This window comes from Atractosteus spatula, chromosome 15 (genome assembly GCF_055471065.1).
Source record: "Atractosteus spatula isolate fAtrSpa1 chromosome 15, fAtrSpa1.hap1, whole genome shotgun sequence".
NCBI lineage: Eukaryota > Metazoa > Chordata > Actinopteri > Semionotiformes > Lepisosteidae > Atractosteus > Atractosteus spatula.
This window is the reverse complement of record NC_142720.1, coordinates 20,333,611-20,592,556: the sequence shown is the minus strand read 5'-3', so window position 1 is coordinate 20,592,556 and position 258,946 is coordinate 20,333,611. Positions and strand designations below refer to the sequence as shown.

The following is a 258,946-nucleotide window of genomic DNA, read 5'->3' as shown; positions in this document are numbered from 1 at the left end:
TACAAATCCAAAAACTAAAAGCAAAAAACGCAACTTTCGTTCACACTGAAACAATTGGATGTGACTCACTGTTGATTATGCTGCTACTGATTGTTGTTGTTGTTGTTTACACTGGAAACACAACCGTCTCAAAATAATTAGCTCTACTGATGCATGCGGCTTTTCAAGGCCGGGTCAGAGCCCACGAAGTGCGGTACAGTAATTACGGCCGGGATTAGGAGAGGGAAAGTGGGGCGCAGTGACAGCCCATGATCACTCTCGAAGCGCTGCTGGCTTGTTTAAAGCTCGGGATCAGAAGGCCTTCGACACCGCCGCAAGCAGTCAGCTGAGAGAGGCGACTTCGTTTCTTGTTATAAGCCCCCATCCTCTCGGTCATTTTGGAATGAGATACAATGTTTGTTTGATCCAGCAGCTCTAAGCAGCTCTGTTTACCTAAGAGCTTCGAGTCCTCTGTACCTGGGCCGGTGCGTTTCCCCACCTCCGGAACAGCAGACCGCCCGCAAGGGCTTCTTAAACGAGTCCAGGTCAGCGGCGTGTCACATTGCAGCGCTCGCTAGATCTATAGCGCTGGGCCAGACTTGTTACACACAATTCGAAGAACGTTTATTTGTCGACATTCGTATGTCACCAAAGTTTTATGCACAGAAAAATCAATGCTGTTGTGCTTGAACTTGACAAAGCGTAATGCTGTTGCTCATACTGTATGTCCAAGGCGGACTCGAGCCGTTTCGTATTTCCGATTGACTGTGTAGTTCACACTGTAACTGTATATCCTGTACAGTATGTTATCGATTAACTATGGGTGGTTAAATGGTAGAAAGCATGGACTTGTGTGGAAAAGACGTTTTCTTGGGACTGACTTTAGATTTACTTTTACGTTTTAATGCCTTATTGTTCCGGAAACGTCTCATGGTGCCCCTCCTAAAAATCTCATCGTTATACGAAAACATGTATAAAATATTAATTTAAATAAGTGGTATATCATTATGAGTCAGAGTGCATTAACCTTAGTTGCCATCATGAGGACATTTGATGAAGCGCCAATAAATTATTTTCTTAAGCTGTACCCCATTAGTGCGATTATAATGTCGCCACGACTAAGGACAAAAAGCTACAGTATTACAACATATATAACAACACATTATTACTTTAATCAGGACGCTGCCTGTGCTTGGGTGTTGCTGTTAGTGCTGTCATTTGTTAGCAAATCATCCTCCTCCTACAGTGAGCTACAAAGCCGCTTCTGTCTAAATTGTTCTGCAGTGACTCATTATTACATTTAAGACTGGCAATGATTCATGTGAATCAAATCAGAATACAGCACAGTCTCACAATTCAAAAAGTTCAATTGTTTACAGGTAAAACCGAAGAAATTGGCCAACTGATTGCAGTATGTAAATTGTTCTGGGTAATTCTTGTATTTTCCATTAAACCCACTTGGTCCTATAATTACAAAACACACAATAAATGCCATGCATTCGTTTTTTGGAACAACTACCAGCTTCGTCAGCAGTATAAAACAGAGATGGAGAAGCTTATCTTCAGTGGTGTGGCAAAGCTTTTTTCCTCAAGAGGCAGTTGGAAAAAGCCTGATCACAGGTGGTATGTAAATGTAGAACATCTTAAATGATCTTCCAAACATTTATTGTTTGCATGTTTGAGTTTTTCTTACAAGTATGACCAAAATACTGGAGGCTCTTACAAAATACTTTTCTAGAAACGTAATGGTCTTACTTTCTGAAAGTAGTGAGTGGGATGTATCCACAACATACTCTTCATTGTGGAAACTGTTATGGGTCATTACCCTCACCTTGAGTGGCTGACAGAAGTAATCTTTCCTCACAATGGGTTGACTACAAAGCTCAAGTGGTGAAAGACATTTACAGAAGTCCCGTTTGAAACGTTATTGGAAAAAGGTGCATCATTACCACACTTCAAGGAACGTACTATAACTAAATGAGATTCATCAAGTACGTCGAAAGCAGGGTTCTCAAATTTTCTAGGCTGCATACAGGACCAGAAGTGGGAGGAAGATTTGACTAAAGCCCAGTTTGAGGGACTTTGCCTAAATGAGATGCTCAAACATTCCAGCATAAACTCTCTTCGCAATGGGACAGACTGGCATCAACTCCTGAAGAAGGCTCCACAGCCGAAACGTTGTTTTCTTTCTTCTTTTTTTTCCAGCATGGAATAAACCTATTGCTTGTTCCTTTGCAGACTGGTATCAACATGATCTCTTGTATTTAAACAGAGCAATCAGGCAGGCAACAAGGTAAATGAGAAAGAGATTGCAAAATTCAAATACTACACTCAAAAGTTTTTAGTTGTGAAATTTTGCTTTTGAAGTGATATCCAAATGACGGATCCTCCGTGTAAATCGTTGTCCCGAACGATATTTGTATCAATGTTTTAGTTGTCCAAGGATCATGGTGAGAAACGGTCTCGGAAGACCACTTCAGGGAAGACATTAAATCGGCTCACTGGACTGACGCTGCTACAGTAGATATCGAGCCATAACACATTTCTACTTCTTGGCCTTATTTCCACTGCTGGCATGGCTAGGCGACGCTGGGGCTTGCTGGCTTGACGCTGGCTGTGCCAATCCAATAAAAAAGCATTCCCGCACATTTCTTTTTCCAAGCACAGCCAAAGCCAGAAGTTCTTGTCCTGTGGCAACAGGATGCCGGGAAGTTATGGGACACCGCTGTGGTACTTTTGAAAGAAACCCAGGGTGAAAAAAATGCCCCTATGCTGGGTGTGGGATGGAAGACCACTGCTGTTTCCATTTAATACTTGTAGCCTAAAGATCACTGTGGTTCAGAATGAATACTTCCAGGCTTCAAAGAACATAACTGATATTCAACAAGTTCTGTACAGTACATCTAGCTCTTGAGAGAAAACGCCCGAGGAAAAGGGAGTGCATGCACGCACAGGGACAAATGAGACGTGTATTTACCCAGCCAGCAAGTTTGGGGTAGGCAGGAGGAGATCAGATTACTAGGAGAAGACCCACGTGGATCCTAGCTATCTTAACCACATCTTCTCCTATAACAGAACCAGTGGTTTCCAAATACACTTAAGACATGAGTCTCCAGGAACTGCAGTCCTGCAGAGACCTCAGCCTCAGCGCATCAGAAGGGCTGTATCCTGCTTCCCAGACAGCTTGGCTGGTACTGGGCTAACACCACATATCAGCACGCTAAGTTTAACCAGCTGTCAGCCAACACCACCAACCGAAGAATTCACCAGTTAATAAGTTCACCCAGTAGTAAGATGTTGTTCACCTACTGTCGAAAACACTTGTTCTCAAAGGTTGTTAAAATGTAGCTGTCCCCTGAAGAGCAACAACATAAAACTACGTCACAGATTTTTAATTTGGCGTTTTAATCCACGATGACAGATATTGCAGAACTGGTATAAAATGTACAAAAACAGCTTGGCGTTAGACATCATGAGATAACTGGTGGCCTAGTTCAGGTTCCTTTCAGTCTGTGGTTTCAGGTCTTCAGTCCTGGCTCTTGTCACTGGGCTTTGAGCTGGGCACTCAAGTTCTGAAGCTCTGTGATCAGGTTTTCCAGGGTCCTAACGTCATCAGCCAGGTCAGTATGGATCTCCCCAGTGGCAACATCAGTGTAAAGTTGCTGAGGGAGACAGGAAGAGAACCTGAAATTACCAACAACTCAGGTTTGCCCAAAATGAATATACAGTTCCGTGTATTTTCGCCACTGAATGTTATCAGAGCTTCAATGTCAAATAATGCCAAAGTCTGGCGTTTGTTTAGTTTTATTACATGAACAAAGCCATCCAACATCCAATGTCCCCGTGTGGAAATGTTTACGCCCTCTTAGTCTGGATGTTGGATAACTCTGTGAAATAAATTAAACAAACAACTCTGGTGTCAGACTCCCTTTCTATATCTCTAGGACCTACATGAAGCTTTGACAACAATCAGTGGCAAAAATATGCAATTCAGGAGCTCTGAGAGAAGGCCAATACTTTTTTCAGTCATACAGGTATCATCTGTGAAACTGAGGCTAGAATAACTACTCATGAACATGACACAGAATGTAACCTACACGTGTTATCAGGAGAGTGCAGGATGTCCTGGGTATTCGGTGTAAAATTCATTGCTTGTGCAACCAGGTGACATGGTTTTGGCACAGGAGGTATGAGTAGCATCCTCACACAGGTGGTAGTTCCTTGCCACCGGCTGCGGCATTGGTGTCCTGTGCCATTCTAAGAAAATGTCGGGAAACCCTCCCGCTGTATTTTTCTAATCTTTCAGAAAATGAACCTTGAAATGAGGGACCCCTTGTGTACTGATTCTCAGCGCACGCCTGTCACACCAGACCACCACCAGTGAAGCCACCAGGCCTGGGTGAGACCTTAGTGTCTCACAACACAGAGGCACTACAGGAAGTCCCCCAGCTGGATTATGGGTGGTGTAGTTCTCATAGGCAGCGCAGTGTCTTTGAGCGAAGTAGATCTATACGAGGCAGTTTTCTGTACCCATCTCTTAACGATGTGTGTTAACCTGCGTGCCCAGGCAGGCAGTGTACACTATTGGCTACTGGCTGCTATTGTGAATCATTGGGACAGGGTCACGCTTTCAACTGGGAAAACTGGCATTCTACAAAAAATGAGGGAATTGCATGAGTTCTTAACACTTTAAAGGAGACCACACAGACGCTTGTGTCAGTGGAGTGCAGAGGAGAGTGTCGGAGAGGCACTGACAGGAGTACCTTTGCTCTCGATGATAGACTGCGGAGGCTGAGGCGAGCTGAAGACAGCATCTGTAAGGCTTCCTGTGGGTTGGACTTGCTGTTACTGCAGGTAATTGTGACTGAAAGAGAGGGGTGAAGGACAAATCTTAATGATCTGGCTTTAACACATGGGAGACAGACCAATGACTGCTGGACACTCCTGGTACAGGGTCAGATCTGGTCTGCCTTTGTCTTTTTACCTGAAACACAAACTCAAGCTTTGATGCCGAATACAAGCAGGGCCCCAATGACTGACTGAATTACGAATGACCAACCCAGATTGTCTGACTTAAGAAAAAGCCTCATTCAGTTAGGGCGCCTAGTGAACTAGTAAAAGGACAAATTAAGCAGAAAATTGTCTTTACTTTGTAAACTGTTTTCATGTAAGCTACATCCACATCTTAAATGCTGCACATTTTGACAAAGTACACCATGAGGGGAAAAAAAACCTGAAAGAAAATAAAGGATATTATAAAAAGTCACCCCCTGCTCAATTTAAGTTCCGATACATTAGCTAGTCATGTCATAATAAATCATCAAGATCAGTGGCAATTTCAGTTTCTGAAGGACAAAAGCGTTCTCAGAAATGTCTCCAGTAGACTCCGTGCATAGCAGATTGAAGCAGAAGGATGTGTCTTGGCTGCAGATTAAGCCTTGTGACGACAGCAGCTGTAGAACTGCCCGCGGAGCACAGCAATTCCAATGGGTTTTATAATGCAGCTCATATGTTTAATTCAGCTCATTGGCCTTAATAAATAGAATCTAAGACATTTATTGAATTTTCTTCCTGGACATTTTCCCATAATATGGTACATTTGTATTCATACCGGACTGTGGATTTTATTTACAATGAACCAAATGACGAAAATAAGCTGCTGCGATTTTCTGTCAAGAAAAAAAAAGCTGTTTTCTTATTTTTAAATGGCTTTCTTTTATCACCTAGAAAGCATCCAGAGGTCCGTAAGTAGATACTTTAAGACTGTGACTGAACGCTACAATGCACTTTAAGGATAAGAAGCCTGTAAGCAGATGGTGCAGCATACGCACGATATATGATTATAATCAACCCAGTAAGAACTGAAGCTGTCATGCATAAACGTGAAATACACACCATTGGCCAGTTCCACAGCCCCTTTCACCACATCCCTGAAGGTCCCAATGTCTTTCTCCCATCCACTCCCCTGCGTCTCACAGCGATGTGCTTTGGCCAGGAACTGTAGTGCCTAGGAAACAGAGTGGACTGTGAGGCGGCTCCGCAGATAAATGCGTTCTCTCGCCGCACTGCATTCGATTACCAGATATCCCCTGCTCCTACCCTACAGTGCGGCAGACCGGCCAGTCAAGGACAAGGCTTCGGTTAATGCCGGCTGTGGAGCAGTGCGTTCTGAGATTAACTGACCTGGGAAGTACCACGTTGCAGGTCAGAGAAAAACTAGGAAAAAATGGGAAACGGGCATTTGTACTGCTTCTATTTTTTAACTGGAGTGGGGAAAAAGAAAGGTAAAGCTGGTTAAGGCAAGATGGGAGCCTCCTAATTGGCTCAAGCAGTAAAGGCAAGAGTGGAGGTTTAGCCCAGCAGCTTGGATGTTGCTGGTCAGAGCCAGGGTCATGCCATGAGCCTTCTGTGAAGGGATATCCCAAGTGGCTACCGCTGGTATTGGGTGTGATTAGTCAGTACTGGGACCTGCCTGGCATTTGCCGACTAGCAGTGAAACAAGCACTATTCTTCCCATCATTTCTTCTGTACTTTAACTGCAACCATATGAAGTGTAACAAAGGCTATTTGTTCATTATTCAACATGATTCATTGTTCATTATTCTTCATGTACTGCAGTTTAAAAATTATACATAATATGTGATTATAGAGGATGAAGGTTCATTTCTGAATCCAGAGTTTCAAATAACATTTGGTAATGTTCAAACTGGGTGGGTATAAAATAAAAAAAGCCATTCCAAAGTTTTTTTAAAGTACGTCTTCTAAAAGGACTCACTTTTTCATTGTCTTCGGAGCTGACGCTGTGCCCATCTCCGTACAGTTTGGCATACTGCCTCCAGATCTCGGCGTCGTTGGTCACTCGAGAGGTCACTCTGCCGAAGAGCTCCTGCAGCCGGACCCTCTGATTGGAAGCTTTCTCCCCCTGCATGTCAGTCAGCTCCTCCACGACGGCCTTGACCAGGATCCTCAACACCTGTAAGAGAGGAGCACCGGGTGAGAGAGGCTCAAATCAACACATTCCTCTCTTTCGCTCCAGGTCACCGTGGAAACTAGCACCGGCAGTATGCACGGCATTCCAGGAAGTAGCAGAAGTGCTTTTAACTAAATTAGTTTTACCTTAATTTAAGCCAAGAGCCGGGCCTATACTGTCTATAGTTTCCAAGATAATGCAAGCAGAAGAGGCCTCAGAAGGACTGTGACACAAAGAGGGTCCCAAGACGTTACCTAATGAGGAGACATTCTTCCACAATAATCCTCCATAAGAAATATGATTCACACGTAAACACTTCAAATGTTCATTTTTAACTGTAAATGATCTATTAATAGTCATTATAGCATGAACGTTCCACAAAATATTGAGACCAATACAATTATATTCAATTAAAAATAAAACATGAATGCTACTTTTTCTAAATCAACAAATTCACGTGCTAAAACCCGTTGAGATAACATTATGCAATACCTCATCTTCTCTGTCCAAACTACACAGGTTTCTCAATCCTTCCTGTAGCGAGTGGGAGCTCCAGGGAGCGGAGAGAGAAGAGCTGAGAACCCCCCCCCCCCCCCACTGAGGAACACCCCCACACTGCAGCCTGCAAAGAGCAGCTCTCTCCAGGGAGGGCTTCCCAGAAGTGGACTGGGTCCGCCCTATTGGAAGTTCAGGACTCAAGAGCAAAACAGTGCTAGTGAAGAGCTTGAAATACAGGTTTCTACTAGAGCTTTTCATTGCTTTCAGGACATCCATTGCAAAACGGAGTGCACTGGTACTTCTCTGCCAGCGTGTCCAACCAATAGGCACCAAAATTGGGAATGCACAGCCACTATATCAGCACAGGAAAGGACTAAAACTCTGTTAGATACACAGTAACAGTCGGGTTTCATTTTACCAGCAGTGCAGAAGAACTACTTTAAAACTCATTTGGATTCATTTTATTTTTGTTTTTCAATTTCCCTGGAGATCTTTACCTTTTTTTTAGCTACAGTACAATAATGTATTATGAATACAGTTACTTTATTACCTGTGTGCTTCTGGGGTCATGGCCTTTGATTATTTTAACAGATTCATAAAGTGAATGCACTTTGGTATCTTTTAGAATTCTCCTGCACTAAAACATATCGGGTTTGCAGCATTAGAGTCTACCCATCTGTAGCTATATTCTACCTGCTCCTCCACAGGTACACAGTACCTGGTGAAACACTAGCGGCAAAAGAAATCTTTCCAAATGTATTAACAACAGAAAATGTCGTAATTGCATTATACAGCACTACGCAGTTCAATCCAGAAGAGGTACTAAGTGTTTAGAAGAAGAGAGATTAGGTAGCTGGTATCTTTACACAAATGTTGTAACTGATTACTGTCTCTGAGGACAGCACCACACATCCTCAGAACAGAAGGGGGAAAGGCCTCGTGCACCAGGTAGTACGGTACAGCGGAGTGGTCTTTGTTCCAGCAGGTCAGAGACAAGGGGCCTATTCTGCCCCTGGGGTGGGTGAGTGATGAGTGCTGTTACGTGATCTCACACAGCTTGAATGAGCTGGATGTGCTGAAGGGGTTCCTGCAAAACAGCTGCTGAGAGAAGCAGAAGTGTGGCTTTGAGCCGTGTGAAAATGACCACAACATATTTGAAGAAAGCAGGGGGCAACTCAACACTTAAAGTCATCCTATCTAAAGAGATCTGGACATTCCTTCTGCGTCTGTATCCTCCATCTGTGATGAAAGTGCATGGCTCCTTTAAAAGCAGGTAGTTTTTCTTCCCCACTGTAAATATAACCCACCCAGGGGATCTTGAACTTTTTAGTAGCATAACAAATCTAATTTCCAGAGCAGCCCCTGTGCCTTGTCTGCTAACTGCCGGCTGATCAAAAAATAAAACCTTATTTACATTACCAACTGGACACTCTAAGAAAATAGTACTGCAGATCGAATTGTAAACATAAATCTCTAAGAACTGGCAGCAGGCTTATAGGTATCAGAACCCACTGAAGAACATAACAGAAAGTATAGCTCAATCTAAGGTACAGTCCTTATCACTGGGGAATCGTAGACGTAAGCACTTCCTGTTTCCACTTAGCTAACCCTAAACAAGTGTGACCAGTGCCAGAAAAACCTCCCTTTCATGCCTCTTTCAACGTATATATAGGCTTACATAAGCAGAATTACAAATCATTTTGAAACTTGACATGAAAAAATCAGTATGAAATACAAAATGCATGATGGAACTTCACCCCGTTAAAATCCAATACACCACAGGTATACCACATTATTAGCACTGTGTGTTAAGATTAAGATCACTTTATTAGCCATATACAATTTCTTGCATTAGGAATTCGTCTTTCGCATACCCCAGCTTGCTCTCCATGAGACACACAGAGGGGGAGAGAAGCTTGGGGTCAGAGCGCAGGGTCAGCCATTGTACAGCGCCCCTGGAGCAGTTGGGGTTAAGGGCCAACAGCGGAGTAGGATTCCTCTGCCGGCCGCGGGATTTGAACAGGCAACCCTCCAGCCACAGGTGCAAGCACTCAGAGAGTGCTACAACATTGTAAGCACAATGAAAGCACAGGAGTACTGACTACAACAGGTCCTGGGGAGGAAATACGGGATGTCGATAGCAAAATCTTAGCTAGTAAAAGCTACTCCACTCAAGAAACTGCGCCCAGACTCCATGTTTCAGCAGGATCATATACAAATGTACTAGGGTGAAGACTCTCTTCCTGAAGCAGAACACTCTTCCTGACCATTAAAGGGGAGTATGAACAACTCACTGCTCCCCTTGCAATGCGATATGCCCTTCCTTTAAATAGTGGACATTACTTTGAAGGGCAGAGTTCACTTACACAGGGCAGAAGGCGTCTCTAAACGCTAATATCTCCTAATTGGAAGACAACACTTGTGATGATGGCACTCCTGGGACCCAGCTTGGCTCAGCATTTGCCGACTAGAAGAAGAGAGAGGAGCTCCTCCTCATAACTCCGATTTGTTTTCTGGTTTTGCCACAAACCAGAGGAAGAAACACAACTGTTGACGAACCACGGAAACCGCATTCTATTCTAACTTCATGCAAAGGGAAAGATGACTCAAAGCCCCCCCACTTTTCCACACTCTAGGACTGACCTAGTTTTATTTTCTTATCAAATGTTTTTTTTCCTGATTGGTTCGGTTCTTCCGCTACGTGGATTTGGAATGATGTTTACTCTGTCTGGGCTTAGGACACTGACCCTGCAACGGCACACGGGGGAGGATGAGGAAGTGTAGGCGGAGTGGTGGTGCGATCCACCCCCTGTTGAGTCACTCTTCCTTTAACACGTCCCAGGCAAGGCAGCCTGGAGGTTCAGCACCGATCAGATCGGAGCTCCGCCCCTCGCCAACAGCGCAGCATGCCTGCACGTGCCTAGGTAGCCATAGAGGGGAGCTGTATCTCAGCCAGGAGCTGATAGAGTCGCGGCCAGCTAATCCCACACTACCCTCAGTGACGCTCAGCCACGTGTGCACCACTGCTTGGGGAACGACAGTGCCCCAGACTGAACATGTGATCACAGAACTCAACCGGCCCTGGTCAAGCGCTTGTACTGATTGAGCCACCTGGGAGCCCAGCTCTATTTCTTAATAAAATTACCTTCCGAAGGCGGGGACTGTACTGCTATTATTGTGCCTTTTCTCACCTCAAGACTATGACACTGTAAGTGAGATTGGTACTGCAGATCACAAACCCCAGCAGAAAACACTCTTATAGGGCAGTTATGTATCTGAGTGTATGTTCTCTGCCTGACAGGTGACAATCCAGCCAATATCTTAGTATAAAAACAATAAATATATAAAGCAGTCTCAGTCACAGTATAACATATATTCACAGAAAATTATAAAGTTGAAAAGCCATTAAAAGCCATGTAGGCCATTAAAAACAATCAATACTAAATAATTACAAAGAATAATGCATGTAGCCAAGGACTGGTTAAAAAAATGGTTTACACTGCCTACAGGAGCTGGTAAAGACAGGAATTCTAGTTAAAAGGAGTCTGGCTACAGGGAAGCAAGAGTAGAATATTATAGAAAAGTAAATGGGTGCACATCTGTGTAAACTATACTTTGGAATAAAAAATGATGTTTCATTCAACCATTTCAAAATTTGAGTGAACTTTGAATGTCCAGTAAAATGATAAGACCTGTTGCTGAAAGAATATGAAATCCTGAAGTTTATGAAGTAAATAAACTGCTAGATTAAGCAATTTATGTGCTTCAACAGTGAGAAATTATTTAAATATTACAGCTTCATGGATGCAGACTTAGCCAAAACCACAGCAGAAAAAAATGCCCTTTAAAACAAGCCCTTTAAACTTCAAATAACACATTTTTTTATAAACCACAAGTACTTTTTGACAACATTCTTTGGTCAAATGAATCCAGAGTAATTTCCCCCCAACAGAACACCACAAAAGATTTGTTGGAAAAAGTGTACAGCAATTTCTAAATTAATACTCATTGTTTTTTTGTCAAAAGCTTAGTTAAATTGTCAGAACTTTCTGCTCCTTGGTTAATGATCTAAAAGAAACAAAAAGACCAACTTTAGATTAATTATATTAAGCTAAATAATTTTATAATTTAAAAGCAATAAGCCTTGTAGTTGTTACGGATTAATGTCTTATTATTGACATTTAAAAAGATAAAGCTAAAAGACAGAGTGATCTTGGAAAGAAGCAAATTTCAGAATAGAGTTGTACCTCCACAAAATATTACACCTTGTTGTTGGGAATCAAGGAATAAATAAGGTTTCCTATTTTCAGTTTCTCACATTTTTTTCCCATCAACTTCATTAATCCCTTTCAGTGAACCTAACTAGGAGCCTGTATTCCTTCCACACCAGTTAATGTAGCTGTGTACCGATAGGAAAATTGATTTGATTCACAGTTTTGCTGTGCAGCAACTACATTTTCCTTATGTCTTCATAGGACAATTTCTACCGTTAAATCGTGTGTTAAAATGTATACAATTCTGATCGCTTGCATATTTCTAGAATGCAAATAGCATAGAACATTATTCATATTTTATGGAAAGTATATACTAGAATATGAAAATAGTCTAAAAATATTAAAAATGTTATTATCCTTACTTAAGGTATAGGTATTGCTTTGCGGTGGTGGTGAGAAGTTGGTTAGAGTGGTCTGAAGAAGTTGATTTTCTTTTTGGAAAAAAGGTTAAAACAGGTTTAGTGTCTTTTAGATGTTTCTCTTCTTCTCCGCCCTGTGATGTTTTTCTCAAGTCTTCCAGAAGGCTCCTTCCCCCTCCATCACCACTTTCTTGCTTGCGCTGGGAATTTTTTCAACTTTATGTTGATACAGAACCGTGGGTGTTTCGCTCAAGAATTATCTTTCAAGAGCGCAGTAAAAACGCTCGTCCTGCTGTGATTATGCGATCACATGTACTGAACAGAATGCACCGACACTCTTTCCTCCCTTCTCCCTCGCACCAGTGTTCAGCGAAGGATACAACAGCTGCCGACGGGGATTTGAAACCAAGACCCTCTGATCACGAATCCTAGCCCCTGCAGTCCACGCTGCTACCCTGAGTTATTATTTGGCTACTGTCAGATCCCGCTGCTGACGTAGGACGGACCCACGCTGGGCGGGAAACTGGGTGGCAGTGTGGGGTCTGGGAAAGCTAAGCTGTGGTGCGCGCATGCCGAGAGACAAGCTGCAGGCCGAAGCCGAGCACACAGGCAGTGTGGTGCTGCCGCCAGCCAGGGACTGAAAGATGCAGCAGAGCTGTGCACTCAGGCACAGATGGCAGAGCAGCAGGCAGGGATCACAGTTCAGGTCTGTCGAAGTCGGCGGTGAGACACAAGCACAGTCCAAAGCACAAAGGCCAAGTCCAGGGGGTGTGTGGTCGGGGCAAAGCAAGGGTCAGATCCAGGAAACTCAGTAGAGCACAGTTCACAGCAAAGGGCAAATCCAGAAGACTATGTTGTGCAATGTGAAATACTGGAGAAAAAGTTCCGCTCCCAAGTCGGCTAGTCACCACCAATCACAGTAACCCACGCACTGTCACAGCAAGTAAACAGAGAATAAACAAGCCAAGGGGGAATCAAGCAACAAAGCTGAAAACATAGCTACGGTCAGGAGTCCAAGCAAGGTGACAGTAGGGAAACAGAAATGAGGCAAAGCCAGAAAATAGGACTTGAAACTCTACAACAGAGCCCCGAGCAGCGTCAGAACAGTCCTTAAGTATTCTGCACCACCTGATGCAGATGTGGAGGTACATTGCTTGCAGGTGATGCAGCTCTCCTGTCGGCAGGCGTTTCCATGGGAACCAGTGCTGAGTGACAGGTGGGAGGTTGGGTGCCATGGCAAACGCCAGCTCGCTCTGTAGCTTTAAAGTGGGGCTGAGTCTGACCACTGAGCTTTATTTAAATAACCAATTATTTTGTGAAAACATGACTGTAAGCTCTTTGTACACTCAAGTGTCCCATTTCTTTGAGCATTCTATTGACTGAGATTTATACAGACAATTTAAAAATAAGCATATGCTTTTGTGGAGCTCCTTGCATTTGAACAATCAGCATCATTGTGTAGTACCACTAAATAGTCAACAAAAGCAGAAAAAAACAGACATGGCATCACCTGTACATCCTTGTACTTCTCTCTCAGGTCCAGCAGCCTGTGGTATGCTTTAATGGCTTCTGCAAACTCCCCCACATCAATACATGTGGTGATGTAGTTCTCCCAAATTTGCCAGTGCTCATAATTACACTTGAGAGCTTCCTGAAGTGTCCTGAACGCCTTGGTTCTGTGACAGCAATACAACAGAGAATCAACTGAATACATATTTCTCATTATTGTTTCTGGGAAAACAACAAAATAGAACTTAGATTTTAAAGGTGGATGGTAGATGTAAGGAGATATAAGGTCTCAGTCTTCAGGAGGAATTTCATAAGTAATTTTACTTACTCAGAAGGTATTCCAAATACTTAACAAACGAGGCATAGAAGATCTCTTGCATGCAAGCATGATCCAAGGTCCTAAGCCTTTACAGGAGTCAATTTATTTACTAGTTACATTGGCAGCAATGTAGAAATCACATGCAATTTAAATATAAAGGGTCCATGGAAAGAGCATAAAAGAAATAAAAACAAAAAAGGGGATTTTATCAGACTATGTTATGTTTCCTGGGTATGCAAGGAACATAGTCTTGTAAATGTAATGCTAAAGGTAAGGTCTGTGGGTTGAAAAATAAATCAATTCACTGAATGCCACTTCATACTAGTTATTTTCCTCTGGAATACAGAGATAGTGTGTGTCTGATGCTCATAATACAATTCCAATCCCCGAGATCCCCTTTCACACACTGGCTCCACCCTTTTGAAAACTACTCCGGTCTGAGGCTCCAAAACTAATACTGTCAGCTGTCGCACATTGCAAAGCAGCACAGCTGTTTCTGTGAGGAGCTGTGTGAGGCCGACAGCCGAGATGACTCAGGGCAATCACTGGTCTCCCTTCTCGGCAGGCTGGTGTGGCCTAATTCAAGCCACAGATGGTAAGGAGTAATTATAACTTGTGAGCAGCAATGAGAAAGAATAAACTATGACATTAAATTTAGGGGGGACGTTTCTCTTCTCTATACTCACTTCTGCTTCAGACGGATATACGCTGTGGACAGGTTATTCCAAGCTTCAGCGTTCTGGGTAAGAGCAAAGAAACATAAAAGGAAAAGTGAGAAAAAAAAATTGATAAATGTGCAAAGACCATTACGAGAATTAAACATATCTGCCATACGTGCAAGCTGTGAATCCAGATACAGGTAATTAGGAAGAGATCTGTTTGCCACTGAATGTTAGCAGGGTACTGGGGACTTCTGTTTCTGCACAGAAATGAAATTTATTATTGTCTTGGTTTGTGTTTTCAGCTGTGCCCCGATAAGAACAGATGGCAGCTTTTCTTCCCCCAGTGTTAATAATAGACATAAAACCATGGCTCATGGCAGGAATTATCAGCGCCCGTGGTGGAGGATAACATGTGGAAATGAATGAATGAATTATTTGTCTATAATAACCGGTTACCGGCAGAAAAAACAAGGAAAAATTAGCTTTCTTTGTTCGTGGCAAAACTGTTTCTTTTTATGTTAATGGCTGTTATTACCACGGATTACCGTCTAGAACATATCGAGAGCAAGGAGTGCCAGCTCCAGAACTGGACCCCGTATCAGAATCTGAAGGAAGGGAGGTTGCTCAGAGTCTGGAGCACAGCGAGCCAGACAGAACAGAACCAACAGACTGCTCCCTTGTCACCACTGTGTTCCCCGTTAACCCAGAGAGCTGGTTTCAGGTCGGTACGGCTGTGCCTCGTATTAAGATTACATTTTGCTAGATCGCCGCAATCAGGGCAAGGCTGCATTTATCACAGCGTCAAATGGGTCTGTTATTCACATGAGATAAGCATTCTCATGGGAAGGAAAAAACAAAAATGCATTACTTACATCTGGTTCCAGACCAACACATCTCTGGAATGCCTTTGCAGCCCCTTCATAGCCTTCTACAGCTATATAGGCACATCCCAGAGAGAACCACACACCGAGCTGCAGGCAAGAGGAAGAGAACATTGTTCAGCAGTGAGCTCATGTTTCCTTTCAAATGCCAAAACGAAGCACTATCGATAGGCTTTTCCTGTCATTTGTTTCCTTTTAAAATCACCTCTATAGTTTGACTTGGAGACATTTCTATGAAATGGTTTTCTGATGAAATGCTGGCTCCAGCTCAAACATCATAATGCAGTTTGTTTCAAACCCCACCAGCCTCACCGTCTGCGTGTGAACACTTCAGATTTGGCAGTAGCATTTCAAACACAAAACCCTAGTGTGGCTCTAAAAAGCAAGATACTTGCAGACGCAGACAGCAGCACAGAACCTCGACCTGCAGCTGCTCCAGATGTGTCCCCATTCTCCGTGACATGAACCTGTTGAATGTTTTACAATTCCTAATACTTCTGGTACAAAACGTACATACCCTGAGAACTGTATTGTGCAACTGTATTGTATCAGTGCTAATTATAATGCAGTGCATGAGTAGTGCATGAGTAATAAAGCCCATAACTAAAGAAACAAACCCGGGTAACCTACAACAGAAGGGATTTAGAAAAGAACCCCCACCTCCCAAATTAGAGATAAGGGCAAAAAAGGCAATAAATGGACCCCATTTTTCAAAGGACCAATGGAGTTACTCAATGATGAAGTGTCACATGATACAGAACCCCGTCAGCTGTTTACCACAAAAGACGCCAGCAGGTGCTTTTGTGTGAATTAGAAGAATTATTTAAAAAATACAGATCTGTCACCCTGCTTCAGTGTTACAACACTATGTGGTTGACAAGCAGTTGTCACACAGATAAAAAGAAACAGCTTTAGATCCCTTTGAACAAGCCAATGTGTACTGAAAGGTAGACCGTTCAATCGTTAAATTATATCCTCTGCCTCAACAGACCTTCAACAGTGTCTAAATAATCCAGGGTCTTTTTTTGGTCTTTGAATGTTTTGGTCTTTATCCAAAACATTCAGGAGCTAAGATCTCTTTTGCTTCCAATAAGCTTCCAATGCTTACTGCATGTAAAGATACACTTGAAGCTGCAGCAGTTTTTCTGTTTCTTTGCCTTTTGGTAAGAAAAATACCCCAGGAATCAACACTAAGAAGATTACGAGATAAGAAAAGACAAGAAGAGTTACAAATGAGAGGAGACCGTTAAGTACATCTAGCCAGTTTGGTAGCAGTGTATTGATCCAAGGAACAACAGAAATCATTCAAAGGGGAAAAAAAAATATGGGAACTCTGTCACCCTCCCCCCCCCCACACACACATCCTCCCTGTTCAGAGGTGTGTTTTTTAAACACTTGGTCACCATTTGTCACCCCCAGCAGCCCGTCTGCGAGAGCTGTGCTGCATTTGAGACGACTTCAGGAGAGCCGCCAGGGTGCAGATGAAATCTCTTTGGCCATATCAAATAGCTTTCACCACCAACCTGGGGGCATTTCAAAGGCACGATCTCCCTTTGGAGGTGCTCAGATTTCACTTTCCACCTCATGGCGTACGGAGAAAGAAAACACAAAGCTTCTCCCTGCTTGCTCGTAGAAACGGGAAGCTTACCTGTAAAATTTTTTTTTTTGCATTGGCCCGAAGGCTTGGGGAGGCCGTCTTTTCTAAAGGCGTTTTAAAACCACTTTCACCTCTGACACGCGGCAGTGAACCAGCCATTGTTCGGCGAAACGGGCTTCCGTCTAGCGATCTCCAGGTGCCGGGTTAAGCCAGAGGTCAGGGAGGTCTGTGAGGGTGAGCTTGCTTTTGTTCAGTAACATGGTTAGGCCTGACCTTCCCGAGAGTCAGATGGCTATTAGCCCACTGACAAAAGCAGGGGGCAGTGAAAAGGGCTAGACAGGTTTAGATGGAGCTGAAAGCAGAGAGCTGCCCTGGAATGTTTTCTTTCCGAGGCCTGCGAGATGGCTCGGCTCCTGCGCGCCGGGGTGGTGTACCTGCATGGCGTTGATGCCGAGCGAGTGGTGGAAGCAGGCGATGCACTGCTGGAACTCCTTGCTGCGCAGGTGCAGCAGGGCCTTGGAGCGCTGCGCGCGGGCGCTGCGGCCGCCCGACAGCTCCCAGGCTTTGTCGTAGTACTGATGCTCCCGCAGCACGTCCCCCAGCAGGCAGTAGAGCGAGGGGGTCTCCCGCTTCTCCAGCTCCCTGCGCAGAATCTCCTCCGCCTGCACCGGGAAACGGGACAGGTCAGGAAACAACGCCGGCGCTGGCCGGAAAAGCACAGGCATCGAGCGCACCGTGGCTTCTGCTCCAGATGAAATCAACTCTTACAGACGCCACCAGTCAATACAAGCACGCTGCACAGGCGGTAAGATAAAGAATGCAGAGCTCCAGTTACCGCCTGAGTGCATCAGGATTTTATTAATCCGTTTCTCTGGTTCATTTATTTCTCACAGTTCTGAAGCTGTCTGCCTATTTCCACAACACTCCAGCAGCTTGCATCATTCTTTTCAGTCTGCTTGGTCTAATCTCTGAAAAATGGACCGCACTGTCAAAGACCTCCACACAATGCAACGCGTTCGGGCTGAGCAAAACATAAGTAGCTGAAATGCAAGATTATGTGGATAATTATGGCTCTAACACCTGGTTGGACTACGGAAGAGTTTTTAGTTCAGTCCCGTCCAGGTTCTCTTAAGGGTCCTGCCCATTTGTGGTCATGGACAGGAGCCAAACATGCAGTGGTGACTTAATCTTTAAGCCTTTGTTGAAATAACAGGTTTGCCTTCATATAACCCGCAGAACAGCACCAGTAGCTACTGCAGAATGTCCCCACTGGATTAGGACTGGCTAGTGTAATTCTGACTGGTACACATGCCATTAAAATACAAATGTTACACAAGAGCAGTTCAGCAAGAAGGCAGTGGAAGACTTACTTGTTTCTGAGTGGCTTTCTATTAAAAGAACTAATGTTACACAAAGCAGTGAGGACATTACTAAACTGATTTTTCACTAATGCTTGACTTGGGCTGAGTTTCATACACGTAGTCCTTGGACTGTGTGCACACAGAACGTGTGCAGGACGTCCTTCAGTGGTACTGGACATGTATTCTTGCAACATTCCTGAGCAGAAAAAAAACTTATCTTAAGGATCTGTTGACAAGTGCATGTTGAAGAAACTCAGTTCAACCTCTATTAATTTGTGAATAGTTAATGGTGTTAAATACAGCCAGTTATCATATGTGAAAGGCTTTTGGGAATGTGGCAATGGTGCAAATGTGTGCATGTCTGTGTTTGTGTCTGTCTGTGCCCTGTGATAGACTGGCTCCCCTGTGACTCCGAATCGGAAGAAGCAGTTAAAAAAATGGATGGATGCATCCATATCCGGTTGTTGTATGTCTCCTGCAACACAAGACACATACACGCATGCTCAGGACTTTACAGGTAATGCAAAACAAACATTTGTGGAGGAATGCATGTGTGTTTTGGGTATGTTATTGAGCAGTGTATGTTCCTTCCTTTTTAATCCACACCTGCCATCAGCCAGCAGTTAATCACATGAAAACACGTGGGACTCAGTAATAAAGCAAGTATTTATGTTTGTGGTCAACTTGATTCCATCATCACAGTCAGTTTCGAAACTTCATGCAGCCAATCAAGTACAAAACTAGTAGCACTTTTGCTAATGATAGTGACTGACAGTCTGTGTAGGCTGCTCGATTAGAGATTTTTTTATAAAATTGAACAATGATTCTTTATACTGCAGATGAAGCTATCAAACATTTCCATTGGCATAGGTTGTGAACAAGACTATTTCTTATTGATTTTTTAAAAGTGAAGAGAACTATGCTAATAGTTATTGCTAGTTATTGTTATTGCTCCAACCGATACTAAAAGAGGCAAAACCCAATCAGGCTCTAGACTCAGCTCTTTAAAAACTATCAGGAGTGTTTCAATCCTCATCACAGTCTTTTCTTGGAGTGAAAAATGACTTTTTTTCATGTGGAAAAATGTCTTTCCCCCAGAACTTTTGGTGAATCTATCCACCTCCAGGGATCAACATCTCCGTGGCATTTTAAATCTCATAATTATCCTGTGATTAAAGCTAATTACTCTGGTAATTTGTCTTCGATGCTCATTTTTCACTGAAAAACTAGATTCTTTAAATATAACATTCACATTTTTGGGGGGATGAAACAGTTCCTTTATTAGAAGTTTTAAAATATTCTCCTTAATACACAATTCTCTTTTCCTGTTTATTTTTAAAATGAATATGGGGTAAATCACCATTCTCTGTGATCACAGATGAATTCTAACCTAGTCCTAGCAAGATGTGAAATGACTGCAGCTGACCCACCTGCGAAGCCACTGGACACAAACTCCTGGCATTCAGAGCAGCCCCAGGCCTGGGGCTGGACTGAGATCCTCCAACACAACTAACTAAAGCTGCTCTCAGTCCATCAGCCATCCCAGAATCCCTCAGCCATCATAGAGTTTTGTCTCACTAAAACTGTTAACTAACAGAACAGCTTCCAAGAATCCAAAATAATACCTCCAGTAAATACGGTGCAGCAGAACCTGTCAACAGCTGATATACTGTTGTGTGTCAAAAATCAATACCCAGCTACTAAAATAAGAAACTCTGCCTACACTTGCTAGGGGTTAAACTACATATCTTCAAGTAAATTAAATTGGCCACCGTGAGTTCTTCACTTTGTCTCTGAACAGCTGTGCCAAGGCCAGCCCCAGGCCCAGCAGACAGATGGGGTCCCGCAGACTGAAGAGATTGGTTTATAAACGACCACTGAGGATTGAGCTTTCTGGCACAGGACTGAGGGAAAGTCCACTGCCAACAACAACAGCAGGTTAAGAGGTAACATCCAGTCATTAATATAGCAACTCAGTGACATCAAGGCCAAGATATTATTAAATTAGTTGTCTCTCACACACACTAAAAGCTTCCCAATTATCCTTGACATGCTCTTGACACCAGTATATAATAAGGCCTTTACTACAATTAAGAAACAATTTGCTGCGATTCCCTAATATGTTCCGAAAGAGCCAAAAATCACTCAACCAGAATCTCTTGAGAAATTAGAGAGGCCTGATTAAATGTGCTCTGAAACACTGAACAGCCTTTTTAGAATGACAGTGGTTATTGTTCCATAACCTTGGGAAAAGGCTGCTGGTAGGTTCCACCTAAATAAGGAGCTGAGGTTTCACCATTCAACACCCAACAGAGAATCACTGCATCCCCTTCACATACGTGTTTGTTGATTTTGCTAAACCTGCCAATAATGTAGAGAATTACTTCATAATTCTGTTGCAAGAAACTCCTTTTAAAATAGGGACAAATTTACTCTTTGGTAAGCCACAGCACATGGGCAGATGTTAATCCACTTTTCATCAGCACTGTACTCTTACTCACCCTAAAAATGCAAGCTTCACGATTTGCTGCTGTAAATAAAGTAGCTATGAAAGCTAACTCATTCACAGCTTGAAGAAAAAAAACCTCACAAAAGATAGAACGAAGATCTCATACACAAAGGTACTCAACACAGACAGCCTAGTAACAGGGCCTGATGTCCTCCAGGGCATAAAAGAGCTAGAAACGTATGTACTTGCAGTGACAAATACCTTCAAAAACAGAACACGAGGCAGTGCACTGAGGGTAAAAGACTGCAAGAATATAAACATTCAGACAGCCATACTGCATGTCAGTTATCTCATGTAGCTCAGAGCCTTAGCTGGAAACATACCAAGGTTTTGTTCAAATAAATACAATGCACCACCCCAATCAGACTGGGAGCCAATGGGAGCTATAATTGAATGGAAAGCACAAAAGCTCATAGGATTCTAATTCAATCCTACACTGAGCAGCCAACTGGAGGATATCTTTATCCTCCCAGAGCTCGAGTGCTATCTATAGGACACAGCAACACGGCAGCAATATGATTAAGTGATTAACCTTTTCAGACTCGGGGTGGTCTCAAAGACCTGTTGAAAACAGTCTGATTTAGGATGCCTGCTGTCAGCCCCCCCCTTCTTGCTGGTAGTCATTGCTGTGCCTGCAGCCTCTTCAGAAAGCTCTTTGTGTTGCGGTAAAAAAAGCTTGTACAGCTATATTCAGGACACTGGCCTTCAAGAACAAGCTGATGGAAACACTTCAGATTACTTTTTGCAAAGACCATTTCCAAACATTTCAGTACTGGAATATATTAGTAAGCTGACATAAAAGTGCCATTAACCAACTTCTGAGGGGGATTAATTGCATCTTGGTAACAAAATCCCAATCATTGCCATAGGCTGAGTTATACGATGCAGTTATTTATTGGAAGAGTTTATAACATCATTAATAACATGAATAGATTGTTTATAGGCAGTTAACAGTGGAGACCTAAACTTAAAGTGTGACCAATAGTGCTTGATCACTGTAACTTTATATCACACCATTTGTCAAAGATTACGCATATAGGCTACATTCCAGATGTTATAAAACCTATCACACATCATCTGCATGTTTATAGAATGGAACCCCTTCCTAATTATACAAGTTTCTTAAATGGTCAGGAGAATTTATACTGTAAGTGTACCATGTAAGCAATTGTCTTCAAATCCAGATGTAGTAAAAACCTGCGTTCTGATATGTTGTTCCAGTTCCAGATTAAGCAGGATACTGGTGTAATGAAGGTTAATCCTTTTTATCGGTTCATTTGCTGAATTTGCTGATATCATTCCAAAATCAGACAGCAAAACTTTTAGAAAATACGTTGAAACTTTCTATAAACATGCACCCCCAGGACCTGACAGTTTCTCCACCAGGGAAATCTGTCGGCCCATGGGCTTCAATATTGTAGTGAGCGGGTCTTTTCCTGTTGGCAAATAAACAGAAGCACACTGCAATGCTATTTGATAACCATGCATGTTTTGCGTGTGGAGCATCATATACCATGCATGACCTTTTGCATGATTTTCTGTAAGTCATGCATTGTAGATGAGCCTCCACATACAAAACATGCACCGGTGTGTCCCTTACCAATTCCTTAACAATCCCGCCTTCTGCTGTTATCGATACTGTCATTGGCTCACGCTAAGCAGTGTTACCCACACTTCCTCGGCTGGACTCTTAAAAGACACATGTCAGCCATGGAAATAGTGACCCAGAACAAAGTGAGCCAGGGCTGGTGGCCGTAAGGAAACTGTGCAGGGCCACGCCACGATAAGAAGACATCTGGCTAAGTAAAGTCATGCTGGGCGGTTCATGCGCTGTGCTGTGTCTACAGGAGACAAAGCCAGAGTGAATTCAGGCCTGGGTTATTTTGCAACAACACAGCACTTTTTCCTGGGTTTTTGGTTCTCTTCTGTCAATAAATATTGGAAAACACACCACTTGCACCTGGGTAAACATGGGTATATTTCTAGAGAAGGAGCAAACACTCACAAAATGCAGCAAAAGTATCTCTGACTCTTTTATAAAGATGTATTTTCTTTCGGTGTCATATATCCTGTGGTAGAAGTAGAAATCTCTGTTTCTGGAACACCGCAGGCAGCTAATTAATTTTAAGAATCACTGCAGCTCCCAAAGAACTGATACAGTGCTGCCGAGTTCTACAGATGATACCCATTCCACAGTGATAGGACACGATTGAAAAAAATTAAAGTGGATACTAAAGGTAAAAAGCTTGATTCCTTTCAGATATGCCCCAAAGGTAAAGGAAACAGCAAGCACAGAAAGGGGTTAAAATGCCAGAGAAATGAGGACAATGCCTTCCATACAGATAAATTTTACATATACACAGGAGGAGCAAGTGTAGCAGAAAGAATAGAAAAAGACAGGAGGGTGGCTATGACTATATTCTGTGGTCATTATCTTTGACTGCTAGTGAGTAACGGAAAGAAGAAAGCAATGGAAGACACGGACAACAAACTGACAGGACGTTTACATACATCTCACACAAGCACAGAACTGTCAATGAATGGAAAGCAAACTCTGCCTGACAAACAAATACATACAGCACATGAATAAATCATGGCTGACTCACAGCAGAGTTTGGGAAAGTAAAATTTTCCTACAGCCCTTCGGTGTTGGAAGTTTATTCCGCAAAAGAACAAGAGTCAACAATCACAATCCTCCCACCCCGTGTCATCAGTCATCTGTACAGCCCTATCCCTGGCAGGCTTAGTGAAACCCCAGAGGCACACGAGCGAGATCATTTCAATGACCAGCAGTGTGCAACTGGCTTAGAGGCATGAGGCTGCCGCCTGGAAAAAGCTGATCCATCTAGATTGCGAATCAGAAATCATTACCCACACTCCATAGCCTGCACCTTTCATGACTCAGACCTGCTTTGCAAAGAATCCATTGGTACTGCTGGAAAAACGTCCACAGTATCACAACGACAGGGTCAGCAGCTCTTAAACAGCAGACGCACACACTGGTCTGGTGATCACAGCCATCACCAGGCTGTCCGTGTTTCCTAAAAATAATCTCTCACTGCTACAAAAAAGGATCTCCAACAGCCCAATTAATGTATAGTTTTGTAAGAATCCACAAGGCCAATCTGCTTAATTATTTTACTTAGCCCTTGCAGAAAAGCAGTAGAAAGACTGGAAGCTCTGTACTTTCCATCGTGGTGAAGATCGACTTCAGATTGAAATAATCATCTTGTTGGATAGGTAGTTAAAAATGCAACCAAGACAGGTTTTTGGCCACGTAGCAAAACCACATGGCTTGTGCAATAATCTCAACCCCCACTTTTCAAAACGGGTCCCTGATCGGCTGCCTTGCACCCTCTCACCTTGCTGTGCTGGCCCAGCCTTTCATAGCAGACCACTGCGTCCTCCCACATCTCCAGCGTCTCGTACAGCTGCAGGGCGGAGCTGGTGCAGCCCAGGTCGGTCAGCAGGCTGGCGAGCTGCCGCTGTGGACGACGTCACAGGAGAGCCGCTCAGCAGAGGTAAGAACGCAAACACAAGAGCGCGCGCCGCTTGAGAACGCCCCATTCACACCCGCCGAGTAATTCAACACTGGCCTTCAGTCACAGGTGACATCCGCACCTGCATTCTGCCCAACACAACGATGGCCTTTTGCTTTAGGGCCACTGTTTTGCGACAGCACGCACCATACAGCAAGAGAATCAGAGGAAAAACACAGAAAAGGGCTTATGGATGAAAAATTGAGAAAACAAAGGTTGTTTTTTCAGCATGAATTGACAGAAATTCATTCAGGACGGTTTTTAATTGCAACGCATTAAGACACCCGTTTACACTTCGTGAAAATGGAAACGATAAACAACATCCCTCCCACCCCCATCTACTTCAGCCATGATCCCAGTGCACTGAATTCAACTCCTTTCAAAGGCTGTGGCCTCAAGACCTTTAGGCACCGACACTACAACACTCTAGAATGACTTCGCCAACACCTTCACCCTGAATGGCAAGAGCCAAGTGAAGATTTCTCTTGATCCAGTGATATACCATATGCTTAGCTTCCCCACAACAGTACCTCCACCCGGCTGACAATCTGAAGACTTTTGACTTTTAGAAAGTCCGTAAAAAATGCAATTCCTGGAAATTTAAAAGCGGAAAAGAACCAGACTATGGGAACAGTTAAATGGATACATTTTGGTTCCATTAATCAAAAACAAATCTAAAAGACAAGACAAATCTTAAGTGTAAGCCAAGCTCTAATTGTAGCTTAACACGTAAAATGAAAACGAACATGAATACATCAATAGCACACAGTAATTATTACCTAGTTTAAGGGACTGGACCCACCTACCATACAGTACAAGAGCCCAGTGTGCCTGTTAAATTTCCCTGTAGACTTTATGAGTGTGATAAAATGGAAAATGTCTGCTTCTCTTTTTTTCTCGGTGATACTGTAAGTGTTTTGTATGGAGGCTCCAGGAAGTCTGCATACTTACCTTGTACTGTACTTCTGAAACATATAGGTCAGTGTACCGTATTTTTCTTTCATTTCGAAGGCAGTAATAAAATATCAGAAAATATAGTTGACAGGACTCACACCTCACACAAAGCACAGACTGCACAGGATGTTCATTCAGAATTTTCTTGCAACCAGCTTCATTAAACAATAAACACTCCAGGCGCATGAAAATCATCTCAGATCAATTAAACCAAAAGGGAAGATCTACGGAAATTAATTCTAAACAAAGAAACCTCCCAGCAGCCCTTGGCTATTAACAGCATCATTTGACTGCTTTTCAGTCACTTTTCATTGAATTATTCCTCCAGCCATCATCACACAGTATATTGGAAGAAAATTGCAGGTTTTGACCCTACTTTATCAGTGTTAGGCAGGTTCATAAAATTAATAAGGACTACTTAAATGAGCTTGGAGTTCCTGACTAAATGAGTGAAAAAAGCCCAGATGCAGTAATATATTTCAGCACACATGCTGCGCTTTCTCAATACTCCTGGAAAAAAAAAGATAAAGATGTCTGGGGTAAGAGATCACATACACAAATCCCCCAGAAAAAATGAGAGCTGCTGCTGTTTGTAAACATTAACCGGCTTTACATAAATCCTCAGGAAAATTATATCTTTGTTATCTTTGAAAAGGAAGACAAATACCCTGTTTCAATCAGGACAAAATATCGATATTAAAGAGGCAATCCAGAGCAGACTTTCTATTAAGTAAGTTGACTGAATGTGTTCTCCTAGTCCAGAAAAAAGCCAAATTGCCTTATTCCTCGCAATACTTGATAGCTGGGTATTTCCAGATTTCCTCTGAGCTCTGGTTTATTGTACAGATAAGGAATTTTAACTACTTACAGGCCCTATTCCAATCCCCAGGCAAATGCAATCCTTCAACCTCTAATATTTAAACCCATGAAAGGAAAGACCTTCAGATGGTGTCTGCATGTGGAGTACTGTCTGGACCAGTGATGATAAAGGCGGCGCAGTGAGAGGAGGTACCTGGAGGGCCCACCGTGGAGGCACCTGGCTGCAGTAGAACATCTTCAGACGTTCCACCACGGGAGTCTTCTTCTCTTCAAAGTGATCTACCAGAGTCTAAAAGGCAAGAGACACCACCAGGCTCTCAGCGTGGAAGCAAAGCAGTCGGCACAGTGAACACTGTCCTTAAATCCTAGCCATCAAGGCCAATCGTGTCTCCTTTAGTGTATGTGTGATAAACTGCACAGGACACAGGAAAAGCAACAGAAATATTCTCATTGATCAGAAACAAAGTGTTTCAGCAATCCTACCCATAACTTCTTCAGAAACAAACATCGGCTTTCGGGGCGTCACATACTGTATGGTTATTTTTTTTTATTTTATTCTAAAGGCCCCATGTTGAAGTCAACACATTTTCACCCAAGAGCTCAGACTTCAATTTTTATTTTTTTCTGATTCGTCTCACAGAGGCTCTTGTCATCGCACGATGCTTAACGCAGAATAAGAAAAACCAACATCAAGTCTCCTTTAACTTTGCAAGCAGCACCTTCGATGTCGTTGTTCCATGAGAAGCAGACATCAAGGTTCAACAGAGCACACGAGGAGAAAAAACGAGACAGGGCTGCAGCCTGAGAGTAATATGTCCAATCAGCTAAAAAATGTCAGCTACATTAAGAGGACTGCCTCAGTGAGGAAATCCAGCCAAAGTGTGCAACTAAATCCAGAAATGTGAGTCATTCCTCACCAGTAAAACGCTAAAAAAATGTTAAAGTATTAGAACAGGGCTTTGATCATTAGTCAGATTAACAGTTTCGCCTTTTTACCAAATGTTTTCTGAGCACGTCACAAAGGTTACAGCATTAGATGTCTGACATGAAAGATCATTGTGGCCCACCACTCAGGCCGTAAATACAGTGTGACTCACGGTGTTCGAACAGCTCCCTGTGTAGAGCAGGTGGGAGCAATAAAGACCGACTCCAGCTGCTCCGGTCAGGGAAGTGCACCTGCTGTTCACCTGCCTGGCAGCACGTCCCTCCCTGAGCTGGACATGTGCGATGCCCCCGTTTGGGCACGACAGACTCCACAGGCCCGAACCCGAGGCACAGTCCTGGCTGCCTTTCCAAACTGTTAACGGGACTGAAAATCTGAGAAATTTGAGAAATTCCAAGCAGGACGAGATCTTTTTTTTGTCTAGTCTTTCATCAGTCCCAAGGATTTTACTCGGCCCTTACCAGACACTTTTGTTTTTGGCAGAAATCAAAGAAACTGCAGCCAGTGAACTCCCGCGGTTAGCAGAAAGGAAGGACCAAACGCTTACAACATGTGCGGAATTGTCCTCTGTTAAAAAGGGCCAACTCAGACAGCAGGAGTTTATACTGTGGTTTCATTTTACTCATTCAAAGTTTCAGATCTTGTGCTTTTTTCTGAAAATCTATTAATAGTGATTAAAGTAGATATGGCCATATTTGTCACTTGCAAGGCTACATCTAAAGACATACATCATATTAGGACGTTATACATATACAATTTCATAAAAAAATATAATGTAAAAAAACAAAAGTTTAATAAGAAAAAATACATGGTATAATTCTTCACTGTTCAATTTTTTTAGTTTACAGTCCTACAAATCTGCAACTGCATTATCATTTTTAGCTTAAATATCCATAACAGTCCCAAAAGTTAAAATTAGGCCAGAGTAAGGTTTGGCATATTAGCTCTAGAGAAGAATTAACTTATTTCTCAGTAGCTAAGAATAGGGCAGGGGTATTATATCAGAAACCATGAATGTTCCACAACTATTACTGGGGAAGGAGAAATTTAAACAAATAGCAAGTAAATACCTTTACAATAGAGGCCTTAAACTAATTACTTGACTATGCCACACAGCCACGGGGAGACAAAAAAGACAGGACAGCCTTTCACCTCACAAAGACTCAATACATTTTGCAACACATTTACATTTTTAATTATAAAACATTCTTTGTATCCAGAGGGAAAGCAAAATACCATTTGTGGTACAACATTTACAGGAATTCCCTATTCCAGACTGGGAATAAACAAAGTTCTCATGAGCTCTCAAAACGTCTAGATTTGTAAGTAATATACTGTAGCTAGTCACAAACAAACCAAAGATTTTAACAACTCTGGCATGATGATCACTTGGATTGGCTAATTCCCTTACAAAGGGAATTAAATACATTTAAATGTATAATAAACCAATTAAATAAATAACTTTCTGTTATAGTTTCCTTGAATATGCCAGCTCATAGTCTCCTTTTTTGGCTAAAACTAATGTCTGTGAGGCATCAGATTTCTTAAACATCAGCCACTGTGCAAACTAGATTCCGGGTGGCTTTTGTGGTCTTTATTTTTACCAGTGTGCTGTTCACAGCTAGTGTATTCTGGAAACAAATTGACTAATTTTGCTACAGGAAGCAAAGACTACAGGGTTAATGAGATGTAAGCACTCAGACACAGGGCACGGTAAACCAGAAACAAATGAATGGACAGAAAAGGGAAGGGTTAAACCATGTCACCCTGCCTAGGTGACAAGAAATCTTGTCAGACAGGATGAGGAGTTTACAAAAATGGCCATTTCCATTTTTATTATGTCATTCTCTTGTGTCTCTAAGTCTAAGACAACATGATACCCTTGAAAAACTGTTAAAAATATGTTCAATAATCCTGGATCTTGACAACTGAAATCAGTGGAAGAAAAGCAATGCTGAGGTTCATGAATGTATCCATAATGCATAACAGTGTAAAGGCTAATGAGGATTTGTTAGTAAAATGTTAATCTTGCCAGAATCCCATAAGAGCTTAGAAGTAATTTGCTTTTTAGGTCAGTGGTGAGTCCTGTCTGACCTCAGAAGTAATTTATAATAATAACTTTATTTTTATGTAGCGGCTTCTCAAAAAAAATATACACAGTGAGAGGAGAGAGTAGATGGGGGTTCGGAATACAGAAGAAAGGCAAAGGGGCAACCAGGGGACCGGATAAATAAAAACCCTTCTAAAAATACGTTTTGAGCCTAGATTTGAAAAAGCTCAGGCAAGGGGAGTAGAACGATAGTAACTGCTTCCTAGTTGAGCTGCACCTCAGAAGATGCCACAGAAGCATAAGCAGCTCAACCAGACAGCCCAGCTCATATATGCCTGCATGTTCCCACATGGAAACTGTTTTCCAAGTGTACGTCTTAAGGGAAGGGGGGGGGGGGGGCGGGGTTACTGGTCTGCTAGAAGACGAGTGAGCAGTCAGCAATGTGATGCTCAAGGAGTCCTTTGTAGGTTTTATAAAAATCTTATGGGATTGAAATGTAAGTTACATGGGTGACCTTTACATTGGCCAACATTGACACAATGCACCATTCCCCTAATGTCCCTTCCTCCCCATCCCCAGTCCCACAACAAGCAACCTCGTTTGAGACACAGACCCTGTCACAGTCATTAGCACTCTCTTTGCACATAAAACAACGGAGAACGGAAACAGCTCAGAACGGAAACTGCAGTAGTTGCTTCTCCTAGATGGAGAGGAATAGGTGCCCTGTTCTGTGCACTTACTGTACGACAGCTTACACAGGCATAGTTCATTGTAGAAATGCTGGGACAAGCTCATAGAATGCAGACAATAATACAGTCTTAGTGTTATTAATAATACATTAATAACACTAAGAGGAACAACAGAATACACACAAAATACTCCAGGAAAACACGAGCATCTAAGAGGAAGTGTAGTAGTACCTAATCCATACCAATCAAATTTTATTGATTCATTGTCAGGTGTTCCTCTTCATTAGCCGTATTTGTTGCTTTCTACACACCTATAAATCTAAAAGTTACTTTTTTTATTCCTAAAACAAAATGGCTAAAGCATACCGTGTGTGATTATTCCTTTATAATATCGCTCCTCCCCCTTTCCTCGTATCAGTGGCGTTAATAGTTTCATTCTTGACATGTGTGATATGTTTCACCAGGGAAATTAATGAGAAGATTTTTGAAAGTTTGTATTAAAGACAAGTCATTCTGTTGATGAATTAGCTTTGACTGAGGTCAGAGTAGACGTGATGTACATCGCACGGTTGAATAAGCAAACCATAATTAAATTAGACAGTTAAAGCTGCTGAGCTCTTTATACAGTTAACAGGTGAATGTTTTAATCAACAGTCTCTCACAGGTCAACAGATTTGCTCCACTAGAAAGTGGAAGCTGTCAATCAATCTGTGTGCCTTCAGTTCAGGAACAGACACAGACCTGCAGTGCAGTTGCTGAGAGCCGTAGACCTCACAACCTTCTGTTTGTGTTTGCGTTTTGCAAGACATACGCGTTGCTTGTATGACTCCCCACGAGTACAAAGGCAGAAGTTCATAAAAGATTCACGGGTTCGTGATACTTTTGGATTTTGAAATGCTCGGCTTTAGAATAGATCTTGTTGAGCTTTTAGAAGCCTAAAATCTGTCGGGCCTGTCAGTTTGCACAGATTTGTGCATGGTTCCCTGGTGTGCAGTATTTCAGGTTTTCCTACACTTTCTCTGAAAGGGAAACATCCTTAGCCTCTGGTGTGGTAGAACTGTGTGTGAGAAATGCACAACTGTCTAAATTAGTGTTCACCGTGGAAACAGTCTGCCCTTTTCAGAGAACGAGTTCTTGCAGTAAAAAAAAGAACACTTCTGGTAACAAATAGTAAATGCTTTTTACATGTGTGTATACATTGTTGTGCACAAACTGTAGACATTTTGCATTGTGCAGGTTTACATTCATTGTTTTTCCTTCTTTAAGCAAACAATTATCTCTGAATGTTTTAATTAGAAGACAGTCAACGAAGGCCAAAGTAATTAGATTAAAAAGAGGAGAAAAGAAACAGTAAAAAGTGAAAGAAAAGAGGCTCATAGCCACAATAATGTTAGCGACCATTTTCGATATTGAGCATACTGGCCCGGACAATTCAACTCATCCATTAAAAGCATTATGAATCTTTCATCAGAGATTACAAGAGCCTTTTTTTCCTCTAACCAAAGTGTCACACATCAATAGTAGTCACTCTTTCGCCAACGTAGCAAGACTGAGGAACCTAAACTGAAGTAGCTTGGGCACACTGAGGGACGTGTACGTACTGCATATGCATCTCAGCCAGGACAAGCAGACTTCCACAGTGGGGCAAGATGGAGGAACCTTCTGCAACTCTGTCCAAATGATTATTTATCGTGTACAGACTGAGCAGACGAAGGAAAACATGTCAGATCTGGTAAGTTATTTCTTGAGAGAGAAAAATGAATCAAGAAATAAAAGTAAAAAAAAACACTCTAGTAGCACTCAAAGTATGCCCCTGAGTCATTGAGCTAGGCTATCCAAACATGGGAAGACCAACGGAGTTCAGCTGGAAAACTATTATAAGAAAGTGCAGATCAACTAGGAGATTGAGGGAATTGAAAGAGGGGGGTTATTTCATTTTAGAATTTATACAGTAGAATGTTTACACAAGAGAAATTCAAGCCTTCCACTTGAGTAATTACACAAAAATGAAAATTACAGGCATTTTTCCCCAACCGTAATTTAACTTTCAACTGTGACAAAGGATGTCAACTGTCAAGCAATGATAAAAAAAACACATAAAAGCATGCGTAATCTGTTCCGTCCTGCATTCCCTGAGGAAGAGCCCATTAGACTCCGTTAGATATTCAAACCATTGAGGAACCTGCTGAAGACAGCAATTCTAGCTAAAACATCACACTATACAAACATAAACCAGACGAGTCCCGCTGGACCTAACACAGTGAAGAGATCAGTGCTCCTAGAAACATGAAAGATTTTCTTTTTTGGTAAATGAATTGTTGCAGCTGAGGTAATCGAAGTTAAAACATGCCAAAGAAGACTAGCAAAGCAAACTTTTTGGGGGGGTTTTAACAGAAGGTGTAGGCATTTGCTTCCTTAGGAAGTTATTTTAAATTTAAACGTCTCAACTTCAATTTATTGTAAAATAGTAAGAGTTAATTACTCATCAGGAAAAATAAATTAAGACAGGCACAAGTATTCTATAATCAAAAATCATTGGATCACTAAAAAATACATATTGTACAATACAGCAAAAAACTAGGGGATTTCAAAAAAGCAAATGAGCAAAGGCTCTGTACAAGGCACATATACAATGTACCTTATTACAGTCTTTCTTAAGAGCAAAAAAATGTTGTTATGAATTATGGTTTTGGGAACACTATAAAGCAGGACTATGTAAAAGGACATTAATTCCTCTTTGCATAGGCGCAAGTCATTTTGTTAATAGTTTTAGCCTTTGTCATTTTTTTCATTCCACTATGAAAAACCTTTGTTTCTAAAGCAACCTTGAGACATGGAATGACAGAAAGCAGCAGGTAATTTAACAGCAGTACTACAGTAAAGGAACAAGTAATAGGTTTATTCCATGCTGAACAGAGAAGAAAGAAAACACAACGTTTCGGCCGTGGAACCTTCTTCAGGTGTCTCACCTTCTCAGGTGTGACACACCTGAAGAAGGCTCCACGGCCGAAACGTTGTTCTCTTTCTTCTCTTTTCAGCATGGAATAAACCTATTCCTTGTTCCTTTGCAGCCTACGCATGCTGACGCAGCTCCCCACCTGAAGTACTACAGTAAAGGCTCACTGCCCTTTGTGGTTCTTAATGTGTGAACGGTGATTTGAGATCATTTGCATCTCTGCTTTGGATAAAGAAGTTTGAAAGTGGATGAATGGATCATAGTAAAATTCGTAATTAACAGAAGATTCTTCTCTGTGTTAAGACTGGAGAGTTTAACAACATTTACATCATGTGACCTCTCAAACCAAAACCCTGAGCTCACACTGACTTAAGCACATCTTGTATAGGCAGACCCCACTCATTAACCGCATGTGCACATCCCACATTCCAGCCAATTATATAATTAATGATGCGTGAACTATTTACAACAGGTGTGAGCTGGAAACTCTTTATACAGCCTAACTGGCATTTTGGCAGCCCCTAGTGGCCACCCCTTGTCATTACACCCCTTTAGCCCCACTCACAGGGTGTGATCTGCCATTTGCAGAAATGATCAATTGTGCATGGATTTTGTTGTCAATATACCTTAAAACTAAACTGTAAATCTGGGTACGGGTTTCTAGAAAGAAAATAATATGGGCATATGTCTAAATACAAGATACAATTTGAAAGATGTGTGTCCAGGCAAACCTATAACACTTGACTAATCCTAGGTTGTTGCAATATGAAGTTAATGCAAAATAAATATTTATGAATATTACATTCAACAAGTATGAAATTAATATTGACGTGTAACAGCAACAAGTATTAAACTAATATCAATTCAACAAGCTTGGACTTCTACAATACAAAAAATATTGATATGAGAGTGTCTTAAGGTTAGGGTCACCGTAAAGACATACTGTATGCACCAGTTATGTCTTTAGAAAAAGGGTTAAGAATGTTATGTAACATTTATGAAAGGTTTATACTGGTTACATAAGACTGCATTCAAATACAGCTCACACAGCTTTTTTCCTGTGCTCTGAAGGAATAACATATTCGATCACACTACGGTCTGAACTTGAATTCGTTCAGAACTCCACAGTTACAAGATTCTATGCATGTTTTACCGTCTACATCTGCCATTCCCGAATCTGCCATGGCGCCCCCTGTGTCAGGATGCAGGTACTGCGCCGCCGGCGGAGGCTTGGAGCGCCGCAGAGACACCGGGCTTTGCTCGGAAAACCACCGGTCTAGACTGCCTCCCAGTCTGTGGCCGTGGCAGTACATGCTCTCAATTTCCCACGTTACCACGGGCTCAGGAGGGTCACCGCCCTAGCAGCAGGCAGGAAACTAAAAACAAGGGCAGCCTGAACAACCTGCAGCAGCGAACGGTGATGACAAACACCCTGCAGGGAACACTGTTTGAAAGCATCAGCTGCAGGTTGTTCAAGCGAGCTGAATGCCCAGACAGGCGTGGCATACTAATTTTCACCTAATTTGTACTTCATCAGTTATCGACGGTGGCATCCTTCGCCTACAACATACCACCGTTACTTATGTGGACGTTCACGCACTTCAAAAAAATCCGTTTCCTCATAAAGAACGTGAGAAAGCTCACATGTGACAGGAGGCCATTGGGTCCATCCAGCACGTTTGGTAGCCAGGTGTTCACTGGCTCAAGGATCTCATCCAGCCCCTTTCTGAAAGAAACAAAGGCCGAGGTATCGGCTTCCACAACCCGGCTGGGCAGCTTCTTCCACGCTCCCACTACCCTTCGGGTAAAGAAGTGCCTCCAGCTCTTGGCCGGCGAAGAGGTCCCCTGGGGTGGGTGGGCTATGTCGATGCCTGAGAGGAGCGCGAGGGCATACCTGTGTCTGCATCATGGCTCTCTCCACCCGGCGGGAACTCCCTCGCTCCAGCCTCGTCCTCAGGGTCAGGGCCGCCACCTCGATGGCCCAGAACTTGGGCTGGGACAGCAGGCGCTGAGACACAAGAGACACCGGTTACCCGGCTGCAGGAGCGACGCGTCTGACCTGTAACCCCTTCTCTTCGATTGCACCTGAAGGAAAGGCAGCACTCTCCCAGAGTGCTCCTAACCGTCCGGAAGGAAGGAAGGAATCTCTCTGCCTGCGGTCTGATTAGTTCACTACACTGCCTTTTCACAGCAGGCTGTAACTCAATGACTACATGGGTTTAATGATATATGTCTTTAAACAATTGTCAAATCTTTCCAGCTCTTTACAAAAACTGCCCTTCACAGGAACAACCCAATGAAACCTATATTACAAAACACAGATCCTAAGCTGAAGGGCTGCAGTGATTATTCTTCCATTTTTAACATTAATTTCCATTATGATATCAGCAGCAACAAAGCAAAAATAGTTATAATCTCAGTTTTTATTAATAATTATAAATAAATAATTTATAAGGTTACATGCATTCTTTAATGCAATGGGAAATTTAACTTAACCTTAAAAAATAATCATTTTTCCAGCTACACCAAATTACTGCAGCTTGCAATAATTCTGTCTAATACTTAGTGTTGTGGCCACATTAGGATTTTTGACATTTCAGTTTGGTTTGGAGCTGGAAACAGTTAGCAGTTCATGCGCATGATGTAATGGAAAATTGAAAGAAAACAAAATAAAATAATTAAAAAATAAAATAAATCCTAAGATGATATGATTCCTGGGGGGGGGGGAAGCCACATTGTGAACTCCACAACAAAAAAAGTTAGTTAAATCTTATCTTTTCTTTTTCAAAAATAACCACCATTTCATTACTGCTGTCAAAACAGCCAGTGTCAGTGTTGATCAAAGCTGCACAGAGGAAAAACTAGACATTTGCTTCATGACACCTCCGCGATTTTATTCTGAAAGCCTGTTGCAAAGTATTACAGCTCTTAAAGAAATCATTCCATAAAATAGCAAAGGCTACATACTAGATCACTTGGAGACAACAAAGGCCGATTCTGAAGAAACTGCTGTTATCTGGAGCAGTTACCCCCTCGGTGATTCCCATTCAGAACTGTTCCACCGTCTAGTTCAGGTTCGTTACATCACTGGCAGAACACAAATGTCAAACTCGAGAGTGTAGCTGCTACCTCAGTTGCAGTAGAAGCAATGGATCTAGTGCTGCATTAAATCTGCTTAACTGAACAGGTGTAATGCCTGGAATAACCCAGAGAATCATCCCCTGTGATGCCTAAATTACACTCTATAGTACAGAGTTCTGATGGCATGGAATTACATTTGTGGTGTACATTCCCAAAAAGTTTCAAGATTACCGCTCACATTTTTAGAAAGGAAATAATAATGACAACTTGTCTGACTGTGAAGTCTGCGGCTTAAGGAGGCAGCCTGATGCTGCCGTCATGAATGGAAACAGAGTCCACCCTGTGCACAGCTCATCCTGCTGATGGGACAGACGTGTCTGTGGAAAGGCTGGTATCCACAAATCAACAGGACGTGACCTTTCACGGGCAGCACTGCTGGCTCACAACGCTGGGGGCCTGCGTTCAGTTCCTGGGGTGCTATCCACATGGAGTTTATATAGTCTCACAGTGTTCACTGGGGTTTCCCTCAGAGGCTCCAGTTTCCTCCCACAGCCCAAAGACATGCTAGTAGGTTAACTGGCTTCTGGGAAAATTGGCCCTGGTGTGTGTGTGTGTGTGTGTGTGTGTGTGTGTGTCTTGTGATGGACTGGTGTCCCGTCCACAGTGTGTCCTGCCATTTGCGGTTAGAAAATCAAATGTGTGAACAACTTTCACAAAAAGGATTCATCTTTTAAAAACAGCACAAGCAAGAAGAAATAGATGGCATCCATAAGTTTAATGAACCTATTAAAAACTTTAAGCATCAAGAACATGGTATACGCTGTCTCCACTGACGACTTTCATATCCATCTGGCATACAGACCCTAATAAATTAGGTATTACCTCTAATCCAGGCATAATATGGAAGAACACTTTCACATCATCTAGAAACAAGACACATCAGCTTATCCATTTTAAACACGTCCATAGGTTTTACCCTACACCACTCAGGAGGGTACAGATGAAAATGATCAAGCAACCTACTTGTCAGGTTTGTGCTTCTGGGGTGATGGAACACATCTGTACATGTGCTTGAATATTAATACATTTTGGTGGTGTGTGGGGTCTACAGGGAGGTGTAGTGAGGATCACAGTGCCCCTGTCCCCAGAGGAGCTCTTGTTGGTAAAAGTCTTTCAGCTAATACTGCCAGTACAGTAGACGTTTTTCTGGTAGGGATGTCAGCTAAGGAAATGTTTTAAAGGGTTGAGTCTGTTCTCTCTTTCTCTTCTGCTTGACTAGGCCATTTTTATGACATCTTGCATCTAGACACAGAGGACCCTTGGAAAGTAGCACTGTTATGTAATGTTCTGTGAAGTTTGGGTTTCAGTGTTCTTCGTTGTACTCAGTACCGCGTCCGATTTGGTGATGTTTTTTTTTCCTTGCTGTGTATTTTCAAACATATGTGCAGGGATTATGCAACTATTGTTTATGCACTCCCTCTCCTCAGGGTCAGGGTGTAAAACCAAAATTAAAAACTACTGTTCACAAGAAGGGAACACGAAATCCACATAGATGGACAGTTACCATGATTTCTTAATCAGGTTTCTGGAATATATGAAATTCTGGAACCGACGCAGTTAAACCCAGAGGTTTTTATTTGTTTATATTTTTATGAATAAACCAAGCATCTGCTTTTGAAAGTCAAATTCGCTGCCCAGTCCTATCATTACTGAAGCCCCTTCCAAGCAGAACAGCAATCAGGCAGAGGAACAAAAGCTACAGCAGGCTTGTAATGAAAACCCATAGGCCTGGCAGAGGGAGCAAGCTTTCTGAATGGGCTCTTCCTAGCCATACACACAGAGAGGCAACATCCCACCCACCCCCCTCATTAAGCTGATGTATGGAGTGGTCACACAGCCTGATTTTACTCAATCGCAGAATGTGGCTAATCTCACAAAAAAAAACCAGTCAAACAACAGAATTTCTCTTGCCAAAAAACATGTTTTTGACTGACTACACGAAGTGAATGGAGCAAAGTGGAGGAGGCCATCACATGACAAATTCAGTCTCTGGTGGTCTCTGCTGATCACCAAGAAGACACAACTGATTTCCCTTTTAGCCCATGTTATTGTCCAGGAATTCCCTCTCAATTACTCAAGTCTTCCTCTGAGACTTTGGGATCACTACATTTAGGAGACTTGCCCAGAAGTGCGTTTGTCAAATGTACTGGTTTGACAATAGTGGCACATCTCTCATCGCCCAAGAAGATGAGCTGAATAAGGAATAAGTCCCTGTTTTGTTCCAAGTGTTTGACAAATGCCTCCATGTTTGTCTGAATGCAGAATGCATGATCACTGAAACAAACAGAGTCTATCATTAACAGCAGTTTTATAAGTCTTCCTTTCATGAGATAAAATGTGTTTTTTCTTTATGATGGTGTTGGAGACAGATGACAATCAAAAGGCACTACTAGACCAAAAAGTAAAATAAAATTTGGTCAAAGCTGAGGATGGCATGTGTATATTACTATCCTTGCGTTTATGATGTTCTTTACAACCCAAAGGAGCCCAAAACGCTTTACTGTATATATAGAAGGGGGCCCAGTTTATTCACTGCAGAAGCACAGAGCCCACATGGGTGACACACTGCAGCCATTAACCCGCCAGCAACTCCACTACACAGCAGACCAGAAGACATCCGAGTAAAGGGGCGCTGAGGGAAGAGCGCTGGTCTACAAACACCAGCTGCGATGTGGAAGTGTAAGAGAAGGATGAAACAGCCAGAGGGCCCCGGGCCCTCCTTTAGATACAAACCTCGGGTCAGTGAAGGTGAAGATAAAGAAGCGTTACATCACAGTAAAGGTATCTCCATAACTGAACAAACAATGCTTTAAAGGATGTTCTATCATTTCCTTCCTTAGACTACACAACATATCACAGACGTCCCTCAAGCAAAGTGACACGCCTGGAATAAATGATTTCCAGAACTGACGAAATTCATTAATATTCCTCGCTCACACTCATTTCCTCCCTGTTACATATTCCCCAGCCGGCTTCACATGGCCTGCAGCTACTGCCTGAACATGCTCAGCTTGATAAGAAGCAGGCACATTGGGGAAAACCTAGGGCATCTGGTACGAGACAAGTGTAAAGTGAGACTTTTCTACTTTTTGCCAGAAATCCTGCATGGGACTACAGCTTCACCGTGGGCGCAAGATCCACTTCATGAAATACAAAATAAACTATCCAATTCTGCACGGGGCTCCTAAATGTGTTAGTTATAAATGTAAATACACAGTTAATTTTAGATAATCAAAGGCTGAAAGTTCAAGTCAAGTCACGATGGTTATCTGCTACCTGCATTCTTTCAAACAATGCCTCTCAAGAGTGAGTAGTTTCTTACAAGTGTGGCGCTTTTTTCCCCCCCTCAAGAGCACACAGCATTGTAGCTGCACTCTTGAAGAAAGCAAAGACTCCAAGAATAAACCAAGCTTATATAACCATGATTTCATTTCAGATTTTATTCAGTTAGGTGATGTCATCAGTGAAGTTGTCACAGGTGCACGGATAAAAGGACAAAACCCTTTATTATCCACAACTAACATGAAAAAAGAAATATTTCACACACACAAAAATACATCCCCTCAAGGCTGAAGTACCTCTATGAAGCCCTGTAATAAAATTATATTTCCCTCTCTGTGACTATTAAAGGCATAGGGGCCGATTCAGAGATTTGAATACAGTACAACAGTGCAAAGCCGACTGTTGCCAAGTGAAACATTCCTTCATACAGTCCATCTATCATAACTTAATGCTCCCGAGACGGACTTGAATTAAGAGTGAGCGCCAAGGTTAAACAACAAATTTAAACAGGGTGCTGTTCACCTCTCCAGAAAGTTACTGCTTCATATAATCCCACTCTGCATCTCCTTCAGACAGGGAATCCATGGAAACTGCCTCCACAGGGGAGCTTAGTGCTGACGATGACACAGAGAGGTCTGAATGCCAGCACTGGGTGTGGGGGGGTCAGCTGGAGTCCTGTCAACAGGACTTCACATCTCTCATGTGACAGAGGATGAAGTATCTGGTTCACACGGGTTTAATGTGCTATCCTAATGACAGAAAAACGTACTCTCCCGGCATTTGTGTGTGCGTGTGTGTGTGTGGGGGGGGGGGGGTTGGAGGGGGATACCATGAGCTAATCTGAACAAAACAGGATGGGGGTACACCCAATGAGCTAGGTTTTATTACTGCAGAAAGTTTTAGCTTGATACGGGTATTCTTAAGAAGTAGAGCTGGGGCATGTTTGAAGGACTACATTCCTCCTGTCCTGCTCTCTGCACAAAGGCAGAAGAAGTTCAAAATCATAGAGTCCTTGCATTACTCCAAAACTGCCAAAACACACAGGGTTCTGCTTTTGCAGTGTGGGTGCCTCATACAGTATGCACACAAACTAGGAAACACCATTGCTTAACCCGAGACATTTCAAACTGAATGCAAAGTGTGCGCATTTGTGCCATCACAGCTCATAAATTCTGCTGACATGACCGTGGCCTTGTGCTGCGCACTGCGCTCCTCCAAAACGGCACCTCGTCTGCACTTTCTTTCAACGGCATCTTGAACAAGGCTTGCATTCATGCAAGAACACAGACTACACACACGTCCAGCTGAGGCAGTGCAGAACGAGAAAGCAACACCTCACACGGCCATTTCTGACATCTCCATCCGGTGGATTCCGCTATACAAGCTTAAATATGCCTGAAGACATTTCCCAATGTAATTAATTCTTGACAGGAAGTCGGTTGTTGAGTTTTAAAGCAACAGGCCAACAGGTGGAGGCCCGCACCAGTCACCTGCACAGAGCCAGGCCGGCGAGCTCTGGGGCTGACGTTTTGAAGATTTTGCAGAGGTGTTTAAAATGTGTTTAGAATACTGCTCAAGGCACAAGGGGAGGCACCCAAGAGGAGTCTGAATTCAACCAAGCGCATATTTTTGTTTTTGTTTTCTACAGAAACCAGCACAACTTGCCCAAACTACATTTTTAATATCCTATTTTGCCTTTTTAAAAATAGAACAGGCAAGTCTACTTTAAAATAAATGGAAATTCAAACCTTGATATGCTACTGTACCGGAGCTGTTCAATTCAAAATAAAAATAGGAGTTTTTTCCTTATATTTTGACATTTTAATAACTAGGTTATTCAAGAATCAAAACCAAAGTGTTCAACTCCACAAGGTAAATTAATTACAAGCTTAAAAACATCTAGGATTCATCAGCATTGCAGAGGTATTTGTAAATCATGAGTTTCATTAACAGGGCTAAATCAGGAGAATAATGAAGAATGATTTAATTTAGACCAAGAAATGAATTATATATGATGTGGAGAGGCAATATTTTTGAAATAAGAAGTCCAACATGACTACACTGTATCAGGTATACAATTCGATAAAAGGTCTTAGAATTGTTTTTTAAAAATCAACCCATGTAGCAAGAAATTCCAATCCCCCCTGTCAAAGATGGATGAGAGGTTTCAAAAATGTAAAACAGTAAATTAAATAGCCTTGCTCAGCAGCCTGAATCACATTTTTTAACACCTTGATTAAAACTGTCTAACACACCCCGTCTTTGCTGAATACCAGTAGCAGAGAAGCCTATATAAAATATATTTTGTTTTTTATAAATCCTGTCACCAGGCTCCTTGTGCCTTAAAAAGGACCAGGCTTGACAGTCTGGCAACTAAAGCAATCGGATACAGGGTTATTTTTACAGTGCCAGCTGAACACACGAATGTAAAAAGTAAACTCTTTGTACAAGGAAAGTGGCACCACAGGTCTAACACAACGGCTTCACGTCTGTGAAGGCAATTCAGAAGTATGAGATAGTAACGTAGTATCTGCCTCCTCTATGCTCTGCTAGAGAACTGTGGTCCCCAGTCTTAAAGGCTGTCTTTCACTTAGATTCTCCATTCCCTTGTTGTGGGTAATGCTGACTCTTAAAGGCAATCAATCTACTTCCATACACAATACAAATAACAATACTCCACACAATTAATACCACACCTTGCCAATAAACAATGACTTATCTATTGTGTTTCTGTAACTTTCCATTGTCTTAATACGTTCTATCCCTGGGTAAGTAGCGGTAGCAGTTCATTACTGCCAGATTGAGAAATGTTTTTCACGCTCGTGTGAAGGATGGATGGAGAGCTTCCTTCCAGCTCCCATGGTGGCACTGACAACAGGCCAGCGGCTGCCTGGTTTCTGCTTCCTGTTTATATCCTGCTGCGGACGTCTACATGTGGTTTGGCTGTGTAATGTCACACTGTTGGTTACCCATCAGGAGAAGGAGAACCAAAATACATTCAAAAAGTGATCTGCAGCTGCTTCCAGGTGCATCGTCACTCGATCTCTTCCATCACTGCAGACATGTACCCTACAGGAATATGGACTCATCTGGAAACAGGAGAGGGCGAGGTCTTTCAGCTGTCCATACTTAGGCTGGCGCAATTATTGTTTTGGGCTGTGGGAGGGCAGCCACCTTGCAAGGTTGTGATTTCAGGCTGCTGCAGAAGTTAAACAGGTTGTAGTCCTACGTATACACATATGAGGGGACAACAAAGAGTTGAGTAAAACTCTATAGGGCTCCTCCCTCATTGGGCTGATCCTTTCATCTTTTTCAGCTCAGTAAGGGGATGTGCTCTTTCAGCAGGGCAGAGAAGACAGAGAGAATGCACTGGGTTAATGGTTAACCAGAATAATGGCCCTCAGCTGTTGGGAAAAAATGTATTTTCTCCCATTTATGGTGGGTCCAGCTCGCTTGATATTGTTCAAAACCTCACCTAGGACATTAAGACACTCTTCTCAGATGGTGTTGGAGATATCATGGATATGACTTTGACAGTTCTTTGACCTCTGGCACGAAGGGCAGCTGCGGTGATAGTTGGCACTGCCAGACTCTCGGAGGATGAGTGCAAGAATCACAGTAACAGAGCACCAGGGACGGAGCAGGTCGGGCCCATGTACGTGACACAAACTAGAATTTAAAAAAAAACAACTGTGTCTATCCTTGAGATTGGATTGCTGCCAAGTCTGGAAGTTTCATTAAGTTTCCAAAAGCTAATACAGAACAGGATAGTATTGTCTTTCTTTGAGACTAGAACCACAGGGCTGCTCCAGGCATCTAAGGAGGGTTCAATTACGCATATGCTATGCATTGTATCAATTTCTTCCCTCAGTGCATCTATCAGCCTGTCTGGGATCCAATGAGTACTTATCTGTAGTTATTTATATAATCTCTTCAGGAAGTTCTCTGAAGTTGAACTCATTTTTTTTAACTAAATGCTGAAGTATTTACAAATTCAGTCAATATTTTGTAGTTTTCCACAAAAACAATGCAATTTGCGAACTAAAGAGTTTTCTTCATAAACTGATCTACTAGTAGCCAGAGTAAGTGTGAAACACCACACAGGATGTCTTCTACAGTACATGAATCTAATTTCGTGGTATGTCCACGTAAACATATGATGGGAATCCACATCTTTCAGAACATCTCCATCTCATTCGCATTTCAAACAGAGGGAACCCGAACAACTTAAGATGAACAGTTAGTGTCCGATCATCTACTTTTGCATTACTCACACAAATACAATGGAAGTTTTTAATATATTAAGGGTTTCGAACAAAAGTCACGGCGACTGACAATTGGTGATTTCATAAGACAAGGTGGCAGATCTGTACTGTATTGGAAAAGGTGTGTATATTAGACCCACAGAACTCATGTGCAACAATGGAGGGGTAAATATGTTACAGACCATCAAGAAAAAAAATTCAATACTTCGAAAACGGGGGGCAGCATGACGGCGCAGTGGTCAGTATTGCTGCCTCGCAGATCTGTGACCCTGGGTTCCATTCCAGACCTGAGGTGCTGCCTGTGTGGAGTTTGCATGTTCTCCCTGCATTCATGTGGTGTCCCAATCGGCTTCTGGGAAAGCTGGCCCAGGTGTGAGCGCGTGTCTGTGTGTGCTCTGCGATGGACTATCATCCCGCCCAGAATGCACCCTGCCCTCACTTGTCGGGACAGGCTCCGGCTCCCCCAACGATCCTGAAATGGATTATTGTATGCCATTAGAAAATGGAAGGATTCCCAAAAAAGGCTCAATAAAAAAAGATGACCGCACATCAGAGGTGTCCAGCCGCAGCCTGGGAGGAGTCCTAATTTACTTAATCTCATCAAGACCAGGGATGCCTGTAAATTACTGATGAACTCCAGTCTTTGAGACATATAGAGTACTCAGATTTTGGCCCCAGATGACCACAGAATTACTCCGTTAATTCAATAATCCCAAACCTTTGAAAATGTGTGGCTTAATTGGTGTTGGCAGCACTGCACTGTACCCACTAACAAGAAACTTTATTGAAAGACACCAGCTCCAACAACACGCAGCAAAAAAACAAAACACAGACAAAATCCTATGATGCAATGTAGGCACCACATCCCAGTGTTGATCATATGACTAATGTCAGAAGGTACTCATCTTGGCAGACCTCTTGTGTGAACTCATTCATGTTTTAAGTGGGTGGCATTCCCTTTCAGTCATCCTTTCCCTGAAACATGTGTTAAACTAATTGAATGGACTTTCCACACTTCAGCTTACCAAGTCTTTAATCTTCTCAGCTCTGGTGCAATGTGCCTGTGGGTGGTGGAGAGGGGCAGGGATCTTCAGGCACTGACTAATCCCGTCATGGGGAGCACAACAATGACTACTTCCCGCTCTCCCAGGCTCACATTAAGATTCCAGAATATTGGAAAGCGGCCGAGATGGGAACCCTGATTGTGTAAGTATACGGAAAAGCTAATCAGTGGGTTTAACAGCAGCTAAATTAGAAATTTCAAAGTCCCCACGGGTCAGGGATCCTGCTGTTTTATATCTGAAACGGATGTCTCTTCTCATTTTATTACACACCCCGGCTCAGTCCAAAATCATAGCCGCAGAGACGTCACTTCGGCCTGGCTGAGTGCAGGCCCTAGACATCAGTGCCCCAGGCTTTGCTCCCGATTTAGAACGACAGCCTTCCGGACAGGTGCGGTTCAGGCTTTGACTGTATCTCGGCGGTGCTTGGCTTGAGTCATTTTGACGTTGCGGTCATGCAGCAGAGACTGTCGATAATGACGGCGGAGGTTTCGCTAAGCTTGTTCCTGTTTGGGTGTGCAAGGCCTTTCAAAATGTGTGCAGCTCAAAGGCAAACCAAACGGATGTTAAAGGAGATGACAATTTTCTCTAGCATTGCTATAAACCCACTATGATACCCCTATATCAACAATGTACATCTTGGTGCAGAGAACAAAGCCAGTCTGAATTTTAAAACTGCTCCTTGTGTGCTTACATTCACTGAATGTGCACTGTGTGAGTCACAGCTGAAATATCACACAATTTGACATTTGTTCTGACAGCTCCAGCCTTTCAGGTGAATGCACTGCAATTCTCAAATCAATAAGAAAAGCACATTGATTCCTGATCATGAACTGTGGAAGATCTCCCAGGAGAATCTATCATTTGTTAAAGCAGAAAAAATAAAAGAAAACAAGAAAATGAGCTCTGGTTGAGACATCAGTGTTCCGGAATGCTGACATTTAGAGAGAGAAAACAATAAATTCGACATTTTTGCTTTCTGACTGGGCCAATTTTTCACATCAAGTTTTAGCTCTCCCGCACAAATCCTGCTAAGCTGAGGAAAGCTAAGATAGTCACATCAGGATTATACCAAATAAAAAATGGGCACAAAAGAAAGCCCTAGAAACAGATTCAGGCTTCTTGAAGACCTTTCACGCTGAAGAGTGCTTCTCTTTCCTTACGAATCCCAAAACACGAAGTAGAAAGAATTTCAGTTCTCAAATATCCAACTTCAAGATGGCACCATGCACAAAACCCAAAGTTAATTTACTCACGTATACTGTTCCCGCGGGAGAGGAAAAGAAAAGGTCCCATTAATTCTACTTCACCTGAGCTGGCAGCCTTCCAGAACAGGGAAAATCTTCAGCCTCCTGTGCCGATATGAACACAATCACACAACAACATGGGGCTACAACAGGAAGACCTGGTCCCCCACCTCCCTCAGTTACTCTCCTTAGTCCTGCAAACTTGTCTAGGCTGTCTGGGGACCATAGTACAGGTAAGAAGGCAGCTTTTCTGATGCGTGAACGGGGCTACTGAAAAACAGAGAAACATGAAAATAAACACTGGGGGGCTTGTCACATCCTCCAGAAGAGCAGTCTCCCCATATCCCGTAAATATCCGTTGAATGAGTCTCATCGTGCCGGAGGAGGAAATAACTCGCTTCATTCAGGAATCCAACCAGATCGTGCTCAAATCATCGCTTTCTCAACTCGCATTCGCCCGCTCACGGACCCCGGTAGCAGAGCTGCCATTTTAAGGGGGCCAGCCCCTTCAGGCCCTCGCCGTCTCAGACCACCGCCCGCAGGGTTAAACCAAACAGAACTGAACTGCAGGGTGTAGTAAAAACAAGGGAAACGGACGTGTGCAGAGGGTCGGTGTCAGCGGCGCAAGCATCAGGCGGCCGTCGTGGTGTACCAGCCACGACCGTCTCTCAGCATAACGGCAGTTCTCAGGAAAACAAGTTTATGTTCCACACAACGTTCTGTTGATTGAAAATATATTTTATGAATGAGCGCCTTTTGGTAAAGGCAGGATCCTGGAGAGCCATGCGTGTAAACCAAAAGACCTGTAAGGAGTCCCTCCTATATTGTCTGTGTATTTAAAACCTTCGAAGGCACCTATTTGCTAGCTAACAAATGAAAGGCTGCAGATAATAACTGAATGCATGACAACCATCTAACCAGCCTGCAGATTCATGAATCCACATGTAGGCTGGGAAGATGCCTGCGCACACACCCAACAAATACACAATTCTCTACAAAGGCAAGCTGAAATTCGGAACAAGATAACTTTTGTTAGTCTGTTATTTTCCATAACTGGAAAGCTAAAATGGAAAGAGTCAAAACCAGCATGTAGGCATGATGCATTCGTAGGTTTGCTTAAAAACACCGAATTTCCAGAGGATCTGTTTGTTTTCAAGAGCAATGCACCGTGTTAAAAGCTGTCAGGGAAAAAGTATGACCTGCAGAACTGCAAAGATTGATACTGTGCTTTTGCAGGCGGTATGTACTAAAGCTGTTAAGAGGAGGCAGCCTGGTACTGGAATCTCATTTCTATTTGAAGTAACCTTCAGGATGGCACATTGTGACCTTGATTTGGAAAATGCATTTAGCATGCAGTGAATGTCTTTTTACACTCAACTGCCTCATAAACATGTGAAACATGCAGACAGAATTTTCTGAACCACTGATGTTTTGTAACGGAATGATTTGTTTTATAACACTTGTACCGTTACACAATAACCAAACATCTGAACTTCATCAAGCAACCGAGTTCCCTTTCTACAATAAGTTTTTGCAGTTTTTCTCTAAAACCAGAGACCTCCTCTGAGCTTCTTCAAAGATACACATTGTAAGATTCTTTTCTTCTGTATGAAAGCAGTTTTCTATGCATTTCTGAAACAGGGAACACCAACATTTTAAAGTCTTCTTTGCCATCATAGAAGTTCAGCACATTCAAGACGGCAATTGACAAAACAATCGTCAAACCTTGGGGTTCTTCTTTTCTACACTCTATATTCCTTTATTGTACAGAGTCAGACTCGTATGTTAAATATTTATAAATACCTACTTGGTTGTCTTCAGTGTAAGGAAATGCATTTTGGGCCAACAATGCCAAATTGGGATGTTTTTAAAAAGCATATGGTCAAGACTGTCTGTCTTTAGGAGAAACAAAAGATGTCACATCCTGGGAATAGTCACCAAGAGGAAACACCTTCAGTCCCGTCTTCCTCTGTACCACTGCTCCCACCACCCTGCTGCCAGGCTCTGTCAGGATATTGCAGCTCCCCACCCTCTCTTCCCAAGACACCCATCAAGCAGTGCTAGACAGGGCAATTCTCATCACCGATACTACAGAACTGCTCTCGAAAACTGACACACCTTATCTGGGACAGCAGAGAAAAACAGAATGGCAGTCTCCTCCACGACACCAACAGCAAAACTGCCAAACCAAATTCAGTCCGCCAGCCCACATTTTTCAGTGATACACTTCTAAATACTGCTATCTCCAAAGTCAATTTCGCACTTAATTTCAATCCAATTCAGACTGATAACTTTGTGTTTTAATTCATCCCATCAGGCCATTTCAACATCAATATTTAAAAGAAAGGCACTGCATTTTCATTACTTGTTTTTATGAGCAAACAATAGACAAATTAAAAAAATTATAACTCAATACCATTCCAAAATGAACTAATTAATCAATTTTTTAAATTATGAAAAAGTAAAAAAATCTTTATACTATTATAAGTTTAAAAATACATTAATAGTGAATACCATGCATTCACATCATTACCCACTGACATGTCTGTAATAGAAATCTTCCCACTGTATGACACATGCATACATACAAGTGCATTAGACAAATGGGACTGCGAAATTGCTTAAAAACCTTAACATTCATAACCTAATGATGACTTACAGATCTTTTTAATCAAGTTATGATAGAAATGGAAAAATGTGTAAATAATAATTAGGTTTCAACATTTGTCTTCATTTTTCACCCATTACTAATGGGTAAACTACCTTTTAAATCATATCTTGCTATGATCTGTAGGTACAGTTTCTACCAGTCATGTTCTTGCAGTTTCCCATCAGCCCTATCAAACTGGAGAAGGCATCCTTTGCCACAGCTTTTTCCAGACCTGCTATTACTATTATTTGCCAGATCTTTTTCATTACAATTTCCTATTTTTGGCACAAATTTTGTCGTGCAGCTTTTTAAAAACCTGGATTTACTGCATCAATCTTGCATGTTTCAGCCATGAAAACGGCACATCATGGATATTGTTCTTTTCCATTATCTGTTTAAAATGCTGTTGATCTTGATTTTCACTCTCATAGCAGTGTTGCACTTACAGCTGAGAAATAAATGTACTGTAGCTATGGATGGTACTAATAGTACTGCTGTACAAACTGCATAATTACATTTTCCCCGTTTGTATTCACACTGAAACATCTTCCCTTTAAGAGTGTTTAAACAATACACAGTTTACAGTTGCAGTACAGGAAGGTACTGTGTTTTAGTGAGCAATACAACATTGTGAAATTATATGTATTTAGAGTGTAACTGTGTTCATTGACCATTTTCACTTCTAAATTTACTTGAGCAATCACTTGCAACTGCAGATCATTTTAAGGCATATCACGATATATTTTCATTTTCAGCCAGCTTCTGCTAAAAGTAAAGTCTCCTCCTCAAATACAGTAGAAGGAATTCCAGGTAAGATTCATGAAACCTAATCAAGAACTGGCTTAAGAGCAAAAATCAGAACTGATAATAGAAATTAATTTATTAGACTGAGTATAACAATGGGCAAACAGGGATGTTTATGGGTTGTTGTTTATGGAGATCTACAGGATGATTAGTGTGTATCCATCTGTCTGTCTGTCTGACCAGTTAAAGACTGGTTAAACCAGTGGCGACCTCTAGTGGTTGCCAATGAAGGCACTACCTCAAAGAGCATGAATAGTAAGGCAATTAAGCCACTGCGGTCATGAGCCTTCTCGTTACCGCCATCTAGATTCAGGGATAAGTAGTCAAACTTTCAGAATTGAAGACAGAAAAATAGGTGAGGTTGCACAAGTAGCACTATTTCATTTAGACATTTTGTGGATATAGATACGCATTGCGGATAAATGCAAGATATCACATGTGCAGCAGGAAGTTTAGGGCATTCATATTACATCTCATTAAACAACCCTTCTAGACATCGAGAGAAAGTAATGCACATCCTAACAAAACGACTGGATCTCATATGCAGAAGAACAGGGGAAGGACAATCTCGATAACCATGAACAATAATGTATCTCATTAAGTTTTTAATGGATTCCAAGTATTGTCTTCAACAGTATTGCTTGGTCTCTCATCCAAAATACTGGTAGCCTGCAATTGCGCTGTGGGCGCAGGGCTCACTGAGGGTCAAAAGAGACCTGGCCAGGTATTCTCATCAGAGCTCAGTCGGTCACTAGCCCACTGTGACCGAATCCCGAATCCAAGTCGTAGTCGGCTAGTGCCATGAACCTCCGAACTCCAGTGAGCATCCTTACTTGCTGGGCCACCTGGGAGGCCTAGACATCTAAACTTATGAATTGTTTTCTTTCTAATTTCTCCAATCCTAAGTTATATGTTTAAATTATTTTCCCCCACAAACACTATTTTGATAGTCCTACTGACGTCTCAGACAATCCTATTGGATGCAAAACCTTACACTGATGTGACCGAGCGCAACCAGGGAAACTGCTAATGAATACGCTTCGAAAGTGTGATTTACTGTTTTTAGCAGGTTTCCCAGTTGGGTGAGGAGGAAGCACCATTACGCATCCATACCAGGCAGTATGATGTGGGGTTTTAAGATTCACATGTTAACTGCAACCCCTGAAACAAGAGATAGTTTTGCTGGAGCTGAAAAGAAAAAGATAAGCCAAAACACGGGAAACCAAGTGTTTTTTTCTTCAAGCTCATGTTTTGCAGTACGGTACATGCGTCTGGAAAGTCCCATGGTGCTACACAGACACTTCCCTGCAAAGGACTGCAATGATGAGATCATCCCTTTGTCAGCAGCAGGGGAATAATAACATGGAAACTACCTTATTTAAAGTAATCTGTCTGTATTGGATGGGTCATGACCATTGTTCTCTTTGTGGGAACATAGGTGGGTACATAAAAAAAAACTACAAATTCAACAATAATAGGAAACAAATTGCTGACGTGTACTGTCGCTGTTGGCATATTCATATACGTTATTCTCCTGCCAGAATGAGTGGAGAAAGGTTAGCTTATGAAGACCGAAACTGCAGCTAAAAGCTTATGTTGGACGTGCTGGAGCTGTACAAGGATCGGACAGAGCCTGCAGAGCATCACTCTGATGTTGGAGGATACTATTTTACACACTTTGGCAAGAGATCACTTGACTTGATTTTCATATTCCAGTCCATCTCAAATCTGTCAGGTTGCCCCCAGAAATGACCGTAGTTACAGAATCCACGTAGCCAGGTGTATTTTAACTTCTTGTCCTGTTCCTATTACATCAGTCTACAATGTTGTTTCATCGATATTACAAACAGGTTAACAATGGAACACTGTTTTCCTTAAAAAGCACAAAGAAAGCCTCTGAAAGGAAAAAAAAACAGTTAATTTAGTGTTGCTGCTTTAATGGTCAAACAGCACTGATGAATTTCAGTCTTCCATTTCCATCTGAGAGAGTGATTACAACTGATATTGAATGAACCCAATGAGGTGAAACAGTTTCTAGTTGTTGCCTGCCACTTTTGACGTGTATTACAAGGCCCAATGATTCACGCCTGGGAATGAGCATTCTCAGCTGCAATTTAAAGTGGTGCTAGAAAGTCTGCGAACCCTTGAGAATTTTCCGAATTTCTGCAATAAATGTGACCTAAAACGTGATCGGATCTTCATCTACGTCATAAAAATAAAGAGAACCCAATAAAACAAATAACACACAAAGAGATATCCACAGTTTAAAACTATTAAAAATATAGTTTTAGACATTAAAATGGCAAAGCCATGTCTGTCTGGATAGGCAAGAAGAGTAGCATGTACACTGGATCCCAGGTGGACAGAAGCTGAAATGTGGATCAGCTGGAGAAATACAACATCTGCTCAATCATTTTTAACCATTATCAGACTTTTACTCCTTTTTGTAAGACTGCACGATCCACTGACATGACAAGAAATTGTTCAATATCTCAAGATGCCATTCTTAATTATGCTACGAAACCCACATTAAAACATGATAACCGTCTTTAGCACTCTAAACCACTGCATCTCCCTCTCAATATAGAACTACTGGCATGCAGAACAAAATCCCAAGCAACTTTAACTTTTAATACATGATAAGAATGAACTGCAATTGTACCTCAACAATTCCTTGGTATTCAGGAGAAATCCTCTCACTCTGAAGGTGAAGAGGCATAAATAAGCCATGCGCTTTTACGAACAGAGAAAAGAAAAGGTGAGAGCAAAATACTGTTGCAATATTGTGCCATTTGTAGTCCACATGCAATCAGAACTCTCATCGGTAACTGAAGTTACAAGGACCTTGGTGACTCAAAGACAATTTTACCTGTCAATCTATTCCTCTATAGGTAAATGATTTTTTTAACATATCATTCAAATAAATCTTCTGTACCTAATGAACGTTACAAATTAGGGATGTGCTGAGCAAATATTTTAATAATTGCACACTAATATTATTGATTTCAGTTCTACAAGTCATGTCAGTCATGATAATATTTTATTTTTCACAGAAAACAATTCAGCAAAAACAGCGATTTCTATCTGCAAGAAAATTGGTTCAATTGTATTGCAAACTTATTAACTCTTCACATTCTGAATTGATCCTTCATTTTCACTAAAATTAGGTGTTTGGAATTCTAGCAGATATGGCATTCATTTTGTTTATATAGAACAATTTGAAAAACACATTTAGGTGATCTAGAAAAAATACTGCCCATAATTACTAGAGATAAACAAAAAAAAACCAGCTCTAGTTTCACAGTAGAAGAAGCTCGTATGTTTCAGATGTATACAGTCTGAATGCTTTAAACCATCAGTTGCTGTGGCTTAACACAGCTGAAAAGATAAAAGTACAAACTGCATCTTGCTTGTAAAGAAACCGACTCTCAGAAAAAATTACTGTAATTGAGCTGTGAGGGCAGCAGCACAAAAAAAAAAAGTGCCTGAATTAAAGTCAAAATTGAGTTGCCGAGGACACGCTTGGTATATGCAAAGAAAGAGAAGCAGGAAACAAATGTTTAATTCACAGATCCTTTGAAAAAGTGATGACTACTTTTCTAGTGGGACTAAACTTTCTGTAAGTAACTATGCCAACCAAGGTCAGTTCCTAGACTATTTTATTTTTATTCAAACAAGTATTTCAAGTACCATCGCTTGGTGCCAATGTCACTCCTCTCAGTATTCCACATACTGTATTAAAAAAACTTCCTTTATTGCTTTCTCGTTATTTCTGCAATACAAGATATCAAAGGTCCCAAAAAGATATGAAAATGTCAATATCTTTGTGACTTTCTAAACACAAAGCTTCGAAATTGCATTTAAAATTTAACAGGACGGCTGAAGGACAAAGTGTTCTTGGTGTGTCCCCAACTCGTTCCAAAATGTGCAGAAGACGGTTTCCTTACTGCTCCCAGATGGCATGCTATTTTTACCACTACAGGTTTCAGGAAAACCTCTTTTCTTTGTGTTACTTCAGGGATGCTGTGACAGTATCCGTGTAGATTAAATAATAAATAATCTAGTGGCAATTCTGCCTTGATAATGGGTTAGTCAGAAACCTGACGAGCTTGTCCAACCATTTCTTGAAAGCACTTTGCAATGTGGCTGGGCAGCTAGTTTAAATAGTTCCACAGAAGTGTCTCCTGTTCATTCAAAATGCTCTTCTATGTAACATTTTTGTTCGCCAACAAAATAAAATGTTCTTTGTAAATTTGGGTCGGTGTTATTTTTTAAACAACTATCAAGCTTGCAAGGATAATTTTTAGAGCAGCTCTGTCACATCGGGAGGAATCAATATACAGTATAACATCCACCCACCACTTGCCTCCGATGCCTGGGAGGTAGTTATAATCCTGTCATTCACCAGAACTGGAGAAGCGGTTTTTCTCAAACCACTCAAGAGTGGGATCGGAAAATCTTCACCCATTCACTGGAGAAGACCATACGAAGTTAACTCTTTCACGACTGGTGTTCATGACAAAATGTGGCAAAACAGCCCCTACCTGTCGCCCCCCAATGAGTATAATCCTCAAGACCATTCATGTCTTGCCCCTTGACAAGACTCCATATTGGAAGGTGGCTTCATCTGCGACTCGACAAGATTGCACTCTGTAAAATGCCAATGACGATATCACAGAAGCATGTAAAATTCTGGCACAGAGAAAGCCTTGAGCTTTTGTAAGGAAAAAAGGGGGCAGTCTGGTACTGTCAGTGAACTGTTGAATAAATGCGAATTTAATTCAGTCATTTAAACTGCATGAGCACACACCGTAATAAACTGAGAAAAAGACAAGCTCAAAGACAGAAGTTGTAAATTATAACTAATATCATTGTGGAAAACATAATTCATCTCATTACAAAGCTTATTAAAACAGTGCTTGTTTAATCAATGATGTAAAATAGATCTTTTAGAAATTTTTAATAAAATGTATACATTTGTGACATTCACTTCTTCCTGGAATTAGATTTATTTGTGTAGGAATGATATGAATTATAAATGATCACAACCTAGTAGCAGCTAATTTATGTACCAGTGCAAGGTTTGGTAAACTAATACATGCAAAGACTCACATTTATTCCAAACTGAGACGGACTATAAATATTCAAAACAGTACTTCAAAATGCCGCACACAGCACTGCTTTTTATTTAGAATCCAATAAAATGTTGTAGTGATGCACATAAAAAAAAATAATAACTGCATAGATTTGTCAATAAATGGAGCAAGCAAGGCAAACTCCTTTGAAGAAAGGGCTTGCAAATGACCAAAAATGTAATAAATGAATAAACAGTTAAATACACACCTGGCTGTATGCAGTAAGTCTCAGTTAGCAGGGGAAGAATCTGTAACTAAAGAGTGTTTACTACCTAGTGCAGGTGAGGGAAATGCTCTTTAATGCAGCTGGAGCCCCCTTTTCATCTCTTTCTTCTCAGTGCTAGCCTGTTACAGCTGGACAAACCATTCCCAATTCACAAGTGACTTGCAGGTAGAGTATGTGGTCACCAGAAGCCTGTCTTAATGGCTTGCGCACAAAGCCCAGATATATCACACCGATTCCAGTGATGTTCCAGACAGGGAGCTGCTGTGGAAATCCAGCCAGAACCGCACTCACAGAGCTCATTAGGACTCATTAGGGCTAAAACAAAACACGCAAGACCTCTTCGAACAGCCGTGCTTATTAAAATACAGGTTATGTTTCGCCTGTAATATTATCTGCAGTACTCTTCCTCCAAATGAACGGACTGCCAAGAGAGTTACTGATTTGAAAGCCATTAAGAAAAAGTATACTTCCTGGTGAACAAGGGAACACTAATTCAAGCTCATCTGTATACCAAGTCGCAACAGATGCACGTTAAAGAAAATTATTTCCATTCGATTAGCCCACTTAAAAAGGTCTTGTAATGCATGCTTTCCCTTATTACTGAGGTCTGTTATTTGCGAGAGTAGCTCTGGCCTTTAGATACGCCAGTCCACAGTGTCATCCTTCACATGTGACAGCGAGTTTTACCACAGCTGACCAAGCAGGGGGGCCGATACCGATTCTAAACAAGTGAAAGGCATGAATGCAAGCAGAAGCTCTTCTTATTGGAATGAAGAACATTAAAATGGTTACTGGACTTGAGGTCCTCTTGCACCTTTTCATTAAAGACGGAACACAAACGGTTTTCAATGCCTTTACAATTCACAATAGAGCCGACAAGTCCTTTCTATACATTGGCTGAATAAAATCCAAGTTCATTTAAATGATTTTTATACAACTAGCTCTTACCTGTAAATGTGATCTGGTTTCTATTCGAACACATCAACTCTAATCTGTTTTTATGAGCCAAATGAATATTGCAAATAAATAACGTATTTCCTTACATATTGTACATTTTAAATCCCATCCAGTAAAACTGAAAATAACCACATGGATTAATACTATAAGCCATATACGTTGATTCAAGCATACTAATTTTTTTCCATTTGAATTCTGCCAGACAATTTAAATTCTCCCATTAATTCCTTGCAAAATAAACTGCGAAGCACTTTATGGTTAAGCGAAAATGTAAAATAACAGGACTTATATAAATGAACAGTAAATAAAAATGTTATTATTAACATTGCAGATAAAAATACTATAAAGAAAAGGTCATATGCAGGCCATCAGCACTCAACGGACTTTAAAGAGTGAGTGAATCTGTCTTGGTTTCCAGCCCAGACTTCAAAGTTCCACACATATCCTCTTCATGTCGTGGTAGTGTACTTCATACATTAATAACTCCCCCCGAGTAAAGTCTTTTCTAACACTTTAATCCAAAATTGCATTAATATGTAATCCTGCAATAATAGATTTAACCAGTTTCCCGTTAAGTCTGTGTTCTGCTCACTTACCATAATAAGAAATAACCCCTGGGATCTAATGTACTGGCTGCTTTTACATTTTTTTCCAACAACCTGTAGGTAATTATCAACTTTCTGCACCATGGTATTCATATAGTTTATATTTTTCTTGCCATCTGCAGAATACAACATGTACTAACACTGAAAGCATTCATCAAATTTGACCAATTTGTTACTGACACCTGGATCAATCTCACCAATAGTCAGGGGTAAGAAAAACAAAACTACCCTTCTCATTCCTCAGATTCCAATAATCCTAGAAGATGTAGCTCCAACACAGTGAAGTAACTTAATTTAAAAACAGTTGTAACATTACAATGATGGATTGGTCACAGCCCGGTATCTCATTTTAACAGGGAAAACTCCAGTCGGTAAAGACATAAGCCATTACAGGAAGAATGTATAAAACTGCAAGCTACTTACCGATGTGAAGGCAAGGATTTCCTCTTCAGTCAGCTTGTGCACAGGATTGTTCTTCTGGTAATCTGTGCTACAAACAAAGAATATGCGTGTAAATCTGGGAAGAAAAGTACAGGTAAAGAAATTACACTCAAGTACAGCATCTATAGCTTACACAGGTAGGTACACGAAAAAGAAATCTGACTTCACACATATATGTACATATTAACATTTAGTTTCTACCTTTCTATTGACTACTACATAACCCATTTCTGCCAACAGAATCAAAGACAATCACAAGAGCACACGATTGCAATGCAGAAAAAGATGGTATCTAACTCCTTGTGTTTATACAATGCTTCTGATCGCAAAAGTAGCCAAAGTGCTTTGCACACGGGGAGGGGACCCACTGAAGTTCAGCTCCACCTGGGTCACACAGCAGCCACTGTGCACTAGCAGCCCCACAGCACAGCAGGTCAGGGAGAAAGTTAAAAACTAGGTCACCGGTTGAATTAAGGGAGAAATTTAGGTAGCCCAGATTGTTCAGTTCACTTTATTGTCATATGCACAAGTGCAATGAAATGCGTATAATTGTGCAAGGTCAATGTGGAATTTTGCCATCCAGCACTTCCGACTACACAGCATCTACTGGGGTACTGGTTTGCACACCCTGGTCTGTAGAGCACAATGCCACCTACTGGTTGAACACCACACAGCAGTGTGGTTTCCCTTGGAGGCCTCCCGTCTCTGGACTGACCAGGCCAGACCATGCACAGCTTCTGAGATCATGCTACAATATCAAGCTAATTCTGGTGGAAAAAATGTGAGCTGTACTACCTATATTATTGGTCACATTTTAAATGTTTCAGTAATTCATTTAGCAGGATGGATTTTGTATTATTTTTTGACAATGAATCACAAAAAGGAAAATGAAAAGAATTGTTACTACAAGTAGAAAGTGGATGTACACCCAGGCGTTTGGAAAACTCAACTAGTGTGAAGTCGCACGTGAACGCTGACTGACAAAGTTTTAATGCACAAGTTAAATGAACAAGCTCAATCTCTCGGATCTGAGTTTAAGGAAGTAAGACCCAGAGTGGAACGTGCAGATCAAACCGTGGCTTCACAGCCATTGGCGGACCTCCTTTCCTCCGAAAGAGACCGCGACTTCTAAAACGGAGAAGGCTTTAGGATGCTGAAAATGCTTGTATTTCGCTGATGCAAATGGAAAGTTAAAAAAAAAATCAACAGAAAAGCTCAAACTATGCATTCTGAAGGACGAGCCCCGAGTCTGGTCTTGAAATACAGACGGATTCCAACCCAAGAAGGCGGCAAAGGCTAGGCACACAGAATACTGAAGGGTGCCCAGATACTTTTACTAAAGCGTGACATTAGCTCTCGTCTGTTGTTTTATTCATGCCGTTTACACATCGCGAAGCTGAATCACTAATGCACATACCGTATTTCTTCACAACAGTTAAGCAATAAAGAAGAAATGGCCATCTTCAGTGACAGCAGGTTAGCTACAATGTATGTTGATGGTACAGAGAAATGCGGAGGGTACTACAGTATAAAACACAGGGCCTGCAGATGTGGAACCTGGTGCTCTTGTAAGCAGAGCAGCCAGTGTGTACCAGAATACACTTCCTTACAGCAGTAAGTATTGAAATTTCCAATATGTTAAGACATTCATTTGGAAAACTAATCACGCCACAGAACCTTTCAAACGCCCTGCTAAGCAGTTTTTCTTCCGCCTGTGTCAATCTTATTCCAGAGGCACATTGTAGCTCTGGAGGTCACCATCCGCAAACCCTCGGGTCTGTTTGTATAAACATACACAGACCCCTCCACACGTGAAGGGACTAAATTATTTCAGGTAAGGACATTTCACTCACAGTGCTACATCTGGGCGTTAGCGAAGAAAAACTTCATTAATTTCTTGTTTTTATGTGCTCCGCTTTTCTTTGGAAAGATTTTGGCACTCCTTGTGAGAATTGGCTCTTTGTGTAAATAAATGTGCTCTTAGCCTCAGTGGGATAAAATGCTGCATTATTTATGCGTGCTCTTTCAACGTAGCATGAAGCGATCAAGATTTATTTTTCCCACTGAATTACGGAGATGTCTATGAGAACAGCAGCAGCACAATTGTGACAACTGGAGAAATACTGTACCATGATTAGCTGAGCAGTTAGTTCCCCAGGAGACCGCAACTAAATCCATTTCAAGAGATCAGTCAATTCAATGATATCACAGCCAGCACAATTATATTGCCTAATTATTTCACATATGCTGTTTGTTCTTTACAACAGTAAGACAATAGGACAATTTCAAGTGTCAGCCTCATTGTACAGAACAAATCCAATTATATCACACCAGCAGGGCTTTCAGTTGTCAGGAAAAAATGTTACCAATATCTTAGTGAGCTTAGAAAACTGAATGCGTAGGAAGAGGCAAAAAACACATTTATTTATTATTTTTAGGATCTAATTCTGGCGAAGCTTCCCTATGAAGAGCACAGAATTGGAACCAAATTGCCTCTGAAGCATTTATATGTGCCACTCAGTGACTTCTGTTCACTGAAGTGTTCTAACCTTACAGCTCTTTTCTATTTCAGCAAATGAAGGATACAAGAGAATCATTTTCCTGGCAAGTCATCTGTGGACATACCAAGGCTGGTGACAGTGTCATGAGTGACTGCGAGGGTCGCACTGACACATGCAAGGTCATTCCTCAGTTCAGACCACAGTAATGATCTTTTAGACACCGTTGTATCGATTATATAATGTCCAGTATAAGTATTGTTTTAAAAAAAACTATAAAAATCAATCATACAACTCTAAATGATAAGGTCATTCACTCTGAATTCATACTTATTTTGGTGAACACTTATTGCAAGCAATGTACAAATACAGTAGGAGCTGCACAGCTGGAGAGAAGACCAAAGCTGTTCAGTAACATGTCTCAAGAGAAGCACATCTCTATCTCCCATCCTGCTTCACTGCAGGCACCCTCATACAGCACTGCTGCGGGGACCAGGCCTTCACAGCCTTTAATATAGTATTAAACCTTCCAGACACACCCTGCTGAAAAGGGAAAGCGTGCAATTGCGCTTATGATGACCATTTTTATTATGCAGGTATGTCTAGCCCAGAAAGTTCGATTTATCCCTACGCTGAAGAATTAACGAGTAGATCCAGGTCATCAAGTTATTAGTTCTCCTGCTGGACAAGGTGTACCAAACTACTAAAAAAAAACATTACCATATTTCTGGTACCTGTTTGCACATCTGTGATTGTATAGATGATAACGCAACAACGCCAACAATCCTCAACACAAACTGACACTATTTGTCAAAAACCATCAACTAAAAACCTCTAAACCACACCTCTGAATTAAAAAAAATCAATTTATAGAAATACCTTGCTTGTCTTTAACATGATGAAGATGAGAAGTGCACTCTTTTCTGTGGGATTTTAACCTTTTGTTGTTGAAGACACCACAAGTATTGAGTTTAAACATACTTGTGGCTCATTAATTAAAGCTGGATGTTCAAACATGCTTTGACCTAGAGTTGCGAACAAATACAGCCCAAAAGGTTCTGTCTGGGGTGTGTCTACACAGAAACTACATTTTTATTTTTGCAAGTGTGTGCATTATCTCAGGACAGGACAGGTGCATCTTACCAGACTCCCAGAATGACAGCCTGTTCCTCAGCACTCAGGTCGGGAAGCTGATACTGGCCAGGTTCTGCCAAGTTTATCTTGTTGAGAACGTTATCGTCACTCAGGTCGTGATCCTGTGGACAGAGACCAAACTTAAACCAAATTTTGTGAATGTGAATCAGTTCCAACACTGCTACATGCCGGCACACACCACATGGAAACAGCCCTTAACACCAGGTCAATCAAAAAGAGGCAGCAGGAACATGCCAGGGTTGAGTTGGGGGGGATCAAGAGAGATAGCGGGGTTCTTGGCAGAGGAGGAGGAGGGGGAGATGGCAGCAGAATCACAAGGAGAAAAGGAAGAAGAGAAACTGGAGGTCTGACATTGAGAAGCCGTGTAAAAGATTTAACATTTAAACATTAATATGTAAAAATTTAATACAGTTTACCCATTTTAATCTCTTGCATATTGTAAGCAAAGCATGCTGGGAGATTACTGTGATTACAGCCTGTTAAGTTGTACGTTCATACTTATCAACACATTTTAAGTTCATGTATAAGACACTGATATGTGCACACTGTAGGTATAGTACCCATTTCTCCTATCCGTCTTGTACATTACACATTGGCTGCGTGTAGAGAACAATTCCCTCCCTGAGTCTTTCTTGGTCGTCTGCTCCTTGTTCCTAGACATATTACCATGTTCATTTCCTCACACACTCCACTGTTTATGGAATGATGGTAGACACTCCCTAGTCTCAGCGTTTCTTACTTTCACCACGCACTGAGACTCCTGATGACGACAGCACGGTTTGGAGAAAACCATTCGTACAGCATGGTGTCCGACATGTGATCGCTGGTGGGACGTGACCACTGTTATATGTTAATGGCTGACCTGCAGTAGTACAATACTTTCTCCATTTAATTTCCACACCATGAGCTGCATGCTGTGCCCAGTAAATACTGCTAGCGAATAGAAGAATGAATACATGACAACAAATATGTAATGAATGAACATATGAATCCTATTTAACAGCGTCCGTAAATGTAGCTTTATTATCCGAAGAAAAATGTCATTTCTGCCCCTGAAAACAAACCCCTCTTGCAATACCCAGGATGCTGGAAATTCAGGCTTCATGGCCCAGTGGTGAATCTGAAGTGCTTTTTAAGAGGAGCCACTGGTCAAGCCACATATATGCCACTGACTCACTGTGCATCACCCTGGGCAAGCTGCTTAACCTTGCTGTGCTCCATCATTCATCCAGCCATCAACTAAGAGACATAAAGCCAAGGAGCTTTTGGAAGCGACTCCGCAGCAGTGGTTGATAGTTTGCTCCCTAGACCAAATGAGCTCCTCTGTGTGAAGGCATCTGCTAAATTACTAATTACTGGCGGGATCAGTGAAGTCTCGCACTGCTGCAGAGTTATTTAATATACAACGGATTATATTAAAGGGCATCACGCTAAACAGAGCTGGCACAGGCAGGTTATGACTAAATTTCTGTTTTAAAACAGCATGGATTTAAAATCAGCTCACAACAGGCAATGTTCTGTTGTTTTTTTAAATTAAATTTTGATATCTTTTGCAGCAACACATCACCCCCGTGAAATGGGAAAAGCCACATACGAAATATTATTGTAAAAACACACCCTGATGAAATAAATAACATCTTCGGTTTCCTTGGTCCAAATCTGGCAAGTATGTCTGTTTTGCAACATCTCACATTACACCTGGCAAAATTCAGCAGCATTACGCCAAGTACTGTATGTCTTTGACATCTATCTGAATTTTGAGTTTTCACATTTGCTTTCAAGACAAAGAGCAAATAGCTTAAATTCAGAATAGAGACAGTTCAATCACGTGTTAGAGGATTCAGTGATATAATCAACTTAAAGATCAAAGTGTAAGGCCACCAGAATATTTTGAGTTGGATAAACCATGATTATGTGTTGAATCAACAGTGTCCAGCTTCTTGTGCCTAACAGTACTCCGAAACTGTGGATTATACTGCTAATTCCACATGTGCTGTGTTGCATCCCTTACCTAATAAATATTCTACGACTCTATACAACTAGACTAGAAATCATTTGTGTAAACATCGAGTACAATTAACATTCAACTTTGAAAAGCCTTTTTTGACACATCACAGGAGAAACGTGAGAAGGTTGCATCGTTTTCTCTTTCCACCTATAAAAATAATGCAGCTCAAAAGGTGGATTTAAGGGCTGTTTTCCCTGCAGGCAACATCAGCATCATTGCTTTCTTTCCCCGTCTTAAAACCAAATTCAGATTCTGAATGGTTCACATTTAATAATTCAGTACTAATGCATTTCCCCCTCTGGAGACTGTTAAACTCAGTTTGTTATTAATTAACACAAGCATCAAAGCCCCCTCACAGCTTGCCCCGCCTCTCCCTAGGGCTTCCTCTTCTCAAGGGCAGAAGTGAAAAATCAAAAGGAAGTCCTGACCCGATCTAACCCTCAGCCAACCTAAGGGACAGCCGAAAGGCATAGCCGAGTACTCAGAAGCTCAGCTGCAGAAACTGCTCGAACATCCATCCCTCTATCTGAGCTTCACATCACTTTTGGAGATCATGAAAACAAAGTAATTCGCCACCTGTCCACTACACAGCAGGGCGAGAGAGAAGAAAACATGTTGAGATGACCCGACACATCAGCAGTGACTCCCCATCAGTCTGAAACCAGAACATGACTCCTCTGGGCTCTTCCTCAAACTGTTTAAATATCTGCACAAATTTGCCATTTTGGAAGGTCGTTAACTGGCAAAAGGAGAAAGCATATAAGGTTCCTAATAAAAACTCGCACTCGGATGAAGCGAGGAACTTTTATGGAAGCCCTGTCCTTGAATTACAGCACAGAAATTCCATGTTCTGCTACATACTTGAAACGCAAGCAAAGCAGGAATGTCAGGCACACCTGTCGCAATAAAGGGAGAACACCACTGAGCAAGAACATGCAACGCAGGCTTCCTACATTCAGAAAAAAAAAACACCACACAGTTTACACCAGAAGACATGGCACTATAATAATAACAATATCCTTACACTTATATAGCATTTTTTTGGACATTTACAAGAAATGCCCAAAGTGGCCCTCAGTACCACAGTGTAAATAAGAAACAAAGTGCGCAGTCTTGCGGCCATATCAGGCATGACACAATTACCCCGAGAGGTCTGCCCTCCCGATGACAGGTAGTCGGGGAGCAGGGAAGCAGAGAAGGCATGGTGTACCTTCGGGAGCCAGTCCAGTGGCGTAGGTGCAGGGGAAATGCTGCCCTCAGACGGGCCGCCCTCCTTGAGCTGCACGTCCAGGATCAGCTGCGCCAAGTAATTTTCCTGAAACCGCGTGCGCTTCCCCAGGGCTCCTAGGAGAAATGACGCCGTTTCACATTTAGTAGATGTCAAAGACGAAAAAGGCATCTCTAGCTCCCGGAACATTCCTGATGTCCTGTCACCTGTGCACAGCCCCAGCATTTGCTACAAGTATTATTAAATATAAGTTCCCACTTAAAGTGCTGCACTTTCATTTCCTATCTTAGCTCTTGGGTGGTGTACACAAGGAACAGTCCCCCAGTATAATACTGGCAATTCCACCTTTCTAAACCAACACAGAGTCTAGAATTGCTTTTACCCGTCCCCCTGCATGCACACAATTTGCAGCAGCACGAGAGGAACGGAGACAGCTCACACAGGCCAGCCGTCCTGCGAGGCCTGCAGAGGTTACGGCAGTTCCTTCTAAATGGAGGACTGCTGCTGCTCTCACAGCAAAATGCTGCGGAAAGGCTGAGGATACCCTGTCCAGCTCCAAATCTCGGCAACACCTGGGTCAGCTGTGTGATCCTGGCCGCGGTCGGCTCACAACTGGCCGAAAACAGGCTACTGGTGACGAACTTTACTGGAGGGGCCAATCTGAAGCCACCAGGTTACCATTTCGTTACATGTTTCTACAAGGTCATTAAGAATATATTGTTTTGTGACTGTTTCAGGGGAAAATAATGCAGTCGTTTGTCACCGATTTCAATAGACTAAAACCAGGTTCATATAAAATATAATCACCAGAACATAAAAGGACCCAGTCGAAATCCCTAGGTGGTTAACAAAATCTACAAGCAGAGCAATTTGAATAAATCTGTGACATTTTCCCAATTACAGCCTTTCAACTTCAGCAACCTGCAGTGAAAGTCCTGAGTTACAGTGGCTGTGGGATCCAGTGGAGTTCCACTTATTTCAGACTCCAGAGCTTGACTGATAATGGGATTAATTGAGCCCTTCTTTCACAATGAAGTCTGTGACCTTCAGGAAGAGCTGAAAACAGTTCTTTTCATGACATTCCTTTAAAGAGATTTTTCATGAACATCAAGCTTTCTGCCTTAATGCAACCAAGAAAAATTCTGAATCTAAGGTCTCTTAGTAATGAGCTGTCCCAGTTAAAAAGGTGCTGTGAAATGTTCCAGCCAAAAAGAAAATAAGAGCCATCATATTAGTGCTCTACAGCTCTCTGCCTGCTGAGAGTGAAGCCCCCAGGCAGTCTGGACAGAGAGAATCCATGTGCTCTTAAACCTCAATGGAAAGAGACTGACGTCTAAGATCTCCACTTTGCAAAACTGTCACCCAAGGGCTGCAAGGAGTCAAGAACATTGTTATTAACATTGGGAAAAGGCTAAAGTTCAAATTTGCCTGTCAAAAAGTCTAAAGACAAGGCTTCTTCCAAGTCATTTTCCATGTATATCAATATATTTTTAAGGGATATGAGGTTCATCTGCATAGTGTGAATCATAAATTGCCCAAAGGTCAAACTCTTGACATATCAACAGTACCTGTCAGGTTAATCTCAAGTCTGGCTAGATCCTTTGCTTGATTGAAGTGTTCGTTTGCCTTCTTGTAACAGTAATACATCAGGGATGCATAGCCACATTCAAGGTGGAACTGGATACGCAAATGCCGGTAACTGTCATTGTTGAAGAAGTCTTCCGTTTTCATCACTAGGTTAGAAAACAAGACCAAGGTCATCCTTCACATTTAATACACACAGCTGTGTATATACTGTCAATCTGCAGCAGGCTGGACTAGACACATGAAGGCTACATTCCTTCTTTTGTTTTGATGAGACCACCAAGAAACATTGGGCGAGTTGTGAAAGACTGGACACTATTCCATTTCATGAGTATTTTTTTAATTATGCATGATCGTTAATATGCTTTAACAACATATAATGCATATTTTACATGAAATAAAGTCTGCGATAGGAATTTAATGTGTTTGCAATTTGTAAGGTGAGGCAAGCCTGCCAAGAACTGAGCTTTTATTACCAAGCCAGGCCTGATGTTACATTCACTCTTATTCACTTACGCCTTTCATGGGTCAGGTCTCCTTTCGGAGACCCAGCTTTTGTGACGGAGAATTAGAGCTTTAAACCAATGAGGATTAGCTTCAGAGCACAGCTTGTCGTTTCCCTCAGACTGTGAAATTGTTGGCACTTACAGCTCTGCAAGCTTGACTGAACGTTAAAATTAGGGCACACGCCGAGTCAGAGAAAGATGTTTAGCAAGCGTGGAATAAAACCGGAGATGAAAACGTGCCACTTTCTCAACACGAAGGCCTGGTAAATGACAGCTTTCACATGAACAGAGTGTTCTTTCTTTAAATTATAAAACAATTGGATCAGGAACACCCCCCCCCCCCCACAGGTCACCGTCAAGTGTATCATGAAAAAGGCTTCTAAGCAGCTACTGTTCAAATTCAATTCGCGGAAAAAAGGATCCCAAGGCTTTACGAGGGAACCAACATCACAGGACTTGGCTCAAACAATAAAAGCTCTTTCTGGGATTGTGCGTTGGGCTCTATTGTCCAAAACCACCAGTTCAAAGCCATGTTATCATAGCCAGCTCCATCCTGGATCCCTAGTTACGCGCTGTTGGCATTTGTTAACGACCGTACTAGACAAGAGCTTTGTGGGCTTGAAGCGAGCAAACATCGTCCTCTGTGGTTCTCAAGGAGCGTCTGAGCTTGTTATAGTGCAGTTCTGCTGGTTAGAGCTGTGTCCGTTCTCATTCCCCTCTCCAAGCCCTGTCGATAGTGCTGTGGGCCCGTCAGACAGGAAGACGAATAAATGTCCCGACAGGTGCATTGTGGGCGCAAGAGTCGCCAATTCGCAATCTGACATAACCGGACCATAACCTACAGTAAGGCAGCCAAGAACAAATTCTTGCATACCAGGACAGCGCAGTCAAGAGAACCAAACACAAACGATGCACAAAAATGGAGAGCTGGCTAACGATCAGGAAGCAGCCTTACGGGGCAGAATGTGTAACTGGGAATTGTGTGGGTCTGGGACACACTATCTAGCCAGGTGTTTGAGGCCCAAAACCTGGGCTCTTCTAAGAAACGACTGGAGCTATTTAAATCCCAATTCTAATACGCTTCCTGTTTTTGCTGTAGCTGGGCTCTCCAAGGTTCCTTTAATCAGGATCTCTTTCGGCTGGTCTGGAAAATCAGGTCTTCATGTGTTTAATAACATGCAGCCAGGGCAGAGAAATCTCCTTCTGAGATAATGGAGGCATGGGGTCTTGGGATTCTACTGACAATTATTTCAAGAAACTCTTTACCAACTCCACATTGTACTGAATGTGCAGAAAAAAAAATCTCACAGGAGGATATACTGCAGGTTCTTTGCATATTGTAGCACATATAATATACAGTAAATTTCAGGAGTATTTTAAAAGAGAAAAGCATGTGTATTACAATAAACGATATACCATAACATCATATATATATTATATATTCATATAAGTTAATATATAGTATGTCAAATGTCACTTTATAGAAGTGGATATAGCACTGCATACCATACTAGCCCTACATACATACTAGCACATAATACCATGCTAGAACAGTTGCCAGGAGCTATCGAAATAATAAATATTGGTATGTTGAGCAAGAAAAATAGCCTCATCAAGAAATGCAGCTGGCTGTTCTGCTGATTGCAGATAATCCACATTGTGCGCTAGCCCAGCTCACTGGACATACCGTGTACAGCAGGTAGTCAGCTTGACCTGCCCAGCAAGACCAAGCCAAAGACTACACTTTACAATGCAAATTACAGTCAACCTTGCAAAGAACCAAGTACAGCACATGACACATATCTAGAAAGTCACACTTATACAGCAGTTTTAGTATTTATGGCAGAACCACCCAACTATCTGGTAGAGGGGAATGCAGAAAGTATTTCTGTCTGTCACTTTCTGCATAAAATGCACAATTACCATGAAATTGGCTGCAGAAATAATTACTCACACTTAATTGTTAATTGGCCTGTTGTTAATTCACTATAAATCTTGACAGAATGCCTTCTCAGAAAAAGAGATCACTGTTGAGTGTGGTTTAATCAAACAATATTTTATTTATGCTCTTCTCAGGGTAGGAGTCAAGAGGCTCCACTCTGAGAGCATCAATTATTTCAGGTCTCTGTAGACATAATTCTCCAGTAACAGCATTACATTGGGTCTCACCCTCAGGCCATTGGAACAGAACGCATTTTTAAAAGAATATTTTTTTTTCTTTTCCTTAGGAAAGAGTCCATATAAAAGTTATATCAGGTCTTGAATTCTTATTTCAGATGCCACATTTAATTCCCAGTCCCCGTTTTCTCCATTTATTTCTTAGGTAAATTACGCTGTCCTTATTTCGAGGCGAGGTAGCTCTATCAAACTCTACACGGGTCCCTGTGACTTAATCTGTGATACTTACTGATGTTCAAAAAAGCTAAAAGGGGACCAGCATGGACTTTCCCCGAAGTAACACCTTTAATGAGCAACGCCAACTGCGACTGGATCTGGAAATTTTGTTTTGCACAACCATAGACTTCACTCATCACTCAACAGTAAGCTTCTGTCAGTGCTTGTTATTAAGTACAGATAATCCGGTGTGTGTATGAGAAATGTCAGTATCCTTATTTCTGCAAGACCTTTAAATATCAACCTTACTCCCATTTAAATGTGGAGGCATTCCAATGTGTCACACCTCTCGTTAACTCTCCAGTGTGTTCTTCTGTCTGGTTTTTAGTTACACTTTGAGGGTTGGCAGCTCAGAGTGAAACTCGGTGAAACTCAGACACTGAAAGCCTGTTTTCATGATCATTAGCATTTCCACTGTAGCTCAGAACAGACCAAGCCCACACTGCAGAGATACAAGACAACCCCTGCACAATGACATGATTTGACTACAAATTCCGAACACATTACTTCCTTTGCTACAGTAAGCATATCTTAACAAGCTTATCTTCTGCTCTATCAAACATACAAACAGAAATTGAATGCCTAATCAGTCTCTTGCATTACTCTGAAACCGCTTTCGTTGCCCCTAATTCAACTTGTGACTGACTAACTGGGGTACAGGCAAGTTAGAAACAGAAAATCAGAAATCAGCCCAAGAGAGAAACAGTGAAAGACAGATATTCAACCACACAACCTAACTCTGATGTGAGCATTTGAATGTCAGGGGTTACAATGCACTTCTATGATAAAATGGAAAGACAGTGAGCAAACAATGTACACATCTTTCCTGTGAAACACTTTAGTAACCTTCTGAACACTAATACCTGTCAACTTGTATATGAAGGAGGAAATTTTTAACGTGGACCGAGGCATAACAGAACTAGAAATAAACCAAGAGAAACTGCTAAAATGTTAATAGTCGAGAATGGGAAAGTGGCCTGATGGCTTACAAAAATAGAAGAGAGAAACTAACTATTAAGAGAGTCTTACAGTCAACAGTAGAAATGTTTAGCACTAATCGACATTTAGAATAAAGGAAAATTAGCTTTAAATCATTAGGAAAATTAAATACCATTAAGAGAAAACAGGCTAAGGCCTCTGGCAATTAGGACATACTTTTAAAAACACATCTACAGGAAAAATAACCTGTGCCTCCTCACCTCACAGGTTCCGTTTTCTGCCATTTCAGAAAATAACCTTCTGCCAGCAAATCAACGGAAAACCGGGAAACCCTCCACAACAGTCGCAGAGAGGGCAGTGAACCCGCACCAGCGCAGGGCTGCACAGCCATGCGGTGCGGAGGGTGGGGCGCGGGGGCGGCGGAACAGCGGGGCTCCTACCTCTCTCCATGCAGTCCTGGGCCTCGGCCAGCAGCCGGGGCGAGCGCTCCTCCAGCAGCTGCTGGTGCAGGGCGACGCATCGCAGGGCCCACCAGGGCAGCAGCTGCGGAGGCCAGAGAACACACAGGTCAAGCCAGGCTCTCCCCTCAGTGGGCCGTCAATCCTGCTGCTGACCCGGCTTCCACACCAGCTCCGCCTTCTCTCCCCAGCAGCGCAGGAAGACAATGGCATTCTAAAGAACGGCCTCAAGCTACCTTGCTTTAACAGTAATAATTCCTTACACTTACACAGCGCTTTGCTGGACACTCCACTCAACATGCTTTACAGCTAATGGGGAATCCCACCGCCAACACCAATGTGCAGCCCCCACCTGGATGTTGCAACAGCAGCCAGAGTGCACCAGTACGCTCACCACACACCAGCTCTCAGTGGGGAGGAGACCGGAGTGATGAAGCCAATTCACAGACTGGATAAGGAGGTCAATGACTGGTAAAGGCCAATGGGAAATTTGACCAGGATGCCTGCGTAACACACCCACCCTTTTCAGAAACATCCTGGGATCTTTAACGAGTCAGAACCTCAGTTTAACGTCTCATCCAAAGTATGAGCATTCTTCCATAATCTTTTGAAAAACATTTCAAAATATTTTTTTATGCTATTCTTAGGCGCTTTTTACAAAGGATCTGTGCAGTGTTTTTACTAGTTATAATTCTACCTAGACTGCCAAGCAGAGTGCCATTTTTGCAGGAGTGATGAAATCACTAAGGAAAATTGGCTTCCATTCCTTCCTGATGTATCCCATAGATATCAAACCACAATGCATAAAAAAACACCCAGTGAGCCTATTTACAACAAAGGCCTTTGGCGGCCTCTAGTGGCAAGGCATCAGCCATTAAAGTCCGTCCTTAAACCAGCCAGCTACACATTACTCCCAACCCTCAACTGACAGGCAAACGTCATAGCCTCAAAAACAAAAATACAGTTCCAAGTACACTACTTCTGAATCTTTCCCAAGATCTAAAAAAAACCAATACAACTTATTCATAACCCTAAAAGAGCACAGAATTGTCAAGGCAAGAACTTAATTTTTGGTTTACGATAATTACCCCATTTACGGTAAGAGCCAAGAACTTCACTCAAATCACCCCAGAAAAAAAACTCAATGACATAAACAGGTTCAATTATATATTGCTTTGGATAAAAGCACTGGCTAGTACAATAGTTATCAAGATAAACAAAAGGTGCAAAAATGTCCAAGAAGGCAGCAGCACAGAGGAACTGTAGGAGACAGTAGTCAGAGCTCACATTATGAAGATGGTATCTTCCATCTGACTACAAAGGATGCACCTTCATTGCAGCGAAGAGTTCTTTGAAACTGCAATAAACTGGTAAGAAAAGGCAGGCTTTGTTACAGAGAAAATCAGTTAAGTAGGCGTTTTAAAATAGAGGGATGGGTGCATACTAAAGAAGCTTTAAAGGCTCAGGGCTGGATTTACTGCTTATTACCTACATTAAAAGGGAATGTTGGGCCCATGGGAATGAGGGCTTTTCTTTGTTCCATTTGTGCTTTCCTGTATTAATGATGCATTTAAACCAGGTTATCTAGAGTAACAGCGGCGAAGACCTGCTCACTTTTCTCAGAACATAAATCGCCACCGACGGCCGCTGCGTTCAACTTGAGCACAGCGGGCAGCAGCCCGAATACAGGAGAGACAAAGATTCAGATCCCCGGCGCAACACTGCCGTCGTGCCCAGGAGCAGGGAGAGCTCTGCTCTCAGCACCCCCGCGGAAACGCTCAGCTACACAAACCGGGCTCAACCGCACACTGCTTCCGCTAATAATCTGGACAGATGAATACAAGAACAGCAGAATTATCTGGGCAACAGGGAGGAGGGGCTTGCAAAGGCACAGAATTAATAAAAAGTTAACATCACAGATGCTGCGAGAGGAAAGATGGGACGCGTCTACAATTAACAAGGGAATGCTGCATCACCGCCAATCTGACGGGCCCCATTCCTCTGGATCCTCCTTCACCATGGAAACCACTGGAAACAAAACTGAACATCCTGCTGTAAAAAAACTGGGCAACTGCCAAAAAGCCAGAACACCAAGGACATAGCCGTGGCAGATACTGCTTAAACAAAGTGAAATAACAACGTCAACGCAAAGAAGGGGTACAGTTAATTGGTTAATTGGCCATTCTTCAGTGTGGTATTCTCTCTGAAGCATGGAAACCACACAAAAAGAAGTTCCGTGTAAATCAACAATTTTTCCGTCGGCACAGTCTACAAGGTTTTTAGTGTGGGCAAAAACTCATAAAAACTAAAATAAAAGAGCACACAGCCACGGCATCTACATTTTTCTCCCATCGGGTTCAGATCTGCTGCTGAAATTGTAAAGGTTACAAATCCATGTGGGCCAGAACAAAATCTTCCAGACCACCAAACATGAGCTTCAGATGATTTCCTGTCAATAGCGACCAATGATAAGAAACATTTGCACTATGTACTTCAAGACAAATTGACGTCAAAGCTCAAGATTATCATTACAACCTTCTCCCATCATATACTCCACTATGCAGTCTACATTCCCTAAGCTCTGTCTCAAAAGGGACAGCAACAGTCCTATCCCTTTTAGAATAAAACTGAAAGCTTACTTTTATACCTTAGCTTTTATCCGTTCATTCTGAATTAGTTGTTAATTTATGCTTATTAGTATTTCCGTGTATAATCTTTGCTTTTGCTGTTTGAGCTGTATTTATTTCTATGCTACACATAAATACACAAAAAAGTTACACCAAACCCCATCTGTATTGCAATAGAGTCTCTTTTTCCTAACATCACATGTATTCCGATTTGAACAGGTATAATCTGATATTAGTTTCAAAACACAATCCAATATCTTTCATGTGGCATTGAATAATGTGAATAATAGCATTTACTGTATTTATATAGTATGATGGAATGGCTGATGATAACTGGGTATTTTAAGGTGCAGTCCAATCATCAAAAATATAATTTTATATATCTTCTGTTTCTTCCAGGTCTCAAACAAGCAAACTTTTTTATAATAAAAAGATCTTTTCATTGAATATAAACAATGTGAGCTTAAGAGTTTGTACCTTGAAAGGTGAAGTCTGCACATATTAAAAGCTACACAGGATTATGCTTTTAATCGTGTTAAAATGGCATCACAATTGGTGAAAGAGAGAACGCGCAGTCTGGGAATGATCCTGGTATAAACAGCAATAGAAAGTGACTAAAGCATTCAAGGTTCATAAATCCACAATCATTAGACATCTGCAGTGCTACCAACCGCTAAGAAACACTTATAATTGATCCAGACTCAGTTATCTGCTTCTAATTAACCAAGAAGGACTGTCTGAGGGATTATTTCCACATGGAAACAAACACACCTGCTAACACTATTGGTACAGCCACAATGCACCCCTTCCTAAAACATGCAGGCTGTCTCCAAAAGCACCTTCAACATGCAATAAAGCATATATAACCTCCAGCAAGGTAGATCAAAGGGTAATGTTGAGGAAATGGTTTGACCAATGTAATATAATACAATAGATAAACATGGAATAAAAGATTTAAAACTTGGAGCTCCACCCTTGCAGTTTTTGCTCCATACTCAAGAATGGTTCAATCTGTATGTTTACAAGGCAACCACAACTTTGGTTGGAAAAGTGCCTCGTGTGAGTTTGTTTTGAGATGTTATACAACAGCTCAGGGTGCTCCTGGTTTATTGTGCAATAATGACCTTCGGGGCTGCAGTGTCCTGAGTGAGGAATCCAGTGATCCTCCAATGAAAGCCTATACTCCCATGAGGCACTGTGGAGCACGTCAAGTGAGACGGTTTTTCGTGAAACTGAAAAGTAAGCCCCACCGAAAACGTTACCCACCTGAAAGCTTTCGAGTTTGGAGGCACAGCTGATGAGCACCACCCGGGCCAACACCAGCAGGATGGGATTGGACACCAGGCTGTACACAGACTCCCCATCCAGGACCAGGCTGTTCAGGACTGATGCGGCGAGGGCCTGAGGCTGAGACAACAATAACTGATGACTTAATATCAGCAACATCTCCCACAGCCATCCCACCTATCACCGTCTAGTGCAGGCTCACAAATTCAGACACACACAGTGGATGTCTAAAGCAGTGTGGGACCCTATGCAATAAAAAGCAATGTAGAAAAGCAAGGAATTATTTATTGTCATAACGCACAAGACAAAGTTAATATCTAACACAAGCAAAGTGTATCAGCAAAAACCACTATCCCACGTGCACTGTAGCAGAGCTGAGCGCTCATTATCAGCTGTCTGCCTGTCACATACATCTTCATTAATGTACGCTAGGAGCCCGATGCTTACGTGCGTTTCAAACCCTGTGAAAACCCATTTCCTTTCTTTTTAAGGGATGGAACCATGACGAAATGATGCAAGCAATTCCTGCTCCGTTGATGAGCAATAAACAGCAGCCCGAGTGGCACAACAGACAGCTGCGCACAGTTTGCCAAATATGACAGATCAGCAAAACGCAGCTGCAATTAGACGTCCAGGTCCCACTCTCTCACGCCATCAAGGATACAAACCTCCGAGAAGTGCTGCAGCAGAGCTGGGGGGAGGAGGTCGTGTGCCTGGATGTCAACAGGAGGGCCAGTCCAGTTACTCTGGGCGAAGAGGTGCACACAGGCCACAGCCAGTGCAAACAGCACGGCCTCCCTGCGAGACAAGACAGCACACGTTACCCGACCACTTTAACATACAACGATACCTCTACTGTCTACAAACTACAAATCCAGATGAACTACAAACTTAATTTCCATTCCCAAGCTTCTTCCTCAAATAGTTAAACAGTACTAAAAGACCACGCATGTAAAACAAACACGCAAGCGTATATAGATTCCCCTTTCAACAAAAATGCACAGGAGACAATTTCCCATTCAAATGCATAACGCATTGCAGTCTTTTGTCTGCAGCAGAATGCTGTGCATGAATCATTACCGTCACTAAACTAACAATTAGCAATAATTATGTAATTCAAAGAACAATTGCTTTTGGAGTGTAGTGGGTGGCAAAACCAGTGTGATTAAAACCACAATCGCCAGTGGCATGACACCAAAATGGACTTATGTTCCAAGACTGATGTAATACACTTGCCAGTCATTATTCAACACTGCACAATGTTGAAGCAGATGGTACAGTACCTCTCAGCCTTGTCATCCTCTGTGGAGTTGCTTAGGTAAGCCAGGACCTGCTTCTCCAGAAAGCCATCAATCTTCTCTTCCCCGGCACAGTCCGCACCCAGAATATCCAGGACGACAGGACTCAACAAAACGCTTTCAAAATTCCCCTCCAACAGGGACTCCAGCAAAGGACCACTTTCTGCAACACAGAGGGAAGAGTTGGTGTTCACCAAGGGTCAGCACTACACCTGCTGGTACTGAAGGTAATTACATCCAGTTATGAATGAGAACTTTTCTATAGAGCCACAGTGAAGCTCTCTCACACATACAAAAGCAGAAAATGTCTCACTCCATACAGGACAAGCACCAGTCCTGCCAGAGAATCATCTTTCTGTTACAACAGGAGCCTTTACATTCCTCTACTTATTCAAATGCATTGTCATCTCATTATCAATACAACATTTCAGATTAAATAAATGTTAATACCATTCCCGCAGGCAATGGAGAAGGAAGCGATATTGATAACGTTATATGAAAAAAACACATTTATATGAGATTTTCTCTACTTAAATGACAGACTTCCAAATGAAATTGAATTCAGAAGATGAAATCATAATACATCTGACTTCTTATTGTTACTTTCTTAGCTCAAGGTCGTTAATGCTGTCTGCACTGATCATTTCTAGTGGGAAGGTTCTGTATAAAAACATTAACTGAACTCAAAAGAGAATTGCTTTGTAGGTCTAATAACTCATCTCATAACACTTTATATGTTCTCATTAAGAAGAAATTGTCATGTGATGGCAAATTTGTAACAATAAAAAACACTAAGCATTTTAAGTTTTTGTTGTACCTTGACAGAACCTCAAATATTTATAGAATTATAGTGAAGCTCCATGGGGGTTCACTATAATACAATTTTGATTCCTTTCCCTTCAGTAACACTTCCTGGCTTTTCAGCACAAACCTGGTTTTAACAGGAGAATTTCAACAGGGGAAAACCATGACTGTGCCACACTGAAACAGGAAAGTCCAGCATTGTTTATTACAAGCAGAACTATTTCCTTTTGCTTTGCATTTTATTACAGTATACCGGCAGTTTATCATCAGCTATAACTATGAAACTATAGCAACAGTAGCAACATCAGAAGACCAAAAACACTGCAGATGCTTTAAGATGACAATATTCTGAAAAATGACAACATTGCCGGTATGGCATTCCATCATACATCGCCTCATTTCAAGCATACTAAGTATACACACCGTATAATGATGAGAGACAGGAGTCTTAAAACACCTATATTATTAATCATTCCTAAATTTGTCAATTGTCATCCCCTATCCCAACCACTTGTGTGGCTGGAGTGGGTCTATAAAGGGCTTCAGCAGAGCTGCAGTGGTACCAAGCTAGACAGGAGCCCAGTCTGAGAAGGTTAGCAGGTATGTGGAGCCTTTATCAAGCTTCGGCTCAGGTGATCGTGTGGGGCTATTTAAAGCAGGTGACGTCTAGGAGAGAAGAAGAACCCGCACTGGGAGATTCGAGGTTGCAAGACAGGATTCGCCTTCTGTGAACGTCAAGAGCTCAAAGAATAAAACCTGAGGGCCAGTCCAGTTCCTCTGGAACATCACTCCAAAACCTGCAGGACCAGAGCCGGCCACCCCTGATCTGCGATCTACCAGTACGAGTTAAAAGCCCTTCCTCTCTGATCCCATTTTAACCGTTGAATTCCATTATCATGTCCTCACTCAGTTTTCACTCTTTTTTTTACACAGATGTTGCATCAAAAGCCAGAGAAACCAAGAACACCTGTCCTGTGTAACGCAGGGCTAGGAATTAGGGGTAGGCTTTTTACTTCATAATTATTCACAAACACCCTTTTGACAGCATCACAATAAAAGACCTTAATAGAATTCCATACAATGATATATTGCATGAAGCAAATTAGAAATTGATGGTTTAGTTTGTATTAAATTAAACATTTAAAACATTATTTTTTAAACAAACTGGTTTATGAATTTAAGGAATGTGTTTGGAAATATCACTTCATATAAATTATATTATGGACTTAATTATAAAGAAATTACAGATCTTTCTTTTAACAGGTTAGATCCTTTAGATATTTAGAAAAATTAAAACAAAATAGCAGTAGACTTGATTCCTAAACAGACATTACACACAGGCATAATGACATAGGTTGGAATAACAAACACCAAAATCTTTGCTCTTATAAAAATACAATATAATCACCTAAAAAATATGAAAACGATATCTTGCTTGTGAATCGACGACTTTGATTCTTTGAAACAGTTTCTAAAGGCAAGCCTGAAAACAGCATACAGAGTCGGGACAGAGGCAGGATGTTGGCCTGCTGGCTGATACTTCATACCCACAGTGAACAGAAAACAACAGGAAAACCAAACTGCCACTATTCTTGTGGCATTTCTCACACCACTCAGGTCCCAGCTCAGCCTCTCCTGCCTGGCGTCTCTCCTGAACACCATGTTACTGTCCCCGCAGAGAATCCGAAGTGTAGTCACATCCTGCACACAAAGGATAGCACCAAGAACTAAGAAGCACTCTCGGACCCTCGTGCTGGGTGTAACTCCAGAATAAACCGATTCTCTCAGCTGAACGCCTGAGGTGGATGAAGTGGGTCCATTTCAAAAGCATTAAAAGTGCTTTGGGACCCCCTGGGATGAAAAATGGACTAGCAATGTAAAGAATGATCATCCTTTACTCATGTGAATGTTCTGTAACTGACATATAAAGGTCTACCACTGCAGCCCAATTCATTGTTCGTCATTAAATCGTGGAATTCAGCCGCATCTCTGCTTCCACACTGCAGCAGCTGAGCACATCACCGTTCTGTTAACCTAACTCATCTGCTGTTCTCCAGTGCGTCCGAGAGCGACGTAAATCATCCAGCTGGATGGGTACTAACGCTGCCGTTAAAACATCTATTAACAGTTATATCCCCATGCCCACTCACTGCACCAGATAAAAAGGACGGATATCCTAATGACTGCCATTCAGGAAGATGCTCAGAAGACACAGAAGGCAATACTCATAATTCTAGTTCACGACGTCTGGAGATACGGTGGTTCGCTTTCATAAAACAGAAGAGGCAAAATAAAAGTAAATGAAATTTGTCTTGCGTCTCGAAGCTCCATCCTGGACAACAGAGAGTAGCAGTAGCGTTCAGGAGTTTATCCGAATTTGAAAGCTTTGCGCTTGCACACCCGCAGCAGTAGCAAGTATCAAGTCGCTGTGTAAAACGCGTGTGTCGATTGGGCGTGTGGTCCACAGCAATCACCCGCTTCTTCGCAAACGGGACATTTTCGTGACATGTGTTGCAAGATACGTGCAAACGTAACCGTCCTTCAGGACTGAATTGAAACGTCACCACGAGTTGGGTGCACTGACGGCGACAGTCAGATTCGCAGAAGGACTGGTACGAGAGTCATTTATATTACATCATATGGAGGCATCAGTGCAACACACGCATATTGATAGTGTAGTCGAGTACTGTATTACTTTAAAATACACCACCCAAAACAACTGTCCGAGGTTCACAACCACTGTCCTACGACTTCGCATTATTAATAGTCTTGTTTACAACATTCATCGAAAAACGTGCCAATACAAAATGACTATGCCTTCTTACATAACCAAGTTATCTGCCTCAGCACTCATGGTGAACATCACCACATCACTAATTCGTAAAGTCACGTTAAGATATTTTTTATTAATCCCGACTCTGCGTCTCACAAATCGCTCCGTCACTCACCTGCATTGCCGAGTATGTTCTGCTTCCAATCCGTAGCCTCGTTTTCTGTCAGAAAGCCTCTCAGAACAGGTATCTCCACGTCCCGAACCATATTTCAGGGGAAAAAAAGATCTGTGCTGCCTCGCAAAATGATGCCACCCGGCTGACTTAAATTTGTAAACGTTTTTTATTTCCTGCAGCCACCACAGCGGCCTGTACACCTCTGCGCGTCCTGCTTCACGAGTGTTTATATCATCCCATGTGCCGCGAAGAGCCTCAGCGAGCGGCCATGACACTTCCTGCGCAGCATTGTGGGAAGGCGAGCTGACGGAGAGTCGCGGTCACTAAGGGACCGAGGATGTTTTAAAAGAAATTCGTTATGAGGGAGGGTGAAGGGCACGGTGTGAAATGTTCTTTTTTTCTCTTTCAGACTAATTAGTATGTATTTTAGGTCGAAAAGAAGGACTACACTAAAAGACTGATATCTAAACCCTTACTAAAAACGCTCCTGTATCTGCACAGCATATAATAGTCCAACATTATGTGGCATTACGAAAGAACAGAAGTGGTATCAGGAATACTGCTGGTGTAAGCACAGTGTCATCAACTAGCACAGATCTTGTACAATTATTCTGGTGGTATTCTACTGTTTCTCATATCTGGAACCTGATTTTGGCGGGTACCCGTTTTTTTGTGTGGTTTGAACACGTTCTCCAGATTTGATCTTCAGTCATCAGTCCGCTGTGGCAAATGTGACCTGGATTGGCCCTTATCTGATCACTAGGTGATGTTTTTACCATTGCACTTTTTTTAGATCACCTTTATCTTAGAACATAAAATCCATACATTGATAGAGGCACAGTACCTTGCAGCAGGATAAACATTAATAATTCAATCCAACACCTGCTTTTTCAACTCCTTGTCTGCTTCTCTATTGCATGTCCTGTAGCAATCACCACTTTTTAGGTGAAAAATTGCACTTGGTGCAATTACCTATTGACTTTAGACAAGCCGTTGTAAGAGCACAAATTAAGAAAACCTCTTTACATGAAAACATCCTCAATTATTAGACCAATCTAAGGTACAGCACAGAACTGCTTTAGAGGTGGTGAACGATCTGTTATCGTAATTGGTACTGTATTGGAAATTCCTGTGTTGCTTTATGCTGGGCGTTGCCTTCAACGTTGTGATCGCAACATTGTCCTTAAACACCTCTGTGGATCAATGGCCAAGGCTGACATTGCTCTCTTCGGTCGGTTTGGAGTCCCACCCTGTGTACTAGGTGATAATGTGTATCGAATGGTCCTCAGGTTATGTATCTGTTTTTACTGGTATTCCTCAGGGGTCCTTCTTGAGCTGTCTATAATTACAGTCTAGACTTCTGCCTTAGGTCCAATGCTTCAGAAATTTGGCATTGTTCATCATATTTACGACAATCAGAATGATTTCACTTCTAAATCAGTCACTCGTCCCGCCATATGTTAGCTTACAGCATGTTGCCAAGATACAAAATACTGAGCATATCAAATCTCTCAAGTTAAATGAAAACAACCTGTTTTAAGTGAAAACAGGTTAGTCAGTTCTGGGCAACAGTGATTGCCCAATTCAAAAGGTTGTTAATATTGAATTTTCTTCTAATGCTATAGTCATAGTGACTATGGTGCAGTGGAGAGTGTTGCTGCCTTATAGCACTGGGGCCTTGGGTTCAGTTCCTGGAGTGCTGTACAGTATGTGTGGAGTTTGTGTGGGTTCTTCCCACAGTCCAAAGACATGCTGGTGGGATAATGGGAGTTTGGGGAATTTGACCTTGGTTTGAGTGTGTGTGCTCTGGGATAGACTGGTGTTCCATCCAGGGTGTGTCCTGCCTGCCATCCATTGTTTGCCAAGATAGGCTCTTGATGGATGTGGAGCTATGGGAGCTATAGTCATAGACCTTAGTGTGCTTCTGGATTCTGTTTAAGGCTTTGAACTTCATCATGGGGGATTGTATTTTTGGAATATGAAAATTGCATTTTTTTTTAATTGAAGTAATACTGATGGTATCGTATCTTGCTTAACTCTTTCTACAGCAGACTGGAGTAGCTGTTGGCCGTCCTGAATCCGGCCCAGAGTCTCCGTAAATCGTACTAACATCTGGAGCTTCACACCAACGTGCTCTGCACATCTTATGTTTAGCAGATGCTTGTCTGTTGTCAGTGCACCTGGCAGGTTGTTACCTGGCAAACCTGTTTCACCTAAGCTAGAAACATCTTTGTCCAAATCAAATTCAGTCTGGGAATATTTTTAAAACTTGACGAAAAGGCTATGTTTAACTGATTGTTGTCTTCTTCCTGTAGAATTCTTGTTTTTCTCATCATTTATTTTGTATCATGTTCTTAATTTGTGTTTTATTGTCATGTTTGTGTAGGACCGTGGTTGCTGGACAAGTAGTTAAAAGCAGAAAATCAGGCAATGCAGTGGAAAAGAAGCTGGAGTAATATAGCTGTTTGCTTACTAAGAGCATCTGTTCCAGCTGGATTCCAATTGATCTTACAGCATTTGCCTGTGTCAGTTTGCAGTTTACATTCATAGGAAAATGGAAAACGTTACAGTGCTGTTTAATTAAACATGTCAAATACACTTTTTTAAATAAAGTACTGCGGCTTTATAAAACTGCACATTTGCATTTTAGTTTAGGGCTGGCCTTTGTTTTCATTTCTTTTCCTTCAGAATAATTAAGAATTTAGAATCTGTATTTTATCCTGTTGGCTCCCAGTGGACATTTCCTTTTATTGGGTCTTTTTATTGTGTTCTGCGTGTGCCCTCATGCACAACAGCAGAGCACTCTTTTATAAAAATGAAAGGTGTAATTTGTCTTGATTATCTGTACTGGCAGGAGGTTGTCAGGGGAACTCGTGAGCTCAGCTCAGGCTGGGTGAGACATTCGAGGCTGCAGGTCTATTCCCAGATACTAGAAGGTCCAGCCATTCCTCACGTGGGTTTTGAAGAAGAAATAAAACAAATCATTTAAACATGATTAAAGTAGAAATTCTAAACAGACTACATGCGACACGTCATTCAGAATTGTGTTGATTTAATTCTCATCACAGCAAGGGGTTGCTGGAAGTCTACGGCTGCCTTTCTGAACTGGTTTCATGTAAAATGTCACGTTGACACTTTAATTAATGAAAATTATCCAGGTTTGCCCTTTATTGATTTTGAATTATTAGTTTGCTCAACAGAAAGATCATACAGCTCTTGAAAATAGCAGAGATGACTAACCCTGTGATCTGGCATCAAACAAAAACAAGTGCATGATTCAAAATCCCAGGAGCACAACAGCAGAGCTCTGACTTATTCCGTATCAGCTCAGGACTCATTATGTACCCTGGGTTTATTACTTACTGTTCATGCATGACATTTCAGAGAAGGGTTATGAGATTTTAAACGTGATCAAATGCCCTAATGAAAGCCAACCCAGGAGAAATGCTCTGAAAACCAGGCTGAGGATATTTATTTAATATAACTGGTGAAGAAAAACAGATTTCTTCAAACCTAATGACTGTAAAAAGCATGAGGTGGAGCAGACGGACTATTCAAACATGCCAGAGGGATACAGCAGGATGTTGCTTGCAGCTCCCTGCAAAACCCCAGATTCCTGTGTATATGAACACACTTGTCAGATCACTCTGACAGCGACTTGCGCGGTGTGACTCAAGCATTGCCGCTGGAGACAAGAGGTCAACAATATCCCTGGGTCACTTGCTTACTGTAACCATGCAATGAAACTATATAAAGAATTGAAATTTGGTGCTATGGGACGTTATTGCAAGGATACATCAATGTCCCTTGTTCATTCTGCTGCTGTCTAAAGGTTTCCTATTTGGAAACTTTTTGTTAAGAGCTTCCAATAACTGGGAACATTTGCCTTACAGCCAGAAGAGAAAAGCTTGGCTCCACCAACACCATGGCTTAATTTGATGAACACCCTGAGGAGAAGCTTTTGTGTTCACTCTGTCTGTTTGTCAAAGAGCAGAACAATTCCTGAACCTTTTCATCCATAATTTCAACTAGCTCTCTCTCAGACAATTATCCTGCATCGCTGTTCAGATTCCCACATGGCCATACTCGATGGGGTTTATTTGTGTTGTCCCCAAATGTCATTACCAAATAAGGTTTTAGAATCGGAGATTCTAAAACCAACTCACTGCAGGAATATTGCAAACAGACAAAAAGGCTAATTCTACACTAACTGGTAGATATATCAGAACAAATTTGTAAATTAAAGAAAATCATCAAACCGTGGTGCTGGATTTGCAGTAACTGCCAGTTCATGTAAATATGCAGGTTTCCTGTGATGGAAGTCATGACAACATCATGGCGTTTTAAAAAGCACTTGTTAATTTTGATGTATTTTTTAGGTAAAAGCATGGCTTATGGTTGTAATAGCTCCAGATGGTTAAACTTCAGATGCAACAATTTCTTGTTCCAAGTGAACAGCCATCAGACGGGCAAAAGGTAGGACTCACCCTAGACTGGATGCTCGTTCATCGCAGGGCTCACGCATACGCAGGGACGATACAGAGACACTAACCTAGGTGGCATACTGTATTTTAGTGCACCTGGAGACAGCGCACAGGAAGAAAATGCCAATGACACACAGGAGGCTACCAGGGCTAGAACTGAACCCAGCATGCCAACTGAAACCCACTTTCTGAAAATGCAGCGTGTTTTGGAAGCTGTAACATTTGCTGCAGCAGCACAGATTCCAAAACACATTTGCAATGTTTATACAATATCTTTGTCAGAATACGGAAATTCTTAGATTTAGATGTCAGGCGTCACAAAAGTGTCTAACAGCTGCAGGTGCTTGCTGGATGGAATTCTAATTTTGCAGTCACTTTGTGCACTGCCATTGTGCTGATGAAGATCAATATAGAACATATTATTAATTTAGAACAGACTGGTAAAAGAAATGATGCACGACATTATGAAAGGAGTGAAAACGTAGCTTGTGCTCATGCTTTGTAACAATTTCTGGCCGCCGTAATCTCATAATTAAAATTTACATTGGGGAAATGTAAACGCTTTCATCAAATGGAGAAGAACCCGTTGACTACAATATGTACGTGTAGGTTTTATCTTGCACGATCAGGTCTGCAGCTGATTAAGACGCACATAAGCAATAGAGTCCGGGATTTTACCTTTTACTTCCAACAAGCTGCATCTTAGTCCTGGAATCCTTTGTTCAGGGACCAGATCCAAAGTGAAGGGTTAATCCAGTTATTGCACTGGGACTTCCCTGGAAATCCACTTTTAAAACTTAGATCTTTTACACCTGACATGACCCGGGCTTGAACCTGCAACATCTGAGCTGTGCGGCTCCACCACACCAGTACCTTGAATGGTTAAAGTACTCAAAAGGACCTCCCTCTAAGGATGACATGGTTTTGAAAGAGATTCTGATCGTTTCTGAATTGTTTTTCTTTTCCTGTCCTCTTGCCACATGCGTTTGGGACAGTGCTTTGAGACGATTCACTACTAGCATATCTTAGTAAACATTTTCTGAACTTATCACTTCTAGATGGCTACAGAGATTCCCTGTAAAACATACAGAAGGAAGGAAAGTCATTTTAAATCTATTAAATAGTGAAAAGAACCCATTCAATAGAAAAGTTTTTATTATGTTCTTACAAAGGTAATTACTGGTAGACCAAACGAAAAAGAAAAACATTAAATTCAGTGCCAAAAGGTGTATTTAAAATCAACAGGTTCGACTATTACAATACTCAGAAAAGATAACCTGCCGTTACACCATTAAGCAGGTTTATAGAAGACCGAGATGTTAGTCTTCTTGTGCTCAGTCCCAGTGGTTTAAATTATATTTTTTGACCAATTCTTTACAAAAAAAAGGAAAAAGTCCTATAGTTACCTTTCATTTTTATGATCTATTCGAAAATGAAATTGCATTGCGTGTACCCTGTGTTTATATGCCACGTAAAACCTCCCAAAATTTACAGCAAGACAAACAGAAATTCAGTTTTAGTGAATGAAAACCTTCAGTAGTATAGGTTTCCAGGACTAGATTTTTTATCTTACTAGGGTGTGACTGCAGTGAAGTTAAAATGACATCTTCAAAAAAGGCACAGCAAGATTGATCATGTCACTCAGCTTGTTCATTATATACAGACCCCATTGACCCAAGCATCCTGAGATTCATACATCGCATAAAACAAGTTGCATTTATTAAACTTGCATTTAAAATTAGTACTGTATAGGCAAAATTAAATAGTCAAACTCAGTAATTACAAGTGTATGTACTTATTAAACATGTATCCAGCAATAAAAAGGTAACAAGTAATCAATCATAGCAATAAAGAATGTCCATTTAGCTTTTATTGATGTTTACAGGAGTCTGTAGAAATCAAATAAGCAATGTAAATGGGCAACCATAAGATCTCTCAAATTGAAGTGTGTTCTTTTTTTTAAATAGTATTCTTAAAGAATGACCAATATATTCTTGGTTACAACTGTCCTTGCTCTAACAGTCAAAATGAAAATTAACATTCAGTAAACATTCTTTTCTAAAGGTAGTTCCCTTATGTAATCGGTGATTTCATCTGTCATTATGTATACATAAACAAGTTTAATAACATACCAATCAGTGGTTATTTCACAATTGAAAAATAAAAGCACAAAAAAAGTTTACACTCTTTTACAGGGAAATAAAAGATCGTTCGATTTAAACTATTTCCTTAAGGGCATAGCATAGTCAGCTTTTTTTGTCTGTTTTTTTGTTCCGTTTTTCTCTGTAACTATTACATAATTAGATTCTTACATACAAATATGGACAAAATTTGGCTTGTGCTTGAAAGCCGTCAAGTCTGTGTGATGGGCGCGGCGCGGCTCACAGCCCCCCGTTGCTGCAGTGCGAGTCCGCCCCGCTGCTGCTGCTCGGCTTGTCCGACTCGTAGGAGGGCGACTCCGCGGCGGAGCTCTTCTCCGAGAACTCCTCGCCGTCGGGCTCCAGGCCGTCGGGACAGGGCAGCTTCAGCAGCTCCTCCCGCAGCTGCGCCGTGTGCCGCTGGAGGGACAAACACACACGGCCGCGGCCTTTCACGCGGGGCTGCTCTTCCCCCAGTCCCACAGACGTTCAGTGACCCCAGTGTTTGAATGTCAGCTCCCTGCCTCCAGTGGCTATGGATATAACACTACCGGAATAATACAGTATTCCAAAAAATAATTCCATCTTATTTACTAATCGGATTTTGCTTCCTTTTTCTTTTTTAGTTTTGTCCCTTTTCTCCTCCTTAGTATTGAGCGCCATTCCCCGGAGAAAGTTTCTTTTAAGTTTTTATTCATTTCACAGCACATAAAATCCACCGCCATCATTAGAAGATCAAAATATTACTGCCACTGTTAATTATTCCTCAGTTTGACTGATTACAGAAAAGATCTATTCGACGCTGATTCAACAGACTGCCCTTGACTGTAACATGTGAATGGGATACCTGCAAGACTTCCGAGACCATCAGGACACGACATGGGCATGAATCTGTCTCGACAGGTGATAAAAGACTGAGACCTGTCCTGAGTGGCCAATTCAGACTTAATTAACCCTCCAGCATTGGGGGTCAGGGGAAAGAAGATTTATGCTTTTCAATTCACCTTGCAATCTTGCTACATCAACAGCCAGCATGCTTTCAGCATTCAGCTGAATCTGACAGATGATAAAATCACATTCTGAACAATAAAAACGTGAACTAACAAAGATTTTAAAGGGAGTGGATCACAGCCAACTGTTCTACCATTCTCCTAGTTTCACCTCCACACATCCATGGGCTTCAAAGACGGTGTTGCTACCTTGAGCACCACCCTGAGAGAAAAGTATAATTCTGTAGAAAAGTGTAGGTGTAAACTTTGCCTTTAAGATGACTCAATGGCATCCTTACTGTGTGTCAAACAACCCTACCTTGAGCGCAGCTGCGTGATGAGACATCGTCCTGCCCACTCGCTTGTCACTGCTGTACTGCTGGATGTCGGCGATCCACTCCTCACACTGGGCCATTACCTCTGCTCTCTTCAGGTAGAAATGCTTGTGTATGACCTGGGAGGAGGAGGCAAGAGAAAGAGGGAATTAGCTGGCTTCCACAAAAGACCCCATTAGCAGCTCTCTCGTCAGAGGACATGGCTGTTAACAACTGTGCTGCTGTTGTATGCAATCTTCTGGGTACCAGGACTGTTTAGGCTGCTCGTCCCCATTCTTTGTGAAAATGCTCTAACACCTCTAGCGTCAACATCCAGGCAGCACTACGATCCTGAAAGGTTTATAATTTTTCAAAACTGCATTAAGGAGAGAGAGAAGAAAAAAGAGAGAAGGGGAAAACATAAATCTGTTTGATGGAAAGCCCTGAAAGCAAAACTTTTATGGCGACTAACAAGAGAAAATGCTTTAGAGTTAGAAGCTTGATGTTTTCTTCTGGTTGTTCCTTTCCTGCGGGCTATGTCCTCAGAGCAAGCCTCCTTTCATCTCTGAAAGGCTCCTGCACACCCTCGCCCCCACGGCTGGGCTCTGTGATTTACACCACTTTCACATCACTGCGGTGATTAGTCTGCCAGTCTCCACAGACGTCACCAAGGTCCTGGTCCGTAGAGTCGGAGGATTGATTCGGCAGCGGCAGGCCCTCGGCGCACAAATCAGCCACTGCTCACCTCAACAAAGACACCCTGCAAAGTCAGGGAAGAGTTCCTGCACTCCAGTAATATTCAGTTTGAAACCTTCCTCCAGGAGGATAATCACACTAATCATGCCATCATGTATAACCTCACCATTTTTTCAAATTCATTTGATCAAATTTTAATTATATCTTATCAAATGCTTTAATGTGGATATATGGCTTGAGGTGATTTAGGTGTACTGTGTTCAACAATCTCTTCATTTTACACTGATTACAGTAGGTTCTATGTTCTCATTGAAGAACGTGTTGTTATGTCTGTTAAACAGTTCTCCTTCAGCAACCTTAACTTCCAGTTTAGTACTCTGGGTACAGAGGTGTCAAGGGCATGCATGAGTCCTTCATTCCTCCTATTTCAGTCAGTTAATATCGCACTCCCTGAAAACATCTGCCTGTGACCTAGCTGGACCTGAGACAGGATTTGAAGCTGACTCTGGTGAAAACGTCCGATAACCACGATTTCCTTTGTGCTTCGGCATGATACAACACCGTAATAAGAACTGTGATGCAAGAGCCATGGCGTGTGATTTAAAGAAGTGAAAGAAAAATACAGTTTCTAGTTCCAAAACTAGCTTGATCTAGAACAACCTTCAAACGCCTGAAAGACTGTACTTCAGTATAACTTTACAAATTCGGATAGAGCTTTACAAAATACACTTCAGCCAGTAGCTTAACTTCACATGGCAGAATCCTTCTTTAGCTGTTGGGCCAAAGACTTCTCCTCACAGGTGTGCTTATACTGTACAGAGCTGACCATACTAGGAATCCACTATGATTTATGTCTTTAATACTTCACTTGCAGAGAAAACTACAATAAAATAATGTACTGCAAGTCAGTTCCTCTAGATGTATTTTTTATGGAATAAAAATAACTGGACCAACAAAGCCGTCAACACAATGGAGTCAGGCCGCACTTCTTAACACTAATGTCTGGAGATGTTTCTGGCGAGAGTGTCCACAGTGTGCACCGCGAGGAGAGGACACCTTGGCAGAGGTTACCTGAGCCCGCCCTTCCCCAGGCTCTCTGGGAACAGAGCACGCGAGTGGGTTTCAACACGCTGCCTTATCTATAAACCCCGAGTGTGGACAATGACTTCAAGAAATGTTGCTAGAAAGAGTCAGAGCAACACTGTACGTCCAACTAAGGATGTTAGCGGTGTTCAATTAAGAAATACGAGGCTTGTCATAATATTTCATTCTAGCTTCTTCTTAAGCACAGCTTTTACAGCTGTAGGAGTACACTCAGTGACCACATGCAGTAATGGTTTCTGACTTCTTAATTCAAATTCCCTAATGCTTCAAGGGGACAATGTCAGGGAGACAAGAACACTAATCTGAACACAGCCTGGCTTCTTAATTGACTTAGTTACGATTTACTGTCAAAGTTATCCTATGGCTTATAAGCCTAAATAGAACACACAACAATGGAAATGAAGTGAGGATAGAGATGAGTCTTGTTCACCAAAACAAACTGAAGTAAATTGACTAAATGCACCCTGCCTTTCTTTCTAGATTTCAGTCAGAGCTGAGAAAAGTATGTTTGGCAAAGCAAGCAGTTTGGCCCAAAGAAAAAGAATCTTGAATCTTTAAGGCATCTGTATTTATATCTAGGAATTTTTTTCTTCATAACTAATAATTCAATCCATGCTGACCTTTAAAAAATGATATAAATAGTTCAGTACTAGGAAAACATGCATCCCGCACAAAAAACATATTACATTATTATTAAACATATTTGTAGTGTTATGGTAATGAAGAGTGCCAATGTAGAAACAGAAAGTGTCCACAGAACCGGCACTAAATTACAAGAACCTTTCAACACACTGAATAAATAACTGAAACGAACACAACAGTTTCAGTTCTAATTTGGCTATTGTAAGATCTTTCTTTCATTATTTAATTTTTCTGCTAGCAGGTATACAATGCGAGACCCACTGGGCACTAATGTGCAAATGAAAGCAGATCTCCAGATGCCGTCCATAGGAATAGCTGCTGTACCGTTGAGGCTGGTCCTTTGCTCAGCGTATCCAGGGCTAAATCCTGGACTTTGGGAACTGTGCCCTTTCTGACGCTGCTCCACTGTTATGGAATGCCCCTACTCAGTTCTCTATGATTCAAATTCCTTAAACCTTTTAAAAAACTGAACTCGAACTCAGCTTTTTTCCACGGCCTGTATCGGTTAGCCCTATATTCTATCTATATAAACATGTATGGTCTTGTTTAGTTTTTCTTTTGCTTTGTTGTTGTTTTTTATTTTATTGTTGTTTTATAATAATAATAATAATAATAATAATAATAATAATAATAATAATAATGACATCCATGACAGAGACCGCACTATGTCAAAGCTTAGACGAAGAGAATGTGCAATTCTAAAACTTACAAGAGTGCATTTCAATTAAGACCTCAGTACTTAAAGCATTCAACCACAATTTCAATTACATTTTCATCAGTAGCAGGCAAATGAAGAGGGTTTAGGGTGAGAGTTATCTGCTCTCTGTTGAGTGATTACACCTCTCAGAGACTAACTACACTGGAATTTATCTTGCTCCAGCATATTCCCCATCAGCGCAGCGAGTCAAGCTACGTGTCGCCTTCCTTGTGAAAACCATTAGAAATATTGCTCTTTTTGAGGCTGGGAAAGGAACAGATCACAATCTGTCTACATTATCCCGTGTCAAGGACAAGAGGAAATCATACAGAGACGCAGAAAGACACAGCAAAAGACGACTAGATCTGAAGGATACAGTCAAGCTGCAAAATTAAGTGTACAGCAGACAGACTTGTTGAATATTAATATCTCAGGGCTTCATGATTGACTAGCCTCTCATTCACTACTTTGTTCAATACACACAGGAGACGCTTGTTTCCTTTTATTACAAACCATTACAATTCTAGCAAGTGAAGCTAGCAAGTAAATGTTGTTTAAACGTATAAATTATACGTTTTTAATAATTTAGAATTCTGTGATAAGTAAATCATAATTCTCAAAACACGATTTTGAATATATGTATATTAACATTAGCAGATGTATTAATTGGTTAAGTAGCATCTAATACCATAGATGGCATACAACATTAATTTGAACTTCTGTATCTGCTTTGTAATTTTCATTCATTTGTCATTTTTAGTTATTGCCAAGGGGTTTGAGATCTGAAAGCCAGGACATAACGTAAAGTGTTCTACTATTATATTGGACCTGACATGTGCCGAAATGGGTTCGCTGCCAGATATTTCAGCCCTTCTTTAGCCCAGCTGAGCTGCCCCGCCCCTCCATGCCCAGCAGGGCAAGCCGAGACACTGGGTACCTCTTTAAAGCACGGGGAGGGGCTGCGAAGCTGCTCCAGCATGGCCCACTTCACCGTCGCCTGCCGGATGTTGCCGTCGTACTCCCTGGAGCTCTGTGTGCCACTCGGCGTGCCCCGTGAGCGCTCGTACCCGGGCTCGTTGAAGTACGGCTCTGCCACAAGGATGAGAGACTGCACCGACACCAGAACCTGCGGGCAGGGAGCACAAATCACAGCGCGTCAACGGCCCGATCGCCGTTTCACTGGGAAGAGGAAAATTAGATGAAGGTGTCTTTATCAAACTGCGGTTTTCTTACAACAAAACCTGCAAATCAAAAATGTTTGTGAAAAAACGACGACATCAAAACCAACAAGAATATCAGAGAATTGACATCAGCATATTTGGTGGCTCTGCAAATTAGATTGGTTAGTGACTTGCCTCCATCCATCCATTGTGCAAGGCACAGAGAAATGGGACACAGCCAGGAGCTACGATATCACCCTGCAACTCACAACTGGCAGCCCACTGAAGCTCAGCAGGTGTGAGCCTGGCCAGTACCTCAATGGGAGTGTCCTAAGAAAAAACTAAGGTTGCTGCTGAAAAAAGGTGTTAGTGGGACTAGTACGGGGTGCTCACACAGTAGCCTGTGTGGGTCCTAATGTCCCAGTATATTGATGTGGACACTGCACTGTTAGAAAAAAGGCGCCGTCCTTTGGATGAGATGTAAAACCGAGGTCCTGACTACTCGGAAATATATTTTCTGAGTAGCTACAGCACGACTGCCTTTATGTTTTGTAAGCCAACATCATCAAAGAACATACTCTGGAAGCTACTAAAAGGACTAAAAGGAACTTTCTATAGGCCCAAAAAACAGTTTTTTTTATTCCAAGGTTAATATCACTGCTGAATTACTTTTATATTTAGCTCACAATGCTCACTACACGTTTACCGAGAGCCACTGAACAATGAGTCGTGGATGAACATCTGTTCATCAGAGCGCTTGTGCCAAGAGATCCTGTGTTCACAGACACCGGATCACTGGGGTCGGACAAAAGGAGCATTTAATGGAAAGTGCTGGGTGAAAGGACAGAGCTGCTCTGGAGCTAGAGGTGATACCAGAAGCAAGAGCAGGTACCGAGGCTCCTGCAGCGCGTGCGGATGCCAGTGGAGGACGTGCAGACGGTTCGATGATACCAGCGACGTCTTGACCCCCTGAGCGAAGCTGGCATCGCACACAGATTGATAAAACCAAAACACAGACATGTGTTGCCGAAAATGCACAATAGTGAGTAGGCCGAGCAGCTGCGAAGACTTCTAGAGCTCACTGCCTAGTTTCCACTGCTTGAGAACCGCAATAATTCCGAAATGAACAATTCAGCTAAACCCACATGATGTACATTTGTCCTCATATCGATGTAGACTAGAAAAATGCCTTTGCACTAAACACACTGGTTGTAATGTTAGCTGCTTTTTTTTTCTTTCATTGCGTAATTCTTTCATTGTTGACTCAAACTGTACATATCTACAGTATCGTTTCCCTGCAGCATACAGTAATATCAACCTCTTGCATAACATTACACTGTTAATTTAAATGCTTATTAAGCTTCCAAAAAATTTTAAGTGGATTTTTCCGAGTATATTGCCAACCTTGTTATAATATAGTGCAGTCATATTCAACTAAAATGCCCACAACAACACGAGGGAGTGACTACAGTGTCACTTAGATTTTTCAGTCGTTTCTCAGCATCTCACTCTATTCTGTTAATCGGCAGAACATACTTAGCTGTTTCTCTTCTTGCAACTTATGTGTTGCTGTCAGATACGTCCAGCTCCTGGGGAACAGCTTGTCCTTCACTACTGCTTTTAAATGCTTCTAAAGATAACTTCTATTGCCTCCTGCAAGGTGAACAGCTTGAATTCACCCATGAAAAAAGCTAAACGTATAGAGTTGCTGCACGGCAAAAACAGTCAAACCGTTTTACTGCAAGAGACCCATCAAAGAGCTGCTGATACTCACAGATTAAAAAAAAGACTCCTCATTCTTGCAAGCATGATCAAATAAATGCAGATCACAGGACAAATATTACCGTCACTGATTTTACATAGATAGATGTTTGTCATGTGTTTACAATGCTAAACACTATATGCCTTTCAGTTCATGTACCCAATATGTGCGTACGATGTAAGGTTTAAAATCTCAAATGTCTTGGATCGGGTCCTTGTGTTGCTCTGCTCTGTGTTCCAACTCAAGCAGTCAATTAAACAACCAAATTATTTTCTAAATTGGACATATATAGGATTTTTCGTAAAGTCTTTCACAGTTGATTACACAAGGCATTCACTTCAGGTACAGTTATCTATAAATCTCCTTAGAGCCTGGTTAAAAGTAATGCAATTATACAGCAAATTAAATAACTAAACCAGCTATGTAACAGAGAATGTGACTGGAACAAGAATCAGAAGCCAAAGCAGGAATCAAGTTTGAGACCCCTGTTATAGATGAGACTGTAATCTGCTCTTTAATCCAGTAATAAACACCTTTTTAATGACATCACTGGCCATTTATTCTGCCTTCAAATGAAATATTGGTATAAATTTACTATGAGAAAAACAATGTAGCAAAATATTTTTACAATTTACTCAATGCAGAGACAAGTTAAAATCTCATATTGACTGTATATTCCCTTCTCTTAGTTGTAGCAAATGCTGTCCACAGATGTATGGTAGGTTCAGTGCCCATGCCAAGGTTATCATGCCATGTTATCATGCCAAGGTTCTGTGCCCATTTGACTTGCTCTCGGGAACCACTTGCAACAAACATTTTAAGTCTTACTTCAGTTGGGCCTCTAACACAGATTTTGTATTGCAAACTTGCTCCTTGCAAGTAAGCCCAAATATAAGTTCTAGTTTCATTTCTTAAAAAAGGCCAAGTTACAGATTGCTAGGTATTACTCAATGATCATAAAATAAAAGAAATGTTGTTTTTTTTATCCTTGATCAATTATAGTTTACTAAAACAATGAGGAAAATGGGATGACAACCAAGTGCCAGTATGATTTCAGTTTAATCAACTGCTTAATTATGACAAAAAGATGACACCAAGTAAACTGCTTGTTTAAAATGCTTTACAGGAATAACTGAGCCACTCAGTATCTGAGAATCATTCATGTTACAATAGCAATATAAAAGAAACACTGGGAAGACAGTTCCTATTGTTTCCAGGCAGCGGGTACATTTCTCCTATCTTGGGCAATAGGATTTATAGCTTTATTACACTGATAAATGCAACCTTATAAACAAGCTTCCCAGACACCACAGCTAGAGTGAATCTAGTGCTTAATTCAAAAAGATTTCACAGCTTTACAATCCTGTAACACAGATCTAAAACTAAAAAGCCCTTTTGTAACGAACCATCCACTGATGTTTGTACCACATTAAAGCTTCATGTCACCATGGATTACACTGCTAATCTGGTGCACGTCTGGAGTGACCAGACCCACCAACATAACCATCACCAAGCTGCAGCTTTGGGACTGTGAAGCAGCTCTACCTGGCGTAGTGCCTAGATGTGGAAAGCACATGTCTGTGGGGGGGAAAAACAAGATGGTGACATACTGTACTAAACAATATGGAGGCTAGATGCCATCCCTATGTGGATAGTTACTGATTAGGGGGACTCAACATAACGGAGTTCTCCCTTAATTTGTGCATACTGTATGCAGCTGTATGCAACTGGTATGATCTTTTTGCACTTACTATCATATCAATAATCACATTTTAATGAAAGCCCCATTCTAAATCCACAATTTGAAATGAAAAACCGTAATAATGCCAACGCAACGTAAATCAGAATTCATGGTGTCAGTTACTGGTCTCACCTGTAAAAAGCTTGATGTTTGAGGGTTCCACTTTTCCTCTGGTCTCCCATGCCAGGTGTTGAGAATACTTAAGCACACCTTCAAACACAATGAAAGGGAAACATGAGGATTCTTTCGTTAAAGAAACAGCAACAGTCATTTTTCCCCCCCACACTGTCATCTTACATCTACCATGTGAGATTGGTAAGCCATGAAATAAAGGAACATCAGTGGCAATAACCCATGACCCTGTGTGTCAGGAGCACTAAAGCAATACAAACTAGATAAGATCAGGTCACTTAATTGGCCATATCCAATTTCTTGTATTAGGAATTTGTCTTTTCGCATACCCCAGCTTGCTCTCCATGAGACACACAGACAGGGAGAGAAGCTGGGGGTCAGAGTACAGGGTCAGCCATTTATACGGCGCCCCTGGAGAAGTTGGGGTGAAGGGCCTTGCTCAGGTGCCCAACGGCCGCAGGATACAAACCGGCAACCTTCCAGCCACGGGCGCAGATCCTGAGCCACAGAGCCACCGCTCCTCCAGAAAGTAGAAGTCTGGAAAGTGGAAGACTGAACAGAGCCTCTCCTATGCAATCTGCTACCTCGCCTTTCACGCGCCACTGTGTGACTGAAAGGGGCCGCAGCCTCCCCCCAGATGTGTGGCGAACGACATGACTTACTTTTCCGTCGTTGTAGAGATTTGGGTTGAAGCGCACACTGTGTCCTCCTGTGGTCTCCAGGTTGACGAGGGGAGGCGAGTTTGGATAGTCTTGAGGAAAATACACATCAAACTCAAAACAACCATTTGCATAAGGGGTATCTGCAGGGCCGGTGATAAGAACCTGGAAGAGCACATGAAGAAAACAAAGGCGCTGAACATTAACATTGCAAATTTTCTCTCCAGGAATAAAAACAGCGTCACTGCCTTCATAATAAAAAGGTTCTCAAATTAAAACAAGACAATATTTATTATGCTTACAGAAACACATTTTAATTCTTCTTGGATTAATTATCCTGTGCTAAGAATGATTGTGGGGTCACAGCCACTCAGAATGCCACTAAAGCCATAATTTAAACCCTGCAGTTGAAACAAATTACAAGGAATTTCATACTAATACCCTTAACACCCTTTATCAGCTGCAGTCTTTCCTCAGTCCTGCAATCTACCAAATAATTATAGAAGGAAACATTTTACATTGTCTTTGGTATATAGTAACTTATACTGAGATCATTCATCCCTTTTCTTACATGGTCTTGGTAAGCAGTAGGCACAAGGCGGGAAACACCTTGGACGGGACGCCCGCCCATCTCAGAACACACACTGATACTTTCCCAGAAGCCAGTTAACCTATTGTTATGTCTTTAGACTGCGAGAGGAAACCAGAGCGCCTGGGGGAAACCCACTCAAACACGGGGAGAACATGCAGTACAAACCTCACGCAGATGGAAGTAAACCCAAGGCCCCAGGACTGCAAGGCAGCAATGCTAGTTGCACCACCACACCACCCAAACCGACATCATGGAGAACAGTTTCTGTTTTAACCTCCTGATCTACTCCTGTTGGTTTTGGGCATCTAGCTGGAGGTCCGGTTTCCGGGACTCACAAACTACATGTGCATGTTTACAAAGGCTGTCTGTGACCGTAATGCATATGTTTGATTTCGCATTGCAAAGCAAGAGTCAGCTACACCGTTTTGGCTAAAAAGGAGTGGCAGACACTCTATTCAACAGCAGACCAAGCTGCCTCTGTTTTATTTTGACTAGATTAGTCTTTTTAATGGAAGGTCTTTCTAGCTGTTTATCTACTATTGTGTCCAACAGAGAGGTCCTGCTTATTAAATTAATGGTGCATTTAATCGGTCTACCGCTATAACCAGATAGAGATGTATAAAACTGATCAATATATTATTTTTTTCTGATATGTAGCACATTATGTATTGATGGATTTCAATATCATTTTGCACAGTCAAACTATGTACCAGACGTGTTCATATAGTCAGGATTCAGCAGACACGGCTCATGATTTTAGAAAGGCTGAGAAGTCCAGGGCCTTTACCTTCATTATGTCCAGCCTCTCCTCGTCACACCTCACAAAGACGCTGGAGGAAGAGGAGAGCGGCAGGGAGGTGGAGAGGGTGACAGCTTCCTGTGCGAGGCGGCGGGCACGGGCAGCGCTGTTGGCGTCGCTGGCGTTCTTCACCTGAGACATGTAATGGTAATTCACTTTGAACACTAGCTTGCCGTCCTCGTCCTCAGAAACCATTTCAAAGGTGTCTGGAAAACAAAAAACAAGACAAAACAAAAAAAAAAAAGGTTGTGCTTGGCTTGTGCATTCATCAAGGACGGTCTTTCCTCGCTGCCCTTGGTTCGTGTTCCCTTTTTAATCCAATTACTTGAAACCTCTCCTGCCTGCAAATTCAAGAGCGGGCGGCAGCTCAGAGTACAGTAATCAATCCGACGTGTGAATGACAAACAACAGATGTAGCAGCTCGCGATGGTCTGGCAGCCGGTCCGCGCTTCGCCAGATTTTCAGAGCGAATCCGGAATCCTGACACTTCTAAAGCTGTGGAGAATCAGGACAACGCCAGCCGTGGGAGACGGGGACATTTTCCACTGTTGTTTGCCACTTACCAAACTGCAGTTTCTTCATGGCAGCAACATATTTTTCCTCCAGGGAACGCAGAACTGACAGCGGTTTAGGTCTGGCAGCTGTTTTCTTGGAAGATTCTGCCAGCTTCTTCTCTGTTATAAAAAAACAAGTCCAACCAAAACCATTAGAAACAGGCATTGTAAACAACTGGGTGACGTTGTTGCAGTCAATACGGTTGGCGTCTTTCAAGAAACAGCTAGATCCCTGGATCAATTAGCTACTAGCAACCAGATGAGCTGGATGGGTTCAAAGTCTTCCTCTTGATTGTAAGCTTTATGCATTCAGTCTTGAGATGATGCTACAGTCTGCAATATCCACATAAAAACCACGACTTCAGCACAAGAGCTGTGGTTCATATAGTGCACTCACTATAATTGAGTGCACCTTACAGTCTTATTTAAGGGAAATATATGAATACAGTACAATTTACTTTACAAGCTTATTTGTAAAACATTTAACAAATCATCTGTCTCAATTTAGAGGCTTCCTATTACAGTGAAACAGTGTTGCTAGTCATAGATTATGCCATTAAATAATGTGCTGCTGTAAATCCTCTTTTCAAACCCTTTTGTTTAAACCCAACAAAGCACGTTAATTTGATACAAATATCATGGCCAACCTCAGAGAAAATACTGCTTAAAGCTGGCACAACTGAATACACCACAAAACAACAAGATGTGTTCTTTTCTAAAAGTAATTCAAATTATCCACTTTATTTTGACTAGATTAGTCTTTCTAATGGAAGGTCATTCTAGCCATTTATCTACTATTGTGCCCAGCGAAGAGGTCCTCCTTATTAGGTTATTGGTGCATTTAATTGGTCTACCGCTATAACGAGCGATACATAACATTGATCAATATATTAATTTTTTGTAGCACATTATGCATTGATGGATTTCAATATCATTTTGCACAGTCATAAACTATGTACCAGATGTGTCACTATGTCATTATTCAGCCGGCCACCGCACTGTGAAGATGTGCTCATACTAGTGAAGCATCTCTCAGGAGGGAAGTTCTGAAAAGGTTCACCACAAGTCAGCTTACACTTACGATATGGATTTTGCACCTCAAGTGCCGGCATATGGATTTGTGGTTTTGTATCGCGGCAATCCCCAACGTTTACTTGCTTGCCACTGAGGGGCTCTGTGTTACAAGCGACTGCAAAGCAAGGGAGGAAACTGATAATGTATGTGGCGCAGGGGGAGGGCAAGACGCTTTAATCCAACAGCACGCACTCATCAATGAGCAGCTTTTTATTCCCCGGTAGTAATGGTACACCTGGGCTTGCAGCACTGCATTAATGACCTGGTAATCTGGCTGCAGAGCCAAAGGTATATACTGTCACTTTCAACAGTGCATTTGTTTTAGAAGATTATGAGACACACAATTGATTATATCGTAAGGTGTCTTTTATTAATTAAGACTTTAGTTTGGTTGCAGGCTTTCAGGATCGAGCTCTGTGTACGTTGCTCATTATGTAACAAAGGAAGACAGATTATGAATATTAATTAACTAAAAATATTACATGCTTAAAGAAAATTGGTTTGCCTTTAATAAAAACAAACAGTGAAGCTGGTTTCAGCATAGAAACTTCAACAAATATTTAACGGTACTAAACATTTCCATCTGGGTGTTTAAATTCACCTGTATTAATCCTGCATATCTTAAAATAACGTTTGTCAAATGCACAAAATTAACTAAATGCAATCTTTAAATTTTTTTTGTGCATTTGTTTTAGTTTCACCACACTGCTTTTTTTCCATGGTTCTGTAAATGTTTCTTGTATAACAATTTAACAACCTAATAATGCTGGAATACTCCTTCTACATGAGTACATTCAACAGAGGTACTTTCAAGCAGAGTGACCTTTTGGGTCTTAAGTCATGCTATAATTACTGCACAATAATGACAACTTTTTAAATTACTGTTCAAAGGAAGCACTCCTACCACATTTGAGCACTTCTTACTGTTTTTTTTCTAAGTGATCCCATGAAGTGCTAAATTATAAACACAATGGCCACTGTCCTGATCAACTGCACTGTTCTTTCTTACCAATGCTTCTGGTAAAACCTTATTATTATCATCTAATCAAGACAATCGAGTTCCTCCGGTTCTGAAGTGAGCTAATAAAGCAATACCCACTCCGCTGCTTCGACCAGATTCCCAGAAATGCTTTATTATGAATCATGAGCCCTACCAAGGGCTTGGAGAAAAGGCTCTGAATGGCAAGATCATGGATAAATCAGGACTCGGCGAGCTCTGCACCTTGATGTGCCTGCCTCAGGCTGGTCGTAGCAGCGTAAACAATCTCTGCTGTCTTCTGGATGTCCGGTACCAGAAGAGTAAGGCCTTCGGGCTCAGGGTCCGATGCTTCTGCTTTCACAACCCCTTTGCTTTTATCTTTTTTAGACCTGTAAGAAAGAGTAACATCAACATTGTGCACCGAAGAAATAACCTTAAGCAAACTGCCGGCCACTGGAAATTCCTCTGAACTGTCATGTGAGAGAGCCCATTAGGAATCATGACCCACAAAAACAAGTTTCAGACGACTGTCGGTTCGGGCCCTAAAACTGCTGCTCTACAACTTTTCAATTACAAAATTCCTGTAAAGTTCTCTTATTATTTTATTATTTAACTACAACCCTTTCCCAAGATTGCTAAAAAATTGAATCTCTAATGAAACTTTAATCTCTGAAAGACCTTTACACATTTTTTTAATGACGCTTCAAGCCTTTCACAGTAGTTTACACTATTCACAAAATATGATTCTATAACTGAAATCTTTTGATCTGACTGGTAATTCATGATTCATATTTCAATCAGGCTTTTACAAAAAATGTCAACTACATAAATGCATTGGTACTGAGTAATTTTAGCATAAGTGACATTGAGATATTACAGGGCTTGGGCAGCTTAAAACTAATAAATCACCATGGTCCAACAGTATTTTCCCAGTGGGTTTTAAGGGGGGGGAAAGGAATGTTATTCAAAGACCGTTAAGTTGGGTGTTTCAATTGTGAGTAAAAATGTGAACTGTATCCACAGATTGCATCATTGCAAATGTAGCACCAATTTAATAAAAAGAGACCGTCTTACTGTCCATCTGAAAAGGTGTGGAAATGTTAGAGTAACACTAAAAGAATATTGATTAAATAATGACATTTCATGAGACACCAGCACACTTGACTGTCAGCTTCTTTCCAATATTTAGCACTGCACACACAGTCCATTAAACCTCATGGTGATTATTCATTTAATGATTAAGAATGATTGCAGCTGAACTCTTCCTCCCAGCACGTTGGATGACAAAGGTATGCAGACATGGAAGCTGGGAGAAACCCGTGGAAAAATGAGGTATGGTTGTTTACCACTAGTGTCAATAAATGCAGAAAATAAGCCCAAATGCTAAATACTGACCTCACTAAATCACAAACTGGCTCTGGGTAATTCTAAAAAGGGCACAAAGACAGGACTTGACTGCAAGATGTTTAGGGTAACCAAAACAGTGCAATAGTGCAACAGTGAAGTGGCTTGATTTGAGAAGGGTGGCCAGTATCTGACCTGAGCCTGTTGGTGTAGGTGTCCACGCAGGTCTTCATCTTGGCCAGCAGCATTCCCACCGAGGCGGGGCTCTCGGAGTGCTCCTCCTCCTCGCCCGGCTCCCCGGACAGTGGCAGCAGCAGCGGCACCAGGGCTGTGCAGGTGGAGATGGCCCGCAGCAGCTCCAGCAGGGCCCGGTACAGGGGCACGTGTCTCGCCATGTCCAGCACTGCCACAAGAGCACAGCACAGGCCATGTCAGGAACCGGCACACACAGTCTCACCGCGTCCAGCAGTAGACACTCAACTCTCAACTTACCTGTTGCAAAGGAAATATGGAAGATAGCTTGCTTAAGTTAAGATGGTGCAGCTGTTACCACACATTACCACGTGCTATATGTCTATTTCCCTCTACTATTCTTGATGAGAAATTATTTTTGAACATGCAGACCTTAGAAAGATGGAGCAAGCACAGCCATGGCAGGTCAGTGCTGTTCCTCAAGAGGGGGAAGTAAGACGCTGAATGCTGTAAAGTTAGACAACCAGCTCTGTGGAATAAATGATCACTAAAGTCAACACCACTGAAATGAACCTAAAAACCAAGTTACTGCCTACTTTGTATATTGCACATATCAGTGACTAAGACTTGTAACTTTACCTGGCCAGGCTCAAACTATTTAAGTTCAAGAAAATCCACATTAAGGTTCCCTAATTTCCCTTATCTTATCTTGTTTCTGATGCACTTGCAACCCACACCAGACTATTTTACCTAAAACCACAAGACAGTCATCGTCTTGTACTTTGTTTGCAGTTTGGGTCGGTCAGACAATGCCCCATCTGACATCTCCTTACTTTTTACAAACGGCGCACAGAAGCATCAGCGTCTGCTTCAAGCAGACTTTGTCAAGTTATCGAAGTCTAAAAACCCAGGTTATTTTTTCCAATTCATGGAACACTAGCTATCTACACAGATGCTGGATTTTGTAACAGCTGAGGAGCTCTAAAGAGAAGCAAAGTGGTACAATAAACCAAGATGTGTTCCTTAGTTACAATTCTGTAAGCTTCACCTGCTTGCTTTACATTTATATTAGGATTTCAGCAGAAGGTTAGGTGTATCTCCACAATACCCCAACCTCCCCTTTAATCTGTATTCCAATCACTGTTTCCCTCTCCTTGAGAAACCAAGGAAGCCTTTAAACTCCTTATAAACTGAATAAATTTGGGCAATTACTGCAAAATAACAGTAACATTTATGACTGATGCTGCAACACGTCTGACCGCATCTGCTCTTAATCTGTCTCAGCTGGGCCTGCTTGGGACTGGGGCAGGCACGTTTGGGGAAGTGCTTTCCAGCAGAATTATGGTCTGGATATTCTCAATGTCAAACTTTACATTCTCCCACATGGTCACTTTGGCCACTGACTGTTATTTATTTAACCCAGTATTGCAATTTACAGTAGAAGACTTCTAAGGAGGAAAAAACATTTGTAACATAAAATGGTTACAAATCATCGGGATTAGGAAAGCAACATCTCAGAAAAGTGTGTAATGTGTACCTGAGCAGAATGTGGTAATGTATTTATGGCAGTGAACCAAAACAGATCACTGCACATGTAGCTTAATTGAATAATATCCTAAATGTAAAAATATCTTAAGGATCTTACATCCATTTTTAATCCTGGACAAGAAAAGAAAAATCTAGGGAATGAAGATTTCAAAACTGTGTAAATGATACATCTAGCAGAAGAGGATAAATTATAGATCTGACCTTCCCTTCCACGCTAACAGTTCTACCCCTGGACAATCCTTCAAGCAACAAAATAAAAACAGCCTTTAAAACAGCCTTTAAATAAATGAACTAAAAGCTAGTCTTTTTCTGTCACATTGAAATAAGCAGGCTGGCTAGTGATGAGTTGTGCACATACACACTGAAACTAAGCTACACCAACTCCACCAGTATTCGAAAACTCAAATATTAATTGAACAGGACTGCAAGACACAATGCTATGGTGCAGAACCATAAATACACCAGGGAAAAAAAGAGAGAAAGGACAGGAAAAATAAAGAACTCAGATGTGGGAGATGACTACTGTGGGGCCATGCAGCTCAAAAGATAATTAATCTTATGGCCCTGACGCCATGAATGGGCCATCAATTCTGTAGCTGGACAGCATATCTATGCCATGTGGTCTTGTTCCCTCTTTCCCAAACAAGACAATAAAATGCAGGTCACAGAGGCAGCCGCACAAACAAGCAAGAGAAGCTTGTTGTGGGTGTGTGATGCACAGCACGCTCTGCTGCTTTGTGAGACATGAGAAATATTAGGAATTCACTTCCAAGGGTGAGAGAGCACAGAGAGAAAGAGAAAGCACTGATATACTGTCTCAGGCCCCATTCCCAAACTCCAGCCACCACCAAGGATATAGAAAGTTGATTATCTTGGGCAGCAACAGCAAACTGCAGAAGAACAGTTTTCATATAATGCATTCCTGAAATCTTTTTCTTATGTTCTCATCTCAGCACATCACTTATTGTACTTTCTAAATCATGTTTGCCAGGAAATACCATCCAATTCCCTGCACAGTTGGCAGAATTTAAAAAACATTATTTTTCAATTGCATAGAAAATATAACTCCAAAAAAGGGAAAAGAACGGATTTTGAAATAAAATGGTAGTTGAAAAGCAGAAGGATGATATTAAAGCACAATGTCTTGTTTGTGGATAAAACAGATGTTTCTAACGACTGTAGACCTTTTTTGTCCCTACTTGAAGTTCAAAGATGTACACTGACAATGCAACAAAAAATAATTTGACATGGTAGTTCAATGTCTGTGCTGTCTAGGGGCATCATCTGCTGTAGGGTGGCAGCTTTGCTTTTACGGAGTGGGACTAGCTTAAAATTGAAAAGGTCATCAAATCTATACTGTTTGACTAAGAGACACAGACAACCCCTTAGATTCTCCATCACCTAAACAATTTTCCTGGTGGCTTTAAATGTCATAAAATTATTTTAATGATTGTTTCTCACACACATACGGGTGGACATACAGTATGTACATAGCATGCCAAGTATTACCAAGAAAGCTGTCAACACCTACTACAACACGTCTGTATCTACTCTATGTAGTGTAACTGCCTCAGTACATGTTTGAAATGGCCCAGTATCCAGGAATCTTTCCAGAATCTTTAAATAGTACCAGATTGGTCTGTCAGAAAGCTGACATTGCAAGGGTTAAAAGACAAAAAAAAATCAAAGCTGATAATGTGCACTTAAACCTTTCTGGTTGTTTACAGTTTGATTCTGCCATTTACAGTGTGAAACTCTACTGAAGAGTATCAGCAAAGGCTGAATCTTATTCAGTTTATAAGGATTTTTAAAAGGATTATGACACTTCAATGAGAGAAGGCTTTAGAGTAACACTTTTGCATACATTACTGGAGGATTTACACAATCATGCCCGTTGTCTTCTGAACAACAGTAAAATAGGAACATCGATAATAAATGGCACTGACTTTACACAATAAATTAACGGCAGCTGTTAATGAACAAACCTCTTTTAAAAGCAGGGTGATTGCAAGATCAGTCTGATGTTCTTAACGATTTTTTGCCTCCCTATGATATCCTAAAACACTCAGTCCAAGAATAGCTAGATCTAATGGTCCATTAAATAGGTAATATTGAGAAGCACTGAATTCTTTTTCCATATCATTTAACATCCTCAGTACAGCTTAATTGGATAAGAACGACAATACCACTAAACTTAGCATGCATTACTGGGAACTTAAATTATAATTTTCATCAACACTAGACATGCAGAACATATACAGCAGGAATCTAAGCCTTTCTTTCCCTTGATATTGGCAAGTTAACTGACAATTTATGACTAAAAGCACTCTTAACGGCAACATGGCCTTCGTGAACCATAATGATTTAACAAAGGCAAATTAAGAGTTTAAATTTTACCTATCTATTAACTAATTCCTTTTGGTCTTATAAGACCAATCAAATATTTAGTGTTTTAGACTATATATAACCATGGCATACAGCCCTAGACTTTCCATTGTCAAGGCAGCTCACTTAAGCTGTCAAGATCTTAGAAGGGTAACCTGCAAAGGTCTTTAGTAAAAGACACTCGGATGGCACGCTGATGTATCAGGCCCGTGTATCAATGAGAAAATCCTTCCCTTTTCAACAGATTTCAATGATGAATGTTGCTCTTCCGGAGAGCGGTGGTGTACACATGATACTGTAACATGCTGCCTGGATGGGGCCTCCTTTCTACTGCTTGCGTTCTCGTGGTGACGCTTGAGAACTGCCGCATGACGTCACACAGCTGTTTCAGCACAGATCTGACCAGATTCTCCACAGCCCAGCACTGCTCTGCCAAGTTGATTTATGCTGTTTACCACTTATTTCTGTTCTATATCAATACGGTCCTAACATCCTGATACAAGTATCACTGCCATTTGCTAGTCAGCTCCACAGTCGGGAAATAAACTGTTACTCTGGAAGCTTCAAGTGATATCAGACAGCCAACAGTGTGGACAGCAATATCTTCCCTAGCATAATGCTGACAATCATAATGCAGGGAAAACAAATTCCCTGTGCCATTTGCTAGTCAGCTCCACAGTCGGGAAATAAACTGTTACTCTGGAAGCTTCAAGTGATATCAGACAGCCAACAGTGTGGACAGCAATATCTTCCCTAGCATAATGCTGACAATCATAATGCAGGGAAAACAAATTCCCTGTGCAACTATGTGATCACTGACTCATGTCAGTATGTACTTTTCCCCTTCCCTGTGATCCAGCACCTCCACATAACACCCAGGAGACGATGGATAAAAGTGATGAAGTATAATTTGAAATTATTAGAATTGCGCAGCTTACTAAACGGGCTGCGAATTATTATTTTTCTAACTGGGTGATAAATCCACGAACTCAGCAAAAGCCTCTTTCATCTTTCATACTAATGCAAGATAGGAAACTGTTCTAACACATTTTACGTGTAATCCTCCTCAAAGACTAAACATTTTAACAAAGGCGAAGCACTTTAACAGTTCCATAAACAGGTTGACTTAAACTAATCACAGATGTTGTGATTAATTGATTAAAATTGCCCACATCATAATACCCATACCGCATATATTCAAATTTCCATAAATCTAGCTATCCACACAAAAAAGCAAGAAATGGCACCTGCGCTTTCACAGATAATGTGCACATTGTTTCAGACTGAATATTCAGCAGAAGTAACTTCTTTGTAAGAGTGGAGAGATCAGACTTTGTTTTAAAACCAAGAAATTAATTCACACAAGAAAAGTTACAAAAGAAAAGAGGCCATTCAGCCCATTGAGTCTGTTATCAGCTAATTGATCCAAGGATCTCATCCCAATTATTGCCTTCAACATGGCTGGGTGGCTCCCTGTTCCACACCCCCACAAGCCTTTGGGTAAAGTGCCCCCTATTCTTGCTTTCAAATACACTCCACATAGTTCCCACTTGAGTCTTCCGGTTCAAATCTCAATGTTCATCTAAAAAAAGAAAAACGTATAATTTCACAGAAAACAATACCTTTTAAAAAGAATACCTAAAATCCTAGATCAATTTCCAACCATCAAAGTCAGGGGAAAGCAGGTTTTCCGGTACAAAACACCAAGCTCAGAATTCCATAATGAGCAGCTTCAGGGTATAATCAAAAACCTGCTGTTTTTCCCATCACCCTTAAAATGCACTAACATAGTCATTACCTCGGCAGAAATACAACATTTTCTGTGGAGCTGATTTATTGTGTTTTTAATGAGTACACTGACAGGGATAGTGTTTGTCAGTACCGCTGCCTCAGAGCCCCCAATTCCAGGGTTCGACAGAGTGGGAATGCCTTTAATTTTACTGGAATTGAAGTCTGAAAAAGTGCTGCTTAGCTTGACCCAATGAAGTTCTTTTCCCACATATGATACTGTTTATTATTAACATCTGGCATATTTTGTTTTAATATGCCCTTTCTTCAATTACGCAAGAACAGGAAATCAAAGTCTGAAATTTTGAAGGAAGGTTCAGACGACCTCCCAGAAATATGGTTGATGCGCAAAAACATGGCCTTACTTTCACCCATGTTGACATCGGTTTCGAAGACACAGGTGAATATTATTGCCACGAGAATTTGGATTTGATGCATCAGTACACAAACACCACAGGATAAACCACTGGTCTGTGGATACAAACGTACCCAGAGTAGTTTTAAGGTATTCAGTGCTGTGCAATACCAGTAGCATAGTGCAAAATAGATTTCTTCCCCATAAGCTTCTCATAATGCCCATGATATTTTATATAGCCTCCCAAGGGGGACAGCATGCAGTCTGACAACCACTGGTACAGTGAAACAGAACCGAGCAAGCTTGATTGACTGAATGGCCTCCTCTCGCTTGCTGCCTGATGTTCTAATTAGTCACTGTAAAAAAAAAATTCTTGGCGGAGATCCATCTCAGCAGCCTTTCTGCCGTGAACCAACGCAAGCATAACCCACTCTTCTCCGAGAGGGCAGACTGGTACAGAAAGCACAGACTGCCACATGCTCAGCTATTCAGGGCTTGTGGTGCCGAATGCAGTCAGAACACTGTCAACTTCTTTACGTAGGCAGCTGTAAAAAAAACAAACCCAACAACACTGCCCTTTGTGAAATAATCTTGTTCTAAGATGTGTAAACAAGCACCTCCCCATAAATAAAATGCCATGGTTCAACCATGCTTGACAACGCTTGACGCAAATTTAGCTTTTTGCAGCTACACAAAATTCCTTCCCCCCACGTAAATTACGAGTCGTCTCTATTCACACAGCTGGTCCTAGTGACCAGGTCCTAGTGACTGAACTAAAGGGGTGTTACCTGATCCACACGGGGACTCCCTTTATAAATCTTCAGGGCTCACGTGAAGCTCTAATAATACTGAGAGGCGAAATTATTTACAAATTCAGAGAATCTGAAAGGCAGTGAATATTTCTTCAGGGAAACTGTATAGCATTGTCATCTAAATAAGGGCACATGTAAAAATTGTAATCAAGTCTGAAAACTTGTAACTTAAAAAATTAGTTTAAAAAAGCACAACATAGTACAAAAGGACACCCAGATTCTTCATCATCAGGTTGCTAAGTGAAGTACTATTCTTGTAGCATTCTGAAATGGGAGAGAAAATGATTTTTGACTATCTCTACAATAATCAACACATGACCTTTGTCTGTTGCACCTACCTAAAGAAAAGTTCTGACATCCAGTTTTGAATACCCCACATATATGTGTGTTTATGAAGATGTAAAGATCAATCACATCCAGATGGAAATCTACACCTCTCTTCTGAAAGACGTGATCAAGAGGGATTGTGGGAACATATAAATCAGAAGAAGAACCCAATACAGATCCTTGAGGTACTACAGAGGTACCTCCAGAGCCATACAATCTGTGACAGGCAAATCCCAACAGAGCCATACTGTCCAATAATACAACACCAAAACTAGTAGACAGTACCAGTAACTACTGTCTGGCATTCATGACCAAGTAATAAAATAACGTTGACCTACTGTGTCAGACAGCAGTGAAAAATCTAATAAAAATAATAATGAAAAGGCTCCTGAGTCTCAGTTTAGACTCCAATTTTATTTTCAGTTCAATTTGGTTTGAGTCTCACTGACAACTCAAACATAGGAAAATTTCCATCTCATTTCCCCCAGATTCCTTATTAAACTTGACACGCACATAACTGACATTTGGTATTTTACAGCATATTAAGTGAAGAGGATAAATGTCTTCATGAACTTTAAATTACAGACTATATTACTTAAATTTAAAGATATACAGTAGATTAAGCAATATTCTATGTAAGTACAGTAGACAAACTAAATTGTCTATTATTCCCCTGTTTTATGTCTCTCCAAATAAAAAACACTAGATTTCTCAGTATCCTAATAAATAAAAAGTCTATGGTTTTCTAAAACGCCAACAAAGAAACCTGAATAATTTCTCTTCTGCCAAGAATGCTTTTACATCATTAAAAATACATTCCAATTTAATATAAAATCGCTGCCCACTTCGCATAGCTGAGCTGAGCTTGCATGCCATTCTCAATTTCCCTAAGGGAAAGCATGGATCTCATTTCCTAAGCTAAGAAATCTCATCAGAAAGGGTGTAACTATTTAAATGCTGAATGTACGCATCATTATTTAGACAAAATATTGGCCAACAAGAACAAGAAGGGCCATTGTTGTCCTTGATGTTTTCACATAAATTCATATCCTGATCCACTGCTACTGCTTTGGAAACAGCTAGAAACAAAACATTTGCCTGCTAAACATACAGACATTCTTCTTCTAAAGAATGGCAATAGAAATCTTCCCATCACAACATTCAGATGGTTCTTCTTCTTAACTAAATATGAGTCAATTTGCATATCCCTGCATGAAAGTGTACTGAGATGACTTCTTACTAGCGTGCAGGTGTTCTGCACTCATGTCTATGAGGAACATCAGTATCCCTTGAGCAATATAAATTCAGCTAAAAGCAATCTGTCATGGTATTCCTAGAGTGTGCTTTTAATGGGCTATTTTCCCTTTGCATGATTCCTCAGATGAACCCCCACACTTTTACAGAGTAGAGGAAGAGGCTAGTGCAGTAAAACGCTGTGGTCCTAGTTGGTCCCTGCCAACATCGATGATAAGGTCAGAAGTAAACTGTCCATGCTATCCTCACAGCACCCCCTTCAGCCAGCACACTGCTTACCTCATCTCCTGGGCTGCTATTCGGCCTCCAGGAACAGGATGTTCAACACAACATCAGAAACAGCCAGTCGAGCCTCTGTGAACTGATTCACTTAACTCACAACAAGGAAGGCAGCATTTCATAGCAGGCCCCAGAGCACAAACAGGGCTAAAAAAACCAACAGTTATCGCTCATCTTTAAAACCCATCTCTCAAAAAAGCAAAGGTTTTGGCTGTAGGTTTGCTACACTTTCCTAGGTCTGACACATTTTTAATCTAATTATCAGTCTATTTATATCCGCAAATCAGCAATACCTATCCCCCTCCAGAAACACACAAAGTTTGCATGATGTCAGAAGTGGAAGACTACACAGACAAATGCAGATAGTCACCAGGGTAAATCAAATCAAAAACTGGTGGTGGGCCCCTAGAGATTTGAACCATACACTCTGGCAGAATTATATCCAATCACATGAGATACAACTTGTACCGCAATTGTGCAACAAACGGCAGCAAAGATATCTAGTCAACCCTCTAAACAGCAGCTAAAATGCCCATCCTTTTTACACCTGTAGGTCTAAGCTGACGTAACAAATTAAAGAAAATTGACATGCCACAAAAACCATACGTCTAACAATGTTAACAAGACCTTAACTATAAGTATTTGCAGACTACAACACGGGTGGAGCAAGACTTTACAACCACGAGTTACCCTCCAGGTATTTCGAAGCCAGCCAACGCAAACTTGACCTGGCAGCTCCAGCACCTGCGGGGCTTGAGAAAGTGAGAACCAGGGTTTCGACTTCAGCTACACGGCTGTGTTGCCCGTTCCATATCCCCCCAGCCCTTTGTTTAGTGTCCTCTCACTTTAGTATATTTCCACAGTGTTCCATAAAATGCTATTTACATCCAGAACATTGTTTAAACACCATATGCTTGGACTTCAAACAGACTTTTCTTGATAGAAAGGAGCCCAGCTAAGTGTTTACTGGTCCCTTATCTGCTTCTGACCAACAATCAGAACCCTGTTCTGAGTGCCATGTCATACGTAAACACTCATCAACAAACACTCTCCAAAGGACCTAAAGCTTTGTGAATATAATCTACATGGGGGGAAACCATGGCTAGCCGCACAGGAGACAGGCCTGTTCAATGACTGGGGTTTCCGGTGTGTGGCTGGCCACTGTGTCAGAGGCTCAGTCTCTGGAGTGATTACTCAGCTGCACAGCAGCAAGCCTAATCTGAAAAGAAAGCACACGGTTTCCGCGATGCTGCTTAACACTGGCACTGTCATGTCAATGTGAATGCCAGTGGCGAGACTTTTTTTTTTTGGCTCGTCTTGGAAAAAACCCAAAACAATCCTGTTAGGGTTCTACAGCACACAAGGATATCGTGAAAGACAAACCTTCAAAAAGCACTGCATTTAAAACTCAATAAGATGAATACATGAATGATATGAAGAAAACAGCATACAGTCTTTGTTATTGATATATTTTAAAAGTGTCACAAATCAATGGAAGCAGTAATGAACAGAGCAAGTAATAAGCACGATCCTGGCTCTGAGAAGGCGTCATGAATGAATGAATCCCCACTGTTCAGTGTTGGACACAAGGGCAGTAACTGTGCCTGAAAACAGGACAGGGTACTTCAGAGGGTAGCACGCTGCTCACCGACTCGCATCACACAACATGCACCCTGGGCCCTTCAACAAGCCTTCCTCGTTGTTTCTGGAATACCTTCAATTAATAAAACCTGGTCCCAAAAAAAGAGAACCTCTGTCTCAAGCTCAATATTGCAAAACCCATGTGAAATATTCTCAATTTATTATTTCCATCTTATTTGTCAGATATTGAGAATTTGTTCTGATAATCCGTCAAACCAGCAGGACAACGTTTCGTTGTGGGCGAACACTCATTGTGATGCTTTACAATTAGCACTAGAAACAAAGAAAAGGGTATTCATGAAATAATCACTGTACTTATAATTCTCTGAATAATATCCCCACAGTTAGCAACTTCAATTAAGAAAGTACAGATGGAGAAACCAGAATACATTGAAAAAAATGTATCTTAAGATTTTCTGAAAGTTCATCTTTACATTGTCTCAACCATTGTGACAAAGCTATCAAATGACTGTCCGCGTGCCAACAGCAAAACATTAAAAAACACCCGTTCTATTAGCGTCAACTATACAGTGCTCTGCAAAAGTCTTAGACACAATGAGTTTTAAGCAAAATCTCCACTAGCATTTTCTACTGAATTCTGAAACTTACTATGCTAGCTGGTTACATAATAAATCTTAATGTCTTATTTGTCCTTTTGCAAAACTGAATTCACATGAAAGTCAATGTGAAGTGTTAGTAGCCAATCCAATCTAAGTGACTCATTGTCAAGTGTTTCTCATCAATAACAATTGTGCCTTTCTAAACACCCATAAAGCCGAAAGGCTACCTTTTGTACTACAGAAACACTATGGTTAAGGAGAAAAGTACAGCAATGCACAATGTGGAAGAGGTTTGCTCAGTAAGGCCCGTGTATGTGTGTGCGCGGACGGCAGTTGTTTGTCAGTGCTGTGGCAGTGTAATGAGGCTCGCCCAGCCTAATAAACAGACATGGCTGCAGGCTCCCGATGACTGGCGCAGACACTTCCCATGAAGGAGCAGCTGACACAAGTGTATTTGAAAGCAATGGCTCTCCGAATGCTCCCAGCTTGCACTGCACTCAGGCCCAGGCCTGTAATGCAGAAGTGAGATGCAAGCTACTCACTGGACCAATGTCGAGACGGACCCCCAGCATTTTACCACCTGACTCTTTCAGCATTTGATGATTAGAGATACATAAAAATGAACTAATTCTGCAGTATAACATCGGTGTCAATTTTAAATTTCAGATATATATTATTTTAGAAGCTTTCTTCTGTTATCCTGTTTATTACTACAGAGAAATGCATTAACCATTCCTTTTACTATTCTCTTTTCCGAGAGACATTTATGAATGGTTTCTGTCTCATTTAACTTATGTCATGTGGACACTAGCTGTAAGCTACTACAGTATATAATCATACTGTATATTAGGTAATAGAGTCTGCAATTTATCAAAATACATAGATCACAGCTCATGATTGTAAAGATTAAAGCAATATTGTACTCTTACGGACTACAATTGTTTTTAAGTACCCTGTAAAAATACTCACAATGTTATTACAATATAATAACTTTAAAATCAATTACTTTAGCAACCTAAAGTTGTAGAGTTATCCAAAACAGTGTGGAGCGATTATTACACACAACAGACAACAGAAAATGTAAGATAATTGCAAATGTTTTCCATAAAATCTTTCCAAAATGCTGATAACATGCAATTATATTTTTTACACTGCAATGATTCCTTAATTCATGCTGAGTATTATATTAAAAAGGAAGGCACTCTGATCCATCGAGACTACTAAATTACTCCTAAGGTGCTCCGAGTGCAACAAAACGCAAGGAATTCTAATCAGCTATTCTGCAGATATTATTCAGGCTCTCGTATTTGATACATTTTAATTAGCTGCTGATGTGCACATAGCTGACTGCCTTAGATTTGTATGGCTGTTTATTTTTTAATGTTCTGTATGGTAATTTACAACTTATTATCATGCTTTCAATCTGTATGTATTAATTACCCTAAAAGGCAGGAGAGCATTTAATTCTTAAGTTTGAAATTCCACTTTTCACGATAATGTTCTTGTAAAACAAATACTAGAATTCCATATGAACATTAATACTGAATTCAGACAAACCCTTGTGATGCGTCAGTTATTCATGCCTTCTTGAATTAGTTGATGTCTTCAGATAACTACATGCTACTTGTAAAACATGCTTTTGTGCAGCTGATTCACAAATAAAAGGACATACGTGACTAAATCTGGCAACATGATGTCTAAACAATCTCTCTGTCTAAAAATGATCACTTACATTATTCTAAATATATTACAACCTAATGGCATTTTTTAAAACTTGACAAGGGCATGGCTTTGTAATAATCCAAATTTGCAGATGTTAAAAAAGAGTTAACATTTTGGTTCAATGGTGGTGCTTATAAAATATTTTAACAAGGTGCACAAAAAGCCCCCACACAAGAGGCCTGTTTTCATATGTTTAAACAGCCTCTCAGCAGACCATCGTTTTGCAACAAAGCATTTGTGCCAGTAATGCTGCACATAATCTGGCAGGAGGAAACCTTCCTCAATAGTGAATTAAAAAACGCCAGATGACATTGTCACTATCCCCAGTACAGTTAAAATTAGAATGCAACAAAGATGCCTGAACAACGCCCTTCCTGAGCTATAGTTCACACGTTTTCCCTTCGTGAGCAGTGCAGCACATTCTACAGTAAATCTGGAAAAAAAATACCAGCAGTAAAATGTTGCACTGGCTCGCAGTGTCAGCCTCTTGCTGTATTCCCGCCCCAGGATAACCATCTGTCTTAACTGTCTGTATCCTTCTTCATGGAGATGACTTTCATCATAAATTGTATTACGATCCCCACAATATATACATGAATTGCAGTAGTGCAACAGTATGTGGGCCGCTTGTGTGAAGGAACAGAAATGACAACAGCACAAAACCATAAACCTATTTAACCCTTGACCCCTGGCTGACCAGACATTATCTACAAAAACAATTGTCGAGGATATCTGTCTAATTAAACCCTTGCCACTTGACAAAGTCTTATTTATTCCTCGTCAAATTAAAGCAATAAGTAATATTAACCATTAGGGAATGGGGGAGTAAGGTGGCTTTATAACTCACTGAGAGAGGAAAAAGCTAAGAACTTTGATTTTCTACACATTAAAGAGGGGAATAGGAGATTCCCCCCCCCCAATTCAAAAAAGTCATGCAAACAAAACAGTAATGTGAATGAAAAACTTCAAGATGAAAGAACAAGGGACAAAAGGAAAATAAGTTGGTATAAAAATACCATCACACTGCAGCTCTTACACTGGTTAATATGATTTTAACACAGTGCTCCAGGCCAGTGAGTAGCAAGTGAATCACACACTATAGAAACCACTTGGAATCACTGACTAGCTAACAAATGGAATTTATACCAAGCATAAAGAAATAAGTGACTGATTGGTTGGATTACTTCTGAATCGTTTTAAAAATAACATTAATCCGCAGTGTGCTTCTTCGTCGGGAGACATACTGATGAACCAATGCAATATAAAGGCACTCTTCCCGAGACAAAAAATTCTACTCCTTGAAGAAATTTCACTTGTGCTTCATTATTTAGTTTGCAGCAGATAAGAAGAGTGTAGTAACGTACACAGAAAGCCCCGATAAAAGATTAGCCTGTCAGGCACGGCAAAGGCAGAATCACTATTTCAGCCTGACTGCTTTAATGTCATGTTTTTTTTTCCTCCCCAAACAGGAATGCAGAGACCCCCTGAAGTCCAGATCTTTCTCTGCTCCCCCTCAGCGATAAGCTACCTCCCCCCTCTGCCTCCTCCCCACAGCTTGAAGATACGCCCCGCCTGACAGGGAAACCAAAGAGCTACAGGCATTTTTACATGCCATTTAGTGTCTGGGAAGGGTTGCTCTTAGCTCCTTCCTTATCCAGTCATTGCCAAAAGCATTTCTAATCAATATCGCAGTGCGAGACGGTAGCTCGGCTACAGCCAATGTCACCCTTCCACTGGGATACAACTGCTCGCTAAGTGAAGCGGCGCTCCGAGCGCTCTGTAGCGGACAGGCTTGCTGCTCCACAAACCCGAGGCACAGGTGTCGTGTCCTGGACAGCCTTCTGTCTCAAACTCCGGGTTTTGCCATTTGGGTTTTCCGAGCTGGGAAGTTTTTCCATCCCCACCCCCCTCCCCCTCCTCCTGGCCGCCGAGGCACGGCGCGCCGCTCCAAGGAAGACCGCGGGCAGCACGACCGCGCGCGGTCGCGACAGGGATCAACTGGAGGCGAGCTCGTTACAAGTGCTAATTGCACAAGTCTTGAGCGGGGCTGGGAGCACTGTGACAGCTGCTACCGTGAAGCCGCGACGAGAACCAAAGAGACAGCAAAGGGGGGCGTGGGGGGGGGTGGGAGGGGGCTGGGGAAGTGGGGACTTGGAGGGGGGCAGGATTTCTGCCAGCCTTGCACGGAAACAATTATCGCTCGTAGGTGAAAAATCCGCGCTTAGGTAGGGAGAAGAATTGTACCCAAGAATCAATATTGGAAGAGGTCATCTTTTCCACATCGCTTAGCCTCTGAGGATTATTGATGCGCAGCTCTGTGTTTTGAGCCTTCACAAGCCATTTTTCTTTTCTCTGGGACGACTGAGGTATTGTGCTGCTTTCAGCCTCATTCCCTGCACAGAACGACAGCTTCTCCATGAAGACACAAAGCTGCTGCACATCCATGCTGAAGACCCAGAAGCATGCTTGATGTCATTTTAATCCTGATGCAGTGTAGGGTAAGAGACTTTTCCCCCTTTTTAATTCAGCACAACAGTTTAGAACAATGCCTGCATGGAGAAATGTTTCTGTGCCTCAGCCCCCATGCTGTAATCGTAACGCAACAATTTTCACACCACATTTCAGCTTAAGGTACTGGTATGTGTAATGTTTCCGTTCTAGAAGATCCGGAGTTTCAGAAATCAGTCTGAAAAGTGCCACGAATTTCTGTTTCATGTGATCCATTAAGACTTTTCTAGAATGGACGAGAGAACTAATCAACACACATCATGCAGACATTACTATATACTCAGTTGTGCCTATTTCTTTTTCTTTTTTTTAAATGGGGGCTTTGATTTTTGGAGATTCACATGCTTTTTTAAAAGAAATCCCTCCGTTTGTATGAGGAAAGGTGATTACGTAATTGAAAATATCCACAGGGACAAAACACGAACATCTCTTTGCAAAGCAAAATTGCAGCTTTTGGTGAACTTGAGAAGTATCGATGTTAACTAAATGTCAGCAAATCTAAATTACAAAAGACAGGCTAACGCAGTAGACCCCAGGAAATCCCATTGACTTGCTGTACACAAACACTGGTGCACTTGAATCAAGAGAGATTCTTTTCTTTTTACTTATAATCTTGTACAAAGTACTTTAAATGACAAATTGAATGCTATTCTTTGTTTCTGCAGTATGGTGAAAACATTTTCTGTCTTTGTAGATAACTACCAGGATTCTGGTCAGGTTATCTGCTACAAAGATGGGCACAACAGTCATCAGTATAGAAGAAGTGAAGCAGCTGGAAGAGAAGGGGGAGAAAGAGGAGTCAATACTAGCCATGCTCGGGATCATTGGGACTGTGCTCAATCTCTTTGTCATTGTGTTTGTCTACATCTACACGACGCTGTGAGGACCAGCCCCGCGCCAAAGACGCAACCCTACTGTCTTGTCTGTTGGGTCAAACAGGCTCATAACAAAAGGCAGAGCCAGCATGCGTTAAAGGCCATTCATCAGCTGGTGTCCCCCGAGCAGCTGCAGAGAGCACCATGGAAATCACAATCCTGAGACCAGCCAGACGGCTCAACAGCCCGACGCGGAGCTCTACAGCGTGGAGAAGATATTCAGCGTGCAAGGTCTTGGGGCCAGGCTATAAGCAACAAAACTGCGTTGAAACGACTGGCTGTGGATCAGACAGAAACGACTGCTTTTGTAAGAGAAACTAAAGCCTCCTGAAGCCCATCTTACAGGTTCACATCACTTTGTTTCATAAAAATGCAAGGAGAAGAGGAGCAAAACAAGTGACAAGGTCACTGTTCTGAACAAACCATGTAAAGACTGAAGAAACTGGACAAGACCAGCCAGTCCTGAAATTAAAAAACAATACTTATCCACTGAATGTCAAACCTTCTCTGGAGTACTGGTCTGCCAACACAGAATTTTATAGCATTACAGATCATATTTTTACTGACTTGCAGATAGCTCATTACTTACCATTTTTTCAGAAAACAACGATGCCCTGATACTTGAGTACAGGCTTACCTATAAGTACAACCTTAACATTTTGAAAATGACAACTGGAGGATGACAGTTTCTATATACATGACATTTTACCAGTGATATAACTTAAAAAAACATAAGGGAAGAAAGCTGCCAAAACTTAAGCTGTTGTTCTTGATTTTCCTAATTCTTCAAGACCAGACACAAAAGAGAGGTCTGCAATAATAAAAGAAATATATTTTTATAATGAAAAGCACTGTAAATTATGTAAAAGGGGGATAAAATGTGCTATTTGAGCCTTTCGGATTGCATCACTTTGCCATTACCAATGCAGGTTACTGTACTAATAAGTGTACTATTTGCAATTACACAGTATAATCAGTTAGCAAACTAATGTATATTTTCAGAACAGTATAAATACTAAATGTCTGTATAAAGATGAGGATAGACAGCTGTTTCTATATTGAAACCTAGAAGATACAAGGACGAAGAGAAAATGTGAAGGAGGTGAAGAAAGCGATGTGTGAGAAGTAAAAACACAGGGAAATGTGGAGATCAGTAGCACTTTATAAAGGGGTTATAAACCTGATGTATCAGTGGACAAGAATTTATATCAGAATAAGGGGACCTCTTCAGTCATTACAGTACATCACAAAATACATTTTAAAGTGTCTAAAGCTCCAATATATGAGCATTGACTAAGGCCATTTTTTTAGCATAAATTATTTTGAGCTGGGAAGTAATAAGGCACACCCAATTTAAAAAGCTTACATTTCTTAAAATTAACAAATAATTAATACAAAATAGAAACATTAATAATTGTTAGTGCTTTATTGCAGATTGGTTTGAGTAATCAGAGAAGATTTATTTAAAGAGCCATATTATACCACAACATGAATCCACATGAAGTGCATTAATAAAACCCTTTAAGAGGTGGTATGTTAAGAAGCAGTGTTTTTAAGGCAGGCGACTTATACACTGCAGTGATAAACCTGCTTTCCTTTGTGTATAACGCGACTGCCTGTACCCATGTCTTAACAATGAAAAATTGTATTTATCAGCTTCTTCTGAGTCACATGTAAAAATAAATCTTTATTAAAATCTTCATAGGTGATACAGAATGAACTTGTGTAACCAGATTAAGCTCCTGTTTAACTCTTGAAGGTTTTTGTTTTCCATACAGGTCTTAATGGGGAGCAATGCAGATACCCTGTACACACATACCATTTGTACACAAATACATAAACATAAAATCATTCAGACCTTCAACAAACTTAGAAGTTGAAAGTCACAAGATGTGACATCAGTTAAAACTGTGGTTTTGTATCCTACTCCATGGTTTTACAGCTGTTTTTCAAACTATCACTAAGCAGTCTTCTTCTGCAGTTACCAGTTATGTGCACTGTGGTATCAGACACCTCTGTGATCAAGTCTGCAGCCAGCAAAGTGCTACCCCTGAGCTAAAGTAAAGCTTCAGCAGACAGGAATTAAGCAGGGAGGTGGGAGGTGATAAATGCATCAAGAACAAAGAGGCCAAGTTAAAGCTAAATCTCTGGCTGCTCAAAGATCAGAGCATTTGTTGAACTCAACTTTTAGGGTACCCTAGACAGCCTATTTCCACCTGTGCCTGCAAGACGTTTTCCAGTTCTCCTCATCTGCTACACATCCAGTCCAAAACAAAACGCAACTAGGCTCCAAGACAACCGTGGATGTTTTTACTTTAACATAATTTGGTAAATGCGGTACACAAGCACATTGTTAGCAGATTAATTCACTGTTAAACAATGCTATTTAGTATCATTTCAACTGACCAAATAACTGGCACGCAGCAAGAGACCACCTATTATCAGTGAAAGAGGGGGGCTGGGTGGTGTGGTGGTCAGCCTCACGGCTCCAGGGGGTTTGATTCCAGCCAGGGGGCATCTGTCTGTGTGGAGTTTGCTTGATCTCCCTGTGCTACATGGCTTTTATGCTGGTGGCTTTGGATTCCTCCCACAAACAGGCTGAGCAGAGGATGACTGTCTACTTTAAACTGACCACTCCATGTGGGAGGGACCCAGGCACCCCAGGCTCTGTTGTACACTGTGATCTGCGAAAATCACATTAATCCAAACAGGCCCAGGAATAACAACAACAGATGCAAAAGCACTGCAGTATATACTAAATTGTCACAGGACGAATCGGTAGCTCTTCTTGAAGGTTGAACTATGTGGTTTACAAAATAAATAATATTAACTAATCTGTCTGATGTCACATAAGACTAAGGATTATGCCTTGCTCTGAAAGAGGATTATAATTAAGTGAAATTATTAATATCCCCAATTCAAGATTACTAATTTGCTAAATGCTAATGACATTGCACTGAAATAAATCGTTGCCAGCAATAGCGTCTGCACAATATTGCCGTAGCTCTTTTGACAAAGTGTTGTCTTTGTTTTATGATGGCAAAACTAGGCTCTCTCTAATTGCCATTCCATTTTACAGGCTGTTCTACTTTGCTTTTTTATTAAAACTATAGGTCTACATGAAAATTTCAATTAAAATAAATGAGCTTCAGAGTGACATTAAAAGGCACTGCCTTTCAGAAGCACTGCTGTCTAATGGCATAACTGTTTCAAGGATAGAATATGTAATGATATCGTTATATCCCAAATGGACTGCCAAGTTACTGGTAACTAATGAGGGGCAATAATTCAATTTAATATTTTCGAGATTAATGTAAAATATTAACGGCCTTCTGAAAATGTGTCAGATGCAAAATGAGCGACATTAAGTGCAAACCCACGTCACAATTTCAATTACATTCCTCAGCATACAACAGCTGGGGGAAAATGCTCCTAATATACAGCAAAAGGAACAAAATGGCAGGCTGATTAAACTATTCACCACATATGAACAGATGTGGCAAAACACCTTTTCCACATACATTATCTTGTATTTTTTTAAGCGCTCCATAAACTCTGGAAGACCTCCCATCAATGGAGGCTTGAGGTACCCAATAAATGTTTCCTGAGCTTTGAAAAAACCTATTAAGAGAAAAGGTTACCGAGGTCCTTTTAATACTCTACGCTTAGCACACTTTGAAAACTGAACTTCTGTTTCTTCTATTAATTCTATTACTGTTCCCAGGTGCTGCTCTTTACAATGTAGGGATGAGCATTTTAAGCAGAGGCCGATGTTCTGTCTGATGAAGAAAGAGACCTTTGAAACTTGCCTTATGTGCAGATTTAAAGGTCACCATTTTGCACAGCGGCTTCCCTTGAGAAAGGTGACCCGAGTGTTATTTCGAGAAACAGCAGTGTATCAAATATTTAAATACTTAAAAAATAACTTTATCATAAGGTTCTTCCCCCTCTACAGCTTCAACTGTAATTTTAAAAATTAAAAGATAATAAAAACTATCATTTTAAACTTTAATGTTATGAAATAAAGCTCCGATATACATTCTCTTGATAACATCAGAAAATGTGTTAGTTTAAAATATAACGGCATTAGTTCAAGGGTGTTATGCAAACCTATCATTAGACGGCATTAGTCCCTTTGAATGGATGGTTAAACTTCAATCAACAGAGGAATGCAGCTGTGTCAGTTGCATGTGGTTTGATCAGGAGCAATTGTTACAGTACAGCTGTCTCTCAATCATCAATGCTAAACACCTACAGTAAGAGAGAAAGCCATAGGAGAGAGTGTAAGAACTCACAAAGAACCAAGCAACCTCAAGTCCTTCACAGCAATCCACTGCTGCTGGATTAGGCCACCTGGGACTGTCAGATACACGAAGACGAAGGTGAAGAGAGCATTAATCATGGAACATGCAGGTACATTCCAATTTCAATGTTGAAAAGTCAGACTTGAAAGCAAGATTGCAGATGGCTTTGAAGATCACTAAATATGCCTGTCACATGCAGCTGAGAGCTGAAGGTGGAACTATTTAATCCTGAATGAAGGGAGGAGTTGGGAAAAGCCGTACATGTGCACAAAAGTCATAAAGTGTGTCAAATATCTGCAAAACAAAATAGGGGAAAAAATAAAAAAGAAACTCTAGATTAACAGGACACCACTATAATACAGCCTATACTATAATTAGGCTTCCAAACACAGATATAGTGTTTAAAAGGATTTGGTTTACTATTTAAAATTTTTCTTCCCAAACAGGCCCAGGTGAAAAAGTAGATAGTGGATCTCTTCCAAACTTGCCGGCTAAGAAGTGATGGCAATGATTAAGGGACAGTTACATCTTCAACAACAACAACAGCATTTCTTAAGTTTAGAAACAGACTAAATAAACAGATCAACATTAGTTGACTAGTTATTAAAATACCATATTCATGTGCTTTGAAGAGCTCTTTACACTTCTGTTTAAATCTAGATTCAGTACCAGGATTACTATTTATGTTTCTGATTGAAGCTCGTATAACACAGCGCAACACTGTTTATTTAACTAAGGGCAAGAAAATAAAAGGCAAAGGTAAAACACTCCAATCTAAAAAGAAAAAACTATGAAAGCTATCTCAAAAGTGAGAGGGAGGAATTCCTTAATAATGTTCACAGGCAGGAACTGCTGATTTTGGAGATTGTGATGCTGGAAATGTGATTTTACACAATCTGGTAGAAGTGTGAAAATATCATCCCGTTTTCTTTTGGCAGGAAAGGGCTTTCACGAGTTTTTTGCATTAAAAACCAGTATACACCACCCACCCCTTTTAAAACTAAAATAAAATGAAAATAAATGCCCTGATATTCGAAGACTTCAACCTTTAGAGCATAGCTAAAACATCCATAACCACCATCAACCACATGAATATCCATCAGAAAACGTACAGCCTTTCATTTGTAACAAGCAAGAGTGCTCCAGCATTAGAACTGGTACTCGAGAGACATAAATAACCAATTTATTTCCAAATGAGATTTTGCAGGGGGGTGCTGTGTCTAGCCAGGGAGGAGCCATTAATTGGCTGGTTTTATGCTCTTTCAGTAGGCTACTATACCTGCTGCCCAGCAATTGCTATTGATAGACTGTCTTAATTGCTTGGATTCTGTGATTCATTGAGCTTCATGATGCACAGGAGCCAAGAGTGGTGCTTACTTTAACAATGACACTGAATACTGGGACAACTGAACATGAAAACCACAAACCACACAGCTGAGCCAGGAAAGCTTACTTCAGCCAAACTGTTACTCCTGAATGGCAGGAGTAAAAGCCAAATTTTAAACCAAAAATCAAAAAAGGGAAATTTTGCTACTCTTTCCTTTTCTGTGTTTTATAAATTCCTTAAAAATAACTAGATGGTAAAGAAAACATGCTCAGCAATGCTTAATTTGTTGGAAAACCCTTGTGCCTAATGAGCTGAAAAGACTGTGAGGAGAGAAACATTAATTGTACGAACCAAAGATTCTACAGCTTCCAACGAAAACCTTCAACAGAAAACACACTCATTTCCACAAATCAACGCACATCATAGATAGACAAACTTTTTTCTTTTCAAAATGAAATTACTATAATTAATCCTGCATACAAAAAGAAACTTTTATTCCTAATGCACCACAGAAACAGTAACTACACCAAGTCAGTGGCTCAAGTCTTTAACCTGCTTAATATTTGCCGAAAAAATGTACAGATAATCCTAACATCCTTCATTAAACCCCAAGAAGGAAATAACAAAAACTGAAGCAGAGTTCTTAAAATTTCAGACCATGCAAAACCTTTTAAAATAAATGGCCACTTTGACAGCTTCTAGGAAGACAGCTCCATCTGGTGTTTCAGTGAGCAGCAGCAGAACATGACTTGCACAAGCCTTAAAACAAGTATCAGTCCAATCAAAAGATAAAAACATCGAAAATGCAGCTGTCAAAATAAATCACAACTACCCAAAAACAAGCACGCCATATGGGTTTTTGTAACACTACTTACAGCCAGACTCTTACAACTGCGCAGGCCATATGCCATGCAGCTCAGAAAGGCAGGGAAAGAACCATTTCATACCCAGGAGGTTATGTCACAGAATATAACGGGAGCACCTTAAATGGCACCGATATCCTCAATACCTACACTTGATGGTTTATTGACACAGTCATGACACCATGACCAACTGAATCTACAGCGACAAGAGGCCGCAGAGGAAAGAGCGCTGTGGAGAGCCCATACCTGAGTCATTGCGCAGATAGGACGACATTGCGGGGATAAGGCAAGACTGGCTGAGCAGCTCATGGAGGACCGCAGGAAGGGCATTGCTGTTCTGGCCTCTGCTCTCCCCAGAGTGAGCCTCCCCAGACCCTGTGCTGCCCGCCGGATTGATGTAACTGGCAAGAACCTGGGGGAGACCGAGGGAGAGAAACCAATCAGCATCTCCATTCCAGGCCTCGCACGGCATTACGTTAAACTGGAGTTTGCACGAACGCTTGTGGTCTTCAAACACCACATTTTACGGTTAAAGAAAACATCGTTCTTCAAATACTCCATGGTTTATGGAGTGAAAATACATTCACTCACTGTGAACCCTGCTCTCCATTCTAATCGTTTGCCACTTTCTTGCTTTAGGTGAAACTAAGAGGAAAAGGTATAAAGTTTAAAACCCAAGCCAGAGTAAACAGTGTTTTCAATTTCCTCCAGGTTTCCATGAATGTACAACCATGGCAATCAAGCTGAACGCAAAGTGCATGTGGAAAACTAAAAAAGTTTTCAGTTCAAGAAAAGCCGGTCATTTAATTTAGGCTTTGTTTGGAGAGGGACCACAATACTTTCAAAGATGTCCGACAGGTTTCTAAATACATAAAACAACATGAATTAAGATGGAGAATAAAAAAGATCTAATCACAAAAGAATTTTAATTTATCTTCCCTTACATAACCCTGAAGCAATCAGCTGTAGGCAACAGCACCATCACCACAGGCAGACAAGGTCGGGGTAATGTACTGATACTCTGACAGACCACGGCAGGCTGCACGCTCCCTCCCCAGAACTGACCTGAAGCAGGCAGGTGACGTGCTCCTCCTCCAGCCTCTGCTTGGTCAGGGCCTGTTCGACATCCCAGCCTGAGGCCGTGGAGCCGGTCCCAAAGCCTGTCCCCTTGGCCCAGTACAGCTGCTGCTCCTCGCTGGAGCCACTGACATGTCCGCTGGACACCTGATGCTGGGAGACAAACAGAGGCTCAAAGACCTGCAGTGCAAGCGGCGCTTCCGGGACCTGGTTCCCGTGGCCTTGAATTAACATCGCTGCTTCTGCCTCATCCCCTCCCCTAGTGCCCGCCTGTATCCCCAGCAAGACATGCTTTGAACAAAAGAAAACAAACAGTGCACAGGTAAATAAAACATCAGGCATCCTGCTGTGCCAAACTCCCCAAAATGAATAACAGTTGAGTGGAATTAGGACAGAAACTCTCTGATCTGGAAGAGAGTTATTTCAACTGGAAAACTGACAAATCTAACAGCTCTGCAAGCACAGATGGGAAGAAAATGTGAGATGACATCGAGCAGCTTCAGGGGCACTAGAATAAGGTAAACTTCAGGAAGGCGCGCAACACCGCATACTTAAGCCTGGCTGCATGTCTTAAGGGGGCAGTGCGACAGTGTGGGACGGCAAAAACAACTACTCTCAGAAAAAGTGTTTATGTGGAAGCGGCAGGCAGAGATGGCTTGCAGCATGCAATCCAGGAGCTGAAGATGTTTTGGGGTTTTGATACAGGCAGTAAGAAGAAACGAGGAAAGCGTCAAGCCGCTGAGAAGCAAAACAGAGGTAGAGTATGTCACTCTAACACTGTCTGAGCTTCCAAAACTATACTGCTATAAATATTTACAAGATCACCAACAGGAAAACTGCAGTATGAAAACTTGTGAACACTCTGGAAAAAGAACAGGTTGTTGCCTTTTTTGCAAAATTAGTAATCTCCAAGTTATTTTTTTTGCGATACACCCATCTAATTTGGAACTGTCAACTGTGTCTTTTTCAAGTCTCGGCTCACAGCTATAAAAGCTGCAACCGCACGTGGGGGGTGTAATGGAGGGCACACACCTTCGACCTGCCCCGCTTCAAGGCACTAGTCTTTTTAGCATTCCTGGTAACGCGGCACCCGGGATTCAGGACAGATCGGTGGAAAGGCAGGTCTCGCCGACAGCACTGTAAGCACCTGGGAAACCGCAGGGCTTGCTAAGTTACCAGGAGACGACATCTGGCCGACTTATCCCATCCTACCCTCAGAGGCTCTGGGTCAAGTGTGTGCCACTGCTTTAGAAGTCCCAGTCTCACACAGCTAGCGACACGACCCAGGTTCGAATTTGTGATGCCTGGGTCACAGAGCTCAGTGTGCACTCAGGCACGAGTCGATACTTGATGAGCCACACAAAAGCACATGACAGGGTTACTTTATGAAAAGAAACATGCTAGTTCTCTAGTTCATATAGAGCTATAGCACCATGGCAAAGTTTATTTTAAAGAGAAATGTAACGTGTAATGTATGCATCAGATAAATAATAGATTAACAGATACATGTTTAGATGATACTAAAATGATGTTTCAAATTCTCGCCTCCTATTTTTAAAATACACCATGTATCAGTGGCACCTGGTTGTAGTATCAAGCAAATCATAACCTATGAGATTGAACAGGAAAATGCTGCTCTTTTTCATTGAAAAAACAGTACATATTGCTATTCACTGGCTATTAAATAATGTCAAGACCTCTCCATCACAAAGTTTGCAGAAATTAGATCAATACAGTAATTCTAGTTTTACCAATCCCTGTTATATCTAGCTGTTTAATAGGGACGCCTCTGCATGGCTTTAGAATTAGAATCAGCAGATGTGAATAATCTTATTATAGCAAAAATTGTGAATGAAAACCTGTATATAATGTCATAGACCAAGATAGCCCAAGCAACATTAAATATTTGTCATAGCAATGGTAATCTTTGGTATAGCTAAGAGTCAAGGAATTGGTGTAGCTCCATCTGATGAGCAGTAGTGCAAGACGTTACATTTACCCTGCAATATTTGACAGTGATCATCTATGACACAGCTTGAGCCTTATCATTACACAAGGCAAAGAAAGACTGATAATCTGAAAGACTGCTCAAGACTCCTCCACAATTATGTTACTCCACACTGCATATGCAACAAATTAAATCTGTATGAGTTCAGGATGAAATATTGCCATTTTTTCTCTTGTCATATTTTGTCATGGTTATTAAATAACATATCCACAATAAGATGCTGTGCCTAAATGAAGAAAGCATCTTCATAAACACACTGACACACAAGGCTACCTTTGTGTAAAATAATCCTGGTTAATGTAATTCAGGATATAAACACTACCTAACCGTGTTTATATAGCAGAAGGCAAGGAAAATGCTTCTAGACATTCTTGGTCTATCAGGAAACACACAATAGACTTCAATAAACAGTTTGTCAAATGAAGAACAGACAATATTATAATTTACATTTTTTAAGCAATTTTAAATGTTAATTGTGATTTATAACAAATAAAGTCAGAAAAATGAAAAGCCATCTCTAACCTAACCTGCCGTCAGGAAGATCAGTCATGGCACATGTAGCGAAACATGCAGTTCCAAAGCCCACTTATTGAAGAGAGGAACAGTGCTAGCAGGTCACATTCACAGAAAGAGGGGGGTGTAAGGTAATCTCACTCTTCTGCCTACACTCCTAGGCCAGCAGGCATTTAATGCCTTCCTCTTTCCCTTGTGGGGCATAAACTATCTTTGCTTACAGAGAAGCCAGTACATTGTCACTTTGATCTCAGGAAATCAAGCAAGATTGAAACAAATAGAGGACGCTTCTGAGGAGACTTACAATTGTGGCTCAGAGGCAGTCTGGTGCCTGTGCCTTATTTGAGAATGGTTGCAAAACAGATAAATCTAGACATGTGGGGCACCACATTTTACTGCTGTGTCTTGTACATAACTTGGGAATAAATCCTCGCCTTCCATCATTCACTACTGAAATGTTGTGGGTTTTCGTTTTATATTTTTCAGCATGGAATTAACTTGTTTCTTTGCAGCCCACAAGCAAAATGCAGTTTCCCACCTGGATCATTCCTCCTGCTTGCTTTATTGTTTCAAACAGAGGCAGTGCTGCATGCAGAATTAGCTCAGGGTAGAGCTTTTCAGAGAAAACAAAGTGTTGTTTTCGATAATAAAGGAATGTGTTCTGTTTTGAAGGTCATCTGGATTACGGATTGTACAAATCACACTGATATACACTGATTTTGTGTACAAGTGACATGTTATATTCTGCCATTTGTAAAATGCAAAAGACATTTGCTTGTAAATTAAACCACACCTTGTAAGTGAGCTCTTATTAGGTCTCAGAAGCTAAGCAAGGCTGGCCTGGTGAGTAATGGGAAGGTAGTCCTCCGAGAAAGACCTTTAAGTGGTCGCTGCCATAAGTGATGTTAAAAAACTGGCAGGCGCCCTTTCCTCCGGAGCAGAATTTCCACATCAGAGTTCCAGTATCATGGCCAGGGACATTTTAAATGAAGTCTGAACTACTTAGTCATCATAGATCCACTGGCACTGCTCATAAGAGCAGGGGTATAAGGATGAGAACTGTGCACACCCCCTTATCACTGGAATTTACCAGAGAAATGAACCAGATCTCACTGACGACACTAAAAAGCTCACAGAGGCAAGCAGCACGCAGAGAACAGCCTGGTTGACTCAAGCATACCTGACACTGGGGGAGCCTGGCCCATTGGACAGCATTGCTTGGGGTACCCCGGTCACAGCAGATCAATGTCAAAGCACAGACGCGTTCATATCAACCATAATCTGATATTGGAGGACCTTCCTGACTAGCATCCTGACTTGCATTAAAAATAAAATACAGCGCAACCGCCTGAAGTCGGGAGGAGAGAAGCAGAGCTTTTGTTTTCCTGGTATGATAAACGTTTTTCTAACTGGGACGGTGGGAGGGTGGCAAGATCAAGATCCTCAGCAATTACCGTACCAGGATAATGTGAAAATAGATTGTTACCGTCAGCGGGAACTCACCTCTGTCTGGTTGGGACTTGCATTTGGCACTCTGGGGGCATGGTGGCTTAGGGCAGACAGGCAGGCCAGGATAAGATGGATGGCTCCGATCTCCAAAGCCATGCGCCTCAGGAGCACTCCATCATCAGTAGTCAGCGGTGTGGTGCTGAATAAAGTGCGCAGAACGTGGAATGGGAGGGTAGGGAGAACGTTGGCCGACGGGGACTGCAGGATGTGACCTGGTTAGAAAGAAACCTGTTAGCAAGCAAAGCAGGAACGAGGCAGAGAGCGAGAGCACTCTTAATGACCGCGCACTCACAGCAGGGTTCTACTGGCCAATGGTTATTATTACTCAACCATTAAACGGCACAAAGGCTTTCACTCTCAAAGGGCCGGTGATGTTTTTTCCCCAACCTGCCCATTCCTGTGCAATCCCACTTGGATAATACAGGAAGTTTAGCTCAGTTTAATTAGGGGCTTACCCATGTCCATATCAAAACTGCTGAGTGTGAAGTTTCTTTTTCCATTTATGGTGACAGCTTAGTCTTTTACATTAACTGTAAGCACAATGATACTTGTGATTCATCAAGTATACCTATAGCTGCATTCTAAACACAACGACCCTGTAACTAATTTCAAGAGATAATACTCCCCCTATTGAAACTCCAAATCAGGGCGCACATTCACCCACAGTGCACATGCACCTGTAGAAAAAAATGTGCAGTTTCTCCGCGATGTGATGTTTAATGACACATGCCATAAAACACAAACCATGCGTGCAATTTCCCTGACCTAAAACTGTGGCTGTTCAAGCTTAAATAATATTGGACCACCAATACTCATATGAGGACCACAAACCTCAAACACGAGAACTAGGACTTTCTTTCTACACTCAAACCCTTCTTCTTCAGAAGAGTCTTTACTTGACTGGTTCTGCTCTTGACCCCTCTGCCGCTGCTGTATTCAGTACCCCCATCTACTGTCTCCTCTCCCTGTGTATTCTCACTTTGCATATCCGGTGTATGTTTTTATTGTTGGTGTAGTTTAAAGGTGTTATGGTTGATTATTATAATGATGATGATTTTTGCGCCTCCGGCCAGCTCGGGGGCAGCGGTTTCCTCCCGGCTGCGGTCGGCGCTCCCATGGCACTGCGCCGGGCGGCACTCACTGCCTTCTCCGTCGTCGGTGACCCCGAGGACCAGCCGCAGCAGGCACTGGGCATGCTTGCGCTCCTTCAGCAGCACCTCCGCGTAGCCCGGCAGGCGCAGGAAGAGCCCGAAGGCGGCCAGGGAGTGCGCGGGGATGGGGGACATGGTCTGCACCGCGGACTTGATGGGGGGGGGCTCGGCGGCGATGGTCTCCGGGGCCTCGTACACCAGCTCCCCCGACTGCTCGATGGTCACCCACTCAAACTGGTCGCTGTCCTTCGGTTTCTCCTGCGCGGCCGACGCCACCACAGGGGCACTAACCTAGAGATCGGGAAAGGAAAGGACAACACAGTCAGGCTTCGGGCCTGGGTCTGTATACAGCCTGTTCCTCCTCTTCCAGCAGGATGAGCCTGTTTAGAACCAACGCTTGACCCCTGTGCAGAAACACCCCTCCAATATATTAAGTGAGCAAAAGAAGGGACTAATGCATGACTATCATCTATTATTATTATTATTATTATTATTATTATAGGTCCATGAGTCATCACCCTCTCGGGGCCAGCCTTGCTGGTGGTCTATCTTAGACTTCATTCAAAAAATATTTTTAAAGTGACTACGCCAACAATGTTTTTTTCCTCTGTTTAAGGAATGTGAGCAGACAAAATCCTCACTGCTCACGGATAACTCAAATTTAGAAATCTGAAAAACAAAATAAGAAAAACAGAAAATACGAAGGCTGTCCCCTCAAAACAGACCTTTCATTCATCTCATTTCATTGTAGATTTGATCAAAGTGTCATTTTGGGCTTGGAGTTTTTTTCTTTTGAGCTTCAACTTAGAAAATCCGTAGAGTGCAGCACTTGAGACAACGTGAAAAAAACATGAAACTGCAAAAAACAAGGGTTTATGATGCCAAGCACCAAGCACTTAAGGAAAGAATGCCACAAAGATCAACTGGTTCGAGTCATATTTTCCTTGCCTCTGCTGCAGTGTGTAACATTCTCTTCTCAATTTGATTTGTTTTGATGGTTAAAAAGAGTTACACAATGCATTTAAAACCCAAACTTCAGAATGGACGCCAGTTTCATCAGATGAAAAATCCTGTAAAAAAAACTTCTTTAATAAAACAAAAGAAGTAGAAAAAAAGGACTTGCCTGTTGAATGACGTCTGGGTACAGCATTGGCAATCTCTCCGCTATGAGTGCCAGACCGCCCATCCCTGCGAACACCTGCAGGGGCGACTGGATAGGGCTGGTCTCCAGCAGAGACTCGTCGATAGCAGCATCGATGCATTCCTCACCTGGGGTCATAGGCTCATCTTCAGGGCAGCTGTTCAGCATCTCCCCATGTTCTGCAGGAGACCGAAAAGAAGGGCAGTGTCTTTAACCACAGGAGCACAACAAAACAGCACCATGACTAGAGAGATATTCACAAAGAAAATATTACGTCTTCAGTTTTTCCATCACACTATCCACAACAACAAGTTTGGTTTGCAGTTTACAAATGGCTGTAAGAATTAGAATTTAGCAGGGGGGGAAAGCTGGTCCTGTCAGAGTTCATATTGTTGTCAAAGATTTTTACAAAATGTAGTTATGGGGAGCGACGTGACAGGCATGCTCCTGCCCTGGAGTTTCAATCATCTGGGGGCAGCGTACAGTATCCACTCCCAGACAGAGGAATAGTGGCACACCGCAGCCCTCACTGTGCCTCCGGCCAGTCCGACCATCACTGCTCCCGCGCTCCTCCCCCGGAGCGAAAGACGACGGGAACAAAACTGCTCACCGGCAGGACACATCCTCCCACCGTCAGGAGGAGAGCCACCACGAGCATACTGGCAAATTAGGGCCTCAGCTGAGCATCGCAAAGGGAAATCTAATCAGGCTTAAGCCATAAAAATGTGCAGCTGAATAAGGTGCCCAAGGTCAGCTGTTCAGGCAGGACAGGATGTCCAGGGAATGTCAGTGAGCTGCATGGAGAATTACTGTATATCTCGCCACCTTCTTTCTGCTTCCCCTAAGAACCACGTCTCCCACCTCTACTATAGAATGTTAGACAAATTGCAATATTAGCAGATTCTTAGAAAATTTTAGATTTAGAAATTATACTCTTGCCCACTAAAGAACAAAGCAGGAATACGAGGCAATCGCATCTGAATGGGCTTGTTTTTGGTTGTCCGGACAACGTTTTCACGACCGTAGCTGTAGTTTGTTAAAAAGGACAGGACTTATCAATGAGGCTCCAAAATAACTCATGAGTGCAGCCACCCAGAAGATAAAAATATCAAAAATGATAAAAAGTAAAAGTGGGACTAAAAAGAGATGTAATAAGCAATACAGACAAGAAACACAGTGCTTACCTACGTGCGTCAGAGGGTGAGATGATACACATGCTAATTTAACCCTCATTTTCTTGTGGTGTCCATGTTAGACTGTCTCATTAAATTTGCTTTTAAGAGCAATTTCACTTAAATTAATAATCCAAATACTCTTACTTTTGAACTTTAGGTTCCATAAATAAAGCACATGAGAATATGCGCATTTAATAACATAACATGCCACTGAAACACAATAGCATTATGGAAGACAGATACCAAGGTGTAAACATGAAATGGACTACAAAAACTAGACAGTCAGCTGACTTAAACTTGTAATAAAGTAAAAATTACTAAAATAATACATTGACTTGTCAGAAAAAATACCTGACATGGGAAAGTGTCCAGAGTTTTACAATTAAAAGGACTTAAGTGCTTTGACGCTTGACATTTTCATGTATTTGGTTATAACCGAACTAATAAGGTGCCCTGTTAGCATAAGGTGGATTCATATTAAGTTATTCATTACTGGCAAAGTCATTGCATAATTAGAAAAGGGGATTTGGTATGGAATATCTACAACAGTTTCAAGGATTAGCACCACCTTCAAGACACTTGGGTGAACAAGCTTTTGAAGCTTTAAGCAGACCACAGACTCTCTTTCAAGAACTTTTTGCGCAAACCAAATGAAGGACTGCTACCTTTCTCCGTCCGGAGACGCTTGAAGGAGTCCGTTTTCGAGAGGCTGGGGTCAGAGATGATCTTGGAACCCAGTTTGACAGTTAGGTCTATCGATCGGTAGCCCTGAGGCAGCTTGCGGTCGTACAGTAAGGTTAACAGCTGGGCAAGAGTCATCTCAGCAGGCAAAGGCTGACCTACAGAACACCACACGGGTAAAGAAGAGATTTTCAATCAACAGAAGTGTTAGGGCTCCTGTTTAAGAACTAAAACATCATGCATGATATGATACAAGTATTTTTCGACATGCTCAGACACAGTGGTACACAACCCACAATGCAAGCTCCAGGCACGCTTTTGACTTGTCCTCTGCCCACCATTCTCCAGTGGAGGGCCTTATACTCTGTGCACAGTCAACAGTAAGGCACACCCCAAATACACATGGGTACCGAATGAACATTTTAGAGCCCAAGAGAAATGAAATGTTCTAACATTATACAAAGGTAAACACGGGGGGTGAAAAGCCAAGCCACTCATGTATTTTCTTCCACAGCACATATTTCCTTGCATGCAACATTCAGTAAACGCTCCATTACTGACCGAACTGAACATTAAAAACAGACAGTCAGCTTCTTATACTAAGACAACTGTGGTCCTTCTCCAGACATCTGGCTCTAAATGTTAGCGATGAGAGAAGGAGAGCAGCCAACTGTCCTCTGGTTACGATATGCAATAATATCAAGACATTAAGACAAAATGTATGCACGTTTCCTTTGATTGCAAGATCTTTCTTCATTCTAAGAAAAAACAAGTTGTTTAGCATATGTATCACAGATCCCCTCCTCACCTACTGCTATATAGCTCTTTTCAAACTGTATTCACTACAGTACGGTCTATGTATAACTGCCCTTTTTCAACAGTAAATGGACCGGGTCAACAAAGACAGCTGGTTTTCCGTGTCCACCTAAGCCTAAGAAAGCAGCTTCTCTTGAAGTAAAATGAGAAGGCAGGGGCCTCCTGCATGAGAACCCACCTGGGAGCAGCTTGTGGTAGAGGTGAAAGACAGGAACGCTGATGGTCTTGCTGGAGGACTCCACGCCCGCTGAGGGGGTGAGCTTGTCGTTCATCGCTCTGCCTCTTCGGGAGGGGGGCCGGGGAGGGGTGGAGACCGCTCTCTTCGACTGGGACTTCAGACCTGGAACACAGCGACCGCCTTCAAACAGTGCCCGCAAAAACCACACACAGGGAGAAGGACGAACTTCATATATGTGCATCAAAAACACAGGAAAACAATTCAGAGGGAGGGGTGTGGTAACACCTAGATAAGCACTCAAACAGAGGATGCTGAGTACTGAAAAAGACTGATGCACTTTTGAGCAACTCCACAACAACAGTGGCTACACATTCGACTTATGAAACTCAGTCAGGGAGAACTCTTCTAAGACATTAGGAGAAGGAGTTTCTGTCCCCAGTTCTGGGATTATGCAGTGATATAGTACCGTTATGGGTTAGTATAGTTGCTTTCAGACTTCCGCCTGGATTCAGACACCAGACAACAGTCTGGAAAGAGGGAGGCAGCACACCTGAGGCAACAACAACACTGTAGTTCTCCTGAAAGCCGTTGTCTGCCTTCATCTTCTCCTTCTCCTCATGATTCCTCTTCTCCTTGTCTTCCTTCTGCTCATTGATCAGCTTGGCCGTTATGCTCGGGGTGTCTACATTGCAAGAGCATCAGGAAAAAGAAGAATCCACACAAGAGGTCATTTGACATGGCAGCGCAGCAGAGCAAACACTGTGACAAGAACTTGTCTTTGCACAAGACTGAATTCTTTCAAGTCTTAGTGATGAAGCTGATAATTTTGTTTCATAATGGACGTGTGTTTTGAGGCAGTTGTCCCATGGGATAATGCACAGACACAGAACTTTCATTATAAAATCTAAAATCTCATTCTTACGAGTCTAGGAAAGGTTTGCTAAAGTTTACTAATCTCGTATGTGCAGTATTTATTGAAGAATGGGACAGCTAAAAAGTTATATTACACTTAGATAAAATTATCTAGTGTGGCATAGTAGCACAGTGGTTGGCATTGTGGCCTCACAGAGCTGGGGTCCTGGGGTCAGTTCTGGACCTGGGGTGCTGTCTGTGTGGAGTTTGCATGTTCTCCCCATGTTTGCATGGGTTGCCTCCAGATGTCCTGTTTCCTCCCGCAGACCAAAGACCAAAGACATACTAGTAGGTTAACTGTATATTAATAATAGGATATTGTATTGTATACAGTCTTGCACCCTTTGCTTGAGGGGAAAGGCTCCAGATCCCCTACGACCCAAAATTGGATGAAGTAGTCAGAAACTGGAGGATAAATCTTTCTTTTAAGAATGAGAGAACATTCTCATAAAAGAGAGGTGGTGTTTATCATTTCACAGAGTTTACATTGTACGTCTCCATGCTCCAGTCCAATTATTACCAGAGATCCACAAGCTATTTTAAGTAATGACCTAACTGCCAGTGATGACATTCTAATGCTCCGCCATCAAAAACGTCACTCTAGGATAAAACAACAGCCCCCCTCTCCCTGTTTACAGACAATGGTTTAACATCACTACTTCCTCAAGGACCTGAAAGGAGAAACATTCATCACACAAGCATCGTCTGCGTAAAGAATTCAATCTGCCACCAGTTGCTAAATCTACCATTTCCAAGCATTCACATCGCAAACGCTTGCCTCTGAGCTTATTGACCTTGACTAGTGGATAATGTCTAGAAAACATATTTATCTGACCAAGGTGTCATCACTCTCCAACATTCATATTCACTTCTGTGTATAATGGCACTGCTTCAATTTCAATTTGGATGCTTTCATGGCTTTAAATTTATGGGACCTTCGCCTCAGATAAAAAAAAAAAAAGATTTTAAATTTATTACAAAGCTGGTTCCAGAAGTGGGCAATTTATTTCTATAAGCTCGTAATATTACCGTCGTTTATGAGGACTGCCAAAGGTAAATATACACCCAGTGTTTCTACCATATCCAGACTGCGATCCTAAGCCACAAAATGCAATTATGCCGTATTTAATCTTGTCATCAGCATGTCTACCACTGGCAAGGAATTAAGATCTACAGCACTTCTGTAGCAGCACTACAAGGGCACTTCACAAGCAAGTACAAATTTATTTATAGCCACAAATTTGGTATATTAGGAAATGCTCTTCTAAATGTTGTTAAGTATTATGATAAGAATTAATCTTCTGGCCATTAATCACTTATCTCTTCTGCACACACCTGACAGCTAATGTATTCAGCTAACACTACACTGCCCATAAGTGGTAAGATATCATCTCCATAGCAAGTCATTAGCCAGTCTGTTTAGCAATGAAGAAAAAAGGTGACAGATCAGACTTATTACTTTACTATTAATTAATTTTTCCCTCAGTCTAACATGTATAAGATATCACATGGTCTGTTAAATCATTCTAAAGGTTTGGTCAATTCTGATCAATCTTTCAATCTACAAAAAATAATACAGTGACAGCTGTATTTGATGTAATAAATTGGTGCATGTCATTTCCTAGAGGGGAATGGAAAGATTTTAACCAATTGATATTCTCAAAAAGGCCTGACAGGAGACGTCCTTGGAATGGCTGTTCCCACGATGCTGTGGAGCTCTCCTGCCTCAGATGGGCAAATGCATTAGCGAACCTCCAGCTTCACACATGGGGCTTCTATGGCATGTCAGTTAGGTTAAGTATTACCCTCTAACTCTAGGAGGGTATCACTGGAGGTCTGGCACTGCTCAGCTACCAGCTGAAGTCATTCAAGGACAGCTAGGAAGGGGTATGTTTAAAAACAATACTGTCCAGATGCTCTTATCAATAAGCAAATCCAGATTATAAAACAAAGGTGATTTATAAAAGACTGTGCACACAGGGAAACATTTACACAGGGTGCTAGATTACATGCACAGAGGGAAAGAAAAGACAGCCCTGGGATATGAAAGAGGAATTAAGGATCGAATGAATGCTGCCTGCCCTGTCCTGTACAGGCCTGCCATCTGCGCTGTCCCCCTCTGTACACGAGCTTGTGGGATACCTACCCGACACGCGGTCCAGGACTTCTGCCAAGGTTGTGGAGATGGGCAGGTGGAGGGTGCGGAATTTATGCCCGGCACCGTACATGGGGTGTTGAATCACATGGCTGGTGGCATTAATCCTCCCCTTGTACAGCTGGAACGAGGGGGTCGGAGAAGGGAAAAGGTGTCAGTGGGACGATCATGGGTATGGCTTGATGATATATAACAGGCAGGCTGACAGTGACAGAGAGCCCTTCGCCAAGCCCTGCTGTTGCTTTACATTCATATCTGACAGTACAATCAACATGATTGAAACATGTTAGGCCAACAGAATTTTAAACAGCATGGAGATGATGCAAGGAAACACCAAATTGTCACGTGCAGCTATCTTCCATAACCACAGGGAGACGACTGCACATTACCTCTGGAGGTTAAGAATAAAATGAAATGCTAAGAAAAATTAGTAGGGTAAGGAAACAGCAGATGGGGAGAAACTACACCCCCAGGACACAGAAAGGAATTTGCAGTGAGCACAGCAATTAATTATAAAATTTAATGACTAAAGATGGATCGATCCAGAAGAATCAAAGAAGCCAAAACAAACCAGTCCAGGTAGGTGCAATGCCACTGCAGCTAGCCACTTATATCTTCCATCTTCCACAACCTCCTGCTGGGGGTTTATGAAATATGACACAAGCTGTCATTCAGCATCGGTGTTACGTGTGCTTTTTTCCTTATGACTGTTATTGTTGTTCCTACCTTGAGGCGACAGCCATTTCACTGGCAGTCACGACTCAAATGTTAAGAGTTCCTTGGGCTGCTGATAAATAAAAACTAAAATAAACTGAACTGCAGCCAAACTGTCAATAATTTAGAGGTTGAAAGCACGATTCCTCTCACTGCTGCTTATTTAAGGTGGCTCTCCTGTAATGTGGTGCAGAAAGGAGATAAAGTACAGTTCCCCGAGGTAAAAAAATAAATCTTGATCTCACAAAGATCAAATTGAACAGGGCAGACCCAGCGTGAAGCAAAAATCAAGACTACACCAAACTGCAGTTCAAAATATTAGATTGTTTTATAATCACCGTACACTGTAAGTACCTCTGTAAATCCACACTGAATCTCAAAAATCCATCTTCTCAGTGCAGCCATATAAAGATACCTTCTGTATGCAACACCCACACAGTCATAACAGACGAGCCTATGAAAGCACTACAATTGCATGTGGACCTCACATTTGAGCTGAGACCAAATAAGGCTAAATAACAGAGGTCTCACAGCTCCCAAAGCAGGGAGACTGTATTCATATGACCATATTCATTAATTCAAACTTTGCTTTGGTGTCCATGACTGCTAAGTGCTGTATAGCAACCTTTACACAGGAATATATATGGACACAAATATAGGTACTGGCATGAACAAAACAGATGATTAATTAAAATACATGTATTTAATTTATATAGAGGTACAGGGTATGATTACTGTTGGAGACTCAAAAACAAAATTAAGAATGTGGAGAGTCGACTATGTAAAGTTTATGATCTGAATGCACATAGCAGTGTCTAGATACAGCACATGGAGCTTGGCCCTGCGACATTCCCCGTGTACAGCAAAAACAAATGTTGAAGTGGTCACTAGTCATGACGTGTACTTATATAGCTGTGTAGTTTGTGACAAATTAAATGTCTTTTCTTCATCAAGGTCAAGCAAACATCAAGGTCAAGCAGGTCTTGTCTTTCAAACCCAGATGCACTGACACAGCTCATCAGAGAATACAGCGCCCTCTTGTGACCATCACAGACCAACAAACAAGCTTCAGAAACCCTTTCTCAACTCACGTTTTCAGTTTGGGCTTGGATTGGGGACCGAAAACAAAACCAATCCAACTCTAGCCTTTTTTTCCCCATTGGTAAAGACTCCAAAGGCACATCATCCAGATGTTTTTAACCACAGTGAAATGACTCACCGGACAAGGGGACTGCAGGAAGACTATGACCTTCTCATCCTCCAGCATCAGCTGCAAAAACAACCTGCGGATGAACCCCGAGATGTTCCCCGAGGTGGGAACGCTGCCCCGCTGGGGTGCCGACTGGAAGAGCTCGCACAATACCTGCAGGGAAACGTTCCGCATTAATCTTGAGCCAACAAAACAGAACCAGAATGGGGCAATTCACCCCTTTCAGGTGAGCAGGATGCACATCCATCCATTTTCTAACTGCTTTATCCAATTCAGGGTCGCAGGGAATCCAGAGCCTTCCCTGGTAAGCGATGAGTACAAGGCAGGATACTCCCCTGGACGGGATGCTCATCCATCAAAGGGCACACACACGCCAATTTTCCCAGAAGGCAATTAACCCATTTATATGTCTTTGGACTGTGGGAAGAACCTGGAGCACCCAGAGGAAACCCACACGAACACAGGGAGAACATGCAATCGCAGATACCAGCCCAGGGCCAGCACTGAACCCAGGGCCCCAGTGCTGTGAGGCAGCGTGCCATGTGTTAAATCAACCATCTAACCCTAAAAAACCATGCCTTATGGGAAACTACAGAACTCCTGACACTAAATAACACATCTCAAAAGGTCAGCCATATTAACTAAATTAAAGCACTCTGGTCAAATGGATACTGACACCTTCCCAATTCCATTCCTGTTGGAACAGACCTAATTCTATTCCTAGCTAAAAAAAAGACACTGAACTGGATACGCATGTCATGCTGCTTTGCGAGAACTTTTATAGCATGAACACAGAGAATTCTGATAATGAAAATGAGAGCATTGAAATGAGAACACCACATACTGACCTGAGCCATTAGCCTTTGATTATTTGGGTGGCAGGAAATGCACTGCAGGAAAAACGCCACAGTTGCGTTTTCAATTGCTGTCCTCTGCTGGGTGGTCAGTCCGTTTGCCCCCGCAGACGAGGCCAGTGAGTACCTGGAGCCCGAGGGCTGCGGGTTGGCATGGTGGCCCCCAGCGCTAGCACTGGAGTGACACAGCAGGAACAGCAGGGCTGTCCACAGGGGGTTCACCTCCGGCCCTCCAAGCCAGTCCTTCATCGCATGGCTGTTCCCCACATCAGTCAGGAAGCGGAGGACCGGGGCCACCAGATCTGCGGTCAGCGGCACTTTGTTCGCTGGATGCTGCAGGGAGTGGTGCCTCCGGTTTCGGTCAGCAGGAACGTCTGCGGAAGGCACTGAGAAGTCCGAATTGGACAGAAGGCCGCAACAAAAGCTAGCCAAGCTTCTGACCAGCAGAGATGGCAAGCCCGACTCCAGCAGCTGCTTGATGGCCTCGGGGGACTGGGAGGCCGCCGCCAGTGTGGCCAGCTGGGACTCCGTGAGCGCCACGGGGGCCTGCGCGTTCTTGGAGTCATCCGTCAGGCCCGCGCTCAGGTCTTGCTTCTTGCTGTCGTCGGTCATGGAGAGCCGGTGCTGGGTCTGGACTGGAGGAGGGGTGATCCCCATCCAGGCCATCAGAAGGGAGAAGTAGTTGGGATGGATGTGGCACATGGAGCACAGCAAACTGTCCACGGCCTTCTTCAGAACCAGGTTGCATTGCAGGGACATGGACCAATTGTACAACAACCTAAGAAATAAAAGAAGCATTCTGACACTCCGGCAAACATGACCAGCAGGAAGAAAACAGATGGAGGCTGGTGCTTGCCCCGTCCATACTTACTCAAACAGCTCCCGGTTGAGCAAAACCGGAAGGTCGTAATCCACAGGCAGCTCATAGCTGTGCCAGAGGATGGCAGCAACACAGTGCAAATGGGAAGGAGAAGGCATGAGCAGGCCGTACTCCCGGGAGGAGCTGCTGGGATTGATGTAACCCAGATGACCACTTCTCTTCAGGGCTGCCACTCGGGAGGAGTCGTGCACCCACTGCAACAGCGCCTGGATTCTAGCGGCAAGCACGGGAAATTACAGGTCAACTGAAACAGAGGCTGATATCAAGGGAAAAACTGGACCTGCACGATGAGGTGCGACGTGATTTTTGTTCTAAAGAGGTTAGAGAAGGGAAAATGCCAGTGAGCTGCCAAGCAGCAACAGAGGTTAATTCCACCAGAAGAGGTGAGTGGGAGAATGGAAAAAAAGAGAGAGCACCAATATGACTCAGACAGGGCAGATAAAAGGAAAGACATTAAAATGTGTTGGTAGAGGTGAAAAGGGAGTAAACTGATGGAATTCTGGGCAACAGTGTCCAGATGAAGTATAGGAGGAAGCAAACGTTAAAAAAGAAAACATATAAAGAAATGAGTTAACCACTGAGTGCCTGGGGATTGGGTGGTGAACCTGTTTCGAATGTTTATTTTTGTTGTCTCATTTGAACAAATGAAAAAAATGAAACCTTGGCAATGAACAACAGCTCATTGTGAAGGCACGGTTAATCACAAAAATCCACACTCCGAAGAGCTGTTTTTAACCTCAAACACTGATGCTCCACATAAACACAAGTACCAAGAAACTACAAGTTGGGACACTAGGATTTCTGTACTGGTTTTTGTAAAAATAATCTATGAGAACTGTGTTACTCAATAATATATAAACTCTATTATTATTTCCAGTTACATGAGAGGGAAGACCTTACCTGTCTTTTGTGCCAGGATCCTGTGTTGTTCCAAGCTGATAGAGGATATCAATCGTCGAGTCAGAGGAAAGCCCATTTAGCCTTCCAAAAAGCAATGGGCTATTCAGATCTACAAAAGGACAAGATTAACAACAATTTAAAAAAAATCAAACTTCTTGATGTCTACCAAATATTCAAACAACTCATCTATTTTTTAACCTCTTCTTCCAATCCAGAGTTGCAGGGGAGCCAGGACCTACCCCAGCAAGCAACAAGCACAAGGCAGGACACACCCTGGACAGGGTGCCAGTCCATCACAGGGCAGAGACAGACACAAATACACTCACATTCACACCTAGGGTTAACTTTTGTAAAAGCCAATTAACCTAGCACTATGTTTTTGTACTGCAAGAGGAAACTAGAGCACATGGAGGAAGCTAACGCAAACATGCAAACTCCACACAGACAGCACCCCGGGTCTGATTTTGAACCCAGGGCCTCAGCGCTGCGAGGCAGCAACACTAACCACCATGCCTCCCGTTCACAAGTGAAAAATGTTAAGTAACTAATGTTTACATGATATTAAATTGGGAAAAACAAACAAGTTATCCACTTAAGAATCTCGTGCAGACACACTGTAAGCTGCAGGTGACGAGGAACGTGTTTCCAGCCACACTGTCACCAGTCTTTGCCTGCAGAGTGACTGGGGGGAACCTACCTGCGGGGTCGGTGCCTGACGCAGCGCAGTTCCGCAGAAGGATGTCTATGAGCTTGAGCCCGATCCTGGTGGACTGCAGGCCGATCTTCACCAGCACGGCCTCGATGTTGGGCGAGTGCATGCCGCAGTACGGGGACATGAGCAGGGCCGCGCAGGTCTGCAGGAGGTTGGCCGTGGGGGCGGCAGCGCTGGCCATCATGGACTCCAGGTCACTCACGTGAGTCAGGCAGTGGTGCAGAAGCCTCAGCCAGCCAATGCTAGAAGGACAGTGCACCAGAAGGGTCAAGAAAACCGGCTAGGAAAGGCACTTCACAACAAGGCCAAAGTACAACCTTATTCACAAAACCCTGCACGTAGGGCCGTGCGGTGGCACTGCAGCTCAGGATCTGCGCCTGTGGCTGAAGGTGGCCGGTTCGTATCCCAACTCCGTTGGGCCCCTGAGCAAGGCCCTTAACCCCGACTGCTCCAGGGGCACCATATAAATGGCTGACCCTGCGCACTGACCCCAAGTTTCTCTCTCCTCGTCTGTGTGCCTGTGTGTCTCATGGAGAGCAAGTTGGGGTATGCGGAAAGAAATTCCTAATGCAAGAAATTATATGGCAAATAAAGTGATCTCTCTCGCAATTGGAACTAATCCCTCCCCTTTTATTAAAGACCTAAAAACAAAAGGTTATGTCGTATTATGATCAAAAACAGAAAACATGACCACACTTTTTTTTGCAGGTGGTTGGTCCAGTGTTCACAGAAAAGTAAGAGCAACTCGAGCAAAGTAATGGATCTGACTGGAATGAACACAGTGGAAAATTTCAACACTTGTCGGTAAGAGATGAAGCACTAACTGGAAGGACAGGTAATAGACTGTAGGAGAGCTGGAGTCAAGTACGCAGCCTTTTCCAAAGGCTTCGCCTCCTTGGTGTCTCTGCTTCACCACACCAGTCCCCTCCACAGCCCGAATCACCTGGTTTTGGAGACCTGGTCCTCGGAAGGCAGGAAGGGGTTGTTGACGGTGGCGGAGGAGGTGTTCCCGAAGGCGGTGAGGCCCAGCAGCTTGATCTGAGACAGGCCCAGCGTGCTGGCGTCCCGGGGCCGGTGCAGCCGCAGGCAGACCGCCGAAGCCACCTCCGCCTTCACCAGCTGGATCTTGATGTAGGTGAGGCCACTGGTGATGACAGGTGTGGACAAGGGGAGCATGTTCACTCCGTCCGCGCTGATCTCCACCGACACTGAAGAGGGACAGGCTGCACCACAAACAACATTGAAAACCATCAACCAAAGCTCAGTTCTCCCCCATCTTGTTTAGTTTGCTCTTAACCACTTACACCTGATCTTAATTTGCTTTCTATAATGGCTCTGCACAAACCCCAAATATCATCATGCTCCACTTACCTTATTAAGACTTCGATTCTCGACAGGCACTATGTCTTTTTTATACTGTAGAAAATGCAGAGCACACTATGGTACAGTAAGTGACTACCAAAATTGATCGAATTGCCTTAAGCCTGCTAAGCTGTCATGAGCAAAACAGAGCACTTTTTAAGCGTACAATGCACTATTCGCACAAAGACCCCTCTAAACAAGATCTCGGGGGGAAAATCTAGCCTCAATCCCAGAAGTCTTCTCAGGAATGCAAGACGGGCAAGCAAGCGCTTACTAGCAAGCGAGGCGAGGTGTGGCTGGATGTGGATCTCCTTGAGCAGGACAGCGGCTGGGAGGTGGATGGTGAGGTCGCACCAGGCCTCCTCGGGCAGGAAGATGTAGGACCAGGCCGCAGAGCGGGCTCTCCGGTGGGGAGGGGTGGCCTGCAGCAGCACCTCCGCCGGCTGGGCGGTGGGGCTGCTGGAGGTGATCGTGCCTGCAAGACGCCAGCAAAACAGAGCACAGTTAGACCAGCACCCGCAAAGAGTGATCTCACTTCTATTTAGCATCACTCTCATGGTATTGTCCAACGTAATGTTACTGCCATCATGACATCCATGGCTCAACTCAATATACAAAAAGTCTCTATGTTTCACTTTAGAATAATAAACGGGCCTTGTCGTGCTTCTGGTTTGCTCACTGGAAACAAAGCTAAGTGAGGCGATTATTTTTCTGTACTTCACACCATGCTAGGGGCCAAAGACCGCTGTCAGATGAAAACAATGAAATACAAAGCAGAAGTCTCACTCCAGTGGCATTTCAGCCATCTTCCACCAACTCGCGCACAAGCCTGGAGCTCTGCTTGTCCCACAGAAGCCACAGCTCTGGCTGCATACATGAGCAATGAAACCTTTTTTGGAGATGCATATTTTTCTTCTCTTTAAAGAAAACTTCAAGAACTCTTCCTTGATTTCCATGCCCCTACAAACCCTGGAAAAATAAAGCAGTGGACCGAAGTGCAGACCTAACGGTGCAAAGTTGTGAAGCCCTTCTGCGTTGTCCGGTTCGGAGGCCAGCACTCGCGCCTTCAGACTGCCGTCTCCTGTCTTGCCAGGGCCCGAGTCCAGGAACTTCATTATGGTGGACACCATGCTCCTGGCCGTGTTGACGATGGCGCGGGTGCTGGTCACCATGTTGTTACAGATCAGCTGTACCCCACCTGAAGAGAGTCACACTGACTGATTAACGCAAAAGTACAAATGACAGCAAAAATATTCCGAACTAAGCTTGGTTCATTGATGCCGACTTTGAAATACACAGACTTCCACTGAGTTTGAAATGTAAGTGTTGGTCTTAAATTGTTTTCAAGTTAATATTACAAATCCAAACTTTTTTATCACCTGATGAAAACTAATGACACCTCAGCAATGAGATAAAAGTCTTTCAATTGAAATGTATCCAGGAAATGCATATTGTGTTATGTAATCATCTCCATTTTTCCAATTGTAAATGTTCACTGCAAAAATGAGCCTCATTCCAAGGTTGATGAATGGAAGTGCCTGTTTTAGGACTGACACAATGCAAAACTGATGTTTGAAAGCTACCAAATAAATATAGATTCACCCATCCTCTAACCCAGCCCATAATGAACTTAACAGGTGTCGAGAGACATAAAACAAAATGATTTAAAAGTATTTTCTGTAATTTATGTTTTTTTCCAAAACCAATCAAAAGAAGCATGCCCACAAGTTAAGTTACAGCTTTTGAAATCTCCAATTTTTAAATAGAAATTTTGTTTACATGTAGCAGTTCTGTAGCTGTTAAAAATATCCTGCAGCATTTAAAGCAGGCCGGACCCAACAAACTGCTTAATTCCATCATTAATTTCATCTGCATTTAATAATCCCGCATGTGACACTCTAAGTTTTAAGCATTACATACCCATATCATGAAAAGCTTTCAAAGCCTCACTTGTATCCAAAACCCTCAGAATAAACCAGAGGAGAGGTTCGGACAGCTGGCAGGTGGACAGTGACCCCTAAGGACAGAAATATCAATAATCCTGCAATACCAAGCACCCAGTTTCAACACAGAGACAACAAGGGGCAAATCAGATTCATGATGAGGCAGCAAGTGAATAATTCTTCATCCAGGATGCCTTTGAAAACTTAGGTATAAGGGACAATGGCTAAAATGCAGGAAAGCAGTAGTACCTTCGGCAGTAGATCAGCAAGCAGATTTTTACAGAATTATTACAGGAAGGGATGACCTTTCCTGTGATTGTGTTCTTATTGAACACGTGCAATGGTTCTGGGAAAAGAAGAGTGCAAAAGTCCTCACCTGTCTTCCCATGTATCCACACGCCATGTAGGTGAGAACAGGCTGCAGCATGACTTGAACAGAAGTGGCCTTCTTGCTCAGCGTGGTGAGGATGGTGAACAGCCCATCTCCAACAGAGATGGCATCCAGCCCACCATGGAAGTTTTCGTGCTTTGTGAGATGTAGTCCGCTGGCTCCTTAAAACACCCAGTTGTAGGCAATTAATACAAAACAGGCTATAAAATACTTCTTCATTCTCCAATAATGCTCCCCTTAAAGTCTCTTCTAATACAGTCATTGGTAAAAGCACAGCCACTATGTCACATTCAAAAATTCCCTCCGGGGAAAAAAACATTTCACGATTCAGTCTCCTTTCAATTGACAGTCAATAATAATATAATGAAAATATGAATATTGTGCACCAGATAATAGAGGCAAATGAGAAATTGATCAATTTTTCACAGCGCATACTTGCCTTTTGTCTTTTGTCTATTACAAGCACAACACCCCAAGGCAGAGAAAAGCCCAAACACTTTGTCATAACGAGAGTGCGGAGGTGGATTAATAATAAGTTACCCAATAGGGGCACGCTGCCATACCCACCGATGATCATAGCCATGGCGCTGCTGTTGCACTGCCCCAGGGCCGACAGGATCTGGCTCATGATCTGCTGGTTGGCCAGCACCAAGTCGGCCACACCAGCAGCCGGGCCCTGGTGGACAGAGGCTCCCCCGCCACCCTCCTTGCTCCCGCAGACCTTCTCCTCATCTGAGACGCTGTCCGAGGCACTGCTGCCCACTGCCGGCATCCGGCCGCTGAACTCCCGGTCGCTGGACAGCGGCAGCTGCACCAGGATGTTGACGAGCTTCAGCAGGTCGAACATCAGCTGGTCCCGCGTCATCTCCCCGCAGACGGCCTTGGCGTCGCCCGGGCGGATGATGTTGGCGAAGAGACCCCCGAAGCAGGCGCGGGCGCCCACGGAGCTGTCTGAGCCGCTGCGCGACACCACTTTGTCCGAGCACGTGATGTAGTGGTGGACCAGGAAGGTGATGGACTCGATGACGGCGGAGATGGTGCTGACGGACACGACCTCGAAGTTCTGCTCCAGAGTGAATTCAAGCAGCTTGACCTGGGCATCCAGAGGGCCCTGTCCTGACTGGAAGGGCCCTCTGAGAGAAACAAGAGCAAGAGATCTTATATACACCTTATAATACCCCACTAATACAATGGCAGGTATTGTTCGTGAACTAGAAACAAAGTAGGAAAAGGCTGGTTAAACGTTTATTTTGCACAAAACATCTATTTCACTTTATCCAATACAGAGTCTATCTCGGAAAGCAAGGCAGATATAACCGAGATGGCATGCCAGTCACAACCGAAGGTTAAAAATAATTTCATTGAATTGGCTCAAGATATCTATTCAATGGATGCGTGTATACCTCATTTTACAAGCATATATGGAAGATTCTTCAATTTAACAAAGCTTAAAAGTTCCAAAAATACCACATCAATCAAAAAAAAGAGTATTAAGCCCAGTATTAAGTCACAATCAGACCACAAACTCCACAGTTTCTAGAAAAACAGAATACCGTGGAAAAAGACATTTTATTTGATACAATACATTTTGATCTGGCCAGATTGGAATTAAGTCACAGAGTAAACAAAGCTTGTAAAATAAATGACTAAACCATGCACACTCAAAAACTGTTAAATCAAATAATGACAAATTGCATTAAGGAGTTATTGACTGGAAGAAAAAAGGCCAGGCAATGCATTAAAATTACTAATAATCTGCAGGCTACAGATCTATAAACAAGTAAAATTAGATTATTGAGAAAGGCAACAATTTAGAGAGGAATATAAATGTAAAATGAGGGCACATCTTTAAAACAGAAATTGATAACAAGCAAGTCAAAATCATTATGTACAACTGCTCAAATTATAAACCCACTGCCCTTCTTTTTGCAACAACAATCTATGCCAATTTGACAATATGAACAAAGAAACTAGAAATATGCCCCTTAACCACCTTACGATAACTAACCACAATTCAGGCAGGAAGTCATACGAACTACGTGCAAGAGTACCTCTGTCTTTCAATAAAAAAAATATTGTAGTTTTCTGTTAAGATTTCATATAACTGTAAAACATGCCAGTTTTTCACTAGTGCTACTCCTACTTTTTATCAGAACAAAGATTCTCTTTTCTGTGTTTGCTTTCCTTAGTGCTGATATACCAGTGTCTATCAGGTAGGCACATCCATTAATATGACACTGGGGCATTAAACATGTAATGAAAAACAAAAACACAAAAGTACATTCTAAGAGGTTCAAGATATCATACCTTTCAGTGGATAAAATGTGCATGAGTTTCAGGAGAAATTCGCTGAACATCTGAGGGCATGTTGAAGAAAGGTGCACTTGAAGCCTGGTAAGAAATTCTTGCATAGCTTGGGTAGCTGTGGGCCCAACCTACAATCAGACAGGCACACATTAGTGCATGAATTCTCCGTTAAAGAGTTCAGAAGTTTAGTTACGGAAGACAACTCACAATAACATTAGAATATAAGTAAAATGGCCTCATTAGAATATAAGAAAAATAAACTCCAACCTGTGAGCTGTGCTGACTGGTTCCATGAGGGCTTGTCCCCGACAAGAATCTCACAAGAACATGAAGAAGATTGGGATCCGACACCATCAGCTGAGCAGTGCTTTCATGGGCACCCATTGCATTGTTTGGAACAGCTTAAATAAAAAAACACAATGTTTTGATGCATGCAAAAATACATAGGGGAGTAATTCGACTGTCCCTCACAATCTTATTTATAGCAGAATTCTTCAGCTGTGAATAACTGCAAATAAGATTAAAGTAGACAACAGATGTGAACAATTTGTCTCAGTGCAAAATAAATTGAATACGAATACTAGTTTTTTTTTGAACACTCACCACTGAGCTGCATATTGGTCATGAGTGTGAGACTATGAAGCACAAGGCACCAGGTCCTTAAAGAAGTGTTGGGGTACCAGGCCAGGACAGTCAAAAAGCTGGAGATAGAAGCTGTGGTACAAGCAAAAAAAAACATTTAAAATACATGTGTCCCAGCTGATCAATGCATTATACTATATCCACAGCATCTTTAACTGTACTGACAAATACGAAAACTTAGCAGTCCTGTTGACAGGAAAAGAAAAAGGACCACTCATCCAACAACTACCTTATCAGTCTGAGACCTCGAAACTGAACTGTCTTAAGCTAAACAACTCAATCACCGTAACGGAGTAAGATGTATAAAAGAGAACTGTTCCACAGAGGAGCGACAGTCCTGCCCCTCCCTCATTCCCACTGACGGAGCGAGTCCTTGATCGTGCTCACCTTGATTCAGCGGGATGGTGGGCACCCTGCTGGCATTAAACAAAAAGACATCCGAGCCATTCTCTTCACTCCCTGTGGAGCCAGAGTTCATGCTTAAAGTGAGCCACAGCTGCAGCAGAGACTCCAGCTGACGAGAGAGAGGGATTCGCAGATGTTAAAAGAAAAAGTAATAGAATTTCTCCTACTGAAAATATTTTTTAGAGAAAAAGATAGTTATTGTTGCAAGTATTTTCAGTCTCCCATTGTGTTGAAGCAAAAACCGATGTCACAATGTGTTTGTTTTCTTTATCTACTATTTATCTACTAATTTGGGTGGAAAATAAATGTCATGTACACTAGGTACATTACTGATTGCGATCAAACCGTAGCTTCTTTATTCCTTATTCCATTTTTCAGAAGCACACGCAGCTGATGAAAATCATGGGACATGCAATCATAAATGCAACAGCAGTCAAATCTACTTGACCGACAACCTGGATTCAGTAACCACAGGAAACTCATGTCTCATATAAACCGTATTAAGTGCTAAGCTTTCTTCCGGAACCTGTGACCACAATACTTTTATACCAGAATGACTCAACCGAGGGCATAAGCGACTGTCACCTATGGGGAAGAAACACTGCTGGCTGAGCTGAAAACCAACCAAGAGAAAAATCGTGACGAGACAGTCCTAAACTTAGATGACAGAATTAAAATTGATGAACTTGGGATGGCAAATGGCACGGAGAATTAAAAGTATTAAGATGAAGTATGTCATAAGTTGTCAATTCATTCATAAATTATACAAGGTATCTCCAGGGGCAACTGGCAACAAATAGGACAAGATTTAGATGAGTGATTGTATTAAAGCTCTAAACATTTGGGAATTTTGGAAGCCTCCCACTTGTTACAACTTAATTACTATGAACCCTTTTAACACCCCTTGAAAGAAATGCCAGAAAGGTAGTTAAAGAGGAGCAGTTGAAATATTTCTACCTGAAAGCAAAACTGATTTATGGGGTCTTTTTATTACAGTCTGTCCTTATCCTCTCCAATATATTAAACATTAATTGCTGTAAACGAGTAAGAAAATCCTGGAACATGCAACTTATGACTACCGTGATTATATTAAAAATTTCAAATTAGGCTGTAGATTTACAGTTTCCTTGACTTTTCCTTGAAAAAGCTGAATCTTTTTGTCTTGTAGAGGAATTACAACTCAGAAATATTAATAGGCATTTATGTAACTAAGTTATTCAAAAAATAATAATTTTGAAATTGGAATCCAGTGCTCTTTAGGGCATGTAAAATATACTGTATGTACTGTATAGTTAGAGAAACAGAACACTGGAACTATGGACACCACCTGATTTTAATCTGGCTCTATATAGATCTTAAACTTAAATATATACAGAATGTAAAGGAGAAGCAGATTGTTACCACAGTGCGGTAGGGGAAGCCATCCTTCAGATGAGATGTTAAACTACTGGGTCATTAAAGATCTCAGTACTCTTCATAACCGACATCTTTGCTAAATTCCACTTTGGTTCTTAAAAGTAGTGGATGAAACAAGTTCTTAGTTCTGCCGAACTACTGTGTATTGGGGGGTGCTGTTCACATTATTGAGGGAGGTTCCACACTTCGGGGGGGGGGGGTGAAGTGGGTCCGTTCCTATATATAAAACCCTTCAGAATCCATCCATCCATTTTCAAACGGATGTAACCCCCACAAACAGGGGGAACATACAAATGCAGATAGCATCCCAGGTCCAGAATTGAATCCAGGGTCTAAGCGCTCTGAGCAATGCTGACCACCACTGTAGCATCCTTTGGGATGAAAAGTTTTATACAAGTGCTGGAAGGAATTACTAGAATGACTAAAGCTTGAGTTCCACTTTGCTCTAGCAGGTTAACAAATCTTATGTGCTCCATTACAAATTGTCACAAGTATCACAGTATCAGTGGGGTAAATCCCAAATATCAGTATCAGACCAGAAAAATATTTTTAGTACACCCCCAAGAATGTACCTCTCTAAAAATGCAAGTTCAAGGTTTTTCACTTGTGAAAAAGACCGCTGAACCAAACCAAGACTGGGGGTTTTGTATTTGCCTTTTGCGGATACTGATCACCTCCGTGGGCCGTGAGCGAGTGTGGCCGAGGAGGCCTCCGTACCTGCACGTGATGCACCTGCAGCATGGAGAAGAGCTTGTTGAAGCACGCGCTCAGCATGGGCACGGAGGAGGACTGCACGGCCAGCTGGCCGCCCTGGTTCGAGGCGTGCAGCCCTCTCAGCAAAGAGTCGTCAGTTCCATTGGAGGACTGAGCCACTGAGGAGGAGAACAAGTTTCACGTGATCCGTGCCGTTGCGTGCCGAGTCCAACCTTCACCTGCTGTGCACCGTTTCACAGTTTTAGTATTTTTTCCCCACAGAGACTGGCTACTAGTTCGCACAAATGTATGCATAGAACTAAAACATTTTATAAAGTCTAAACCAAAAGGTACAGTTGGTTCATTTTATTTTCTTTAATTTATAATCCTTTTTTACATCATGCTTAAAGAGCAACGAAAACCTATTTTATATGATAATATTTCCTTAGACCTTTCTTCAGACTGTAGCCCACAAAGTGACAAACCCAAGAAACAGTACAAGACAACTCCAACAACTGGAGTGATTAAAGATACAAAGACTCACATCCTGCTCACTTCAGTAGTAACCAACACCCAAGCTTCAGAAAATAAACCGATAATCACTGGTAGCCACACAGGCAGCTGTCGTGGGAGGTACTCGCCATACTGGACAAGGGAACAGAAGCCCCGAGCCCCGTGCGCTGCTGGCATACCTGCCGGGGAAGTGGAGGTCAGGGCCTGCAGCACCGAGTCGGCCTCCAGGGTGGCCATCATCTTCAGCATCAGCTCCGCCTGCTGCTCCAGGCCCACCTCCAGCCGGGCGTCCAGCGCTGCCAGAAAACACACGAGCCCTTGCTAGACACGCCTCCAACGCCCGCGCGGAGGAGATCGTGCCGGCGGAGACGCGAGAGCAGCAATACCTTGAGACACGGAGACGGACAGGCTTTGCGACCCAGGCTTCTCAGCGACCGCGGGTGGCTTGGACACGGGGATACCCACCCCTCCGATGTAAGGATTGTAGCTGTAGGTGCCATAGTCAGCACCCCAGTAGTCATACCAGGTACTGCTTATAGGCTTTTGCAAAGAATACAGAGATATTAGTGACATTTTTAGATCTGCTGCTTTCTTTAAAGCAGTTACTGTACTAGTGATGGCAGACTGGGAGGTCCCAAAGAAACGGTAACGCCATTCTTTATGAACAGTGATGTTCAGGGAGGCAGACATCCACAGTCCAACATGCTTTTTACTCCTCCTTCAGACTGCAAAGTGTCAAACCAGCCACAAAATGCTGTTTTTAATAAAGGACCAGAAAATAGGCTTAGCAGAACTGCTGACAAATTCTTAGTTATGTGTCCGCACTACTACTAAGTGGAATTGTTACAAAATTAAGTAATAAGGATGCTTTGAAGTTTATCCCTACAATCCATTTGTGACCAAGACCTAAACTACGGGGTGTAAATAATCATATATATATAAAGTTTTACAGAAGGTTCTGTACAAAGTGAGGAAAAGGGTCTTACAAGAAACAAAATAATTCTAACATTAGCCTAGACAAATCTTTAATTTAGGTCACAACAGCATGAACAAGCAAGTTTCACGTGTATAAAACAAGAATCCTGACTACAGTATGGCTATAATAATACCTGTAATAATTCATAATTCATGCAAAGAAGAAAAAATGATTTGAAAAAGCCATGCATACCATACCTTAAAGACTTTGGCAGCGAGGGGATCTTTTTCCAAATCAATATCTAAAGGATCAATATCAACATCCATGAGGTCTTGTAGCAAGTCAAAGTCTATGTCTTTATCTTTTTCCAAAGATGATAGAGGTGGAGCACCTTTGGATAACGAAAACAGCTTTAATATTGCCGAGCAAGCACACTTTTGCAGCACAGTAATAAGCTATTTAGGGTGTACTAGGCAATTTTAAGGCCGTAGATGTTAACACTTGTAGAGGGTTGGGAGGTCCCAGTACTGTTTATGTTCCACTTCCTGTTGCCAGTAATCTACAAGTTTTTATTCTCTACTGATTTAACAAATGCAATTTCTATTAAAAACAAGTGATTAATGATTTTAAATTATACACGTTGATAACTTTTGAAGACAATTGTTAAGCAAGCTTTTTAGAATCCAGACAAATCTTGCAACTGGGCAGACTGTCTTAATTAAGGAATGCTTTTGCAACACTTTTTATACACAAAGGGAAAAAAGACTTCAGGCAGGGCCAACAGGATTTCAGACAATCGCCCCCATTCTCCACACAGGAATATTTTAAGCAGAACATAAAACAGTAATTAAAACAGGTTGGGAAACTCTTGTTTTGTCAAAACGTTTCTCTTCGAGTAAAGCTTTACTGCCAAACGTACTTTTTATAATATAATAAATACAATAACTGGAAACAAAGAGTTTAAAACTCTGTGTAGGGGTCCTGAGTGGCCAAGCGGTACAGGCGCTGGCCCAAGTGCAGTTTGAGCAAGGCAATGTGGCTTCGAGCCTGGGTCACGTCACAAGCCAATGGGGACCGGGATTCCCCAAGCTGTGCCGCACGATTGGCTGAGAGCCACTAAGAGTAAAGTGGGATTAGACAGCCGGGGCACAGAGCTCTCAACAGTGTCCCCTGAGGCCTCCTGGGGGCCTGCAGTGCTCTCAGGGAGGAACTCGCTTCACCTCCAGTCGACACTGAACCTCTGCTTTTTCTTCCCCGTGTGCGGTTGCGAGATTCATAACCTTGTGCCAATACCTCCGACCATTCACAATTGCGTAGTGAGTCAAAAATAATAACTAAAAAGCACTGTATTGATTTTTTTAAAATATACCTCATAGAATACTCAGATTTCATTAATTTGTTTAGGATGCTTGAACAGCTACATACTTTGGCCTTCAAGAAAAAAAAAGTCACATCTTATTAAAACATAACAGAATTTCCTATACATCTGACACGCTAACATGCTGCAGGAGTCTCAAACTGAAACCGTAGATGGCAAGCGCTTCAGGAAACTTGTACTTTTTGTTGAGAAAATAAAAGTAATTCCTAATCTTAAAATACTACCTATCAAACTGGTGGCGAGTCCCTCGATAATTCAAATAATAAGCTATTTTGGTGCGAAAGATGTCCTTGGGGTACCTGAGATGATATCCGGAGCGAGGGCCTCGTCGATCGTCTCCACCAGCGGGATGGCCGTCGGCTGCTGCAGGGAGTCGTCCGAATCGCCCGCGGACGCCCCAGTCTCCTCCCCGATGGCCCCATCCTCCATCACCTCCACAGACACGGGGGACATCAGCTCCCCTGAGGGGCCACAACAGGATCAACACCACAGCAAGCTACCGGAAAACTGCACAGCGGTTTTTTTTTTTACAAACTTTTTTTACTGGGGGCCAGATGGAGAAGAAAATGTGGAGCAGCGGGCCACAGGCCAGCTCCAATAATAAAAATAAACTTGGTGAAAAAGTATTCATTTTGCCAGTGTGGCTGGAATCTCCTGCGTGCGATGTCAATTTTTCGTTTCTTTGGTTCTGCCATTTTGAAAAGCTTGCTAACGTTAATGTACAGAATTCAAGTTTTGAAGAGGGTAAAGAGGAGGAGAGGTGGTAGCTAATCAGGTTTGAGATGTAATTTTACATGATGGCAGCACCTAGTGTTCAAAATATGAACTGCACTTTTTACTTATTCGGGCCAAATCTAATCATAGTTCTAAATTAGCTTGCGGGCCGCTTCAGAACCAGTGGCAGGTCGCAATTGGCCCACAGGCTGTAGTTTGGACACCCCTGCTGTACGGCAATGCCATTGCACAATAACTCAACATCAGCTGCACCACAGCTCAAGTGATCACAAAGAGCCGCAGAAGGAAAAGGTCCAGATCACAACGCTCAAGAAAACGGAGTGGAGTTTTAAAAGGCGTGTGGCGGGGCGTACCTGCCAGAATGTCCTGCACCATGCAGGTGAGCGAGTACTGGGCCCAGGCGCCCCCCCACGAGATGTCACCTCTGTTGAAGTCCGTTCCCACCAGCAGCAGCAGGAGCCTCTCCAGCTGCTGCTCGCTGACCACCTCACACAGGTGGATGGTGGGCCGGGTGGCGTTGGCAATCCTGGCCAGCACCTGCACAGTCACACACAACACTGGGACTTGAGCCACAGGCCTATATCAATCAACAAGGATTATTTAAATTTTAAAAAGTGCACAGCCACAGGCCTATATCAATCAACAAGGATTATTTAAATTTTAACAAGTGCACAGCTACCTGCAATTACTGGGACCATCACCTGTGCAATTAAAGAATAATTCAGCATTGTACTATATATACATTCATAATGAAAGGTTGTATACTACACTCAGCCGAAACTGTTATTTCATCTAAATGAATGAAGTCAAAGCAACTGAAACACAAGCCACAATTAATATATTAAGTATAAATGAAGCAAAATTTGAAAATACTGCATACGATATAGGGATATAGGAGCTCTAAGTATTACAAAACTGAAAAGGCCAATACTGAGTCACAAAGTCACTGAGTTTGTGTGTAGTCACAAACTACACTGATTACTGATCTTCATAACGGAGGGCCCACTCCAATACAACGTCTGTGTGCAGGATGTCACAACTTACAAACGTGCCAAAACTTAACAAAACGTTGTTTGTAACGACATTTTCCCATAAAAGCAATATGATAAATGGTGGTTAGGTTCCCATTGATTAGCCTGAGCCACAAAGCCAGTTCAACCTATAATGCAGCAGAAGGTCGAAGACCGCTCTCATGCCTATCATTCGTGATGTGGGTTTTCTGGATCAGCAATGGAAAAAGGACACACTGCTTTCACTTGGAAGGCAACCAAGAAGAAACCTGGTAGCAGGCAGTATGCCATGCCACCGCAAACAGCTCCCAAGAGCAATGACTTGTTCTCTTGTATCAATTATCAAAATAACTAATGGAGCTTTGTTCTTCTGTACTGATGTTTGAAAGTCAGACAACTCGAGGAGTTTTGCCTTTTGAATCGCCGATGTCTTTATGAGGATGCAGACCTTGCACTTGTTAGGCTATCTTTGCAACTTTTTTTTTCAATTTAATTTAAATGGTGTCTAATTTGATGCTATGTCAGCAGTAAACCAGAAAAATCATTTTCTTTTTCCTTGCTACAGTTTAAGACATATTTTTCTTTTAGGTTTCACAAGACTTAAAGTAAAATGAAAGTGAAACCCTTTGATAATTCATGTACAACTTGCCAACTAGAAGAAAAAGTCACATCTCACTAAGAGAATTTTATATACATGGCCAGCACCGCAACTGCTTGAACCTGCAGACAGAGGTGGCTAGATGGAGAGCCGTGTGGCCCTGCACTACACTAGTATAAAATCCTTATGCTGTGTGATCCAAGCACTGTAACCAAGACTTACAAGATGAGTTTCAAGTGGGAGCCTCACATACCAAGCCACCAGAAATTACAGTTCTAGGTAACCAGATATTAATGTTTTGCCCAATTATTTTCAATTTCTCTCATTTAACCGAAATGTAAGATTTGAGAATTACTAATCAGATGGAGAGAATTAAACTACTGCAGAGAAGGAAGACTGTGGATACTTGATGCCGTGGTCGTGAAAGGTTTTGCCCCCTTTTAAGGAGACGGGGGTACATCAAGGGTCTGATACAGGGAAAACAGCGTGAAGGCCGCGTGTCGCCTGCCCAGAGCCTCCTCAGCCAGGGGAGCGCTGACCTTGCAGACGAACAGCAAGAGATCTGCGTGGCAGGTGAAGTCCATGGAGAGCAGGAAGAGGGCCAGTTTCTGCACCACGGAGATGCAGCGCTCGTGCGCCAGGGTGAAAGGCAGAGGCTCGACCTCCGGGGACTCCTTCACTGCAGAGGCCTCGGTGTCGAGCGTGGAACGGGGCCACTCGGCAGTGCGCCGCAGCCGAATCAGGTCCTTAAAGTGCTGCAGATCACAGACACAAGGCAGCGAAACATGTCAGTGACTCGTCTCGCCTACGGCCATACTGTATTTTACTGTATCATTATCCGATATCTCCTACTGATATCATCATAACATACAACACCATTAATATTACCAAACTTCCAGCACAGCTTGGCAAAAAAAAATTAAGCGTTTGAAGAGGGTACCCTATAAAAATGTGTTTTCTTTTCCTCAATTTTAATCAATGCAAAACAAGATGTTCCAAGAGTAATCCTCGCCATGCATGTACATGTTCATTCAGTGACTGTATAAGAGAGATAATGCAGAGAAGAATCGCGGTAGGCCTGCGACACATTGACGAGAGTCCTGATCACCTTCGAGGTGGCTTGCTTTAGCTTCGCCTGCTCCACCAACAGTTTGTACGATGACCCCTTGTTGCTCTGGATTTTTTCTTTCTCTATTTGCTCCACTAGGGCTTTCTGTTTCGCTTTCAATAAATTTAGCTGCTGCAAAGAAAAGGGCACTATCAATATTCTGCAAAGTATCAATATTAACAGTTCCATCTCCAGTATTACGACAGTACAAGCATTTTGAAGAAATAAGTATGAGAAACAGTGCCTGTCGTCTTATTAAATGTAAAAAATGTAAACAAAATACAATTTCTGAAGATTTAAAAAATCTTCTATATAACAAGTAGCTTTTCATTTTCTACTGAAAGGCACAAGAACAGGGGCCTCCTGAGTTACTTGACTGGAGAAAGGTGCTTGACTGAGCGCAAGATGAGGGTTTGATCACGGGTTTGAGCCTGGGTCATGTCACTAGCTGACTGTGACTGTGACTCCCCAAGTGGCAGAGACCAACTGTCAGCCGGGTAGGTGGTGGTGGGGGTGGAATCAGTCGGCCAGGGATCTCTAAGTGACGCACTGACCCTTGCAGAGTCCCAGGGCCTTACAGGAACACAATGCTGTCGGTGTGGGACCCACCTCTCCTGCAATGAGCACTGAATCTCGAGTACAAGGCTGTATGTCAGAGGAGCCTACCCACATTCTCTCCTTCTCGGCATCATGAATAAGAGCAATTATCACAGAACAGCACAGCCAACCAAGATGCAAAAACTCGCCAATCAAAAATGATTGATTAGCCATAGGAAACGTGTGGGGACAGCAACCTTGTCAGGGAGTAGGGTGGGTAAATTGAAGTGATTATCGCACAAAGAGGCTACAGATGGGAATTAGGGGTGTGACCTACATAAACCCACAAGCTGAGATGTGAAAAACACACCTGGTACTCCAAATTTAGTGGGAATAATAAGAATAATAACTGCCAATTCTTACTGTGAAAAAACTCAATGCTATAGAGATCCATGCATTTTAATGGTTTAAACCCAGACATTACCTGTTTATGATGGACAAGCTGCTTCCGGATTTTCCTTGAATATAATCGATCTAAGCTGCTGTTGCCTTTGGTTGATCTGTTTAGGCTCTGAGACTGAAGGCTGTTATTAATAAAGCTCCACTGACTTCCTGTTTGGTGGAAAAAAGAACATCTTTTAAATATAGCGGGGCAGTGCAGAACACAAAACCTTAAAGCTTTGAGGTTCATGATATACTGTAAAACAAATTAAAGAAAAAAGCCAAAATTACATTCTAGCCAGGAACGAAACAGCATTCCCAACTTCTTCCCAGAAACACAGTGGATAAAAGCCTTCATCTTAGACCTCAAAAAACTTTTCTAAGCATACTGTTTACAAAAGAAAAGTGCAAAGCCTCTTCTGCCTTTTTAATAATGTAAAGGCTGACATAATGAGGAATACAAAATGTGCAAGAACAGGACACCAATTACCCAGAAACCGTTCAGACACTGATGCTAACACCTGGAAGAGAAGATTCATCAGAGTAGGAGCAGCAGTCCCAAAGGGAAGGGGTACCTGTTACTACTCGGTCTCTTTCTTTTCCATTGAGGTGCTTCTTGGCAGCAGCTGCTTCATCTTCCACACTGGCCACATAGTCGAGCAGCCGAGACACAAGCATCACCACCCAGCTGATCATGGGGATGTCCAGGACTCCTGACAAGGAAACACACACCAGCGTCCCCTGAGTGCTACGCTCATGAGGCGTGACAGTGGAATTCCTACAGCTCGTCTCCGGAACACTTCGGAGTGTTGGTTCTGTCACACCTACCTTCTGTGCGCCTTTGTGCCACAGCTTGTTGCTGGAGTGGGGACAGTAAGCTGTCCAGGAGGTTCAGCAAACCCTCCAGGACCCCACTGTTGCTGAGAGATCTTTGGCCAATGCAGGACAAAAGTATAAATACCCTAAAACACACACACAAAGGAAAAACACAAATAAAGTAACAGAGACTCTTCCAGTAATGCAAACTTGAGCCGTCCATCTATAATTTAATGTCTAGACAGGAACACAAACATGATTTTCTTCCGCAAGGTGCTAAATGATAGTAAGGCTTCGTATGTATCATTTTCGGGTTCAGTTTTTAGTATATGCAGCACAAAAAGTAAAATTTAGGAAGATGTTGTCTGATAATCTGGAGCAGAGAATTCAGTGCCCTTCATAAGTAATGCGAGCAGCAGATTGGGATAACTTCACCCCTGCACTGTGGTGCTGTTGGTTGAAAAAGAAATCGCCATCTGTGAGAGAAGCGCTCCTCCTCCAGCAGGGCACAGTGGCACAGGGAGCTGAGGAAGTGGCAACTGACAGAGGGTTGTGGCAGGTTAGCATGTGCCCAGCTCCAACGTTCCCAGCTCAGGAGCCGGACACTTCCCGGGAGTTCGTGCATGGGGAACCGAGGAAAACCTGGCCAAGCCACACCAATAGCATTGCATAAATACTGCACAACTGATCATCTCCATGGGACGTAGTGTCACAGATCTGTATTCAACTGCAAATCGGTTTCTTTCCTTTCATGGCAAGAAGACAAATTCATAACACACCTGTCCTGAGGGAAGATGAGGAGCTGCTCGGAGTTGTAAAGCTCCTGCAGAACGTTGGAGAGGAACTGGCCCCACCACCGCTCCCCTCCACAGAGCTGCACTAGCAGCAGCCCAGCATGGAGGCGGATCTTCGGGGTGCCGCTGATACACAGATGCTTGAAGAGCTCCTCGCAGGCCTGGGCGTGGAATGTACTCTGGAGGACTGATGGGACCGAGTGACCTGAGGCAAAGGGAGGACAGAAAACATTTCAGTCAAGTTTCTCAAGAGTTCCAGACAGAAACAAGAGAGATATGCACGGCGCTTAAGACGAACAAAATTCCCTGAAGTAAAACAATTACTTTTACCAGATTTAATACGTCAAAGAAAAGCCCTTCACTTAAAGATGAGGTAATTAAAATTCACTCAACCCAGAATGCTGTGAGCTAAAAAGTGAAAATAATACAAAAATATTTAAATATTTTCAACTAAATAGACTTAAGAATATTATTTAAGGCACCTGAAGACCTGGAGGCAGAAATGTCTGGTGACAGTAATTCTAATTCAATTCAATTTTGTATCATTATTTTCATGTACAAGAAATGTATCCACATCCTAGCTTCATGTCCTTTAAAGAGTTTTGGAGTTGCATATCTGATGGGTTATACGGCAGAATCTGGTGCATCAACTCCACTCAGAACACTGAAAACACGCCCAGGCAACGCACACGCAGACACGAACCCCGAGGCCTAAACCCCCTCACCATTGGAGGTGTGCAGCAGGCTGAGCAGGGTGTCAAGCAGGTACCGGATGATGGTGCGCAGCTGCTCTGTGGAGGAGTTCTGGATGAGCTCTTTGGGATCGTAGGCCTCAGGAAGCACCTTCCTGCTGGCACCGAGAGAGACCCGCAGCCTCTGAACCGCGTGGTGCGCCAGGTTCAGCTGCAGCTGCAGCTGAATACAGTCCTGATACGCCGAGAACACACGTGTGTCTTCCTCCACTGCCTTGTCAGGCTTCCGTAGGAAGTACTGGGCATTATTGGCACTGTTCAGTGGGGGCAGATCAATAATCTGCAACAAGGTCTCCAGCCTGTGACAGGCTAGATTATACCTAATTGGACAAACAAAACATGTGAGCCACGTATAATGATTTTAATCCTACTACTACATAGTACTACATAGCCACTACATTGTAAAAAACAGATTTTTCCAAGAAAGTCAAACAATGTCGTAATTAAAACAAAAAATATTAAAGACATCTAAAACTTCAGTTTGTCTGCTTAGACTTTTCTTCTTACTATCCAATTTGTTTGACAAAGAAAAATCGCTAAAATGGAATGCATTAACATCCAACAACAACCAGCTCATGGTTTGATATACTATTCATATCTAAACACCTAAGTAATTGTAACCGTCTCATTTGAAAAAAAATATGAAAAATGAGTATACTAGAGTAAAGAACCCCTGTCTTCTTCACTTACCTGCACTGTATGTCTTCCTGCAGTGCTACCATCATTGCCAGGTGTTGATCAACATCTGGCTGACTGGCAGAGTCATTCTCGCCTCTTAAAGGATCATGCATTAACTTGAGCTCGCTCTCCCATGGCAAGATATATGTGTGCCCGTAGTAAAAGCCCAGAGGGATCTTTGCTCGTGCGTTGGTGCTGCCGTACCGACCAATAACAGTGATCTGGAAGAAACAGCAGTCTGAAGTCAAAACCCAAATGCTTCGACTGTATATGTTCTACTTTGTTATATCCTGATTTGTTAAAGTAAAATGAATAATTACTGAAAGGGATCTGTAAATTCCAAAGCTGTCATGTGTACTTATTTTTTAATACAATGGCAAACATGCCAATCCAGTCTTCATATGGGTTAACATTTGCCAGATCGGTGGCTGTAATCCCCCAAAAACCATTGTCCAAAATCCGAACACCACAGCATCTTGCAGTCGTGCCACCAAAACTTTACACCGACACATTCTACACATTGATCCTAGAGGAACAGACGCACACCTTCATGAACCTGCAGACTGGAGGAGGCAACAGATCGTGCAAAATAAGTGAATGTGTGCTGATGTCAGTAGCCACCACAAGACGCCTCCCATCCACTTCCTCTCCCAGAGTCCAGATGTCGATCGACAAGGAAGCCAAGTCTCCACAAGTGGGAATTAGAACATCAGTGAGGAGGACAGGTCTGCCAAAATCTAACGTCACAAACCGCCGAGCACCTGCAGGCAGTCAGAAGAACATACACAGCTAAGAATCAGTCGACAGCAGAACTGGTGGCATTCCTTATTAGTGTGTTTTGCTTTACAGGGGACACAGTAACTGCAGACAGACTACAATGATAATGGCAACAATGACGAGGGATCAGATGATCCCCTCTCTTTTCACATACAACCATGAAGCAGTGAGAACAAAAAGAGAAGGTCATGACCTTCTTGGCATTTACCAGAGTGCATCCTCTCTATGATGATGGACTGGTGGGGAGGAGGTTGGAGGAAGTGAGAGGCGTGGGAGATCGCAAGTGCCAAGCCACTCCCAATAGGGCTCTGAGGAATCAAGCAAACATTTTACTAGACAAATGATTCATAAAACAAAGACGTCTTAAAATCACAATAACAGTTACTTTACAATGAATGTGAAAAGTAAAGGCCAAACTGCCTTTAAACCAAAGTTTGCTTGAGATGTACAGGCTTCTAAAAGAATGTGTCTCTATTAAGAACATTGCAAAAATGGCCAAACCCTTCACCAAGATTTAACTGACAAAGAGCTTCGCCTGACCTACAGAATGTGTTCGCTGCTTTACCGCGAGAAGCTCAGGAGCGGGTCCTGGCCCGCAGGGCGGCACTGACCGGCTTGGCCTTGTGCGCGCTCTTGTTGTGCGCGGCCAGGCTGACGGGCGGCGGGTCGATGACCGAGCCGGGGAAGAGCTGCGCCAGCTCCACGCTGATGGCGGCGGACACGGCCTCGTTGGGGGGCGTGAGGGGAGGCGTCATGAACAGGGGGGTGGTTTTGGGGGTGGGCGGGATGACGTCCGAGGGGTGGATGAAGAAGCCGGGCGCGGTGCTGGGAGCCACGGAGTTGTGGATCGGCCCCACCGCGGATGCCGCCGCGGCCGCCGCCGACGTGGTCTGGTGGAGCTTCGCCTCCAGCTTGGCTTTCTGCGGGAGACCAGAGGGGTGACGAGCCTGCTGCCAGCACCAACACACCACGCGCACAGCTTCAGCACATGGGAGTTAGGCTGCTGGGCGTTACACGGCTGTGAGGTAGCACTGAGCGGATGAATAAATGGCTCAACTTTCAAAGAAAACCATAAACAACTACAGCTACAGCTGTAAAAACAACTACAGCTACTTCAGCCTGAAATGAAGTGTTCCTTTCACACACTTCAAAATTCCTTTGGACCTTACAGTCACTTCTAAGCACGGTTAAAAAAACACTCTACAAACACCCGTAAAGTCACTTTTATCTTGTTTCTTTTATCTTCCAATTCAGGGTTGCAGGGTGGCCGGAGTCTATATTATCAAATAACGGCCACAACACAGTGAACATGCTGGGCGGGATGCCAGTCCATCACAGGGCACACACACAGACACAAATACACATGCACTCTCACCAGGGCCAGATCTCCCAGGAGCCAATTAACCTACCAGCATGTCTTTGGACTGCGGGAGGAAACCCACATGAACACAGGAAGAACATACAAACTCCATGCAGTGAGCATCCCCAGGTCCAGACCTGAACCCAGAGCTACAAGGCAGCAATGCTATGACTGCTTTACAGTCATGTTCAGATGTTGCCCACTGTGAAAGTGAGGTCATTCACCATGCGAGCAAGCGGCAATCTCCTCGTTCCTGGCTCATGGGCGAGTGTGAGAGAGCGAGGGAGCCCAACCTGCTGCTGCAGCTTGAGGAGCTGCTGCTGTTTCTCCTGCAGGACCTGCAGCTGCTGCTCTGCCGACACCATGGCGTGAGAGAGGGACTGCAGCGCCACCTGGGCCGCCGAGCTGAGAGCCGTCGAGGCCTCGCCCACCGTCCCGGCTGAGAGAGCCCCCACTGTCGGGGTCACCCCGAAAGTACTCACTGCAAGAGAGAGCAACACGCCACTCAGAGCACAGCAGTCAAACCACCCCACCTTCTTTGAAAGAAAAATTAGAGTTTATCTCAAACACTTCCTAAAAATACAATAATTTTTTCTAACTGCTACTCCCTGGATCGCATAAACAAAGAAGATTTTTGTTTTGTGGAAACTGTGAAACATTTTCTGGTAAGCACAATAAGTATACAACCTCCTCCTGAGATTTCTTTACACAAGACAGGAAGGTAATATCCAATAAATAGCAATACTCTGGAAATAACGTGAGGATGCATCATCAAAGATTCATCAAGCAAAAAAAGCACAGGAAAGTAATGAATTAAGGAAAAAGGGTATATACCGGTAAACATACTTGCATCATCCCTTTCCACCCTAGTACCGTCACTAGTGGAAACGCAAGTAAAGTGGAGAGGCTCGACTTCGAGGAGACCTGTTAGGGCAGTGAAGCTCCCCTCCGCAGCTGCACAGCTGCTTACTTTACCAGTCCCTGCAAAGCACAGACAGTTAAGGCCCAGGCCACAGCAGCCATCGCAACGCAGAGCCCGAACGGAGAACAAGGGTGGCAAAACCGCAACCGCTACTTATTGGCTTCCTTGTATCCGCTGTCATTTCCCCTCAGACTTCTGAAAGGTAAACAAATAACATCCTAAAAGGATCTACAGCACTGAAACCGCTGATAGCCTTAGGACGCCTCAACACAAGAACATAAAAAAAGATGAGAACAGGTCCCTGTGGCCATCAGGGCTCCTCCATGACCTGCACACTGAATGAATACATCACATATCTAAAATACACAGGGTCACCCTCTCCACTATATGTTCTAATAATATTTATCCAGTACATATTTCTAACTATGTTACTGCCTTTTAATCACTGAATGTAACTTGATTTAACTACTAGGATATACCTTATCGATTCCCAATAAAACTCTGAAGACCTCAATCAGATCCTCCCTCAAGGCTCAGAGAGGAGAAAAATGATTTCCTTAACTCTGTCATCACCTTCATGAGCCCTGAAACATGTCTTTTTTGCTCTCTTTGAACTTTTTCCAGTTTTTCTTAAATATCTTCCTTTTACAAAATTAAAAAAAAGAACAGATTTGTGAGATTTCAATCTTCCTGTAGCAACCTGGCTTGATTGTAAGCCACTACACCAAGCTTTGCAAATTCTGAAATCCTGAGTCATTTTTTACACAAAGAATGACTGGTAGATAACCTTTTGAAAGGTCTTCTGAAATTGTTTCCGAGAGCACAACAATGCACATGATTTACATCTCATAAATGTATAATATCATTTATAGTTGCTGGCCATTATTCACATGTGTTAGCAGGGCTCTGGCAACCATTCTTAGCCTCCTGGAAACAGTCACCTAACTTTATAAAACCCAAGTTAGTTAAATTTTACTCAGTTTACAGAAGGACGTTTTATTGGAATGTGATATTTAGGCTACCCTATTCAATTAGGATAGCTCTGGAATATCAGTTTCTCAATTAAGAAACACCACTGCAACTACTATACAGATGTTTGTAAGTCATGGCATGCAGTAAGGTCTTAAAGTGTTAAAGTCTTCACTCATTGACAGCGACAGATCACGTATGAAACTTGGTGGGCTGCAGGCCTCTTGGAACAGGAGTGACCATCACCGGTCTGTTTAAACGAGTCAAAATGTAGTTTATGCAGAGAGCCTCTGGAGCTGCTAAAAGGGACGAAATCCTACTTCTCACTGCTGTGCGCTGAATATTCACCCGAAGAAACATGATTTAGTTGGACATGTTTTGGAGTTTCACAGTATACTGCTTGTTAACTACAGATTAGCACCACGTGTGCCAACAGCAGGGCGTCGGTGCAGGCACGGTGAAACAGAAATGTGGTTCAATACTGTGGAGGTGCTGTGGGCACGAGAGGAACACGCTATTGCTGTTCTCTAAGGGTAAATCAGAATAATATGACATACCTGAGAGTACATCTGACAAGTCAATCTCATCTGACTGGACACCAATGCTGCTATTGAAGGCATTCTTGCAGGATGAGCCACTAACTTCCAAGTCAAACAGAACTGGATCAAATGGCGAACTGTACAAGCCATATCTGAAAAACAAAAAAAACACTTTCACAACAGCCCGTGTTAAAACATTTGGTGGTAAATCATACATTAGAATAAGTTTAGGGCTGGCATGATGAGTATTTTTCTGTTAAACCATTTTCCATTGATATCAAGTTATTTCTTATGTTAAAACTATTTCAGAGCAGTTTTAGCCATTAGCTTTTTCACATCTGGGAAGTGTTCATAAAGAATGTGAGCAACATTCATTGTTTTCATTTGTAATAACTTTTCAGTGTCTGAGCGTGTGTCTGTCACTTGGAGGATATGCGTTACAATGTGCCAATAAAGGCAAAAACACATTCTGATTTAATGATTTAATTAGATTTTCTATAGGCACAGTGGGTACCACTGGAATGCATTTCCAGTTCTCATGGTCCGACAGGAAGATAGAAGGGAGACACTGACCTAGTCTGTAGTAAAGCTTCTAGAGGCGTCAGTCTGTCCTGGAGCTGCCTGGACACAGCAGTGAGGAGGGAGGCGCAGGCTGTGCTGCAGCCAGCCAGGTCCTCATCCTTCACGTAGTTCAGCAGCACAAAATACCAGAAGACGGACCCTGGGACACACAAGTACACTCCAGTCACTTCCGGCAGCTTTCCCTCTGTGAGAGCAACACCCTTTCACATTGCTGAAGACAAGCAGGTACATACCACCAGTTGCTGCTGCTGGCAAGTAAGGCATATTGTCCAGCAAAGCCTTCAGCAGAGCAGATCCAAATCCTTGCTGGCTTGGCTCACCCTTTCCATTGCTGTGACAATAGTAAAATAAATTGCCTTGTGAAGTACCGGCCCTAGAAATTGTTTGTTTGTTTTAAAAAAAAAGCCTTGCAAGGCACAGAAATACTTTGTTTAATCTTAAGACTGAATGTCTTGCTGATGTGCATCAACTTGTACAGACAGCATCACATTCATTCTCCGTCTCTTTTCTGAAACCACTTATCCAAAATGATATGAAAGATCCACTGGCTGACAAACAATACTGCTCCTACAGAAGAAGAAGTCTCAAACTGAACATGTCCAGCACTATACTGGGTAGAAAAAGAATATTAAAAGCGGCAAAGCTCCCATCTTACCTTATACAAAGTGCAAGGAACCGGGCACACTTGTGAGCTACACTTCGGCCAGCTTCAAAGAAGCAAACCCGTACAATGTCTGTGAGTCGTTTTCTTGTTTTTGTCAGCAGTCCTTCTTTCCCTTGACTCAGACTAAAGGAACAAACAAAAAAAAACAACATAAAATCAAGTCAGTTTGTCCCGGGTCAAGATCCTGACAAAAGGCATTGCTGAAAATCATGAAGACGTCCCTCACCTGCATGGCCCGTTTGAATAGACTCCAGCCAGCCAGCAGAGTATGTCTAAAACCAGACTGAGAGAGTGCTCTGTGGCTGGGCTCTCCCCCGTCTTCCTGCACAGGCTGTGCAGGAGCTTCTCATGGAACTCGGGGAACTGCAGCATAGCGCACCTCTGAACTCTGGAAGAGAAGAATAACGCCGAGGTTTCAGGTACAGCAAACAAAGTCCCACTTAAAAAAAAAGACTGAATTGACTGAACAAACACTATTTTGCCTCATCAATCCCCCAACAGTACAGGTGACTGTGATCACCAGTTTCAGTCTTATATGCTATAGCTGTACACAACTGCCCATTTATTTGTTTGTTTGTTTGTTTGTATGTTTGACAATATGCTTCTCAACAGAACAGAGATGTACAAAGTTCACAATAATCACAATTGTGGTATTTTACATATTTATGGTAAATAATGTTAAAAATGTCATTCTGTACTCAAAACAGCAATGATTGTTTTGCAAACACAGGGATCTAGTCAAAAGGCAAATACTGCTAACTGCATTTAAACTTTAGCAGTGTAAAGCATGCTTACCTTTCCTTGGGTATGGATGTTTTCTTAAATCTACGGATAGTGACAGAGACCTCCTGCAGTAAGTCACAGCCTCGAAGGTTATCAGGTTTTTTAGCAGTTGGGTTGGGTTCTGTTTTTGAGGTGGATGCCTTTTCCTAGATCAAGCACAAGGAAATGTTAGCAATGTTATATGTATGTATACCGTGTATTCAAATTTCAGAGGCTGACAATTATGAAGACCTACTGAACCATTAGAAAATTAAGAACAATTCCATAATACACCTCAGCTCTTCAGCCAAACTGAATAATTAGGAATCACAAACAAACAGAATTACACCATCCTATTTATACAGAATGACCTGCCATCCTGTCACCTGACCAGCTGGAGGAAGACTATTGGTCAGATGACCTCTGAACCTAGCTTCCAGCTAGATCATCATCAGCTGCGTTGAAAGCGAGCAGAGCACTCTGTCACGTGCTGCACCAGAGGGAGAGGTCGAGCTCGTAAACACTTTTGGAAAAAGATTTGTACGCAACAGTCAGTAAGCAGCTGAGCTGCCTTGTGACATGTAGAGAAGGCTCTAAGAAAGTATAGTTAGACGCTCAAAGATTTGATTCAGCTTTCCACACAGCAAATAACACACCCTGTTTTCCCTCTCAGCTCCCTCTGTGCTTCTGTTCCCTGAAACCTATTTAAATATCCTTGTATAGCACCTACCTCTCCCCCCAGTACGCCACATGATTAAATAAATAAACCAAATGGAACTGTGCTATTCAAAGGGCAGATGGTAGCAAAAAGGGAATGACACATGTATAATTTAATCAAACAGTCCATGTGCAGAAGCACACCAAAGACTCTCTTAAATTAATCTCCTTATTGATGTGTGACACTAAGAGAATGTAAGAGAACTGAACACAACAGAGATACAACAGAGACAGCGCATACCTTGCTAGCCTGGGCTCTCTGCAGAAGTGATGAAAGGGAGTGCGTTTTGCTGCTCTGTGGTTTGGCTGCTGGCATTCTCACAACTGGCCTGGTACTTTCCTCTGCTCCTTTGTCACTCACAGCTTTGATGTGGACCAAAAACGAGCGATACTTTCCCCCTGCCATACCTGAAAGACAAGGGAAGGAAGTCAGTGCATTACAAAACACAGTTAATTTGAATAAATGGCCCCCAGAAACATTCAGAGTACTTTTAAAACAAAGACTTGCCATAGGTGATTTGATACTACGTTTCATGGGTATTTTCTCTAAGTCCCCTTACCTTTCACCAGCTTTGGACTTGTTAAACTTAGCATGCCAGCATGCCCAGAAAGGTCCAGGCCACTGGCTAACCACACTGGACCACACAGGATATCTTCCTTGTGATCCTCCAAAAATGAGCAGAGTCTTGAACCTAAGAAATGAAAAGATCAGGTTACCAAAATACAGAATGGAGTTTTGATAGTTTTACAGAAAGATGTTTTCAATTAGTAATATGACAGACACCATCTTCCTTTCACAAAAGCAAGAGAAAAGAACTGAAATGTCAATGAAAAGGAGAAGCCATCTCTTCAAGGGCCATCTCTGCAGCACACAGTGATACCCTGTGATACCTGACCACTCCAGATACGCAGGACTGCAAAGAGTAAACAAAATTCTCTGCTAAGATGAAACTAGTGCAGTGCACAGAGTGAGCAAGGGTGAAACACGTACAGCCGTTTCCAAAGATACACGTTGCAAAATCGAAATCATGCGGATCAATAAAAGCAAGAAAACCTGACTGATCCCAAGTGCGACTATTAAGAAGTAAAATTGCTACCATTAAGACAATGAAATAAGCCTTCTTAGTAAATTATTTCACATTGGTTTCTGCAGGAATGTCAGCAGAGAGTCCCACTCCGTGAGACAATATTAGTAGAGTAGAGCTATTTAATAAGCATTTAAAAGACACGCCTTTAGGCTGATTCCTGCATGTGGAGAAAAACTTTAAGACTTGAATGTACCAACTTGGAACCTAGATAAGAACCTGGTTAGCTTTATTGTGAAGTACTGCTCCATAAATATGCATTTGTCTTTACATTTATATTTTTCTGCATACAGAATATGAAAGTACAAGAGTTATTTTAATATAAAGGCTGCATGTTTTAAATCAGGTACCTAAACGTAGGTACTTAGCAATTTAAAACATGTACTTCACTTCACCTTTTATAAAACCTAAAATACAGCTGCAAGGCATTAAATCTGTGACTAAATTACATGGTCCCAGCTTTAAGCTAAGGATAGAGGCACAATTATCTTGACAAAGTATGCAGTCCTAATTTCTCAGTTATTAAATCTCAGTAACAAAATAAATTCAATTACTTTATAGAAAAAAATTACACCTTTTTCCAATTAAGCACAAAATCGTGAACTTTGTGAAAGTACCGCAAGTCGCCATTCGAGCTCCCATGAATTGTCACATGATGTGACCCTTCCTGCTCACTAGTCTCCATAATGAATAATGTACTGTAATGTACGAGCTTATAAATACAGGTTGTGCAGCAGACGTTTCACCGCAGAAATGTTCCAACGTGATCTGCATGCAGAGTTAACAAGTAGTATTTGTCTGCAAAACTGTCTCAAAATCAAAAGCAATGTTTCTATTGGATTAAAAGAGCTGCTTGTTTAAAACGTCATAGGGCCGCACGCGTCACTGGAGGTTTTGTGATGTAAATTGGAGGTTTTACGAGTTACTGTCATTATGGTTTAAAATGCACTCATCAACGCTGATTCTTTCTAATCCCAAAATTTGAAAAGAGCGCTGCAGTACCCCTTTAAAAGATGTTTTAAACGCACTGTGCTGGAGTGTAGAGGAGCGCATCATTTGTAAAAGCAGCATTCAGACCAAACTCACAAGCATCTTAAATCTACAAGAGAGTTGTGTACTTTTAGTACGTGGATTATCTTCTGATGGGTTCAAAGTGATTTTGTTTAAGAAACATTTCAGAAATGTATTCAAGAACTTAAAATAGCCAGCTCAGTTAAAAGTAGTTTAAACTTGTATTTCTTAACACTTTAGAGCTATTTACATTTTTCATTCTAATACACACAAAAATACATGGATATTTCTGAGCGTTACTGAAAAACGTTTTTGTGACCTGAGTCTGCAAACAGCTAGGTAGTTCTGTGCCTACAGCCCTCATTTAAAAGATATGGAGCTGGCAGAAGCTAAAGAGAAATCTGGATATAAGGGGAAGGTTTGGGTGATTCTCTTATATAAAGATGAGGTAGACCACCTTGAAACAAAGAATCTCTCAGTTACACACACAGAGTGAGGACATACACAACACCATATTTGCTCAAGAGTTCACCTGGAGTCTCCTCGATATCCATGAGCTGGATGTCTTCTGTGAAGTCCGGCAGAAGCGGCCGGCCGTTCCTCTCACCATTGGCATGCAGCGCATGGGTCAAGGGGAACAAGATCTGCCTGTCTACTGCGGACTCTGCAAAACAGCGTGTGCCTTGTCACTCAGCCTCGCAGCAGCACCATGCAGTCATCTCTAAAGGCATTCATTAAGATGAAAAGGAAGATAAAAGGCTGTGGACAGGCTACGTCTAAGCTGTCATGTCTATCTATAATTCTTCATCCATCTCCTACATGACTGAAATAACGTCAAGGTGCTGTGAATGTTTTGGTAGAAATCTGTTGTAGAATTCTCATGCAGAGATATTTCTGAAAAGCTTATGAACCTGTGACTAAGCTGATAACATCTACAGAAATCCTGTTTATTGATCCTTTCCACTATTAAAACTCTTTTTCCCCCCCAAGTCGTTGTCCTCACTACAAAAAAAGCAATTACTTACCATTAACTTTGCCCAGTCCTGGAGCCTTGTTCTTCAGCAAAGTGACTTGAATTTGCGGAATGTTTGTGATATTCGAGTTCATGACAAACTTGAAGTCCACATGTCCGACCATGCATGCTTTTGGCAAGACTAGTTCGAAGACGTGTTCATCCCAACTAGAGCTGTCAGGGGAGAAAAGGGGGGAGGGAATTTAATTGCACTGTACTTTAATTCAAGTTTCATTTACACTTCATACAACCTCAAAAAATATCTAAAATAATGCTTTGAGAGAGGACAAGAATAATTTCAAAATGAAAGTGTCTGAATGCCGTCAATTATTATCGGCAAGACCAAATGAAATATCTAGCATTTCCAAACAGACACTAGTTATCACTTACACTGTATTCAACAGTGCTGTCTGGACTTTGTCAATAACTGACAGTAAAATCAACCTACAGAAATGCAGCAGCTTTTCTTCACTGCCATCTATAAGCACACCATAATTAGCAGCTCTGGATACTCACCAGCTCAAATGCAAACAGTTAAATACGTTCACAAGAACAATTTTAAATACAAACCGAAAATGGAGATACACAAAAACCGCAATCACTTTTTTTTAACTTCTTCCAACAAAAAATAAAATCCTTTGCAACAAAAAATCTTCAATGTTCACTTTAGAAAGATTTCTGAATAACTGTACAATTAAAATGCTACCAGCAAAACCCACAACTACACTATGAAATCATGGAGGTTTGAGATAGGACAGACATCAGATTAAAATATTGCAAACAGTTATACTCTGATCAAAACACAGGATTAGGAGTTTTGTTTCTTTTCAGCATTTCTCATATAATGCCCTGTCCTTATGGAGCTGCTACTGACATCTTTGGAAATTTACAGAGATTTCTAGCAAATTCTTTTCGCCACCATAATTGACCACATAGTGAAGAAACAGGACAGCTTCTGCAGCTCAAACCTTAAAAGTGCTCTTACGGAGCAGAGGCTGCAGCTTATAGTTCACACACTAATAGTTTTAAACCTGGGCCGTGTCTTCAGTGCTTTCGCGGAGCGCTTGTTGGCCAGGGTGGCCAACTCATTTCTACTTGGTATAGTCCTGAGATGCCAGAATGTGTCCTCAGAAACAAGGCTCATGCCCCTTCCTTTGCCTGCCCCATGGGACTCACAACATAAAACAGACGTCCATGACAGAGGCGCTCATTTCAGAGGAAAGCACACGCGCGCCGCCCGTACCTGTCGCTCTGCAGCTTCCAGGTGCGCGTGTGCTGGGCCGCGTCGCCGTGGTGCTGCTGGTGCAGGTGCTGGGGGTGCCTCCGCTGCTGCTGCTCCTGCTGCACCTCCACCCAGCAGGGAGGCACGGTGGCGGAGAAGCGCGGGGTCAGCGTCTCGAAGCGTGTCAGCTCCACCAGCGACGTCAGCGTCTCCACGCCGAACGCTTGGTCCGCCAGGAGATCCACACCTGCAGGAGACCGCGCACAACAGGGCCTTACTGCTTGCGCCCCCTTCCCCAACCCCAACCCCCGCCTGGCGGTTAGAAAGGGGGCTTCTGTTCCTGCTCCGCCCCCGGCTGCAGCTCCAGCAGCTCATGATGTGACACCACCCTCGCAGGTCTCATCACTGACGATGAGACTACGTACTGCAGGGAGGGGAGTCAGCTGCTAAAATCCACCTGGAGATTAACACCCTTAGAACAGTGGAAATGGCGGCAGATTTCCAAAAACATTCCCCAAAAACTCCCTGATAATCAGCGATGTGGCTGTGAGAGTGGTGGAGTCCTTTAAGATATTGGGAATTATGATCTCTACTACCTTTAAATGGCACATAAATATCACCAGTATCACAAACAAAGGACAGCAAAGAACGTACTTTTTGTGCCAACAGAGGTGTCTCTCTACCAATTGTGATCCAGCTTTACAGAGCCATTATTGAGAATATTCTGACTCTAAAACTGTTTGGTCTGGCAACACATCTGCCTGCTCCACAGGCAAACTGCAGTGTGCTCTTCACTCTGCAGAGAGGGGTCTTTGACTGTCATCTGCCCTCCATTCACAACCTGTGCAGCTCCAGAGTAAGAGGCCTGAAAGACTGCTGATGACTCCTCCCTCCCAGGTTACCACCTGTTTCATAAACCACTGGTCTAGTAAAACCAGAAGCAACAGGTATTTGAACAGCTTCTTTCCTAGGGCTGTCTTTTGCTTCACCAGAACATTTATATGTGCACAGTTCTCTTGTCCTGATTCTGATGAAGAAAACCAAAGACTGCAGCACCAATCCAACGTACTGTACCAGCTGTGCAGCTGTTTTCAGAAGCAGTGCCGCGGGACTCTCACCTGTGATGCCCGGACTAGAAGGGTTGGAGGACGGTCGGTTGCCTTCAGGCAGCTGCTCCGTCCCTTTAGAAAGGGGGCCGTCTACAAACATGTCAGTCTCATCTATGTCATCACACACATCTCCAATCTGAAGGAAATGAAGTTCTCCACCTAGGAAACAAGAGGTAATTAAGCCCTTAAAAAATTAACAAATAAAGTTTTCGTAAAAGCTCTTGACTTCAGTGACTTGACTCATCCCCAGATGTTCAACAGGCTCATGTCTGACAAGCAGGACACCTGTGGCATAACTGTCATCTCACAAGAAAACCACTGTTAAACAAGCAGCATGAGGGTCAGGATGTGTCTGAATAAAGGAGAGGCCACCTGAGGTGTTCCTCCAGTGCACCAAAACACAGAGACATTGTTCTCTGGATAAGTGGGTCATACTGACTTCTCTCAGTTTGTCTTTCTTGATTTTCACCAGGCTTGAGGTGATTTTCACCTGTCAAATGTCATTACCTCTCTCGCTAATGAGGTGATTCAGTGCTTGTGCAGCAGTGAAAGTCACCCAAGAGTAATCAACTACCAGGAAATATTTAATCAATGTCGGAAACATACTCATATTTCAAAAAACATGTTCAGAGTGGCAAGTTTTTTAATGCTTGTTATATATTTCTTTTTTTCTAACATTTCGAAACAGCTAATAAAGGTAGAAAACACCTGGCAGAAACACGCTTTCAACTTCTTACCTTGGCAAATAAAAGTCCTGCTTTTCTGCTACTACTGAGCTTGCACAATCGTGCACAGTCGATTTTATCATGCCCTACAGGGGCAGGAGGATACTCAATTTAGAAAAAGTGAAGATCTGCAGGGTTGGAAAAGGTGTCAAACTGCAACTTCAGAGACAATGTGGATTGGAGTGCTGTGGGGTATTTCTGATTTATAATCTCAAAAGCACAGCTTTTGAACTGATGAAGCCATATCACCTTGCTACATTTCAGGAGTTGGGAGTATAGAAAAAAAAGCCTAATTATAAACATGTTATTCTCCGTTATGACTAACTCCATCCCTGAAACCACAACAACTAACAGATTATAAAGATTCAAGTTGATTTTGCACATGGGATCGAACACAACTTAAAAAGACCATCTTCTGAAAGGGACTGCACACAGGAGAAGATAAGAGAGGGAGTAATGGCGACTACCGAACAAGGTGCCTTCAATCATTTAGGAAATCCTGAAAATACCAATTCGGTTTTCATGTTACAGCTGATGTTACCTCTTTGAAAGGAAAAAAAATAAGAACAGTACAGAGCTTTCATACACAGGGAATTTAAGAACTATCTGCAACTATCCGTTCATGATTTAATGAGACAAACTAGGAAATAAAAATGTTTATATTAATTTCATTATTCACTTAAACCTTGGCACAACCACTCTCCACTTTCTTTCCATAAGAAATAAGACCAAGGAAACTACTCATCCTCCGACATTCTGTACTCTGTCATTCTCAGACTCTTTATTCATTACTTATAGGAATTACTGTACATTAAACTACACCTCTTACACAAATATAATTCTTCTGACATTTAATTCTATCACGCGTGACTGTATGCGAGATTTCGACAATTAATTAATTTGATTAACACTGTATAAATACCGATTTCCTCGATTGCTACAGTAGGACGTCTGTAGAGCGGAGACGCTATTTCAGACCACAAGGACGCTCATTAAAAAAAGGGAGAATTCAAAAAAACAAAAGACTGAAAAACGCTTTCAACATTCCTCTGCTCCACCTCTCCTCTCACTTATGGAACATCTCCAAACACGTCCCCAGATTTGTTTTTACACATAAACATATCTAGAACGGTAACGGGATTAAGTGCAAGTCCGCTCCAGCAGGAGAATGTTTTTTTCCGATTTCGTAAAACACCACAGGAGGGAAAACTAGACCAGAGGAATTCAGTTACACTGAAACTAACTAACATAACGAAATACCGCCACTGCCGTTGAGAGAAACGTGAACCCTGCGCACAGGGAAGGCCGTTACCTTTTGTACAGGCACAGAGCCTGTCCGTCCCGGAGCAGTAGGTAACGGAGACGAAGGGATCCAGCTCTTCTGTCCCCTCCTTCTTTGGAGGCTCCACTTTGGCCAACACCTCGAGGCTGGACAGCTCCAGAATCATGACGTATCCTCCCTGAGTTGTAACGACCAAGTGCCCCAGGCCGGACACGTCCAGTTTCTTCTCCTTAGCATTCCCATTCTTGAGGGCGGGGGGCGTCTCCTCGAGGGCCTCCTCGCAGTCGTCCTCCCGGTTATCCAGGATATCGGGCGGAAGCAGTATGAGTGAGGTCACGGCGTCCCTGGGGTCCCGGATGTGCTGGATTTTGACTGGCTCCTCCTCCAGAGTGACGATCCGGGTGGAGTAGTTCATTTTGTACAGTACTAGGTAGCCTCCGCTCACGACCCTCTGCTCGGGCGGGATGATGAGAGGCGTCTGCGTGCTGGTCGGCGACTCCTGCTTCACCATGTTGATATCAGTGCCATTGGCTAAAGCAGGGATGGGGTCAAACTCACCTTTCTTTCTACTGCACATAGCGGAGTTCAGTTTGTTCAGGTTGTTCAAGGCCTCCACTTGATTTATTGCACTGAGGGTCTCCAAAGAACAGGACTGTAGCCCTACTAGCAGGTGGACTCCATCAGTGCAGGGAGTGATGGAGTCAACATACAGGTTTTCCTCCTCCACGAGTTTAGGCAGCCTCAGGCACTGAACCAGTGTCCCTGGCTTGGGTACCATAGAGCTCCACTTATCGGAGTCCATGGTGACCAAATTTGCAGCATCTGCAAACTGCTGGATATAAGTGACAGGTGGGTCCTGCAGCAGCAGCTGCTCGTGACTGTCAAACTCCATCTCAATGATCTGGGGCACCGTGAAGCCCTCGTCGTGCAAGCTCTTGCTCATCAGGTTGTTCATCTGCGTGAAAACCTTACCCGTTTTCTCGTCCGACTCTTTGATGCTGTACAGCAGCAGCAGGGGCATAGTCCTCCTCACCAAGGGGGAGCTCAGCTCCGAGTTGCTGCAAGACTCGATCTCAATGGAGCCCGGCTCCGTGCCCTCGCCCTGAGTCCTCAACAAGCCGTCCAGCGGGCGCCGCGAGTTGCCGCTAAGGGGGGAGTTAGCAGCGGACCTGTAGCTCAGGAGCCCCCCAGCCAGGAGGCAAGGGAAGGGAATGTTGTGATGTTCTACGTGCTTCTCCTTCATTTTATCAGTCTTGGCATTAGCCAGGGAAGGGTTAGCACCCAGCTCCTCTAGGTCCTTGACCGTGTCCTCCAGCACATTAGCCACCACCTCCCACTGCAGCTTCTCTGGCTGCTGCAGGATGCTGAGAGCAGTGATGCCCAGGTTCACCTCCATGCTCTCCTTCTGGGCTGCCTGCCCTGTTAGCAGAAGGAGGGAGCGGTGAAGACAAGACAAGACACTCTTAGACTTGTGTGAATGAAAAAGACAAAATCCAAAACCAACCAAAAGGCTAAAACATGATCAACCCAGGACTTTCGTAATCTTTACGCAACATGTAGGAAAGTGCTATAATCCAACGTTTACAAAACTCTGTGAAGAGTCATTGACATGACAGAAAGGAAGAAAACCTGTCAAATCCTGTCAATCAGGATGTAATCTTCTATGAGACAGATCAATAATCCTTAATCTCTCTGGGCTAGCTGTGCTCATGCAAAAGGAGCGTATTACAGCCTTACCTGTCACAGATTCTGATCTGGAATGCTCCTCACTGTCTGAGTCTTCCAACTGATCATCACTAGCAAACAAGAATTTAAAATCACCTGTCATTTTTTGAATTTATTATGAAACATCCCGACATAACACAATATATGTTCTAGTTGTTCTACTCTAGCTGTGAGCATAAAACTAACTTTTTAAAAATCCAAACTATCTAGAAAGGTGCCGATAACTTCGGGTTCGGTGTATCATTAGAAGACTGCAGGTTTCCAAAGCCAAAAGGCTTTGACTAACATGGAAATGGAAGATTCACCACCTGCACATAATCAAAGAAAAAGTCACGTAAGCAATTCTACGATTTTTGTTTTGCAACACTGATAAAAGCAATTCATTCACTTACTTCCCACAGATTTCTAGATCCGTTAAACAGCAGTTCTTTAACTTATCTGTTGACACAAACGGTTGTGATCTCCTTAGTGCTAATAAATCTTCAGAATGGCTTAACTCTGTTTTGAAGTAATGATAAGAAAGACTTCATAACTTCAAGAGTGACAGGGTGTCCATATCAATTTAAAGAACCACCCTAAGAGGCTTACCTGTCTCCCTCTAGTTTTGGTATATCTGAGCAGGTGGAAGAATTTTCTAGCCAAGCTAAAGTTGGTCTCCGTGACTCTGTCGCAGAGCCTTGTTCACCCCCTGCCAAAATGAGCTGACGCAGAATTGCTGGATCATAAGGGTTTATTTCAAACTTCAAGTGCACCTAAAAACATAAATGCAATACCGATTAATGACTTTTTAGAAAGGGCAAACGACCTGCTTTAAAAAAAACATGTAAGGAAACTGAAATGTTACTATTTAAGCAGGTGCATAGAGCAGTTGCAAGTAAGCACACTTTGTACCTATATTTCACGGTGGAAAACTCTAAAGAACAAACACTTCCCACTTCAGAGAACTGTGACGTTACCTTCATGAGTTTGGACACATCCCATATACATATCTTTCCTCTTTTCGTTGCAGCAGCGAGAAAGTGAGGACAGCTCCCAAACCCGAAGCAGGCGATCTTGTCCGAGCCGTCGGCGCTGGGGAACTGGGCCGGGCTGGTGGCCAGGGTGACGGACAGCGGGACATTCTGCGTGTGTTCCCCCTTCACGAACGGGCAGTTCGGGGAATGCCGCTCATGTTCCGACCTAGAGAGAGAACTTAATGTCTTGTAAAACAGCTAAAGTTTCTCACTGCAGCTAAACCTTGTTATTGGGTCCAGAATCCATTAAACAGGAAGACCTCCTGAACCTTTTTTTATGCATGTAAAGCAGAAGAGAAAATTGTGTTCTGGCAGAAAGCTCCCTGCAGCCAGCTTAATTCTTTTTCCTTGTCTTAAAGTGGGTATGCTTAAAGCATTCACGTAAAACCTTCTTTAAAAAGCGCAGGAGCCTGTAATATTGCAAGTGGTGATTTCTCTGTCGTGCGGGTTCGGTGGACAGCCCTGCACTGAAAGTTGCTGCATTGGACCTCTGGAGAACTTAAGGACTTAGATTACACCCGTGTGCCCGTCGAACCCTTACTTGTCTACGATTGCAGCCGGTCAGGCAGCAGTTTATTAGAAACCCCCATTCTTCTCCTTAATCCACACACACAAGGGGCTCTTAACTTTTACTGCAGCTGCACCCCTTTGTCTCTCAAACAATCACAAACGATCTCGCGCCCCTTATTAAAAATCGTTGAAGTAAGTCAGCTCTTGAAATCTAAGATATATCAGAATTATGTATTTATTTTAATTTCACAGTAAAATTAAGAATACAAGAAAAATCACACTTTCTTAAGTTTACCCTAAAACACCAAGGTTTGACGGAACAAAGTACTGTTGTTGTACGTTCATGGCTGGGCTTGATTGGAGTTTTCAATTATTTATCTTCTAAAAAAATCTGGCCTGTCTCACACCCCCCGAAGAGACACAACGCACCCCCAGGGGGTGTGTGCACCCCAGGTAAAGATGACTTATACACAGCTCCAAAGCATGTTTTTATATCTGTTTATTCCTACAGAGCAATATGTAGCTAGTATTCATTAAAAAGATGCTGTTCGTGTTTAGACTGTTTCAGCGTACCAAGGTTCATCTGTGGGCTCCCAGCAGACCAGACAGACACTACAGGTGAAGCACATGGCCCGGTCATCGCCCGTGGAGGCAGGCTAGAAAAGACAGAGAAACACATCAGAGCGCTCTACCTCTAAGAAGAGGATGAGAAATAACATTAGGGAATACAAAAGCAAAACACATACATTTTGTAAACTTTTACATGAGAGAAAAAGGTTCGGGTAAAACCATTTTTATTTCAAGAAAAAGCTATGAAATTCTTAAGTAGGTATAACCAAGTGTGTAACATGGAAGAATTAATCATAGAACATGTTGCCTAGGTAATGCAATCCTGCCCATCTGCAGTGAGAAGTGGCCCAGCAGTGAATACCCAAAGCTTTGGGACTGTATCCTCTGTGGCCAAGCAAAACCTCTACGGTCGTCTGCTGAAACCTGACTAAGGGGCTAATATTCAAGACTTCAAAATCATAAAAGTAACTCAAAGTTAAAAACACACCATACTATTTTTCCCCCATAGAGAAAACATTAATTGTTGTGTGTTAATACTTTTTTGGTCAAGAGCTTGCACTAAAAAAAATGAATTTTTCATACAAGGCCAAATCCTAATTTACAATGAAAGTGAGGGAGTTTAAACAGTAAAACATTCAACAGAAATTTGCATTAATGGATATTCATAATCAACTAAGGAAAGAATATGAGAAAATTAGACAAAACCAAAATCCAAACACTTCTCCCTACACCTGCAAGCTTCACAAAACAAGCCAATAACACCATCTGTTAAGTAACCTGCATGTGATAAATATTTGGAGAAAACCACACAGTTGGAGTTAAGCGAGCACCAGTTTCATGAAAACCATGAAACCCTGTTTTATAGTGGAAGGATGAGGCTGCAGTTCAAAAGTTTATGCAATGGATTAGCTTCCAGTATCTGAACCACAACCAGGAAGAACAGGGATAATGCCAAGATTGTGATCTCTAAATCCACAGCACTCTACTGCTATTGATCTACTGCTATTTGCTATCATTTTGATTCCAGTGCAATGGGGTCATCCTGAGACAGGTGGATGGTTAACCCAAGCTTCTACATGTATTTGTTAAGGCACATGCTGTATCAGCAATTACTGACCAAAAGAGTAAAGCTATTAGGCAATTAAAAACTAAACTAAGAACTACAATTACAGCTACTGCTACAAAGTAACAAATCTTCAAAGGTCCAGATCTACCCTCAGACACCTGGCTTGCACCAGGAAAGTGAACTTTCAAAGCTCTGAACCTTTGATCACAGCCCTTGTGACTTCCTAAGGACCCAGCTAGAGGCTGAGAATCCACAGGGCATTGGGGGACCTCAGGTGCACCTCATCCAGCATGCCTCAGCGAATCCAAAAGCAGTGAAGTAGAGAGGGAAAGGGTCCTTACACTGCCTACCTGGTGGTAAAATCCCGCCTGAGCCATCGGATCCGGCTGAGCCCACCTGTAGCCCACGTGAGGCCACGACGTAAACGTTTCCCTCCTGTTCGCCTCGCTGTACATTAGTGATCTGTAGTGGGGCCAGAGGGGAGGACTTCAGCGTTCAGACGAAGAGCAAAGTACGAAACATAGTGACTTGGAACAAAACCCATCAAAACAAGACGGACATTAAACACTGTAGGCTGAGAGCACATGGAAAATAAATGGGCTAATAATGGGTTTAATATTGATTACGCACAATAATAAAATTTCCAGAAAGGCACGAGTGGTTCCAAACAACAAGGGCCACGTTATTCCACCTTTATAAAATGCCATATCTGAAATGGGGCTCCTGATTTCATCATAAGCAACCTGCAGTTCCTCCCTCTTTCCCTGCGGCTGGGAATAAACGCTTGTTGCTCTTACCTGTCTACGGAGCGCCCGGGGCCCACCCCCAGCTCGGGCCGAGCGCTCGGTAAGAGGTAGGACAGCCTGTCCATGATGGACGAGGCTACAGGCAAGGCAGCGACATTCTGGTTAATCTTCTTCAGTTCGTTCACAATGGCACTGGCAACCGATTTCAGCACATGGTGCGGGAGGTTGAAGGTAACCGTCGCCCACTAGGGACAGAGGGGGGGGGGGGAGTTATTTCAAACCACATCACTGAATGAAAAGTTATTTTACATCATAATCAAATGTAATAATGGCCTGCGACATTTAACACAGGCATGTGAAGACCATTAGATTATTGTGCATTAAACAAAACTGCAAGAAATATAAACACGTCAGGCACATCAATACACATTTATCGAAAGGATACATTGCGGCTCATATGACTTCCAGGTCTTTTAGCCAGAACGAACCTTTGTTTGTAAACAAGAACCCTCAGTACAGTACTTAAACACCAAAATGATATATACGGAAAACTGACTTCACAAAATAGGCTACCCTTTTCAAAACAACCAAGCTTCTAACCTGCCTAACTTTAAAAATGCAGTTAAAATACTACTTGTACTTTTTAGGAGGCAACTGTGTGATAAAACCCGCACATAAAAAATACCATTATAAACTGTAAAATATATATATCAAACCCATAGATGACAACTGTCTTAACTAATAGAAGCAAGCTAAGTTTAATCTTAAAGTTTTGAGTTCTGCCAGTACCAATGGAGGGTTGTGCAGTCAATCAGCCCAACAAACCAGAAACTTGTTGCCGTACATGACTTATTTCCAGGATTTCCAAGGATTTTTTTTAAAGTAAGCCATCAAAAAGACTCAGCTTTATTATTCACACCTCACTATAAAAAGACACTATACTGTAAAATACTATACTGTAAAAATGCACCGTCCTTTGGATCAGACGTAAAACCGAGGTCTTGACTCTCTGTGGTCATTAAAAATCCCAGGGTGATTCTCAAAAAGTGGACCCCGGTGTCCCAGCCAAATTCTCCATTGGCCTCTACCAATCGTGGCCTCCTAATAACCCCCCTTTCTCTGAACTGGCTTCATCACTCTGCTCTCCTCCCCACTGAGAGCTGATGTGTGGGGAGCGTTCTGGCACACTGTGGCTGCCGTCATGTCATCCAGGTGGGGCTGCACACTGCTGGTGGTGGAGGGGATCCCCATTACCTGTAAAGCGCTTTGAGTGGAGCGTCCAGAAAAGCTCTATATAAGTGTAAGGAATTATTATTAATGATTATTATTTTTTAGTTTTCATCCCATTATGTACAGGATACTTTCTCAATGCCTTTATGTTACACACAAATGCAGCTTTGCATATTCACCGTGTTGCTCACCTTGGCCACTTTGTGATTGGCTGCCGTCTCATGTGAGGTGTTTTTCAGCCCATCTTTCAGCTGCGTAATGAACTGATCATATCCCTCCGTGTTAGATACATCTACCTTCTCCAGACAGGCTGAGAGCATTTGCTGGGCCTAAAGCAAAAAAGGGGAACATTGGTAATGACTCCACATTGCTGGTGAAAGTGAAAAACAACCATAACGGTTAGATCTTAAAAAAAGATTACATTTGGATTTCTTCAAATGAAATCGGACATGAGATTTCTTCAGAAAAATTAACCTATTTCCTTATATAAAACTCTTTGGGATTTCGTCCTGAAAGCCAAACCGACTGGTTTCTGTGCCACACCTTCTTAGAGAAGGTCCAGCTCAAATACCAACAATCCCAACAGTGGCACTGTGGCTTGCGTGTCTTCTGCCACCTTGCACTACCACCGCTGAGCCTGGCGCCCCGTGTCCCTGTGCCTCTACTGTGAGCACACTGGGTCTCGCTGTGCAGAAAGGGGCAGCTGGCTTGCCAATAAAGCCTGTCGAGGGCACACCTGCAGCGCTGGCATCCCCCCGGTCCTGGCACAAGGGCCGGAGCTGTGCGCTCACTAACCACTGCCAGTTTCAGATTGAGGGGGGAAAACAGGCTGGAAATTTTACACTGCAATCGCCGCCACAGACTACGCTGAAAGAAAACATACACTTTCCGAAACAAAGAGATTTTACAACAAAGTATAAGCATCTAATTCAAATAATGACGAATACGGAACACTCTGAAGAAGGGGAGACAAAGCCCAAGGGTTTGCACAGCTAGGATAACATTCAATGCCCCTCTCCTAACTGAGAAATCACTTTTGATTTTAACAAAGCATCAGTCAACTTTTCCCAGATTATTAAAATAAGATCTGAAATGCCAAAACACAAAAACAATGAATGCTTAGTTTTGGTAGTTTTTAGTGATGTCTTTTTAGCTAACTACTTTAATGGAGGAAAAAAAAGAAATATATTCTTTTTTGTAATTACCAGTCCCCATAATGAGTGCCTAGAGTTGTAGAAAAAAAAAGCCTGACATCTTACTAGTACAAAAGTACTGCTCTGGGGAAATGATTTCACACACTGTGAGGCGAAGACCCTCTAAACTGGATGTTTTTAGGGCAGTTTTATGGAGCCTGAAGATAAGGTCAATTCTAGCAGCCAGACCCAGAGGCACTCGGATGTCTGCCCACTTCCAGAGCTGCCCTGGCTGTCCTCAAGGACATGGGGACTGCACTGCAAACACAAGGCAACAGCAGGAGAGAGAGTCCAGCACTGCCACACCCCCAAATCAGAAACGGAAGGAAACAATAACAACTAATAAACATCTGTCTGTAAACACCTTTAGACCTCCAGTATAAATGCAAGATACTCATTCTGCACGCGAATTAAATGTCATAATTAAGCATAGTGATGAAAGGAAATTTCTATGAAAATGACTTTATTTAGGCAGTTTTTACATTTACCAAAGCCAAATGTCAATGTATCTAAAAACCACTTTGTTTACTGAATTGACAGGAAAGACAGTGAAAGGATCGTTGTTAACTAGGGAAAGGTCAAAAACTAAAACCTAACCAGGCAGGCATATATCCATATCAGTACATTGTCGTTTCTTTTTGGAATACTTAGATCAAAATGATAAAACAGATCAAAGCTAAATAAGAGTGTTCAACTAATACCCTCATAACAATTAGAAATTGGCTCATGTCGCTTTATTTGTGTAAGAACTACATCCAGATTCCCCATCATTCACGTTTTGTCAACCCTCATCGCTTCAGACGTTTATGGCTTTGTCACAGTGTCTCGTGGCTCATTCAAAGATGGACATCTATCAGAAAATCTTGAACATTCAGCTTAATAAAGGATTCAAATCGTAATACAAATTTTTTAAAAAGTCTGAAAGCATTTCTGTGCAAGGTAAGATACGCCAAGCGTGAAAAACAATTCGAAACCTGTCGAATCTTAGGCTTCCCGAACACGTCGAAGGAGAGCGGCTCCGGGGATCTCACCTCCGTGACGGGCAGCTCGAGCTGCACCGCGTCTTCCTGCTTTGTGACCGGAGCCTGGAGAGCGGTGTCCAACAGCAAGATCCCATTGAGGTCCTTCCTGCAGCCCACAGCGCAGTCGTCCACAAACAGGACCTTGTCCACCGCAGGGAAGTACTGGCACCTCACCCGTCCTTCTGGGCCATGAAAACACACAGAGGGGCCGCAGGTTATTCCAACAGCATTCAGGGCCCTTAGGTTTGTATACCTGACAGATGGTGAAACACACCAGCTATACGTTCAAACCCATTCGACATCCAGTGTGGCTTTAATTACCCACTGGAAGCTGCTAAGTGCAACTTAATCTAATTATACATACATTGACAAAATCATCCATGTTTTAATAACAATACAGAGGATAATCTAACCAAGCACACGACAGCTTCCGATGAAGATGAGGAGCACACAGAAGCACTTCCTGCCACAGAGAGTCACGGAAGTATGGAACTCCTGAACTGAACCACGATGCTGAAGCAGACTTCTGAAGGATCCTTTAAAAAACTGCACAACAGATCCCAAGGTCATGAAGCCTCCTGGAGCCAAATGAGCTGAATGGGCAAAAGAGATTCACTCTTCCCCCTCTAACCTTTCCTATGTTCCGATTTTGTTTTCTAATCTGACTTGCAGATCAAAATCTTAATTTCCCATTTAAGCTTTTCATATACTACTGCATGTGTTGGACAGACAAAGACAGCTGCTGACACAAACTGAAGCTGTTTATTTACTATGGACACACTCAGAAACTCTCGTGGGCCAGCGTGTAACACCCAGTCTACTTGTTTGCCATTCCAGGAACCTGACAACCGCAAATCTACTGCGCAAACGCAACATTTAGACATAACTCTATGATCGAATTTATTTCGATTAATTACCCAGAACAAATGGTAAATGAATCTATAGCATTTTTTTTTATTTTGTGCAATATAAAGTGCATTTGGTTTCTATGAACAAAATCACAAAGCTGTAATGAAAACTTCAGATTATCCTTTGGCCCTTTGGTTTTAAGGATCAAGTTCACCTCTAGATTAGACTTTCGTTTCCAGTCCTGATTATTACATAAGCTAACTGTTTTTAAAGTTACATCAGCCGCATTATGTCACAGTTTCTGTATATTTTAAAGTATGCAAAGCATCAGCAAGGAAGTTACTAAGCTAACAAGGCACCAGCAGGTATATGCAGACAGACGCCCTGAATCTTCTCCTATGCGAAGAGTCTCGTCAAGGCTATACAAGAGATGGACGATTTGGTGCACAAGCAGTTTCCAGAGCTGTGACAATATGTAATGCTACACATGTGACAAGACAGAATCTGCTTCACGTGCCTCACAGAAGCGCTACTGTACTTCCAAAGAGCAGCGTTCGACTCAGGACTGAGGCACGAGTTGAGCGTCTCTAAAGAACAATACAACACTGTTGTATTACAACGATTACAGGGATGTGGAAGAAGCTATTTCTGTGAAAAAAGGTTCATCTATTAAAACTGGGAATAAAGCTTGCATTCCAGATACTGCATTCATGTGGCTTACATAGCTTTACTACTCATACCTGTAAGGTCAACTGCTCAGGGCACAGCTTGCTTTAATAAATACTGAAACCCAGCAGCTGGAACAAATAGAATTCTTTCAAAATTTTAGACTAGCTACTATACTATAATGACATCCTAACTGTTCCAGTCTGTTTTCTCAATGGCTGCTATGCACCCATTTGTCACACTTTTAAAGAGAAGACCATTCCTGACCATGACTACTGTAGTTTTACCTATTCATCTATTTCTCATCTCTTTTTCCAATGCAGGGTCGCGGGGAGCTGGGGCCTATCCCAGCAAGCAACGGGACGGCACGCCTGCGCAGGGCACACACAGACACACTCTCACTCCAGGGCCACGTTTCACAGAAGCCCGTTCACCTACCAGTATGGACTGTGGTACTGGAGCACCAGGAGGAAACCAACGGAAACTTACCGAGACCATATAAACTCCATGCAGAGAGCATCCCAGATCCAGAATTAAACACAGAGCCCCAGAGCTGCAAGGCAGCAATGTCACCCACTGCACCACCATCGCTGCTCAGCTGTTGTTTTATCTTCCTTGAAATGTTGTTTTTCCATGCTGTTACAGGCAAATTCCAGATGTAATAAAGAACCCAAACATAAATACTGTATAAAAAAATCACAAGAACCAACTAAACGTGTGCAGATGTCCGCATTCAATGATTCTATGTTTATAATGATGTATTGTAAACGTGATTTTTGTTCTAAGATGCAACCATACAACAGGTGGAAATACATCACTGGTGAAGTGAACATTTTTCCCCCTTCAGCATGAAGTGGCAAGTGCTGTATGTGCCATGTCAGCAAAAAGTTAAATTACTTCATACAGTGAGAAGCTCCAGTTTAAAAGAACCGCATGACAGGTGCACTTCTGTCTGTTTTTTCTGTGCCACATACACTTGCTGTCAGTCTCATCTCTCCCCCACCATCTTGACAAACACGAGACTCTACAGGACTCAGCAGTGCCAACAGGCCAGTGAACCCATGCAGGCTCCCAGAGTGCCCTTAAGTGATAACAATAGTCTGGCATCAGCTCATGCCAAGAGTAACAGCGCTGGCTGAAACCGTGCAGAAAGGTGCACAGTGCAATAAAGACCCAGAGAGATCACATCTTTGGTGAAGCAGTTCAGGAATAAATGTGTCTAGGTCCGATTTCAGAAGACTCCTCAATTTTAATCTTCAAAAATTCCCCATCTAGATGAAAAATGTGCCATTTAAATCCTGAGAAAATTTCATTTTTCAGAGCAAAATCCAGATTCACAGCAAGTCCAAATTTGCAAGGAAAAAATGCGTGTGAAATCTGGAAAGCACGGTGGATCATAATTCCAAAGACACAATTTAGATTGCTCAATTGTTTATTTTTATACCCTAAAAGACTTTACCAACTTAGAATTCAAACCGGTTTTATCGCTCATTTTATGGCCTCACCATTACAAAACACATGCTTTTTTTAAAAACTGAAAATTCTTACAAAAATGTAGAGAGATACATACAGTCACGTGCCTACCTAGGTCTATGTTTAGATATATATTAGGACACCTTCATTAGGCCAGGCGTGCCTTATAAAGACAGTGACCTCTTACACTTGTTATTCCAGTTTATTATGGGCAGCTGTGAGAAACTCCACCCATACTATTGAGTTCCTGTGTGTTTGAATATTACCTGTTTCTGAAGCCTCCTAAAACAAAGCATACAGTATGAGTGATCTAACCCCAGGTAAAGAACAGTCAAGTTCAAGAACTCTACAAACTACACCCAAGGATAGCTACCATTGTACACAGATCAAGGATTCACTTCAGCCAACCTAATTATCATACCACTGTCACTTTTGGAGAGGAAATGTAAGGTCAGAAGAGCTGATGAATATGTCCTAGATGGTGCCGTATGTCAGTACACATGACAATAAGACTGTACAGAAAGCAGCCTTTACCAGGGATACACACACTGTAATATTTCTACCCGTTTGGAGAAAAGAATACACCACATAAGCTGTATATTATTTCAAAATGTCTCGCTTTCATAATTGCAGTACTGACTTTGTTAAATGTTTTCACACACCAAAAGACCAAAATAAGCCAACACACAGTTAGTGTCATTGTGTACAGACACCAATGGCGCAGAGCAGCCTACTACAGCACACACTCATTAAACTGTTTGAGCGCTCTATGTGTTTCAGTCTTAATGCTTGATCTTGTCAGGTGGAACAATCTAAACAGAGCAGGGCCTGCTCAGTACTGGGATGGAAGACTGCTAAGGAAAACGGGTGGCTACAGCAGAGTGGTGGTGTTGGCAGGAGCAGAAGCAGTAGTGATGGTCAAGAACTGGCAGGCAGCACTCTCCCCCCCCGGCACAACAGTTCAAAACTCAGCTACCCAGGTACTATCCTCTTGGCCATAGGTCCCGATTACTTGGTCATTAAACAAACCGGCATTATTCTGGCTGAACTCCTGGTCCTTAAGGACGGCCATGTGCCACCCAGGTGGGAGCTACACATCAGCAGTGGATAATGTGGGTTCTGTTCTGTAAGTAAATTGTTTTCGGATCTTTTGGAATGACGAGCACTATATAATTCCTTGCACTTATTACTTTAAAATGTAAAGGAAGGAAACAAAACTAGAGGCCAGGTATCAGCGCATGGACTGCATTATTTCTCAACTTGATCTCCCCATCGCAGAACACACACTGCCCATGTCTGCCAAGTTCTTCATACTGTCCAGGACAGAAGCTTCTGAGATGCTATGTTCACCACAGTGCCACCTCTGGGACCTCATGATTCCAGGGATCCAAAGATGGAGCTAGATCAAGGGGCACAGAGGTTCAAACAGCAGATGAACTCTGAAGGACTGGGCCTGTCTTATCTCTGTCCACTTCACAAAGCAGGGAACAACACTGCAACATACAACATACAACATACAACATTGGGCTGCAGAGCCATCTTAAGTCCACTAATCGGTCAAAATGATTTAGAGCAATATAAGGTTGTCTGCTACCCTGACAATATCAAACCATACAGTACACGGGCCACCACTGACACTTTGAGCACAAGGCACTCAGACTGTGGGAACTCTTATTCAGAAGAAATGTTATGCAAATATTGCTCAGAGGTTATTGCTTTGCTCTGTAAAATTGCGTTTCGCACCAGAGGTGACAATGCAATTAAAAGAAAGGTAAAAACTACATTCTATGGAGTGGGAAGTCAAAGGCAACTTGGATACTTCACATCAGATATCCTGGTAATATATACCGTACAGTACATTCACTCTAATGATAGTCATTTATGCTTTCGCATTTCTATGTAATAAAAAGCAGGTTACAGGTTACTAACTCTTTTTAAATTAACTTTCAGATTCTCTGATGATTCTGTTTTTACAGCTCCGCGAACCTGCAAAAAAACAGAACTCTCGTCCATTTATTTGGCCATCACCCACCTCACATCGGCAACTCCAGCACCTACAGCGAACTGTGCTGATCAACGCGACAGTCGATCTGGTCTACCGCACGGCTGCTCACTTTCCCCACACAGGACGCGCTGTGTGGGAGTGGGGCTTGTCAGAGCAGTAGTGCAGTACCTGACCCCCTCCAGGGTTCACCTAGCTGCATGCTGGAGAGACAGGCCCGAAAATCAAAGACCTGCTACCGAACATCACGGGGCCACACAAACAGCACGAGAGGGCTTTCAAGAGTCCCTGGAACGCGAGACAAGAGACAAGAGTGGCACGGTGGCGCAGGGGTTAGCAGAGCTGGGGCCCTGGGTTCAACACCTGGGATGCTTTCTGTATGGAGTCTGTATGCTCTCCCCGTGTCTGTGTGGGTTTCCTCCCACAGCCCAAAGACAGGCAAGCAGGTTAATTGACTTCTGGGAGAATTAGCCCTGGTGCGAGTGTGAGTGTGAGTGTGTCTGTCTGCCCTGTAAAAGACCGCCGTCCCGTCTTGCTTCTGTCGCCTGCCAGGACAGGCTCCGGCTGCCCTGTGACCCGCTATTGGATAAGGCTCAGAGAAAATGGAATGATGGATGTAATGCAAACCAGTCAAAAATGATACTTGGTTGCCTTCCTATTCATGAAACATTAAGGAACACTAAGACAATTGTAAGCATATACAGTGCCCTGCAAAAGTATTCAGACCCTTGACCAATTCTCTCATTTTACTGAATTACAAATCCTACACTGAAATTTAGTTCTCTGTGATATTTTTATTTCAAAGCACTGAAAGTCAAATTAATTAATTATTTTAATGTGACATTGATTTATGTTAGAAAATATTCTTAATAAAAATAAAAAACTCACTTAATAAAAATACAAAAACACTCCAGCCTGCTCCTACCACCACAGGCGTCACTAACTACTCACTCCAGCCTGCTCCTACCACCACAGGCGTCACTAACTACTCACTCCAGCCTGCTCCTACCAACACAACTGTCACTAACTACTCACTCCAGCCTGCTCCTACCACCACAGGCGTCACTAACTACTCACTCCAGCCTGCTCCTACCACCATAGGCGTCACTAACTACTCACTCCAGCCTGCTCCTACCACCACAGGCGTCACTAACTACTCACTCCAGTCTGCTCCTACCAACACACTGACCAAGTTAGTATCATTCAGAAACTGAGAAAATCCTATCTGACTTCTGAAAAACCAAGGGGTACACAACCACCAACAGCCCATCTGTCACAGTCAAGATGTGTCATTTTTTTTTCCTCCCCGAATTGATTTATTTATCCCATACTGCCATAAGAAACCACACACCGGCACGACCGGAAAGGCCGCTGGACTGTACAATAACAAGATGGACTGAGCCTTGCGTGCCCTGAGGATTGAGGAACTGACAGCGGCGAATCACAGGCAGCCGGGCTTGAAGCCGGCACTCCAACTTCCAGAGGCCTGCGATCCCGAAAAAAAACCAAAACACTGGCAGCTGCCCCAGATGTCCCAGTAGTTCAGCAGCTCACTTACGCATCTCCGAGCTCCTCGTCTCTCCTCCTGGCTGGACTCATGACCAGCCCGTTCGGAAAGACACGGTGCAGAGACAGGGGCAGCAGACATTTCCCTCTGCGAGCAGCCTGTCACAGTCGTCTGGCCGAGGACGATCACGGCTTGTCTCCACAACACTGCTGCCTCCTCTCAATCACCCGGTGAGCTCCTGAAACCGCGGCCAGGGCCCTACGCCAAGCAGCCGGCGAGCAATCCCCGCCACATCGCTGGCTTCAACACCCCCCTCCCTTACGCCGGCATTGTTGTCACACTCCAGCCCGCAGCCCAGCGGTCAGGCCCCGGGGCGGAAACTCACCGTGCAAAGCCGAGGCCTGGAGTATTGCCCCAGACGTGCCGTCGATGACTTTGATGCTGCCCCGGCTTGTGACTGCCAGGATGGCGTTGAGGGCCGGGTGATAGGAGAGGCTGCGCAGGCCCACCTCGTCGCAGCGCAAGCAGCCGTCCCTCAGTACGATCCAGTCGGAGGAGGTGGAGGAGCAGGAGCCCGGCGAGGCCGCGGCCGCCATCTTTCTTTATTTCTCCCTTCCCCTCTCTCTCTCTCGGTCTCGGGGAGCTCCGACGTTAAGGGTGGGTGTAAAAAGACAGAAGGCTGAATCCCAAACTATCGCTGGACTACCACTGCTGGCGCTCCTCCTCCCGAGACCGCAGTAGCGGCTATTCACCATCAGGGCTGGGCAGCCGAGGGCTCCTCTCTTCAGCACACAGATGGCAGGTAAACGGAACTAGCGTAGCGCCAGGTCCCCTCCGCACCGCCAGGGGCGCCCTAGCTTTCAGGAGGCGCCTGAGAGACGGCTGGTAACATTTCAACTTTCTATCGTACGAGTGCTCCTGTTTTGAGGTCCCGGAGAATTGAGAGAAAACGAAAGTCTTGTGCTGTCAATATGCCTTTGTGTGCTTTGTGTGTATTTGCCCCTTTGCTGAGCCTGACGTGATGATTGCAGTGCTTGACACGTTAAATTGTCCCGTTTCTGCCAAGGGCTTGGAGGCACTGGAAGCTTAATGTTTTAATCGCAGCATTCAGCCGCATAATGCAATTACAGTTTAGCGATTCGTAATGTTACTAGACATTAATCACGTAACATTACGTGATTTCAAGAGGTTCAGTTTATCTATCCATAACATCTGCACCTCAATTCAAATATTTCCAAGTATTTAAATGTTAATAGATTAGATACGTACTGTATACGGAAATCCCTTATTTCAAAAGTGAAAGCAATTTCGCATTTATCTTTGCATACTAAGTAAGGTATAATAGTAAGATAAAGTAAAATTACAGAATCGATATTACAAATAATGCATTTTGCACAGTGAAATTTGAACACCTGGTCGCTTATTTTTTAAATGTTCTCTAACTCATTGGTTTTGGAATGACAGTAGTCGGTATCATCTCTTAAAGCTCCAAACACGTCTTGCTTTACCCTCGACCGTATGGTTTTGTGTTTTAATATGACAGTGAGAGTTCAAATGAGAATCCAAAACCTTACTACCTGGAAATACTTCATAAAGGCAAATGTCTTTCCATGAAATCTTTTACTGTTGCAAAGTTATCAGAATGTATAACAGCCTGTTGGGATATAATGAATATACAGCACAGTGTATCATCTTGTCCAGAATCCACTCATGTTTATCACTGCCTAGCTTGTAATGTAGGAGAATTATTAGTGTCTGCCTTTATTAATGTGATACACCTTGTAGTGCAAAACCAGGAGTGTCTATCTAGTTTAGTTATTGATATATTCCTATTCTCTCATTCTTCTTGAGTGAATAAACAGGCACATACTCCTGGATTATTGATGTCATGAGTATTTCAGGAAATCCCTTTGGAATACACTGTGGAAAATAAGACAGTACCTCTTAACCCATTAACATGATGAATTCTTGCTCCATTGCCTTTTCAGTTTCAGCTCATTGCATACGTTTTACCTAGCCCTTTAAGTTAAAACAGAAAAAAATTAAAACAACATTAAAACAGAAAGGATGATATGGTTATTAAAACATGAGGTAATTCCAGAAACATGTAAATTACATGGTTTGAAGACTATGCATTTGTTACTTGAAACTAAACAAGCTAATGAGAAACAACATGCTCACAAGATCTGATCCCCAAATAGTCTTGGGTTGTTACTAGTGCTGCTAGTTGTTGTTTGAGGCCTAAATAATCCATGACCACAATGCTCCATTATTCAAAGTTAGATTTATGCTTTGTCCCCAAAAAATCCTTGATGTTATCAATCCATGGTGTAATCTGGGCTTACTGGGTTCAATAAACTGGGTTGAGGTTGCAGGCGTACACAGCCTGAGACCACATGATAATCAAATGTGGGTTTCTTGTTTGTTTAAAAAGTACAACCATTTTTTCATATGCATCTTATTTTTCATTATCTACATGGGAATGGCAGACTCCAATTATACGTCATGTACCCAGAAGGAGATTTTATGTTTGCCAGTGAATACACCATTCATTTTTGATTCAGGATTTTAGGAAAGATGTATTTACTTGTGTAATACATGTTGAACTTCCCAGACGTATAATTCCATTTAATATTCTACCATAGTAATCGAGTAAATAACATTTGTAAAACACTTTTATTCGTGTTATGTAACTCCAATTACAAACAAGAAGATTAATACCGATACATAATCTGACCAAACCTGAAAAGGTCAAATATTAAATAAAAATAAACAATACTAAAAATCAATTAGGATAATCAAATCAGATGTGCAGTTATATGGAGTATATGGAGTTGCAGATTCATCATTAGTAGTCATTATTAAATAGTCATAATTACAAAATATGACTGCTTGATTTGAGATTCTCGGATTTGTTTAATGACACACTATAACTTTCCAAGAAGATTTCAAATTGATTAAGGGTACCAAGACTTTAGTAAGACTTTACTAAAGATTTAATTATCTAAGGTTTTAAAAGTCCTGTCTCAATTGTCAACAGTAATATATGCATGACTTGCATAAAACACAGTTCAAAACATGCTTGTTGATATTCACCTTACTATAGGTCCCTTGTTTATATTCTAAACGAACCAGACTGTAGATCTCAATCATTTGTTTTATTATTTACAAAAGGAAAATTAATTATTCTCCACGATCCCGATTCTTGTTTAATTCTAGAGTTAGGAATATTACATATTTAATTAGAAACTCTACCGTACTTTTGAATATTGCAAAATACGTCTAAAATAAAAGAGGCAAGCTAAGGCGTTTCTCATGTCCATAAGAAGGAAGAGACGGTCAAAAGGTAAGTTAAACAAACACACAAGTTTTTTTTATTTAAAAAGTGCATTTGATTAAAAAATAATCTGTGAGATTTAAGGAAAATATAAAGGTGCATGTGTAAGGATATACCCAAGAATTAGTTTTAAGATGGACTATTCTCCTGAATCCCTGCTTTGAATAAGCTGAATTAGAGACATAAGCTCCTAATGCAAAGGAAAAGCCCTCAGCAAATTAGAATATTTCCAGAGATAATTATATATAATACAATGAGTGTTTTATGGTGTATTTTCCTTTTATTTAGGTTTTTTACAAATGTACATCTATAAAATATTAATAATATACTGGTAACAACCATATAACAGAAGAAATGAAAGGCACCCAAATGTAGTTTTTTTTTTCTCACAAACTGCCCAATATAATCTAGTCGGACAAACATGTATAAATTAAAAGAAGAACCTAGTAGAAAGATGCATGAAAAATGGATATACCACTTATATTAAATTCTAAATTTCAATTCAGGTTAAACCACTCCCACCTCCAAATACCGAAACAGAAAACAAAAGATCAGAGCTACATCTGAAATATCGGTCTTCCCCTTAAGTCCGAAACAGAAAGGACTGCACTGCAATAAGGTGTTTCTGTTGCTTTTGGCACAGGCTTATCAAATGAGAACTGCTAAATCCTGAAAGGTTTGTTAAAAGTTCTGAATGTCACCTGGGTTTAACAAAAGCCTGTTTTTCATGCAAAGCAAATTAACACGGTGCAGTTCCCTTTTAAAACCTCTGTACCTTGCAAAAATAACCACTTTTACTTTCTCTATAATTCAGAAAGCTGAAAAACTGAGGTTTTTAAACAAATCCTACATCTTTTATTAAGTACAAAGTTCATAGCTACATTTCATCATTAAATACACTGTACATTTTTCCTTTATGACCTATGAATGACCATGATTGTGAACCAAGTTGTATTGTAAAATAATAAAACAAAGCACATCTTCATGGTCCTTCTGAGAAGTTATTTGCCACTTCGCGATTCGGTCATCAAATCTCAGTGTGTTACACAGTTCCAAAGCAGACTGGCCAATTTTCAGACACCAGTATACAGGGATAGGAAGTAGATATACAGAAGGAAAATTGGGTATATAAGAAGTGGCTTCTTTGTCTTGAATTCATCCCCTACTAGCAAGGAAGCGGCACTGTAAGCAGCCCAGAATACTCCAAAGAGCTGAAAAGGGAAAAAAAAAAAACATTGCATTATTCAACTGTCACCAGTAAATAAGTTCACAGGAATGTATTTACCAACTCGGACACAAATTTGCACCCATTTCTACAGCTGGGTATTGTACTGGAGATATCTGAGTGAAGTAGCGTGCTCAGCAGCACAAGAGCAGCACCTCACCTGGGATTTGAACCCACAATCTTGCAGTTACATGTCCAGAACCATGACCACTACAGCACAATGCTGCCCATGTACATAATTCACATGTTCTGTCAGTAGCAGCTCCTACATATTCTGCCTCTTGAACAGTATGTCATTGTCCATCCATTATCACAGAGCAGAAGGCTCAGAGAGGGACTGTCCTAGGCTGCACACCACTCGATCCCAGGGCAATTTAAAGAGCTCAATGAGCCAAATCACACCACGAAGCATGGAGGGAAACATGCAAACAATTTTTGTTGTGATGTGGTCAGGCTTACCTTTATCAGTGTAGACACCACTTCAAAGGCCCCAACCACCAACAGCAGCGGCGCTATGACAATGAGCGGCAGTAAGGAATAGCCAATGACTCCAACAACCTGGCCATAAGACACCTGGGAATCAAGACAGAGCACCCAGTTAGAAGAACTGATCGTCCATCTCAATCCAGGTGCTGCCTCAGTCGAGAAACTGCACAAGACGTGTGTTTTCTGAATAAGTATCTCAGTAGCCCTCATGATTTAAATTTTGTTCCCCAGGACCTAATGTTTAAAATATTTTCCCTGTTGGAGTGGTGGGTTCCCAAGTGGCTCAGCCAGTCAAGGCACTGACTCAGGGCACAGACCGAGCACCATGGTCCTGACGTCACAGGTTCGAGCCTGAACCGCATCTCCAGCCAACTGTGACCGGGGCTCCCCCCAGCCACACACCAGTTCCAGGAGTGTTGCTGGGGTGGGGTTGGGTATTAGTCAGCCGGGGCTCAACTGTGACTCCAGAGGGCTTCAGTCAGAACCAGCTCGCCTGGGAGCTGCTAGGGGTGAAGGGCAAACAGCTCTGTGGGAGGAGCAGACCTGTGGGTCTCAATCTTTCCTGTGCTTATATACAGTGTCTTGCGAAAGTATTCGGCCCCCTTGAACTTTTCAACCTTTTGCCACATTTCAGGCTTCAAACATAAAGATATAAATTTTTTATTTTATGTGAAGAATCACCAACAAGTGGGACACAATTGTGAAGTGGAACGAAATCTATTGGATTTTTGAAACTTTTTTAACTAATAAAAAAATGAAAAGTGGGGCGTGCAAAATTATTCGGCCCCTTTACTTTCAGTGCAGCAAACTCACTCCAGAAGTTCAGCGAGGATCTCTGAATGATCCAATGTTGTCCTAAATGACTGATGGTGATAAATAGAATCCACCTGTGTGTAATCAAGTCTCTGTATAAATGCACCTGCTCTGTGATAGTCTCAAGGTTCTGTTGAAAGCGCAGAGAGCATCATGAAGACCAAGGAACACACCAGGCAGGTCCGTAATACTGTTGTGGAGAAGTTTAAAGCCGGATTTGGATACAAAAAGATTTCCCAAGCTTCAAACATCCCAAGGAGCACTGTGCAAGCGATCATCTTGAAATGGAAGGAGTATCAGACCACTGCAAATCTACCAAGACCTGGCCGTCCCTCTAAACTTTCAGCTCGGACAAGGAGAAGACTGATCAGAGATGCAGCCAAGAGGCCCATGATCACTCTGGATGAACTGCAGAGAACTACAGCTGAGGTGGGAGAGTCTGTCCATAGGACAACAATCAGTCTTACACTGCACAAATCTGGCCTTTATGGAAGAGTGGCAAGAAGAAAGCCATTTCTCAAAGATCTCCATAAAAAGTCTAGTCTAAAGTTTGCCACAAGCCACCTGGGAGACACCCCAAACATGTGGAAGAAGGTGCTCTGGTCAGATGAAACCAAAATCGAACTTTTTGGCCACAATGCAAAACGATATGTTTGGCGTAAAAGCAACACAGCTCATCACCCTCAACACACCATCCCCACTGTCAAACATGGTGGTGGCAGCATCATGGTTTGGGCCTGCTTTTCTTCAGCAGGGACAGGGAAGATGGTTAAAATTGAGGGGAAGATGGATGCAGCCAAATACAGGACCATTCTGGATGAAAACCTGTTGGAGTCTGCAAAAGACCTGAAACTGGGACGGAGATTTATCTTCCAACAAGACAATGATCCCAAACATACAGCAAAATCTACAAAGGAATGGTTCACAAATAAACGTATCCAGGTGTTTGAATGGCCAAGTCAAAGTCCAGACCTGAATCCAATCGAGAATCTGTGGAAAGAGCTGAAAACTGCTGTTCACAAACGCTCTCCATCCAACCTCACTGAGCTCGAGCTGTTTTGCAAGGAAGAATGGGCAAGAATTTCAGTCTCTCGATGTGCAAAACTGATAGAGACATACCCCAAGCGACTTGCAGCTGTAATCGCAGCAAAAGGTGGCTCTACAAAGTATTAACGCAAGGGGGCCAAATAATTTTGCACGCCCCACTTTTCATTTTTTTATTAGTTAAAAAAGTTTCAAAAATCCAATAGATTTCGTTCCACTTCACAATTGTGTCCCACTTGTTGGTGATTCTTCAGATAAAATAAAAAATTTATATCTTTATGTTTGAAGCCTGAAATGTGGCAAAAGGTTGAAAAGTTCAAGGGGGCCGAATACTTTCACAAGGCACTGTATGTCTTACATACAAACATATTAGGACACCTTCCTATGTGTGTATACGGTATATATCACAGTAGCCCTAAATCCAAGTCGTATACAAGTGGAAATTCCTAAAATGAGTATAAATCAAAATAACTGAGTATTCCAAAACTGGACAAATCTGCAATTCCCAGATGCAAAAGAACACAAGGCAAGTTACCTTTAATGTGAAACTACAAAATATTTTAAAATCAATGAAATCCTCTGGATAAAAATGTTTTGTAGTTGTTCTACAATTTCCACCCAGCCGATCTCTCCAATTATTAGTAAAGGCGACTGCAATAAGGTTATGAACAGCCATTACTTACTTCACCACCAAGAACTCTTGCCAGAAGAAAGATTGTCAGAGATCCAAATATCCATATAGTAATAATCCAGGACACCACCTTTGAGAACAGCGAATTCTTTTAGTACCTACGTTTGTAAATTCCTATATTTAAGAAACATAAATAAGTACAAAAACATCTGGCTGAACATTTACTTGATGCAAGGTGCTACCCAAGGTTGCAGATTTATTTTAGTATTAATAAGTGCTTACTCAGAAGACTCGTATGTTGATATCAGTTGTAAAATATAAATAATACTTGTTTCCTTCCGAGCACTGATATCTAGATTATTAGCATTAGAATTAAAGCAAAAAGCAAACAATCCAAATTTTGTTTTTGTATGGTTTCAGGGGAAAATTGGTTAAGATGCCATGCCATTCCTGAAAATACTTTTCTTTCATTTTTATGGTTGATGGAATTTTTTCACTCTTGAACGTAAGTTTTGAAAAGCATAAAGTAGATGACTTTTGGATACCGGTTTACAGATTTTAGCATCACTTTGATTAATTGATCATTCATGACTAATCACTGTGGCATAAGCATCAACTCAGTGGTAAGAGAACTGACGATGCAAAGGTGAAATTTGTGAATCTGTTGCAGTTAGAAAAAAATACTTGCTTTTAATCCTCCTTATAATAATAACTTTATCTATTTAAAAACAATAAAACATCATGTCAACAAGACCACTCTTTAAGGAATGTTACTAATATACCCCAGCCTACTTTAGTCTTTTTTGCTGGGACATTGTAGTTGTTTCCTAGATAACAGATGACAGAGGTAAGAATTTTAACGTTTTCAAGGCAGGCCTATGAACTGAAGAGTTTACAGTTGTGCAGCATCAGTGCTGTCTAATTCAGTTTAACTCACCCTGAACTGGCCGTACAGCGAGATCATGGAAAAGAGGAGAACTACAGCCAAGGGCCCCCAGAAATCGGGGTTATCCCTCACCACCTGCCGGTTAAAGCCCAGGGACGGCATGGGCATCAGCACACAGCGGATCTTGTAGTAGATGTCCTTCAGGTCGATATCAAGCTCCTCTCTTCATTCAAGGGAAAAAAAACACAGAACACAACTGCATCATTACAAGGATAAGCACATCTAAATCCAAGAACAAAACTAAAAGAGAGTGCATTTAAAACCAAGGACGGGAGGCACTTCTTTACACAAAAGGTTGTGGGAGTTTGGAACAAGACACCCCGCAATACCCAATTAAAACCCCTTCCCTCAAGAAAAAGTTGGATAAAATCTTCAGATTAACTACTAACAACCCAAAGTCTCCTTCTCCTTCCCTCTTCTTTCTGAAAGTCTTTCCTTCTGGAAAGCCAGGAAACTACAGGATGTCTAGTGGCAGGTGGGTTTCTGTTTGGCCTCCCGAGACATCAGCAGAAGAACCCAGCCTGATGAATTGTTTGGACTGCTGCATATTTCACACGTTTGCTATATTTGAGAACAGCCCTGCTACGGCGATCACGGGTCATTCTGCACACTAATCTCCGCGGATTCCAAAGACACGGCTGAGTATTCGGGTTCCGATCACGAGGGAGAAGGCGGGAGGGAGAGGCGACGCACAGGAGGGGCTTCGTGTCCTCTGGGTCCTCCTCGTCCACCTCCAGCAACCAGCCGTAGCCGCGCTGCCGCAGGAACGCCGTGGCGTAGGCGTCTTTCGGAGACTCGCCGCCAAGGTTCAGCTTCACATCTGGAGCGTCGATGGAGCCGCTGAGCTCTGCGGGGAAAACGAGGAAAGAAGATCCTTCTCAAGGTCCAGTCTCAAGCTGCAGAACCAAACTGGACACTGAAGGTGACCTGGCAAGACTAGGTATGACACGATCAGCAGCTCGACACAAAATTCTTATCTACAGCCATAGGTATCGTTATTGATTTATTACGATGATGCTTTTATCCAAAGCAACTAACATTTTTCCAGTACACTGGCCCCTTCATACAGTACATCTTTGCTGAAGCACTGTGCTGGAGGATGTCTCGGTATCTGAACCCACAATCGTCCGGTTACAGCTTCAGAGCCCTGTCACAACACTGCAGCTCTGCCTTCACATCTTTAATCTACAGGAGGCATTTTAACAGTATCAGTCAATTCCAGCCCTCAAGGTTCACAGCCCTGCAGGTTTTCATTTGCCATTTGAACTTAAAAGTTAAGTTGAATGTATTATTTTCATAATCTCATGGTTTTTTTTAAATGTCAATCAGTCAATCGGTAATTAAAAGTCAGTCTAAAACCAAGACACTAGACCGGGACTGAAATTGTCTACCCTTGTGTTACACAAAACCCACATCGGTGCCCTTTATTATCTGCTCAGCAGAAAATCGAATGCATATTTTGCCCAAGTACGAGGGCCAGTCGTGCAGGTACGATAAAGTACAAAAAAATCAGTGACAGGAAAACTAGCACAAGAGCACCGGAACAGAAGAATGAAACAACGAGAATGAAAACAGCATTAATGTCAGCACCTGACATCGATCTGTATTCCATGTTTACAGTGAACACATGCAAGTTAGCAAATCACATTAGCAGGATGCAAGTTCAAGGCATGAGTACAATACAGTGTTACTGAAAGACATAACTGAAAACTGAGAGATCACATCCACATCCTACGTGGAAAAGCCAGTCATTATAAAATAAGATATGCTCACTTATTTTTGGCAGAAACGCACGCCACCACCTAAAGCACGAACGACGAAAGCACCAATTACTACTCTGACTAAAGTTTAAATTACAATACAGTGTGTTTTACATATGTGGTTACAGATCAAGCGATGTTATGACTAATATACGTTTATTCCTCAATAAACGTCTCTCGTTGGAGTTCTTCTAATGAAATGACAATGTTATAATGTGAGCTCTGCATTATGCAATTCCTGCTGCAGTACATGAACGAGTTGTGCTCTCCCAATAATGACAGCGGGGATCCTTCGTTTATATATGGACAGCACAGAAAACAACACCCATCCCCACGACAACTTCAAAAGACTATCTACTCAAGCTGTCTAGCGCAGTTCTCTTCGTCTCCATGTTGTTTACAGGTACGATACACTGTTGACTGTGCGCCAGGGTTTGTAATAGGCTTGAAGACATTCACGAGTTACTTCATCATACTCCCCTAAACGTGTTTTATCTTAAGACAACAGAAACGACCATTAGAAGCGTCTTTCGTATCAACTACACGGCTAAAACAAACATCAAAACTCTTTTCTGGGTTGTCGTTCACAGTATGACAACAACAACATTAATAATGCCGTATAAAAAGTGTGATTAGTCCTTGCAAGGCCTAGTCTACTGTACCTTCGGCGTCAGTCGAGGAAACGAAGGTAAAATCTCCGTTGGTTGGAGAGAAATGCTGCGCCTGCTGATGCATTGTTGATCTACTGACAGCCACCTTTATTTATCAACGACTGACATTCACATTAATATTTTTATCATAAATCAAAACAAAAAAAAAAGAAATCTGCTGTTGGAAGGTTTTCACCACACACAATTTCGTGGCTATTACACCATGCTGCTGCACTACGACCGCCTCGCCCGACGCAAACTAGGCTCAAAATCTCAAAACAGATCCTGGACAAAAAGCAGGAAGTGAAAGGGGAGCTGGGAAATACGACACGTCAAAACCAACAGGGCAGCGCACCCCGCGCCCTCTAGTGGCCAGAGAGTGCGGCTGCACTGCGCTCCAGTTAGGATGTCGTCATTCGTATATTACACAGAGACAGGTACAGGTTTATTCCATGCTGAAAAGAAGAAAATAAATACAACGTTTCGGCTGTGGAGCCTTCTTCGGGTGTCAATACTACTTGAACTACATTCGTATTACATGCCTAAAACACCCGGGAAGCTTACAAACTAGAGGCCATTTGGTCCAGCTAAATTGATCCCATACCTCATCCACACTTCTCTTGAAATAAGTCAGAGGATCAGCTACTTCAACATAGTTGGGTAGCTTGTTTTATATGTTGAGCCCCCTCTGTTCTGGATCTGAAGTAGAATATCCTGTACTTTCCATTTGGGTCCACTGATTCATGTTTTACTGTTGAAACAACTAGTGCGTTAACCGATTTTAACATCACAGCCCATAAATATCATATGAGATCTTAAATTGGATGTGAGCATACAAGGTAATGCATGTATTTTGGACTGAAAAGTGCTTTTAGGTGGAGAACACAGAGGACAGATCAGAGGTGAATGCTCAGCTTGGGTGATGTAGTAAAGTTATGGAGTTAATTCCATGATTAAATGTGACAGAAGGGAGAATAATATCAAATCATTTAATATATATGTATTAAAATACAACTAACAAATGGGAGATGGCGTGTTTGTGTGCTATAATAATTAAAATGAATTCCATGTAAATCTAAGTACAGATTCAAGCACAGAATCAATTTGGACAATTGATTATATACACTGATGGAAAAAAGAAACGCAACATTTCCTGGAATGAGAATACTATAGTTACAGCTTATGTACTTTCACAAAACATCAATTTGTTCTAAGCCCTCTGACCAGCAATACAGCTTGTGCAGTGAGGCATTGCAACTTGCCAATCACACAAAAGCTCGTTAGATGCACTTTTACCCAACGAGGTCCAGATGGAACAATGCCCGATCAGGTCACCTTTAAAAAGGCCTTAATTCAAAGCTTAGGTCTCTGCAAGAAAAAAGCCACACTTCAGTCAGTTTCCTGTGCATCCCATAATGCCTTGAGTGTCACCAGAAGCAAGGGAGAGGGCCACTGGCATGCTGCAGGCTGGCATATCATGTGCCAGCATTGCCAGACATAACAGAGTAAGCTGCTCCACTGTGTCCCAACTGCAGAGAAGATTTCAGCAGACTGGCAGGACAGATGACTGAAGAAGAAATTAAATAGTTTAAGAAATTAAATAAGTTAACAGTCCAAAATAACAATTCAAAAACATCAAATGAATCAATAGACAAATAAATAAAAAATATATATATATATGCATATGGCCTTAATTATCGTGTTTTCTTCTTTATGCAATAAACGATGACAGTGTTTCTCAAAGACCTGCAGGTCGCGAGATCTACCGTGAGCGAGGAGAGCCTGGAGGGACCGCGCATGCGCCGCCGCAGGCCTGGCGCTCATTGGCTGAGGGCCGACCAATGGGAAGCGCACGCCGCGGAGCCGGAGATTTGCCGCTAAAGACGAAGCGGCAGGAGCTGATCCTGCTCGAGCAGGGAGGGGGTAAGATACTACATTTCGGACCGCCAGAGAGAGAAGGATCCTGTAATGTGGAAAACAAACATCAGATCAATTGGGTGAAAGAGAGAGAGAGGGGGAGGTCAGCGTACTTTCTCCAGTTTTGAGTAAGCCCTGGTTTGTATGAGAGGTACGTTCTTTTTAAGCACGTTCGCGTAAACCGTCTACTTTTAAAAATATACATAAAGTATACTTTTCATTATATTAAAGAGGCAGTTTTATGTGTTTTTGTTGTCTTTGAATTGCTCGGTATATAAGGTATCATGCCTCTGGTGTGGTGAGGAAAGCTTTTTTCTCTCTGACGCACCAGTCGATGGACAAGTGACTGATTGTATCTTTAATCAAGAGAATGTTTTGAGGAATCGGATGTAAAAGACCTTAAAGAAGACACTGCATATGCCTAAGGAAATAATCTGGTTATTCTTAGTTGATTGCTCAGGAAAAAAAAGGTAGTTAGACTAGGCGCCCAGGCATTGAGACGAGACCTTTGCCGTGTAGATTAAAGAGACGCTGCGATGGCGCCAAAGCGTGTCGAGACACCCTGGCAGTATGGACGCGTTCAGACCTCGGTCCTCATCAACAGGCCGGAACTATCTGAAGTGTTGGTAGTGTTGTAATATACAGGAATGATTTCAAATCGTGTTTGTGAACTACGGATCGTGAGCTACAAACGCAACTCTCTCTTTTTAGTGTAAGGCAGAAGACCTAAATCAGTAAAGCGCGGCAGCATGCACTGCTGGACGAATCAGACGTTTGCACGATGCCTTCACTGCTGCCACTACCAGATTTTTCCCACCAAAGTGTGATAACAGTTATGTGCCGCTCTCTTTCTGCCAGCAGGAATTCGAAGTGCTGGTGACCATAATGGGGATTTCCGGCCTGCTGCAGTTCATCAAGGAGGCCTCCGAGCCCGTCAACGTGAAGAAGTACAAGGGGCAGACTGCTGCTGTGGACACGTACTGCTGGCTCCACAAAGGAGCCTTTTCCTGTGCAGAGAAGTTAGCGAAGGGGGAGCCCACCGACCAGTGAGTGTGACGTTCCCCGTTCCATTTGTCTTATCTGTGTTATGTTCTCCTTTTGGTCCTGCATAGACCTGTTTTGAGTATAAAAGGTTTTAAAAAATCAAATCATAGGGGAAAACCTCACTTTCTAAACTTGTTTTAAACATCCATCCATCCATTCATTTTCTAACTGCATCAGTCAGCTCATAGACACATGCACACCGGGCTGTTTCCCAGAAGCCAGTATGTCTTTGGGCTGTGGGAGGAAACCCATGTGAATGCAGGGAGAACATACAAACTCCACACAGACAGCACCCAGGTCCGGAATTAAACCCCCAGCACTGTGAGGCTGCAATGCTAACAACTGTGCCACCTGTGTTTTAAACATGTTTTGCCCACATAATAAATTGGCTGCTATAAGCCAGCTGCCAGACATGCAGCAGTATAGTCGTTGGAGTAGGTCGTGCCATCAGTGTTCAGCTTGTACACTACGTGGTGTTACACTACTCTTACGCTGCACGATAAGCAGGTCAATGGCAGTGGTACGTGACAGGGCTGTTAGAAAAGCTGTTTTTCTGGTCTTTGTTTCAGATATGTGACGTACTGCATGAAACTTGTCGATATGCTCCTCACCCACGGCATCAAGCCCATCCTGGTTTTCGACGGACGCAACCTGCCGTCTAAAAAAGAGGTGGAGAAGGCGCGCCGTGAGTAAGTCCCGTGGCCTTGCCTTGCCTTTAAAGTCAAATTTGCAAAGCCCAAAAAGAACTATATTTTTTCTCCTCCCCGGGGTGGCCAAGGCGCCGGGAAGCGAACCTCCGGAAGGGCAGGCAGCTGCTGCGCGAGGGGAAGGTGTCGGAGGCGCGAGACTGCTTCACCCGCTGCGTCGACATCACGCCCGCCATGGCGCATGACGTCATCAAAGTGAGCGCCGCGAAGCTGGGTCCTGCGGAGAGAGAGCCCTCAGTACTAATGCCGGCTGCTCGGCAAGCTCTAATCAGACTATCAGTTTAGTTGCATGGCTATATTTTGCTTACTGTTGGCTGTTGGAACTGTCTTGTCAGTCTAAGTGTGGCTGGTGTTGGGATGGGTTGCCATACCCCCTCATGCAGCGCCACCATCCTTTGTCTATACGTTACTACATCGTGGACGTTAAAGCATGTGAATGTAGCTTTTCCGTGTAGGCAGTCTGGACGTGAGCGGCGGCTGATGTGTTTCTGTGCGGGCAGGCGGCCAGGGGGCGAGGCGTGGACTGTGTGGTGGCGCCCTACGAGGCCGACGCCCAGCTGGCCTATTTAAACAAGAGGGGGATTGCACAGGTGGTCATCACGGAGGACTCCGATCTGCTGGCTTTCGGCTGCACGAAGGTGAAGACCTTGAGGTCTAAACTGCGGCTACTTCTTCATCAGTTTCCCTTCAGGATCAATAAAGTATCTATCTATCTTCTTCATAATTACCAAGAGCATCCATAGAAGAGCACCTCCTCGAATCATCCCTGCTAATTAGGATACATTTGCTGTGTTACGTACAGAAAGATGTAACTGAAACAAAGGATTGGTGCTAATCGTAGTCTCTCCCTGTAATTCAGACATAATGGAAGCTGTCAGTCCTTGCCTATTGCCGTTAATTGATCAGGTTTTGCATAGTTTTTAAGTCCATTAACAGTGTTGCAGCTTCCATGGTTTAAACACGTCTTGTCCAGTGATTGATTTGGAGTATGAGCTACTCACGAGGATCATTTCAAGAAGTCAAGTTTTGTTGTTGTTGTTAGGTGCTTCTGAAAATGGACAGGTTTGGCAATGGCCTGGAGATAGCCCAGTCCTGCCTGGGGAAGTGCAAGTCCCTGGGGGACGTCTTCACGGAGGAGAAGTTCCGCTACATGTGCATCCTGTCTGGCTGCGACTACCTGGCCTCTATCCACGGGATCGGCCTGGGCAAAGCCTGCAAGCTGCTCAAGATGGCAAACAACCCAGACATCACCAAGGTGACAGAGACACGGCACGACTCAATGAGGGGTTCAAACGGCCCGTAGCACATACGAGCACTGAGGTCCATTTATACTGTTGGAGAACACAGTAGGCAGGCCAGGATAATGTGACTTAGAGAATGGACACAAACACAGGGAGTAAAAGAAGAGTTTTGTAACTGCAGTGCAGAGTTGACCAGCTATAGTCATTTGATTCTCATGAACCCTGACAGATTTTTTAAATTAAATAATCCTTTTCAGAACCGAAGGTTTCCCCCAGACACCAGGAACAGAGGTCTTGATGCTCTTTTCCTTTGTTTCCAGGTGATTAAGAAGATGGGTCAGTACCTGAACATGAGCGTGACTGTCCCTGACGAGTATATCGAGGGATTCATCAAGGCAAACAACACCTTCCTCTATCAGCTGGTCTTCGACCCCCTCAGCAGGAGACTAGTTCCCCTGAACCCCTACCCAGAGGAGATTAACCCTCAGTCTCTCAGCTACGCGGGGCCGTATCCTTTAGTACAGAAGTCTTTCTTCCTCTGCCCTGAGTTGCCACTCCTCCAGCGTCCCCATGGTAACGGATGAGGATAAGTGAGGCTGTGTTTAAGCAAGCAAGGCCTCAGTCTTCAAGCAGGTATTCGCTCACAGGACTGAACCCTTCAAGGTTCAATTGGTGTTCAGGCAGCTACCATCATTGCAGTAGGTATTCTATACCAAATTATTTTACTAAGGTGACTGATGTTACTGGTCTGGTTTCTTCCTCCTTTCAATAAAGCTGATTTGCAGCAACTAGTACATAGGCTAAGCATATCTTTCGGCTTTGATGGTTCTATTTCATGAATACATTTAATCTACCAATAATGGCCACACTCGCAACTCCTCTTATATATGCTCTCATTAGGAGGGACTTCTGACTTGGCAGCTGTAATTATGCCACCTACTGTCTGAGCTCATTTTTTCTCCCTGGAGTCATACGGGGGAAAATATAAACCCATTTAATTGACAACTGGTGCAGTAGAAAACATAAATAAATGATTAAGCAAGTAACTAGTTATAAAGTATGCCAGTACATATGTTTGTGACTATTGTATTAGATGCACAAATATTTAATTAATGTAAGTGAATTAGTAGGGAATTAAATAGAACTATTTAAGGTTCAAAGCTTCATTACGAAGTGTGCCAAACCTTCAAAGGGTGAAAAGGTATCCCTTGTTAAAACTCAAAATCTTGTTTTCTGGTGTTGATCTGCATGTTTACGAGAGGTTTGTCTTTGTGCTGCCTTTTCCTTAATTCCCCCAATCCAGTAACATGGGGGACCAGGCTGCCTTGCAGATCGCTCTTGGAAATGTGGATGTCAACAGCATGAAGAAGATTGACAATTATAATCCTGACATCACGCAGGTGGGAAACCGTTTTTGGCAGAGCTTGCCAACAATTTAGCTTGGCAGCAGTTTAAATGTTGATCTTGACAGGTATTGGAGTGTTATTTACAAAGGCATTGCTTCCACATGGCAGTTGGAATACAAGGAAGGTTATACGGTAAATGACAGCAGTCCACACTTACTGTTTGATTGCTAGTACTGTGGCTAATCAATCTCAGTGTCTCATCCAGCCTTCATTCAAGTTGATTTCCTGTGCTTAATTTGTAATTAATTTGAGCTACAGTACATCTCCTCCTGCATGCAACACTGTCCCTATTAACGCTGTATTTATCTTAACGTTCTCTGTTAGCTGTGCTCAGGCATTACATTGTTACATCAGTGCATGCTGATGTAGTAGCTTCTATTTCATACATTTGGTTCTAAGACTCCTGATATTTTGGTATGCACACTTAATTACATGTTGTCTTGTTTTTTCCCTTTCATTGTCTTTCTGATTCCCCTGTATTTGAACTCTCTCCCATCTTGCATTCTAGTAAAACAAAGAGGTTTTGAATTTTCCTGTGCAACCTTTACTCCTTTAGAGTACGTGTAGCGGAAGTGAAATTCCTCAAGCAGTGTGCCATTGTGTATGAAGTGTGTGAGCAGTTGTAATGGAAATATGCCTGCGTTCTGTGTCCCTCAGCCTGTGAAGCCCAGGAGCCGTAGCTGGACTGACACCCGGGTACAGCAAGCCCCTTGTGAGCTCAGTATCTGGAGCAGGGAGTACAACCCAGCAGGGAATACGCGTCTGTTGTCCCCGCCCAGCGAGCCTCGATCTCCAGAGACGCTCTCCACCAGAGGAAAGGAGAAGGTCATCGCCACACAGCCCCTGAAGCTTCCTACCAGGCAGACGCAGGTCAAGAGGCCAAGAGCAGGTAGGCCTGGCTCCTTTTTCTTAGGCCCTGCATGTTGTACTCTACCCTGAGAAATGTGTTTTGTCTTCATTGCCTGCTTATGTGAACAATTTGCTGAGTTTACATCATGTTTAAATCTGCCAGAGATTTTCCCTCCTCCCATCCCGATTTTGGGACTGTACCATTTCTCTTGTGCTGATTAACCCCCCCATCATCTTCCTAATAGGAAGATGAGAATCTGTAATTTTGTCTCTAGCTGGCACTTAAGGAAGGACTGTGGGGGGTTTTGTTTAATCCCGGTGGTGTAACTGGCTCTCCTCTTCAGAATCGAGTATGTCGGAAGAAGTCCTGCTTGGGCAGTACTCATGCTCCGACACCAAGAAGCCCAGGAGAGAAGCAGGCACGCCCCCAGCCGGCAGCAGCATGTGTGCAGGAGAGAGGGCCTCGGGCCCCGCCAGTCAGCACAGGGCTCGCAACAGGTTCGCCACCGTGCTCCAGAGGAGGAACCAGGAGGAGGGAACAGCGGAGGAGCAAGGGTTATGCAGCAGGTACTCTTTCTGTTTCCCAGTGTGATGCAATAAGATGATCCTTTCAGTGTGCTGGGAACACGGACAGTCAGTCAGCCTGTGCCTGAATTAGTCCAGCTATCCAAACCTTTTCCAAGTTGTCTGTCTGGCACTCTGTTTATGTTTCACGAAATTGAAAAAAGTGCTCGGAGACATTTTCAAATGTTGCCGTGTTGGCTAAGTGTATACTCTTCTGCTTCTGATTTTTGTGAATGGGATTATACTTTTTGTTAAGCACTGACCTTCTTTGCTCTGCCCAGGTTTTTTTGCACCACGAGCTCCAGCATGGAGCCTGAGGCCAAGCAGGAAAGCCCAGTCAAGTCCCAGGAACCTGTCCCCGAGGTGCTGTATGTTTCTGGCCAGCACAGCGAGACATCGGATGTGCTGACAAGTACAGATACCGAGTTCCAAGGGAAGGGAAGTTCCAGGGCAGCAGGAGGAACTAGCCCCCTGGGCTGTCAGTCCCCCTGTATGTCCAGCAGGGGGTCTGGGGTTTTTGGCTGGTCTGGAAGCCTTGGGGAAAAACCCAAGAATCTCACCTCGGGGGGTCTCGTAGCATTGCAGCAATTTCAGCGGACGAAGGAGAGTTTCTCCTGGAGCGCTCCTCGCCAGAAGCCCTCTGCTCTTTCTGGCTCTCTCCCTGACAAGGAGAACAGGCCTGGCTCGGAGAATGAGGAGCCCAGAGACTCAGGGGAACGTGGATACTTCTCTCAGCCCAGCAGGACTTCCAGGGGAGAGAGCACTCTGCCTGACAAAGAGAACAGGCCTGGCCCAGAGGACAGGGAGCCCAGAGACTCGCAGGAAAGTGGTTACTTCTCTCAGTCCAGCGGACCCTTCAGGAATGAGAAAGAAAACACTCTCCCTGAGAAAGAGAACAGGTCTTGCCCAGAGGACAGGGAGCCCAGAGACTCGCAGGAAAGTGGTTACTTCTCTCAGCCCAGCGGACCCTTCAGGAATGAGAAAGAAAACACTCTCCCTGAGAAAGAGAACAGGTCTGGCCCAGAGGACAGGGAGCCCAGAGACTTGCAGGAAAGTGGTTACTTCTCTCAGTCCAGCAGACCCTTCAGGAATGAGAAAGAAAACACTCTCCCTGGTAAAGAGAACAGGCCTGAACCAGAGGACAGGGAGCCCAGCAACTTGCAGGAAAGTGCCTATTTCTCTCAGACCAGCAGGACCTCCAGGAGAGAGAGCATCACCTCCCAGACTCGCCTCAGGGACAACCAAGACTCGGTATGTTTGCTTCCCTGAGTTGATTAACATGCATCGTTTTCAAAGATTGTTTTTCTGCTTCTTCTGCACTTCTAGATTGATATATTTTCATTGTTTTTTTTAGGAAACTGGTAGCCAGGAGTCTGATTCCAGTGAAGGTGTCAACCGTTCCCCTGTGAAGGATAAAAATACTTGTACTTTGATCAAAGCAAAGGTAAAGAATACTATACTTCACATACTCTAAATAAGAAAGATGCAAAGTTGAAATTAATTAGGATTAAGTTAACCTTCAAAGCTAACATGACGTCAGTGCAAGAGTGCTGTAAAGAAATCAAGTCTCAATCTTAAACACCAGAAGAGATCAATAATATTCTTTTTAAAGGATAAATCCAGACTGATCACAAATGATTAATCACTTTTGTGTGTGGCTTGTCTTGTCTTGGGTTTTGTATGATGCTTAAAGAAAACCTGTTCTAATGGTTAAACTCTCTTAATTTTGTCATTTAAAGTGCAGCTACAAGAATAACTGCAGGCAATGTTCTATGGTTTTTGTAACCCTAGCCCTACACTGGCCTAAAAAGCATGCTGATTTAAATACCATTTTACAGCTTTTCTGGCCTCGATGAAAATTTGCCTACAGAAGATCGTTAATTCAAGGAGATTTAGCATTCCCACACTACGTAAACATTTTTTACTCTCAGTGCTGGACTTCTGGGTCCAAGTCAGCTTTAGGATGACTGATGATTGCGCCTACCTGTACTTTTATTTTTCGGAAACTTTTGGCTGCCTGTATTGTATACTGCCCCACAAACTGAAAAGTTTAAAGGCCCTAAGTGAGATGTAAGCATGGCGCCAGGAGCCGGGCTCGTTGCCCTTGCTGGGACCACTGCGCAGACGCTGTGCCTGTCCTGCCACAGGTGTCCGGGCTGTCCCGAGCCAGCGCTGGGGGCCGGGGGGCTGCCGGGAAGCTCCGAGCCCGAGCTCCTGCCAGGGCCAGCGGGCTCAGGAAGAGAGGCAGCACCAACGATGAGAACAGGCCGGGCCTGCAGGCCACTATCAGCGACATGTGGAAGAACTTCGGCTTCAGAGCGTGAGTATCCGGTCCCCTGAAATCTCTTCAGAAGCGTTTGGATTTTGATCTCCTTCGTGATGTCTTGCTGCTACTGCGCTGAATTTGAAGATGGTTTCCCTTCCCTTTTGTATCTTCCAAAGGGTCTACTTCTTAGGAATCATTTGAAGAGATTGTGACATACTGTATACTGTACTTGCATGAACCTTGTCAGTGTAGTTTCAAACTTTTTTTTTATTTTATTCAGGTACGACTGAAGTATATTGTAATATTTAATTTAACAAAGTTGTTGGGAAAAGTAGTTGAAGAAAAAAATGCTTTTTTTCTGAGTTGATCACTATATCTGTATTCATTCATTTCTAAAGAGATTTCCTTTCAATTTAATTATAAAGAGTAATCATTTATACAATTTGTATATTTAACGTAAGTTTCCCTGACATAGAAAATGAATGCATGTTACTGATGCAGGACTCGGTTCTAAAGATGTTACTATTCATGAGGTTGTCTAACAAAACCATTCTGGAAAGCTGAAGTCCAATTATTATTTTTTATTTTTCCACTAACCCCCTATTATTTGGGTCTATCAGAATTAGACTTGTAAGTCAAACTAATAAAACACCTATTTGTAATTATATAGTGACCGGTCTTTTAAAATTGTAAAAAGGCAAGTTAAACTTACAGAGGCAGTACCCATTCTGCCCTGTAGAGGGTACTATAAAATAAGATCCCATGAAGGTTCTAGTAATTTGAGCTCTACCTGTTCCATTTAAGAGCACGAGTGAATACATGAGTCATATTCTACGGATTGGTCTTGCATGGTAAACAGCTGATTATTAGAATAAATGGCTGGATGGATGTTTTTAAAATGGTTTATCCATTTTAGCAAGGGAGCTGGAGTATATCCTGGCAAGCCATGGGCATGAGGTGGGATATGCCCTGGATATCCATCCATCTTAGGGCAGACTGTCCAAAACAGGGCCAGTTTTCCCAAAAGCTAAGTAACTGTGGGAGGAAACCCATGCAAACGCAGGGAAAACATGCAACTCCACGCAGACAGCTTCCTGGAAGCCGGAATTGAACCCGGGACCCCAGGGCTGTGAGGCAGCAATGCTTACCACTGTGCCACCCTTCTCTCACGATGGTATAATCTGTTATGAGTATAAATACTTATACAAATCCAGGGACTTTTTTTCCTAGCCTTCAAAGGAGAACTAAGTCCCGAGTAAAAGCAGGTGTCTGGGGACTGGTGGCGTACGCGAACAGACCTGCGTGCGGCCCAGGGGGCGTGGACTTTCTCTCGCCCCGGAGCTGTCGGGGTGCAGGGGAGGGGTGGGCTCTGGAGTGACAGGCTTCCTTCACTGTCCTTCTGCAGAGAGAAGGACAGCAGGCGTCCCTGCAGGAAAGGGGAGCCCATGTCTCCGGTGAAGGACAACGTTCAGTCCCCGGCGCCAGAATCGGGCCAGGACATCTACGGTACCCCCACACTGCCGTCTCTTTAGAGGTCCGGTATTGCTCACATTTCACACCAGACGTCTCAAGCTCAGTTCCCTGGCCCAGGGTCTTCTGGTTCGTCTTTCAGTACGAGATTAATTAACCAACATGCTTATTTTTATAAGGTCTTTTACCGCTGATCATTCACTTCATTTAAAGAAAGTTACTTGTGGCTGGGCTCTGTTGTGTTTTACAGAGGATCTTTAAATCAGAGTTTTAATTAAATAATTGGACTTTGTTACGGGGAGTTGAGGTGAACCACAAGACAAGGTCTTCCAGGAATTTGGGTGGAAACCCATGATCTATGTGCAGTGCCTTATATAAATAACTAAAAATGTTTTTACAGAGGATATTCTGTAAGAGCTTTTATAGTATAAGCAAACTGGCATGTGTATATATTATGTATATTATATATACTTGGTGTACTTGATTCATTTGCTGAGAAATGATCAGTTTATCCATTAATTTTGTCTGAATAAATGCCTTTTCTAAGCGTTTGTTTCTGCATCTTTTGTTTTTGCCATCGCTCAACCTGTTCGTCTTGTCACTTTCCACACAGGGGTAAGTAGCAGTGAATCATGCTAATCTTAGTTGTTGCCATCATAAATAACTTGCCATTCAGGTGTGTAACGAATCGTCTGGGGTGTTTATTGTGAAAGCATTGTTTTCGGATACCGTGATGTCCGTCAATGGCTGGGGTGTTCCGAGTCGTGCCGGAGGAATTCTCTGGGCCTTGCCCTCCCTCTCTCTGACTGCTTCTGCCTTCCTAGCTGCAGGCTAAGGAGGAGGCTGAGCCTGGCAGCACTGTACCCTTCTGGTAGCTGTTGTATCCAAAGCAGTATTGTACCCGTCTGGTAACTTGTATCCACAGCACGGTCTCGCCTCTGTCTCGCCCAGAGCGGTGGGCAGGGCTGGGACAGCAGCGGGACGAGCTGCCCTGCATGCGCTTTGTGATCGAATGTTTTGTTGGGGGGGGGGGGGGGCAAGAAACAATTCAAGACGTCAAAGAAAAGATTCTTCCGTTTCGGGCAGATGGTTCGGACACGCCGTGCTCCTCTCGTCTCTGAGGAGCCGTCTGTCCTGCAGCAGCCTCCCCCCTCGTTGCTGCGGCTCCTCCAGGAGCCCAGTCCCTGCACTCCCCTCCTTACACCCCAGCAAGCCCGCCTGCCATCGGCCCGAGCTGGGCCCAAGACAGGGGTCTCAGGCCCCAGTTAGACGTATACAGCGACTTTGTCTTGCAGTTTTCTGTAGTTGCTTACATTAGATGTTCACTTCATTAAAGGTACAGTGACCAATACATCTGCTCAGAGCCTGGTTAGAGCTATTCCAATTATGTACCTCGTCTCCTTGTTTTTGAGGGGGGGGGCAACGGTCGTTCACCCAGTTAGGCGTGTTAAGCCAGTGATGATCAAATAAAATGTTTATCAGTAGCAAAACCTGCAACATCTGATTTAGGAAAACAAGTCTTTAAAAGTTAAAAGATTGTTTAATCTTAATCATTTAGCATCCAGTAAAGTATTTCTCAGTTGTATAACCCTTCACCTTTTGCAACAGAAAGCTGGTTCCAGCGTGCAGGGTGTCTGTGTGCCCACAGGGACTAGCTCGCTGACACCAGCCACAAAATGTGAACCCGTCACATTCCCGTCGCACAAGTAAGATCAACAATGAGAAACGTACCCGCCCAGTAAGGAGGGCATCATGAGTCACCAGCAGAGTATATGGGATAGGGACTGGTTTCTAATGTAATCGTTTTTAAATAAAAAGCATTGTTCTCTAAAAAGTGCTCGTGTTGAGACCCAGCCAACACCCACATTCCCTTCTATCCGTTGTGCCTGTACAAGTTCAAGGGCTTTCCGTGCACAATACAGGGAAAACAGTGTGGTCTTGTCTGGCTGTTTCAGTCTGAGACTGGTGTTGTAGGCCCCTACTCAATCAGCTTTGTTTTCCCTGGAGTCTTTGAGAGGGGACCAGTGAACAAAATCATCCCATCTTAAAAATGGCTGTGTTCAAATAAATATATTTTTCCCTCCTTTAAAGCTGCCTTTGGCTTATCTGAAATGTTCTTCAGGTGCTGAAATACCAATTCATACAGATTTTTTTTTGATAATGTGTAGTTACACTGGTATTTTAAAAATGCAAGTAAACTATGTTTAGAATTCAGAATCGAAAATGTGCTTTTGCAATCATGAATGTGATTGTTATAATCCAGTTCAATAGGTTCAGTTCCTCCCATATATAGTAGCAATGCTTCCAAAGTCCTGAATTCCAGTTGTACTTCAATGTATTGGTTCATATCCAATGCAAAGCCATATTTTCTTGTGTTTTCTTTCTTATTATAACAATGTACAACTGAAACATGAAAAACACTCTTCGGAATTCAAAGGTGTCTTGAATGTGCACAGATACCTCGTATCATGCTAACTGGGTGGCAGTACTGTATTTGAAGCTCCTTAGTCTCTCTGTTCTCTGCATGGATTGTGAACAATTAGAAACGGTCGGTTATTGCACCACACGTCTCTTGAATGACTTCCTTCAGTGCAGCATATTGCACTCTGACACATTCAGTGCGTATTTCTCTGCTCTGTCATTTTAGGAAAGAATCTGAAGAACTGCCCTGCCCACAAATTAAAAAGGCAGAACTAATTAATGAGCTCCGTCACCCCCCCCCCAGAGCACACACCATAGCTGAGCTGCCCTTTCCCACTTGGGCCTACCCTGAGAATAATTTCCTCCGTGAATGAACGCCGGTGCGAGTGGCCCCAGCTCCACCACGGGGGGGGGTGGCCAGAGCCATTTCTGCCTGGTGAAAGACCAACTCCCGCTCCGCCACTCGGGACAAGAAGAGGGGCAGGGAGATGAAGCCAGAGCCCAGGTGTCTGCTGACTGAGCATCGCTTTCTACACGTGGGGCTGGCAGTCAGGAGGGAGTGGCTTTCGAGAAATCTGAAGCAATTAGACGCTGGGCATACAAATATTTCATTAATCTTGTACTTTATGACTGAGTGCAAAACCCCAACTTTGAAATGTCAGAGATGCCCGTTAGGAAATATAGTATTTTCTCAGTATTGACACAAAATGACAGACCCAATCCAACACATATGCATAATAATAATAATAATCGTATAATCACGTATAAAGTAATTTTACTTGGTAAAAATATTGTTTCAGGAAAACAAGATAAACTTTCTCTCCATGGTGTCTCTTAAAGAGGCTCTGATTGCAGCCTGATCATGTCACTTTCTGTGGTAAGCAGTCAACAAATTTGTGGTTCTCCTGCCCCTTAAAATAATATCAGTGTTCCTTATCGCCAATACAAAAATATCACACTAGTGTGTCATTGAAGTTACTGAAATCACTCGTCTGTGGGCCGTGTAAAATCAACCACAACTGTTTTACAAGGACAGGTAAGATTTTTTCCTGGTTTCTTTGTTTGCTCTCAGAAAATGAAGAGCAGAAAGAAATAAGGCACTGAAATTGAACACCATCTTAGCCTCTTGCTTGATGTTCTTGACCAACAACGAGCATAGCAGCAGATCAGTCACTCTTCATTGGTCACCGAATCCATTCTGCACATTTTCTAAATTCCTTTCCACATTCTACCGCAGACAGCAATCGGCATCTGCGTCTGCTCTGTCTGAAGCCGGGCAAATCCTGTCCGTGGAACTTGCATCGATTTGTGTGCTCCCCTCACCTGGAATGAAATCAGTTTCACCTTTCCCCCCCTGAGAAGCGGTTCTTCAACATACTCCTCGCAGCTCTGCACACAGGAACAATGCTGGAGTAGGCCAGGACAGCCAAGGGCAGAATTCCACCGACTCATGATGACTGGAGATGGGGAGGATGTGAAGAATTATTCTCTCAGCAAAGGAAAACAATGTGAAGAATGCTCGCATGGGAATCCATTGATTATAACAGGCATGATCATGAAACTTTACTCTCGTGCTTGCTTGATGTACAGAGACTCCTCCTGCTTCCATTTGCATAGGAAAAAAAGATCATCTTTGTCTTGAGATATTTCCTTTCTTTCCCAAATACAGGAAAGGATATATTACATATATCTGTCCCCAGTGATGATTACAGCTGCAGGCCGTCATTGACAGCCACAGAAAATAGGATCCATACACACCCAGCAGAAGCAAACACAGCTTTGTGTGAGAGATGGATAGGCTATTCAGGAGCGTCCCATTGTCTGAATTCTGCTTTCTGTTTGTGCTTTTCTGTCCAGCATTTGAGGCTGTCTGAATTCATACATTAGCCAAATCTGTTTTTGCCCACAGCAAGGTTTACCAGCCATCATGCCTCTTGTGATGTCATGGACATCAACTTGTATTTTCCTCAAGGCACGGCGTTCTGAGGAAATAAACAGGTCTACTATTACTTTACAGTCCACAGGAGAAGGGAGCCACCATGGCCTGGGCCATCATGACACATTCATATCCCTTAACTAGCCAGATTTTTTATTTATTTATAAAGAATATTATTTATGTATGCAGTTGTCAAGCAGTTTCAACCTATTTACATATAAACATTTCGGAATTTTGTACCGATATGTATTTGTGATATATATACATTATGAGATTACATTTTCAGTTGATTATTTATAGAGTACATACTGATACTTCCTATGATGTCGTAATGATCGTATTGTTGCGTTAGTGTGATAAACTTCCCTGTGAGTATCCCAAAGGTCATAAGGCTGTGAGATTGCTTGCGGTACTAAATAAATTCTCAAAGCTAAACTCTGGTTTGTGAGCAAAATTCTGTTACACGGAGAAACATGCCTTAGAGGAACGTCTGTGTTTTGCAGCAGTTCAGACCTGAGTCAAGCACAGATTGTCCTTCATGAGCAGGAGTGCTGGGATATTCATTCTGAAGCCTACATCTGGCTCCCCCTACTGGACAGGGCAAGACTCCATTTCAACTCCAAGAGTAACCACACATAAGATGGAGGAGCAAAAATAGCACAGAGGACGAGACATTGAGTAAAGTTGCATGTGTACTGTATGAATATATGTGTAAGGGGATGTGTATGTGTGTAAGTACGTGTGTAAGGGTGTGTGTATCTGTGAAAAGGTGTTTGTATACTGTGTAAACATTTATGTGTGAAAGTGTGTAATGGTGTGTATATAAACATGTACATGTGTGAGAGGTAGTGTTTAAGGGTGTGTGTATTTAAATGTGTACGTGTGTGAGAGTAAGTGTGTTTAAGGGTGTGTGTGTATTTAAATGTGTACGTGTGTGAGAGTAAGTGTGTTTAAGGGTGTGTATATTTAAATGTGTACGTGTGTGAAAGTGTGTATAAGGGGTGTGTGTATTTAAATGTGTACGTTTGTGAGAGTGTGTAAGGGTGTGTGTATATGAACATTATTGTGTGAAAGTGTAAGGGTGTGTGTATTTTAACACGTAGGTGTGTGAGAGTAAGTGTGTAAGGGTGTGTGTGTATTTAAATGTGCACGTGTGAGAGTAAGTGTGTAAGGGTGTGTGTGTATTTAAATGTGCACGTGTGTGAGTAAGTGTGTAAGGGTGTGTGTGTATTTAAATGTGTAAGTGTGTAAGGGTGTGTGTATATGAACATTGTTGTGTGAAAGTGTAAGGGTGTGTGTATTTTAACACGTAGGTGTGTGAGAGTAAGTGTGTAAGGGGGTGTGTGTATTTGTATATACAAGGCCAAGCAATTATTTTTTTTAAATTTCTTTCTGTTTTTGTCCTTTCATTCATATCACAGTTTAGTAGGAAGACTACTCGGTCTTGGTGAATATTTTAAGTCACTGGCCAGACTGTGCACTGGAAAACAATTCAACCTTTTCTCATTAGCGATAATGTGAAATACTGTACATTAACCCTTCACCATAAGCTTCTTTCAGCAAGCAAGATGTCTGTTTCCCCACTTACATGTTTTCAGATAACTGATTCAAGCCTTTCTTTGTGATTCCCAGTTTCGGCAAAGACTGCAACTTTATTAAAGAGAAGTAACAAAGAAACAAGTCAGAGCTTGAGGGAGAAGCACACATATTTAAGTGTAATATGAATCAAGAAGATTTCTTTTGCTCTTAGGGCCAAAATCCCACCTCTAGGCAAAATTACCTTGTTTTACAATACTCTGCTGTAGGCATGTAAAAACATATATATACCTCTCGGCTGAATTAATTTTTCATTTATTTTTATGGGTAGTGTTGGCTGTTTTCCCAGCAGCATATGCCTAAATCTGTCCCAGTAATAAAAATATCAGCAACCTTTTATAAGACAATCATAGTAATCAAAGGTTTGGGTACAATTCTCCTGTAGAGGCTTATTTTAGATATGCCTTTACTAGTATCATTAGGTAAATCACCTTCTAGAGAATTAGGTCAACTGCCTCAAATATCAAGACTGTGTCTTAGGGACAACAACTCATGAGTCAGGTTCGGGGGCAGCTGGAGTCACCACTCTGTATCACTGCACAGGAGTGGAGTGGAGCTTTCAGCACTTTCACTAATGACTGGCAATGAAGTGAAGGTATTTTTGATGTGAATCAAAATCTTCGTGCCCCTTATGCTTTGCCTGGGGTGATCGTTTCAGGAACAGCAATAGTAACTGAATATTCTGGACGTGCTCAGTGTCTAATTTGCTTATATACCAGATATCATGGTTAGCACCTTGACCATTAAATGATCCACCTCTGATGCCCCTGATCTTGTCAATTAATGGCTCAGCTATTCAAAGAACGCAAGATCGGATTAGTCACCTTGTTGCAGACCGGCAGAAACTCAGGATACTCTGTCAGTTTCCTAGAGAGCCACAGTTTTTTAATAGGCCTTTTTGCAATGGCTTAGTGTGTGTTTCTGGATATCTGGTTTGGGCTGTCCCTGGTGAGTTCTCTGCTCACCTCCCTGGGTTTCGACTATCACCACCAGAATGTGGCTGTCCCCTCCCTGGGAAGGCAGGGACAGCAGAGGCAGAACCTGTTTGGTGGGTCATGTGGAATGTCATTTAACTGGCAGCGGCTGCCTCTGAGACACAGTTGAAAGGATACTGACCCGACAACATCACTGCATCCCTTCAGGACACTTGGCAAGACGCTTAAAGGTAAGACTGAATGCATCTTGACTTTACGAAAGCTTCACAAAAGTATATACAGGTACGGCGAGAAGCATTCGTGCTCTCTACATGAATAAATAAGTTTATCAAGTCACTTAATTTGAATAAATGCAATCTATTAAAGTAGATATTTTTCCTAGCAGTGATATCTCTTCTAAATTAAGTGAACACCCATGCAGCAAGAGATGTTTTAATTTTCTAAAAGATGTAGCTATAAGGTGTTGGCAACTGTATTTTAAATGAGCAGATTCACATGAAAGTAATCACTTTTCATGATAAAGCATTCAATTCATGTAAAAGAGGTAGTGCTGAAAGTAAAAACAGTTCAGCTAAGTCGCTATAGTTATACATAAATAAAACGTGACTGCTTATAAAGACGAATGTGTAAAACAAGCATTAAAGATAAAAGGAAACTGTCTCTTATTGTTGCAGCGATATTTTATTGCAATACTTTTAAGTTTTACTTACTTTATATAACTAGATATGTCACTACAGAATAAATTCTCAGCTACCATTATCACTTCCTTAAGCCTCCTTGCTAAAAGACACAACAGCAGCATCCCGGCTGGAGTTTGATCCATCAGCATTCAGCAGTGAAGTCCAGAGTGCTAACGATTACTCCACCCTGGAGAGCACGTGCACTGACACGGACAGCACACTTCCAATTCCCCGATCTAATCTATTTGTATACTTCTAGGTGTTTCAGGAGGTCTGGGGATATATCCAATTGTACAAGCAGCTAGTAATACTGCTGTAAGCAGAGCTCTGGCTACTCTTTATTCTGTGTATTCCATAAGCCTATAACCCACAAGTTAACTTAAATAAGCTGAGTGAAAGAAAATCCACTCGCAGGTCATGACAGTAAAGGAAAGGAGAAGACAGATAAAGAGCAAACAGCTTTCCATTTGTGGCTGGTGAATGTACTGTATACTTGAAGGACAAAAATATCCCACCCCTGTCCACCTGCTGCACAGCTGGGGGTCATAACATTGCATTGATTCATTGAGCTTCTCTGTTTAAAAACCATTTTATTGAGGATTAAGTAAAAAATGTAAATAATTATATAGCATTTAAGGAACATACAATAATAAAAATAAATGTTTACAAAGGTAAATTGGAAGTATTAGAAGTGAGATGTTTTTGGTGAAATGTGTTCATTTACATAGTATTTATGTTAGCATCTGAAACTAAACATTTCAAAAGAAGGGCAGTTTGGAAGAGTTTAGAAATTGTTTCATTTTTCAAATGTACAGAAATATATACAGTACATAGGTTTTTCTTGTTTTATGAAGAAGAAACGTTTCTGTATTCGAGCAGGTTAGTAATTAAAAGTATTTAATTCAATATCTTAATCATTGCTGTGTCCTAAAGTCACTGGGTGCATCTTATTAAAACTGTCAGTGTGGTAACATAGTTTCAATTTTCACAATAAAAAAGTCAATGCTAGATCCTTTCAGGCAAACCATAATCATCAGCTCAGCTTGGTTCTTCATATGACACTTCATCTGAATACAATAATAAGGAGCAGTGGGTGTGGTAATGAAAGGTATGCATGGTACCTGGGCACACTGACATGAGCTCATACTTCCCCTCAGGCACTAGACCAACCAGTTCATTCTGTCCTGTTTGGTAATTCGGCTCAAAAACGTGTTATCAGGTGTTTCACTGCAGCAGCCCTGAAGCTATGCCTTAAAAAACCACAGGACACAGCTGTCTGTAAGGCTGTCTACCTGCACAAATTTCAATTCCAGGCTTCGCATAGAATGCAGAAATATCTATGTACTGAATATACATAAATACAGGCAGAATTATATGTTTGTCATCGACAATGGAAAAACAAGCATTTTCAAAACATTATACTGACAATATTTCAAACTACATGTGTAATTGAATTAGGAAACTACACATCTGAGAATACAGATGATTCATCGTTTACTTTGCACTGTTTTTATTATTGCTGTAAAGTGTTCTTGCAATAGCTGTCTATTACTATGGTAAACATGGGCAGTTTTAAACTTTGCTTAAGATTTTGCATTCAGTGTACAACATAGCAGCTAAAACATTTGCTTACCAAAGCAGAAAGGAAGAGAAAGACCTAGCAGTCCCTAGAGCAGGAGGGTAATTTGCAATAGCATCAGGAAATAAATGTTGTTGATGCAGGGTCTTCAGTACATACACTCTTGAAATTGAAAGGGAGGTGCCTGTGTCTCTCATTATACAAGCTGAAATGACATGAAAAGGGCTGTGACCCAGCACTGCCAGTTGCACTTCATCAATGCTCAGCTACAGATGAAAACAATGCAGGGGCCGCATTCCTCTGGCATCAGAAATCAGCACATTCGCGATTTGTCTGATGGGCTCCTTGAGAACAAGACTTCCTTTCAGTCCTTTTCTACCTGACCTGTGTGACCACCTCACAGAGCCAGAAAGGACTTGATCTCAATGTCCGGTCTTCAGCTCCAGTATACTTTACCCCACATCACATTAGCTCTTGAAAGAAAAGGTAAAAGGAGAGTGCGTGTATAGAAATGCCTGTTTTAGGTAATTTGTGATATTATTCCTTGAAAATGCTTGAATTGCTAACGGAAATACGACTGGGTGAATCTGACTACATTGGTTTCTCCTTTGTTTAGCTGCTCTGTTTTACAGAGGATGTGGTTGAGTTAAAATGAGATGCTGCTGGTGACATTTGCAGTTTAGTCACGTTATACAGAAAAGGTTTCATCCCTTGTGAAACGAGTCCATGATGTTTATTTCATAAGTTAGGGTTTCTGATGGAATATGAATATTAGGAGCAGCAGTTACCCTTCTGCATTCGGAGAACATGACTAATGTGACCATACAAGGGGTTGGGTGTGTGCTGCAGGACAGGGAAGTATGAGCTACTTGTATCTGCCTAAAGAAATGCTGCACTAATAGTCAGTCTCAGCTCAGGACCCTTTTAGCAAGTCTGCCACCTCTTTATCACCTCTGTGCTGGTGAAAGAATCATCACGAAACAGTCAGACGCAGTGCTCGAGGGTTACCTTGATTCAAAATAAAATGTCACTATGTATCATTATTTATTTTCTTATGGACTGATTCCCTTTTGCAGTATAACACTTGCTATAATTAGTCAGTGGCTGTTGTTAGAGAAGGCCATGGGATTTTCTGAAAACATTTATTGACCATGTCAGACATTTGACTACTGGGGGATCAGACTGGGACGGTCACTGGGCTGAAGTTTGACAATAGTTTAAACCAAATATCTGTACAAAACAATATACATTCCCACTTACATCAATTAGCATAGTATACCGGAAATCGAATACTTGAATTATTTAGGAACTTAACAATGCTTTTTTGTTTTTGTTTCTGACAGGTTTCTACGAGAGGTTTCAAAAAGTCATGCAACTGTAATCAAAAGACTGGCATTATGGTAGGTGAACTATTTCTCTTGTATTACTTACATTCTTGTTATTAAGAGCAAGTACAACTTTAACACAGACAGCATGTTAAGACCAGAAAGAGCAGTAAACATCCAAACTATTTCAAAAGATAAAGAATGCTTTATAAGACACAAAAGGCCATAAAGGCATTTGATTCAAAGCTCAATTGTTTCATCTGTTTTTTTTACAGACTTAATTTCCAATGCCATTGGTACCTCATATTCCAGCTAACCTTCAAAGCTCTCCATGTGTGTTTGATTTTCTAGAATGGACATAAGAGAAACCGGAGCTTCTCAGACAACCTGGTCCTGGAGGAAGCTGAGGAAGGAGGCATTGTTGTCGCAGACATCAAAGATGATTCACTTGCTGCAGCCCGTGGTCTTAAAGAGGGTAAATGAGATCAGCCACCCATCCATTTTCTAACCCCCCCATCCAAGTCAGGGTCATGAAGAAGCCAGAGCCTAGCTCGGCAAGAAATAGGCACAAGTCAGGATACACCCCAGTATATCGCAGGGCAGACAGACACAGACACCCACACTCACACCAGGGCCAATTTTTCCAGAAGCCAATTAACCTACCAATGTGTCTTTGAACTGCGGGAGGAAACCAGAGCACCCAGTGGAGACCCACACAAACAAGGAGAAAGTACAAACCTTATACGGACTGCACCCCACTTCCGAAACTGAACCGAGCCCCATGAGGTAGCAATGCTAACCACTGCACTACTGTATCACCCAAAACAGGTTATGTAACTCATTATTACATTTAAAATGATAACCCATTGGTAATAAGCAACCCTTTGAAATGTACCTATTTATTTCCCTTACAATATAATATTTAAGGTAATTTTTTGATTATCGATTACATTAGGATATTACTTTTTAAATAGATCTAAAATCATAGTTTATTGCACACAAATGTCCTTTTGTTAATCTATAAGAATTTAAGAATGTCTTTTTAATTTGTGATTTTTTTTAACCTTCCTCTCTTAGGGGATGAAATTGTTGGTGCTACCATCTTCTTTGACAACTTGAAGAAGGACGATGTGGTTAAGTTATTGAAAATGACTGAGCCTTACAATGCAAACATGAAAGTCCATACAAAACATGGTCAAAATGCTCCCAACAACGTCTTTGGAATAACTGGGTTCAGCACTCCAAATACAGTAAGTGCTGTTATATGTCATATATACTGTATGTTAATATTTCAAGTGTTTGCACTTGTCTGTTTGTTTACATGTTCTGTCTTTTCTTTCTAGGGGCCTGTGAATGTTGGCTATAACAAACTATTCAACAGTAAGATAAAAAAATACCTCAGACCTCAACAGTCTCTTGATGGAAGCTTAACACTACCAGGTACAAGAGTTAATGGCATCAATACACGATTGAACAAAAAACTAAAGAATACTGGAACAAATGTGTCATTGCCAAATCTGAGTGATCCTGATGTTTTGGATCTTCAGGGACCAAACTTGAAAGGAGGCATCAAAGATCCAGCTGCAACAAAGAAATGGCCCAGTATGAACATTAATAGTCCAAACACTCAAATACAGGGACCAGACCTGGACATTGATGCAGACATGAAGACACCAGACTTGAACTTCTCAGCTCCTAAGATTAAGGGAGGATTCAATACTCCTGACTTGGATGTGAGTTTACCCAAAGCTGATCTTAAAGGTCCAAATCTTGACTTAAAGGCCCCCAATCTTGACATTGAAGCTCCTAAGGGAAAATTCAATATGCCAACTTTTAAGAAGCCTGATTTTGGGATCTCTGGGCCAAAAGTCAAGGGACCAGACCTGGACATTGATGCAGACATGAAGACACCAGACTTGAACTTCTCAGCTCCTAAGATTAAGGGAGGATTCAATACTCCTGACTTGGATGTGAGTTTACCCAAAGCTGATCTTAAAGGTCCAGATCTTGACTTAAAGGCCCCCAATCTTGACATTGAAGCTCCTAAGGGAAAATTCAATATGCCAACTTTTAAGAAGCCTGATTTTGGGATCTCTGGGCCAAAAGTCAAGGGACCAGACCTGGACATTGATGCAGACATGAAAAAACCAGACTTGAACTTCTCAGCTCCTAAGATGAAGGGAGGATTCAATACACCTGACTTAGATATTAATTTACCAAAAGCTGATCTTAAAGGTCCAGATCTTGACTTAAAGACCCCCAATCTTGACATTGAAGCTCCTAAGGGGAAATTCAAAATGCCAACGTTTAAAAAGCCTGATTTTGGGATCTCTGGGCCAAAAGTCAAGGGACCAGACCTGGACATTGATGCAGACATGAAGACACCAGACTTGAACTTCTCAGCTCCTAAGATTAAGGGAGGATTCAATACTCCTGACTTGGATGTGAGTTTACCCAAAGCTAATCTTAAAGGTCCAGATCTTGACTTAAAGGCCCCCAATCTTGACATTGAAGCTCCTAAGGGGAAATTCAATATGCCAACGTTTAAGAAGCCTGATTTTGGAATCTCTGGGCCAAAAGTCAAGGGACCAGACCTGGACATTGATGCAGACATGAAGACACCAGACTTGAACTTCTCAGCTCCTAAGATGAAGGGAGGATTCAATACTCCTGACTTGGATGTGAGTTTACCCAAAGCTGATCTTAAAGGTCCAGATCTTAACTTAAAGACCCCCAATCTTGACATCAATCCTCCAAAAGGGAAATTCAAAATGCCAACCTTTAAGAAACCTGAATTCGGTCTATCTGGGCCAAAAGTCAAAGGACCAGACCTGGACATTGATGCAGACATGAAGACACCAGACTTGAACTTCTCAGCTCCTAAGATGAAGGGAGGATTCAATACTCCTGACTTGGATATGAGTTTACCCAAAGCTGATCTTAAAGGTCCAGATCTTGACTTAAAGGCCCCCAATCTTGACATTGAAGCTCCTAAGGGAAAATTCAAAATGCCAACGTTTAAGAAGCCTAATTTTGGGATCTCTGGGCCAAAAGTCAAGGGACCAGACCTGGACATTGATGGAGACATGAAGACACCAGACGTGAATCTCTCAGCTCCTAAGATGAAGGGAGGATTCAATACTCCTGACTTGGATGTGAGTTTACCCAAAGCTGATCTTAAAGGTCCAAATCTTAACTTAAAGGCTCCAAACCTTGACATCAATCCTCCAAAAGGAAAATTCAATATGCCAACCTTTAAGAAACCTGAATTCGGTCTATCTGGACCAAAAGTCAAGGGACCAGACCTGGACATTGATGCAGACATGAAGACACCAGACTTGAACTTCTCAGCTCCTAAGATGAAGGGAGGATTCAATACTCCTGACTTGGATGTGAGTTTACCCAAAGCTGATCTTAAAGGTCCAGATCTTGACTTAAAGGCCCCCAATCTTGACATTGAAGCTCCTAAGGGAAAATTCAAAATGCCAACTTTTAAGAAGCCAAATTTTGGGATCTCTGGGCCAAAAGTCAAGGGACCAGACCTGGACATTGATGCAGACATGAAGACACCAGACTTGAACTTCTCAGCTCCTAAGATGAAGGGAGGATTCAATACTCCTGACTTGGATGTGAGTTTACCCAAAGCTGATCTTAAAGGTCCAGATCTTGACTTAAAGGCTCCAAACCTTGACATCAATCCTCCAAAAGGAAAATTCAATATGCCAACCTTTAAGAAACCTGAATTCGGTCTATCTGGACCAAAAGTCAAGGGACCAGACCTGGACATTGATGCAGACATGAAGACACCAGACTTGAACTTCTCAGCTCCTAAGATGAAGGGAGGATTCAATACTCCTGACTTGGATGTGAGTTTACCCAAAGCTAATCTTAAAGGTCCAGATCTTGACTTAAAGGCCCCCAATCTTGACATTGAAGCTCCTAAGGGAAAATTCAAAATGCCAACTTTTAAGAAGCCAAATTTTGGGATCTCTGGGCCAAAAGTCAAGGGACCAGACCTGGACATTGATGCAGACATGAAGACACCAGACTTGAACTTCTCAGCTCCTAAGATGAAGGGAGGATTCAATACTCCTGACTTGGATGTGAGTTTACCCAAAGCTGATCTTAAAGGTCCAGATCTTGACTTAAAGGCTCCAAACCTTGACATCAATCCTCCAAAAGGAAAATTCAATATGCCAACCTTTAAGAAACCTGAATTCGGTCTATCTGGACCAAAAGTCAAGGGACCAGACCTGGACATTGATGCAGACATGAATACACCAGACTTGAACTTCTCAGCTCCTAAGATGAAGGGAGGATTCAATACTCCTGACTTGGATGTGAGTTTACCCAAAGGTAATCTTAAAGGTCCAGATCTTGACTTAAAGGCCCCCAATCTTGACATTGAAGCTCCTAAGGGAAAATTCAAAATGCCAACGTTTAAGAAGCCAAATTTTGGGATCTCTGGGCCAAAAGTCAAGGGACCAGACGTGGACATTGATGCAGACATGAAGACACCAGACTTGAACTTCTCAGCTCCTAAGATTAAGGGAGGATTCAATACTCCTGACTTGGATGTGAGTTTACCCAAAGCTGATCTTAAAGGTCCAGATCTTGACTTAAAGGCCCCCAATCTTGACATTGAAGCTCCTAAGGGAAAATTCAAAATGCCAACTTTTAAGAAGCCAAATTTTGGGATCTCTGGGCCAAAAGTCAAGGGACCAGATGTGGACATTGATGCAGACATGAAGACACCAGACTTGAACCTCTCAGCTCCTAAGATGAAGGGAGGATTCAATACTCCTGACTTGGATGTGAGTTTACCCAAAGCTGATCTTAAAGGTCCAAATCTTAACTTAAAGGCTCCAAATCTTGACATCAATCCTCCAAAAGGGAAATTCAAAATGCCAACCTTTAAGAAACCTGAATTTGGTCTATCTGGACCAAAAGTCAAGGGACCAGACCTGGACATTGATGCAGACATGAAGACACCAGACTCGAACTTCTCAGCTCCTAAGATGAAGGGAGGATTCAATACTCCTGACTTGGATGTGAGTTTACCCAAAGCTGATCTTAAAGGTCCAAATCTTGACTTAAAGGCTCCAAACCTTGACATCAATCCTCCAAAAGGAAAATTCAATATGCCAACCTTTAAGAAACCTGAATTCGGTCTATCTGGGCCAAAAGTCAAGGGACCAGACCTGGACATTGATGCAGACATGAAGACACCAGACTTGAACTTCTCAGCTCCTAAGATGAAGGGAGGATTCAATACTCCTGACTTGGATGTGAGTTTACCCAAAGCTGATCTTAAAGGTCCAGATCTTGACTTAAAGGCCCCCAATCTTGACATTGAAGCTCCTAAGGGAAAATTCAATATGCCAACATTTAAGAAGCCTGATTTTGGGATCTCTGGGCCAAAAGTCAAGGGACCAGACCTGGACATTGATGCAGACATGAAGACACCAGACTTGAACTTCTCAGCTCCTAAGATTAAGGGAGGATTCAATACTCCTGACTTGGATGTGAGTTTACCCAAAGCTGATCTTAAAGGTCCAAATCTTGACTTAAAGGCTCCAAACCTTGACATCAATCCTCCAAAAGGAAAATTCAATATGCCAACCTTTAAGAAACCTGAATTCGGTCTATCTGGGCCAAAAGTCAAAGGACCAGACCTGGACATTGATGCAGACATGAAGACACCAGACTTGAACTTCTCAGCTCCTAAGATGAAGGGAGGATTCAATACTCCTGACTTGGATGTGAGTTTACCCAAAGCTGATCTTAAAGGTCCAGATCTTGACTTAAAGGCCCCCAATCTTGACATTGAAGCTCCTAAGGGAAAATTCAATATGCCAACATTTAAGAAGCCTGATTTTGGGATCTCTGGGCCAAAAGTCAAGGGACCAGACCTGGACATTGATGCAGACATGAAGACACCAGACTTGAACGTCTCAGCTCCTAAGATTAAGGGAGGATTCAATACTCCTGACTTGGATGTGAGTTTACCCAAAGGTGATCTTAAAGGTCCAAATCTTGACTTAAAGGCTCCAAACCTTGACATCAATCCTCCAAAAGGGAAATTCAAAATGCCAACCTTTAAGAAACCTGAATTCGGTCTATCTGGGCCAAAAGTCAAAGGACCAGACCTGGACATTGATGCAGACATGAAGACACCAGACTTGAACTTCTCAGCTCCTAAGATGAAGGGAGGATTCAATACTCCTGACTTGGATGTGAGTTTACCCAAAGCTGATCTTAAAGGTCCAGATCTTGACTTAAAGGCCCCCAATCTTGACATTGAAGCTCCTAAGGGAAAATTCAATATGCCAACTTTTAAGAAGCCTGATTTTGGGATCTCTGGGCCAAAAGTCAAGGGACCAGACCTGGACATTGATGCAGACATGAAGACACCAGACTTGAACTTCTCAGCTCCTAAGATGAAGGGAGGATTCAATACTCCTGACTTGGATATTAATTTACCCAAAGCTGATCTTAAAGGTTCAAATGTTGAATTGAAGTCCCCAAATCTTGACTTAAAAACTCCAAATCTTGACATAGATGCTCCTAAGGGAAAATTCAAAAAGTCATCTCTTAAAATGCCTGACTTTGGGCTCTCTGGACCAAAAGTAAAGGAACCAGATATGGATATTCAGACATCAAACATTAATGGAGACTTTGATATGTCTTTTTCCAACACACAAAGTCACGATGTCAAATTACCAAAAGGTCAGTTAAAAGTGCCAAAGTTTAAAATTCATAAGCTACCTGATGTTGAGCTTGATTTCAGTCCACCTGAACTGTTAAGAAATGCAGCTTTGTCAACTCCAGGAATTGAAGGTCCCAATGTTGATATGAAACGGCCTAAAGTTGATATCCCTGACATTGACCTAGAGGTTCCAGGAGGAACACTAAAAAGGCCAAAATTCAAGCTACCCTCATTTGGAACTTCACAAAAAAAGCCTAAGGGACCAGATCTAGATATGGATGCAAAGAAGAAAACACCCAACATTGACATGTCGACACCAAACCTAGACCTGAAAAGACCAGGAGATACAGATCTATCTGCACCACAAGTTCAAAGCAATATAAAGGGACCGAGCTTTGACGTAAATAAGTCTCAGGTAAAAGCTGAATCTCAAAAAGCAACAATTAACCTCCGCAAATTTCTTTCAAGATCAAAACCAGATTTAAATATGGATACTGGTGACGGAATTCCAAACACAGACTGTTCTGTCCCACAAGTAAAGGGAGCTATAAGTACTCCAAAACTTGACATGAGCTCACCTAAGGGGAATTTTGCTTTTAATATTTCTGATTTAGACCTTGATGGTCCTGATTCAAACCTAACGAGTTCTAGCTTAAAGCCCTCATTTACCTCACCTAAAATGTCACATTTGGATCGTGATATGGATCTAAATATAACCCCCCCAAAAGCTGGCATTAATGCCACTGTGCCATCCCTCCAAGGTGAAATCACAGATCCAGATTTGAATGTCAGTCTACCTAATCTTAGGCTGTCAAAACCTAATCTGAGCTATGAACCACCAACACCGAGGAAAAGTCTAAACATACCAAATATTGATGTTGAAGCCCCTAGGATCAATGTGAAAGCTCCACATGTTGAAGCACCACATGCAAACGTTTCTTTCTCCAAGACAAATGCCCCTTCCTTTGATGGTTACATCTCCGATCTTGGAAACCTTGGTCAGAGGCTAGAAACCTCATCGTCCAAAATAGACATTAATGCAAGACTTCAAAAATTTAAGGGCTCTAGATCAGATCAAGCAGCAAAAGTCAGTGAAGAGTTGTAATCAAAGGTCACCTTGTACTTTCTGGACTTAATATTAAAGGCAAACACAGCACACCTGATCTTCAAATCATTTCCTATTCAAACCATTTCCTGAAGCTGCAAAAGGGGAACATTTAATGTCATTAAGCCTGTTCTGGGAAGTGGGGAATTGCTTGACCATCTAGTCCCCAATGCAAATACTGCAAGTACTCGTGAAGCTGATGACAAAGAGGATACGCTTTTTTCTAGTCTTTCTAATGTGCGTAATTATGTTAATAATAAAGCATCGTCAACTGCAGAGGAAAATTCTGATTGTTTAGAAAAGCCTGTACTGTTCCCGAATGGCTTATGAAGGTTAAATAAAAGCAAATCTCAGAAGCTTACAAAAACACATTGTGTAATAGTTTTAAAATATTAATCTTTAACTTATGTACATATGGTGGACTACAATTCATAAATGCACTTTTTGCTAGCTAGTAATCATATACTTCATCCTATTCTCTCTATATATATTATATAAATGTATGTATTTCTCTTTGTATATAATGATTCTTGGTAATATTACTGTATGTTAGATTGTATTGTCTATACGGCATATAAACTGTGGAACTCCTAAGTTTAAACTTTCCTTCTGCTGTTAATTACAATGTCAAATTAAATTTGCTGCATAAAAGCATATTTCATTCTTTGAACTGCATAAATATGGTATAATGGAAGAAAATGTAGTAAAGGGTACCTCAGTTCAAACAAATGTATACCTCTCTTTTTGTGTTTGTTTTACCATGTTTACTTTAAAACAATGTAGAACTACCAATAAAATTTTACAAAATTCCATTCCTCATTTTCTTTTAATTCTATTTACACACGTGTGCCACTTTGTGGGGTCTTCTGATGCTAAACTGTTTTTAAATTACCTTGACAGCAAAATATTTGAGAGATATAAAACCATACTGTGTTAATAAAACACCATTATTAGTATATCACAAGTGACAGAAAGTGTGTATTTCAGGGAACAAAGTGCCCACTAATACCTAGAGCACTGCGGGGGTGATGACACTGAAATGAGAGATGAGTAAACACACTTTGTACGTAACAAAAATCTAGGGCTCTAATTTTGAAATTCTAAAATGCTCAAGGATTTACTGATTGAAGGCTGTAAATATGAGGCCGGCTCCACGTTGACACAGGTTAAGTCATGTTTATTTTTGCCTGATGGCTCAAGCGACTGAATCTGCTACATCCTCCTGATGCTAATTGTATGAGCACTTCCGCCCCAGTGTCTGAGAAAGTCCTAATGGGAGGAGGTGCTCCTGCAGCTTCTAAACAACCATCACGTCCTAGTGACGCACAAGTGTTCTGAAACTGTGGCAAAGCGACATCTTCTCTTCTCCAACGTGACACCTTGAGAAAAGATCAGCATACGGGTGTCCAAAGTCCTCGTGTTCTTACATGGACACCATCTCTAGTACTTAGCAGCAGGGAAGGTGATTGTCAGGGTCGATGGGACTGATTTCACCTTTCTCCCAGCCATACTACTGTGAAATACAGAAGAAGGGCGCTTCACGCTTTCTCAGAGTATTTGCACCTTAGAATTTATAAAGTACAGATTTGACATTCTCTACAAAACAGACTACCTAAGTCTGAAACTTAATGACAAGATGGCCATTTAAGAATTGCTTATTTCTTTAGAAAATTACATACAAAGTGTTTTTTGAACTGCTTAACATACAGTAACATCTATTTATAACTCCCACAAAGGTTTACTGAAAAACTATACAGGATCTGCAGCTGAATAGTTTTGAATTAGTATGGTACATTATTTCCAAATCAAACATGTGAACATACAAATGTTAGTTAACAAAACTGCTTGTTAATATAAGCTTATGTAGTATCTTCCATTGACCAAGAGATCACTGCAACTTGATGGGCAATTAATTTGAATTTTGCTTGTATTACATTTCCCAGGACCAATGTACAATACATGCACTAACAGAAAACCATTTTTAATTGCATTTTTAATTTTCACATGTACACCTTTTGCAAAGTAATTAAACAGTGAAGACATGATCAACTGTACTGCAATTACCTGTTAATACAGAGCACAAGATGAAGAGACAGCAATAAATATGACCTACTGTATGTTTTCTTAAAGGAGAAAAATGGAATGCTTTGTATGAAGCAACATAGTCATACATTGGTGCAAGAAGTAAATTATAAAACATTTCTTAGAAAAAATTAAGAAATCAGCAGAGATAAATTTTAAGATAAGGCATTTTGAATACACAACATATTTATAGTTGTTACCCAAGAAGAAAGTAAGACCCAACCTCAGCCTTTAATATCACAATGGCACAGATTTTACCTGATACGTAATCTTGTAGAACAACTGAAGTTACAGTGATCAGCCTCGTGAATCCTAGAAGCGAAATACTGATGTAGTTCTACTATTTTTAAAGCAGCATACATGTTTTGCAGAGTCATTGTAATTAAGAATAAAAGCCAAATCCATAGAATCCAATTCATATAACAAATTTCTAATCACTGCACTTGAGCCAGGAGATGTTGTCTTTATTTCCAGGCCTGGTCAAATGCACAAGCTGAAAACCCAAGCATGTGATACGAAGAGCAAAAATAGATTAAAAGAAAAAAAAACATCCAGGACCCAGTCTGAAATGAAAAGCATACAATCATCAAAATAATGCTATAACACCCCATTTCAACATTTCTTTTGCTTTTGCTTTTGTAGCTCTAATCTAATTATATAAATTGTTTCCATTACCTACTTGGAACACATCATGTCGATAGCACCCACATACTGCTGTAATCCCAGGAAATAACAGGGCAGCAGGGAAATAGCAAAGCATTGGTAACTGGGGAGCCCATCTTAAAGGGACTTAGAAACAATCCAAGGATTCGTACCCACAGTGTACATAAGGCCAAGCGAACAAGCCTTTATGTGTTTCAATACTGTGCAACATTGAGTATTTTCCTCCTGTATTTACTAATGAAAAATTACTTTAACTTAGTTGCTCTTGGCTTCCTTTTGGAGCTGTTATTATTATATAACAAAGGAAATGTTGGTTTAAATGATGAAACATGGTACTGTGTTAACAATCCAGCCAAATATAGTAGATAAGCTTAGGAACTCTTAAAGTTAGTTGTAGAAAAATACTCCAGCCTTAACTCTTAGCCTGTCATAGTCCTGTCATATTACAGGTACTTTCCAAGCGGAAAAAACAAACTGATTATCTATTAACATATTCATCAGCTCTTCTAAGAGACAACTATTTTTTCAGATTTCCATAACCCTTAGTTTACATTGAGCAATGAAAAACAAGAAAAAGGTACCAATATAAGTGCATTTTGTTCTTTAGGAACTGTGACTGACTGGTACTGTGACCCCAAAACACTTGCTGATTTCTTATTTAAAACTATTATTTACTGTAGTTTTCCTAGTGCTCATGCTCATCATCATCACTGATCCAGGACCCCAGTCGTCGTGATGGGCTCCTTAATTTCTAAAACAAAAGTCACCTTTACCCACCTCCCTCCACAGCAACAAGCAAAGAAGTACCAGAGAGTAAATCCCAGACAGGTACTAGAAACTTGTTACCCCAATCTAGAGGCACTCTAGTACAGTTACATAAAATGATTTCTTCAGATCTTTGTGGTTAAACAAGCATAGTGGTTTATGATGGTTTTCCTGAGCAGTACTTCACTTTTTATTCCAGCAATGCGATCAAGTGGCCTCTACACCCTTTACAAGAACCTGGATTTGAGGCTTGTGAGGATCTCAACAGGTGACGATTTCAGCAGACTGGGACAGAAATTACTCCAAAGGTGGTGCACAATTATTGGGGTGCTGCCAGGAGTGAGGCTGCGATGAGTCAGGCAGGTGGCTCCTGTGACATGGTGGGGACCTGCAGGCTTGCATGGTGAAAGATGATTGGCTCATTGGGGGGGGGGGGGGGTGGAGGGTTATAGGAGCTTGTCTGCTCTTCCTCATTCTCCCTGTGCAGTACTAGGGCTGTTGTCGTAAGATGAGAGATAGACAAACCAATGATCCCAAATGGCTCGGGGACAAAATTGCAAAATACAAAAAATGTTCAAGAACAAGAAGCACTTTACTCTTCAGGGAGGACCTGCATGGCTCAGTTTATAAATACTCTCTATTGGAATGCAGGTTGAACCCTAAGGCCCAGATCAGGCTATATTATTAACCAGCTGTGACTGGGATTTCTCAAGATAAGATAAGATCTTTATTGGCCATATACATTTTCTTTTATTAGGAATTTGTCTTTTCGAATACCCCAGCTTGCTCTCCATGAGACACACAGACAGGGAGAGAGAAGCTTGGGGTCAGAGCGCAGGGTCAGCCATTTATACGGCGCCCCTGGAGCAGCTGGGGTTCAGGGCCTTGCTCAGGGGCCCAACAGAGGAGGATTCCTCTGCCGGCCGCGGGATATAAACCGGCAACATTCCAGCCACAAGCGCAGATCCTGAGCCACAGAGCCAACGCTCTGCCCTTTTTTTATTAAAAAAAATAGTTTTTTTATTTAAAAAAGGGCAGTGCAGTGTCACTGCAAGCAGCAGTAACAAGGATTCGCCTGAGTGCTGACAGGGCCGGTGGGTTTGGTCGCCCCTGTCATCCTCGGCTTGTCACACAGCTGACTTTCTAGCCTTATCAATAAGAAATGCAACACTCCTCCAGTCAAAACTCTCTCTCCTAATCAGGCCCTGCAGGACTTACAACATGGAAAATGTTGCATGGCTCCGACAAACTCATGGTTCCTGAGGAAACAGATCATGGTCCTCAGTGCCGCATGCAGATACCAAAGATGGTAGTGCTAAATCAAACTGTTTAATAATTAATGACTCCAAATTGAGAATATAAAAAGAAAACAGTTAATAAAAACTGGAAGCAAATAAAATCAGGTATTCTACGGTTCAAGTCATTTCATTCAGCACAATCCTAATCCCTCCACATAAAATCAGTCTAAACCACTGATGGTTTCATGCAGTTCTATACTACAGTTATTATTTCAATTAACAGATGTCTTGACATTTCATCTAGATAAAGGAAAAAAATCTTTAATATTTACTTTGATCAATTTTCCTGTATACACAGCAAGGCTCAATACATCAGCTGATTCTTAAAGGAGAAAATTCCACCTGTGCTGAAAAACTGCACTCCATTCATTTCTCTTCTGAGTTAAACGTATAAGAAAAGCTGAAGACACTTCCCTGAAAGTCTGTGAACATTTTGGCATTTTTCTGGAACACAACAGCACTTATTCCACTGCTCAGAACTTAATCTGAAAGAAAGACTACTTTCTGATTCACTGTTTGCTCATGCATTGAGTCTCGAGATGTATCATTTTACAGTAATTGAAAGAAAGATGCAGTATGCAGTAGCTTCTGAAGAGGAATACAGGGGATTCTTTCTTCCTCTGACATCAAGGCATACAGTCAGACAGACTTGCAGGAATCCAAATTAAAGCTGAAATGTCCTGATGAACAAGCCCCAGTGATCTCCAACCTTGCTTTGGCATTTAGCTCATTAAAACATGTCAGTTCAATGAAAAGTCTTCCCTGATGAGAAAACCACCCCCAAACTGTCTTTCTGTTGTTTTATTTTCCAGGTCACCAGGAAATATCAGATGGAAAAAAAAGTGTTTCCAGAAATCAATCATAGTTTACCTGTTCATTTTTTTCGAAATGCAAGGAAAAAATATCAACCCCACCAAAAAACAAACAGAAGCACTTCACAGAGATAAAAAGAGATAAAAGAGCAAATTCCCAGCTAACGGACTTTTTGCCACCTTTTGGGCCAGTCGTTCTTCACCCACTGCTGCAGTACATTCAGGACGTCAATCCTCTGGTACAGTCTGCAGAGCTCTGTCAGCTCCTTGACAGTCTTATCGTTGTTCCTCTGCAGGAACTCTTGGGTGGGGCTGTGCGTGGAGCCCTGTGTTCGGTGTTCCAGCAGCACCAGTTCATCATAGGTCATCCCCCACTTGCTGGCGAAGTTCTTCCAGTTCTTGATGGTAGAGTAGTTGGGGTCCAGCTTTAGTCTCAGTTTGTAGAGCAAGTCCTCATCGTTCATTAAGTCGCTTATCTTGGGCGGGGGAGCTGAGCAACAGCAAGTCTCACAGGGGCTGTCCTTGAACGGCAGTCGCTTTATGAAATCTGGGAGGAGCAGGATCACACAATGAAACGCACGAGAGAAAAAAAACAGCTCATTCACAGAAACGCAGCACACTCATTGTCTTCTAGGTCAGATGTTGCACAGTAATTATACAAAATATTGTCTTTAACTGCACTAATGTGTATTTTAGACACCGTAAAGGGTGGGAAATTGCAGGTGTTTAATCCCTATTGTCCTATATGTCCTGCCAATATTTCTTTGGTTTTAAAAATTAATTTTTCAGCCACATTTTTGTTGCACCCATATGCTGGTCAAAGAAACAGGGTCTTGTAATTCTTGACTATTTTAAATGAGTAAGACAGGATAATTATCAAATTAAATAAGAAAGGATAAGTCTTTAAAATTGGATTTTGGATAATACTTAAAGTAAATAATACTTTACTGAGGGGAATATACTATTTTGGAAAGACAGTGTTTTATTGAAAAACAGCAATACTGATACGAGATAACATAAGTACCTTTATTACTTAACAATCTTAACATCATTGCCCTATAATTGGTCGTCCTCATGAAAAATATGCAGCATCTACAGTATCTACAATGAGCACATTTCAAGTAGGAGTATGAGTGGTGTTGCTTCAGGAGACTTAAACAGATGTCCATCATCTTGCCTGGCCAGAACCATCCCCAGACCTCAACCCCCATCACAAACTGCAGGAACTCATAGATTGTGCAATTCAATCCCACACACCATCACCCCTCATCATCCAAACCTCAACTGATAGTGATCCTGCAAGAAGAATGGGATGAACATGGAATGCAAATATTTCAAACTTTTGTGGAATCCATGATGCATCCTAAGCTGTTGTTTCTGCCTGCAGTCTCCAAACACATTTTCAGAGAAGGTTAACATCTTGGCAAGTACATAGACAAATGTAATGCCTAACAGAAGGCAGGATCCTTTAACCTGCTTTCTATGATATGAAATTTAGGTCACATTCCGTTTAGCATGTAACAGAATTCAAAAATAGATTTCAAAATTGTTGTATTTCTTGTGGATTTCTTGTCATCATTGTAGAAAAGCAAATGTATTTATTTGTGGAGATAGCCATATCATCACTTCAGGTCTCTGCGCAGTGAGCTACTCGGGAAGCTCATGTTGAGTTCTATGGCTGTCGCTAGTTTCATCCTGGTGCATGTCACTGACCAACTGTGACCAGGATTCTCCCAGCAAGAGTGCACCATTGGCAGAGCTCCACCTGTGTATGGTGGACGTTAGCCTTTGTTCTCTAGGCTCCTGTGACTTCCTATGAGCTTGCAGGCTTACAGTGACATCACTGAGAGACACGCTGGTCCTCCAATCAGGAGCTAGCTCTCCTGAAAAGCACTAGTGGAGCCTGTATCATGTAAAAAAGATATACGGCTTTTACACTGTGGCAATTAATTGGCGATTAAAAATGAAAACCATACTAAGTCGTACCCTAACTTATATATCCACCTATTACAAGCGAGAATTGCGGCTGCCTGGAGCCTATTCCATAAGCAAGACAGGGCTACACCAGTCCATCACAGTACACACATGTGAAAAAGGACAAATCAGAGACAACAATTAACCTTATCTTTGAAAGGTGAAAAGACACCAGAGCGCCCACACAGACAACACGAAAAACAAAACACACTTCTCGAATCGAAACTGAAGCTGAAGCGCACTGGGAACTGTGCTGCCCAGGTTAGATTTTGCCCTCAATTATTGAGACGCACTGTACATTTCATAAAGCCATAACACACAAGGAAAGTCTCTCAACATTCATTTAATATTTTAAAACTTAAGGGTATGGACTTCTGCTTAAAAGTATCTTTCTTGTAAAATGTGTTTTCTTTACCTGTTGAAGAAATTGTTTCTGTATAAAAGCAATGGCTCTCGTTGTCTTCTGGCTGCAAGAAAGAAACGTGTTCTTTTAATATTATCCACTGGTAAAGGTCTATAGATTCAAGACAGTGAAATGCAAATAGTTCTCTTACGTAATGAGACATAAGTAGCAATTCAAATCTGCACAGTAACACGTACAGTAAAGCACACCTAGCAGGAAATTCAGTAAAAATAATGGTTTTGTATAAAGACATACACTTTTACTGAAATTTCACTCCAATTACTAATGAAGCCATACTTATTTACATTAGTAAATGCCAGACAAAAAATACTTTTGTGCTGTTGTTTGCTTGCTTAGGTACGAACAGGTTTCATCACATTATGACTGAAAACATCTTTTTAAACTGAAAAGACTTAGAATTATAATGTTCCAGTTCAGTTATGCAAAATACAATTTTAATTTAGGGGAATTATTCATTAGTCCCTAATGAAGTTTTAAGCATGTCTGGGAAGAGTTCAAAGCCTAGCCTTACCCACCTCTGCAACCCTATGTGAAAACATCTAATTTCTAGCTTAAACATCCTAATTCAAATCATGCTTCCACGCTGCCTTAAATGAGGTTTCGACTAAACCAATGAATGGAAAATTAGCAAAAGTTTCTAAAATGTTTCTAAAAAGTCGACCATTTACAGCAGGTGACTTCCTTTGCCTTCCAAAAATGTATGAGCTGTCACATTTTCCAATTCATCAGTGATCTCAACAACACGCCCAAGGCTAAACTGCATATCATATCTATCTGGCAAAACTACTGAGATTATATCTGAAACTGATATTTAAATTACATGTGATAGGACAGCAGGTTCAGACAAGATGCCTGTCCTTATCTGAACTACAGTACCCAGAAAGCTATTGGGAATGATCTGCCACCCTCGGCCACCTGACTAACCGGGTCAACCTTACGGCTTCTTTCCGAGTCCAGTTCTCTGTGATCCGCTTACTTACAGATCCTGTTATGGCACTTTCCTGCTAGGTTTGCCAGATACATTATACTGCTAGTCCACTGCATGGCACAGACACATTAATACTGAAGACAAATTAGAAATGAATGTTAACTAAGACATCATGTATTGTTACTGTGGGGAAAATCAGTAAATGACATCCGTATCAACTGTAAAATATTTAATATGATTTGCTTGGAATTTCCTTTCAATATACTGTATTAATAAAACACTTTTAGACAAACAATTGCTTTAAAATGCTAACTATTCTAAAGGTATTGCACTTAATTATCCACCTATTACCAGAAAGCTTCTTTTTCAGTAAATTGGAACCTTTGCCAGCAGCACAGGGCACAAGGCAGGACTGAAGTCAGTGCAATGTGCCCATGTCCATCAGAAGGCACACAAGGGACAGTTGACATATGCCAATGAACCCAGCCAGCATGTCTTGAAAGGAAACTAGGACAAAACCCAGACGGACATGGGAAGACCATGCAAACTCCACAAACAGGCTCCAGCTCCACTTAGTTACCTGAATCGCTATAGAATGGGAGCATGAAATGTTTCTGAAAAAATCTACCTATTTTATAATGCTTAAAATACAGAGTCGGAGAGGCTGTGTTATAAATAAAGCTGCTATGGGATTTTAGCTGAAAACCAAAGCATTATCTCCTACCATAATCTCCTATCTTTCAGTACCCTGGTCTACTTTCTGGAAATGAACAGACACTTCCTGTAACAATTAACTTCCCTTACCTGGGTTATTCTGTGAGACTGAGACATTAAGTAACCAGGCTTAACAGAGGCTACTTCCATTGTCACTGCATCTAGTGGGCCAGGAGAGCAAAGAAAAACAAATAATTGTGAGATAAAGAACAAGGAAACTAATTCCCTACAATCATCAAAACTTTTTTCTTACAAGCATGGTTAATACAAGGCTTAAACATGAATGGATGTCTTGGTGTTACCTAGATAAGCTGGATTGTGTATAGTAGTTGTAATCGGTTAGTCATGTTTAAAATGGACTTTTCTTTTCACGTAGCAAGCTGAAATCAGAACTGCTGTTGGACAAGATGTTGTAGCATCAGAAACACAGGGGGGTCATGTGATGTCAGAATGCCTTCAGAATTGTAGCGTTTCAAGGTAGCAACTCATTCTTACTAAAAAGCCTGATGGGAAAATCACTACAGAATTAGTGTCCTTAAAATGAACTAGGAAGAGTGCTCCTGCGAACAGTAATGGGGACCAACTCAGTTACAGATTGGAAGAGTACCTACAGAGCAGTTGAAGCTTTGACTCGGATAATTAGTTCCTCATTTTTGTACCGTCATCACGGTCAATAAAATGAGAGCTTTTGTACTGCATTGTCAGACCTCAGGTACAGCAGACAGTACCTCACCAGCCCATGAGTTCATTCTGACCGCGTTTGGTCTGAACCCTGCTTCACTTATCAGATCATAAAATTTTATTTCAGATTTTTTTTCCCCCACAATACATCATGAAGGGGAAATCCAGGCTCGTGCAAATAAAAACTAATGTTTATGCTGACGGAAACTGTGAGCAAACGGATACAATTCAAAATTATTGAACTTCTGAATTTATATGTTTAATATTTTATAGATAGGGAAACATGATACTTAAAAATATTTGAGTAAGTGCGACAGGTCTTAACATCCTGAAATGTTCCGCGAACTATAATTAATTACAGTCATCCCTCGCAAAATCCGCGAAAAATTGACCACCCTCTCCAAAACTACCCCGGTCACCCCCCAAAAATAAACAACATTTTAGTCTTCTTTTTCTAACCGAGGGTAATTAAGAGAACATTCGAGAGCATATTGCTTGATTTTCACATTTTCTGACACGTGGAAAGGGAATTTGCTGCCCAATAAACGACTAGTAGTTTGTAAGTGTTTTTTCATACAGGTTTTTCCTTGTTTCTTCGTTATTAAATCCCTTTTAGTCATTTAACAAAGGAATGAAAATGATAGGCATTTTATTTTTCGCTCACTTTTTAATGTCAATTTGCGACTGGTTGGTTCGCTTTCGCTGGCTGGAGTTTCTTTTCTTTGCAGAAACATTGTGACGGGGGAGCTGCTGTTTTTTTTTCCGTCCACTTCTTGAACATCACATGGTACGGCTCGAAGACCTGTCCCAGTCGCCGAACGGTTTTAACGCTCCTTCCCACTGAAGGGTCCAAGTGAAGTGTCCTATCCTCCGGTCCTCGGAGGTCCTGGCATAGAGCTGCAAAAGACTTGGGTATCCATTGCTGTTCTCCCCGGTCCTCTTCACTGGCGCTCTTGATAAGCTCATCAAGGTCTTCCTCTGTTAACTCATCTTTGAGCTCCCCCGGCAGCTCTTCCACTTCCCCAGGTTTCATGTCAGAGAATGGTTAACGGATGCGAAAATACGCCACGCACGCCGTCGCCTGCCTGTACATCCCATGAATGTTTTTTTGGGGGGGGCATGACCCGCAAATTAACGAAACCGCGAAAAGCGAGGGATGACTGTATTATTTATTTATAGCAAGACACAAAGACAGAAATATTTGACTAATATCCTTACCTTTGGGTATAGCGGTGTCTTGAACTGGATATTTTGACTTCAATGACTGCGGGAATTCGGAAAAAAAAGTATTCAAATAACTGTTGTCACGGGATAAAACAAGATTTATCTTACTTTGGCACACCAAGTTGTTGTTTTTTTTCCCCCCAACAGCCAAATACAGTTCCCGACTGTTTTACTTTTGTAAGTTTTGAAAAATTTAACCAAGACACTAGAAGTAAACAAAAAAAAAAGTCAAACGGGCAGAGAACGAACAAAAAACACAAACTTGCAAAAAAAAACCCACAAAATCTGCTTGTTAAGAATAGAACAGTCAAAATCACTGATGGAATCACAGAACGACTCGATGTATAAAACGACCAGAGATACACTGAAAGCTATTTTTGTTTCAAAACATTCAAGAGAGAGATCTAATGTTACGAACTGCTCCAGAGTGTTTGTTCTATAGAAACGAACGTCTGCGTTGTGACTGAGGAAATCATCTCATGAAGGTCTAAAAACAGTGTATGTGCTGTTTCGCTTGACTGAAATTCCCATCTTCTTCATATTTTGCTGTTTCAGTTCTCACTAAACAGCTGGTTTCAGATTGTACCAGTTCAGTACAGTAAAAAATTTAACTTGATGACATAATGCAAGGCTCTCAAGAGGCTCAAGTCTAAAATTATTACATAATAATTTTAAAATGAGTATAAAAAATATTTTAAACTTTAGCTCTAGATTCATTCTTTAATCACAATTATGATTAGATTTGGAGACTTAATGCAAAGAGCAGTAAGCTTGGTGGTGTTATCTGAACACCCCCTCCCCCCATTATGGAAGAAATTACTCATACCATTTCTGCTGCAATACTACTGGGATCTGTGTCTTCCACTGGTCCACTGATGATATGAGCTGTAAAGATAAATGAATTGACATCATTGTAGGGAAACAGAATCCTCAAGAAACCCTTAGAAAGAAAATGAAAGTTTGTGACTGCATCGGAGGTGTTCATGTAGTTTTAGACAATTCATGATCAGAAAAATCTGGAAAACATGTTGACTTGTATTGAATCAGCAGTAGCTGGTCTAATGAAGTCATTCACAGCTCACAACAGTCACAAGGATTTCTGCCTGAGATATGTTTGTGTAGGTAGTACAGTTTTTTTACATTCTGTCCACAAACCCACTCCATCCTTAGTGTGTACTGTATGACATACAGAATGGGTTGTACGCATACTCTGTGTATACATAGACTGTACCAATGAGTTGTATGCATTTGAGAATTTCAAATCTCACTGAAAAATTCTCACTCTGTATACACACACACTTGAAATTATGATTCACACAATCATTCTCCTGGTTTTTCTTTTTACTCAGCCCCATGAAACTGAAGCAAACTGTCATCTTCTTGAGCCAAAGGTACAGCAAAGAATCATTTTCCCAACATTTTCTAATTCTAGCTATACAAAGGAGACAAAATTAGAAAGTGGTAGTAACTTCCGCTATTACTTAAAAGTCCCATAATCTGCTCTATGGGTAAGTGACTTTCCCCACCTCCTGCTGTTCAGCGGTGGTGTCCTGTTTGTCATCATAGGGGAATCCTGTGATCAGGGAAGTCAAGGTTCCGGGCTGTAGCAGCCACAGAGGCCTCTATGGTGAACAAAACCCTCACCTTCCAAATTAATACTTTTCTGGGGGATGCAAGAAATTTCTCATAGGCAAGGCCTAAAAGCATTTTCAGCTATCTGGGCCAACATATAAAAAAAATACATCTTTGAAGACAGAAAGAAAATTCTTGCCGGCTGTTTTTTTGTTTTTGTTCCCTGTATATTTTTGTCGGGTGAGTGGACACAGTAAGAGATAAAAGAAATTTGATGCACTGAACCCGATACCAGAAACAGAATGAAAAACAAAAGGCGGTGTGCACTCAAATAACAGTCCCTTACATCTAGATCGGAATGACAAAATTGGTCTCAAGGTGAGAGCATCAGCAGCATATTTATTTAAAAGGGCAAAAAACAAATCACTGCCTTTTTGCCATATAGTTCTAACTGCCACCAAAATAAACTAACTAAATGTAACTAACTAAAACTAAACTAAATGTAAAATGTTGTTTTGCTGCTACAACAGAGCTGAAAAAAATCACACCACCTTTTCTCAGACCAGCAACAGGAGAAAAGCAAGGCCATTTTCTAAAATATCTCTGTCAGCCAGGATCTCTGTAAAGTCATTGTGTGCCGATCGAGCATTTTCAGAAAGGAATGCTGCTGACCTTTCTTAAATTACACTCAATGCAGTACGTTTTTCCCCTCAAAAATCTAGTGTGGAAAGTAACTTTCAAAATTCTACACTGAACACATTGCCTTTTCAATTATTCTTTATTGACAAGAAACCTCTATTACAAATCTTCTTGACTGTAAACTGTATATAGAGTTGTATAAATATGTTAAAGCTTATCTACTAAAGTCCTCTGCTGATTAACTGCGATTCTGTCATTGAATAAAGTCTTATCATGGCAAAGCTCTGATATTACATATTTACGTGTTTACGACTTGTGTTAATTGTTTATCAAATGTGATATCCAAACCCTAGTCTAAAGTGTTGCCATCTACAAAGACAGAATTGTTTCTTGTCAGACTCCAGTGCAGAAATAACGCCATCAGCAAACTAGTTCACCAGCACATAGTGAGCATTATTGGTGGTTAAGACACTGGTACCTGCTAATTCAAGAGTCCACGATTGCTAGGCTCATTTAACCAGTTTAGGGAAAGCCACAGTTGTGTTGTGTCAGTTCAAACCAATGAAATTAAATTTGATAGCTCAAATGAGGTTGCTATTTCGTGATTTTTTATATCAAGACTTAAAGCTTTTTATTCAAAAAGAAAAGAAAGAAAATGTGGTCTTCTACCTGTATTCATATATTGTTTAACACTATTTTTTAAAATCTTGATAATGTTTTTTGGCACTCACTCACAAACTCATTAGACTCAGTATGTTTGGTCTAAACTCTTTACCATTTATGTACAGACATATTCAAAAGCACTGTTTTTAATAAAGTTGCAAAAATGTTTTTTTTTTCCAAAATGTTATGACCCAAGTCCACAACTATGCTTAAAAGGTCATTTTTATTTGAAGAGCAAAGACTACAGACATTTTATCACCATTAAATGAAAACTATATTCAGACCATTGATGTCACTCAGTAATGGAGTAAAGGCGGTTACAGTTCCTAATCCTCTACTTCTTAGAACTGAACCACCCACTCAAAACATGCGTATTATAGCAACTCTTATATTGCTGTGAGAACACACATATATGCACAGAGACAAAAAACATCTCAAATTGTTGTTAGTACATGCTTTTGGCCTTTCTCTTTGTTTCTTCCTTGTGTGCCAACTAAAACTTGAATATATAGCCTAATCCTTTCAGAATTCCTTCTCAGGTTACACCAGGCGAGTCAAAGATTGTTGCCTCAGTTCTGTTTCTTTTATGGCTAAACAGGCCTGCTAGGAAGCTGTGTGCTCAGACACATCATCTGCTGCAGGTGCTGAAATCTGTATATCTTACATTCAGCTAAAGGAAAATGTTCAGATCACCATCACAGTTAAAATGCCTTAAATATATTATCTCCAATATATGATGCACTCTTTTATTTGAAAGGGCTCACAGATTACAGAGACATCTTTGTTCTTGCTGTGGTTCATTGTGAGAAACTGAGTAATGAACGTTAACCCAATCTTTTTTGAAAAACAAAGAAAAACCAGAAATTCCAATCTGAAGAGAACAGTCAGACTACAGCTTGTGCACTTTCACTAACTGTACTAATTTTAGTATGCTTTCAAAAACAGTCTTCGTGTATACTGTACTGTAGGTCTCATTTGGAGAATGCGTACCTTTCATCTTCAACCTTGTTTGTCATGTTTTAAAATGACAAAATGATAACACGATAAATGACATACCTTTCTTTATCTTCAAAACTAAGACAAACAAGACTTCATACCCAACAGATTAAGGAATCACTAATTGTTCTTCAACACAAATACTCTGACCACAGGTAAGAGTGGCATGCAGTCAGTGCTCCTCGGCACTGGATATCCTGCAAGGTCCTAGTGGCTCAGTGGCTTGCAAGAGCATATGCATCGACTGGAGGAGAAATCATGCCAAGTGCATTTGAAAAGTTCATTTTGAAGAAAAAGGGCGGCAAACGGAAACTTAAGACACATCAAAAAATGAAAAATGTACTGTACTCTCGTCTCCTACAGATTTAGGACACTTAGCGGTAAATTCAATAAAAATGCCTTTTACTATGCCACGTTCGGGCTCTTAAAGGCCATTATTAATAGGGTGAGGTTTAGTATCCAACTGATCCAGTCCTGCTCCACCGACAGCGAGGTGGCTATAAGACAAGGAGCTACAGGAGGCAGGAAATGCCCCCAGGAGAAACTGCCTGGTCTCGGGACGCTGTGATGCTGTCAGTTTCAATTACTTATAAGACAACCAAACCTAAACAGTGGTGGGTATTCAAGTAACCGTAACCAGGATTCCCTAAATAAAAAGAACCTTCCAGAACACCACCTCAATATCTCCAGCTAATGCCCTCATCTTCGACCATTCACCCACGCTGGACTTTCTTCAATTTGTTCCTTTTAGATTCCGTAGTTAAAATTGCACTACTTGAATTTTTATCACCTAAAACAAACCGCCCAGATGTTCAATAAATAATCTAGGTGCTTTCCTTATGTTGTCAGAAGATCACTTTCCTGTCTTCCATACATTTTTAAAGTGTACAAACGGTTAAAACAATGCATAAAAGGATAATATATGTGTACAACCTAACAGCACTAAACACAATGTAATCAGCGAACATTGTTTCCAGGTTTTGAGAACTTGCAACATGCAAATACTTGTTCTGGATAGAGTTCAAGAAATTAATTATAAGCCACTTCATAATATATTCCTTTCGGGTGAACGTATTCTACAATGAACCCAAACTCTCCTTTCATTGACCACCCACATCTTATTTTAACAGTTTGAAGGGTGCTTGTGAAGTTTGAAATGCTGATTGCACACTGTAAAAGCTAGAGAAATACTTTATTACTGAATTCCATTAATCCTCCTGCAGCATGGTACAAAGACCATGAAGAGCCATTTAACATTTTGTTAACTAGCAGCTGAATGATTGCTATGAAATACAGTGTAAAAGACCAATTTGTTTTTTTAAGAATTAACAGCAATTCAAATGGTTTAAATAAATAGAACATTTAAGTTTACACTGAGCACTTGGTGTTGTTTTGAGCCTTTATTCCAAGCCAAATGGCAGAGCATGAGTAGGCAGATCAATCATAAAGACTATAGGCCATCCAGCACAGCCGGTGTGAAAACTGCCTCTTTTTCACATATTCATAAAAATAGTTTCTCTTCATAGATGATGGCGTGGTATATAACAAATGGTGTGACACGTACTGTCAATGTGTGGATTTCAATTCATAAGTTACTTTCCATAAAATCCATCACTGCAAACTTCACAATGAGCAATAAGCAGCTGGCCAAAGTTTAAGCAGAAGCAATTTGCAATACAGACATGCAGACTGAGTCTGCCAACTTGAATTCCACCTGACAAGTTATTTATTAATATACAGATATAGATAGTCCCAAAACAATTCAGATGTTTAACTGAAAATGCATCATTTCAGTCACTTGTGCTGAGCTGTCCTGACATGATAAAGCACTTACTGTGAGAAAAACAAAGGGGTAGAGATAATAATGTGAAAACATTTAGCAGTTGTGGATATGACACACAATTACACATCCTCTCAGGGGGAAAGGGGGACTCTAGTTCACAGCTAGAATAAAATTATATCTAGACAAACAGTTCTGTGCCAAAGTTTGGGTTAGTTTAAATGGTACAAAAGTGAGGCCATATAAGACATACAAAAACCATAAGAAAAATCTAACAAACCCATCCGGACATTTGGTATAAAGCTTCCTTAAGTGGCACTGCCAGCCGTACAGTCCAAACATGACCTGACGCATGAGGACAGAAAATGAAAAGGAAGACATACGAAGTAGTAAGTGAAACCATCCTGTACCTTCAGTATAGGAGATGTTGAAAAAATGCAAATATGCATAAAAATCATGTCGTACATGTAAAAATGAAACAGACTATAGTACCACATCGTGAGTTACTGGCTGTCACAGAAGCAATCACAAAGTGTCCCACTCTGCAGCAACTATACAGCTATAAGCAGTGATACCGTTCCACTGACATGAATGGGATGTGAATGCTACTGTATGGCTCCTAGGAAGGAAATGTCACATGGTAATCATGCACAAACCAAGGCCTGAGCTACCGAAGGCTACACCACAGACAGATCACAGCCTGCCATCTTGTTTCTGAAGACGCAACGCGAGGCTTCCACGGCCCTGCATGGGGCTGTTGATAACACAAGTGGTTCAGACAGAAAGATGCAGTGATGCTCTATACTGCGTATGAGAGTATGTTCTCTACTAGATGCCCAGAGAAGCACTGGAGATACCGCTAAGAACAGGAAGAAACAGGTTAGTTAAAGAGATCAAAATGGATGTTGATTTCTATAGCCCAGTAAAGTCTTTTCATTGTTACCTTTCCTCAACAGGGTTAAGACAGACAGCTGAACATGCATTGAGACCACTTACATTTTATACATGATGTACTATACATGAGTTTTAAAAATGAAATTAAAGCTCACAACTGGGAACAGTAAGATCTCTACTTGTCTGTCACCAATCTCGTAGAAAACACAAAGTGAAGCGGTCATATCTTCTCTTTGTACCCATGCAGACAACTGTTGGATTTCACACCTCTAAGGTTTACAGTTCGATTTAGGGTAATTAGAAGCAAATGACAAATTTCTTCAAATGTTTGTCAGGCAATTATCAAGTCAATTCTCAAACTAACATCACAATAGCCAGCACTGCAGTTCAGCTGATTAACTGTAGGTCATGTGGACTCAGAAGGAGCCAGTACAAAAGGACTGCTGGCATCTGTATAAAGCCATAACATTATATCTTCTGTTGTTCTTCCTAGTTCTTCCTGGTCTGTGGGGGTTCACAGAAAGAGCACAGGGGTTCGGGTGTGTAAAATCAACATTCAACAAGCAGAAAAGCCCCGGCAGCAAATATAAAAATAACAGTAGCTTTAAGCTATACTGATTCGTTATTTAAATGCAATCTTATTCCAAAACTGAAGCTTCTTGGCGAGAGTGACCTCTTGAAAACAGATCTGCAAGAAAGATAAGGTTGAGAACCCCTGCTCCACTTGACAGCGGATGCCAGCTTTAGACGTCCCCCTGCTCTGGTCAGTGGGAATCTCACCTTATAACGTCCTGCCGACCACATGGTGAGACTGCTGCACAAGCCATCGTTTCAGCATCACTAGCACCAGTGTAATTCCTGAACCCTTCAACATGACAGCACCCCTCCATGCCAACATTTACTCAGGTCTAAAGGCATGTTTATACACACATCTCTGACCCCTGTTTGATTGACAATATTGCCAAACTAGCTCATTACTGTTGTAGTCCCCTGCCAATTAAACTTTATATGCAGTTTTGTGGTAGTTCCACTTCACCAGAGGCAGGGGTTCTAATGGAAATGGAAGGACAGCAAATAAATTATACTTCTGCTGCTTTGCTTTTGATATCAAAAGTAGATATAAAGGAAAGAATATCATATAAAACAACAACAATCTGGTGAATATTTGTATAGGTACTGACAGTAATTGATCATGGTCTAAAGCTGTTCTACAGCCTACCTTCTGTTTCTGCCTTACCTAGCAACAAAGTCAGTGATGATGTCAAACTTCAGCTGAACTGAGTTCTCAGCTGTGCCACCAGCACCTGAAACTGTCAAGCACAGTAACTCTTGGCAGAACTTCACAGAGACTTGACAACAAGGATCGCCCATTTCTTTGCTCTAATGCACTGGCCCACTGTATAGTTAGAACTTAATCTGGTCCCGGATCTGGGCCGATGCATACATTAAACTCAGTCACCAGCAAACTGCACCACTGATCTGCATGTTGTGGCAGAGGAACATCCTACAGCTTGTGTGCAGTGCCAGTCTATGTGTGTGTCATTATCTCCACGCCTGTGGTGGGTTTGTCATGCAGGAGTCGCTGCTTAGAAGGTGATATTCACATTTTTTTGGGGGAAAAACTTTTTGCAATATTTACAAACAGTGAACTAACGTCACAGCCAAAATGAAAATGTCAAAAGCCAAAATGATTAAACTGGTAAGTGACATATAAATAGTTTCAGTATGAGCCAGCACTTAGGATCTAGTTCAGTCAAGGCCCCTTCTAAAATTATCCAGTGAACCTTCCAAATATATTATCCATACGAAAGTGCAAAATTGCCTTGAAATGAAAAGTTAATGTTTGTAAAGCATCAGCTGTCAGCATTTAGAAGCACTACAAACTGAAGTAAACTGTAGTATGAGCTGCCTGATCAGAAACAGCCACAGGGAGGATGGACAGAGTCGGGTACAGTGTACTTCGCTAACTTCCTATCCTTCCTGTCCAGTCAACACAAAAGTACAGTCTCTCCTGCAGACACTTTCAAATCCTTGGCTCACAGGAGGCCATCAGTCACTTCCTGACTCAGGGACAACACCTAGCAAAGTCATCAATGCTTTAAAATGTTTTTTTTTCATGGTATAAGAAAGAATGATTTTATCATCCCCCCTCCCATTTTGCATTAAAGTTTGTTCAATAACATCTGCAAAGTGAAACATACTGTTTAACAATGAATTCAAAACAAAGACTATCTTTAGCTGATTTTCAGCTAAAGCAAAAGACATACCAGACTGAGACGGCCTGTAATATACATCTTATACTCACATTTAGAAAAAAACAGCTTTAACTTTGATTTCTTGGTCTATAAAATGCATAGTTCCATAGGAAGAGAGTCTCAAATGATTCTCCATCTCTGGGGAGGAGTGCTCAGGGCTTGTGACATACTGGACAACGGCTGTGCATGGTCACATGTTTCTTGAAACATTAATGTTGTACTCTTGCACAAGGTTCTTCACTTAAATTATTTCTGCAAAACACCCAACTATATAATCCTGTTCAAATATAAACTGGTTTGGATAAAACATGACAGGCAGCATGTTGGAGCAGTGGTCAGTATTGCTGCTTTGCAGCACTGGGGCCCTGGGTTCATTTCCAGACCTGGGGTGCCGTCTGTGTGGAGTTTGCATGTTCCTGCCGTATTGTGTGGGTTTCCTCTGGGTGCTCTGGCTTCCTCCTACAGTTCAAAAACATACTGATAGCTAAATTGGCTTCTGGGGAATTGGCCCTGGTGTGCGTGTCTGTGTCTGTGTGTGCCCTGCAATGGACTGGTGTCCTATCCAGGGTGAACCCTGCCTTCTGCCTGTTGCTTGCTGGGATAGGCTCCGGCTCCCCTATGACCCAGAATTGGATGAAGTATCTAGAAAATAGAGGGCTGAATGGAAAAAATACTTATCAAACATAGTAGCAGTGCTGTATATTTAGCAGTAACATAAACCATAAAAACTAGTGACTTCAGGAACTGCAGTGATTCAAAACAAATAAAATCCAAATACAATCAACCGGTCGAAAGTGAGCAATTTCATGTACGGCAAGGGATTTAGGCTCGCAGCAAATTAAAAGATGTTTTTAACTCTAGAGACATCAATCATTTTCCTTGTACTGCAACAAGCAACAGCAAGCTAGGTTAAGTGAAGACACGGGTTGCATCAGAAACACGTTAAAAAGGTCAGAATTTCAACATGTGAGAAAGGTCCAGACCTTACAGCGCAGTAGGCTGCGTGGTGATTTGACTGGCAGCTCTCGCTCGGGACCCGTTATTTTCAATGTTATTATGAATCACACACTAGCCCAGAGGCTATTTTAAAAATAGCGACCCCCGCGGCAATGCATCATTACCGCAACTGGAGGGGAAACAAGCTCGTCCACACGCCTACTTCCTTCCCCTTGTTCTTGCTTCAAATTTAGAGGTGGCTGGTGGGTAAAATCTTTAAAAATCCCTTTTAAATGCTTCCACTCCTGTACGCGAGTAATTCTGAGGAACGCATTGCACAAGAGCTTTCTGAAGAGCGAGATCATTTTAGAGCACATGAGGTTTGCCAGAGCCTATTTAAAAGTCAGGTTTAGGAGAGGGAAAGAGCTTGCATTATTCAAGTTGTGACTGAACTCTGGATTAATAACGCTACCACTGAAATAGCTCTCTGCACGTTACCACTTGCTGTTGGGTCTTTGAAGTGGGAATTTTTATATTTCAAGGGGGAAAAAAAGCATGTCATTTAAAATTACCTTCGGGAGGTAGGAAAATGTGGTTAACGCTTTCACGGCAGGAAAGGAGCTTTCAGCTAAGGAGGTTAATAAAATGACACCATTCACTCTGCAATCAAGCCTAAAAGAAATTTACAGAATCTCATGGAAATGATTCCAAATACAACTTTGTCGTATTAATTACCACCCAGTAAAATAACTATAAGATTTTAGTAAGGCAAACAACAGCCAGGAAACATAAATTGACATTACATTATATTATTGCAACTTTATTATTTACTGTACCTGCAATAATGTACCCATATTATCTATATTGTCAGTTGACCTGAATAGAGGCGTCTGTTACAATAGCAAAAATAATAAAATAATTCGATAAAGTGATGGTCCTCCCGAAAACTGTTTAAAATATCGAAGAACAAACGTTTATTACAGGTAATGCGATCGTAAACGAGACTTTAAAATTCGGTGGGAATCCGCTTGTTAATGGAGAGCAGTGTTTCTATAGGAAAACGTTTTCACCAAGAAAAGATGTTTCATCTTTGTTTCCTATCCCAGTCGACATCTGAACAGCACCTCTGCGCCGTTAAATACACGACAAAATGCCACAGGTCACAGCTCGTAAAATATGACGCCTTCACAGGAATGATTTTTGGATGAACTATTCCAAAACGGTCCATTCTTTGCACTGTATATTCTTCAAATGATAACATATTCTAAAATATTTGACAAACGGTCTTGTTCTGGATATGTCTTCGCCTGTATATAAAACTGCTGAACAAAAGAATTTTCAAAAACATTACAGAACTGATCCTACGAAGGTACTAAAGGTAGTACCAGCAGTATGCTAACAAGTAACGATAATATACGTATTTAAGACTCAATATCAGACCTTTCAACGCCTCATGTCACAGGGAGCACCGTAACAGTTGCAGCCCTGCTAACTGCTACTCTCTGGTAAAAAAAAAGAAAAAATAGAGAGAGAGAGAGAAAGAAACCACGGGGGACGCTTACCATAGCAAGCGTGCTCCTCAATCTTGTTCAAGCTCGCCATACCGCGGAGCCTGGGGAGAGCAGAAGTGGGGAAGACGGCGATGAGGGATCCGCACCGACCTGCAGCCCCCTGCTGCGCTCTCGCTGGCGTCTGCGGTACCCGCACCTGAGCGCGCTCCTGCCTTCTCTCTCGGGCAGGCGGAAGTCGCACACAAAAGACACGCGAGTTCAGGCTCGGCGCTCAAGCTTCGGACTGGGGACGAAATTAAAATAAATAAATAATAGTAGTAGTAGTAGTAGTAGTAGTAGTAAGAAGAAGAAGGATTTCGGACCACCCGTTAGATGTTTACCATCCAGCGCTTTCTCTTAACTCTAACACTTTTTTTTTTTCCATTGCCTGGCCATTGAAGGTGCTCATGTACCCGTGTCACACTGACAAAAAAAAAATTCCTCTGCGTGGGGTTTACGGACGTTCCAACGAAAAGAGGAAACTACGAAGTCACTAGCACCGCACAACTGAAAAAAAAAATACTTGTCTGGACGTGTGGAGCTACGACATTACAAGAAAAAAAGTAAAAATAGCAGCATAATTCTGTAGCTCAAGTGCATTATTCTGTGTACTTTCTAAACATCGATACAGAAGTCTCTTGTGTCTCAATGATTTTGAGCTGTAAGAGCATTCACGTAATAGGAATTTCCATTTCATTGAACATAATTATTTTTCACTGGGATTTCTTTATATATGTATTGTCACAAAAACTGAATACTGTCCACTGCGTAAATATAGGGTAATTACCTCAAATGGCAAAGCACAGGACTATGTCATCAAAAATAACCTGGAAAACATGAGGATTACAAAAAAAACTTTCAGGCTTTCGAATAAAACAATTTCAGAAAAAAAAGCTGAGACGTTTGTTTAATATGTATAAAGATGTATATGTTAGTGTGAGAATTGATATTGGGTTCCAGTAGAGATTATTATTTGTTTTCAAAAAGTTTTATCATTAAAATAGAAGGATCTGTATCATTTTGTTTTCACTCTGTCATTATAGAGTGTTTTGTGTCGATTTTTTGTGACACGAAATCCCAATTAAATACATTGAGTCCATGTTGTAAAACAAATAAAATGTGAAAAGGTCAGAGGGGTGAATGCTTTGATAGTCGGTGGTCTCTATGTTTGCAGTGGACTCTGTAAATGACAAGTACTGGATTATCATGCAGGTGCACTAAGATGGAATGCAAAATCTATAAAACTCACCACAAAATCAGGAAATGCAGAGAAAGGGGAAAGATTTTTTATATGTAGCCCCAATTACTAATGTTTACAGAGGCACAACTTCAGTTTCATAATTTTCATAATTACATTTTCCTCACCTTTATCAAACAGATGAACATTTATCAGGGTGTTGTTAACTGATTCGTCCCCAAACCAAATTCAGAACCAGCGAAGGGATCAAACGGCCTTACAGAAGTGAAACAGCAAGGACAAAAGTGTCCCCCTACTTCTTGAGGTGTGAATTTTAGGGTGTCAGAATACAGTAAAAACTTCTACTTTTGTATATTTGTTTTGGATACCCATTCCCTATTTTTGTCCAAGCATAGTGCAGGCTCGTGCTGCGTTTTATAATCAGGATAGCTTAGGATAGATCCCAACCAGATTTCCTCAATAGCCAACAGAAACTCCTGGGCAGAGTTTGCAAGGAAAGTGAATGGGAGGGAGTAGGAGGAATTAACTAGAGCAGCCTTTCAGATGTTGCCAACGGATCAGACTTTGTCAGAATGTGAGGTTATGTAACTATTCTAACTACTTCCTCTTCCCTATTGACTGTTTGTCCTTTGTCAGTGCATTTTGCATCTACTTAAATTAATTAATTAATATATATAGTATTTTGCAACAATGGCAGAACATTATGATACATAATTTGTGTGGTTTTAGTTTGTGTATGTAAGATTAAATAAACAGATTCATTTTAGTCTGGCTATTTTTTCTCTACAACATTACCGTACTAAATAAAAATAAAAAGACATACCAGCAGGTTAATTGGCTTGTGGGGAAATTGTGTGTGAGCCCCGGGATGGACTGGCATCCTGTCCAGGGTGTACCCTGCCTTGTGCTTGTCGCTTGCAAGGATAGGCTCCGGCTCTCCTGTCACCCTGAATTGGAATAAGTGGTTAGAAAATGAGTGGATGAATGTGGTTTTATGATGCTGTGACAATATCTCATGGCCTTGTAGTGTTGCCACAGTGTTTTTTACCAATGTGACCATGTGGCCATCTGACTAACATTTTTCAGTCTTGTTTTGTAGAGAACATATACCCTGGATCTTTCAGTTTTTGCAGTGTTGTATTTTTCTGTTGTCACAATGCTGTCAGAATTGTTGCAATGTGGCCACAACAGTATTTGGTTAAGTTGGAGGTGTTTCGAACAAGGCGTCCTCTTGTTTATAGCCTATTTATGTTCTTATACTGTATACTTAGACCATGAATTCTTTAATAAAATCAAAGATGTGGATGCCATTATTTTGCAAGAGATCTGAAGCTGTTCAGACATGTCCATTCAGTGCTCCTCAGGCTACAGGAGTTCAGAGCATCCAGCCTAGAACAGATTGTAATCAGACATGACAGAGACTTTATAATAGTGTGCAGTGTGGTACAGAGGGGTCTCTCTCACAGCTAAACTCCGGGACTGCAGACTGATGTCTGTCTGCATGATACATGACCCCCTCTGAATAATTGTGTTAAAATGTCAATACTCTTCATTATCTTCACAGATCTGCCATCATTTCAGGCCCAATGCCTGAGTTGTTTAGCACACAGTGGAAAAATCACACTTTTAGACAGTCCCCTTTATACCGCACACACAGGAAAGATCACACTTGGCATAAGAGGATGGGAACTGTTTGTGCATTTCGACAAGGCACATCATTAATGACAGGGTCATATGTCAGCTGTTAAAGGAACCAGCCTGGATCCTTCTTCAATTAATATTTATATGCAACACCTCTTTTTAAGTTCACAGTTAAATCAATTATTTTATGAAAGGACGAAATCAAACACAATTATCAGTCGTGTTTCAGGCTGCAACCACATCAGACATATTCATTTGTAGATCATGTGTTTGCCATGAATTACTTTGTCAGGCTCTGTCAGAGAGCTGGAGTCGAGACAGGCTGATGTGCAAGCTGTTCTTCACTGGCTTGGCAAACTCGCTCCAGAACAGACTGTTGAAGAGTGTGAGGTGTCCCTGCCTTCCTGCAGGATTGTGTAGCCACAGTATCATGTCATCTTGTCTGATGAGCTTCAAGTACGCTCCCTGTGTAGATGACTCCAGCTTCTGGTAGAAAAGAAGTCTCAGGTAAGACAAGGAACCATCATTCTCAGCACTGCTGAGTGTGAGACGGGCCTCATCTCTATGAACAGCACACCCACCCCAATTAGGAACTCTCTTGGAACTGTTACATTGAGCCACATTCTCTTGCTGAATCCAAGAGCATGTGGTAACAATGTGTTACCACTCACTCGGTTTAAGCCCCTGAGTTAAGATGATCACTTGGCATGCAGACAAGGTCTCTCTTTAAGGAAAAAAAAAAAGATTTTCTGTTTGAAATGATCACTATGTCTATCCTGACTACCTAGTCCACAAGCTTCAGTATGTGTTTTTTTTTTCACTGCAGCCAGATATGAAACGAGAAGAAGAAGATCTTCACCTTTCCGATGTCACCTCCTCGTTGCGAAGTGGATCTTGTAATTTTGTAGCTGGTTAATTTACAATACAGCACTTCATACCGCTTATGCACCGTGTGTTTACGCAGCTGAAGTGTACTTCCTTCATCTCGTGTTTAAATGTTTATTCTTATAAACGCCGCAGGGGGGCGCTGTTTCTGGAACTCGCTGTTTTCCAGCCCCGTGTTGCTGCTCTTGTCTGATTGGTCTGCGCGTCGTTGTCAGGCCGTAGTAACGGCTGCAGTTGGGATTAAAGGTGCTTGAATGTTTGGCGCTGGGGTGACCGCCGAGTCAAACAGTATGTTTTTATTAGTTCAGCAGTTGTACACGTTGTATCGGTAACTCTTGGTGACGAAGTTGGCATCGGGGAAAGAAATCGTAGGAACAGATACG

General features: G+C 42.0%; 8 protein-coding genes across 15 annotated transcripts in view; 4 read left to right on the top strand and 4 right to left on the bottom strand.

Moving 5' to 3' along the window:
• Positions 1-3,367: 3,367 nt before the first annotated feature.
• Positions 3,368-78,711, bottom strand: ttc27 (tetratricopeptide repeat domain 27). 2 transcript variants are annotated; one of them, XM_088933915.1, is made up of 20 exons: positions 78,417-78,711; positions 74,650-74,827; positions 74,035-74,164; positions 73,346-73,486; positions 69,435-69,537; positions 65,140-65,304; positions 63,554-63,687; positions 60,324-60,436; positions 56,665-56,731; positions 34,763-34,876; positions 26,424-26,519; positions 24,281-24,403; positions 17,483-17,710; positions 15,443-15,541; positions 14,595-14,647; positions 13,591-13,756; positions 6,755-6,952; positions 5,875-5,986; positions 4,743-4,843; positions 3,368-3,641 (listed from the first exon to the last, which is right to left on the bottom strand). In XM_088933915.1, exons 1-20 carry the CDS (start codon positions 78,505-78,507, stop codon positions 3,522-3,524), a joined length of 2,532 nt encoding a protein of 843 aa, XP_088790041.1. In that variant the 5' UTR covers positions 78,508-78,711; the 3' UTR covers positions 3,368-3,521. The 2 variants fall into 2 exon arrangements, with proteins under 2 accessions (XP_088790041.1, XP_088790042.1); XM_088933916.1 differs by lacking the exon at positions 24,281-24,403.
• Positions 78,712-84,752: 6,041 nt separating this feature from the next.
• birc6 (baculoviral IAP repeat containing 6) lies at positions 84,753-192,083 on the bottom strand. Of its 6 annotated transcripts, none has more exons than XM_088933594.1 (74): positions 191,733-192,083; positions 184,860-185,032; positions 182,827-182,964; positions 181,457-181,650; positions 181,010-181,121; positions 179,597-179,679; positions 178,457-178,679; positions 178,089-178,252; positions 177,513-177,571; positions 175,806-177,194; positions 173,778-173,927; positions 172,681-172,906; positions 171,451-171,611; positions 170,958-171,089; positions 168,890-169,021; positions 168,571-168,737; positions 167,646-167,779; positions 167,077-167,238; positions 166,842-166,973; positions 166,420-166,517; positions 166,178-166,325; positions 165,623-165,756; positions 164,009-164,155; positions 163,468-163,655; positions 162,426-162,734; positions 162,023-162,122; positions 161,584-161,798; positions 161,050-161,258; positions 160,333-160,679; positions 159,593-159,812; positions 158,826-158,959; positions 158,573-158,710; positions 158,041-158,168; positions 157,020-157,151; positions 156,451-156,666; positions 154,657-154,840; positions 153,868-154,029; positions 152,448-152,581; positions 151,661-151,814; positions 151,454-151,570; positions 150,786-150,940; positions 148,635-148,761; positions 148,209-148,319; positions 147,873-148,006; positions 147,606-147,733; positions 145,866-146,431; positions 145,284-145,459; positions 144,885-144,981; positions 143,968-144,162; positions 143,239-143,439; positions 142,546-142,825; positions 141,588-141,844; positions 140,891-140,999; positions 139,982-140,203; positions 139,105-139,888; positions 138,266-138,409; positions 136,324-136,453; positions 133,816-133,947; positions 133,266-133,427; positions 132,256-132,429; positions 130,398-130,594; positions 129,265-129,565; positions 128,118-128,335; positions 124,082-124,246; positions 123,263-123,428; positions 100,472-100,679; positions 99,176-99,321; positions 96,889-96,999; positions 96,314-96,531; positions 94,938-95,099; positions 94,276-94,353; positions 90,418-90,606; positions 86,347-86,481; positions 84,753-85,458 (listed from the first exon to the last, which is right to left on the bottom strand). In XM_088933594.1, exons 1-74 carry the CDS (start codon positions 191,941-191,943, stop codon positions 85,282-85,284), a joined length of 14,511 nt encoding a protein of 4,836 aa, XP_088789720.1. In that variant the 5' UTR covers positions 191,944-192,083; the 3' UTR covers positions 84,753-85,281. The 6 variants fall into 6 exon arrangements, with proteins under 6 accessions (XP_088789720.1, XP_088789722.1, XP_088789723.1 ...); XM_088933596.1 differs by having other exon boundaries at positions 157,020-157,148; XM_088933597.1 differs by having other exon boundaries at positions 164,021-164,155.
• LOC148820216 (protein TUNAR-like) lies at positions 115,617-116,726 on the top strand. Its single transcript, XM_088934212.1, has 2 exons — positions 115,617-115,637; positions 116,342-116,726. The coding sequence occupies exons 1-2, from the start codon at positions 115,626-115,628 to the stop codon at positions 116,528-116,530; spliced, it is 201 nt and encodes a 66-aa protein (XP_088790338.1). The 5' UTR covers positions 115,617-115,625; the 3' UTR covers positions 116,531-116,726.
• A 2,861-nt stretch (positions 192,084-194,944) lies between the features above and the next one.
• Positions 194,945-202,538, bottom strand: yipf4 (Yip1 domain family, member 4). The gene is made up of 6 exons (XM_088933776.1): positions 202,252-202,538; positions 200,523-200,676; positions 199,821-199,992; positions 198,936-199,013; positions 196,369-196,482; positions 194,945-195,895 (listed from the first exon to the last, which is right to left on the bottom strand). Exons 1-6 carry the CDS (start codon positions 202,322-202,324, stop codon positions 195,758-195,760), a joined length of 729 nt encoding a protein of 242 aa, XP_088789902.1. The 5' UTR covers positions 202,325-202,538; the 3' UTR covers positions 194,945-195,757.
• A 1,714-nt stretch (positions 202,539-204,252) lies between these two features.
• Positions 204,253-213,883, top strand: exo1 (exonuclease 1). Its single transcript, XM_088934314.1, has 15 exons — positions 204,253-204,307; positions 205,018-205,202; positions 205,770-205,889; positions 205,979-206,102; positions 206,408-206,545; positions 206,950-207,162; positions 207,469-207,656; positions 208,452-208,548; positions 209,212-209,443; positions 209,748-209,970; positions 210,249-210,866; positions 210,981-211,218; positions 211,322-211,411; positions 212,115-212,287; positions 213,639-213,883. Exons 2-15 carry the CDS (start codon positions 205,042-205,044, stop codon positions 213,763-213,765), a joined length of 2,742 nt encoding a protein of 913 aa, XP_088790440.1. The 5' UTR covers positions 204,253-204,307; positions 205,018-205,041; the 3' UTR covers positions 213,766-213,883.
• Positions 213,884-220,758: 6,875 nt separating this feature from the next.
• LOC148820212 (neuroblast differentiation-associated protein AHNAK) lies at positions 220,759-232,796 on the top strand. The gene is made up of 5 exons (XM_088934395.1): positions 220,759-220,821; positions 224,194-224,250; positions 224,527-224,650; positions 225,253-225,425; positions 225,519-232,796. The coding sequence occupies exons 2-5, from the start codon at positions 224,248-224,250 to the stop codon at positions 231,987-231,989; spliced, it is 6,771 nt and encodes a 2,256-aa protein (XP_088790521.1). The 5' UTR covers positions 220,759-220,821; positions 224,194-224,247; the 3' UTR covers positions 231,990-232,796.
• A 1,168-nt stretch (positions 232,797-233,964) lies between these two features.
• edaradd (EDAR-associated death domain) lies at positions 233,965-255,287 on the bottom strand. The gene is made up of 6 exons (XM_088934053.1): positions 254,852-255,287; positions 244,381-244,439; positions 243,549-243,594; positions 241,740-241,810; positions 239,999-240,050; positions 233,965-238,156 (listed from the first exon to the last, which is right to left on the bottom strand). Exons 1-6 carry the CDS (start codon positions 254,889-254,891, stop codon positions 237,771-237,773), a joined length of 654 nt encoding a protein of 217 aa, XP_088790179.1. The 5' UTR covers positions 254,892-255,287; the 3' UTR covers positions 233,965-237,770.
• A 3,479-nt stretch (positions 255,288-258,766) lies between these two features.
• The window catches only part of hyls1 (HYLS1 centriolar and ciliogenesis associated), a 7,855-nt gene continuing 7,675 nt past the window's right edge, over positions 258,767-258,946 (top strand). The window contains exon 1 of one of the 2 annotated variants that reach the window (XM_088933941.1): positions 258,767-258,851. The gene's annotated coding sequence lies outside the window, so the exon portion shown is untranslated. Of the gene's footprint in view, positions 258,852-258,898 lie in introns of those variants that run through there. The other variant, XM_088933942.1, reaches the window with a different exon arrangement.

Bases quoted from the DNA above. Each gene is read 5' to 3' on its own strand.
- yipf4 (XM_088933776.1), bottom strand. From the start codon at position 202,324: ATGCATCAGCAGGCGCAGCATTTCTCTCCAACCAACGGAGATTTTACC. The intron at 199,993-200,522 runs GTGCGTCGCCTC...CCTTGAATGAAG, and splicing joins GAGGACACGAAGCCCCTCCT to AGAGGAGCTTGATATCGACC. The intron at 196,483-198,935 runs GTAAGTAATGGC...CTTGATTCCCAG, and splicing joins CAAGAGTTCTTGGTGGTGAA to GTGTCTTATGGCCAGGTTGT.
- exo1 (XM_088934314.1), top strand. From the start codon at position 205,042: ATGGGGATTTCCGGCCTGCTGCAGTTCATCAAGGAGGCCTCCGAGCCC. The intron at 206,546-206,949 runs GTGAAGACCTTG...TGTTGTTGTTAG, and splicing joins TGGCTTTCGGCTGCACGAAG to GTGCTTCTGAAAATGGACAG. The intron at 207,657-208,451 runs GTATCCTTTAGT...CCCCCAATCCAG, and splicing joins TCTCTCAGCTACGCGGGGCC to TAACATGGGGGACCAGGCTG.
- ttc27 (XM_088933915.1), bottom strand. From the start codon at position 78,507: ATGGTTCGGGACGTGGAGATACCTGTTCTGAGAGGCTTTCTGACAGAA. The intron at 74,828-78,416 runs GTGAGTGACGGA...TCTGTGTTGCAG, and splicing joins GAACATACTCGGCAATGCAG to AAAGTGGTCCTTTGCTGGAG. The intron at 73,487-74,034 runs GTTTGTATCCTT...TTGTTGTCTCAG, and splicing joins TGCTGCAGCACTTCTCGGAG to CCTCAGGCCCTCGCCGCATC.
- LOC148820212 (XM_088934395.1), top strand. The intron at 224,651-225,252 runs GTAAATGAGATC...TTCCTCTCTTAG, and splicing joins AGCCCGTGGTCTTAAAGAGG to GGGATGAAATTGTTGGTGCT. The intron at 225,426-225,518 runs GTAAGTGCTGTT...TTTTCTTTCTAG, and splicing joins GGTTCAGCACTCCAAATACA to GGGCCTGTGAATGTTGGCTA.
- edaradd (XM_088934053.1), bottom strand. From the start codon at position 254,891: ATGGCGAGCTTGAACAAGATTGAGGAGCACGCTTGCTATG. The intron at 244,440-254,851 runs GTAAGCGTCCCC...TTATCTTTACAG, and splicing joins TGAGGAGCACGCTTGCTATG to CTCATATCATCAGTGGACCA. The intron at 240,051-241,739 runs GTAAGGGAAGTT...TCTTTCTTGCAG, and splicing joins AGTCTCACAGAATAACCCAG to CCAGAAGACAACGAGAGCCA.
- birc6 (XM_088933592.1), bottom strand. From the start codon at position 191,943: ATGGCGGCCGCGGCCTCGCCGGGCTCCTGCTCCTCCACCTCCTCCGAC. The intron at 171,090-171,450 runs GTAAGTAATTGC...GCTGTTTTGCAG, and splicing joins AGGACTGGGCAAAGTTAATG to AGTCCGCAGTAGACAGGCAG. The intron at 148,007-148,208 runs GTGAGTGTTCAA...TTTTTATTTAAG, and splicing joins GACCAATATGCAGCTCAGTG to CTGTTCCAAACAATGCAATG.